This window comes from Cervus elaphus, chromosome 9 (assembly GCF_910594005.1).
Source record: "Cervus elaphus chromosome 9, mCerEla1.1, whole genome shotgun sequence".
NCBI lineage: Eukaryota > Metazoa > Chordata > Mammalia > Artiodactyla > Cervidae > Cervus > Cervus elaphus.
The window spans coordinates 99209966-99498323 of NC_057823.1; the positions used below are offsets into that span (position 1 = coordinate 99209966).

General features: G+C 37.8%; 1 protein-coding gene and 1 long non-coding RNA gene across 2 annotated transcripts; one reads left to right on the plus strand and one right to left on the minus strand.

Annotated features, from left to right (window-relative positions):
- Window positions 1–20222: 20222 nt before the first annotated feature.
- LOC122700705 lies at window positions 20223–34116 on the plus strand. The gene is made up of 4 exons (XR_006342871.1): window positions 20223–20304; window positions 28633–28724; window positions 29989–30057; window positions 33986–34116. It is a non-coding gene; the product is annotated as an uncharacterized LOC122700705 (long non-coding RNA).
- An 11160-nt stretch (window positions 34117–45276) lies between these two features.
- Window positions 45277–144251, minus strand: ST8SIA4 (ST8 alpha-N-acetyl-neuraminide alpha-2,8-sialyltransferase 4). Its single transcript, XM_043913693.1, is given in 6 exon segments — window positions 45277–49743; window positions 103234–103527; window positions 126615–126872; window positions 137192–137323; window positions 143826–144184; window positions 144186–144251. Coding segments are annotated over 6 exon segments (1377 nt in total). The 5' UTR covers window positions 144237–144251; the 3' UTR covers window positions 45277–49460.
- Window positions 144252–288358: the final 144107 nt, after the last annotated feature.

Sequence of the window (288358 nt, forward strand, 5' to 3'; positions counted from 1 at the left end):
TTATAAATTGTTGAACATTCTTTTTGAAAGAGTATTATAACTTTATTTTTGAAAGAAAGAAAACCTTCAAAAATAAGATGGTAACTGATAAAGAGAAATTTTCTGGGGAGGGTTTTTAGGGGTGTTTAGTGTGGGAATCATATAGAGAAGCAGATGAGCAAGAGGAAGAAGACTGGCCAAGATGATGGAGTAGAAGGTCCCTAGACTCAGCTCCCCTCACAAGCGCACCAAAATCACAACTAACTTCAGAAAGCCATGGAGGAAAAAGACTGGGGTCTACCAGAAAAGACATTCTACAACTAGGGATGTAAGGAACCACAGCGAGAGACATAGAAGGGGTGAACTCATGATATACCCAAATCCCATACCCTCTCAGTGGGTGACCCATAACATGGAGAATAATTATATTACAGACATTCTCCCTCAGGAGTGAAAGTACTTAGCCCCATGAAAGGCCAACCTGACTGGGTGTTAGGCATAGGAAATGAAACCCCCTAGGGCTTTTGGCTTTGAAGGTCTGCAAGACTTGATTGCAGGCCTACAGGACTTGATTGCAAGGAAAAAGATCGGGGAAAATAGAGACTTCACTTTTGAAGTACATCCACAGAATCTCATGTGCTCTGGGACCAAGGGCACAAGCAGTAATTTGATAGGAGCCTGAGACAGACCTGCCTGCTGGTCGAGGAGGGCCTCCTGGCAAGGTAGGGGTATATGGTTGTGGCTCACCCTGGAGACATAGACACTGGTGTCCAACAGATCAAAAGCATTCATCTGCATGAACTCCCCTAGGACTGACATCTTGGCATCAACACTTGACCCTACCCAACATGCTTTAAACCTCTGAGCTGGTAGGCCTCCATTCAAACAACAAACTTTTCAGGGATAAGCCCCAGACATCAGCAGGCAGTCTGCCTGAAGTTTCCTGGGTCCACAGCTGCCTCTAAACATGTGCTTAGTAATGGCCCTGCCTACCAGAGAGCCAAGATGCAGCTTCACCCATCAGTGGCCAGGCCCCTCTCCCGCCCACCTGCCCCCAACCTTGAAGACTGCACAATCCTCCAGACCAGTCTCACTACCGGGGGCAAACACCAGAGAAAGAAAACTAGAGTCCCAGAGCCTGCAGACCAAGTCTGCAACACTGGCCAGGCCCTACTCTGACCAGCTAGACCCTGGTCCTTGGGTGATGAGAGGGGAAAGTACTGCTGAGACATACAGGATGTCTCCTACAGAAGGCTATTGCTTCAAAGCTGAGAACCATAACTAACATGTCATGTACATAAAAATATAAATATCAATTTAAATTAAATGAAGTGACAGAGAAATAAAACTCTAGAAGCATTAAGTGACAAGGAGGTGGAGACTCTACAAGAAAGTGTTCAGAGTAATGACTGTAAAGATGATCAAAGAACTCAGGAGGAGAATGGATGCACAGAAAAGTAAAGTATAAAAAGTTTTGATCAACAAGTTAGAAAATAAAACAAAAAACTAAACAGAATTGAAGAATATAATAGCTGAAATGAGAAATACACAGAAGTAGTCAACTGTAGACTAAATGAAGCAGGAAAACAGATAACTGAGCTGGAAGACCAAGTAGTGGAAATCACTGCCACCAAACCAAAGAAAACAAGAATACAAAGAAATGAGGACAATTTAAGGGATATCTGGGACAACATCAAATGCACCAATGTTCACAGAGTAGGGGGTCCCAGAAGGAGAAGAGAGAGAGACCTGGGCTGAGAATACTTTTGAAGTGATAATAGCTGAAAATATCCTTAACCTTGGAAAGGAAGCAATCACCCAAGTCTAGGAGGCAGAGAGAGTTCCAAACAGGATGAACCCAGAGAGGAACACACCAAGGCACATTGTAATTGAAATGACCAAGGTTAAAGATAAAGAAAGAATATTGAAAGCAACAAGGGAAAAGCAATAAATGACATACAGATGAACTCTCATAAGGTTATCAGCTGATTTTTCAGCAGAAACTCTGCAGGCCAGAAGGGAGTGGCACAATATATCTCAAGTGATGCAAGAGAAAAAACTTCACCCAAGAATATTCTACCCAATAAGGCTCTTGTTCAGATGTGCAGAAATCGAAAATTTCACAGACAAGTGAAAGCTAAAAGAATCACCACCACAAAACCAACTTTACAACAAATGCTGAAAGAACTTCTCTAGACAGAAAAGGCCACAACTAGAAACAAGAAAATTATGAAATGGAAAACTCACTGGTAAAGGCAAATGTACAATAAAGGTAGTAAGTCATCCACACTTAAAGCTAGCAGGAAAGGTAAAAGACAAAAGTAGTAAAATCATCTGTATCCACAATAAGCGGCTAAGGGATAATACTTCAGTAAAGTTGCTGGATACAAAATTAATATTCAGAAACCTGTGGCATTTCTATACACTAACAATAAAATGTCAGAAACAGTAATTAATGAAACATTCCCATTTACCACTGCATGAAAAAGAATAAAATACCTAGAAATAAGCCTAACAAGGCAAAAGCTTATACTACAAAAACTTTAAGACCCTGACAAAAGAAATTGAAGACACCACAAACAGATGGAAAGATACACTGTTTTCGTGGTTAGGAGAATCAATATTGTTAAAATGATCATACTGCCCAAATCAACCTACAGATTCAATACAGTCCCCATCGATTTGCCAGAGGCATTTTTCCAGAACTAGAAAAGAGCTGAAGGAATCACACTCCCTGAATTTTGACTATACTACAGAGTTACAGCAACCAAAACAGGATGGTACTAACACAGAAACAGACACACAGGTCACTGAAACAGGAAAGAATGCCCAGAAATAAACTCACACACTTATAGTCAATTAATCTATGAAAAAGGGGGCAAGAATATACAACGGGAAAAAACAGTCTCTTCAATAGTGCTGCTGGAAAAAACTGGACTGCTACATATAAAAAATGAAATTAGAACATTATCTAACACCATATAAAAAATAAACTCAAAATTAGTTAAAAATCTAAATGCATGACTGGATACTATAAAACTCCTGGAGGAAAACATAGGCAGAACACTCACATAAATCACAGCAATGTGTTTCTTTTGGATCTGTCTCCTAGAGCAGTGGAAACAAAAGCAAAAATAAACTAATGGTACCTAATTAAATTTAAAAGCTTTTTCAGAGCAAAGGAAACCGTTTTTTTTAGAAAGACCATCTACAAAATGGGAGAAATATTTGTTAATAATGCAACCTATAAGAGATTATTTTCCAAAAGACTCATACAGCTTAATGGCATACAAATGAACAACCCAATCAGAAAATGGACTGAAGACATAAACAGACATTTATCCAAAGAAAACATACAGAGAGCCAAGAGGCACAAGATTAAAAAGCTCCATATCATTAACTATTAGAGAAATGCACATCAAAACTATAATGAGGTATCACTTTACACCAATTTAGAATGGCCATCGTTAAAAAGTCTGCAGATGATAAAAGCTGGAGAGGCCATGGAGAAAAAGGAACCCTCCTACACTGTTAGCAGGAATGTAAACTGGTGTAAACACTATGGAAAGCAGTACGGAGGGTCCTTAAGAAACTGAAAATAGAGTTTTCATGTTATACAGCAATCCCACTCATGGCTGTATGTCCAGAGAAAACTCTAATTTGAAACGATACGTGCATCCCAATGTTAGTAACCACATTATTTACAAACACCAACTCATGGAAGCAACGTAAGTGTCCATTGGCAGAAGGATGGATGAGGAAGATGAGGTATACACACACGCGTGAGCGCACACACAATGGAAAGCTACTGCTAAGTCACTTCAGTCGTGTCTGACTCTATGCGACCCCATCCCTGGGATTCTCCAGGCAAGAACACTGGAGTGGGTTGCCATTTCCTTCTCCAATGCATAAAAGTGAAAAGTGAAAGTGAAGTTGCTCAGCCATGTCCGACTCTTCGTGACCCCATGGACTGCAGCCTACCAGGCTCCTCCGTCCATGGGATTTTCCAGGCAAGAGTACTGGAGTGGGGTGCCATTGCCTTCTCCCAATGGAAAGCTACTCAATGATAAAAGAGAATGAAATAATTCTATTTGCACCAACATGCATGGACCTTGAGATTATCATATTAGTTGAAGTATGTCAGAGAGAGAAAGACAAATATCAAATGATATTGCTTTTATGTGGAATCTAAAACCATGATCAAATGAACTTATTTAAACAACAGAAATAGACTTACAGACATAGATAACCAAAAAACCAAAGGGGAAAACAGGGGTGAGGCAGGGGAAAGATAAATCTGAGTCAGTTATTAGCAGATGTACCCTACTACATAAAAAATAAACAACAAGGACTCACTGCATAGCAAAGAGAACTTATTCGGTATCTTGAAACAACCTATAATGGGAAAGAATCTGAAAATGAATATATATATATATATATATATATATATATATATATATATATATATATATATATGGGCTTCCCTAGTAGCTCAGCTGGTAAAGAATCTGCCTACAATGCGGGAGACCTGGGTTCAATCGCTGGGTTGGGAAGATACCTTCCAGTATTCTGGCCTATACATATACAATATTTTGCCTGAAATTAACACAACATTGCAAATTAAGTATATTTTAAAAAAATGGTTATAAATAAAATAAAAACTAAAAAATATATATAAACAACTGTGTGTATAGACCCAATGATATTGCTGGTAGTATGATGGCTTCCCCGGCAGCTCAGCAGTAAAGAATTCACCTGCCAATGCGGAAGACGTAAGTTCGATCCATGGGTTGGGAAGATTCCATGGAGAAGGAGAGGGCAATCCAGTATTCTTGCCTGGGAAATCCCATGGACAGAGGAGCCTGGTGGGCTATAGTCCATAGTGTCACAAAGAGTCAGACAAGGCTTAGTGACTAAGTACTGCCAGCACAACTTGGGAAACCTTAATCTTGGAGCAGTCCCAATTATGCATTCTTTTTCTCTATGGAGAGGCTGGGTATTTTTTGCTGTTGTCTGTTTTGCTTCTTTTTTTTTTTTTTGGGCTGTGCTGGGTGTCAGTTTTGGCACACAGGATCTTTAGTTGCAGCATGTGGATTCTAGTTCCTTGACCAAGGATCAAACCCCTGGCCCCTGCACTGAGAAAGTGGAGTTAGAGCCACTGGACCACTGGGGAAGTCTCAAAAGAGACTGTTTAAAGATGCTGGAGGAATTACACTATAAGGAAATGAGTGCCAATATAAAGGATTATTTCATCTTTACCTGGACCCCAGTGAAACTGAGAAATGCTACTCAGCCTTCTCTGACACTGGTTTTAGCAACTGTTTCACTTAGTTCAGTTCAGTTCAGTCCCTCAGTCATGTCTGACTCTTTGTGACCCCATGGACTGAAGTACTCGAGGCCTCCCTGTCCATCACCAACCCCCAGAGTTTACTCAACCTCATGTCCATTGAGTCGGTGATGCCATCCAACCATCGCATCCTCTGTCGTCCCCTTCTACTCCTGCCTTCAATCGTTCCCAGCATCAGGGTCTTTTCAAATGAGTCCGCTCTTTGCATCAGGTGGGCAAAGTGTTGGAGTTTCAGCTTTGACATCAGTCCTTGAAATTAACACCCAGGACTGATCTCCTTTAGGGTGGACTGGTTGGATCTCCTTGCAGTCCAAGGGACTTTCAAGAGTCTTCTCCAACACCACAGTTCAAAAGCATCAATTCTTCTGTGCTCAGCTTTCTTCGCAGTCCAAATCTCAGATCCATACATGACTACTGAAAAAAACCATAGCCTTGACTAGACGGACCTTTGTTGACTAGACAGAACTTTGTTGGCAATAAATAAACAAATAAATAAAGTCAGACAATGTTTCCACTGCTTCCCCATCTATTTGCCATGAAGTGATGGGACCAGATGCCGTGACCTTAGTTTTCTGAACATTGAGTTTTAAGCCAACTTTTTCACTCTCCTCTTTCATTTTCATCAAGAGGCTCTTTAGTTCCTCTTCATTTTCTGTCTTAAGGGTGGTGTCATCTGCATATCTGAGGTTATTGATATTTCTCCCGGCAATCTTGATTCCAGCTTGTGCTTCTTCCAGCCCAGCGTTTCTCATGATGTACTCTGCATATAAGTTAAATAAGCAGGGTGACAATATACTCCTTTTCCTATTTGGAACCAGTTGTTATTCCCTGTCCAGTTCTAACTGTTGCTTCCTGACCTGCATACAGGTTTCTCAAGAAGCAGGTCAGGTGGTCTGGTACACCCATCTCTTTCAGAATTTTCCACAGTTTACTGCGATCCACATAGTCAAAGGCTTTGGCATAGTCAATAAAGCAGAAACAGATGTTTGTTCTGGAACTCTCTTGCATTTTTGATGATCCAGCAGATGTCGGTAATTTGATCTCTGGTTCCTCTGCCTTTTCCAAAACCAGTTTGAACATTTGGAAGTTCAGGGTTCACATATTGCTGAAGCCTGGCTTGGAGAATTTTGAGCATTACTTTCCTAGTGTGTGAGATGTGTGCAATTGAGCAGTAGTTTGAGCATTCTTTGGCATTGCCTTTCTTTGGGATTGGAATGAAAACTGATATTTTCCAGTCCCATGGCCACAGCTGAATTTTCCAAATTTGCTGGCATATTGAGTGCAGCACTTTGACAGCATCATCTTTTAGGATTTGAAGCTCAATTGGAATTCCACCACCTCCACTAGCTTTGTTTGTAGTGATGATTCCCCCACTTGACTTCACATTCCAGGATGTCTGGCTCTAGGTGAGTGATAATACCATCATGATCATCTGGGTCATGATCTTTTTTGTACAGTTCTTCTGTGTATTCTTGCCACCTCTTCTTAATATCTTCTGCTTTTGTTAGATTCCTACCATTTCTGTCCTTTATTGAACCCATCTTTGCATGAAATGTTCCCTTGGTATCTCTAATTTTCTTGAAGGGACCTCTATTCTTTCCCATTCTATTACTTTCCTCTATTTCTTTGCACTGATCGCTGAGGAAAGCTTTCTTATCTCTCCTTGCTATTCTTTGGAACTCTGCATTCCTATGAGTATATCTTTCTATTTCCCCTTTGCTTTTTGCTTCTCTTCTTTTCACAGCTATTTGTAAGGCCTCCCCAGACAGCCATTTTGCTTTTTTGCATTTCTTTTTCTTGGGGATGGTCTTGCTCCCTGTCTCCTGTACAATGTCATGAACCTCTGTCCATAGTTCATCAGGCACTCTGTCTATCAGATTTAGTCCCTTAAATCTATTTCCCACTTCCACTGTATAATCATAATGGATTTGATTTAGTTCATACATGAATGGTCTAGTGGTTTTCCCCACTATCTTCAATTTAAGTCTGAATTTGGCAATAAGGAGTTCATGATCTGAGCCACAGTAAGCTCCAGGTCTTGTTTTTGCTGACTGTATAGAGCTTCTCCATCTTTGGCTGCAAAGAATAGCATCAATCTGATTTCGTTGTTGGACATCTGGTGATGACCATGTGTAAAGTCTTCTCTTGTGTTGTTGGAAGAGGTGTTTTCTATGACCAGTGCATTCTCTTGGCAAAACTCTATTAGGCTTTGCCCTGCTTCATTCTGTTCTGCAAGGCCAAATTTTCCTGTTACTTCAGGTGTTTCTTTTTTTTTTTTCCCCCATTTATTTTTATTCATTGGAGGCTAATTACTTTATAATACTGTAGTGGTTCTTGCCATACATTGACATGAATCAGCCATGGATTTACATGTGTTCCCCACCCCGATCCCCTCTCCCACCTCCCTCTCCATCCCATCCCTCTGGGTCTTCCCAGTGCACCAGCCCTGAGCACCCGTCTCATGCATCCAACCTGGGCTGGTGGTCTGTTTCACCCTTGATAGTATACTTGTTTCAATACTGTTCTCTCTGAACATCCCACCCTCACCTTCTCCCACAGAGTCTAAAAGTCTGTTCTGTACATCCGTATCTCTTTTTCTGTTTTGCATATAGGGTTATCATTACCATCTTTTTAAATTCCATATATATGCATTAGTATACTGTATTGGTCTTTATCTTTCTGGCTTACTTCACTCTGTATAATGGGCTCCAGTTTCATCCATCTCATTAGAACTGATTCAAATGAATCCTTTTTAATGGCTGAGTAATATTCCATAGTGTATATGTACCACAGCTTCCTTATCCATTCGTCTGTTGATGGGCATCTAGGTTGCTTCTATGTCCTGGCTATTATAAACAGTGCTGCGATGAACATTGGGGTTCACGTGTCTCTTTCCGATCTGGTTTCCTCGGTGTGTATGCCCAGGAGTGGGATTGCTGGGTCACATGGCAGTTCTATTTCCAGTTTTTTAAGGTATCACCACACTGTTTTCCATAGCGGCTGTACTAGTTTGCATTCCCACCAACAGTGTAAGAGGGTTCCCTTTTCTCCACACCCTCTCCAGCATTTATTGCTTGTAGACTTTTGGATAGCAGCCATTCTGACTGGCCTGTAATGGTACCTCATTGAGGTTTTGATTTGCATTTCTCTGATAATGAGTGATGTTGAGCATCTTTTCATGTGTTTGTTAGCCCTCTGTATGTCTTCTTTGGAGAAATGTCTGTTTAGATCTTTGGCCCATTTTTTGATCGGGCCATTTATTTTTCTGGAATTGAGCTGCAGGAGTTGCTTGTATATTTTTGAGATTAATCCTTTGTTTCTTCATTTGCTATTATTTTGTCCCATTCTGAAGGCTGTCTTTTCACCTTGTTTATAGTTTCCTTTGTTGTGCAAAAGCTTTTAAGTTTCATTAGGTCCCATTTGTTTATTTTTGCTTTTATTTCCAATATTCTGGGAGGGGGTTCATAGAGGACCCTGCTGTGATTTATGTCAGAGAGTGTTTTGCCTATGTTCTCCTCTAGGAGTTTTATAGTTTCTGGTCTTACATTTAGATCTTTAATCCATTTTGAGTTTATTTTTGTGTATGGTGTTAGAAAGTGTTCTAGTTTCATTCTTTTACAAGTGGTTGACCAGTTTTCCCAGCACCACTTGTTAAAGAGGTGGTCTTTTTTCCATTGTATATTCTTGCCTCCTTTGTTGAAGATAAGGTGTCCATAGGTACGTGGATTTATCTCTGGGCTTTCTATTTTGTTCCATTGATCTATATTTCTGTCTTTGTGCCAGTACGATACTGTCTTGATGACTGTGGCTTTGTAGTAGAGCCTGAAGTCAGGCAGGTTGATTCCTCCAGTTCCATTCTTCTTTCTCAAGATTGCTTTGGCTATTCAAGGTTTTTTTGTATTTCCATACAAATTGTGAAATTATTTGTTTTAGTTCTGTGAAGAATACCGTTGGTAGCTTGATAGGGATTGCATTGAATCTATAGATTGCTTTGGGTAGAATAGCCATTTTGACAATATTGATTCTTCCAATCCATGAGCATGGTATGTTTCTCCATCTGTTTGTGTCCTCTTTGATTTCTTTCATCAGTGTTTTATAGTTTTCTATGTATAGGTCTTTTGTTTCTTTAGGTAGATGTACTCCTAAGTATTTTATTCTTTTTGTTGCAATGGTGAATGGTATTGTTTCCTTAATTTCTCTTTCTGTTTTCTGATTGTTAGTGTATAGGAATGCAAAAGATTTCTGTGTGTTAATTTTATATCCTGCAACTTTACTATATTCATTGATTAGCTCTAGCACACAAATGGAGACCAAAAGAAAGCAGGAGTCACAATATTCATATCAGATAAAATAGACTTTCAAATAAAGGCTGTGAAAAGAGACAAAGAAGGACACTACATAATGATCAAAGGATCAATCCAAGAAGAAGATATAACAATTATAAATATATATGCACCCAACATAGGAGCACCACAATATGTAAGGCAAATGCTAATGAGTATGAAAGGGGAAATTAACAATAACACAATAATAGTGGGAGACTTTAATACCCCACTCACAACTATGGATAGATCAACTAAACAGAAAATTTTGACCATGATGGCTACTCCATTTCTTCTAAGGGATTCCTGCCCACAGTAGTAGATATAATGGTCATCTGAGTTAAACTCACCAGTCCATTTTAGTTCGCTGATTTCTAGAATGTCGACTTTCACTCTTGCCATCTCCTGTTTGACCACATCCAATTTGCCTTGATTCATGGACCTAACATTCCAGGTTCTTACGCAATATTGCTTTTTATAGCATTGGACCTTGCTTCTGTCACCAGCCACATCCACTACTGGGTGTTGTTTTTGCTTTGGCTCTGTCCCTTCATTCTTTCTAGAGTTAGTTCTCCACTGATTTCAGTAGCATATTGGGCACCTGCCGACCTGGGGAGTTCATCTTTCAGTGTCCTATCTTTTTGCCTTTTCATACTGTTCATGGGGTTCTCAAGGAAAGAATGGTAAAGTGGTTTGCCATTCCCTTCTCCAGTGGACCACGTTCTGTCAGACCTCTCCACCATGACCCGTCTGTCTCGGGTGGCCCCAAAGGGCATGGCTTAGTTTCATTGAGTTAGACAAGGCTGTGGTCCATGTGATCAGATTGGTTAATTTTCTGTGAATGTGGTTTCAACCTTTCTGCCCTCTGATGCCCTCTCTCAGTGCCTAGTGTCTTATTGGCATTTCTCTTACCTTGGACGTGGGTTATCTCTTCACCACTGCCCCAGCAAAGCGTAGCCGCTGCTCCTTACCATGGGCATGGGGTATCTCCTCTCGGCCACCGCCCCTGACCTTGGATGTGGGGTAGCTCCAGCGCCCATGCCGCTGCTCGCTGCTCATGGCTCCAGTACCTGTGCTGTTTCACAACTCTTCTCCTTTTCATAAAATACAATTCTACTATATCTGAGCTCGATGTTATCTCCACTTTTTGATTCATATATATTTGAGGGCTAGTGTTTGTGAGTTTATATACATGTTGCATATGTTTGTGTACATCTGTGTGGGTTTCCATGTGCTTAGTTCAGTTTGTACGTTTCTGAGTTTATTTCTGTGTGTGTTGCTATGATATTATCTTAAACTTTTGAGAGAAACAGTAGCTATCAATGTATCACCATCAAGTTATAATCCTAGCATATCATACTTTTTTTTTTTTTTTTTACATCTTGTCACACTAGGAGGGTTCATCCTACTCTAAGATGAATCCCTCCACTTGAGCACAGAATCTCATTACTTTCTTTCCTCTCAGGAACTCTATCTTACCACAAAGCTCTTAAGGAATTCTGTTTCTTTAGATAATTAACAGGTACTGCGTAAGAAAAAAAAAAAAGCTCTTTGATCAAATTCGTGTGGGGAAATTCTGGGATACATATAATCCAACAGGTTTACCACAAAATTCATAATGGCTTTATTAAAATACCATTACATACAATGAATGTTTCAAAGGGGAGCAGATTATGCAGCATTATCCAGACTTAGAATGTGAATCCAGGAACATTATCACAATACTATTACCACCCCACCTCTCCTCTTGAGTGTCTCATTTCTACTGACACGGGGACATGCCCTAGTCTTTTTAATCCAAAATTACACATGACGTGTTGACATTTCCTCTCGGCAACCTTCTCTTTTTCCACTTACAAATTTCACAAAGGGGCCAGGACTCTATTACATGAACCTTCCTCAGTCTGCCTTTATCTCCACTGTTCAGGTCCCCGTGGACACTGAAATTCCATGCTTACTGTCTTCTTGTTGATGAATATAAGGCACATTTTCAAAGCCATATTTACTTGACCTCCCAATAGCTTATGATGTTGTTGAACATGCCCAGTTTTTTGTTTTTTGTTTTTTTAAATTCCTTTCTCTTGAATTTCTTTAGTACTCCACTCCAAAATAGTCTAAAGCAATTCTTCTTTCTGTTTTTATACTTGTGTGGGGTGTTCTTTGGGGTTATGCTGCAGGTAAGCTCTCATCCAGTTAGATGTTTTCTATTCAGATCATTTAGTATTTCCCAAGGTTTCACATAATGTCATATTTATTTCCCAACTTGTATATTTATCACAGCTGAGTTCTAGAGTCATTTATTAGTTATTTACTAATTACTCTCATTTGAATGACTCTAAGACAACTAATGTTCGGCAACTTCAAAATTTAAATCATTGTTTCTTGCTTCAAATCAGTTTTCTCTTGGTTTTCCTCAAGTCAGCCACATGGGTATTCTTGATTTCTCTCTTTCCTGCCTCCCTTTATCCTGCTCAATCAATTTCAAATTCCTATTGAATCTACCTCATATCCATTATGCTTCTCGACTTTTTACTACCAATCTCCTAATCCAAACTTTTGTTCTTATCAGCTGGATTTCTGCACTCTAAACTTGGCTCATCCTTCCTTTATTTGGCAATGTCTGATTTAGTCTTAACCTTATTATCCTGATTAGACTTCCCTGGTGGCTCAAACGGTGAAGCGTCTGCCTGCAATGCGGGAGACCCTGGTTCGATCCCTGCATCAGGAAGATACCCTGGAGAAGGGAATGGCAAGCCACTCCAGTATTCTTGCCTGGAGAACCCCATGGACAGAGGGGCCTGGTAGGCTACAGTCCATGGGGTCTCAAAGGGTTGGACACGACTGGACGCCTTCACTTTCACTTCACTTATTATCCTGATTAAAACCCTTAATGACCTCCCATTGTTAGTACAAAATAGTGGCCATAGGATTCTGGAAATCAATCATCTATCCTCATTATTAAAACATATACTGTCTATTGGATACCCAAAATTGCCTGAATAGAGAAAATTTCAGAGAGACTAGTTATTTTCATCACAAAGAACAACAACAACAACAACAAAATTCTAATACATGCTTTCATTATTTTAAGTGTTTTAAAATTAAATAGGCATTGTTTAGCCAAGATGCAGTACTAAGGCAAAGATGGGGCCATAGTAATACACTTCTCTCATGGGAGTGGGAAGAATTTGAGTCCTGATTGTCATGCAGAATCATCTTACAGAGTAGAAGGCTGTTCTCCTCTTTCCCTTGCACAATAAATAGAATTCATGGATATTACTATTTTATCCTAGGGATTCACAGTAGATTAATGGGAAAAAAAATAGAACCTATGAACTGTCTGGCCACCTAGTTGCTTGCAGCGGCAGTCATGGCCACAGTCTGGACCAAATAGGAAAATAAATTGAACTTAATTGGTTGAAAGCATGAAGTGAAGTGAAGTCGCTCAGTCATGTCCGACTCTCTGTGACCCCATGGACTGTAGCCTACTATGCTCCTCTGTCCATGGGATTTTCCAGGCAAGATACTGGAGTGGGTTGCCATCTCCTTCTCCAGGGGATCTTTCCAACCCTGGTATCGATTCCAGGTCTCCCGCATTGCAGGCAGAAGCTTTACTGTCTAAGCCACCAGGGAAGCCCAACAGTGCCTTTAGGACATACCAAACAGTAGCCTCTCCAGAGTCCCTCAATTGCACCCACTGCTGCCCGCCGTTCACAGGGGGTTCAGGGAAACAAGAAACGAGAGATTGTAAAGGAATTAAAATTTCATTAGGCATGTCCCTCCAGCCATAGGAGCGAGGACCTCCTACCTTAACCAGAGGTCTTCTGGAATCTGAGGCTGAGCCGCATGAGCTTTCTGCTTGAATCTCCTGCGCTGGGTTTTCTTTGCGGTCTGCTTCTACCGCAGGAGATTCGCTGAGTTGGGCTCCTGCTGCGCTTGGCCTCTTCTGTGTGGAGGTTGTTTCAGCTAGGTTAAACCTGAGTCATGGCATCATAGATGTCAGGCGAGTGTATGCTCCTCTTGTCACAACAAATATTTGCAGTGACAGACATTAAAGCCATTGAAAACATAGCCAGCTATTTATTGGGCAGATGGCAACTTGAACCCTTGTTCATTCAGTTCAGTTCAGTGGCTCAGTCATGTCTGACTCTTTGCGATCCCATGGACTGCAGCACACCAGGCCTCCCTGTTCATCACCAACTCCCAGAGCTTGCTGAAACTCGTGACCATGGAGTCGGTGATGCCATCCAACCATCTCATCCTCGGTCATCCCCTTCTCCTCCCACCTCCAATCTTTCCCAGCATCAGGGTCTTCTCAGTTCTTCCCATCAGGTGGCCAGAGTATTGGAATTTCAGCTTCAGCATCAGTCCTTCCAATGAATATTCAGGGCTGATTTCCTTTAGGATAGACTGGTTGGATCTCCTTGCAGTCCAAGGGACTCTCAAGAGTCTTTTCCAGCACCATAGTTCAAATGCATCAATTCTTCAGTGCTCAACTTTCTTTATAGTCCATCTCTCACATCCATATATGGCTACTGGAAAAACCACAGCTTTGACTACAGGGACCTATGTCAGCAAAGTAATGCCTCTGTTTTTTAATATGCTATCTAGCTTGCTCAATATATATTAGCAATAACTTTATTGACTAAGATACTAAGTTTCAGCTGAGAAACTTTTAAAACTGTGAATGGTTAAATGGTGGTCATATAGAAATCTACTCTATGTTATGATATTGATCAGAATTACAATTGTTTCTCTGTGAATGGGCTCATTAATTTTAAGTGAAGGTTTTAAATACCTGGATCAACTCTCAGTGAAGATGGGAAAGATTCATTTTCAACATCAGTGGTCTCCTTCACAGTAACTTGAAAATTATCCTTTTTTCTTTTTAATTCTCTCAGAAAGAGTTTCAGAAGTAGAAGAAGAAACTACATGTTAAGCTCCAGCTTAGCCTTGCCTACTGTTATATTTCTCTGATAACTCTCCCAAAACAGGCATTCCTACCTCTGACTGCACCATCACCCAACCTTATATTTCTCTTACTTTTATTTTTTTCTTTAATCAGAGGACTGAGTTTTTTTTTTTTTACCTATCTTACTTCTTCATTTGATTATGATTTTCTTGAGGAGTTACATTCTTCACAAGAAGAAACAATGTATTTTAAACATTTTATATCTCCAGAATCTAGTGTAAAAAATGGCCATAATAGGCACCTGTATGCTTTTGAATTTAACAATCATGCAGAGGTGTTGCATAACCCTTTCTATCATCTCTAATATTAATGCTCCTAATATGTTAATAACATTTTCTTGGACTACGAGCCATCTTCTTTTTGAGAGTTGAAATCTTTTATTAGAGTTTATCAAATTGGTTGAATGTGTGACTATTTTTTTTTCAGAGTTGAAAGTAATAACTAGTGTTCATTCAATCAAAATCTCAAATATATTTTCTTTTCTAAGATTTTTTTACTTTATATTGGAGTATAGACAATTAACAACGTTGTGCTAGTTTCAAGTGGACAACAAAAGGACTCAGTCATATATACAAATGCATCCATTTCCCCCAAACTCCCTTCCCATCCAGGCTACCACATAACACTGAGCAGAGTTCCCTGTCAAATACAGTAGGTCTTTTTGCAAAACTCCATATAAATTTAAACAGCACCTGCACTGTGTCAGGTACTGTTCTAGACACAAAGGATTCAGTGATGAACATAAGTGAAAAAAAAAACAAAACACTTTATTCTTATGTAACTTGGGTGGGTGAATAACATATATAAAATTTAAAATATGTAATGTAATAGATAATGATAAATGGTAGATGAGAAATAAAAGAAGGTAATATGGTAGAGAGAAAAGGCACTGTTTTACATTAGGATAATCATGAAAATGGTTCCTTGATAGTGTAGAGAGGCTACTAATGAAGAAATAGGTGAGTATATAGGAAAGACAGATGTGTGAGCAAACTTCAAACAGACTAAGACAAGGGTCCTTGATACAACTTTCACTTTTGTAGCTACTTGAGACAGTAATGGACAAGCAAGCCACAAATAAAGAACCCCCTTCCCTCCCCTCTATGTTGTCTCAGGCAGTAAAGAATCCTCCTGCAAGGCGGGAGACCTGGGTTCGATCCTTGGGTTGAGAAGTTCCCTAGGAGAAGGGAACGGCTACCCACTCCAGTATTCTGGCCTGGAGAATCCCATGGACTATGGGGTCTCAAAGAGTCAGACACAATTGAGGGACTTTCACTTCTCTTCACTCCCCACCCAAACACAGACAAATATTACCAATGTTACATTATTTTGTTTAATATAAAACTTAAAGAGTTTATATAAGAATAGATCTATGAATAAGTGTGACTATTCATATAGTGTTTCAATTGCCTCTGGTTTGCAGCCTTTAGCTATAAAAAAATAATGCCCTTTCTGCAGACATTATTACATTTCAAGATTCCTTTCTCCTACCAACAAAAACTGTGTATGATTTGTTATGATCTGTTATAATTCATATTAAAAAATAGATTTCTATCTTCTAAAATGGCAGCATATGTTTGAATATTTGATTCACCAAATGAGGTACATATTCATTCACAGGCAGTAATGCTGTTACTTTTTAGTTATTGTATTCAAACAGCATGAGTGTCCTTGGACAAGACAATAGAGAAACTAGCAAACTGATACAGAAACTCTAATATGGAGGGAAAAATAACAGACATTGTTTGACATTTTTCTTTAACACAGATTATAATACGGCTTTAGAGAGCCTCATTAAAAGTGTTTTTGCAGGCAGGTTAGGAAGGTGATTTTCCGTAAATCATTGGCAAAATAAAAAATGAAGGCTATAACTACAGCTTCCATCCATTGTATCACCTATATGCCTGGGGAAGGAAGAATTGATTAGGGCTCCTCTAAATGGTCATTAGTTAGGCAGAAAGCATGTGACTAGGGAAGTCGTTTACTATTTTTTCTAGCAGAACATTTCCTTAATGCATGGTACAACCTAGGCAATACAATGGGAGCAATTTTGACTTTCATTTTACAAACAAAAAGGGGGAAAAAGCAAAGCTTCAAGAGCTGTCATTTTTCAAAAACTTTAACCACACAGTTATTCAGATATAACAGAATTACCATAACTATTAAATAGAAAAAGAAATCCATTAGCTAACAAAGAGATGGGCTAAATCCAAATTGATTACTTCACAAACACAGCTTACCTTAAGTCCCAAAAGAACAAAGGCAATGTCGTTAGATGAACTGTACTTTTTCTCAGATCTGTTTTGTTAATTGCTTCTGTTTTAACAGATAAACAGGATCAAAGTAAAAAAAAAAAAAAAAAAAGCTTGATGGATTTGTTTTTTCTTCTCACAACTGTAAATTAATAATAAATGTTTAAAATGGAGTTGTATCAGCTGTATTATAGCTCAGTGCATGCCTCTTATGGAAAAGTGTTTACTAGGTTACTAGGGCATTTTTTTTTTAACTTTCAGATAAAATTAGTTTTGCATAGTTCTAGTCAATTCAGTGCAAGCCAGAAAAGTAAGCCATATTAAGAACTCTTTATAATGCACAGTATTAGATGAAATGAAGGAGTAGCTACTGAGACTTGGCAGCTGGCCTCTGAGGGATCACCAGCTAGTGTGGGAGAAAGAAGTTTAAAGCAATTAACCAGAAAGTAAGACATAATGTGTTAAGTGCTGTAATACAGATGCTATGTGACAGGAGAGCAGAGCAAAGGACGAATTAGTTCTGAGTAGGCAAGGAAAAAGATTACTGAAAGTGATTTGGGGCCTAACTCTTTTATAAAAATTCAGATTTTGATAAAGGAAAGAAGCAACCTTGATGACATACAGGAGGTCATGTGTACAGAGAGACTGGAACACAGAGCATTCTGGAGTTTAGAACCCTGGGAGGGACGGAGGAGGCAGCAGAAGATGAGGCTGGAATGCGAGGCTGAAGTTAGTCCACGGAGGGCTTCGGACACAAGCTTAAGGAGTCTGGACTCTTATCCTCTAGGTAACAGGAATTCACAAAAGCCAGGCAGTGGCACCATCTGACCTGTGCTTGGGAAGGTAAGTTTGGTGGGGAAGAAAGTAATGGAATGCAGAGTCAAGAAATTCAAGTATAAGATCATGTCCCAAACTGACACTATGGCATGAGAAAGTGTAGAGGTGAACCACACTACAACAAAGAAAATTCAAACAAAACACAATGCAAGGATAAGTTGTGGGAAAGCCACAGTGGGATCTGACCTGGTGGGATGTAGGCGATGAGGGAGAAACAAGGGTCGAAATGACTCTGGATACTGCAAGGATAATGACACATTTAAAAGAAATGTGTAGACCAAGAAGATTTCGGAAAGTCGAGATTAAAAAATGTAGCTTTGCTAAAAGTTGTAATGCTCATGATTTAAGAGATCATAAAAATCATCTAATTGAGTAGTTCTCACCTCTAGTTGAAACCTAGAAACAGAGGAGGAGCAGTATTTTCAAAATCTTGATTTGTAATCCACTGCAAAGTGAAAACTGAAAGCCACTCGGTCATGTCTGACTTTTTGCAATCCCATGGACTATACAGTCCATGGAATTCTCCAGGCCAGAATACTGGAGTGGGTAGCCTTTCCTTTCTCCAGGGGAGCTTCCCAACCCAGGGATTGAAGCGGGGTCGACCTGCATTGCAGGCGGATTCTTCACCAACTGAGCTATGAGAGAAGCCTAATTGACTGCAAGGGATTTGAATTTAAGTGATCTGACCAGGCACTCTTTTATTATTTTGTAAAGTTCCCTAGGTGATAGGAATACACAGCCAGGTTGACAACCTCTGAAATAATCTGTATCCTTTCATGTAAAGATTATTTTGATGAATGAGATTTCAATCCTTTTCAAAGGCTTCAATTTCTTGGCAGATGACACACCCAATTTTTCTCCCCCTGTATCTGACTACCTTCCCTGTCTCTCTTCAACTACTCTTTTGTGCATTAATCCAATGAGTCCAATCAGCAACGTGCTAGGTATTAAGGAAGTGGGAATACAAAAATGACTGGAACATGACTGACACTTGTATTAAATGCCTGTTCAGTGATCACATTTCATGGCTTTAACCACACATCTTTATGCTTAACTCTTAAATTATATCCTTAGTATATATCTCTCCTAATTCTCAGTACTACTGTAACAGGGAAGAACAAATCTGTTTCTTTTACTTTAACCTTTGCATTCTATTGCTTTGCTAGAAGTTAATTGCTAAAAGGATGTTGCCTATAGCTGAAAGTAAACATAATGGCCCATTTTCGAGAACACTGCCCCTGCACCCCCCATGAGTGAACGGTAGAACCAAAATACATTTGGTCAGCTCACAGGAAACATCTGACCAAACCCACTTGAGAATGGCTGCAGGAAAGAAGAAATTCACACTCGCGGAGTCAAGCTGAACAATTTATGGCCTTTTTATTTTACCTCCTCACTCCCCCATCTTTGTTCTATAAAAGAAACCAACATCCAGACCCGAGGTGGTTCTCTCGGACATGAGTCCAATATCTCTCAGGCTCCTAGTTTTCTGAATAAAGTCTTTATTCCTTTACCCAACCACTCCCTCTCCTGATTCATTGGCCTGTTGTACAGTAAGCAGAATGAGCTTGGGCTTGGTAACACTACATTTCCAATTTGCTTTCTAGATGTCTCATTCTGATGCCCTGCTTGCCACCACAAACTCAGTATTTCTAAATTAAAATTCACTTTCCCACCAACCTTACCACACTAATTTTACAAACATGAAATTATAATCTAACAGACATCTTGTTCACACAAAATCATCCACTTCCTCTTTCAAATGGGGCTTTCCTGATGGCTCAGTTGTAAAGAACCCACCCGCCAATGCAGGAGGCAAGGGAGACACAGGAGAACGAAGTTCTATCCCTGGGTCGCGAAAATCCCCTGGAGAAGGAAGTGGCAACCCACTCCAGTATTCTTGCCTGGGAAATCCCATGGACAGAGGAGCCTGCTGGGCTACAGTCCATGAGGTCTCAAAAGAGTCGGACACGACTGAGCACCTAAACAACAACTCTTTCAAATATGACTTCCAGAGGCATGTGTCTGTCACCTCTGATGTGGGAATCACATTGTTGGTTTGTTACCAGTGGACCTGTGAGGCCTGGGCTTGTCCAGCTTCCAGACTGAATAAAGAGAGCCTGGAATCAGTGGTAGACATCAATAGTTTAATGTAGGGGTCCCCTACCCCTGGGCCAAGGACCAATACCAGTGTGTGGCCTGTTAGGAACCAGGCTACATGACACGAATATAGTGATGGGCGAAACTGAAACTGTCCCACGGCTCCCCTGGTCTGTGGAAGAACTGTCTTCCACAAAACTGGTCCCTGGTGCCAAAAATGGTGCAGACCGTTGGTTTAACGGGTGGGGAGCTTACATGTCTGAAGCAGGGTCCTGGAGTGACACCTCATGGTGTGCAGCCAAATGGCAGACAAAACATGGCGGCAGGCTTGCTCTGGGTGCAAGGGGCGGTTCCCAGTTGAAGGAGGAAATGACGTCACATTGACGCACCGGGTTACCAGGGAACCCAGCAGAGGTGGGGCTTGCCCCTCTTGGTCTCTTGGATCAGAAGAGGCATGAGCTGGGCGGTGGGCAAGTGTGTCGGGAGATCAGTGAGGTGAGTAGGGGGCACAAAGAGAACAAGAGGACGGCCACCTTGACTGTCCTGACCATACACTCACCTGGGCTGTTCATGGTCCTACGCACAGCCCAGGGTTACAACGAATTAAGATGTCCTTCATTTTCTACAGGAAGCAAGATCCTCAGTTCAGCACCACATCCATTTTGAAAATTTTCTTTCTTTGTTTCCCACTCCACTGCACATACACAGACAGCCAAACTGGCAGAATTTTTCTCTAGTTTGGGAGGGTAGGGGATCCTCCTAGTTCTTAATTTTGATATTCCTCCTCAAAGCCAAAATTTCTGGGCTTCCTTGGATAATTCCATGAACAGAGGAGCCTGGCGGACTACACAGTTGATGGAGTTGCTAAAACTGGGACACGACTGAGCTCGCAGACACGCAGACTGGGGGCTCCGTGGTGGTGAATCCACCAGCCGGTACAGGAGACCCCAGATAGATCCTTGGTCCGGGAGGATCCCACATGCTGCAGAGCAGCTGAGCTCGTGTGCCACAACTCTTCTTCCTGCTCCCAGAAGCCCCAGAAACCATTAACTACTGAGCCCACTTGCCACAACTACTGAAGCCCAAGCACCCTAGAGCCCATGCTTGGCAACAGGAGAAGCCACCACAATGAGAAGCCTGCATGCTGCAGCTAGAGAGTAGCCCCTGCTCCCCAAAACTAGAGAAAGCCCGCACAGCAACAAAGACCCAGTGCAGCCAAAAATAAATAAAATTATTAAAAAAGAATAAAGAAACTGCTTAACTAGTATCATTATTATCCTTTCTGATGGTCAAAAACAACCTTTGACATCTCGTTGCCCGATAGATGTTTATTACAATAAGAATCAGGCTGAGAATATGAAGATTTAATGAAAAAAAAAAAAATAGATCAGTTACAAGTAGAGTTGCCATGAGGATCATCATCAAAATACATCTCCTGCAATATTAGTGAATAGTACTTTCTCTGGGGCTGGGGCAGCTGATTCTGGGCCATAAGATGTTCTATCACAATCCAGGAGGACTGGTCAGATGTCTTGTTTAATTGCTGTTTCTGAAGCAGAAGTAAGAGCATCACAAAACTGGGAACAAACACCAGTCTCTCAAATAAGCCTGCATCCAGCACAGCTCCATGCCAACCAAGGTACTCAGCTGTAAACTGGAGGTACTTACTTGCCATCTACAGTCATCAAAGAGCTTAGCCAACCAGCAAATGATAACAATAAACAGCTAACCATGCATGAAACAAGAAATCAGAATTTTCTACTTGTATGCATGCTTAGGCTAGGGGAGATGCCAGTCAATGAGCTTTAAAAAAAAAAAAAAAGACTGAGGCAACTAACTGCAAGATGGCATTTAGAGTCTTCATCAAGATCTAGGGAAATGTGCCCAGTGCTTTAGGTATTGGAGAGAAGCTATGGTTCTTGGAGGGTCTTGGAAAGGAGCTTCCTGCAATAAGCAGGGTAATTAACTCAAAGCAGATTCAGCTGCTAAGTGGGGTGGATGTGTCTTTGGTCAGGCAAAGACTTCCCTCTTGTGCTCCTGTTGGGATTTTTCATGCAGATTTGAGTTGCTTGGCCTCAACTGCTCCCCTTGGCAAAAGGATTCTAAAAGGTCTCACTTATTTCATTTTCAGTGTCCAACTAGGATGAGAGGACCCAGAGGCTTTATAGGAGTGGCTTTAAAAGGGGGCACCTCACTTACCTGGGGAAGTTGGTGTGTGACACTTAGCTCCTTCAGATTTTGCATCTAGCTCACAGTTCACTTATTTACTGAAAGTTAGAAACAAAATCATGTGTTTTAGAACTTGATTAGAGAGAAGATAATGTTTTGTTTGAAAAGTCAGCTGCAGAGATTCAGTCTGAATGTGACTGTGGCTGCCGTTAAAAGGTTTTGATTTGGCTAATCACAGAGGTCTTCCTCGAATACTAAGGATTCCAAGCAGAACAAATTCATTCCTGATGAAGTCTTGCAGCTGACAACGTGGAATAATTTAAATCACAGACCTGTAAAATTTGATCAGGATGGAATTAAACGACTGTCCTGAAGTGATTTAGCAAGTCTATTTTCACCAGCAGTGCAGTGAAAGCGGGAAGCCAATGAAGGGCCATTTTCATCTGCCATCTTGTTTTGCGTCATGCTGCCAAGAGGGTTTCTGAGGGTCATGCTCTGGAAAGCTTGCTTGAGTGGGTCACACACGCATCCAGTGAGATGCGGTGCAACACTCACACCTTCTTTTCATTCCCAGTTATGGTTCCATAATTTATAGAGGCATCCAGACCTTTTTAGAATTAATTTATGTTTTAGGACCACCTCTTGGGGTTGATCACTGGAGAAGGAAATGGCAACCCACTCCAGTGTTCTTGCCAGTAGAACCCCAGGAATGGGGGAGCCTGGTGGGCTGCCGTCTATGGGGTTGCACAGAGTCGGACACGACTGAAGTGACTTAGCAGCAGCAGCAGCTTGGGGTTGATGATATTTTTAAATTTATTGCTTCTCTATATGAAATATAATTTCTTCTTATTTCCCATATACTTTACATCTCATGCAGTTTCAGTTCAGTTCAGTCGCTCAGTCGTGTCCGACTCTTTGTGACCCCATGGACTGCAGCACACCAGGCCTCCCTATCCATCACCAACTCCCAGAGCTTGCTCAAGTTCACATCCATGGAGTCAGTGGTGCCATCCAACCATCTCAGACTCTGTTATCCCCTTCTCTTCCTGCCTTCAATCTTTCCCATAATCAGGGTCTTTTCTAATGAGTCAGTTCTTCCCATCAGGTGGCCAGAGTATTGGAGTTTCAGCTTCAGCATCAGTCCTTTCAATGAATATTCAGGACTGATTTCCTTTAGGATGGACTGGTTGGATCTCCTTGTTGTCCAAAGGACCTTCAAGAGTCTTCTCCAACACCAAAATTGAAAAGCACCAATTCTTTGGCACTCAGCTTTCTTTATAGTCCAACTCTCACATCCATACATGACTACTGGAAAAACCATAGCGTTGACTAGATAGACCTTTGTTGGCAAAGTAACAACTGTGCTCTTTAACATGCTGTCTAAGTTGGTCATAACTTTTCATCCAAGGAGCAGGCATGCAGTTTAAAGAGTACAAAATCCATGGAGAGAAAATTGAAAAGCAGCATAAAAATATCAACCCCAACTTTGAACTATACTGATACCAACTAGAAATTTTTCTTTAAGTGGCCTTGATGAAATATATTGAATAACCCCCCTCTGTTCTCATTAGTTACTAGGAAGGCAGTATCAGCTTGGCCTTTTGAGGTCAGGGCAGGGGTGAGAGAATGAAGTCAACGTTCCAGTCTAGTGCCTGGGAATTGTACTGTGGAAAGGAAGCTGTTTGTATCATGGATATATGGAGATAAAGGAATTCCTTCTGTGTCTTCAAGAATATGTTGGAAATCAATGTTAGAACATTTAACTACAAAAAGGTGGGCCATCTGAAAGGGTTATTTATTATTTATTTTTTTTTTAGTGTTATGGCCTGCTACTTGGTCTCTTAGATGAGGCATAATGAGGGAAGTTTCTGAGAATAACATGTAAGGCACAGCTAATCAGATTTCAAGGGATGCATGTGAGGGAAAGGGAAGAGGTCAGGATGGCAGTTGTCGTAAAGGAAAAGAAGATGGAGAAAATAGGGTAGAGTACAACAAATAATCACAGAGTTCAGAGAAATGAGCTAAATAGGAGATGTGGGAAGGCTTCAAGTTGATCCAAGAAAACCCAGTATAAAAATTACTGCATTTTTGCAACAAACATACTATTACATTTTATTAATTAATGTTAAAATTTGCAAAGTCTTGGTAACAATGGAAATATTATTGCTAGAGGTGAGGTGAAGTCGCCCAGTCATGTCCGACTCTTTGCGACCCCATGGACTGTAGCCTGCGAGGCTCCTCTGTCCATGAGATTTTCCAGGCAAGAGTACTGGAGTGGGTTGCCATTTCCTTCTCCAATTGTTGCTAGAACCAGGAGTCAAACACTTGACTTCTCATAGCAAGGACAGGCCCTCACTTCCAGTAGGCTTACTTCTGCAGTGACCTTGAGGCATGCAGAGTGACATCTTGAGCTACAGTCGAAGCCACTGGATGCTAAAGCCTGAAAAATCTGATAACTACTTACAAATGAATGTGAGGATGAGTGTGGTTACTGTTTAAAACATTCTCGAAATTCAAAGAGAATTCTTTTTAACCTCAGCATTGCTCTTCTAAACTACTGCAAAAATCTCCAGGGTAGAAGGTCACACCATTTTTTCATCAGAGAACAATCCATCCACCGATAAGCATGGGGATGAGGAAATTAGGTCAACTCATGTGACATATTTTAACATTTATATTTAGGTTACTTTTTTTCTTCAGAAAGTAATGGCCTGGGTAATGAAGTACAGGTTTTTCCCTATCACAATTCTACCTATGGTTTAAATCATTTTTTAAACTGTTTGCATATATTTATATATATGTATATACACATTCGTAACACCATTTATACATGTATTCATAAAGATGTTTATATATGTTTGGGGCTTCCCTGGTGGCACAGATAGTGAAGAATCCACCTATAATGCAGGAGACCCAGGTTTGATCCCAGGGTTGGGAAGATGCCCTGGAGAAGGGAATAGCTACAACTCCAGTATTCTCCCTGGGATAATCCCATAAACAGAGGAGCCTGGCAGGCTACAGTCCAAGGGGTCGCAAAGAGTCAGACACGACTGAGTGACTAACACCTACATACATATATATATATATATGCATTTATACATCTATAAACTAAGATTCCCACAGGAATGAGTTTATTCTGAGTCACGTGGTACCAAGATATATGAAAGAACTTTTTCTCCTTTTCAGAATCTTATGTCAGCATTGATTTAAAGAAGAAAAGAGGGGAATTCCCTGGTAGTCCAGTGGTTAGGATTCTGCGCTTTCACTGCCAAGGGCACAGATTTACTCTGCGGTCCTTGTAGTAAGATCCCACAAGCTGTATAGCACAGCACTCCCCCCCCCAAAAAAAAATCATTAAAAAAAAGTAGAAAATAATGCTTTAAATAAGCTTGGAGGCAATTTTTTTTTGCATGCAATTATACTTAACATGCCACAGTTTTTCTTTGCTGTAGTTTATTTAAAAATAAATTCTGGAATAATGCAGGAACAGTGAATATCTTATTTTAGGCAAATTGGAAGGTATTTCAAATGCTATTCATATAAATGATAGAGCCATTTGGTCTCTGATTTACTGGAATAAATATGACAAGTCATTTATTATCTCCTTGGCAGCAGAATAGCTGGAAATGGAGATACTAGTTTTGATGTAATTCAGAGAATTGTTAACATTTATAACTAACCTTATATATACATATCTGTAACACATTTTCATGTGCAAACTGTAATGGCAAAATTAAAAGTAAAATACTTGGTTTTTCTGATATTCTCATGTTGAACCCAAAGGTAAAAGAATATTGATTATTAGAAAACTGTTGGATCCTTTAGAAAAAAGTCAGTAAATATTTTGAAAAGTACCTACAGACTTTATAAACTCCTGCCAAATTGTCTAGCCTCCATCACTGCCTTCAATTGTGATAAAATTGCCAATTTCATGGGCTGTGTCTTGTTAACTGTTCACAGGCTTTTCTTAAAACTCTCTTCCTTCAGTTCCTATGAAGTTAAGCTTAGTTTTCTCCGTTGACTCATGCCTTCTTTATTTCCTGTTTCAGCTTCTCTTCCCCATTCTGCTACATAATTTGGAGCTTCTGTCAAGTTTCCATTCTTTGTCTATGCTTTCTCCCGCATACTTTTTATAAACTCTGTGGCTTCAAATTTTACTACTAAGTTGAGCATATCTTCAGCAGCAGATCTCTTATGGTTCCAGTTCTAATTTCAGCTCCCCATCCATAAAATTCATATATGTATCCTATGTAATATTTATAATATGGGCATAATATTATCCTATGGAATATCCTATCCCATAATAGGACATAATTAGGACATAATCATATCCTATGTAATATCCTACCCTATCTGTAATATTTTGGGCACCCAGACCTTTCTGACCATGCAGGGCTTGGGGACTCTGTCTTCCTCAGTTGCATTTGCCTCCATGTTCTGACCCTAAATACCAATCACCTCTCTAACTAAAATCTCTAGGCTCCAGATCAATACATTCAATATCTTCAACTGACTCTTAATAGCTGCATGTTAAAGTCAAAAAATTCTAGCAATTCAGTTTACACACGGAGCCCTTCACTTACCACCTTCTCTACTTGATCCTTTCCTAATGCTCTTCGCCTCAATGAGTTGTATCCCTCCCCATTGCGTGTCACATACCATGACATGGGCATTATCCATGACTCAGCCCAATCATCACAGTCCAATCATCACTGTTGGTTTATTCAAACCTACCAGTGTCTTTCTGAATATTACCACATAGCTTCCTGACTATTTTATGCACATAAGCATTTATTTTTTCTACTCTTATTTTTAACTGCAACTATAATCAACCTTCATTTTTTTCACGTATCTAAGATTTTATCCATTTCTTAAAATCCAAGTTTACAGTTCACTCCTTCTTCATTTCTTCCCTGATTTCCACTAGCTTTCAAGTTTTATTTGCTTTTAAAATAGCAACGTGATGGCAAGCTATGGGCTTTGGTTATACCCATTTTTCAGATGTGCAATCTAAGGCTTAAAAAGAAAAATGATATGCCCAAAGTCACAGAACCTGTCAGTAATGGAGGAGGGCTTTAAAATCAGATGTATATCACATAAAATTCATCCTTGTTGAAATACCACCACCCTCAATGTTGTCTTTCTCTAATACACTTGTGTTATTAAGATGAAAGGTACCTTGAGCTTCCATTCTTTCATATTCCCACCTAGAACCTCCTAGAGAGAGGAACTTCTGCTTCATTCACTCACTTAATAAATGCTTTCATCTATGATACACCTGGTGCCACATGAGGATTTAGGAATATTGTACTGACATGTCATATTTTAAAAATATGTTTCCCACACAGCATATACTGTTTCAGTGATCTTAATAATTATTAACAAACTATGAATATGCTCTATTTTTGTTTTAACATTATTAGTAATTTTCAGCAGATACAGGACTTTGTGAGTCTAATTATTGGAATCTTGAAAAAGTAAATTATAGTTGCCTATGATGTAATTCAGATGACTTTCTTTCAAAGAAATATATCTATAAAATACCCAGAGGTTCAGCCAACTTTTATACACCATTTGAAAGATTATATAAAATTCAAAGTAGGAATTTACAGGCTGAGTTCAGAAGTGATTAAACAAATATGGATATTTGTGGCATAACAGACATAGTTTTCATATGATTAATAGTAGGTAGGCAGTGGAGTCAGTGGCTCAAATGTTCAATAAAAACCATAACTGTTAAATTTTGGGAAGATATGAGGGTATGATATGGTCTGCTGGATATGTTGAATGACCTAAATTCCACCTCCTTAACCCCTGGCCCCTAGGACAGAACAAATGGGTACTAGGCTCAAATGGGGGCGGGAATAAATTAGTTCCGAGACGTTGGTATATCTGGAGCTGTGAATCTGTCTGGGAAGTTCAGCATATGCTCGATGGCCAAACAATCCATGCTTTAAGAGTTCAGTTCAGTTCAGTCGCTCAGTCCTGTCTGACTCTTTGTGACCCCATGGACTGCAGCATGCCAGGCCTCCCTGTCCATCACCAACTTCTGGAGTTTACTCAAACTCATGTCCATTGAGTCAGTGATGCCATCTAACCATCTCATCCTCTGTCGTCCTCTTCTCCTGCCTTCAAGCTTCAAGAGTAGCTACTATGTTGAAAATAGGGGCAGTATGTCCGGAGCCATAAGAATGCCCTATTGTCAGTTTGTATTTACTGGCCAGCCTATCCAGGGTAACTTTGAGGCTATCCATACTTTAATGATATTGATATCATTATCCTAAAAACAAATATTTATTTAGTTGGAATCCAGTGTTTCGTGACAATTAATTTTAGCCATAATTCATACTGCATTTACTCTTTTAAAATGTTAGAAACACATTAATATTTAAATGCTGTCAGGCTGTTTTTTTTTTTTTTTTTAATGTCAGTCCAGGGAATGGCTGGCCTATTGTGTTGTGCTCAGTCGCGTCCGACTCTTTGCGACCCCATGAACTGTAGCCCCCAGCCTCCTCTGTCCATGGATTCTCCAGAGGCGAATACTGGAGTGGGTTGCCATGCCCTCCTCCAGGGGACCTTACCAACCCGGGGACTGAACCCAAGTCTCCGGCATTGGCAGGCAGATTCTTTACCACCGAGCTATTATTTTTTCAGACCTGACTCTACACAGCAGAAGGCCTTCTGCAAGAAGTCTGTCCCTAAAGAATCACTGAGCGTTGGGATCAGAGACACTTCACCTACTGACGGTAGGTTTCTGCACTGAATTACCTGTTTTCAGACTCTCAGGTGTCCTGAGGTATAACTTTGAAATGGTAGGTGACATTCTGCGGCTTATTGTGTTTGCTCACAATGCAGCCCTTGATCATGTTGTCACTTCCCATGAAGAGACTACGCTGGAGAGTAAGTTGACTTTTGCTGTCTCTCTCTGGGAGAGTCAGGTCTTGAATTTTCTAACTTGATTGAACAATATTTCACCTGCCTGCAAAGCGACCATATGCTCACACTTTCCAATTGCCTTTAGACTTGCTAAATGCATTTATAGACAGAGAACAATCACGAGGAAAAAGGTGGTGGATGAAATGAAGTCTTTTTCCCACTGCCCCTTTTATTATTGTGTTATAAAAACCCAGGCTCAAAACAGATTGAGGCAGATTTATCTTTTAATGAAAATCACCAGGAGGTTTGAAGTCAAATATTCTTATCTTTCTCTGCTGTCTCCAGTGTGGGACTCTGTCACAGGGCTGACCCTGCCGTATGGTCCTAGAGGGAGCCACAATGATATTGAGGACTGACTTCCTTTGGAAGGGACTTTTAAAAGAGACAAAGAAGCCAGCATGCCTCCTTTTAGGCCCCATTGTCCAAGGCGGTGCAAGTTGGCCTTTCCAGAGAGCAAAGGGCGGCAGAGTTCAAGGGCACTGTGTGTAGCAGAAAGCAGCAGGCTCTCAGGACATTGTCAGGAAGCTGGGCTCGGCCGACTCGGGAGGCCTTCTGCAGCCCTCACAGGCTTCAGAGCTCACCTGAGCTGCAGGAGGGAGGTTGGCAGGTCTCAACCTCTGGGCCCTTTCCTGGATTCCCCCTGCTGGGTCTGCACAGAATAACTCTGGAGTCACTACTTACCAGGCTCCTCCCATCGGCCATGCACAGGCCTCTTCCGCCATCACTGTGGCCTCCCCACACTGAAAATAGACGCTCAGAAAGCTGTTTGGTGAGAGTGATTTTACAATTCTTTCTTGTCTTGGCTTTTCTTCTTACATAAAAATGTTAATTGCTCCGTTGGGTCTGACCCTTGGCGACCCCATGGACTGTAGCCCACCAGGCTCCTCTGTCCATGGGATTCTCCAGGCAAGAATACTGCAGTGGGTTGCCATGCCCTTCTCCAGGGGGTCTTCCAGACCCAGGGATTGAACCCTGGTCTCCATGCATTGCAGGCAGATTCTTTACCATCTGAGCCACCAGGGGAGCTTCTATATAAACTAGAGGGGAAATAACCTGGGCTTCTTTTGCTTTCAGTTACTTCTTGAGTTTCAAACTTCATAACGGAAGAGACAGGGTGTTGGCATTGGGAAGCAGGAAGTAGAGGTAAGGAGAAAAAGTTAACAAGGAAATGGCATTGAAAAAGATTGTTATCAGTCCGCATTTCAACGGATGTATGTGAAAAGAGCACATGGGAAATACAGTAATGAGAATTTAATGTCATGATGATTGTAATTTTATGCCTAAGTACACTTAACATGACAAGGAATTCTCTTAATCTTAATTAGGAGTAGGTGGGGGCATCCTCATTTTTTTTTCCCACTAACTGCTTAGCTCTTGGAACTAATTGCCTTCCAAGAGAAAGAGATAATAGAAAAACACGATTGCATCCTACATTCTGGAGGACATAAGGAGCATGTTGGGCTGTACTCTAAAGGCCCTTAAACTCTGTGCCTGCCCAGCTTCAAGACCCAAGAAAAGGCCTTGAGTCAGTGACAGAGACATCAGTGGTTTAATGGGTGGGTCAGCTTACAAGTCTGAAGAAAGTTCCTGGAGCAGCCCTCCACCTTGCGCGGCAGACAGTGGGCAAGACAGGGAGGCAGACTTTGCTCCTGGAGGCAGGGGGAGATGGCCACTTACCTGGGCAGTTGACATCAAGTGGGCTCATCAGGTTGCCAGGGAAACCAACAGACGGGTGGACATACCCCTTACAGCCCCTTTGGTGAGAACAGTCACCAGCTGGGCCTGCGGCAAGTGTGGAGGGAGGTCAGTGAGGTGAGTAGGGGGTAGGTGAAGCGGGTGCTGGTCAAGCAGGGGACACGCAGACACAAGAGGACAGCTGTCTTGACTGTCCTGGCCAGACACAGCATCACACTGATGTCTTGACCCTCTGAACTGGAGCAGCATCTCAATCTAGCTGGTAGTAATTAAAAGGCCATCATCTAGCTATCTGACGGGCAGCTTTTACATTTGATGTACATTACTGTACAACCACTTCCTATGAATGAATTCCATGTGCAAATGGCAAAGCGAGCTTGAAGAACTGATTTGGGTAAGTCCTTTTGAATCTATTACCCCGAATGAAAGCCTCAATGACATTGTCTGCGGCTTAGTATTTTAATTATTTTTGTAAATTGGAAAGACAATCTTTCCTGAAACTAAGTATTGTCTGCTTCTCAGACTGGAGGAAAGAGTGCTGCATTTCTACATGGATGAACACCTGTGCCCGCAGTGATGGGTTTGGCTGTGTTTCTTTTCCAGTCTTAGTTTTGTTATTCTCGATTTTATTTTTCACCATGAAAAGAACTTCATATGTTTTCAACTAATAGAGATAAAAGTAAACTTTTTCAACCGGATCCAATTATGAACATAATTTTCATGGTACAACTGAATTTAACTTACAGTGTGTCTTAGAGTAGGGAAAAATAAAATACAAAGAGGAATTTTTTTTTTTTTAGAAAGCTCCTTTCTTTCTATGTTCTCTCCTTTAGTAGAAGGTCTATTTTCAAAAGTTAGAAGCCTCCTATGCCTCAGATATTCTTAAAGGAGCACATCTGACATTATGAATAAAGAAAAATAGGCAATGCTAAAGGTAAACAAATTTCATTTTGTCTTATTTGCACAGTGAATTTCTCTAAGATCAGAAAGTCTGTGTTTACTGTTTGTTGCTGTTTCGTTTTAAGAAGTCATTCACCATAGGCTAAATTGACTTCTAATACCATGAAACTGTTGTGAATACCTGCCACAGAAAAGGCATTTTATAACCCTTTATTATGAGATGGTTAGATGGCATCACTGACTCAATGGACATGGATTTGGGTAAGCTCCGGGAGTTGGTGATGGACAGGGAGGCTTGGCGTGCTGCAGTTCATGGGGTCGCAAAGAGACACGACTGAATGAACTGAATTGAACGTGCAGATGACACCACCCTCATGGCAGAAAGTGAAGAGGAACTAAAGAGCCTCTGGATGAAAGTGAAAGAGGAGAGTGAAAAAATTGGCTTAAGGCTCAACATTCAGAAAACTAAGATCATGGCATCCGGTCCCATTACTCCATGGCAAATAGATGGGGAAACAGTGACAAACTTTATTTTTTTGGGCTCCAAAATTACTGCAGATGGTGACTGCAGCCATGAAATTAAAAGATGCTTGCTCCTTGGAAGAAAAGCTATGACCAACGTAGACAGCATATTGAAAAACAGAGACGTTATTTTGCCAACAAAGGTCCATCTAGTCAAGGCTATGGTTTTTCCAGTAGTCATGTATGGATGTGAGAGTTGGACTATAAAGAAAGCTGAGTGCAGAAGAATTGATGCTTTTGAACTGTGGTGTTGGAGAAGGCTCTTGAGTGTCCCTTGGACTGCAAGGAGATCCAACCAGTCCATCCTAAAGGAGACCAGATCTGGGTGTTCATTGGAGGGACTGATGCTGAAGCTGAAACTCCAAACTCGAATACTTTTGTCAACTCATGTGAAAAGCTGACTCATTGAGAAAGACCCTGATGCTGAGAAAGATTAAAGACAGGAAGAGAAGGTGATGACAGACGATGAGATGGCTGGATGGCATCACCAACTTGATGGACATGAGTTTGGGAAGCTCCGGGAGTTGGTGATGGACAGGGAGTCCTGGCGTGCTGCAGTCCATCGGGTCACAAAGAGTTGGACACGACTGAGCTACTGAACTGTCTGAACTGAAAAGGGTGAACAAGTGAATGAAGCCTTCCTTGAGTTTACTATATAATTTTGATGTGAGAAATTATTAAAATCTGAAGGGTGAGCACCACATTATAAAATGTATAGCTTGAGGTACTTTTGAAAATCAATACTCAGTGCTACACTGACTTTCAATGGAAACAATTATAAGTTTTATTCTTAAATAACGGGTTTATGGAATTAGACCTAGGATGTTTTCCTGCTTTAATCTTTTTAGCAATCAGAATTGCCAACCTGAATATGGTAACCTTCAAGGCAACCATGAATCTTCAAATATTTTTAAAACGTTTCTTTTTCTCAAAAATTAGTTTCGATCACTTACTATGTGCCAGTGTGCTCCGTCCTAAGTCGTGTCCGACTCTTGCGACCCCATGGGCTGTAGCCCGCCAAGCCCCTCTGTCCAAGGGTTTTTCCAGGCAAGAATACTGGAGTGGGCTGCCATGTCTTCCTCCAAGGGATCTCCCTGACCCAGGGATCAAACCATGTCTCCTGTGTCTCCTGCATTGGCAGGCGGATTCTTGACCACTAGTGCCATCTGGGAATCCCTAAAGGCTCTGAATTGAGAAGGGAGTCACAGAAGCAAGATGTAAGTCTCAAAGGTAACATTCTAGTAAAGGGAAGTAGGTGATAAGTAGAAAGTAACATGTAGGTATCAGACAGCCATGAGTGGTGGGGAAAAACCCAAAGAGGAAAGGGAGATGGATATGAGTTAACATATTGTAATTAGGAAATGCCCATTGAGACTGTGGCATTTGGGAAAAGAGCCGAAGATAAAGAGGAAATGGGCCGAGGAGAAATCCAGGGGGTGCGGGAACCCGAGCGAGAAGGTACAGTAAGAAGTACAAAGGCTCTGAGGCAGAAACGTGCAGAGATGTTAGCAGGCCAGTGTGACTGCGCGGAGTGAGGGAGGGGGGCAGTAAGAGAGGTTGGGCTTCCCAGGTGGCCCGGTGGTAAAGCATCTGCCTGCCAATGCAGGAGACCCGGGTTCGATCCCTGGGTCGGGAGGATCCCCTGGAGGAGGAAATGGTGACCCAGTCCAGTATTCCAGTCTGGAGAATTCCATAGACTGTATAGTCCACGGGGTCTGACACGACTGAATGGCTCCCTTTCACTGGGACTAAAGGGTTGTATTTTAGGTCTAAACTGGACCCAGATGACCTGCGTGCATTTCTCATACTGATGATCATCCTGCAAACCCCAAGAAAGGCTCCTTGGTGCAGGAGGTGGGGTAAAGAGGCGGGCAGGAGCCTGTTTCCATGTGTCTAGGCCTTCTTGCCAGTGCCAGAATCAGAACTGACCACCACCTGCTCTCTGACTTTTCAGGAAAGTCTGGAGACCAAGGAGAAGGAGTGCATGCTGGGCAGTGGAGGCGCAGAACAGGGAGACTGGTGTCCCCTCCTACTGGGCCCTGGAGCCTGGACTTCAGAAAAAGACACTGCCGGGGCCCCTGTGTCCCCGCACAGTTACAGAGTCAATGTGGACAGGCAGTTTCTGCCTCAAAGGGGTCCACAGACCCTTCCCTTCACATGAAATGATTTGCATTCTGGGTCATCTGCAGATGGTTTCTAGTATTTTTCTTATTCAAAATGGAAAATAAAAGAGTTTAGGTTTAAACACATGGTGAAACTTTTTTGTTCCAGAGTGCTTATGGCCTGAGTATTGTGGCCAATGCTAGATTAGTCAGTGTGAAGAACTAGCCTCATAGGAACACAATTTTTTTTTAAAGCATTTGATAATGGATTGAAAAAGTATCAACTCAGCTCCGAGACTTATTTACTTTCTTACAATTGTTTTACTACATAGTAGTGTTTCTATTTTTTATTCTATATAGAAGGACACTATACATTTTTAGGGCTAAATTCTCTGATGAATGTTCTTCTTGCCTGACTAGATCTAACTTATGTTCCTCTTTAAAGCTGCAAAAATTTTGTGGATAACCTAGTGGTATTAATACATAATGCTTCACAATAAGAAATTTTGAGATCTTGAGCTGATCAAATTTCGAGTTGCAGCAGTTGGTGGAATGAGAACAAGATAATGCTGCAAGAAAGAAATAGTTAAGCAACTTCTGTTGAGAATACAAAGGTGACAGAAAGGATCTGATCAACACTAATTGATGGTTAACAGTGAATTCGTTTTCACTTATTCATTTCACTTATTAGTTTACTTAGTTTAACTTACTTAGTTTATTTATTAAATATCAAACACTACAGTGAGAAAATAATCTCAAACTTCAAGCATTTCCATCATTAATTATCATCTTTGTATAGAATCAAACACCTCCTTAATTGTAGAACTATAATTTTAGGTGAAATGAAAGCAAAACAAGAGAAATCTCGTGATTAATCTATAAACACTACCAATGCTAAAAAACACTCTGACTTTGGAGATGTTAGAGTATTAAAATATGCATGTCTTGGAATCAAGGAAACATGTAATTAAGTAATTCATCTGACTAAAAGTACCACAGTGCCAGGTACTCTGAGAGTCCTGAGAGGAGCTCCAGTCATAACACACAGAACTGATGCGAAACAATCTCTGTCCCCAAGCTGTCACTGTGTTTTGCAAATTCAGAAAGTAACAATAAAGGTTGGACAGTGCTTTTATATGGGAAATACAGTTTGATGCTTGAGCTGAGGCCCAAATAATATACAGATTCTAGTCACATAATATGTGGTGGGTGCTAGGAAGGAGGTTCTAGCTAAACAGAATAGATAGACCAGAGGATATAGGGGAAAAAAAAAAAAAAAACGATTATTCTGAAAAAAATGTAGTATTACTAGAACACACTGTTTAGCCCATGAAATTTAAGTGTCAATGCAACTAAAGAGACCAAAAGATACAATTTCTTGAAGGGTTGATAAGGAAAGAGTAATGGAAAGCCACAGTTAGACCTATAGTAGCTATTGTTTCATACAGTCAGGATCCTAGTCACCCTGAGTTCATCTTCTACTTGAGATACCCTTTCTCCTTTGGAGTGAATGGAATTAAATGTTTGTGGTAAAGGAAATGTTTACATGGAGGATCAACCTGCAATTAACAGAAACTTTTGACTTGAGGCTTACAGATGGGCATGTGGAGTACACCTTAACACATGCAGAGAAGTTTCATGCTTGCATTTGGAAACCTGGAGGCAGGATGTCAGCTAAAAATTATTCGAGTATTCCAACAGACAGGCTATTTGAAATTTATGTTCATAGAACAGCATACTAAATAGTAGTAAAAATAACTCACATAGTGCCTACATGCATCAACATAAACATAGACCATACCCATATCGTGCTTAAAGAAAAATCCATCGGTAGAATGATCAAGTATGATTCCACTTTTACTGAGATTAAAGGCGTGCATAATAAACGGTATATTATTTAATAATATAAGCATGTAGTCAAATTATCTTAAAAATCAAGGGTTCCTATATTCTATTTTGTTGTGAACATGCGTTAATATATATGTTAAGGTTTCTAGTAACAAATAAAATGATTATGAGAAACTAGTTCCTTTGCAACATTTGTAATACCCAGTGCCCTCAGGGCACAGTACATCACACGTTCTTCTCACCAGTAAAATTATTTTCTATTAACTATCACATCTTAGCATATCTAGGTGTCAGACTCTTATAAGGGTGTGATTGTTTTCTCTGGTTTATGGATAGCTTGAAAAGTAATTTCATGGCAAATAAGCACAAGAGCCGGGCCGGGCTAGGTCTTTTGTCTACAGCCCTGGAGTCCTTCCTGCATAGACACAACACAACAATTATTGACTGTGAAAGTCCCCCACAATTTATCAAAGAAGAACTGTGTGGAGCTCTGCTCTCCAAATCAATAGTCACGAGCTCTGAGTTGCTATTGAACACTGTAAAGTGGTTCAGGAAAATCTTTGAGCTCAATATCTTGGGAGGAGTCAACCTATGTGTCCCTGATATTTTTGCCACCTCAGTTCAGTTCAGTCGCTCAGTCGTGTCTGACTCTTTGCGACCCCATGAACTGCAGCACACCAGGCCTCCCTGTCCATCACCAACTCCTGGAGCTTACCCAAACCCATGTCCATTGAGTCAGTGATGCCATCCAGCCATTTCATCCTCTGTCGTCCCCTTCTCCTCCTGCCCTCAATCTTTACCAGCATCAGGGTCTTTTCAAATGAATCAGCTCTTCGCATCAGGTGGCCAAAGTATTGGAGTTTCAGCTTCAACATCAGTCCTTCCAAAGAACACCCAGGACTGATTTCCTTTAGGAGGGACTGGTTGGATCTCCTTGCAGTTCAAGGGACTCTCAAGTCTTCTCCAACACCACAGTTCAAAAGCATCAATCTCTGGTGCTCAGCTTTCTTTATAGTCCAACTCTCACATCCATATATGAGTACTGGAAAAACCATAGCCTTGACTAGATGGACCTTTGTTGGCAAAATAATGTCTCTGCTTTTTAATATGCTGTCTAGGTTGGTCATAACTTTCCTTCCAAAGAGTAAGTGTCTTTTAATTTCATGGCTGCAATCACCATCTGCAGTGATTTTGGAGCCCAGAAAAATAAAGTCAGCCACTCTTTCCACTGTTTCCCCATCTATTTGCCATGAAGTGATGGGACCGGATGCCATGATCTTAGTTTTCTGAATGTTGAGCTTTAAGCCAACTTTTCACTCTCCTCTTTCACTTTCATCAAGAGGCTCTTTAGTTCCTCTTCACTTTCTGCCATAATGGTGGTGTCATCTGCATATCTGAGGTTATTGATATTTCTCCCAGCAATCTTGATTCCAGCTTGTGCTTCATCCAGCCAGACGTTTCTCATGATGTACTCTGCATATAAGTTAAATAAGCAGTGTGACAATATACAGCCTTGACGTACTCCTTTTCCTATTTGGAAATAGTCTGTTGTTCCATGTCCAGTTCTAACCGTTGCTTCCTCACCTGCATATCGGTTTCTCAAGAGGCAGGTCAGGTGGTCTGGTATTCCGATCTCCAGAATTTTTCACAGTTTATTGTGATCCATACAGTCAAAGGCTTTGTCATAGTCAATAAAGCAGAAATGGATGTTTTGCCACCTAAGGACCTGATTTTGATAAAACAAGTCTTCTTGGTGAAGTGTTCTACCTTCTTTGACGCTGGGTTCTTCAGATGGCTAAGTTTTGGACTAGGTCTTCAACTTTCTCTGACTTCAAAAGAATGCATCTGTCTAAGCTCCCAGGGAGTCCTTTTCTTTATCATTCATAATACTTTTCAACTGCCTGTCAATTAGACATTCAATCCCACTGTCATCTAAATGACCATTTCCCCTGTATCTCTTACTGGAGTTAGTATGTTATCTGAATTCTCCAGGTGGCAGAGAGTTCCACATCAGCTACTTCATGGTCTTAAAAAATACATAGTTACTTATTTAGCTGTTCTGGGCCTTAGTGGTGGCATGTGGGACCTTTAGTTGCAGCATGTGGTATCAAGTTTTCTGACCAGGAATTGAATCCAGGCCCCCTACATTGGGGAGGAGTTGTCTTCTTCACCCCTGGACCACCAGTGAAGACCCCAAGTGCTTCTTTTTTAAAATTCTTATTTATTTTTATTTTTTGGCCATGCCATGAGACATACAGGATTTTAGTTCTCCAATCAGGGATCAAACCAACACCCCCTAAAGTGGGAGGGCAGAGTAGTAACCACTGGGCCACCAGGGAAGTTCCATATCAATGACTTCTGATGAACTGTTTTTAATCCCTTAGCTCACATCTATGACCTCCTAGGGAGTTCCCTATGACCAAGTGACAAAGGGAAAATTCTGGTCTGGTTCTCAGATGGGCCAGCCTACCAGTCTGATGTAAGCTGCAGATACCTGCTGCGCTTCCACTCAGCCTAGCTACAGTCCTACAAGTCAGGAGTGAGAAAAGACCCTCCCAGTGGGCAGAGTTGGGGGTAGTATCACTGGTCATTCATTCTGCCAAATTGGGACCTAGACAGACAAAGATTGGAAGACAGAAGGAAGGAAGACTGGAGTATTATATGCTGAAGGATTTGGGATGAGGTGCGAGGCTTGTGGATTACTGTATGTCTCATATTAATGTCTGACAGACACAAAGCCTCTTTGACAGAAGAGAATTTCAGCCGAAAGGTGGACAAGATGGCCCGCCAGTCAGCTTATTTCTCAGCCGGCACATTGTTTGTATGATGGGCTGATGGATAGATTGTCCACTAGGGCTGAGAGGGAGCTATGTGTGAACCCCACGATGTGGGCTCCCTCTCACTCTGGCTGTTAGCTATTGTGACCCCACTGAATGGATAAACTGTCAATGGCAGCAACCATAGCCCTTGGTGTGAACAATCTGGCCCTCAATTTGAACAATTTGAAATGAGACCTTTTCAACCTCGGAGGAGGCAGCGATTTAATCTTACTAGCATTGACATAATTTTGGATATGGATTTGCTTTCCCACACACAGTACTGGGCCAACCTTACCATCTAGGCTCTTACAAAATGCCGAATTCATCAGAATGAGATCATACAAACTTCCTCCTGTGCATAAGACAACTTTATGGCAAGTCTACTTGTCTCATTATACACCTTATCACCACAAAGTGTCAAACTAATAGGATGAGGGGACTACCTAGTAACTGTTAAGTGAAATGAATGCTCAGAGCCTCAATACCATGCAGGTTTTGTCTGCTGTCCTTAAGATGTGCCTTATGTGTTAAACTAATGGCCGATATTCGGTGGAGGGTCCCTCATATCTATAACATCAGTTCCATAAGCAATATAAAGGTACCATTGGCTCTCTCCCCATTACCCTTGTCAATCCACTTTGAAAACTGTGTTTCATGTACTCACAATTTAGGCTTTTTTATAAATTTTGATTTTTATTGGGGAAATGTTTCTTCCGGGGAACACAGTAAAGACCTCAATGTACCAGAAGCTAAAATTAGCACCTCATGGAATTGGGCTGCTCATGCCAATGAGCCAGAGGTGCTGATGCTGGCAGGGTATTGACGCTGATCATGACAAAGAGTTGGCGTGCATGCTGTTTGTTGGGGAAGGAGGAGGGCTTGTCTGGGACCAGGAAGATTCACTGGGCATGTCATGGTGTTTCAGGGCCCAGAAATAAGCCTGAGTGGATAATTGCAGCCATTTAGGTCCGCCACACACTGTCGGACACAACTGAAGTGACTTAGCGCAGAACACAGGTCTGCCACAGCCAAGTCAGCCAAGTGTCGGACTCCTTGAAGGTTGGGTCACCCCTTTGGGCAAGAAACCCACACGAGCTGCATGAAGAGCTCTAAGAAAGGAGATGGTGAATACCAGTTATGACTTGGAACTGTTTACACATGATAGAACTATAGCTGTAAAACATCTCCCCACATAAACTCTTCTGTAAAGCTTACAGCCAGCCAGCAGTTTGGAGACCTGCATGCCGCTTGGGTGCTTTTCTAGCATATGTTTCACCTGTGGGAGCTAGCTGAGAATTCATGTGTGCAACTCAGAATTTCAGGGAATTTACGACTCATAAAGGAACTCTCAATGGGAGACAGGATCTGATGGGTAATTGCTGCTTCTTTACATTCCTTGAATCCTGAGATCCTTACCATAAATTTCCCCCGATAGTCCAAGTGGGATTATACACTCAGTATTCACAGAAGTCAATTTGAAAACATATCTTTTATATAGACTTTTTTCCTCCTTTATTGTTATACTTTCCCCACATCTTAGCCCATTCATTATGCTATGTGAGTGTTTTTTAGTCAGTCATGTCTGACTCTTTCTGATCCCATGGACTGTAGCCCACCAGAATCCACTGTCCATGGGCTTCTCCAGGCAAGAATACTAGAGTAGGTTGTGATTCCCTTCTCCAGGGGGAATCTTCCTGACCCAGGGATCGAACCTGAGTCTCTTGCATTGTAGGCAGATTCTTTATCATCTGAGCCACTAGGAAACCAAATATAATAGACTAGGTGGCTGTAATAGAATAGAAACCAAATATAATAAACAACAGGCATTTGTTACTCACAGTTCTGGAGACTGGGAAGACCAGATTCAAACCACTAGCAGATTGGTGTGCGGTGAGGACCTGCTTCCGGTTCAAAGACAGCCATCTATCTCCTTGCTGTGTCCTCATAGGAAGCTGAGGTTAGCGAGCTCCCAGGTGTCCCCTCTATCAGGGCACTAATCTCTTTTATGAGTAACCCACCCTCATGACCTGATTACCTCCCAGAGGTCCTCCGAATACTGTGACACTGGGGATTGAGTTTCAACATAGGAATTTTGGAGGGATACAAATACTGAGTCTATGGTACCCTGGTTCCACACTTCTGCTTCTTGGGAGCATTTGTCCATTTGTCTATTAGCACTAAAATCCCTTTGAGCTATATTTTTAAAAGAACCTAGGCTGAGACGGTACAGCATCTGCCTACAATGCAGGAGACCCAGGTTCGATCCCTGGCTTGGGAAGATCCCCTGGAGGAGGAAATGGCACCCCAGTCCAGTACTATTGCCTGGAAAATCCCATGGACAGAAGGGCGTGGTAGGCTATAGTCCATGGGGTCACAAAGAGTCAGACACGACTAAGTGACTTCACTTTCTTTCTGTACTGTGAATATGACATACATATGCACATTTTTGTATGAATAGAGTCCTTAATTTTATTTCCTCCACATGTCCATACATCTTCTGTTTTACACAGCAACGGAATAGATAAGATCTCTAGGGGTGTGGAGATTAAAGAAGACAAGAAAAATCCTACTGAAACATATTTAAATAAGGAAATAAAAAAAGGAGCCCACAGAGAAAGAAGGTGTAGTCATTCCCTTAGAGGTAATACTAGAAGGCTCACATTCCACATCTTGGAAAGTCTAGGTGCATGGGATTTTGAAATTCTGGCATCATCCCAAAATCAATCTTAAAATTCACGATAATTTGGAAACATGTACTGAAGTGAGAGGAATAAATCACTTTAAAAAGTCATTACTTGGAAGTAAGCACAAGATGCTTTCTTTCATGTGCATTCCTTCAAGCTGGAAACAAAGTAAATATTGAAACAGGGACATTTGGAAGTGGAGGCTTCTGTGTGGTGGATAATTTCAAAAGGTCTGTGGTTACTTGGTCTTGGTAGTGAGTGCTTGTTTTAGGGTGAATTTCAGCTTTATTGAAACTTGTAATTCAACAAGGATTCTGGGGAAAGATGGTCAGGAGCTGGGGTAGAAACTGTGTTATTTCCATAAGCAAAGACTGTTGACTATTTTAGTTTCTTAGGGTAATCGTTTCTCAATCTGGCTAGATTACAAACACAAACAAACAAAAAACCCACAGCTAGATTCTGTTCTTTGGGTCATCTGTGTTAATGGAGTATTGCTTGTCTTGATTTGACTACCTGACTACAAATCATACTCAAAATAGCCTGTGTCCTCTGCCTGGCCCCTGCTATGTTCCCCTAACTCTCTGGGCACTCTAGGAGTAGAATCCTTGCCACTAAAGGATATGATTATTTTCAAGTTTGTTTCTTTCATCTATATTTTGATAACCATGAGGAAAGGTATTCCTCTTGTTTCATGGAATGCCTAGTAGGGAGTATTATTTTATAAATGTTGAATAAATGTAACTACTTTATAAGATATATTCTTTTTAGATAATGCTTGCATATTTTATATAATACTTGCAAAGACAGACAGACTTGCAAAAACATGTTAACAGAGTTTATAAACTCACATAAGAAAATATGCCATCAGTGTCTGTAGAATTAAATAGAATTACCCCATAAATGAATGCCTATGTATTGATAAAAAAAAGTGGGACCGAGAACCACGAATACAGATGATGATTCTGACAACTCACAAGAACACTAACAATTACAACGATGCCCATTGTCCATAGAAAAGTAGAAAATATGCCTACTTTTCTTTTGCTAAGCCCACCTTTGACCTTTGAGAGCTCAGCAAATAGGGTCTTACTAAAAGCCCTTATTTTCAAAAAGAAAAATCTTGACTTACTAGGAGAGTCTTCAAAAACATTTCTTCATATATGCACATGGTAAATATCACACATTGGAGCCTGCACCTCCCCTGTGATTGTTCTGTACCTGAGAGACAAGTGATGTATTTGGACACAAGGACCTCATGCCCGATCGCGGAGGTCAACGTGCATAGAACCCGAAGCGGAACAGCTCTGGTGGAAGTGCTCTTTCCTGGAAACATCTGCTGCCAGCGGAGCGTGTTTACATTTTGGCAGCCCTGGCAGATGGGTTTTTAGACAGCCCACCTGTGTGCGGATGGAGGCTGGAGCGACGGAAGTGGGCAGGACAGACTGCAGAGACCGCTTTCTGCGACGCACTGAGTGGTTCTAGAAAATGCAAATTAGCGCCTCAGAGCAGGCTTTTTTTTTTCCTTCCTGTGCTATTAACGTTTCAAAGCTAACTAATTTGTGTGTTGTCTGGAATGAGTCATAAAGTTTAGGTTTGAGACTGCTCTTAGGAATGTAGTAGGATTACTATTACAGAAAAGAGAATAACTGCTAGTAAAAATTAATATAAAGAGAGTAGAGAACAAATATATGCTTAAAATAGTTTCCTGTTTGAAAATATTCTTCCAAACGACTTTACCCTACAGGAAAAGAAAAACCACCGGGGAAAGGAAGCATCAGCCTTTCTAACCGAAGCTCTTAGGTTTTCTCTGTACTGTTATTTATATTCACAAGTGTTATCCAAGAAGCTGTTCTGAAGAACACAATTTCATATTTAATAGGATTTTTATACAAATTATGTATGACTTTTAAACAACAGAAATTTCTTCCTTTATTGCAAGATTTCGCCGATCTTTTCCTATGTTAATATATTTTCTGTATCTCCAGGGAAGAGACAGGCATACAGAGCTGTCATCCATCGAGCACATTTTTGTGGTGCGAGTCCTGGACCAGTGTTCGCTTGTGTTTACTTGAGAAATCCCACGTTGGGGGCTGAGTCAGAAATCAGAAATCTGGAAGCAAAAATATTTTTAACAGCGAGGTACTTATGTTAGCATTTCATAATTTGTTGATTGAGATTTCAGAAATTCAGCACCTACATGACCGAAATCTATCTTTTATGAACAGACTGAACAGTGCTAATATTCTTCTATCTGAGATCTTTTTATTTTTTGCTTTTATGGGCTTGTGCATGATGAAGCCAGTATGTGGGGGAAATCATTAAACTGCTCCTTAATTTGGAGACTAGGTTACTTCCATTTTCAGGAAAAGAAGGAAACTAATAAAAAAAAATCAATATAAAATGGATGAACCTAGTCATTCGCAGAATTTCAACCTCAAGATATTTATGTAAATATTTAGTGCTAAATTGTTAATGGAGAGGAAACACTCAGATTCAATTAAAATGTTTGTATAGAAATCTCATAATTAGACTTTAAATGCAGTGCAATAGATTTTGTGATACATAAAGTCAGATTCTAACATAAGAGTAATCCAGCTTCCCTGGAAAAACATAGGAAGCAAGAATTAACAGTATTTACGGAGAACCATACAGGAGACACTGCCCTGGAAGGTACAGCTCTGTCGCTAGAGATGATCATTCCTTTTTCACTTATTAGACTGCTCCCAAGTCTAAATTATGACGCTGCCTATATGACCCTGCTTGTAGTCCGTGAAGAGTCGGACATGACTGAGCGACTGAACTGAACTGATAGACTTACCTCAGCTTTTAATCTGTGCTTACTAAACAATGACTTACTTGCAGACTAAGTTTCCAAGGGAACTTCTTGCCAGTTAAAAGTATAGGCATCAAAACCTGATGGTTAAGAATGTGTACACTGAAGTCAGACAGACCACTTGAATTCAAATCCTTGTTTTCTCATTTCTGGGCTTTGTGACCTTTAGCAAATCACATAATCTCACATCTATAAAAATGGGATATTGCAGCTCGCATCTCACGGGCTCCTGTTGAGGTCTGATTATATTCCAAGAATAAACAGGGATTGCCCACTGTATATGGATCTTTGAAAGAAAAAAAATTACGCAAATACAAACAAGATTGATATTCACCAACCCTTGTTCATGGTTCACTGTTGGTCTCTGGCAAATATTTTAAAATTACAGAAGGTAAAAAGTGACCTCATGAAACTAAAGTTAATAATTTCTGGAGAAAATAATGCAGTCTGAAAACAGACCAGTCAGTTCTAGAAAGCCATGAAAGCTTTAAAAATGCGGTTTTTAGGATCATCCTTTGGAAGATGAACTGCAAACAAGAGCCAGTGGGTGCAATAGTATTTGCAATCCCAAGTCACAGGGCAGCCGTAAGAATGTGTAAGGACCTGCTGGCTTCTTCAGCCATGAAGCTGGAGTGACTCACTGACACCAGTCACTGGGAGTACAAATTGGATATAAATGACTGTAGCTTATGTAACACTCCATTCCCTCAACTACAAACGCAATGCACCACACACACACACACAAAACTGTTCAGGATTTCCGGATATCCATGAGGGTTTTGATATCGTCCATATTGCTCTGAATACACTTTAAAGAAATGATTGGCTAAACTGCAAATTGCTGGGGCTGACGGGGAGGGGAACCAGGAACCCTAGGTAAAGCTTGTTAAAGCTGGTATCATCTTAGGTTGACGTGCAAAGTGGAATAGACCTTGTAGATATAAGAGATAAGAGAAAGATGAAAAAAAAAGGGGGGTTTAATTTATTTTACAGTTTTACAAATGATAAAACAACAACACCCGATTGCTATACATAAACAAAAGGGAAACAGTGTCGAACAGAATGAACTTGACAGAATAAACCTCATCTTTCAATTCCACAAATGATAGAAGAAACAGTAGCAATTATTCTGTGCAGCAGTACTATCTCTGTAAACTCTTTTTTTCCCCCCTGCTATATACATTTGAAACTCTTGTGCTTTTGCCTACACAAAGAAACAGTAATCATTAAAAGGTGCTACTTAAATGCGGAGACAATGGTTCTGGAGCCACAATCTGAAAACTGCAATTCAAATACATTGCCAGCTTAAAGACTTTTTTTTTAAATTTTTTTAAAGATTTGGATATACTAGACCCTCATTATAACTCTAGGTATGAACAACATAGAATTCAGTTATAAAGTAGATCCCTTTAAAGCAGGTTAGCAACTGAAGTTTCAAAAGAACTTCTTTATTCTAAAGAGGTCTTATCTCCAGAGTGCTTCACAGTGCAAACCCTGAAGACATGAGCGTAACACAAATCCAGTGTGTGTATATTACAGACTCTGTGTATACACACAGACACACATATATAGCATTGTATATATGCATCACACGTCTATTTGTACTATGTAGATATATCTATAGCACATATGTAATAAAATATCTATTTCTAGGTGGGCTTTATTTGGATTTTCTTTCAACAAATAGGAACGATAACCCTCTCTCACTCAACTTGTCAAACATTGGTATATTGATCATGTCTGATGGGGAAACTCTCAAACTGGTAGAGGTCACAACTAACTATACATAACTCTTCCTACACCCCTTCCACAATTATAGATACTCCCAACAATAACCACATAAAACAACTCTTTTATGAACCAAATACCACACTGTGTGTATTATGACTAACTGGCTCAATCAGAAATAAATTACTTTGTTCACCCTCTTCCTGCGTAGTAGCTTAATAACTAGTTGGTATGTACACTACCTACAGCATTATTTAAATAAATTGCTTCTGTAAGTATATATGTAGAAATTCCCATTAGCAACTGATATACATTTCATTTCATATACAATACATAAACACATTTGAGTGCCCAGCACCGTCTTTCAGACAGAAAAACTTCCAGTCATTTCATCAGTCCTGTGGGCTCAATCATCAGATCTGCCCAGAAAAATCTGTTACTGATTTATTATTTTTTATTCCAGCAACTTAATATTAAGTATAGAACAGGCTGGGTAATAATGATGAAAATGTTTCCATGGCCTCTTCATGTCAACAGCACAGTACAACCATGTTCTCGAAGGGACAGGAGTGTTTCACAGTCAGCTGCCGGAGTATTGCCAGGTACAGATTTAAATCATGAAAAGGAAATAAAATATTAAAGCTGTGAACATAGTCTCAGAAGAAAAAAAAAACACTCAAATATTTCAAGTATGTACTTATAATTTGATTTCATCATGATCGCTTTTGCCCCCTGATTGGTTGGATCTGAATTCTTTTTCTTATTCTTGCCTTCAGCCTTCAGTAGTCTCCCTGCCCCACCCCTGTAAGAAGGCCACAGTGGATGGTGAAGGGGGAGGGGAGATGGAAAGCGCTACAATAGGGAATGACTGGTCTTGTACAGGCTGTCTTCTTTGAACACTAAACGCCTTTAATTGAATTCATTCTTGAGTATTGAAAGTTCCCTGAGATGAACAAAAGTAGTCTCAGTCGATACTGAAGCCCTTTTTATATGCTGAGAATTTTCAGAACTGGGCAACGTATTTAGAGAACATAAAGCATAGGGTAACAAAGCAATGTGAAGCTAAAAAGGCACTACTCAATGCATTTATGAGATAAACATCAATGCATGGAACAGTGAATGTCTGGGATGCTTTTGCTGTGGCCTTAAAATTGTCTAAACACAGTTGTTGAAAGCACAGTCAAAATGGCAAGGTACCTTGATGCCACTTTTTACCTTCAATGAGTTCTGAGATGTATCTTATCTAAAAGAATTGACTTGTGACTTCAAAATTTTTATTGAATTTAAATTCAAGACTACTCAAACAGCTTGTCTGCAAGTCCAAATTAAGTAATCACCTACTTTTGATTAGTTGGGTATATCAGACTTTTCAAGTTTACATTCAAAATATGGACTTAATCCTTTAAAAACTTCCAATAATAAGAGGTTCAGTGATAAATTACGTTATATTCTATCAATTTTTAGCTATGTATCTCCTTTGTGGATTCTGTTTTATTAGAGACACATAAATTCTCAGAAAATATAATCTTCTATATCCCAAGGTTCAATCATATTTTTAAAAAGAATATGACATATTATTAATATATTGAGAACTGTATTACTATGAATATCCTTTCTTTGATAACATATATATATATATGTATATTCTTTATGCTATTTATTCTTTTTCAGGCCTTCTTCTCCAAGAAACAAAACATATATATCCCTCATACTATTTCTTCTTTTCACAGATTGCCTTCCCTAAGAAACAAGAAGTAATCTATTTTGTTTTAGCGCAAGAGTAGAAGTGGGAACGTAGCACTTCTGCTTTCTAAAGAAACAATTTACCATCAGAATTACCTACCAGCATAGTAATTACCAGAAATTGGCCTGTTGGTCAATTCTGTTATATGTTAGAATTTTCAAAAGTCACTTTATTAATAATTTCATGTGCTTCTCTGAAAACACATTAATGTGATGATGTGAATAAATTTAACTATAGAAAAAATATTGGTCAATTTAATTAATCTGAAGTTCAAAATACTGACATACAGTCTCATTGTTAAACCTCTTAAAATTATCTCTGTGATGAAAACAGCACTCTATTAATCATTTCTGCATGAAGAAATTTTAACAATCATCTACAGAGCAAGTCAATCTTTCCATCTGAATTAACAAGTGGGATATCAAAGAACTGGAAGTCACATTTCAGACCTACCAGTCAAACATTTACTCTAATGGGCAAAATGCTTCCACAAAATCATTATGAAATGTAAAAGCCGTGGAATCTCCTTTCAAACAAAAATGAAGTTTGAGTTTGGAAAATTTAAAATACCTAGAGACAATTTTTACATTAGTAGCATCCTAATATACTAATATGTTATTTTCATGAAAGGAGACTGGTTTCTCGTGTAGACACATCAGTATAATCTTTGGTACCAAAAGTAATTTTTTTTTTTCCTGCTAATTTTACCATCTCAGATGACACAGAGTTTGTCTTTCCTTTAGAATGGCTCAAGATTGCTGAGTGATACAGTTTAGCTGGTACCTTCTACACCATTCCTGGAGAAGGAAATAGCAACCCACTCCAGTACCCTTGCCTGGAAAATCCCATGGATGAAGAAGCCTGGTAGGCTACAGTCCATGGAGTCGCAAAGAGTCGGACACGACTGAGCGACTTCACTTTCACTTTCACTTTTTCACCACCATTGGAAAAAAAACTGGGAGGTTTAAGGTTGTGCAAAACAAAACTTTTTTTACAAAGTTATTGTGTGATACCTGTTTAAAAATATAAGAACTTTAAAAACGATCACTTAAAGGTTACTTATCTCATTCATATTTATCTCAGAAAGGATTTCAAAGCACCCCGAATACCCAAACAAAAAGAGACTCCAGAAGGCAAACAAGAACAGAAACAAAACATGAAGTTCATCATGATCAGACTCAGAGTCCTGACTGAAGGCATTTCCTTGAGTTGTTTGACCTCACGGATTTCCCTGCTCAAACTGTTTCCATCGTGGTTTCTGCTGACAGGACAGTTCGGTTTCCCCAAGGGCTGAGTGGTGTTCCCGGCTTCCTCTTCTCATGCTTGGCGTTGCAGTGCCAGCCCAACAGTGATGAACGTTTTTGCTTCATTAACTCATGACAAGTGCATTGTTGGATCTTGTAAACACTACTGATTATACATTCAAACTGTGTTCTGAGTGGAAGTGGCACTTACTAAGGACCCTTGAAGTCAAAATACTTAATTTTTAGAGCACTTTGCAGGTATTTCGTCAGCTGGTAGTGGATTTCTCATGAATGTCCTTTAATCACCTTTCAGGTAAGTGGTGGATGCTGCAACCCAGCCTTGTATTGGATCCTGTTTTTCAAATCTTAGGAAGCATCTTCAGAAAAGAAGTGCATATTCAGTCTGTCTGTATGTTTCAGGTGTGCTTTATTGCTTTAAGCACTTTCCTGTTGTCAGTTTCAGAGCTCCTCTATTATGTAGCACATTTAACGTTTTGAATTCTAACGGCATTCTATGAGGACTTGCATTGGAAAAGTATCTATATTTTAAGTCATCATAGTAATGATATTTGACAGCTTTCCCATTCAAATCCTTAGGGAATGGCCAGAATCCATACAGGTGAATTTCATCACAGAATCTCGTGGCAAGTGTATACATGAGTAGACCTGTGCTGGGCCTTTTGATGGGGACTTTGTTTGTCAGCCAGTAACTGGGAAGAAAAAACATACACACAAGAGAAGAAGTTAGAGAAGCATTCAATATAACCTATAGCAAGCATACTATGTATAAAGCAAATGAAATGTGAAAAGTAACTGTATAAGTGACATTAAAAAATTGCTGAAGAAGTAATATATTTCTCATGCATTTAGAAAATTGAATGCATTTATTTTATCTTTCTTATCCTTTATTTTCTTGCTTATTTTGAGGTCACATGAATAGCCAAGGGACCTGGAATGTGAGTATATATTACTGGGGAATCTTGTATTAAAAAGAACTAGAAGAAAACATTTATAGAACCTGCAGAGTAGAATCTTCTCAGAAAGGGCTAAACATGACTGCAAAAGCCTTAGTAATTGGGCAGTGATTAAGCAATTTTTTCAGAAAAAGAGGATTTGAAACTATGCCTACAGGTTTTCAAAATCTTTCATATTTCAATTAAAAATCCAAACATAAATGCTTTGCCTGTACTATACTGACTTATTCAACTCCAATTTCTAAGTCACATTTTACTAAAGCTAATTAAGAATACTGCCTCAACCCACAGAAGAACAACAACATAGCACAAGTAACAAATATTTGTAAAGCGTTCACTGCTTATGCCGTTTAAAATATGATTAGATAGAAAAATATTTTTCAATGCTGGTAAGTATTTTATACTATTCTTTTAAAAAGGCAATAAAATACTCCATAATGTTTGATCCACTTTTGTTGCCAAGCTTTGTTCACCTGAAAAGCATGCACACTCACAAGTTAATCATCACCTCAAACAGGAAAGCCTTCTTGCCACAGTCATAATCTTATATGGGATCAGCTCAAGTTAAGTACTCTTGCCTGGAAAATCCCATGGATGGAGGAGCCTGGTAGGCTGCAGTTCATGGGGTCGCTAAGAGTCGGACACGACTGAGCGACTTCACTTTCACTTTTCACTTTCATGCATTGGAGAAGGAAATGGCAGCCCACTCCAGTGTTCTTGCCTGGAGAATCCCAGAGATGGGGGAGCCTGGTGGGCTGCCGTCTATGGGGTCGCAACAGAGTCGGACAGACTGAAGTGACTTAGCAGCAGCAGCAGCAAAGTTAAGGAAGAATGTGGATTTTCTTTGATATAAAAAGTTGTCTAGTTACACTGCCAGAGAACTCCTAATCCCAGGGACTATTAATTAGTGAGAACTTCCACAAAGGACTATACCTGCATACAAAGCTCATTAGCACCCAGCTGCCAACGGCACCCCGTGCAGGACGCCTCTCCCAAACAACAAGCAAGAAAAAAACCCAGAAGCAGTCATCAGCAGATGGGATTCCCACAGATGCCCCAAACCATACCACCTCACACAGTCCTGTCCACTGCAGGGGAAAAAGGTAAACTCACCTCCTCCACTAGAATGCAGGCACAAGTCACCCCCAGCATGAAGCCAACACAAATCACTGGGCCAACCCTACCCACCGAAGGCAGAAACCAAAAGGGAGAAGGAATGCAACCCTCGAGCCTGGGAAAAGGAGACCTCAGACGGAGCAAGTTAGGGAAGAAAAAAGACAAGACAGAAATATGGTGCAGATGAAGGAACAAGGCAGAAACTCACAAGATCAAAAGTTGTCTAGTTATGAATTAATTTAATAAATTTTGTTTTTATTTTTGTTTTTATTATTATTTTCTATTCAAGGAAATATATAACTGGATATCCAAATATGCATGTAAGATTGTTCTATTCTGGTCATTGCTGTGCTTAAATCCTTTCCTTAGATTTTACATAATGTTTTCTTTTTCTTTTCTAGAAAGTAATTTATGATGTTTTCCTGGCCGGATCAAATACATCTACACTAATGAATACAAAAACCTAAATTTTGTTTCACTTAATTTGGTTAAAGAAATATTGGACTTTCAAACCTCACTACAAACATCCAGAACAGGGAAAATATACTTAGCTGTTATTATTCCTGTTTTTCTTTTTCTTTTTTTCCTTCTTACCCGCCCCCCCCCCCCCCACTTCTTTGAAACAGCACTGACCTTTTACATTTTTTATTTTTCTTGTTGGGTAAAGGGCACGTGCTGAATGTGGTGAGCAACGTGAAATGCGTTATGAACTTTCTGTTAACGCAAGTGTTTTGAGAAAGCATATTCTCAGTAAAGAAGGTTATTAAGGAATTTTCAGAGAAGAACATCTAAGAATTTTCTCAAAACCCAAAGGCATGATCAAACCCTGTAGCACATATACTGTTAACATCATGAAGAAACCACAGAAGGATTTCGTGCAAGGAGCATAAACTACAGCCTGGAGGCTTTGAAGAAACTTTGATACAGCCTGCAGCTCTCAGCTCTGAGAAAGCAGGTGTTCCTAAGATGAAATGGTTATTACAGGAAAGTTTTGTGAGCATGACTTGTGTGTGGTTACAAATGTCAGCTGAGGCAGTTGGTTAGTTTAAAAAGTGCATTTATAAATTTTTAAAGTGAGTGAAGTAAGTTCAGTCAAAAAAAATAATAATAAGATCATTTCCATCAGGGAATGTCAATTACGAGAAATAGTTTGGCCATATATGGGTTTCCCTGGTGGCTCAGACTGTAAAGAATCTGCCTGCGATTTGGGAGACCCAGGTTCAATGCCTGGGTCAGGAAGACCCCCTTGGAGAAAGGAATGGCAACCCACTCCAGTATTCTTGCCTGGAGAATTCCAGGGACAGAGGAGGCTGGCGGGCTACCGTCCGTGGGGTCACAGAGTCAGACATGACTGAGTGACTACACTTGGCAGTATACTGGTCATGCTGAATTATCTTATTTCTAAAGTGGGAGAAAAATAGGAGAAGAAAATGTAATACTATAGCATTTGTATGGGACATCAAGGTCACATTATGTGTAATTACAAGATTATATTATAAATAACCTTTGTGATGTTTGGCTTACAACAATTTGAATAATTTTTAAAAAACTGACATTTTTTGAGAAATAATGAAAATAAATAACATCTTACTGATTTCTAGAAAGAAATCACAGGAAAAAAGGCCTTAATAAATGGCATCAATATGTAACAGATAAATTGAAACAAAATCATCTAAAGCAGGTCAAGAACTAAAGTCATAATTATTACAGTAACATTCTGTGAAATTAAAAACAAAAAAAACAAAAAACCATAAGGAGCCAATCCAAACACAATCAGTAAAAATTTGCTGAGTGTTTAATATAGCTCTAATGTTATACTTGAAATTGTTCAGGCCAACCTAAACTATCAAGATTCAGTATTTGTCCAGGAACACAGTACAATTTTAAAGAATCTGTTGAGTATATTTACTTATATACAAGCTGGCATTTAAAAACTATAAATTTCCTGTGAACAGTTCATTGAAATAGACTTAAGTTTTTAACTCTAATTAGGAAAAATGATGGAAAGCAATTAACTGATAAAATAATGAACTATTCATACTCCAATTCAGTACAAGCTGTTCTAATTTTTATTTCAAATTCATATCATAGTTTAAAATTCAGTGTTTTCAATTCACCAAATAATCTAGTTTCCATATATCTATTTCTTTGAAATGAATGCAGAAGAAAAATATTACCTACACTCCAAACACAAATTGATAATTACTGCCACAAGGTGCTGGGTCCTTTTGTTTCCCTAGCTGTTTTGAATCAATATGTATTAAAACCATTCATAGACATACACAGGATATTTTCTATCAGCTAGGCTCAGTTTTATTTCAGAGACTATTAATCCCCCTTTCCCTCCCTTCCTTTCTACTTTACTATTCTAATTCTCTGTCTTGTATGAAACAAACTCACCCTGGATTTGCCGTGTAACTTTCTATAGATGTAAAACCTTCCACAGTTTTCACTGCTTCCCAGCAAGGTATCTAATCTACTCTTCCTCCAACACATCAGTCCCAGTTCTTATTTCAAACAAACGCAACTTGAAATGCCTTTACTCACGACATTGGTGTGCTATAGAAGGCCAAATTTATTGTCAGAAGTTATGGGTGTGAATCCGTAATATAATGCTTTTGAGTCCTTGGGAAAACTACTTTACTTCTTCAGACTTTGGTTAATACTATTTAACATATAACATCGTTATAGCTCAGATGGTAATAACTGCAATGCAGCAGATCTGGGTTCGATCCTTGGGCCAGGAAGGTCCCCTGGAGAAGGGAAGGTCTACCCACTCCAGTACTCGAGCCTGGAAAATTCCACAGACAGAGGAGCCTGGTGGGCTACGGTCCAGGGGGTTGCAAAGAGTCGGACAGGACTCAGTGAGGAACACAACGTTGTTAGGATAGAGGAAAAGAGGCAGGAAGGACATAAGAACATAGCATAAAGCTTGACACACAGTTGGGGTGGTGGTTTAGTCACTAAGTCGTGTCCTACTCTTGCAACCCCGTGGACTGTAGCCCGCCAGGCTCCTCTGTCCACGGGATTCTCCAGGCCAGAATCCTGCAGTGGGTCGCCATGCCCTCCTCCAGGGGATCTTTCTGACCCAGGAATCAACCCACAGTAAGTAACAGTAGTTGAACTTCCAGGTAGCCCACAAAACCCATTCTTCAATCCCGCGCCCACAGACTACCTTCTCCCGGCAGCATCTGAAACTACAAATGGGTTGGATGTGTCATTTCATCTCAGTGGTGTGTTTCCTTAGCTGAGAAACAAAACCATCTGACCATATAGATGGCTTTAGGGTTTCCTCTGTTTATAAGATTCGATTGCTGTTTCAAATCTTCTCTCTCCGAGAAACTGCGTGCTCCCTGAAGCCGCATGAAACTCTTGTTCCAGCTCTAGCTTCCTCCTCCCCATTCTGTTCCCGTTACCTTCTTTAGTGTTTAATACACTCAAAGCAAATGCATTTGATGACCAATCGATATTATAATGGGTAATCACAAGCTTAAAGTACGGAGTTGAGAGGTCACTGCGGATCTGGTCTCAGACACATCTCGGCACCACTGAAAACGTCAACTGTCTCTGAACTGTACCAGGCCCAAGCTCACCACCAGCTGTGTTCCGAACAGCATCTGCCAGCTGCAGCCTCCAGCTCTCAAGGTCTCTCCCTGTAACTACGCAACTATTTCGGATTCCAACCAAGCTTTACTTAACAAACACCCTTACTTCTTGCCAGGTCCGATTATAATGATTGATAAACAACTCATGTAACTAGGGGCTTCCCTCGCAGCTCAGCTGGTAAAAAATCTGCCTGCAATGCAGGAGACCAGGGTTCAGTTCTTGGGTTGGGAAGATCCCCTGGGGAAGGGGATGGCGACCCACTCCAGTACTCTTACCTGGAGAATCCCATGGACAGAGGAGCCTGGTGGGCTACAGCCCATGGATGTCACAAGAATCGGACACGACTTAGTGACTAAACCACAACCACTCACGTAACTAACTGCAACCTTGAGATTTTTTCCTTCATAAGCCCCCTCCATTGTATAGTTCTGTGGTACACAATTCAAGTGTTTCTTGAATATATGTCTCCTGGGCAAATATATGTCTCCTAACAAAGTCCAAATAAACACCTTTTAATTTCAATTAGGTCTCCATTTCTAAAATTCTGCCTAACATACTTAGTAGATGCTTCTTGATTTTAAAGCCTGCAACACATTCCATTTTACCTCATAATCAATTAGATAATAATCACCTCAGGAGCCAAAATATGTGATTGTTTTCAGAAACCCATTTTTTTGAAATAAAAGCAAAAAATATTACATTCAAAGTAGTATTTAACATGCTGATGATAGCTCACACTCAACACACTGGCAAACAAGGAATATTAATTTGTATTTATATTTAAACAAAGAAGCCAAAAAGTTTAGAAGTAATATATTTTTTTCCTCTTAAAATATTATTCTTCCTGAAATCAACCAAGAAAATTTCTAGAAGAATTTGAAGATAGAGAATGAATTCCCACTGTGCCAACAGTTTTAATATTATATGCAAAATATCCATTCAAGAGTCCAGAAATTATTTTCTCTGGGATGGGAGGTGGAGTACACCGTCCAGGGTGCCCGTGCATTCTGAGTTCCAATGAATCTTCTGTATTTCTCCACTCATACTGACCTTCCCGCAACCGAACCTGGAGCTTGGCTCCAGAGGAAGATTCTGTTAAAGGTAAATAATGTGGCTTCTGGCTGTACAATGTCTGCAGAAATCTCAGACACTATAAAAGAATTCGTCTTCATCGTCTTTGCAGAAGATGTTTGCATCTTACCAATTCTACATTCCACTCCCCTAAACTAATTCTTTTATAATATCTGAATATTGTATTCAGGGATTGTGTCTTCCACGCTTGTCATTATTTAAGTTCATTGTTAGGAGGAGTATGTGTGTTCAGATTATAAAGTTTAAGACTTCAAAGCAATCATCCCTGGGCATACTGAAATGGAATATCGCTGCTGTTTTATTTTCAACTATTCAAATTGTCCTTTCATTGTATTCCCAGTCTGCAGCATACTACGTAACATGATTCGATTTTAAAAGGGCATAAAACTTATTTTTTTCATAAAACTCTTGTAACCTTTATGATACCTTTTAGGATTATTGAGACAGCTTGGCTTGTCACAAAACTAAGGTTGGTGATCATTTCTTAAAAAGAAAAGCACTTCACTGAGTTCTCACTGTACTCATTGAGAATAATTCAGTCCACCATGAATTAATTCTTCTATTATTCCAGAGAAGCAAAAAGTGATGGATCTTATACCTAATTCTTATGTGAGGAAACAAAAGGACAGAGTAGCATATTTAATGAGATTTGGCAAGATAGGAGTAAAGCCAGGAGTAAGCGATTTATTAAAAGGTAGTAACAGTAATAATAATTTGTTTTTTATAATGTGCCAGAGACAGTGTTAAGAGCTCCACATCTGTAGCCTTCTTCCTTTAATCCCCACCACAAACCTGTGCGTGTATGTCACAGATGAGGACACCAAGGCTTGGGGAGGTTCAATCACCAGATTAAGGTCATAGAATTTGAGGATGACAAGCCCACATCGATCTGGCTATGATGATTTCAATTTCAGCTAAAACAGAATAGGATTCCTTAGCTTCTACAAAGCCTTCATCTTGGAAAAGAAAGTCCTTAGGAAAATCTGCAACATAGAGTTCACATCAGGAAAATTAAACAACTGCATGGTGTTTTGGTGATTGAGAGTCTAGTATCAATAGTGATGTGCTTTATGCAAGGAACTTTCTCGGTTTTCTTTGTTTTTTTCAAAGGTAAATAAGAGCTGACCAGTATAAAGCACCCACTTTTCCACATAAGCACTCTCAAAAGTGTTTGAAGTCAGAAGGTGATTTCATAGTTTCAATATGTAACTTATTTAACCACAGTGAAAATGCCAAAGGCAGTGACACTGAATCAAAGGATAGGGATTTTCATGCAGATTTGAATAAGGCTTCTTAAAGTATTCTGAAGTGTCATTAAAATGAAAGCAGGAATTTGCAACCTCAAGAGGTCAAATTTATCAGTAATTTTTTCTGTGTGTCCTTTATATGCAGAGCTCTGTACTGAATAGGTGATAAAAAGAAGACAGAAAATTCTTTCTGCTGAGTACACAGCAGTATATAGAGTATATTCATAGTATACGTACAGAAAATATTTTATCCACCTTCATAAGTCTAATTCATCCGAGGCATAGAGAACTCAGAGTTTGTGAAAAGGAATAGGGTTACTGTCTTGGGCGAATACTCTACATTGTATTCGGTACCTATCTGTTACTTGATGTGTACTATAGGAATCAGTCTTTTGCCTGATTCTTTGACTCTGAATTCACTGTTCTTTTCATCTGGCCAGGCACACTGTCAGGTTGAGCATAGATATAGGGGTAAGAAACTCTAGATCCACTTACACTACGTTGGCTTTGCCAAGAGTCTCATGTTTTATCACTGAATGTGCAACTCTTATCATTGTGACATTACTAATTTCACTCCATACAGTTTCAAAGTACTCTCACATGTTCCACTTAAATCCTGCAACAGATGCTATAGGATATATTACTATCCCTGTTTCACACAGGTGCAGTTAATAGCTCAAGAAGTAAAAATAACCCATCCAATTCTGCTCAGTGAATGCTGGTGTTGTTCACTAGCCTGTTGGTATATGTTTTAAAGCAGACACTGGCTAGGGGAGAGAGAGAGAGTTGCATTTTTGTAGTGCCTGCCAATTTCTGTGGTGTAAATATTCCCATCAGGGCTAATTGCAACCGACTAAGCTGACATCATACTGTAGGGTCCGTCTAGTCAAAGCTATGGTTTTTCCAGTAGTCATGTATGGATGTGAGCATTGGACTATAAAGAAAGCTGAGCACCGAAGAATTGATACTTTTGAACTGTGGTGTTGGAGAAGACCCTTGAGAGTTCCGTGGACTGCAAGGAGATCCAACCAGTCCATCCTGAAGAAGATCAGTCATGAATATTCATTGGAAGGACTGGTGCTGAAGCTAAAACTCCAATACTTGGCCACCTGATGCAAAGAACTGACTCCTTGGAAAAGACCCTGATGCTGGGAAAGATTGAAGGCAGGAGGAGAAGGGGACGACAGAGGATGAGATGGTTGGATGGCATCACCGATTCCATGGACAAGAGTTTGGGTAAACTCCAGGAGTTGTGAGGGACAGGGAGGCCTGGTGTGCTGCAGTCCCTGGAGTCACAAAGAGTTGGACACGACTGAGTGACTGAACTGAACTGAACTGAAGATGACATCAGTTAGCACTGAGCTGGGGGAGGGATGGCAAAATCAGCTCTCCCAAGGCAGTACAAGCCAGCTTCACTGCACTACTGACGGTAGAAAAGAGACGGAAAATAGTCCTCTTGACCTGCAGTCTCATTCCGTTTGCACAATAAAACTCAACACTAAAGAACCTTGCCTTAGAAAGAATCCCAGGTAGTTATTTATATCCTATTTTCAAAGAGAGAAGATGGAGGTATGACGTGTATCTTTGTAAAGATAACTTCACTATATCGTAAGAGGGAAGCGTAACTTTATTATACAAAGCACAGTGCTCTCTTTCTATTTTGATCACGTTATGTTTAACTCAGTGCTGGACACACACTGAGTACTTAGTAAGTGCTCACTTAATGCATTACTTCTGGCCCCTTACAGATCTGCAGTGTTAATGAGATGGAGCACGCACGTGCTTTGGCCGTCTCCGAGTGACAACAGTCATCAGTGGGAAACTGCAGCAAAAGTTGGCGTCTTGGCTTTGTTTTGTGTTCAGCAAACTATGTGGTCTTGGGCAAACCACTTAAACTTATTCAGCTTTGGCTTACTTACCAGTAAAATGAGATTCTACATATGGCTTCTCCTACACTTAAAGCTCTCATGTGTAAAAGGTCACAAATAATACCTGAAATCTGCCTAGGAACATGAGTGTTTGTCCACTAGTAGCAGCAGCCCAACCTTTATGTCTTGCTATTAACTATTAATCATTCCGACTTTGATAATGTGTCATGTGACAGACATGCAGCCTCTTCCTTCAACAACATTACCCAGCTCTTTTATAAAAGTCATCCCTGCTGAAAAAACAACATCATTTCTAGTTTCCTGTAATAGTTGTAATGAGAGAGCAGACGGTTTTATTTGCTCTCCAAATCTCAGTAAAATGATACTTGTTATCTAAAAATGATAAAATCATTCAGCACAATTTTAAGCATTAATGCTTAAAATCTTGAACTGGCACATGGAGGCTATGGAGGTAAAAAAAAAAAAAAAATAACGTGGACATAACGCTACAGGCTTTAATGAGTTTCTGTTATAACCCAACTGAATTCTGAAAGACAACTGAGTGTATAATCTAAACTGCCAGAATGAGGAAGTGGTGAGCCCAAAAGGTGAAATATTTGCAACATAGAAGAGGGACAGTCTTTTGAAGTATGATGAAGGAATTAAATGAGGTTAATGCTAAGGCGCTTTGTGAATGGTCCTTTTCATGAGGGATCAGGTGGCTTTTTGAAAATAAAAAATTACACAAAGTTTACATTTCTCCTCCTAAAATTAAAAGGAAGCCGTGAAATCACTTCTCATAAGACAGGAGTCTTACAAGAAAAGAAAGAGGAATTAAGAGTAAGTAGAGTAGGTAATCCTAACACTTATCAAAAATGGCTTAGATACTGGCAGGTGAAAATGATAGCAGTGATTCATCCATGAGATTTTCCCCTTTACATAAACATTTACTCTAAGCAGGCACTTAGAGATTATACTTCCACATTCTCCAGCAAACCCAAGTGAGGTTTCTCAATAGAAGTCCATTTTGCTCTACTCCAGTAACAAAATGTAAACAGCTCTTCTAATGGCCTGATGATCTTATTTCAGCTTCATTTGGACTATTTACAAATGGATATGCCCAGTTTACATCAATAAGTCAGGTGACATTAACCTTCCAGATAGGTCTGGTGCTCAAATCTATTTTAAGAGGAGTAAGGAGCAGCAAATGCTGGCTATCATCCATTCAATAATAATGTGATCTATAATCCACTAAATAATGTAAAATGCTTACTACCAAAGTGTACAAACTGAACATCAGCCAAAGATCAGAGTTCTTCTCCAAACCCAGTAAGAATCAGAATCAAGATAGTCATAAGCAAGTTCAAAGAACTTCTTTTAAGCTTTCTCAGCAAGTATAAAAACAACAACATTTGGGGAAGGTAGTCAAATATAGATCACTATTCTCTATTTTTACTCCTGTCATAAAGTGTCTGGCGCTGAAGAGACAGACCATTTAGAAAGCAACCTTGTCCTTGGCATGGCGCTATCACTCAATAAAGAACTTTCCATGAGCATGTAAGTTGAGAAAGGGGTTTCCGGCTGAGAGAGGAGTCCCATGAAGGAATATTGCTGAGACAATGCCAGCAAAGCAGGATTTATGGCCTGTGGTGGTGGTAATGGTTTAGGTGGTAAGTCACGTCGATGTCCGACTCTTGCGACCCCCATGGACTGTAGCCTGCAAGGCTCCTCTCTCTATGGGGTTTTTCAGGCAGGAATACTGGAGTGGATAGCCATTCCCTTCTCCAGGGGATCTTTCCAACCCAGGGATCAAGCTCAAGTTTGATTCTTTGCTTGGAAGATTCTTTACTACTGAGGCAGATTTTTTTTTACTACTGAACCACCAGGGAAGCCCAATATGCTAAAGCTACCTGTCCCTAGAAATACTATTGCTGCAATTCTGTTCCACAAGTTTAATTAGGAGATAATTTAAAATTTTTATTTTTAAAACTTTGAAGGCAATAGGGTGATAAATAATATTTTTCATTATGTCAAATATTAATAAATATTTGGGGATTTTATTCCCTCCAGACGTCAATGTGCAGTTGATGAAAAGTCCAATCTAATGGAATCAATGCTGTTTCCTATCTTTTCTTTCTTAGTCTTACTTAATGCTGACTCCTTCAACATATTTATAGGCAGAATCACTAAACTTATAAATCACATTTATTAAATAGTTGCTCAATAGAAGACCATTAGTAGATATCAAAAAAGATAATGTTCTTCTGAGGAAATAAAATAATCAGAAACTCAGCTGTAAACACAATTACATTATGCAAAAAATATTCTTAGAAATGGAAAAGTAAAAAAAGTGAAAACAGCATTATAAAATCAGGCTATTGTGCAACAAATTATACCTTGCCCCAGACGTCCCCCTATTATAATGCTTGTCATAATATTCAGTGAAAGCGCAAGGCTGAAAAAATGAAGCTGGACCCCTCCATCATAGTACATGGAGGAAATAACTCAAAATGGATCATAGACCTAAATTTCTAAAACTCTTGGAAGAAATATGGAATTAAAATGCCATGACCTTAGGAAAAGCCTTCTTAGTTATCATACAAATGCTCAAGCTGCAAAAGACAAAACAGATTAGATTTCATCAAAATTAAAAATTTTTATGCCTCAAATGAGGCCATGAAAGTTAGGAAAAACCCCACAGAATGGAAGAAAATATTTGCAAATCATATATGTGCTGAGAGGCTTGTATCTAAAACATAAATAACTTCTACAGCTCAATCATAAAAAGACAAAAAACTCAGTTTTAAAAGTACGTAAAAGGATAGCTGTTTTCCAAAGAAGACATACAAATAGTCAACACTCACACGAAAAGGCAATTTACATCATTACCCATTAGGGAAATGTGAAAGAATCTTGCAGCAACTAGATGCTTACAATAAAAAAGACAAATGATGATATTGTTGGTGAAGATGTGAATAACTGGAACCATCACAAATTGCTAGTGACTATATCTGAGAGGACAATGAGATAGCATCTTTGGAAACTGTCTCCAAGTTCCTCATAATGTTAACATGGAATTATCTTATCATGCAGCAATTGCCCTTCTCTCAACTAGGCCTCTACTTTTTGGCTTTCTGTACCCATCTTTGCTGAGGCCAGTTTTAGCAAAAATCTTGCCAAGTTAGTTTAGTGAGAATCCCTCTACCACTGCTATTTGACCACCACTCATATCCCAACTTTGATGTCCAAGTTCTTGGCCTAGCTTTAGAAGAATCTCATTAAGCCTATTAAGTAAGAATTACCTCCCTGAACCCCCTGTCTTCTTTTAGAATTTTCCAACCCTTACTCTACTCAATGGCTGTAAATTTCTACCTTTTTCTTTTTTTTGGCTGTATTCAGAAGTAAGCTCAGTTTGATTCTGAAGTCTCTTTTCCCATATGGCAATAGTTTCTGAATAAAATCTGTTATCATTTTGGCCAGTGTCTGTCTGGCTCAGTTTCTCTTTCATAATTATCAAGAGAACAGAAAATATTTGATCATATAAAAACTTTCACACAGATATTTAGAGTAGTAGTATTCATTATAGACAAAAAATGAAAACAACCCATATTTTCATCAACTGATTAACAGATAAGCAAAATGTGGATCAATCTATACAACGGAACATTACATGACAAATAAAATGAAATACTAAAATATGCTACAAGGATGTGGATGAGTGGTTGCCAAGACATGTAGTTGGGGGTTTAGGGGGGAATAAGTATTGACTGATTTGGAGTGAAGAAAATGTCCCCAAATTGATTGTGGTAGCAGTTGACCAAATCTGTCATTATAGTGATTTAATTGTATAATTTAAAGACTGAATTATCTGGTATGTGAATTATGTAGCAATAAAGCTGTTATATTAAAAAAAATATAATAATGAACATCTATACCTCATATTGGGAAGGAGATAAAGTCCTAAGTCAAAAATTATTTTCCTTTAATGTTATTTATATAAATTATTCACAACTCAAAAAATTAAAGGGTAGAGAACTATAAGCCTACAGGACCTAAATAACAAATAATTTAAAATTACAATATCTATCCTCTATTTGGGCTTCCCAGGTGGCATTAGTGGTAAAAACAAACAAACAAAAAACCTTCCTGTCAATGCAGGAGACACAGGAGATGTTGGTTTGATCCCTGGTTCTGGAAGGTCCCTTGCAAGAGGAAATGACAACCCATTCAAGTATTTTTGCCTGGAGAATCCCATGGACAGAGGAGCCTGGTGGACTATAATCCATGGTGTTGCAAAGAGCCATACATGACTGAGCACATAAGCACATCATCTATCTCAAAACAAGAAATGGAAAAAAAAAGTTCAGAAGCAACTATGAAACTGATCTTACTGTGTTGTACAACTATGCTGCTTTGGTACTACGGAAACTCCGAGGACTTGAAATAGAGTCAGCTATCAGAGTGTGCTCTGCTCAAATTGGAATCTGCTTTGCGAGGTTCAGCTGCTGTTTGTCATGTCTGTTTCTGTTTCCTGTTCTATAAATTTGAGCTAGAACATCTTACCTTCTGGGAATATCGGAGAAATTGAATATGATACTAATAAGTGTTCACCATGAACTCATATGCAAATAAATTTTAGGACATTGCATGTGTGCTCAGGTGTGTCCAACTCTTTTGCAACCCTATGGACTGTAGCCCACCAGGCTCCTCTCTGCATGGGATTTTTCAGGCAAGTGTATTGGAGTGGGTTGCCATTTCCTCATCCAGGGGATCTTCCCCACCCAGGGATTGAACCTACATCTCCCGCATTGACAGGCAGATTCTTTTCCATGGATCTACCCAGGAAGTCTTATTATATTGATGTGATTGTATTAGGTAAGATCCGTGACATTACCTGTGCACACACCTAAGTAACACTCAATTTGAGTTCAGTTTAGTTTGCTTTGTTTAAAGAACTTGTTGAATCATTGCCTGCATTGTACAACTAGGGCTCTAAAAGCATCTAGCAAAACAAAATAAAACAAACAAAAAACCCAATAGTTACTTCCTTTAAACTTGATAAATTTTAAGAGGCAGGAAGAAGTAATCATTAGGTTTCCATCCAGAATATGAGCTATACAACTCAACTGAATATAGCAATCATGAAATTCACATAAATTTAGAGGCACTGCCTAAGACAAACATTTATTTCCCAAGATTTGTTTTCTTTTAGACATACTGATATAATAGAAATTCAGGAATGAGAGTCACAAAACTTTCTTTTCACTCTTTAAACAAGAATATAAGTTGATGGAGATAATTACCTCAGACTTCATAACAATAAACTTATCAAGAGGGTGAAACATAACTCTCTTTAAAGTGAAAATGTAATTGAAATGCCTTTTTGTTGTTGTTGTTGTTCAAGAGGAATATTTCCATAATAAAGAATCTCAAATCACTTTTCTGATGACTGATTCTACTTGGGGGGAGAAAAAGTCTCAAGATAAGCAATCTGTGGGGGTTGGCTTACAAAGCATGTATACAGTATTCCCGACCATCTGCTTCTCTTTGTGTTAATACATTCACGTAATATTGTTTTGTAGGCTGACCTAAGTTGCATTTATAAACTTCATTAATACATGAAACACACATAGAGTGCAGAAAGCAAGAGATGAATCTGGGGAATATACAGTTTGAGAAAGGGAGTAGGCACTTCTGGAGAATAAATTACATTTACATTCTGGAATAAGAGTGATCAGGCTGAAAATATTGAGAAATCTCACACTGAATCTCTAATGGTTTTGCTTAACAAATAAAACATCCTTGAAATGTCTCAGTTGCTATCTTACTATTCATCCTTTCAAATATGGAAGATAAATGAAGCGCAATCCCAGAAAGGCTGCAAATCATTAAAATTCACAGAGACTCTGTTGTAAGAGCTGTCCAGAGGGTCCTTCATTTTGTACAGGCATGAACACAAGCCTTTTCATCTTTGGTCTAACAACGGTATATGAAAGCAAACTCAGGAACTCAGGGACTGAGCAATGTATCTGAGGAACACTAAATTATAGGCTCCAAGAGAACAAATGGAGCCAACATAGGGCATTCTGGAGAGTCCCTCAATTAAGTAAGAAAATATACCTAATGAGTTCTCAAAAATGTCAGCTTACATGAGAGACTCGGTAAATAAGATCTTTAACCAGCTTCATTAGAACCAGTGATTATTCACGTAAGAAGGGGAAACAGGTAGATTTTTGGAGTGAAGTGAAAATAGGAGATTAATAAACATTATAGTTGTTTTGACTTACGGTTTAAGTCATACCATTTATTTTGAAATTGCAAATATAATTACAGGGCATGAAATTTTGTGGGTCTTAAAAGGGGGCAGAGTTTAAAAATGCTTTGAGGGTTGTCTACACATTCTACCTAAAATATTTTACTATATTAACATTAAGCTTCCTAAATGATTTTGAAATGTAGTAATAAGCACAGACACAAAATGTGTATGGATAACTGTCTTTGATAACTGGGGCTCCCAAATTCTTAAACATTTAAGTATTCTTAATCCTCTAATCTAGACTGATTTCTAATTAATTTAGTCTCAAAGACCTTAAAGAAATTTAAAAACATTCATTATAATTTTTCTTCTTATGGCAAGAACTATCAGGTAAGAGACAGGCTCTGGAAGTACAGGAAAGTGACTGAATTCTAGACATTACAAGGGCTTTTTAGGCCCGGCAACTAACTATGGTGAGAAAAAGAAACTATATTGTTTGCAAATGCATGATCAATGTATAGATACACATGCATTTTACAGCTATAGAATTAAGACCTGTCTTAATAGGTAGATTTTTAAAATTATTTTTTACAAAAGTATATTTGATTTATAGTTTGTGAATAGCTTTTCCTGAAACTGGATTGCCAGTAAGGCTCAATTTAAGTTGACTACATTAAGGTCAAAATATAATTTTAATTTGTATAGTTTACTTAAAATATAATTTGGCAAAATAAATCAAATCCTTGCCAGAAGGATAGTTCATTTCCTTTTCTCTTAACATTTCATCAGCACTTTCTGCATTTCCAGAACTCTAGTTCTTTCAACAGTATTTTAACCAAAGAGAAAAACAGGCAATTTTTACACTAGCTAAAAACCATCTTTTCAAGATGTAATAGAAGTGTGGTTAGTCTGGAATGACCTGAAACTATTTTTTACATGTGGTTCTATAGACGAAAGAAACTGGAACTGCGACGCAATGCTAAGTGATGATCTTCCAGATTTTAGTCACATACTCTGACCAGTTTTCCTGTTGACTGTCTCTTGTCCATATTTAGGAGCTGACTACATATTCCAATGTGGGAAAACACTGTTCTTTTTCAAAAATGAAGTTCTACTCTAAATTTTAATTTCCAGTTGACTTATCAAAACAAAGCTGGTTCAGAAAGGGGAAAAATTATAAATTTCTTACATCTGTTCAACCTAAAACATTATTCATAATTTGCCAGTGATGATGGCTAAACCATCTGGGGAATATGATGGGTACTTGGGGGAAAAAATCTGTCACAGTGCAATGAAGAAATGACATGTGTGAAGGTCTTAAGGTTACCTCATAGTTCAGTGATGGAGTTCAGGTATTTTGGAATAGACAAGTTCTGAATTTATATACACACAAACCACAAAACATTTATCTATTCAACAATTTTATACAGTAAGCAGGGACATATTTGTTAATAAAATGAGCTATTGGAAGCAAGAAATAAATGAGTGAAACAAATTAATATAGGTTATGATTGGGAAATAGGACATTTTACTATAATTAACATGTGAATCTCCCTACAAGTATACTATTAAGTATGGCCATATTATTTATATTTATATATATATATATATAGTTATATGGTGCATATTACACTTACAATACAATTATACATTAATATGTAGGAACACACATGTAAATAAACATATATACATGAATATGTGTAATATGTATCATTAGTTTGCTATGCAAAGATATATACATACAAATATCTCACATGTGTGCATGCTAAGTCACTTCAGTCGTGTCTGATTCTTTGTTACCCTACGGACCACAGCCCGCCAGGCTCCTCTGTCCATGGGATTTTCCAGGCAAGAATACTGGAGTGGGTTGCCGTGCCCTCCTCCAGGGGATCTTCCTGACCCAGGGATCAAACTCGCATCTCTCATGTCTCCTGAACTGCCAGACGGTGCCACCCAGGAAGCCCACAGACATCTCACAGGTACATTAAATATCAGAATATGCAGATGACAATATAGCCTTAAAATAAAAAATAGTTCGAGACAGCAAGACTTTTGAACTCTAGTATTAGTTGCATCAAGTGCTTCTCATTTCCTCTTTGCTGTTAGAATGAAGCTTGTTAGCTGACAATGCAGATCTGCATAATTCCTGATAAAACCCTGGCACTTTTGTTATGAGACTCACTTCAGCCAGTTTTATCAAGAAAATGACCCTATTTCCTACTTTTTAGAAGCTTTAAAAATGAAATTAAAAGAAAAGAAATTTGCTCTAAAATTGATTTACTGTCATCTATTTAGACACACTTGAGGGACCATGCATGTTAATTCCCTATTAATAAAATGCTTATATATAATCACTCATCTTACTCACTGAACTTCTCTTGACATTAATGGTACAAGTGAGAAGTTTGCAAACCCTATTTTAAGTTTTGGTTTTAGTACTATAAGTTGATAAAAACGTTGACTAGAATAAGTTCCATATCAAGAAATAAATATGAAATAATTCTTTAAAATCTGGGTTATGGAATCATCTGTTCGGCAAACATTTCTTTAAAACACCTTGGGGGAATCTAGCAATTTTGTCTTCATTGAAGAAAGAAGGACACCAATGCGTATTTTAAATCTGTCTGGCTTCCAAACACTGCCTAACCCTCTCAAATACAGATGGAGCGAAATACTGAACAAGTCTGCCTCCAGAAAACGCTCAACAATCAGAGATGATAAGAGGCACTGGGGTCACTTCTAGCCATCTGCATATTTAGTGCAGACCATCCTGTTGGGGAAAAAAAAAAAAAATCACATTCAAAAGTGACGGAGCCCCGCATTTGTATTCATTCCACCATGGAAACGGTTCGAATGCTTTTCTCTGGAGACTTCTGTGTCTCCGTGACAGCTGCAACGCCACAATATGCTGAAGTGGCTCATCTTGACAGGTCGTATCCTGGATTTCACATTCTGAATGGCAGCTGGGATACCAGAGTTTTCTCGCAGTGGCTCGGCCCTGGCTTTAATCAGACCCTCCCGAGCTTCTGTGACAAAGCTGCACGTGTGGCTACAGGCCACTCTGAGAAGTTCAAGATGTCCCTTTTTCATTCCCTAAATAGCAGGGACATTCACGGCAGCAATTCCCGCGCCTCTGTGAGAGCCTGCTAAGCGTCTTCTATCATCACGGATTTCCTGTATCCCACTGGAGCGCTTTCTCCTGATACCACACGCACACTGTTGGGAGAGACTGGTTAAGCGATTCAAGTTTCAAACTGAAGTCTGTGCCCTACATCCATTTATTTCTGTCTATACAGAGGTATAAGGTGAAATTAAAAAAAAAACAAAAAAGAAAGCATCTTAATTTAGTTCTGAGACACCTTGCCAACCACAGCAAATCGGTGATTGTAATAACAAAACATGAGTCTCCCCCCCATTCACGGGAAAGAACTACATGAGTCATTGCTTCCTTCGCTCCTAGAGTTCCTTACCAACTGGGGACTGCATAAACTAACCACGATGCAAGACCCTAATGCGCCGATATATTTAAAACACACTGAAGAAGTATTAACCTCAGCTTCTCTGTCCCCACTTTGTGCCTGAAAGGCAGCAACCTCTTTGAAAACCTTTTTGAAAGAGGCTTGTAAGGGGAAAAAAAAAATTTTCTATGTTAGAGGGGAATGTAGGATGAATTTCTGATTTTGAAGCACATCTTTGCAACAAAACTCCTTTTGGGTCAAAAGTCTAGCCTGAGTCCTAGTTTTTCTCACTTGAGGGACTCCAGAGACATCTAAGGCTGTATTTCATGATTAAACGTGTAGTTTGCCTGTGGCAGCTCTAGGTAGATGGCTCCAACACCCGAATAGAAAGGATGAGCAATTTGCACAGGGTGTGAAAGATGTTTAGTCCACAGGTGTCAATTCAAGTCAGCAGAGGCAAGGGGCTTCAGTTCACGTGAAAAAGTGAAAGTCGCAGATTCGTGTTCAGTTCTTTGCGATCCCATGGACTGCAGCCCACCAGACTCCTCTGTCCATGGAATTCTCCAGGCAAGAATACTGGAGTGGGTTGCCATTTCCTTCTCCAAGAGATCTTCCAGACCCAGGGAATGAACCTAGGTCTCCTGCATTGCAGGCAAATTCTTTACCCTTTGAGCCCCCAGAGAAGCCCCTTTCGGTTCACACCTCTCCCTAACTGAGCAAAATATGAGAGCTGGTGAACCGAGAGTTCTCGCCCGGCACTGTCTCTTTTCCCCTCCAAAGCCATTATCTTTAGGCTTGATGCTCTCTCCTGTCTTTTTTTTTCCCCTCTCCTGGATTAGAAATTAAACCTTAGTCTTTTCTCAAAGAAGCACATATATCCTGTTTTATCCATTTTTCTTAACTCCTCCCAGCTACTGCCTAAATGCTTTGATAAATCTTTTCATTTACTTGAAGCTTTTCTTTGCCTTAATTCTATTTTAGAGTAATAAAGAAAAGGTTGAAAAGCAAAAGCTATGGACAGTGATAGATCTATAATAGGGAAAGGAAAGTCATAAGTAAAACAGAAAATGGACATAATAAATCACTTATGCGCTTGACCTCTAAAATGCTTGAGCATACCTTTCAGAATTACCACAATGTTTCTATCTAGCAATATATTCTCTGTTAGGCAAAACTAATCTTTCTAAAGTGCAATTAGAAAAGAACGATTTATAAGGTAGTATCTATCTATTATTTATGCTGTATGTACTATTGAGCACAAAAATATAGACACAAATGTAAATTAAAATTAATTTTTAAAAGAGATACAGACAAATGATTTCTACCTAGGATAAGGTACACAGTCATATGTATTTATATAACCATACCTGCATATGACTTCAAATCTAAGTATTATATTCTATTACATTTGCTTAGGTTGTAACTATATAAGTAGTGTTTCAAGAACAAAATGCTAATATAGTAAGGCCATTAAGAACATTGGTTCTTAAAATTTAGACCCACTGTTTCTCAAAATAAATCTTACTGTAAATACAGATAGGAGTGACTTTGAGTGTACACTGACAACTCTCCTTAATAATATAAACTGAAATTGAAGTTGCTGATTTTACTAGTGGATCATTAGTAACATTACATAATTATATTTTAAATTTAATGTTATAAATTACTTTTGGAAATATTTCTCTTTTTTTGCATTTATGCTCCAGTCCTTAAGTAACCACTTAGCTCTGATGGTCTACTATCTTCCAGGTACTCTGCTGGGGAGCAAGTATAGAACAAGGTGTGCTCTTATCTTAAAAGGAGACCTATAAATGCAGGTATTATCCTCTTATGAGGATTAAATGAGAAAATAAATGTTCAATAAACAGTTATTCTTATGACTGTTGTCCTTCTTCCCAGGCAGAGACACACAACTCTCCTCCAGCATATTTTCCCATCTCTCGACCTGGTTCATCGTATCCATTTTTCCTTCCTTCTCTGCTCCTCTGCTACCTAACCTTCCATTGGAGGTGGAGTCCAGTTATTAGCTAGGTAGACTATAAGGAGATCCAACCAGTCCGTCCTAAAGGAGAGCAGTCCTGGGTGTTCATTGGAAGGACTGATGTTGAAGCTGAGACTCCAATACTTTGGCCACCCGATGCGAAGAGCTGACTCATTTGAAAAGACCCTGATGCTGGGAAAGATTGAAGGCAGGAGGAGAAGGAGATGACAGAGGATGAGATGGCTGGATGGCATCACTGACTCAATGGACATGAGTTTGGGTAGACTCCAGGAGTTGGTGATGGACAGGGAAGCCTGGCGTGCTGCAGTCCATGGGGTCACAAAGAATCGGACACGACTGAGCGCCTGAACTGAACTGAACTGAGAGTGCTCCGAGATGGGTCAGATGTGACCATTTTTGAGGCGATTACCCAAAAAAATCATTTTACTTAAAAAATACTCATCTGACTCAATGTAAATTTTCTACATTTTTTGGAGGGGGGGTAGCTGGGTGACATAGAAGTTGAGACATAGTAGGAAACTATATATGCAAGCGAAAAATATTTGAGTACGCTCTCAGGATCTAGAACCAAAATTCTGTTTAAAATGTTGATTCCTCAAAACACTCAGAATTTATCTTTGAGCTCTAAACAGCAACTAGTTTTGCTTAAAAACAACACTTCATAATGGTCTACACAGATACCAGTTATCAACGGTGGAGACTTCCTATCTAGATAAGTTACATGTGCTGTGTTCATTCACACTTAAAACAAGAGCTTGGATACAAATCAGTCACACTTTGGGTTTTAGCTTTCTTTTTTTTTTTTTTTTTTAAAGTTAATTCCACATGGACTAGTTTATCCTTTCGAGGCTCTGTGGGCGCACCACAGTTTTTACAATTAGACCTCAAATGTGCTACTGTATATCTGGGACATATGCCTGAGGGAAGCCTTCCCAATTCTTAAAAAAATATTGAAGATATTTCCGTATCACAGATGTTTCATAATTGAAGATATTTCCGTATCACAGATGTTTCATTTTCAAACATGCTTTGGACCACAGTAACTATAATAATAAGAGGAAAGATTTGCTCTTCTCATCAATGAAGTGAAAGAAATTGTTCTTATTTTCAGTGTGACTCACTCTCTTTCAGATAATATAGGTTAATGTACTGAAACGTATCACAGTGTTCTAAAAATTCAATACATCCTTAGCTAAGTTTCACATCTGTTTCCTTCTCGTATTTATTGGCCTTCTTCAGACTATCGGAAATTTGCACACAGTTTAACAAATTAGCCTTGAAAATATTCCTATAGGCTCTGGTTACCCAAAACAAGACTAATTTTATGAAAATACTGCTTTGATCTGATCAGTTCTTGCTCACAAACCTGGGCTGATTCTCTGCTTTCAAAAGAATAAATTTCTTTATTACAGGATTCGAAGCTTTCTAGAAACTTACTTTAGTCAAACTCTCTTGTACACTGTCTCACTCTCTTAATTGTTCTCCCACTGTTCTTAGTTATTTCTACTCTAATGATTTTGTTCATCTCCTGTGTCAAGCAAGTTGGGTTTTTTTGTTTTTTCTTTTTTACATTTTTTAGAGATTGATCTAACCGTCTTAGATTAGGGAAATCTAATTCATACTTCAGAGCTCAAATGCTCCCTTTTAATTAAACAGTTCATGATTTACACCAATGAAAGTAATTCTTCCCTTTATAACATATGGTTATAATCAGTCATTCTGTGTTTAATCAGATGTTAGACATTGTATGGTGAATTCAAAGGTGAATAAGGCAAATTCTCCGCCCTCATATCACACAGGCGTCTATTTGATTGCATTTGTTGTAAGTCTGATATACTGTTTTTAGTTAACATCTCGCTTCCCTGGGCAGAACTGAGAAGCCCTGGAGAGCAGAGAGTAAACGAACTGTGTCCCTCGGTCCTAGCAGAGAACATTGCATGTGGAGGAAGACAGCAGATCGTTGTGGAAGTGAAGTGGATTCTTGTTCTGTTATGGATTTCTGATTCATGATAAGTGACACACAGACTTTTTGTTGATTCATATTATTTTAGCTACGGTGAATTGGTGTCTAAAATAATTGTACTGGTTTCATTAGACTCCAACATGAATACCTAGCATACTAAATTAAAACTGAATTTTAATGCCTTTCCAGTGTAAAAGACACTGAAGAGTACAGATTATGAAAACAGGCTGCATGACTTGCATTCTGGCTCTGCCTTTGAGTAGTTGTGTAAACTTGAGCAAACTTCTTACTTTCTCTGTTTCCTTATTTGGAAAATGAAAGAAACGGTAGAATTAGCTTAGTGGATTGTTTACATAGTGTAAAAATCACTCGTAATAGTGACTGGTACATAGTGTTACAAGAGTGTTGTAATATTATACAATGAAATAATTGCAACAAGGCATCTGTCTTCACACATGTCATTTTCTCTGCCTGAAACACACCCCACCCCCATTCCTTGCATTAACCCACCAATTTCAGGGCTTCCCTGGAGGCTCAGTGGTCAATAATCAGCCTGCAAATGCAGGAGACACAAGCTGGATCCCTGATCTGGGAAGATCCCACATGCTGAGGAGCAATTAAGATCTCTTGTGCCACAACTATTGAGCCTGTATTCTAGAGTCTGGAAGCGGCAACTACTGAGCCCATGAGCCGCAACTGCTGAAGCCCCTGTACCCTAGGGCCCTTGCAACGCAACAAGAGAAGCCACTGCAATGAGAACCTGTGCACCGCAACTAGAGAGAAGTCTCTGCTTCTCGCAGCTAGAAAAACCCGGCACGGCAAAAAGAAATAAATCATTAATTCACTAATAAATAAATGAAGCACCAAATTCTTCAGCAGGTCTTTCGCTTGTCATCAAGCTCCCGTTCTCATTTCTTTTAGAAGTGATCCTCCCACAGCGTCCTTACCTCCCCTTGTCATAGCTCTTGTTACACTGCAATATCATTACCTGGTACTAATATAATCATGAAGACGAGAAACTGTATTTCTTTAGTCCAAGTTGGAAGCCTAGACTGAGCAAAGTACCTAGCATATAGCATATGTTCAATAAAAAAATGAACAAATAGGTGAAATTAGAAAAGAAAGTTAAAGTTTAGGAAATCATCTTAGTGAGTACTAATATAGCAAAAAGGGATATTAGTATAAGATGCAAACATATAGACGTGTACAAAATGTGCAGGTGACTATAATATTGATGTCTACTTTTAACAGAATTACAAGAGTCAAAAAAGGAAATCATAATAAATAGACATGAAACATGAAATCCTACAGTGACAAAAGCAGCAATTGTTAATCTGTGGGGCACAGAAAGAATAGAGGGACTTCTCTGATGATTCAGTTTGTAAAGTGGCCTCTGATGACTCAGTTCGCATTTGCCTGCAATGCAGCAGCCGCAGGAGACATGGGTTCGATCCCTGGGTAAGAAAGATTCCCTGGAGGAGGGCATGGCGACCTACTCCAGTATTCTTGCCTGAAGAACCCAATGGATAGAGGAGCCTGCTGGGCTACAGTCCAAGGGTTGCAAATAGTTGGACACAGCTGAAGGAAGCTAGCAACACATGCAGAGAGAACAGAATAGCTTAGGATTCAGCATTTCTTAAAACTTTACTTGGATATTTAACAAAGCGACCTCATGGTTATCTATCTCACATAAAAGAGAAATGTGCTTAAACTTGACAATGCCTGTAATTGGGTATCTAATGGGGACATTTCACAACAAACTGTAGAAAATTCTTAAAGTGGAGGAAATACCAGATCACCTTACCTGCCTCCTGAGAAATCTGGATGCAGGTCAAGAAGCAACAGTTAGAACTGGACATGGATCCTGGTTCAAAATTGGGAAAGGAGTACATCAAGGCTGTGTACTGTCACCCTGCTTATTTAACTTAAATGCAGAGTACATCATGAGAAATGCTGGGCTGGATGAAGCACAAGCTGGAATCAAGATTTCCAGGAGAAATATCAGTAACTTCAGATATGCAGATGACACCACCCTTATGGCAGAAAGCAAAGAGGAACTAAAGAGCCTCTTGATGAAAGTGAAAGAGGAGAGTGAAAAAGCAGGCTTAAAACTCAACATTCAAAAAACTAGATCATAACACCCAGCCCCATCACTTCATGACAAATAGATAGAGAAACAATGGAAACAGTGACAGACTTTATTTTCTTGGGCTCCAAAATCACTGCAGATGGTAACCGCAGTGTGAAATTAAAAGACACTTGCTCCTTGGAAGAAAAGTTATGAACAACCTCAACAGCATATTAAAAAGCAGAGATGTTACTTTACCAACAAAGGTCTGTCTAGTTAAAGCTATGGTTTTTCTGGTAGTTATGTAAGGATGTGAGGGTTGGACCATAAAGAAAGGTGAGCACCGAAGAATTGATGCTTTTGGATTGTGGTGTTGGAGGACTCTTGGGAGTCCCTTGGACTGCAAGGAGATCCAATCAGTCCATCCTAAAGGAAATCAATCCTGAATATGCATTGGAAGGACTGAGGTTGAAGCTGAAGCTCCAATACTTTGGCCACCTGATGCGAACAACTGACTCATTGGAAAAGACCCTGATGCTGGGAAAAGTTGAAGGTGGAAGGAGAAAGGGACAACACAGGATGAGATGGTTGGATGGCATCACTGACTCAATGGACATGAGTTTGAGCAAGCTCCGGTAGTTGGTGATGGACAGGGAGGCCTGGCATGCTGCAGTCCATGGGGTTGCAAAGAATTGTACACGACTCAGTAACTGAACAGGGACATAAAAACATATTTTCTGGAGGAATTATTGTGACTTACTTAATTTGACGGCTTTGAATTTTCTGAATGCTTAAATTTTTTTTTCTCATTCTCAAGTGATGATTCTTGATGGAATTGACCTATCCTTCTTAAATTAATTTTTTAAAGGCATAAAACAAATAAAAATGGGAAGTCTTTCAATTCATATTCTTTCATGTATAGCTATAGCAATTTTGCATCTTATGCTAACTCTGCATAGATGTTATCAAAAGTGAATTCAATTGTTGGACATATCCTTGGTGTCCAAGGAATTAGAGAACTGGTCATTGGTATCAGAAAACACTCCAGGGCATACTGTGCGGGGAGTTAATCAATTGTTTATGGAAATGTTAGATATTCTGACAACCAAGCCTGATTCTCTATTTATTTTGAATGATGTTGCCATATTCCCCAAACATAATCCAATTATGTAGGTGAAGAAATAGAAAAATACATGGGAAAACCATTAACTTTGGGAAAAAAAAATGTTTTTCAGTCACAACCTATGTGGCCAGTTGAAATTGGAACACGTATGATGTTATGGAAGGTAAACTCTGGACAATGTGCGTCCTGCAGAATCGAAATTACTAGTAGTTGAAGTAGGCTTCACATTTATTCTTACTAAATGTTGCATCAGAAGTTGTATTTGTCACTCGTGTGAAAGGTCTAAGATGAAGTTTAAAATGGAAAAAGACATTATGGATGCGGTGGTTGCCAAATAGTATTTCAGAAATAACATAGGAAAGATGAGAGAGGTTTCCCAACAATAAATGCAGATCTGTTTCACCTGCCAAGTTTAGAAGAGATGTATTTCTCCACTTAGTATGCAGTAGACATATTCATCCATTATTAATATTCACCAGAATGGAAAGATAAACATCAGTTAACTTCAAACCAAATTGAGGGAGTTATAGAAGTGAAGAGGAATATAAACACAGACATCTGGAGTACAGTACGTTCTGATATCAGGGTAAGGCATAAGATGTATTAATAATTACAGGATCTCCTATTATTTTAGCTAAAGATTTTCATTTATTTCAATATATTTTATTAGAAGTACCTGCTATTAATTTAAATAAATCAGCAGAAAGAAGAGGTTGGAAGCAAAGAGAGGGATATTTGAAGAGAGAAATAAGCTTTTCTTTACAGCAAAGGAAACCATAAACAAAATGAAATGACAACTCACAGAATTGGAGAAAACATTCTCAAAAGATGCAACCAACAAGGGTTTACTTTCCAAAATCTGTATACAAACAGCTCATGCAACTCAAGAACAAAAAACAATCCAGTTGAAACGTAGGTAGAAAGATCTAAATAGACATTTGTGCAAAGAAGAAACAGACACAGACAACAGACACATAAAAGATGCTCAACGTCACTAATTATTAGAGAAACGCAAATCAAAAGTACAATGAAGTAGCAGCTCATGACAGTCGGATGACTATGATTAAAAACTTTACAAATAAGAAATGCTGGAGAGGATGTAGAGAAAAAGGTACCCTCCTACACTGTTGCTGGGAATGCAAATCGGCACAGCCATTATGGAGAACAGTACAGACTTTCCTCAAAAACTAACAGAATTACAATATGATCCAGCAATCCCTTTCTTGGGCATGTATCTGGACAAAACTAATCCAAAAAGATGCATGCACCCCTATGTTCAAAGCAGCACTATCTATAGTAGCTCAGACATGGAAACAATCTAAATGTCCATTGGCAGATGGATGAAAAAAGAAAATGCGGTGTGCATGTACAATGGAATACTACTCAGCCATAAAAAGTACAAAATAATGCCATTTGTAGCAACATGGGTGCAACTAGACATTATCACAGTAAGTGAAGTGAGTCAGAATGAGAAAGGCAAATACCATTTGCTATTGCTTATATCTGGAATCTAAAATATGAAACAAATGAAACCACTTACAAAACAGAAATAGACTCATGGAAATAGATAACAGACTTGTGGTTGCCAACGGGAAGACGGTAGGGGGAGGACTGGAGAGGGAGACTGGGGTTAGCAGATATAAAATATTATTTATAGAATGAATAAACAACAAGGTTTACTGTATGGCACAGAGGATACATCCAGCATCTTCTGATAAACCACAATGGAAAAGAATATAAAAAAAACAATATGTGTGTGTACACACACACACACACACACACATATATAACATATATTTATATATAAAAATTTAAATAATTGAATTTATATAAAGATTTATATATAAAAACAGATAAATATTTATACATATATATAAAATTGAATCACTTTCCTGTATAGCAGAAATTAACAGTACATTGTAAATCAACTATACTTTATTTTTTTTTCAACTATACTTTAATAAAAAACAAATAAATGTTTCTTAATTACCCAAAGGGTAATTTATTGAACCTGTTTTTCAGGGATCTTTTAGTTAGAGCCAAGCCTTGTTTAGTATTTACAATGTGTCAGGCACAAATCTCTATGCTTTACATATAACTCAAATGATTCTCAGCAATGTTATGAAGTAGATATTCTTAATAGCTCCATTTTACAGATCTGAAGCCTGAAGCATAGATGAGCATGAAAAATCGGCCCAAAGAGTGAGCTGGTACTGGGAACTAGGAAATAACAATCTCCCTTCAGAGTTTGTGCCCTAGAAACTAGGTTGAGCTGAATCTTAGTAAAGCTATTAATCTGGCCAAGCCATTTTTAATTGGCATTACATCAATTCAACTGGAAATTAAAAAATTAAATTACTATAAAGTAAAATGTGTCTGAGAGTCCTATACTCATTCCATGTTAGAAGTGTTGTGGGTATTATTCTGAGATTAGTTAGTAAGTATGTTACATTAACTTATAAAATGCAGAGAAGTAGGAATACTTCTAAAATCTAACACGGAAAAATAGGTCAATGTGCTTTTCTTGGTTAAATATATGGCACTCTTATTAACTATAACCTAGAATTTAAAAACTTTCACTTTTCTATGGCAAATGTTAAATTCTAAGTTTACTTTATACTTGTCAAAGTTATCATTCTATATCTCTGAAGGGGACAAATAATTTTAGGAATAAAATAAACAATATACTTGAATTATGCATAATTAGAAAAACATTTTCTAGGAAGTTATTTTATCATCTCTGGATTTTATTTTTACTTGAATTCGGCAGCAGTATCATTGATACTTGAAAAAGAATAAAATCCATCAGAGAAAACTGCCACTGTTCTGCTCTGACGTTAAAATGGAGTACTTTGGAGACCGACTCTCCAATTTCCAGGCAGAAACACTCCCATGTCAGTTATTATCACTATTGACTTTACTCACAGGAGCTCTAATGGAAGTTCAGGGAATTTTGTCATTAGTGCTAAAACAAACACACACACACAAACACACCCATTATACCTGAGGGAAATAAGAGGTCATTCTGACTATTAGCTCTCCTTTCACTTGGAAAATCCAAGTCATCATGTTAGAGGTACTTAGGGAGTCAAGGCTGAATTGGTTTACAAAGGAAAAAAAAAAGAGATAGGGCAGGTATAAGATAGATAGACAGTTTAATAGATAGATGATAAATAGGTAGGTAGAGTCCTGCAGCATTATTTTCAATATTTTCTTCAAATTTGGGGAGAACACATAAAACACAGTCATAAGCCAATCTGTTTCTTAGTCTTATGTATCCAAGTTCTGTCTCAAAGATAATTCTAAAATATTAAAGCACAGGCAATTTTACTTTTCTTTTATGTATTTTTCCTTCATATATTGTTCACCCCAAACTCAAAATCCTAACCCTCTCCAATATGTGTGTGTACATGTGTGTTGAAGAAAATAAATTATTTACTTTACGTGATAAGTGAAGAACTATAAATAACAGGAGGTGGTAGAGGTCACCAACTGGGCCAAGTGATTCTTCCAGCACAGTACAACATACACCTCAATGCGTGCACACACACACAGATACACGCACACACGTTCTTCCATTTGCCAGTGTTCTCCACAGAAAAAAGTAAAATAAATGGCGTCCATAGGTCCTGTAAGCATCAGGAACCTTTCACTAGGGTTTACTTGTTCGTCTCCAAATCCTCTGTTTCTTGCTTTCCCTAAATCAAATACTATGTCTGTTGCTCCTTATTGCTTCTTCATCAGGGTAGAAACAATTAATGGAAAAAATGGCACATATCTGTTGTCTATAACATTTACTGGTTCTATGGCATTGAGCAAGCCCTCTCCAGGAAGTAGGAGCAAAATGTTGGAGATGCAATGGTTACAATGGAACGACATTCGAAGGAATTTAAGAGGTTTTTAGATAAAACACCCACTATATTATTTTCCCCGTGCATGCTTGCTTGCATGCTAAAGTTGCTTCAGTCACGTCCTACTCTATGTGACCCTGTGGACTGTAGCCCGCCAGGCTCCTCTGTCCATGGGATTCTCCAGGCCAGGATACCGGAGTGGGCTGCCATGCCCTCCTCCAGGGGACCTGCCCAGCTCAGGGATGGAACCTGCGTCTCTTGCCTCCCTTGCGTTGGCAGGCGGGTTTCTTTAACACTAGAGCCTCCTGGAAAGCCACTATTTTGCCTGTACAGCTCTATACAGTCAGTTTTTTGAGAAAAAATCATCCTCCTCAATTAAAACATTAAAACTTCTAAAAAGAGAGTAATGGTGAACTGATGATTTCAAGTATTGGAAAAGGTTTGGTTATAATTCTCTTTGCTGAGAAGCTTTTATTATGAAATAAGAAGAAAACAATATTTCAGTTTCTTAACATAAAAATCTCTGAAATAAATAACTAGTTATAGTAAATCATAGATTAAACGAAATATTTTTCCTATAAATCTGAACCGCTACTTCACACATAAACTTTTTTTCTATTTTCAAATGAGTCTTAATCTGTATTAACAATTATTTCCATAGAAGACTGCATTAGACTCCTGGAATATCTAATATAGAATTGGAAGCACAGTTACATGCACATATATATTTTAATCGTGTATTATTATATCAAGTATTAAAACTTACTTCTGCTTTCTTTATAATATTTTTACCCAAAACTATCTTCCTATATTTTTCAGTTATAACTAAAGGAAATGGCAATAAAATTTTACTTACTCAGGTTGTTATCATTTTTACATATTATCTTTGTTTTCACGTTATGTTATTAAGAAATCAGAAATTTCAAATTATGTAAGTAAGCAAATCTCTTACTTGTGAGAATCAATGTCAAAAAGTAGTATAAAATGGAAAATTTTGATTCTTGTCAAAATACTTTAAAGTATTTACAGGAGAGAAACTAGAACATAAGAATCTTGCCATATTGTAGCTGTCATTAATAAGATTAGGAGTTCTTACATTAAAAAATATTCAGATAAATAATAAAAAGTTTAAAGTTCATATTCATTTCTGACAAACAAAATAAAATTGAACACCATTCAAAGTGTTTAGCCAGGCCAAACTCAATAGCAGATAAAGAACTCGAGAAGTTTTTCCTTAGTCAATAACATTCAAAGACTCCACTTTAGAAATTATCATATAAATGATCCATTATGCATGCTTACATTTGCTCAGAATAATAAACCAAAGAGATGAATTATATAAGAGTGATTGATTTTGCTTTTATATGTATCAGTATTGTCAGCGAATTTCCATTAGCTGATCTAAGCCATGATAACAGGTAAAATAGAAACAGGTAAAATAGATAACAGGTAAAATAAAAAAGAATATATTCTCATAAGTGAGACAGAATTTTTGATAAGGGTTGCCAGTGTAATAGAAAGGACTTTGTTTAATAAGCATGTATGTTAGCCACCTGAATTTCTCTAATATACACAAGATCCTTGAATCATACACGTATTCTGGAGGGCTGGATGTGGCTCAATGATTGACAACAGCTATTGCTAAATTTTCTCGAATTTTATAAGCTGGTTGATGCCTCATCAGTAGCTTGAAATTGAACATGGTGGGATTATTTACATTATCAGCAAATGCTATAATCCAGGTTTGTTTTCCCAGAGAGTTGATATTAAACATTTATTCGCACACACTGCCTGAAAAGAAATTCTACTGGTGAAATGCTGAGTAATTTTCTGCAACTATTTCACAACCAGTTTCTCAAGATGGTGAAAAGAGCATGATATTTAGTATCAATAGATGGATAGTTGAGACTAAATTACTATCTATATACAAATCTTAGCAAGCCATCTAACCTGTCCATATATGCATCCATGTCATTACTTTTAATGAGAGTTTTGGTTAGATGACGTGAAGTTTTCTCCATTTCTAAGATTGTCTGAATCATGGCCATATATGTTTATATCTCATTCTCCTCCCCAAAAGTAGCACAGTGAAACTAATGGTTAAGAGCTGGATAAAGCTGAAAACTGTGATAAGTGATTCAGGCTGACTGTCAGGTTGGAAGGGACAAAGGCCTGTGTGAATGGTGAAGAACAGGACAACCACCTCTAGACTCAGAAGACAACAGTTCAGTTATGGCTCACAGTCTTTCTGAAGAAATGAAGGACCAAGTATTGCCAGATTTTCTAAAGAATCAACAGAAATTAAAATTTGTATAGGATAGTTCAAGGATCTTAAATATTGGCAACAAATTTCATTTTAAAATATCTGTATTGTTCAACAGATCAGTAGACTGGAATCAAATTGTTAGTCATCAGTTTGATATCCCTATTCCATAATCCAAGAAGAGGAACAGAAAGAGTGATACGGTGTTTCTACAAGAGAAATGAAAGAAAGCAGGTGTTTTAGTGAAGTATGAAGTATGAAAGTCGCTCAGCCGTGTCCATCTCTTTGCGACCCCATGGACTGTAGCCTACCAGGCTCTTCTGTCCATGGAATTCTCCAGGTCGGAATACTGGAGTTAGCTGTTCCCTTCTCCAGGGGATCTTCCCAACCCAGGTGTCGAACCCAGGTCTCCCACATTGCAACCGGACTCTTTACCATCTGCACCACCAGGGAAGCCCAACATTATATTACTGATACTACTAGCAAAGAGATGAGTGCCAAATAGATCCCATAACAATATGTTAGAAAAATCTGCTTTGACCAGAAATAATACATAAACTATATTTTTCTTATTCCAGTCCAAACATTAATAACAAATTATGTTGGGCACACTAGAGAAAAAACCTGCCAAATTATACACTAAAAGAGAAGTCCCAGCGTAACTTGCCATTTGCTTATTTATCTATAAGAATTCAGTTAGTTTAATCTGAATTTCAAATAAATACAGACTTGAGTCCAGAGACTTAGGTCTAAGTCATCAACATTGCAGCTACTTAGAATACAATCTCTGACAATTGTCTCAGGTGTATCTCCATGAATGATTGCTTTGTATGGAATGATAAACGTATATAATAGAAAACACAGGCGTCACTGGGTATTTTCAGTCAGTTGTGAAACAATGTCATCCACAATAAGCTTCCCAGCAAAACTGTTTAAACCATGTGAACAAAGCTAGTTTAAAAAAAAAAAAAACAGATTATTTTTTGTTCCTATAGCCTTTCACCAATTTAGAATATGTAAGATTTGTTATTTAGTTACGATACAAATTTCACTGATTCTCTAGGCAAATAATTTTAAAACTCCTTAACGGGCTTCAAATTTTGCTTAAAATATTTCAAATATAGATGGTTTGAGGTTTACAAGTAATATGGCACAAAATCATTCAGTTTTATAGAAGAGATCTTGATTTTGCTCTGCAGAAGTCAGCTGAAAGCCTGGGTAGATAAATGAGGTTCAATTTAATGAAATGCTTCAGAACCCAGCTATAGGATTTGTGTTATTTCCTTAAGAGTTGGAAAAAAAAATGGTATTCAATTTTAGTATTACTTAAGAACTTGTGTCTGAACTTTGGCGTGTAAATCCTCAGCAAAACAAAGTTTACTCAGTTGTTTCCTCTTTTTGTCTATGAAAGATAACATTCTTTTATCTCTGGCCAGGAAACACAAGTCAGAAACAGTTCAAGATATGTGATAAGATATAAATAGGAATGCATTCACTTTTTGAATATCATTCTGGCAAAGAGTATAAAGCTAAATAAATTAACAGTTTTATTATAGTCAAAAATCATACATTCAAAAGGAATGATAAAATGGTGTAATATTGCCAATAAAATATTGTCATGCTAATATAAAGCTACTTTCTTCTATAGAGACATTGCTGGAAAGTGAGCTGCTGAAATCAGCAATACAGGTTCTGCCACTAATTGAATATCTACAAGTAGTCTTGGATCAGACTGGGTTTCAATAGTCTGCTCTGTAAAATGAGGGGTTTATAGCTCAATTATGTCTAAGGATCAGCCTCTTTGATATATACTAATTATCTATGTATAAGGTATCTCTATATTTAAAATTATATTCTGCCTAATTTTTGATAGGGTTGTTTGATTTTTTTTTGTTATTGAGCTGTATGAGCTCTTTATATATTTTCCATATCAAGCCCTTGTTGGTTACATCATTTACAAATATTTTCTCTTGTTCTGTAGATTGTCTTTTCAAATATTTTTACCACACCTCAAATCTTTTTAAACTATTCCTGATCCTGAACTTTTAAAGTGTGGTTTTATCAATGAGACACAACAAAATTTTTCTGATGCGTGAAATGACAGTCTGAAATGCTTTTCAAATGAGTTAAAGTTTTCTCAGCGATTATGCATTTCCTCACACCTTCTTTAACATTTTAAAATATTTTCTACTTATTTTAAGGAAGACTATAGTGATATTTTTAAAGAAATCCAAATCAGAGGATACAGTTGCTTTAAGGTATGTATATAAATGCATGGCAATTTTAGAGGTTCCTTTAGACTCTTGAGAGTCCCTTGGACTGCAAGGAGATCTAACTAGTCCATCCTAAAGGAGATTAGTCCTGAATATTCATTGGAAGGACTGATGTTGAAGCTGAAACTCTGATACTTCGGCCACCTGATGCAAAGAGCTGACTCATTTGAAAAGTCCATGATGCTGGGAAAGATTGAAGGTGGGAGGAGAAGGGGACGACAGAGGATGAGATGGCTGGATGGCATCATGGACTCAATGGACATAAGTTTGAATAAACTCCGGGAATTGCTGATGGACAGGGAGGCCTGGCGTGCTGCAGTCCATCGGGTCACAAATAGTCGGACATGACTGAGCGACTGAACTGAACTTAGGGTAAAATATGGGGGATTTTCAAAGAAACTACAAAATTAGTTTTCAATATATTACTCTAACGAAATGAAGAACAAGTTATGAAATTGTTCCCTAAAATCATCAACCATCAGCTTGTTGAGAAAGTCCCCAATCAAACCTAAGTGTTAAAAGGTCCAGAAGATTGAGCGAGGATGCCAAATTCCCCAAACAGTTCACTTCATCGTGAGTCACGGGCTTGGGCAATGCAGAGTCATTTCCTAGCACGCTAACTGCTGGGGAGGAAACCGCATGGCTCCATCATCTCCTGGCCAGCTGGGACAGCATCACATCTGAATAGTTCAGTCTGCTTTCAGTCTCCTTCCCAGACAGGCTATGTTTGTGTTTGTGATTTCCCTGTCCCCAAGAGTCTTCACAGTACAAGAAAACCAGTCTACAAAGATTCCCTATTATTTAGATCCAAAAGAATAAAGTGAATGAAAATAGCGGTGTGTCACTTTTTTTTTTTTTTGGTAATTGTTTCTTCCTCTTCTGTTTTCCAGTAAATCTCTGCCCTCCATGTAATCTGTTTGCAGGCCAAGTATGCCTCCTCATCATATTTAGTGCCTGGCATGCTGTGAAATGGGCTTCCCTGGTGGCTCAGAGGGTAATGTGTCTGCCTGCAATGCAGGAGACCTGGGTTCGATCCCTGGGTCGGGAAGATCCCCTGGAGAAGGAAATGGCAACCCACTCCAGTACTCTTGCCTGGAAAATTCCACAGACAGAGGAGCCCGGTGGGCTACAGTCCGTGGGGTCGCAAAGAGTCGGACACGACTGAGCGACTTCACTCACTTCACTGCTGTGAAATATCAATAACCTCAGATACGCAGACGACACCACCCTTACGGCGAAAGTGAAGAGGAACTAAAAAGCCTCTTGATGAAAGTTAAAAAGGAGAGTGAAAAAGTTGGCTTAAAGGCTTTGGAAAACTAAGATCATGGCATCTGGTCCCATCACTTCATGGGAAATAGAAGGGGAAAAAGTGGAAACAGTGTCAGACTTTATTTTTTTGGGCTCCAAAACCACTGCAGATGGTGATTGCAGCCATGAAATTAAAAGACGCTTACTCCTTGGAAGGAAAGTTATGACCAACTTGGATAGCATATTAAAAAGCAGAAACGTTACTTTGTCAACAAACGTCTGTCTAGTCAAGGCTATGGTTTTTCCAGTGGTCATGTATGGATGTGAGACTTGGACTGTGAAGAAAGCTGAGCGCTGAAGAATTGGTGCTTTTGAACTGTTGTGTTGGAGAAGACTCTTGAGGGTCCCTTGGACTGCAAGGAGATCCAACCAGTCCATCCTAAAGGAGATCAGTCCTGGGTAATCATTGGAATGACTGATGCTGAAGCTGAAACTGCAATACCTTGGCCACCTCATGCGAAGAGTTGACTCATTGGAAAAGACCCTGATGCTGGGAGGGATTGGGGGCAGGAGGAGAAGGGGACGACAGAGGATGAGATGGCTGGATGGCATCACTGACTCGATGGACATGAGTTTGAGTAAACTCTGGGAGTTGGTGATGGACAGGGAGGCCCAGCGTGCTGCGGTTCATGGGGTTGCAAAGAGTTGGACACGACTGAGCGACTGAACTGAACTGATGCTGTGAAAAGTCCATGGACTTAGATCCTGTGTACACCAAGTGAAATGAGAAAACCAGAGCAAGGGAAATGTCAAGCCCACCATATATCATGGTGGAGAAAGAAGAGAGACACATAAATCTGTTTGAATATAATTTTGTCCTGTCACCTTGAATTATTTCTAAGCAGGTTACTCTCTTTAGTAGTTGTATGCATGCTTAGTTGCTTAGTGGTGCCCGAATCTTTGCAACCCCAAGGACTGTAGCCCGCCAGGCTCCTCTCTCCATGGGATTCTCCAGGCAAGAATACTGGTGTGGGTAGCCGTTCACTTCTCCAGTGGACCTTCCTGACCCAAGGATTGAACCGGAGACTCCTGCATTACAGGCGGGTTCTTTCCCGTCTGAGCACCAGGTTCTATACCTGTTTCCTTTGACACCTTCCATCCTTTTCTAGAAAAATATTTAGCATGTGGAATCACTGTTTGGATCTTGCAACTTTTTGTAAACTGGGATTCTAATTAATAGTCTTTCATTAAAAATCAAGCCATAACGTATTGAAGTCTTTCTATTTATTGCTGTCAAACAAGGACTATGATGCAGTCTTTAGCTATCAGACATTTAGAGAACAGGCCCTCCTGTGAATTCCTGGTCTCTTCTTTCCCAGTTAACCTCTGACCTTGCTTGGAAACTGTTTTGTGCATCCCTGCTCCGTGAGTCCATTCAGCCCATGTATCCCACTGGATGTTCCAGGCATTTGCCAAATTCGCGAACTACCATGTGTCTTCCTTATATGAATCTCTGGATAATGCAGGAGGGGAATCCATCACTAGAGGAAACGCACACTTCTGTTACTTTCTTTGCAGCTTCAGACCCCACCCAGCTCCTGGAATAGGTTGCATCTATAATCGTTGAGTGGGTAAATATGCAGAAACACATCTGTTCACATCTTCCAAATGTGGAATTATGTGATATAAAGTACTTTGCTACTTTACTGTAAACATTTTAATGACAAGTTTTGTATTTCATTTTTTGTCCAGTCTGATAGGAATGCCATGTTTTTTGCATTACTAAAATATTTGTCTGAAATATATTTGGTGTTAATTATTTTCCATAAAATAATCAGCTTACTAATTTTGAAACTGATAGTTAATACTGTTGTAGGCATCTGTTCTAGGGTAAAAAGAAAGAAAATATTTTCCAGCTGAATAAACTACAGAATGTGCTAAACAGCACTGATTTTGCCTATTAGTGACGTTTATTAATGGAGACTTGTTGATAGGTTACATGACTACAACTCCGTGAATTCTACAAAGTGTCAATTTCTTTTGTGGTTGTTGTTTTTTTTTATGGTGACTACCATAAAGCAAAAAGAAAGATGAGAGTTTTGGGAAACTGCCAATTTTCCACTCCAACTGTTTCTTTAATTTTTTATTATTTTAAAATAGATACTGCCAAGTATTTATAATGACTGTACAATTTTCCCAAACTCTACTGAAAAATAGATACTTTAATATAAGATCAGGTTGTCATATTGTGAAAATTTTATATATAGCTATAAAGTAATTTCTGTACAAAGTTTACAAAATTCTGTTGAGATAAAATGATTTAATGAAATAAAATGCAAAATCATGACTTTAGCTGTAATAATTTTGCTTTAAGCAAGATTCAATGAAGCAAAGGAGAAAATGAAGTTAGATTCTATTAGACTAAATCATCAAAAAGTATTAACATAGAATCCCTCGCATTCTAAATCATGGAAGAATATCCAGATGTCAAATGATTGTTTTAGCTATTTAATTTCACCCAAGTGTGAACTGAAAAGACATCATATGGGGTACCTGAAACAAGGAAGCTCTAAATCTGAACTCAGTTGCTTGGAGCTACAGCTTCATTAGTTTTGGCCAATTTCTCTGATTTTCTGACAAAGGCCAAGGAAAATCAGTACATATAATTCATTCAATGGAATCTATGCAAGCTAAGTATCCAAGAATTCCAAGTTACTTTATTGCACTATTCCCTTATTACATTTTATTTATCTTTTAAAGAAGGAGAACTGGATTCTCCCACTGATTTTACTATCTCTAGAATGACATCAAAGGGTGATATTTTCTTCAAAAAGCCTGCTTTAAATGAGTTATTGGAGAACAGGACAAGCAATATGACCCATACTTTAATTATGGTGAAATAATTTGGTGTTGAAAATGGAAATGTATACTGCCTGAAATAAAACCTGTTACATGTTTAGTAAGGAATTAATGATAAGATAGCAACTGCCAGCCTAATCTCTGTAACGCATTTCATTTGACCACCAACATGGTCGTTGGATGATGGTTTGGAGGATAAAAGTTAAAGCACGGTGAAACTGAATGATTGTGAGTCCTTAATACACTAGTATTTGACTGATACTCTCTCCAGGAACATTTATTCAGGGAATACAGCTAAATAATACCATTGCTGTGGTAACAAGGTCCTGAGCTGAAAACTCACACAAAAGCAAGAACGCAGCAGGTATTTATCCAATACAAAGCAGTGACTTGTCACCGATAAGTTTTTTGTACTAACCTTAACTGAGAGATCTACCTTCATGATCCAGTTGGATAAAGACACACAGACAGGCTAGGAGCAACAGAAGCACAGAAATCTCAGCGCTGCTGCCCCCACTGTATACTCACTGGGCCTTTATCATTACTTTCCTTTAATCCTGGGGCTTCCCCGTGGCTCAGACGGTAAAGCGTCTACTTGCTATGCGGGAGACCTGGGTCTGCCTCTGGGGCGGGAAGATCCCCTGGAGAAGGAAATGGCAACCCACTCTAGTACTCTTGCCTGGAAAATTCCACGGACGGAGGAGCCTAGTAGGCATGGGATCACAAAGTCGGACATGACTGAGCAACTTCACTGGTTCCTTTAATCCTAACAATTTATTTAAGTAAAAATTACTTATCAGTTATGTATATCTTACTGTTTATCTAAGCTGCTCTCTCCTGAATATCTTAAATTTAGGTAGCTATTTTTCTTTGAGACAAAAATCTGTTCAAATTGAACAGAAGTAAAATCCTTTGAGGGATGAGGAATCCTTATGGCATATACAAAAATTATACCAAACAGACAGAATTTTACTTTATGGACGAGTCATAATAATAGTGTATTAGGCTAAAATTCTTAGGAGATGATAAAAACTGTTTGTAAGAATGGAGAAAATACCTTAGGATTTTATCTTCACTTAGGCCCACAAAGTGAGAGTCCCGTACAATATCAGATGGTAAAGAATCTGCCTGCAATGCAGGAGACCCAGTTTGATCCCTGGTTTGGGAAGATCCCCTGGAGAAGAGAATGGTGACCCCCTCCAGTACTCTTGCCTGGAGAATTCCATGGACAGAGGAGCCTGGTAGACTACAGTCCATGGGGTCACAAAGAGTCAGACACAGCTGAGCAGCTAAAACTTTACCACTTTCAAGAAACTGTATATTTTAAAAGATTTATGGGACACTTGATTCAGTTACATTCCTCAGCAAACTTAGACAATATATAGTCATACTGCTTAAAAATTTATTATATATTTGCCTTTTATTTAAAATTCACAACTAATTTTTTCATGTATATAAGAAGTCTCTGAATGTAGTCACTGCTAGATCACTTGAACTTAAATTAGAATAGCTTTATGCAGATTAATTCAAGACGAATTTTGCATAGTGATCAGTGTTCTTCTTTTTTCTTTAAAGGTCAGAGAAACAAGGGGATTTCTAATATTATTTATGTGTTTTCTACCACTCATTACAAGCCTGGGTTTTCAGAGTAGAAAGGAATAAAAGAACTAAAAGCAAGTAATGAATACAACCTACGAAATAAATTCATGAATTTTCTGTGTAGCTCTTAAAATAGCAGAGAAAACCTTTGTTCTGAATACTGTGTCAGTATAGGAATTTTTAAAAATGATGAAAATAAATTTCTTACCTTCACTACAGTGTGTAAAATAAACATTTTCTTCTAGAAAGCATCATAAACAAACAATAATAGATATTAATATAAATATACATACTATATATATATATATATATACAGAGAGAGAAATATTGCAAAACAATAATCAAGAGATAACATTAAGTTACTAAATTATGGAACAAAGACAATATTCCTCAAGTGATCAGGATGAATTTGTAGATGTGCCGTCTGAATGTTCCCGTGTTACACTTCATTATTATGATCCATTTACTTTTTAGTTAGAACTTATTCTTATATTTTCATTCTAACAACAACTTAGGCAGGTAAAATTTAGTAAGCATTGCTTTCAGAATTGTGTGAATACTGAGCACAAGATGGTCCTTGATGTGTACCAGTTGATTAATTAATATATTGTAGGAAAGAGTTATTCTAGTTTTAACCTCATTATTTGAGTTGCAAGCCTTCCTTATTTCCAAGATTTCCTTCTATTTTAAAATAAGCTGAATGGTTAATGTGATTCCCAGTGGTATTCAGATTCATATTTAAAAAAGTCATTTCCTCCTTCTGCTTGCCGCTTTACTTCTTTGCTCTAAATAATGAACCTTAAACAAAACTTCAAAGTCTTTTTTCAGCACAACTTGGCCCTTTTTCGTGGGTCCATTCTCCATCCCCTTGCACCCAGGCCCCAGGCCCCAACATAATGAACACAGGGCTTTCATACTTTTTCCTAGGTATACAACGGGATGAATAAATCAACCTTTTCTCTCATGAAATATGCAATATAAAGACACAAAATAATATAAAAAATAATCATACATTCTGAGGATTGTTCTATTTGAAATATACATCCCTTCTGAAGAGAATACAGAGAAAAGACATCCAGGTTAATTTCAGAGAAAGGGACAAGAGTGAGGAATTGTGTCCAACTGGCTCTTACCTTTAAACTGAAGAAGCAGAATGTTCTAGGTGGAGAAAAGAAAAAAAAAAATGCCTATCAAGGAGAAACTCCAGGATATGTCAATATCAGTGAGTGCCATGAAGGATTCTCGACTCCCCCAAAAGCACCCTAGATACTCTGCAAAAGCTTTTAGTCTCAATGAGAAGAATCAAGAACTGGAAAACAGGCTGGCTGAGGGCAACCTGGCAACTGTCTCCCACAGGGTCCCGTTGAGCCATACACCTATGAATGACTTCTCAGATATAAACTATTTATACTGTCACATTCCACAGTAAAATATGAATGATGGAAGCTGCCAGAAAACAATACCATGGCTCAAGGCCAACTAGATTAAGATATCAAGAAATCCCGCAATGCGGAAGCGTGGATATCAGAGTTGCCAGTAAGGGAAGAAATATTCCATCATGGAAATATCATCGTGTTTAAAATACCCATTAGGCAGTTTCTAGCTGCTCAAAGCATTAAAGAAGGATACATATTTTACAAAGAAGTATTACAGCTGTGTTGCTCATTAGTCAAAATGGAAACCATATGGAAGTGTTTTTGGCATAAAACTAAATTTAAAACAAGTAAGCCATTTTCAGAAAGCATTTGGAGTGAATATCTCCATTTTCAAAGTTGTCTTTTAAAACTGCTTTTCCTTATACAATTTTGAGTTGATTCAATACTCTAAAATAATCCACTTGTATAACAGTGGTAAACTCAAGTTTCCTGAAGTCTATCTAGTATTGGTCTATGTCAGTGTATTTTGTTACCGACAATTCTACTGGAAGCCTGGTCTGATTCAACTTCTTCTGCAAGTACATGTCATTCCCATGAATTTAGCCTGCAGAGGATCAACCTAATTTTATATAGCTTTTTATCTTCGTACTTATTTAAAAATGACAGATTTTAACATCCAAAAGATAAGTTCGGGAAATAAAGTCATTGATATGGTATTTTTGTGTGAGTCTTACTGGAATAGACATTGATGCTGAAACATGTATGAAAATACAATGTGTTTATTTTTAAGAACCATATTGAAAATCATACATTGTAACAAAGGAACTAATATGTGCTTCTTTTCATAGAAAAGTATACTTGAGCAATGAAATAGTGTATAACAGAGAGATAGCTACACAGATAAGGGGTGAGCTAGACATGTCACTTGATATCGTTTCTGTAAGGTGTGTTGTTCCTTCCTACATTGAAATCCACAAACTAGGAATTACGACTTCACTCATAGCATTGGGAATTAAATACTCAGCTATAATAGCTTACAGGCTGCATGCTAATAGAAAACATTAATGATTCAGCAAAACTCTGAGAAACTTGGGAGGTTATATTAAGTGATATCCCATTGTTCAACATAATATTATTTAATAAAATATGAAGAAATAAGTTTACTGATCATGAAATATACAGATAAACTAGAATACATCTTATATTCTGAATAAGAAGAAAAATTCAAGTTATTTATACACCTACAGTAATAATGTAATAGAAATAATGCAAAGAAATAGAGGAAAACAATAGAATGGGAAAGACTAGAGATATCTTCAAGAAAATTAGAAATACCAAGAGAACATTTCATGCAAAGATGGGCACAATAAAGGACAGAAATGGTATGGACCTAACCGAAGCAGAAAATATTAAGTTGAAGTGGCAAGAAAACAAAGAACTATACAAAAAAGATCTTCACAACCCAGATAATCATCATGGTAAGATTACTCACCTAGAACCAGACATCCTGGAATGCGAAGTCAAGTGGGCCTTAGGAAGCACCACTACGAACAAAGCTAGTGGAGGTGATGGAATTCCAATTGAGCTATTTCAAATCCTGAAAGATGATGCTGTGAAAGTGCTGCACTTAATATGCCAATGAATTTGGAAAACACAGCAGTGGCCATAGGACTGGACAAGGTCAGTTTTCACTCCAATCCCAAAGAAAGGTAATGCTGAAGAATGCTCAAACTACTGCAGAATTGCACTCATCTCACATACTAGCAAATTAATGCTCAAAAATCTCCAAGCCAGGCTTCAACAGTACAAGAACTGTGAACTTCCAGATGTTCAAGCTGGATTTAGAAAAGGCAGAGGACCAAATTGCCAACATTTGTTGGGTTATCAAAAAAGTAAGAGAGTTGCAGAAAAACATCTATTTTTGCTTTATTGACTATGCCAAAACCTTTGTGTGGATCACAGCAAACTGTGGAAAATTCTGAAAGAGAGGGGAATGCCAGACCACCTGACCTGCCTCTTAAGAAATCTCTGTGCAGGTCAGGAAGCAATAGTTAGAACTGGACACGGAATGAAAGACTGGTTCCAAATAGGAAAAGGAGTATGTCAAGGCTATATATTGTCACCCTACTTATTTAACTTATATGCAGAGTACATCATGAGAAATGCTGGGCTGGAGGAAGCACAAGCTGGAATCAAGATTGCTGGGAGAAATATCAATAACCTCAGATATGCAGATGACACCACCCTTATGGCAGAAAGGGAAGAACTGAAGAGCCTCTTGATGAAAGTGAAAGAGGAGAGTGAAAAAGTTGGCTTAAAGCTCAACATTCAGAAAACTAAGATCATGGCATCTGGTCTCATCACTTCATGGCAAATAGACGGGAAACAGTGGAAAGAGTGACAGATTATTTTTTGGGCTCCAAAATCACTGAAGATTGTGACTGCAGCCACGAAATTAAAAGATGCTTGCTCCTTGGAAGAAAAGTTATGACCAACCTAGACAACATATTAAAAAGCAGAGACATTAACTTGCCAACAAAGGTCCATCTAGTCAAGGCTATGGTTTTTCTAGTAGTCATGTATGGATGTGAAAGTTGAACTATAAAGAAAGCTGAGTGCCGAAAAATTGATGCTTTTGAACTGTGGTGTTGGAGAACACTCTTGAGGGTCCCTTGGACTGCAAGGAGATCCAACCAGTCCATCCTGAAGGAGATCAGTCCTGAATATTCATTGGAAGGACTGATGTTGAAGCTGAAACTCCAATACTTGGCCACCTGATGCGAAGAACTGACTCATTGGAAAAGACTCTGATGCTGGGAAAGGTTGAAGGCAGGAGGGAAGGGGATGACAGAGGATGAGATAGTTGGATGCAATCACCAACTCAGTGGACATGAGTTTGGGTAAACTCCAGGAGTCGGTGATGGACAGGGAGGCCTGGCGTGCTACCGTCCATGGGGTTGCAAAGAGTCAGACACAACTGAGCAACTGAACTGAGTAACAATATAGAAGGAAACTTAGTCCTCCAACACAAGATGAAATTACTAGAAATAATAAATTCAAGATGGCACAATAAATGCCAAAAATATAAATACAGAATGGGAGACTGCTGTTTATTAAGCAATGTAAGACAATGTATTATTGAATATTGTTTGACACACACAAGGTCTAGCAAAGCAACCTGCATGGAATAAGTTGTTATATATGTATTATTAGTATACTGTACTTTATATCTGTATATATAAAACAGTGTATTACACACTAGTCAGTAAATATATGTAAGGTATTAATAACATATTAATATATTTTAATGTATTATATAAGAAAGTACTTTGTGAAAATGTATATGTAGCATATATGAACATTACTTTGATTTTTCATGTATGTAAGAAATAAACACTTCTCCAGAAATAATTTTCCATAATTTGCATTTATAGAAAGATCTATGCTTTTTAACAATAACTGCAGAAATCAAAGAAAGAATAATTCAATAGATAAATGGCCCCAGAAGAAACATATATAATTATCTCTTCTATATCTTCATATATGCACATACATATTTATGTGTGTATATTAATGTGTTTGCGTGTGTGTAACATTCTGATGAGGATCTTAATTAATTTTGGTCTTGAAAAATATGAAGAGGATTTAAATTCCTAGACAAATGACTTTAAAACAGGAATATTTTAGAAAGCTACCTCAGTTACTGTGAAAATCAAAAGTTAAATGATGCCTCCCTTAAGGTTATAGAGAGGATATTCCTGAGGATATTCATGAAAATTCAGTACAAATGTTTGTGGCATTTTGAATATTCATGTGAGTAAGAAAACTAAAGAACAGAACCAGTGAAACTCAAAGCCCATAGGATCTCAATGATTATTTATGTCAACATCCACATTTTATAGAAAATAAACCTGAAGCTCAAGATTGTAAACAGTCTTGTCTATGGTCAGAATAAGAAAGGTTTGCTTTGACTGTCTTTGGAAGTCAAGCTCCTAAATGATTTTTAAAAATTCTGTAAGCCAGTGTTCTCAGTTTGGATCAATATAAAAACATGTTTTAAAGAGAATAAGTATTTTTTTCTCAGAACCTGAGAAATACATCTATGAACTCCAATTTGTGTGATATTGCTGTAGGTCATGAGGGTTATCCCAAGCATTTCAAATGGAAATTCTTAATTCCAAGCAAATTTAAAGCAGCCATATAGTCAACTTATCTCATACTTGCACATTTCTTTTGTAGTTGCAAAATTATCCTTCAAAGAAAAAAATCATTTGGAATATTTCTCAAATACAAGGGTAGATACATATTCTAAGCTAAAAGTTAAGGAAGAAAGTCATAAAGAGAATTCACATAAAATTTTAAAGAATAGGTATGAATTGAATTTATCATTTCCTTAAAAATTGTTTTGGTGAAGATATTTGTTTACAAAATTGTTGGATAACTTTAGAATTATTAACTATGAAGGTTATATCACTGAACACTATGCATGTTTATCAATCTCAATGATCACCAACAAATCATCAATCCTAGTATTTATCCTGATTAATACAAAGTATTAGCTTGTCAACATAATGAGTATAGTCCTTATTATTATATTTATATTAAAACAAATTATTAATTAGAATGTGGTGACAAAATATGGTAATTGACTTATTTTTGTTTTGGTAGAATTCAAATAACAAAACTGGATCATAAAAATTTATAAAATAATTAAAGGGGATGTTTTATTTTTGCTTTAAGTACTTCCATAACAGTTCATAATATTTGCCAGGAAGCAAAGCATTCAAATAGAAATGTTTGAATACTTTTTCCAAAACTATTTATAAACAAATCTAAAATTTAAATCAATTAATCTCTTTAAGGGGCTTCCCAGGTGGTGCTAGTGGTAAAGAACCTACTTGTCAATGCAGGAGACATAAGAGATGTGGGTTCGATCCCTAGGTCAGGAAGATCCCCTGGAGGAGGACACAGCAACCCACTCCAGTATTTTTGCCTGGAGAATCCCATGGACAGAGACGCTTGCAGGGCTATAGTCCATAGGGTCGCAAAGAGTCAGACACAAATGACGTGATTTAGCACACACAAGCTCTTTAAGATAGATATCTGAACAAAGTTAAGCACATTCTAAGGGAATACAGTTGAGAACTACAAAGTAAACTCTTCAAAGTACAAACTCAAAAGAAACTGAAGAAAATACACATGATTCTAATCTAGAACACTTTACATATAACATATTTATGCATACAAAATATAATTTCAAAATATGTTCATTTATTTATTGCCTGGAATTCTTAAGAAGTTATCCATTGTAGTCGGTAGTGGAACTGAGAAGCTACTTTATGTACTGTTTAATTTTCTTTGACATAATGATAAAAACAATGAGAAAATAAAAGTATAATCATCCCATTATTAAAAACAGCACTTGACTATCATGAATCAAACTATAGTAATTATAAAAATAGAAATTTTTGTCTAACATTATATATTTTGCAAAAATATATTTAATATATCTTACAGAATAATTCAATTGCATATTAAATCACATTATTAGGTTAAATTCTTTTCAGATTTCAGGTTATACATTGATAATTTTGTTATCAATATATAAAGAAGAAACCTTGATTTTTATATTTTGTAATCACATTTTTAAAGTTTCAACAAGTCATTTTAAAGTTTCAAAATTTCCTCTTCACTCTTGAAGTCTTAGGAAAATTGTTCCATTCTTCACAAGGGAAATTACAAAATAGTAATAAGAATATTAGACATGAGAAGCTTCAGAATAAATACAAATGAACAGCTTGGAATCCCAAACCAGTGTAACACTGATGTATGCACTTTAATTTGTAATTATAGTTATTTTTTTAATTTTCCCCATTAGACTACTCTCATTATTTTGTAAGACTGTTTCAAAATTAGAAAATAGAGATCGTTTCCCCTCCTGTTTCACTTAACATGACTTAGGAAGAATGACAACACATTAAAAACCATCATCAAGTTTTATGATTGATGGTTGTATTTTCAGAGCTTTAAAACACGTACAACTAATTTGATGCTTAAAGTTGGTAAGCCATCATAATTTTCAGAGAAGAAAAGTTTAAATCATGAAGCTTGACAATATAATTTCTACTTGTAACTGCAGTACTTGGAAGAGGCTTCCCATTTTAGCACTGTGATGGCATGCACCATAAAATGGATGGACTGCACGAAAGCCCTCTCTTGAGACAAACAAACTCTAATAATCCATAGACGATACAAAACTCTCTATTTTCCTGAATTGTATTAACCACAGGGTTTCAGAGACATGTGAAAAAATACGTAGAGAACACGTCTTCAGGGCGTTTGCTCATGGTTTCATATCATGTGAATCTTTTCTGTTTCATCAGTATTCCCACTTCCTTATTTTCTTTCTGAGTCTCGGTAAACTTATAGAGTACAAATATTATGTTGAAATGCCACATCTGCCTGAATCAGTGTGTTAATTTCATTAGTTCCATAAATGAAACAACCTTTCACAAACATCATGTGTACAAATTTCCAAGGTACTTGAAAGGTGAAAGGTAAATTTAGGGCTACTTTTTATACCCCAGGCCACAGTTGAGAACTTGACCTTGAGGGGAAATATGCTGATGTGTAAGCATGAAAGTAGCAAGTTAAGTTCTTTCTGGAGAATACAAAACAAGTCTTGTCAAAAATACCTAAAGTACAGTAGTCAAAAGAAAGCATATCACTGACTTCACTAGTAGTCAGAAGCTTGACTTTGTTGTTCTTTGGAGTAAAATGTTTAGAAAATGGTGATATATTTTATATGTATAATGTTTATGGAAGAAAAGTGAATAAGACGAACATAAAAGGAGGGGACTGATGAACTAACTAGTAAAAAGTCTTGTATTTTCTATGTTTAAAATAAATGCAAAAAGGCTATATGAATTTACTGTTGTTAACCATATGTAATTCTATCTAGATTCTAACTTATTGAAAATGCCCTATTTCAACCATTCCTCTGATTAAGTGTTTTGCTGTTGTCAGTAAATGGAGAAAGAAAAACCAGGACCTAGGGAATAAAGTAATAAATCCAAAGTTTATGCAGAGATGCAAAAACCCAGAGTAGTCAACACAATATTGATGGAGGAATAAAGTCAGAGGACTGACACTACCTGACTTCAAGACTTACCATAAAGCTTCGGTATTCAGGACAATATGATGTCAGCAAAGAACAGACAAACTAGATCAAATGGAACAGTTAAAGAGCTCAGAAATAGACCCCCCCCCCCCAAATTTAGTCAACTAATGTTTGAAAAAGAAGCAAAAGTAATACAAAGAAGCTAAGGCAGTCTTTTTAAGAAATGGTGTTGGAACTATTGGCCATCCTCATTAAAAAATGAATCCTGATAAAGAACTTGACACCTCTCACAAAAATTAACTAAAAGTGGATGATAGATCTAAATATAGAATGCAAAAACTATAAAGCTCTTAGATGATGACTCTTAAGACAATCTAGATAACTTTGGGTTGGTGATGACTTTTTAGATACAACACAAAAAGCACAATGAAAAAAATAATTGATAAACTAGACTTCATTAAGACAATGGGAACAGAATGAAAAGACAAGTCACTGTCTGGGAGAAAATATTTTCAAAAGACATATCTGATAAAGGATAGTTATCCAAAATACACAAAGAAACTCTCTAATAAGAAAACCAACTTGACTGAAAAAAATGGGCCAAAGACTTCAACAGACATCTCACTAAAGAAGAGATGCAGGTGGGAAATAAGCATATTCTAAGATGCTTCACATCATATGTTGTAAAAGAAATGTAAATTAAAACAACAATTGAAAATGAAAGTCACTCAGTCGAGTCTGACTCTTTGCGACCCCATGTACAGTCCATGGAATTCTCCAGGCCAGATACTGGAGTGGGTAGCCTTTCCCTTCTCCAGGGAATCTTCCCAACCCAGGGATTGAACCCAGGTCTCCGGCATTGCAGGTGGATTCTCTACCAGCTGAACCACAAGGGAAGCCCAAGAATACTGGAGTGGGTAGCTTATCCCTTCTCCAGTGGATCTTCCCGACCCAGGAATTGAACCGGGGTCTCCTGCATAACAGGCGGATTCTTTACCAACTGAGCTACCAGGGAAGGTACCACTATATATCTATTAGGATGACCAAAATCACCTAAATATATACTGAAAACACCAAATGCAGAGAAGGATGTGGAACAACAGCAATTCTCAGTCATTATTAGTTTGAGTGTAAAATGATAGTCACTTTGGAAGACAGTTTATCAGTCTCTTGCAACACCAAACATACTCTTATCATAAGATCCAGTAATCAAACAAGCTGAAAACGATGTCCACTCAAAAACCTGCACACATATGTTTTTAGTAGCTTTGTTCATAATTGCTAAAACTTAGAAGAAATAGATGAATGAATAGACTAGTACGTCAAAACAACGAAGCATTATTTAGCCCTAAAAAAGGAATGAGGTATCAAGCAGTAAAAAGATATGAAAGAAACCTAAATACATACTATTAAGTGAAAGAAACCAATATGAAAAGGCTACATACTGTATGGTTCTAACAATATGACATTTGGGAAGAGGCAAAAAACTATGGAGAAAGTGAAAACATCAATGCTTGCTATGGCTTAATGGGAGAAAGAGATGAACAGTCTGAACACAGATGATTTTTAGGACAAGGAAACTTTATATGATATTATAATGGTGGATACATGTCATATCACATCTGTTAAAAGTCATGGAATGTACAATTAAGGGTAAACTCTGGTATAAAGTATGGACTTTGGGTGATGATGATCTATAAATTCAGGTCCACTAATTATAACAAATGTAGGGCTCTGGTGGAAGATTTTGACCATGGAGACTATGCATGTGTAGGGGCAGGGAGTATACGGAACATCTCTGCACCATCTTCTCAATTTTTCTGTGAACATAAAACCACTAAAAATAGTCTATTGGAAAAGTACTCATTCACAGTAACCTTGAATTTTATTAGTTTCCTACAATCGAGTACTTTAAAAACATTTGTATTTAATCTTAATAAGATATCACTGGTGTGTGTGTACGCGTGCATGCTAAATCACTTCAGTCGTGGGCAATTCTTTGAGACCCTTTGGACTGTAGCCCACCAAGCTCCTCTGTCCATGGGATTCTCCAGGCAAGGATACTGGAATGGGTGGCCATGCCCTCCTCCAGGGGATCTTCCTGACCTGACCCAGGGATCGAATCCACATCTGTAATGCCGCCTGGCAGGCAGCCAGGTTCTTTACCACCTGGGAAGCCCGTGTGTATATGTATGGGTGTGCATATACGTACGTGTATATGTATGCACATATGTATATGTATGTGCTACACTGTGTGTGTGTGTGTAAGACAGGACAGAGTGAGTTCTTTATTTTCCTATGAATCAGTGATACTCAACTTCAACACATTAATATGGATAAAAATATAATTTTGTGACACCAACAGTGGAAAGTTAGTGTGGACAGAACTTTTTGTATGTTACTGAAGCTCAGCTGGTATAAATTCAAATAAAAGTGTTATAACTTTAAGATTTCAAATGAAATCCCCATGGTAACCACAAAGAAAATAGCTCTAGAATACACACAGAGGAAATGAGAAAGAAATTCATATGTTTCACTGCACGCATAGACATACAAAATACTGAAAAACAAAAGACAGTAATAGAAGAACAGGAGTGACTATACCAATGTCAGACAAAACAAATTCTAACTTAAAAAAAAATTATAAGAAACAATGAAGGACATTACACTAAGTGAAATAAGCCAGTCATAAATAGACAAATACTGTATTATTCCACTTATATAAGGTAGTTAGAGTTGTCCAAATCATAAAAACAGATAGTAGCATGGTGACTGCCAGTGAGTGGGGGGAGAAGGGAATGGGGAGCAATTGTTTAATAGATGAAGAGTTTCAGTTTGCAAGAGGAAGAGAGTTCTGCATGTGAATGGTAGTGATGGTTGTTCAACAAAATGAATGCCCTTAATACTACTACATTGTTCGCTAAAAATGGTTGAGGTGGTAGATTTTGTTATGTGTGCTCTATCACAATTTTTAAATGAAGGAAATAATATAGACCAAACTAGATTTTGTTAAAATTAAATTCCCGTACATCAAAGGGCACCATTTAGAGAGTGAACCGCAAACCACAAGCTGGAAAAAATATTTGCAATACATGTGATTAATAGAGAAATTTAAAAATTAAAAAGATATGCTCCTAGCACAATACATTAGGAAGTTGCTCTCTATTAAGAACACATCTCTTTTTTCAGACTCAAACTGTAATTATAGGAATCAGTAACTTAAAAAAATTACTTATCTTCTAAATGCATGTATTTTATCTTTGTTGAAACTTCATGCCAGATGTCAAGAGAATGAATGCTGAATAACCAGGATCTTATTGCAAGAATGCAATTTAATTGTGTGCAGAATAACAATTAAAAAAAAAAAAAAAAAAACCTGTCTCAAGGTTTAAACAAAGAAATGGCAAATTCCTGAAGGCAATTATCTCAATAACAAAACAAACAAAACAGAAAATACCTTAGCCCAGTTCAAATGACAGTGTATAAAGTAAGCTATTTTTAACTCTTGAGTTTGGAAAGATTTTTCTTTTGGGACTTCTGTCCATTGTGTTTAATTGGTACCCTGAACTTGCCCATCGTTTTCATGTCCACTGACTTTGCTCTACATTTTTATCATTTTATGAGTAAATTAACCAAAAGCCTGTATGGTCTTCGTATCTCTAGCACTTCTCCTTGCCAATACTAGTCTGCAGTTACAAGATTTAATCTCCTAAATTCACATATCTAATTGTGCTTCATGAAGGATAAAACTGATTATCTTCCGAACCAGATCACAAAAGTTATTTTGTATCCTATTGCACCACAATGGACTCCATTATCACACAAATTTACAACACAATTATTTTCCGGCCTCAATTTGCTCTAAAGATGCAATAAGATTTCCTTCTGGTTTCTTCTTTTTTCCCCTGACAATCACTTTAAAGTTCCTAAAATCACTTCTTGCATTAAAAGTTTAGTTTCGTTGTTAGATTTTTAGGACTTCTTTGTTAACATGAGGAACAATTTCCACACTTCAGCCAATATTCCCCCTTATCATTTGTTTATGCCTTAGCTCACTGTACAGGCCTCTATTTCTACCATAAAGCCTATGCATTCCTCTAAAGCAGTGATCAGCTCTTCAATTTTAAATCTACAGTATCTGACATTCAGTAGATATCTAATAAATATACAGTATTGCTTATATTTGTGTTATGCATGTTATATACATATATATACGCGACTGAATTTAGCCTTTTGGTTATTTGCCACTTTGAAACAAGAGTCTACTTCTGAGGTCTTTCTGTTGAGCTTGTATTAATAAAAGGAAAATATTGACATAATCCATAAAAATGGCATCTGTGACTTTAGTGGGGAAGCATTAAGGCATATTATCTCAGTCAGCTTTATCACTCGTTGGCCTCTTAACTACAGATGGGATTTAATTACTTCTTACAGACATTTAACATTTAAGCTTCCACAACATTGCCCACTAGCTATTTAGCACTTCTGTTCACAGTTTTTACTCCAAATTCATCAATTATACTATGAATTCTTATTATTCTTTAACACAGCAAAATATAAAAATCAGTAATTTGTTCATAAGCAGATAGAAATAAGTGCCAAGATCATATGTTTGCCTTTTCAAAGAAGAGAAGCACTAAAATAAAATAGTAGGTAAATAAAATTCAAGTTGGTAAACAGAGCAGCCATTATAAAACAATGGAAACATATGTATGTATATATATATATATATATATATATATATATATAAATTACTGAAGTTCCTTGTGGTCTAGGGAAACTGTGTAGGTATATGCACCATTGTGCCAAGGACAGACTGGTCCTTTGCAGACACTTACCCTCTGACAGCATGAATAAGTCTCAGTGATGGATAGGCAGTCCGCACTTTCAGTTTATTCTTAAGGATTAACGCATTAACCCACTCCACGTGCTTCTCTCCTCCTTTGACCATGAAAGCAGGGATCCAAAGGACACTGTCATTCAGCATGGAAAGTCTATGCACAAATTTTTCTCTGTCACTCTCATTCCGAAAGCCTCCAAATGCTCTTTGTACAACTGATGGATTCATGGTAATAAAATCTGATTTAGTTCCCACATCTGCAGCAAACTCCACCACAGGGGCTAGATTACACCTAAAGAGGGAAAACATTAATGGACAAATGAAAAGTAAGTATGAAGCATTCACTTATAAAATGGCATTCAAGAAAAGAAAAAAACAGAATGAGCATGTTTTTTGTTTTTTAGTTTTTTTAACCAGGTAGGGAAAAAAAGATAACCTGCCTGGTAAAATTACATTTTCAGCAAGTCATCACACTTTCAGGAATACAGTATTGTCTTCAATAAGGATTATAGTGGGGCTCAAATTGTCATTTATACTAACACAACCTGTTGTTGAAGAATATTCATTGCTATTATCTTCATAAAATCACATGATATGAATTCCTAATAGGGGAATTTATGATGGTAAATTCATAAGAGCTCTGCCATGCAACAGGCAGTCTAAACCACATGCTGTTCTAGAAGGAAGTAAAACACACTTGACCTGATAGTCTAACCTGCACCATTTGTCAAGCTTAAGTCATTTCAACAAGTTTCTAAACATACGTAAGTGGAGATGGCTTTTCTGTACCCTGAGGTTAAGGGGAAAATACAACTCCTTCCAACATTTTCCACAAACCTATTTGTAATTGCTTTCCCTAGGCCTAAATGGGGAGGAAAAGTAAGAAAATGGAGTTACTGCATTTAATATGCCTCTTTGAGATGTTACCAGAGAAAAATCCTCTACCAAGGGATCAGATATCTTTCTGTCCCTTTTGAGGACATCCTCAAAATGCCTGCCTTCCTTTCTAATCAGACATGAGCCCTTTGTGGAGGAGGACTCCTGTTCTCAACACCTGAGCTCCTGGGCCTCACGAAGTACCTGGTTCTGATTCTATTCTTGTAACCTGATTTCTGCATTTTAAGAAAGCTTTGGAAAGCACCTGGAATTTGTTTTCCATTTGTGATACTTCGATTCTGTCACAAAGAGTTCTGGATTTGATGAAACGTAAAAAACAGGTTTTAAATTTTACAATAGTTTAACTTGCTAAAAAAAAAAAAAAGGACACATTTTAACTAGTTGATCAGTGAAAAATTAGATTTTCAACAAATAAGAGTTTGTTAATTTGGAAAAAAATAATTTGAATCTATACATTCATGAAAACACACTCTCACATGCACAGATTTTTTTGTTTTTCTTTTCTTTTTGGTTGTTTACTTCAGCCTTTCAAGTGAAGGGAAGATAAACTAATTTCCTTTTGCTGCATTTTTGCAGGTTTGACTGCATTATGAAAGTTTCTCACATTTCTCTACCTGGTGCATTTCTCCACATTAATTAAATTCTCAAACCAGTTAAATTTAATTAGAAAGTAAAGTGTGTGTTCTACTAAAATTATTGGCTTATACATCATTCCTTATCTCTCTTAATGAATATATCTGATTACTTCCTAGATCTCTGACAACACTTATCTAACACAACAGATATCTTTTATCTCACACAATGAAGCAGTCTCTGTTATCTAGGCTGAGCTACTGAGAGAAAACAAAGTTAACACATCATATTATTTAGAAATAATCTCAAGTCATGTAACTTTAATTATACCCACTAGATTATGTGATAGAGTGTTTATCTGTCTCCATCCATGATCCATGCACTGTTGGAGACTAGTTATTACTCATTCCTCTCACAGTAAGAATACGAGTGATGGGACTGCCCTGGGAAAGAACAGCTACATGTGAACGTAAGCAAACTGAACATCTTACAGTGTAACTCACGGAAGACTAAGGATATGATTATTTTTAAAGTCTTAAAATGCGCTCCACATCAGCTTCAAAAACAGTCTAAAATTCTAACCAAGCTGATTATAAGATGGATTTGGAAACTGTGGAAACACATTCTGAACAACACGGGTACAGACACTTCCCCTTCCTTAGGGAAAAAATAGATAGCACTTGCTAACATGACAGTTAGCTTCAGACAGATCTTTCTGCTGTAACGCTACCTCAGCCATCCTTTTCAGAGGATTCTATCAGAGGGAAAACAATATCTATAAATGTCACTTTCTCTATAACTGTACAAGTAATCAGAGCCAACCCTGTTAAAGAGAGCCAAGATAACTTCCCAATGAATTATCTTTTCAGGAAAAAAAAAATGACTTTAGTTTAGTTTATGCTTTTCATTGCTTTTTCTTATCACATGTTTAAAAGCCCCTCCACATCTCTTGTTTGCAAACACCCACTCTTTTAAGAACAGCCTCAGCTCAGTTTCTGAAACAGGACTGTCTGGCCAGGTGTTATTGAAGAGTTAATAAGGTAGTCATCAATAAAGCTGGGTGCTGAAAGACAGGGACTTTCCACCTTGGAAATAAATGGAAACTAAGAGAATAACAAGATTTCTGGAGAACAGGGGTGATCAAGAGGGAACTAATGTATCTGAGGTCAAAAGCGCTAAGTGGCTGTGATGCAAACCGAAAGGGCACCGGGCGATCAAAGAATCATCAGTCTACCTGAGCTTTACTGGAAAGTTTCTATGACCCAAGCACAGCCCAATCAGGCTTTGCGAAGGATGGAAGTAGAAGTATTGAAAATAGCATGGCAGAAGGACACACCATAACATCTAGACTATGCTGGTTCCACAAGCCCACTTGTTCTTTTTGTTTGGAGTGCCTATGCCTAAGTTTTTACTGGAAGGAAAGATTGGCATCATGTCCACATGTGGCCAGCATATTAGCTTCTCTGCGGTTGGATTAGATATTTAGTCATATAATTAACTGAATGTCACATAATCAGGGCAAGTGTTAAGGAAGCCAAAATAACCAACCAGCTGTGTTGTACCCCAGCAATTCAGCCGACTTGTTGTGAACTTCACAGCCTTACCAGTAGCAATGGTGCTGATTGAGCAAGATTATAAATAGGTATGCAATCACACATTCTTCATCTTCTTTTTTAATAAATCTTCTCAGGGATCACAATAATCAAAAGTAGCCAGAATGGGTAAGCAAGCATTTATGAAGCATTATTTCCCGCTATTCTTAATCTTATAAAATTGAAGAGCGCTTGATTTTTAAATGATGGATTTCTGTGAGTCAAAACTACTGAGTATGCAAGAATATTTAATGCACTCAAGTTCTGCCTCTTTAGCCTCATTAAATTTGTGTGTGTGTGTTAGTTGCTCAGTCATGTCCGACGCTTTTCGACCCCATAGACTGTAGCCCACCAGGCTCCTCTGTCCATGGGATTTCCCAGGCAAGAGTACTAGAGTGGGCTGCCATTCCCTTTTTCAGGGGATCTTCCCGACCCAGGGATGGAACCCTGATCTCATGCATTGCAGGCAGATTCTCTATCATCTGAGCTACCAGGGAAGCCCCAAATTTTTATACTGACCCACTATTTTGACATATCAAAAACATGAAACCATATCTAAGAATTAGGTATGGTGGCCAAACTCACTGCTTACTCAAAGCTGCCCAATTTTCAATTTGTTTGTCTTTCATTTTCAAGACTGATTGAAAACCTTTGGGAATGCAGCTGGCTCCATTTCCACCCTAGACCTCTGAAATTTCTTCTGTGATCTCAAGCTAGATGTGATGCCCTCTCAACAGTCCTTCTATGTAGAATTGAAGGCACTTTCACTTATCTCACAGCCATATACAATATTCTTTAATGCATTTTAATTTTAAGTCATTTAATTTTTAAGGAAAGCTGTGTTTATTTCATGATAATCGCTCAAGACCACCTAATTCTCCAGTAAGACATATCTTTCAGACTTGTCAATATTCTCTGCATTTCCCTTAAGTTATAGTTGAACAGTCTAAGCAACTAGGAGGTCCCTCTTTCAAAAGTTCAACAGATATGCCTTAAGAGTTCATGGTGCTAATACAACACATTGCTCAAATTATTTTCTGGCTATTTTACTATTTGTGCTAGTTGGCAATGATGTAGTCTGGCCAAAATATGATCCTGACATTTATTATTAGTAATAGGAATAAGAAAATGCCCAATTAGCCACATGTTTACATATCCCACAGTGTGTGTTATATACCTTTGTGTGACCTACTGAACTAGTCATTTGAGATATTGAGGTGAAACAGCATGCACTGTGATAGAGGAGGATGTTAACAACAACTAAGTGGATTACAGCCTTATCTTTATTTATTCTTTCTCACATTAAAGTCCAGACAAGTTCCAATCACATAATTTTACAAACACATCCTTTTTTTCTGTTAGCCAATTTCACTGTGTATTTTGTTGTACTAATACTGAAATCCCTTAACTCAAACCATTATTACCTTGGAACCACAGTTGTCAACTAACCACGAAATGGGCGATGACCTCTTTTCTGCCCTTGGAGGAAGCATATGGTTCCTACCTGCTCCCAGCCTGTTTTTGACCTTGAAGAGTCAAGAGAACACTGAATCTTTAATACCTGGTTTTGTTCTAGGCTTTGTGGTTACCTTCTCAAAATTGCTAGGAGAAGCCAAAACATGCAACCCCTAGCCTCTCTGACTTTCCCTGAGGTGAATGTGGTAGAACTGAAGCCAATACTTTTGCAATACTTTGAGGTCAGGAGTGGTATTATCTCCACCGAGGGGTGAGGGAGGCCTGGCATGCTGCAATTCACGGGGTCACAAAGAGTCAGACATGACTGAGCAACTGAACTGAACTGAACTGAGGGGTGAGGAACTAGGTCAAAGTGATGAAGAAACAAGTCTAAGGACACAGTGTATAGAATATAAAAGCATAACTATTTAAAAATTATTCCAGGACAGGGGTTTTCATTGACACTATTTCCACACTGATTTCTTTTAGAATCAATGAAAATCTCTACAGGTTCATCTTTCACCCAACCTTCGTGTAAGGAAAAGAATGCCTTACCATTTGGTCTTAAGCATATTCTACAAGGCCACTCAGTCACGACATTCCCCAAACATTGAGCAGTGATTGAACAAAGGGGTTTTAAAAATCTAACACAGGAAAACAATACTTACACCTCAGTTCTCATGAGAGAAAAGATATTAAAAAATGCTAGTCAAAGGATTAAATAGCTAACTGATGTCACTTTTTGAAATATGAAGCCTAGGGTTAACCGATGACTTATACGTGGTATATTATTATGTAGAAGGCAAAGTATAAGAAATGGAGATGAAGCATCATGTTGAATATTTGAATTTTCAGTATAGTAGATGAACACAAAAACCCAGAAACACACATCGTACGTTATGCTTGCTGATAACAATGAACAAAGTCCTCACGTTGACAGAAATAAATGCAAATGACACATATCATGAAAATGACTAAGTGACTAAGTAGAAAAGAGGCTTCTTTTCACAAACGCAGATTTGTTTATATTACTGGCAAGGGTGGGAAGAACAGTGTCATATTATTTCTACGGAAATCACAGAATGAAAAAAAGTCAAACTCATTCTAGAAGACAACAATCCATGTAACAGGGAAATATCTTAGATTATGTCGTTCCCACACTTCAGTCAAAATCAAAATAGCATTACTCATTTGGCAAATTTGCTATAACTGCACAGATATTATTCAATAAAACTTAGATTTTTTCTGGGGTGGGGGTAAAGGGAAATGGATGCCAAAGAATGAACATATTGTGCTTAAATCAAATGAATTTCCATGCATGTGACTGTTTTCTTTTTCACAAAAGTGAATATATATAGTTGCAAGACTAATATTTATTTGAATTATAAATGTAAGTTTCTTGAAAATGCATATGAAATGAATATTAAGCATACACTCTAAATCATTCCTTTGTAATTAAAAGTGAAGGATCATTTTAACTTTTCTGAAAGGGGTATAAAGAAAAAATTCTGGCAACAAATTCCTGTTGAGGAATTCCTTTTTTTCTGGTAAAAATTCATTACTGGAAATATTTAAGACAAGGAAAACCAAGCAAGATACTTAGGATGTATTTCTCAGCCCTCTTGTCCTAGTCAGGGAACTGAACCACTCCATTTATCAGGGGTTGTTGAGCAGTTGCTATTTTTTTTTTTTTACAGAGGGAAGAACTGATTCAGCATGGAATTTATGTTCTTAAAAATTATGCTGTACATTAAAAGGAAAGAAACAGCATTCATGAAATATTACGGCTGATACTTTAATCACCCACGCCAGAAAACCAAGGCAGAAAAACCATAACATTTTCTCTTTGCAATTCATAGTGTTAATAAACTAACTGCCCCGTGACCGTTCAGTGGTGGTGGGAAACACGCTTAATTTTCTAACATGTAGTGATGATACCAGCAAACTTGTCATAGTAACATCACACTGACACAACTTCCTTGTTTAAGAAGACAAAAACATTTTGATTTGTCATTCTAAACTACACATGTACTTTTTCTTTTCATTTCTTTTGATCCAAGATTAAACGATGATTTCTTACTTAGTATATATAATCTATTTGACACATGGTCCTGGAGAGACAGTGGATATAATGTTCAGAAGAGTCAGGTATTCTGATGCTCACCAAGCATTCAGAAAAATATCATACCACGCGTGGATAAAAATGAATGTTTCATTTGCTAATATCACAAGGCAGGCCAAGGCAATCTCACATTAATTACATCATATTTATTCTAAGTGGGTCTTTCTCTATCTCCATTTAGCAGAAAGTCACATTTTGACGGACTGAAAGGACTTGATCTCCACAATTCTTTTATCTTCCATATCTGATTCATCATAAGGCCCTAAAAATTCATCTCAGAAAATTTCTCCTGAGTATATTCTCTCCTCTTTATTCTTATTGGTATTTTCAAAGCTTAGGCACCACCATATGCTTTTGAACTGTCACTGGAATAATTTCCGAATTAATTATTACTTAGCTATAACAATTGATGAATCATGAATTGATCTGCAATTTTTAAAGAATGAAGAATAAGATGGATTATAACAGAACATGGCAGTGTTCCATGCACATCATCTTATGGAAATTTATTTCAGATTCACATGTGTGTAGCATTAATGACAGCAGCTGGGGAAGCAACAGGAGGAGGGTATCATGATGTAAGTTGTATTTCTTGCTGTAATATTTATTAAGCATTACTGAAAAACACTGCTCTAACCAGTTCTATAAAACCCAGACTCCAACTTGATCCATCTGTTTCAAGGATGGTATCATCTTATTAATAAGCATATTTGATCACAATACTATCCTAACCAAAAATCTTCAGTGATATTCAGTGATATCCCAGGGTTTTCATAACTTGCCCCTACCCTTACTTTCCAGAATTTTCTCTCTACATTTGCCTGTCTTGTATCCCAATGGCATCAGGCTACTCCATGTAGTTTTCTATCAGTGTCTTTGTTTTAGATGAATATCTCTGACTGAAATTACTCCCTCCCTAAGACACTCTAGCCTCCAACCTCAACGTCCTATCTCTTCCTAAAACTCAAAGGTTAACATCTGTTGCAATGCTTTACATATTCTTTGGCAGAACCGACTGCTTCTGTAGCACTGTTCTAAAATATTTACCTTATCTTTATTCTATCACATATGGAACTCCATTACATTTAGTTGCTTGTATAGGGTTGCTATCTCTTTAATGCAATTAGTTAAGCTAACTATAATAATAATGTCGGTTACTCTGTGTATGTGAATTGAGAACCTGTTTAATCTACAATGGTTATTTGATCTCTCGATCTTCTAGGAGTGCTGCGGAGGCTCTCAACCAAGTCCTGAAAATCCATAGGCCTCTGGGTCACAGGTTAACATAACTCTGAAAAATGGGCAATTTTGCTGGGCTGTTTCCCCATTTAAGGGGACAGGCTCTTGTGGGCTTGCGATGATAAATGCCAAACAGAACAAAACTACCACTCAGTTTGTGCCCCAAGGGGCTCAGTTCGTGAGCTCTGCACTAAATCTTCTGATTCTCTGTACAATCACTTCAATTTTCACTTTTAACATGTTTGTTCCGTTAAATAAGTTACAGACGTTTCATCAGAAAGTTGATATAGCATGTGTTTTGGGAAGTGAATTAAGAAACACCAAACATACTAATAAACATACGTTAAGCTGAAAACTCTGAAACTGATAAAATGTTTAACTCTCAGAAGGTGTGTTAACCAAAATACACAAAAATGGAAAAACAATCATCCTCTTAAGTTGGAATTATTTAAATTACAATAAGAAATGCAATCTGTTTCATTGGTGCTCCTATTCTAGGTGATTGCCATTTTCTGTGTGCAGAGCCATCATCATTCAGAACAAGAAACGAAAGGCTAGAGGAGTTCTAAAGCCTGATAATAATTTTTCATTCTGATTTTTAAAAACACTCACAAGTCAAAATGTACCTATAAGAGAATACACAGGGATGATACGTAGAAAAAAGAAACTGCTGCTTAGCATTCAATAATGGGTAGGATCACCTCTCCCTTTATTACATTAAAGTCTCACAATTTCAGTCCGTGGTTAGTATAAATGGTATTTTGAGTTCTCCTTTAACCAAAACAGTGTTCTGTTTTTTTGTTAAACATCACATAAAATGTGGAGGTATGCTTAAAAGTCTATTATACATTAAAATTACCCAAGACTCTGAAATCTCAGCAGATAATTAAAGAATGGATCAGAAACATCTTTGTATTAAAGGAATCAAACAATACATTCCAAATGTTAATAGCTTTCTTAAGTTACGTACAGAATATCATGCCTAGGAAAGTTGAAAACATAAACTGAAGGACAAGGCATGTGCATGTATATGTTTGAAAGGTAAGTAGGATTATTATTAACAATCTCAATCACTGAAGTTATAAAGCATGAAAAGCATACCCATGCAATCCTTCGATAAGATAGTGTATGCCAAGAGTAGAGGCAAGAATATCCATACAAACACAACATTCCCGGATCGGGGGCTATTTTCCCGTCCCAAGTTGAACAGGCTTAAAACTCAGTTTCACTCATTTTTATAATTAATTTCTTTTGTCTATCTGGCAGCAATGCTATGTACTTAGTTTCATTTTTACTGTTATTATTACTGCTACTGTCCTATTTTGTTATTCCTCTCTCCATCAGACTGTCTCCTCCATCAGACTGTGAACTTCAAACAGAATAGACCATGTAATTTATCCCTATATCCCGAATACAGACTGAAATCCCTCAGATCTTGTCATCTAGTGGCTGCTTGATAATTATTAGTTGAATGAAGAAATACTTGCTGATATGACTACAAATTAATGGAGTCACTGCTTCCATTTGAAACTTCAAGTAGATGCTTTTTATTTGATATTTAGGAGACATGTATTTGTGTCAGACATGATTTGCGTACTTACAAAACAGTTGTGGACCCTAACTCTGGACTTCTTTTCTAAAAAATTATTAATCACAATAGAAAAGTCCCTCTCAATTCTTTATAGGATCACCATGCTGTTGACGTTGTCCAGTCTGATCATTTATATAATTCACTAAACATAATAAGAGCTATCATGTACTACCTTATGACAGATACTATATTATCTGTTATTCAAACTTACAGAACATCCAAATAATGAAGTATAAGTAAGTAATCATATTCTACAAATGAAGAAAAAAGTTTCAGTTTACGAACCTTCAGAGCTGGGATTGAAATCCAACTTTGTATCGAAAACACTATGAATCCAAAATTTACTGCACAATACCACATCCAAATGATTTTCATTGTCTAAAATACATATTCATTTTCTCCCCGCCCCCACACACTACACTTGGCACTAAAGACAGAATACTAAAAACGACAGACTACAAAATCTATAAGTTGCAGTTTTATGTGTTTGTTTAAAAAAATATTTCCAGATCACTCAGATAGTGATAGAGCTGTAACATGACCCCACATCTCCTAAGTCCCTGTTTATCACTCGTCTTCTCTATACCTCAGGTTTTTAAGATAATTTTCAAAGTTAAAATTGTTTTCATCTCCAATTTAAAAATAGTATTGGTATTCACTACATGGAAAAACATGCACACACACAAACACTAACAAGAACAGAAGCCAAATCACTTTTCAAACATAGGACACTTGCAAGTCTTTCCCAAAAGACAATCACTATAAACGTTTGGTACCAAATTGAATTCTAATATTCTAATAATAGTTTCCATTAATGGCATAGATCAAGCTGTAGTTCCAAGAATTTTGATGGATGCCAATGAAATAGATGGGAAATTCTGAAAGAGATGGGAATACCACACCACCTGACCTGCCTCCTGAGAAATCTGTATGCAGGTCAAGAGACAACACTTATAACTGGACATGGAACAACGACTGGTTCCAATAGGAAAAGGAGTAAGTCAAGGCTGTATATTGTCACCCTGCTTATTTATCTTATATGCAGAGTACATCATGAGAAACACTGGGCTGGAGGAAGCACAAGCTGGAAACAAAATTGCTGGGAGAAATATCAATAACCTCAGATATGCAGATGACACCACCCTTATGGCAGAAAGTGAAGAGGAACTAAAGAGCCTCTTGATGAAAGTGAAAGAGGAGAGTGAAAAAAAAAATGGCTTAAAGCTCAACATTCAGAAAACTAAGATGACAGCATCTGACTCCATCACTTCATGGCAAATAGATGGGGAAATAATGGAAACAGTGAGAGACTTTATTTTTTGGGCTTCAAAATCACTGCAGATGGTGATTGCAGCCATAAAATTAAAAGACACTCGCTCCTTGGAAGAAAAGTTGTGACCAACCTGGACAGCATGTTAACATGCAGAGACATTACTTTGTCAACAAAGGTCTGTCTAGTCAAAGCTATGGTTTTTCCAATAGTCATGTATGGATGTAAGAGGTGGACTATAAAGAAAGCTGAGCACCAAAGGATTGATGCTTTTGAACTGTGGTGTTGGAGAAGACTCTTGAGAGTCATGAGGATGTCACAGTCACAGAGGATGAGATGATTGGATGGCATCAGTGACTCAATGGACATGAGTTTGAGCAAGCTCTGGGAGTTGGTGATGGACAGGGAAGCCTCGTGTGCTGCAGTCCATGGGGTCGCAAAGAGTCAGACACGACTGAGCAACAGAACTGAACTGGACTGAGTACAGCATATAATGAGAAGTGGGAGGTCTTATCTCCCAGAAAATGTCAGGGTCCTTTCCCCAAAACTGTACAACATGATACTGCTGTGAAACAATTCCTCTCTCTTTTGATAGTACTTTTATTCACCAGTTCTTTATGTATTTTGTACATATGGGGACTTCCCAAGGCCCTGATCTCATCTCACTTAGAATAATCTGTATAAATCATTAAAACTTAGTCTTGATCCATAAATAACAAGCTTATGGAGGGCTACAGTCCATGGGATAGCAAAGAGTCAGACACGACTGAGCGGCTAAGCACAGCACGTAGTTATCAAAGGCGGATGGTTTATGTATGGAAAGTTGGATCATTTTGCTATACACCGGAATCTAACACAGCATTGTAAATCAACTATATTTCCATCAAAATTAAAAAGAAATGAACAAAAACTTAGTCTTGTTTTTCTTTGGCTGAGAAGTAAAACCCTTCCCCTGATTTCAGGTCTGAACATTGGCTCACATACATCAAGAGAAAAGGCAATACTCCTGGACCAGAGGAAACAGAAAACCAGATTAGAGGATATACAGTATTAAGCAGAGAATGCTATTTATACAAGCTGATTGATGAGAAGGAAATTTATTCATAGAACATGACAACCAGAAGGAAAAGAATTCAAACCACAATGCAAGTTGACAGGCTCTATTCCAAAGTCGTCTATTGAATCATAAGAAGAGAGCCATAGAGTTTTAGAGCCAGAAGGGAATTTATGAGTCCATCTAGTTCAACGGCTAGATTTGGCATATTAGGAAACTGAAGCCCAAAATGGTTTACAGGATTTGTTCAAAGTCACACAGCTATATTTAGAGGCAAAGCCAGCCAGGGGATCCAAGTTTCTGAACTCTCTGATGGGTATTATTTTAACTGCACTTCATGAGAGAATATGTACTGCTGAGCAACAACGACCATTTAAGCCCAAATATTTACATCTTCTGTGTACCTGGGTCACAGATATAATTTTACCACCAGGAGTATACCACCAATATGTTAATCGTAATACCATCAAAAAGGAAGGAAGATCTATCTACATTTATGAAATAGCTGATGTGTATTTGGATTTATTCTAGGCAATTTCACACATATTATCTATACCCACAGAAAAAGGGAAGAAAGAGATTATTTTCATCATATTACATATAAAGAAACTGGGGTTTAGAGAAGTAAATAAATCACTTAAGACTGAAAATAAATTGGATGGAAAAGATGGAACTTGAAACCAAATTTATCTTATTTAAGGGTTTATCACATTTGATTATCTGAGAGACAAGGTCATGAGTCTCCAGCTCTATTATCTGTCTCTAGAATATTTTGACATATTTTTGGCACACAGCAAGTGCTTAGTAAAAGAAAAGAATTCTTATTGGATGATCCACAGACCACAACTGGAGAAAATGCTAAATATTATAAGGTTGGTTTAGTGTTTATTTAAGTTTTTGTTGCTTTTTTTTTGTAGCATTAGTGAGACATAATTGACATATAACATTGTATATGTTTAAGGTACACATGGTTATTTTATACTTGTACATATTGTGAAATGATCGCCATTTATAGTTACCATTCACACAGCTTTCATGTGATTTTATTTGTTGTTCAATTTGCTTTGTTAACCCAGTCTTTGAAGGATTGCTGGTACCTCGTGGAAATGTCAGACATTAAAAATGGCCTTCCCTCTTCCGTTTTGCGTGTTAAGTCATCAAAATTTGAAATATATCCTAATTAAGATAATTTCTCACTGGTCTCCACATTTCAGAATAAACATGCAATCAAAAAACTTCACACTCTAGTGCAACACTATTATTTCTAATTTAAGAAAATAAGTGTTTTCAGGGACTTATTGGTGGTCCAGTGGCTAAGACTGTGCTCCCAGTGCAGGGGGTCTGGGGTCAATCCTTGGTCGGCACACTAAATCCCACATGCCACAACTAAGAGTCTGCAAGCTGTAATTTAAAGACTTGCATGCTGCAGTGAAGACTGAAGACCCCACATGCCACAATTAAGGCTTGACCAGCCAGCAAATAAACAAATATTTAAAGAGACAAGTGTTTCCAGTCTTCATTTAAAAATAAAGTATTAGACTCTGAGTATGAGAGAAAAAAGTTCTGCTGTTTCCTTCTTCAACTTGCTGTGTACACTTAGGAAAGTCATTTAGACTCTCTGATCTATGAGAAAATGTGGTGTGTTAGCCTAAGCCTCATTAGAAAAGACCCCGATGCTGGGGAAGATCGAGGGCAGGAGGAGAAGGGGACGACAGAGGATGAGATGGTTGGATGGCATCACCGACTCAATGGACATGAATTTGAGTAAACTCCAGGAGTTGGTGATGGACAGGGAGGCCTGGCGTGCTGCGGTCCATGGGGCCATAAAAAGTCGGACACGACTGAACGACAGCACTGAACTGAACCTAAGCCTAACCTTCTCAGAGGAACCAATGGAAACCAATTTGGATTATTCAAGATCCATTTTCTGCCATCCAAAAGTATGTTGTGTTTTAAAACATGGCTTATTCATGCTCACAGTTACTTGCCCTTTCCATGAATTATTTGTTGTTGTTCAGTCTCTAGGAAATACAGGACTCTTTGTGACCCAATGGACTGCAACAGGCCAGGCTCCCCTGTCCTTCACTGTCTCCTGGAGTTTGCTCAAATTCACGTCCATTAAGTCATAAATTATACAATTCACATATTCTTTGATTTTCTTAAACTCCCTTCCACCATGTACCCCCACTGTCACTCTCTCACTTTGCCCCTCATTATCTCCATATTTAGACTATTTTCAGTATTTTCTCATCCTCTGTCATACCCTTCTCCTCCTGCCTTCAATCTTTCCCAGCATCAGGGTCTTTTCCAATGAGTTGATTCTTCACATCAGGTGGCCAAAGTATCAGAGCTTCAGCTCAACATCAGTCCTTTGAATGAGTAATCAGGGTCGATTTCCTTCAGGACTGACTGGTTGGATCTCCTTGCAGTCCAAGGGACTCTCAAGAGTCTTCTCCAACAGCACAATTCAAAGCATCAGTTCTTTGGCGCTCAGCCCTTCTTTATGGTTCAACTCTCACGGCTGTACATACTAGTGGAAAACTACAGCTTGGACTATGTGGACCTTTGTTGGCAAAGTGATGTCTTTGCGTTTTAATATGCTGTCAGGTTGGTCACAGATTTTCTTCCAAGGGGCAAACATCTTTTAATTTCATGGCTGCAGTCACCATCTGCAGTGATTTTGGAGTCCAAGAAATAAAATCTGTCAGGGCTTCTACTTTTTCCTCCATCTATTTGCCATGAAGTAACAGGACCGGATGCCATGATCTTAGTTTTTGGGACGTTAGTAGGCAGGTAACAAATGCTTTAACCCCAAAACTGAAGCTATATTTTGAAAATCCATGAAATGGTCAACTCCTCATTTGCTAATGCTTCTCTGGTGTCAGGGAAGCATGATCTCCACCATATTTTACATTAGTGTGACTCTTACCATCGAAGTCTATCATCTTATTCTGTCCTGTGATTTGTAATTCATCACATTTGCCTCCTCTAGTATCTTAGTGAGTGCTCTTTCTCTTTCTTATCTTTGATTTATTCATTATCATGGTCTTTTCATTTGCAAATATGCTATACTTCTTCACCTCTATATTCCTCTCCTGCTTAATAGGAAGAACAAAACCCCAACAAGAACAAACAAATAAACCAACAAACTGCAAGGCCATCTTTTGGACTATAGGATATCATGTGAAACCTTCATGTGAAACAATCCTTCACGATTTAAGGCCAGCATACCTTGCCATTTCCCCTTCCACAGCATCCCTCGTTAAGAAGCTAACAGCAGAGGAGTCCCAAACACTGCCTTCTCCTAAGACCATTGAAAGCAATTGTCTCTGTGCTTACTCATCTCTGCCTGAGATTCCTCTTTTCCATGTGCTGAATGACGTATCATCCACATGTACAGTGTGTGCTCATCCTTTAAGTTATTCTTACTTAAATAGGAGTTCACATTTGGGTAGATTCCTAGAATTGGAAATGGTAAATAAAGCAATCTACTATTTTTAAGGCTTGCAGGACATTGTCAACCTGAGTTTTGGAAAAGTTGTATCAGTTTTCATTTTTAAAAGCATTTCATACGAGTGCCAATATCAATATAACTTTACGCTGAATATTAAGAATTTTAAATATCCTTGTTGGATTGATAGACAAGAAACTGTATTTAATACTGCATTTTTAGAAAATGAGATAAGCATTTTAAAATAATGTTTTAAAACTTAAAGTAGCTTGTCAATTCATTGTTACTTCCATTAAAAAAAAATTTCTTCTGGATTAAATCTTTTCATCCAAGGAGTCACATGATTATAAGGAAAAAAGTTAGAGTCTTATCTCACATCAGGTGTGCTTATTAATCACTTAGTCATGTCGGACTCTTTGCGATCCCATGGACTATAGCCCACCAGGCTCCTCTGTCCATGGGGACTCTCCAGGCAAGAATACTGGAGTGGGGTGCAATGCCCTCCTCCAAAGGATCTTCCCAACTCAGGGATCGAACCCAGGTCTCCTGCATTGCAGATAGATTCTTTAGCGACTGAGCCACCAGTGAAGCCCAACTCACATCACAATCCACAAAAATTCCATATTTAGTTTTAAGTTAATTTTAAAAACCATAACTAATTAGAATTAAATAGAAATTCTGATTTCTACCTAGAATATGAATTTTATGGTTAAATCAATAGAAATAACAATGGTAGTTTCTTGAAAACTACAAAAATTTCATAGATCAAAAATATGAATAACATATTGAATAATCAATGTTGCTATTTCTAAAATATAATGTGGTTATTAGTCAATAAGAATTTAAAAAAAAATCTTTCTAATGCCTGTACCAGATTCACTACCAGAAATTAGTTGTTTGCAGTTAAAACACTTGAGTTAATGACAAACATTCTCAGTGAGAGTGGAAAGAAGAACAAATAAGGCCATTTTTGTGAGCACACGGAAGAGCAAGCATAATTTTTTCTCCCAGAAAAGATTCCATTTTGCTATAAAAGAGTTCGCATTTATAGAAGGTCAAAGAGAATGATTTAAAGTTTCCCATAAATTACCTACCAGTGGAGAATGAAGCACTGATTGAGTTATAAAAATGCACTGGAATCAGTCAAAGTAAGTCAGTTCTTCCATCTTTTCATTTTGTGAAACATCTCATCCCTTCTCTTAGGAAGCTAGATCATCATAAAGTAAAACATTTTTGTCTTCTACTTTGGTTTCCTGAAGAAATATATCTCTTCACTACAATTATTTCTAATTGTATACACTCAGATTTTATAGACACTCTTGAGTAGTGTTCTTGTGTCTTCATGTTATCTAATATGTTATTCAGGGTCGACTATAGACACATTTGATAAAGTTGACAAATTTGGGGAAGGTCTGACTTCTTGTTTATGTAAGACAAAGAGAATTTGCATTTCCAGCCAATGGTCATGGCTACTAGAAAATGCAGTAACAAATTTAAGTTTCAACTATGACATTTAACTCAAGCAAGATGTGCTTTAATATCATTCATCATTAGTTTAGATTTACAGTTTATACATTTCTTTATTGTATTTCCCATCTGATACTTAGAAAATCACTTCGAAATTATAGGTCTATTATTATCATCATCACTGGACACTGGAAATAATAATGTTTAGAAATTAAGATATTTGTGCAATATTACATTTTCTGGTTTTATTTCTTGCATTTTATTTTTTATTAAATTATAGTTGATATACAATATTATATTAGCTTCAGGTGTACAACATAATGAATCTAGTAGTTGTCAGAAGCCCAGCTTTCCTGATTCTCAACATCTAGTACATTTCATTATACTACTCATATTTCTATATTTTCTTCTTAATTGTAAAGGTTTAAATGACCATAAATAACCTTATACATGACTGCTCTTACATATTAATTTTGAAATTCAGTATTGTATAAATTTAATACAATAAAACATGAATACAAAACAAAAATTTCTCAAATCCTACATTAATTCTTTCATTCAACAAACAGCACATACCTCAATGTACCCAATTTGGTGCTAGATTCTTGAAAATACAGGCTACATAAACCAGAAATACTGGGTATTCCCAGCTTCTCTAGAGCATGCTGTTTAGCCATATTGGGAATTCTAGTACATGGCAAACCTTAATGCATAAAAGCAACCCCTAGGTACTGTGATCAAATGCACATTCTGACTCAGCAGGTCTTTTGCAAGTTTTGACATTCTGTATTTCCAACAAGCTTCCAAGTGATGTCAAAGCTGGTAGTTCAGAATCTCAATCTGAATGGCAAAGATTTATTTGTATAAATATGTATATATTTAAAGGGATATTTTAAGTGATCTTTCCTTGCTGTTCCTGTGTTTTTAGGAAAAAAAACATTAATGAAAAGGAAATTAGAAAGGAACTGGTCAAACAAGGCAGGAGTTGAGAATAATGATTAACAGGAAAAATGAGCAAAGTTGTCTATTCGAGAGGAAGACAGGGACAAGACAGAATGGAGAAATGAAAGGTGGAAAGAGAGAAATCAATAAACAAAATTAACTGCAATCCCAAGCAATCAGAACAACACAAAGTGTTTTGCAGCTCTTAGTTAACCATGTCCAAATCACTTAAGTCTTACTCATTGCTTCTAGTAGCTGTTTAAGCACAGTGGGGAGAGAGAGGGGTGGCAGCTGATGGTGAAAAAATATCAGCTGTGAACTCTAACTGTTATTAACTCCTCCCTCACCTCCTCCAGGCTTCCCTGGTGGCTCAGCCGGTAAAGAATCCGCCTGCAATGCGGGAGACCTGGCTTCGATCCCTGGGTTGGGAAGATCCCCTGGAAGGCTACCCACTCCAGTATCCTGGACTGGAGAACTCCATGGACTATATAGTCCGTGGGGTCGCAAAGGGTCACACAACTGAGCGACTTTCACTTGACTTCACTTCAGTGTCCCCCATGTGACATCAAACACAGCATACTGTGGGGCTCAGTTCACTTTAGATGAGGCTGGACACTGTTCTGTGAAAAACCAGCACTGGTAGATGCCAGACATTTCCTACCATCCGCACCCACCCAGAAAATGGAAAAATGCACGATCGCTTCCACACCACGATGAGGGGAAGAGAAGAACCAGGGAAGATGGTCTTTCAGCACCTTTCAGCATCAGTATTAGGAAATACCTTACTTTTCTGGTTCTCATTAGGAAAAACCACTCTTGGTGGTGGGATGGGGAGAGAGGCGGAAGGGAGGTTCAGGAGGGAGGGGATGTGGGTCTACCTGTGGCTGATTCTTGCTGATGTATGACAGAAAACCACAAAATTCTGTAAAGCAATTTTCCTGCAGTTAAAAGAATAAAGTGGCAGAAAAAAAAGAAAGCCACTCTTGTTAAGTCTATGAAATTATTGAGTATATACAATACAAATATTATAATGTACTTTTTTTGTAAATACACATGGGACTAAAGCATCCAAAAACTGCAGGACAATTGAAAAGCACTTTAAATATCATTTTGCAAAATCCAACTTTGACCACTAAAGAGATATATTTTTTAGTCTAAGATGTGAACTGTTGAAATAACTTTATACCTAACACAAAGCAAAGGAAAAAAAAAAAAAAAAAAGACCCAAGAAAGGATTTAAAGATACTTTTAAATAGATTGCAGGAAGGGACCTTTCTAACCCTGTTTTCTTTTACTTATACTTATACATAAACAATGCATGATGTCTTCCAAACTCTAAATTCTTGAAATTTTACAGCATACCATTAGATGAGTATATAGGGTAAATTTAGCACCAAGATTGTGCAGAGACAATACTACCACTCTAGGTTCTATGAGTAGGTAAACTGTAACACTTCAGGAATAGAGAAATAGTTCACACAATAATATCAGTTTCTAAACTATAAAACTAAAGTATAGAGAGGTATACAACTTCATCCAATATCACAGACAATGAATTCTGCCTGAACTCTTGGACTCTATATTGGGCAATAGGATTCCTCTGAAGCATTGAGTCTCTCTCTCTCTTTCCAATATTTAGCATGTCAGGCCATCCAGATATAAAATACAGAATTTAATATCAATAGGACAATGTTTCTAATGCTTACGAGGTGAGAGAAGTTTTATATCTGACACACTGGTGCCAGATTAAATTGAATTTTTGCTTATCTGGAGCTATATGACAAGATCTTTAGCATCACAAGAACTTCATCCTTAATGAACTTTCCCTATCAGACAGGATTTCAAGTCCAGAAAAGCAAGATATTTTCAATTTGAGTGAGTGACTGGCCACCTGTATTCTGTCCTGGCCTCTTCCTTGCAACATGATACTCACCGATTGAGGAATTACAGATTAGGGGTCTTAAGGGTAGCACATGTGGACAAAATGCTAATATTTGAATTATGATTTTAGGCATTTTTATTGAGAACTAAAAATATTTCTCTTATGCACATTTTTATGTTTTTTAGGTACATGTGAAACCTAGATTTTACAAATCAGTTCAATATTTAGTCAGTAATTAGAGAATCAGAGTAAGGTTTTGATTTTTCTGACCTTCATTTTTTTCCCCTTTAAGCATCCTGATATTGATCGAACTCCCATTTTGTGTAATATCCCTGCAAACCCAGCATTTAATTTAATTGATTAACTTCTAATACAAATAGCCCCTGAGGGAGTATCTCTTCTAAGAGAAGAAATGCATGACAACGTGTGTGTGCGTCAATTCTTATGTACAGATATCACTACATGTGCAGACGCAGAACATGAGCAGTTTCCAGCAGCTTATTAAAAAATATTGTGGGGCATTAAAAATAACATTCTCCCAAAACACCAATACACCACACAGGCCAATGATGCCATGTATCTGCACCTTGCTCTCCTTCTCAATAGGACAACTGTTTGTAGCAAGAGATTCCTGCTTGCATGTGATAATGCGTTCTGTACATCATTAAACAAAGAAGACAGCATCCATTTCTCTAAAGCACTTTCAGAAAAAATGCAGATAAAGTTTGAAATCTAATGTTGAATGAATGTTTTATCTAAAAAGAATGCTTTGCTTCATGTCAGAGGTCAAATTGAACATAATACCGGGGTAAATCAGATCCTTGAGGGGTCACTGAACTAACAGTGTCCTCGGCAAGAGATCAGACATAAGTCATCTCTCCCATAACAAACTACTATCTAACAAGAAAAGAAGAAAAACAAACAAACTGGGAGCAATAGGTGATGCATGCAAACAACCAATTAAAACTATATACCTATGCAAATGCACGTACATACAATATAGCTCTGAGAAGATAAGAAATTTGAAAGGTTTTTAAAAATCATTACTAAAATCTGTGACTTTAACCAGTTTGACCTGGATGGGAAATTACTAATGTTTCAAGGAATGGAGTTTTGATTGAGTTTTAAAGCAAAAATCCTTTCTGCTGTTCTAGAGTAGAACAGACTCTTGTACACTAACAAAAGGCCACATACACCTGGGGAGGGAAAAGATGCACGCAGATGATGAGCCATGTGCCAGGGGGAAGATTAGAGTTTTAGGAAGGGTGGAGGTCTGGTATAACGATGTGTCACTGAAGTCTCTTGTGTCCAAGAGACTCAAAGGAATGGATTTCCAAACTAGATATTATGACCAAAAAAATAGGTTTCGCTGCACGGATTATCTGTTTCTAATGTTAAATGTATTCTTGCCAAATTTTTTCTTGGAAAATCAGAAACCTATTTGTAGGCTACACTTTCCTAGTACATATTTTAAGGTAGAACATTCCAGTTTCTAGTTTCAGAAACTAGTAAAAATAGAAGCAAAAGAAAAAAAAAGGAATTCTGGCAATAATCTTATGCCTTCATTGAAATGCTTATCCTCAGTGTTTTCTACTTCTTGGTAAGACCATAACACACTTCTAGATGCTAAGGATTGACCACTATGGTGTTCTTGTTAATAAGCTTTTAACATAGTCACAGCTTAGAAAAGTATAAAGAACTTCTGAAGTTCAGTTCCTAAAAACACTCTACATTTGCAAATGCTCAAACATCAGCATGTGTTAAGTCGCTTAGTCATGTCCAACCCTGTGCGACCCTGTGGACTGTAGCACACCAGGCTTCTCTGTCCATGGGGCTCTCCAGGCAAGAATACTGGAGTGGGTTGCCATTTTTCCCCTAGGGGAACTTTCCGACCCAGGGATTGAACCCACGTCTCTCATGCCTGCTGTACTGGCAGGAGGGTTCTTTACCATCAGCGCCACCCGGGGAGCCCGCAAACATTAGTGAGTGACTTGCAACAAACACATAAGTTCAAGAGATCTAATTCAACCTAGTGACTATAGTCACAATACTGTATTACCCACTTCAAAGTTGCTAAAATACAAGATCTTAATTATTCTCACCACAAAAAAGAAGAGATAATCATGTGCTCTGGTTGAGGTGTTAGCTGACATTACAATCTTAATTTCAGAGTTAGAGGTGGGGCTGAACCCAGTGCGTCATGTAGATCTCAACGCTGACGTTGAAAGAGATGTAGGGATGAGGAGTCAGTCCTTATTAATAAGGATACAGGATACATTCGAATCCTGTATCCCTCCAGTATTAATCATCTTTACAAATTACCTACTTTCTGAAATTTCTACTATACTCTAAAATCTTTTCTTCCTCATCTTATCTGAGCTCTGATTTTAATCTCTCCAGAAATTCTAGAAGCCTTACTTTTTCTTCCCAACCATACTTCATGCAGACGTCAATGTCTGAAGCTCATTGCTTCCATTTCCATCAGCATTCCCTCATCAAACATTCTTGTTTCCTCTTTGGACACTATACCTGCATGTTCACAGGGTTTTTCTCTCAGTTCAGTCGATTTAAAAGCTCATGGATTTAAAGGGTCAACTGATGTCAAATCAATCACTAACCCCGCATGTGACTGAGAAAAGTAAGATACTTATACAAAATGTTCATAGTAATATTCATTGTTATGAACTGTATTCCCTGAGTGTTCTCTTATGATTTTTCATGGCTATTATTGTTTTATATAAAAAAAACTGTGGCCTATTTATGATTAATACTTATTAAATTTATTTTTAATACCATAGTCCAAAAAAAATTTTTTTTTCAAGATCTATACTGCCACAAGCAGGATTCCCACATAGCTTCAAGACTTCAAGCTATTTGTCAACATGGCAAATCAGCATACTTTCCTATCTATCTTTATATTGCAGTATTTCATATTTCAATATACATGTTTCATTTATTTAGCAAGTATTTCTGAAGAAATAAAATAAGCCAACAAATCTATTTAAAAATAATAACTGAGAATTAAAAAGTGCTAATTAATATCTATGTCATCATTACAATCCTGTCTACTGTTGTCTTTCAGTCAATCAAAAGCCAACCAAACACATGATTCATCAAATATCTGTTGAACATCAATGAAAAACAAATAGCTATGTTTAATTCCATGAGAAAACTAAAATAACAAAATATACTAACATTCACAAATACCACATATCAAGAGTGATGAAATCAATTTGGCCCAAGGTATCAAATATAAATTTGCTACAGTATATTCCTAGAATATGCTAAATAATCATTACTAAAACAGTAAAATTAAGTTACATCTGTTATATCATTGCAGAGTAATGTTCATAATTTTGTGAATAAGTAAAATAATTTATTGAATATAAATGGTTATAAATACAATTAAGTGAATTAATTCATTCACGAATAGAAATAATTACAAATATATTAAAAATTATTCACAAAAAACTATTCAGTAACAGAAATAAACAATTATACAAATTAAATTATAATAAGAAATTACTTCTATTAGCAAATAGTTTTTCTGTGTATTATATGTAATAAAATGATCATTTGGCCAAAAAAATAAAAAAAACAAGCTGGTGTGAATCTTATTGCTACAGATCACCTTTTCTTTCAATGATATAATAATTTTAATTTGACATTTCAGGGTAAGTAAATTTGGATACTACACAGATAAAGATATTGTAGATGACTGTTAGGTTTAGTTTTCAGTAATTCTTAGTATTAATATTAGATTTAACTATTTCTGCCAGTGGTCTAGTCCTAAGTAAAAGGTCTTTGAAGAAATGACACATTTTAGGAACAGAAGAAAACTCACCTTATTACAAAATTGTGACTGTCGATCTCTTTTCCACACTCACTATCTAGCAGAATGCCAGAGTTTCCAACAACCGCGCAGGTCTTAAATCTGCGGTTTTTCATCGGTGAGACTTCAGGGAGGAGGCTGTGCAGGTCCTGGGAAATATTTAGTGTCCGACGTCTGTCCAGCACATAGTGTATGACGTCACCAGGCTTAAAGCTGCTCTTGACGACGGAGACATCTCGTTCGGCATCTAGGAAACGAAGAATGTTCTTCCTGTATTTGAGATACAAGCAAAGTTTCCCGTTAACAACAACGGATCCAAGGACTGGGGACACGTTATTGACAGGGGGATTTTTGTAGAAATTAATGCCTGTGGCAAGCAATTTGCTATGTAAGTGAAACTGAAACATCTCTGGTCAATAATGTTTAGGTAACAAAACGCGTCTCTGGTCAATAATGAGGTAATATCATTTATAAAGGAACGTATTTGGTAATTAAACCCACCAATGAAGTTGATACTACAAGAAATAAAGTGCATTTTTAAAAAGTCATTTGCACATAGTTCCTCGATGATTCTTTAAGCAGATATACACTATATACACCTACATGTGAAGTGAAAAAGGCCCCCTATCTAACAAACAGAAAATTAGTTTATTAAATGAAATACTATTGCCATGACTTGACTTTCCTGAGCCTGATAGTATCCTGCCAACCTTTATTAATTATCCATAAACATCTATTTTTTTCAATATAGTTAAGGTGCATAGAAGAAACTTGAAATTGTTCGGGATTATACTTTAGTTAACTCTATTAAAGGACTGAATGTTCCAATAAGATTATAGACATTTACCAAATCATGTATATATCATTATTATTTGAAGTAATGTTAAAAATACTGCAATATGTACTTATGAAAGTTTTCCTCCAATGTCAAGAATCCTGGAAACAGGATGGCTATATTAGAGGAAAACATGGACAGATAGAATACTGGACCTTGCAGGCAGAGACAACTCACTGTTCCTCCTATATTCTTTCCTCCCTTCTCTCCTCTCCTAATCAAACCTTCTAAGTTTTACTTGGGGACACGGACGCTCAGCTAGAACATGTCTGAGTTTCCAAACCCAAGTATAGCTGGATTTGGTCATCTGAGTTACTTTTCTTAAACAGGATATGAGTGGATCAAGTATATTCCTATAGGAGAAAGAAAGAAACTTCCAACTTGTTTGACTGGCCCACTGTATTTTTTAAAAGTTTTAATCGGGGGATGCTTGCTTTACAATGCTGCGGTAGTTTCTGCCATACAACAACGTGAACCAGCTGTAAGGACACACATTATCTCCTCCCTCTTGAACCTCCCCTGCACCCACCCACCCATTCCACACCTCTACGTCATCACAGCACCCAGCTGAGCTCCCTGCGACCCACTGTATCTTAAAGTCTCCTTTCCGTGGAAGCTTAGCCTGTCCCCTAGCTACTAAAGAAATTGGTTAACAGATGTGAGAAGCTACATAAAAATACATGCATTTATGCTAAGTTAGATGATGGAAAATGAGAAAATAGATACAGCTGCCTGGAGAGCTGGTGACTCCTGGCATGATACAGGATAGCACCTGCTAAAACTGTGGTCTGTAATAACCTGAGAGTCATATTCTACATATAATAGCTTGTTGCTCTTGGATAACTATGTTGGTTACCCCTTTCAGCAAGGCACTAAAAGAGGTTAAGTCAGACACGAAACAGCCAAGTTGCAAGCTGAGATAGAAGGAAGTAACTCTGGCAGTGGCTGACAATTTAAACTGTGTGAAAGTTCAGTAGTAGGGACCTTCCAAATGTCTCCAGTAACACATGGACAGAGGAGCCTGGCAGGCCCCAGTTCATGAGGTCACAAACAGTCAGACATGACCGAGTGACTTTCACTATATGTTAACAAAGAAATATTTACGAATCTGGCTTAACAAAAGTCTAAGATTGTTTGATCCTCAAGTTACCAAACAGAGACCCACGAGAAGCAATCTGAGAAAGCAGTCTTCTGAGTTGGAAGTTGGATATTATTTACTGAAGTGCTCTTAACTGCAAGCTTGAATTTTCAGAAAGCACAAAACAATGTCCTTATTATGACATTCATGATAATGACAGATACATTTTCCTCTAATGATATTACTGTTTAAGCTTCATCACTATTTGTAAGTTTTATTATTGAGCAAAAAATATGATCTCTTCCTAACACTTCACCAAAAGGGAAATTCCCCGAATCCTACTTATGAGCCAGAAGCATGACTAGCAAAGAGGGATGTAAAACAACTCATATCTTTGCTTATCACCACTCTAATGACAGAAAGTAAAGAGGAACTAAAGAGCCTCTTGATGAAGGTGAAAGAGGAGAGTGAAAAGGCTGGCTTAAAAGTGAACATTCCAAAAACTAAGATCATAGCATCTAGTCTCTTCACTTCATGGCAAATAGAAAGGGGAAAAGTGGAAGCAGTGACAGATTTTATTTTCCTGGGCTCCAAAATGACTGAGGATGGTGACTGCAGCCATGAAATTAAAAGACACTTGCTCCTTGGAAGGAAAGCTATGACAAATCTAGCCAGCGGAAACTATGCCTTTTCCAGTAATCATGTACAGATGTTAGAGTTGGACCAAAAAGAAGGCCAAGTGCTGAAGAATTGACACTTTCGAACTATGGTGCTGGAGGAGGACTCCCGAGAGTCCCAAGTCAGCAAGGAGAGCAAAGCAGTCAATCCTAAAGGAAATCAACCCTGAATATTCACTGGAAGGACTGTTGGTGAAGCTGAAGCTCCAACACTTTGACCACCTGATGTGAAGAGCTAGCTCATTTGAAAAGACCTTCATGCTCAGAAAGATTGAAGGCAGAAGGAGAAGAGGGCAGTAGAGGATGAGATGGTTAGATAGCATCACCGACTCGATGGTTATGAATTTGAGCAAACTCTGAGAGTTAGTGGAGGACAGAAGGGCCTAGTATGCTACAGTTGCAATGGGGTCACAAAGAATGGGACATAACAGCTACTGAACAACAACAATCTTTCCTTTTCATTTCTTAATTGGAATATAACTGCTTTGCAGTGTCTGTTCTACAACACGAATCAGTTATATGTATACATGTATTCCTTCCCTCTTGAGCCTTCCTCCAACCTCCCCCATCCCACCTGCCTAGATCATCACAGAGCAACAAGCTGGGCTCCTTGTACAATAGAGCAGTTTCCTACCAGCTGTCTCTCTTACACGTGGTAGTCAAGGTGTAATTGACATTACAGATGTCAGTGCTCCCCTCTCAATCCATCCCACTCTCTCCTTCCCCCATCACCTCCACAAGCGCGTTCTCCACGTCTGCGTCTCTATCCCGGCCCTGCAAATAGGTCCGTCAGTACCGTTTTTCTAGATTCCATATGCATGTGTTAACATGTGGTACTTGTGTTTCTCTTTCTGACTTACTTCAATCTGTATGACAGACTCTAGGATCATCCATATCACTACAAATGGCCCTCACACTGGTCACTATGGCCATCATCAAAAACCATCAAAAACAATAAATGCCGGAGAGGGTGTGGAGAAAAGGAAACCCTCTTGTACTATTGGTGAGAGTGTAAATTAATACAACCACTATGGAGGTTCCTTAAAAAAACTAAAACTATAATATGACTCAGCAGTCCCACTACTGGGCATATACCCTGAAAAAACCTTCATCCTTTGGTTTTATTTTGGTTTGCTTTAAATACATCCCACTTTAATGTGTGATCTAATTAGGAAACCAGATGGCTGAATATTTTATTTGTCCAGATTTGATGCACAAGGAATATGCCCATCCACTCCAACAAAAAAGAACATTTTTTTGAATTTTTATCAAATATTTGGATTATCAGGTTCATAAGGAGTAAAATTTTATACAGGAAAATGTATATAAATGCCCTACAAATGAAAATTTAAAATTAACAAACATTATAAGGCATCATAATAGTCATCTTAACAAAGTACAGACTACATCAGAAGAGAATCGCTGGTGAAATCAGCAACCATGGAGCATACGAATTGCAAAAAATTGAGAAGCCTTTCATTATGTTAAGCACGTGTGATTCTTCATAAAAGTTAACTAGCGCTAAGAGCAGCAATCAACTTTTGTACATATTAACTCCCACTTACTTCTCTGGTGAAAAAATTAAGTAATGCCTGATACCTGTATTTTAACAAATTTTTTTTTTCATTTCCTGTGAAAATGACAAGCTTGACTTTAAAGACTTCGCGGATGTGGTCGAATTGACAAACTAGATGATGTTTATCATTTTCCTTTGAACATAATTTAAAGGAGTTGCTGTAGGTATTTGAAGATGTAACTCAGGAGTTGTGGTACGTTTGCAAGCCTAAGGTGAATAGATTTCAGGTCCAGCTTTGAAAGAGGACTCTTCAGCTTGGAAATCCAAAACGGGAAAATCCCCTTACTCATAACTTAATGAGTTATGAGTAAATGCTTTTAAATTAAGTAAAAACTTAAATGCTTGTCAACTGATGGCAAGAGGGACTTTCCAATCGCAGTATCTTTGCTGTGCTATAAAAAGTTAGCAGTAAAAATATTTTCCAACACAGGTCCCTAAATCTCTGAGTTTATATAAGAAAACACTTCAATTCATTCATTCTTAGGGAAAATCGATATTTAAAAAGTAGACTCTATGAGTTCAGGAAGAAATAATGCTTAATGTGATAAATGAGTATTAAGTACAGATGATATTATTGTATGTATTATTCCAATGCTGTCTTACAGGCTCAACAGTGTTTGTTTTTTTTTTTAAATGGAAGCAGTAAAAATAGTAAAAGTACTTTACAAAACAGAATACAAAACACCAATTCACACAGACTAATTGAAACATGAAAATGTAAGCTTCTTAGATAAAACTCAGAACAATTGTTGCCATAGAATTTGCTTTTTTAAACTGAAAGGGGAGGTGGACCTTGAATGTCTCCAGCTTATTCTTTTTCCTACACTGAACCAAACTTTTCATTTCTGTGGGCTTAAACCTATGCTTTGAAAATTATCTGAGCTAAAATTCTTGGTGTAGGGTGCAATAAAGACTGAAAATAATTACAATGAGTGAAAATATTGATGAAAATGCTTGATATTTGTTTGGAAACAGAAAGAAATTTAGTTGTATTTTTTTTCCCTCCCCAGTAGGCTGTAAGTATTTTTTAGATTATAGATTTAATGTACTATAAAAATTCTATGGATTTCACTAGGTCTAATTATTGTTGAGACTATAAGTCTATTGAAGAAAAAAACAGAAAAAAGAAAGTGAGTGGGTGCTTAGTCGTGTCCAACTCTTTGCGACCCCAAGGACTGTAGCCCATGAACCTCCTCTGTCCATTGGATTTTCCAGGCAAGAATACTGGAGCTGGTTGCCATTTCCTCTTCCAAGGGATCTTCCCAACCCAGGGATCGCACCCATGTCTCCTGCATTTCGGGGAGATTGTCTACTGCTGAGCCACTGGGGAAGCCCCAGAAAGAAGGAAACTAGGGCTTGCATATAATTAACTGAACGTCATTGGAAGCCTGAAAAACTCGTGTACGTGTTTCGTGTTGAACTGAAACAACATGTTAAGTGTTACCAGGGGGAACATACATGCTTTACTCAAAAGATAAAGCTGACATGAATGAAAACAGCTTGTTTAAAATAAAATAAAAAAAAAAAAAAAAAAAAACTTCAGAAAGAGATAGAAAACTCCAATTTCTGGACTTGGAAGCATGAATCAACAAAAGCTCATGTTGAATATGCAGGCTGTGCCAGTGTAAGCGTTCCTAACATGTGGTCAACGTATCCCCAGCTTTTTAAAGCAGAGAATTGTGTTGTCTGTGTGTGACTTCAAAGAACAACACAACAGAAGGATTTCATCTGAGCCACCAGGGAAGCCAGAAGGATTCCTTACAGGTCTTTAACTGTTATTTGTAAGCATAATGTAACTTCTGAAACCCTATTCGAAAAGCAAACACCTAAAGTCAGCAACTGTCTTAACGACAAACTGACAGAATCAGAAAATATGTCTCACTTTTGGTAAGACTAAAAAGTTAGTCATAAAGATAATATTTTGTTAGGCAATGTTGGCTTAAGCCGAAAGACTGGTTTAGCCTGTGAAACTGACAGGAATAGATTCTATACAGAAACTTTTCAACTGAATTTTCAACTACAACTTCCCTTTCAACGTCACCCACCACTTGAAATAGCAGCCGCAGAGTCCTGGGGAATTAATTTACCAAACATTGTTTTCACTTGTGAAATGTTAAATTTAGCTAACCTATCACCAGGTGCCACTCTTTCTTCTCTGTAGGTTTCCTGTCCGCAGCGAGCACACGTGCTGTGGCAGCTAAAATTTAATTTAAAGACATTGTTGACTTCATCAGTAAGTATTGTGAGGCAAATCTTACAGCTGGAATGCATCACACGTTGAGAAACGAATTAGGCGCTGATACACATATATTAGGAATCAGTTTTTGCAAACTTTTGACTCTAGACAAAAGTCACTGAATCAATTCAATTGTTTTCACTGAAAAAAAAAACAAAAAGTTTAAGGAATGCCCAGTGTTTCATTATACCTACGAAAAGCAGAGAAAACACAATTTTTTGTCTCAAAAGATTAATTCTGCAAGGCAACATGCCTTAAAGCTCTGAAAAAAAAAAAACCATAACCTTGTAGCTTGTTAGGGCTTTTGAGCTTAGGGTTCTAGCTGTTATAGGAAAGATATTATAGTGTTAAAAAAAAAAAAAATTCTGAACACAACCAAATGAAAAGGCAAAACTGTCTCAAAAAACCTTGAAGAAAAGCCTGTTTTAGTTTAATTTACACCTCAGGTAGCCATTTGATATTTGGTTCAGCGTTCGGTAATACTGGATGAATAGTTACATTTTATTATTTTAGAGCAAAAAACTCCACCTTGTCTACTTTACATAAAGATGCATTTTAATAGTATGCACTCTAATTATTAAACTTGAGCCTTCCAAAAAATTTGTCTCATAATAAGAGGCTCTGGTTCCACAGTCAGAGAGGCCTGGCTTTGAAGAGTGACCAGGGGACTAATACGCTATGTGACCCAACATGGTCACTTACTGAACAAATAGAACCGTGTGTGGACCTTCTTCTAAAGTAAATCAATGCATGCAACAGCAAATTATTGTTGACAGCTGAAGCACATACAAATCTGCTGTTATGGTTAGTCAACCTACAAACTTTATCCATTGAAGAACTTTGATATGTAATGACACTAAGAGTTGAAGATACATTTGCTGACTAATCATGATGTGCTTATTCTGGTCCTGAGGAGCAGTAGCTGAGCTCATACATTTCCGTACATTTATATCTGGTATTGTAATTCTTTAGATTCCTATTCAATATATGAAAAATGAGGGAACAAAAAGAAACAATACAAAGAGGAAAAAAAAAAGTCAAGTCACAAATGTTGGACATGACTAGGTAATTTCTCAGTACAATGTTCACAGACTCACAACATCTGATGCATCTTAAACATGTCATTTCTTAGCTTACAATACAAAGAACAAGCTACTAACAATAAAATCAAGTCTTTAACCAAGTTAATTAGTTTAATTGTGAAGTTAGCTGTGGGATGCATAAACTTCCCTAAATCTCAGTGAGTTTTCAAAGTACAATGAACTAATATAGGAAACCGTCTCTCTCAGATGACTCCCCAGAGGTACAGTTGTTTGATGAATATGAATCCTTTCTTGATGTGCATATGCAGGCAGCAGAGTGTATATAAGGCTGGAAGAATTAGTAATAAGAAAGAAAATCATGTCTACAAAAGTAGGGGAAAACAATTTATCTTCAGTGACTGTTTCACATTTTAATGCAAATAGATAAATAATTTATTAGGAATGTCACAAGTGCATTATAAGTGTAATGAGATTTCAAAAATGAGAAAGATTTGTAAGCACTGTTCAATCCTGTAAGATCAAAATTGATTAGTTGTAATGTCTTAATCAAAAACTTCAAAGTAGAATTTTGAAAACACTTGTAAAATATGCCCACACCCACTCGCAGACACAAATTTAATGTGGTTCTTCATAAATGCTATAGATGTGGGGGAAAATAACCAAAATAAGATTAGTTTTAGGTTGGACTTAAAAAGAAAGTTAAGCCACTAACTAGCTATTTTATACTCTACATTTTTTATATTAGGTGTCAAACTGATACTAGTCACTACTGTGGTAGGCAATTGTACAATTTTTATAAACTGTATATTGAGCAGTAATGGTTTTATAAATTATTATTTCCTTGAAAGGAAGTGACACCTTTGTATGTCTTATTCAATATTTGCTCACTGTTTAATTGTTTACTTCTTTACCTGTTAAGGAGAACCAAATGAAAAGAGTATTAACATTTCATTTCCACTATGAGCTATTATAATTGAAAATAAATCACCCTCAAAGATATGAATGCAACTCTCATTAATTTGTAAAGCTGTAATAATAAATTGCTTGGGTCAACTTATGTTAAATACTTTTAGCTTGAATATCTTAAAAACAGCAATAGATGGAGCCTCATGCCCCTATGTAGTATTCATTTTTTCACAGATACTAAGAAGGCATGGCCAGATTTATTGATTAAACTATTGTTAATTATGTATTTACTTATTAGACTTTACCTGATTTATTATTCAGCATGGCTAGATATATTCATTACATTAATTATTAGATATAACAATTATATTAATTATTTCAATATCTGATTTTACTTTATTTTCTCCCATTACTTTCCTTTTCCTGATCTACAGAACCTTACGTAATTGACACCTTTCTCGCCAAATCATTCAAACTTAAAAGTTTTCTTTCCAGGCATTCTTGTAGACATATATTTTCTTTTTAATCACCCATATATCTCTCTCTCTGATCTACTTCTAAGAAATATAAATCCTTACTCCATTCCTAACTCAAAGACACTGTATTCATGGCCCCTATGAGTTCCACATCCCGTAGCTTTTCCTGCATAATTATCTCATCTCTCACAGAGTTTCTAAATTTAAATGTGGGCAGAGGAGTATGAGATAGTAAGGATGACACTAGGTAGGTACCATGAGAAAACGGAGCCAAGGTATAGAACTGTCCAACTGGAGAGACCATGATTAGTGTTGGTTTCAGCCAAGGAACTCTCAGGAGGAATACAGGTCCAGAGTGATCACATTTTTCAGTCTCTCAAGAGAGTATGAAAATCTGTACTTTTATAAGGAATCTGCTAATGTATTAGAATTGTTTGAAGTTTCCTTTTACCCACTGGAAATAAATATTGATTGCTGCACATACTCTACCCAGAAGACGTTGATTTATAAACTGTCAGAGTTGTCCTGCATCAGTCAGATGCTACCCATCTCCTTGTTCTTGGACTCTGCCTTCAAATATACAAAGTTCACCCTCAACTGAAAACAACCAGACAGACACACTTGGCACTGCCAAGGTTTGATTCCTGTTTCCATTCCAGTCACACTGAAAGGTTTAAAACAAAGAGGCCTACCAATTCTTGCATTTCCATGGCACCCATCCCTTTAATTTCCAGCCACTCTTTCAATTCTATTTCAGCATGTAGTGAGTGCCTTTGATGCGATGCATTCTATGAATTGCTATGCATACAGTGAAGATGAGGGTAGTAGACTCTTACTTCAAGTGGCTTATTCTACATCATATATAGATGTGAGGCAAGGAGTGAGGAGGTAGAAACCAAAGAGATCAGCCAGCTTACCCTCTTAACCACTAAACCGCTCTTACAAAATCTATCTGTTAACTCCAGTCATTGAGTAATTAGCATTTTACCAATGCTAGAAAAATGCAATGTTTTATTATGTAAAGGATGGTTGTTCTCTTGAACGTTTTAAAGAGTCCTGATTTACTGAAATGCTCTGATTTAAACATGCCAACCAACACAGCAATGAAACTATAGTGAAAATGATCTTGTTTCCTCCATAATTAGGAAGGCCCTAACTTTCTTGTTAGTTATAGAATTATAACAGAAGAAAACAAGATATAATGAATATAGATAGGTGCTGTATTTGATTTCAATTTGATTTCAAATACAAGAATCTTACAAAGAATAAACCTCTACTCTAGAAACCTTATTTGCTAATTTTCACCTGTTTAGGATATAATTATTGAATAAGTACTCATAGAATAAGTAAAATTTATTTATAACTGTTGGCAAAAATAGCAGTTGAATAGGCTCTACTTGTATCCAGTATGAGAAAACACAAGATTTTATTAAAGACTTTAGAAAAGTTAAAGATAATTCTAAAAATATATGTCGATCAAGATAAAGGTATGTTAAATATTAGGGTTCTGCTGAATGTTTTATTTCATTAGTATAAAGATGGTATGTTAAAAACTCACATATTCATCCTTATATTTCTGACTGTATAGTAATTTCAGTTTTATGACTTCACATCTTTCAGCGAGCAACATTAAGCACTGGTTCACTCTTACTGAAGTATTCATACTTAAACTATAAATCAAGCATTCAATGTTAAGTTTGCCAAGTCCAATATATTCTCAAACATGATGTGAAATTTATTATGCCTTATTAAAGAAACTCACCTTATTTCTAGGACCAAAGAGGAATTGATTTTCCAACCTTCTACTGAATGCTGGAAGATTGAAGAACCACCCTTTCGAATGATTTTATCCGAACTATTGACAAGGGATCGACTCAAACACAGCTCACCATCTCTGGAACAGAGCACAACAAAAGCTTTGTAAAAATAAGAAACACTTTGCATAACATCATAATACCTGATTTAGATTACTGGTGACAATTTACAGATACAACACTTTCTGTATGTTAGAAGAAGTATAAGCATGATGAAAGGTATTATCAAAATTAGGTGAGTACGACTTTATTGGGCAATCATTTACACTGATTATTTCACTTACTATTTTTAAATAAAACTGATTTCATGTAAAGAAAAGACCTTTGCAGTACTTAAAGAAAAAAATTCTCATCAAGGTTCTGCTCCCCTTTAATCCCTCCCTCCCTGCCGTGTGGAACAATAGAGACAGGATGTTTGGCCAGTTCTCCTGCATCTGTGTAACTGTGACTCCTAAGATAGCAATTTTATTTTCACAGAAGACGTGAGACACAGTGGAAACAGCTTTTGTTTTGGAGTAAGACGACGCTGGCTATCAAGGGATCTAGGCATGTTTGTGATTCTGTTGCTCGCTAGCCCCCAAGTCCTTTGACCATATTCTCTTTCCAGGCCACCATGGCTTTCAGTTCAGTTCAGTTGTTCAGTCGTGTCTGACTCTCTGCGACCCCATGGACGGCAGCACGCCAGGCCTCCCTGTCCATCACCAACTCCCGGAGCTTACTCAAACTCATGTCCATCCAGTCAGTGATGGATGGACCATCTCATCCTCTGTGATGAGGTGGCTTTAACCTTACCTTGAAAATTGCAAAAATATTACCTAATATGCTTTGACTTTGTGAGGATTAAATGGGACTCTGCATGTGAAAGTAATTTATAAAACAACTGAAGTGCTAATTCTGAAATTACATTGGTCTCAAAAAATCTCAACAATGTGGTGCTTTCCTGATAGTTGTTTGGGGTGGGGAGATAAGAGATTGCAATTGGGGAAATACTCATTCAGTAGCCATTATTATTGGTATTTTCAGTTATATCAAGAAATCAACTGTGCTGCCCCCACCAGTCAACAGCTTGGGGTAAGTATATCATGAGGCATGCTAACAGCAGGGGTCCTGACTGGAAGTGACAGATACCTATGATGGCATTTAGGCCCTTAGGGCCTTTATAGTTGAAACTGTTCATTGTTCAGTAGACTATTTCTTGGCATTGTATTGATGTAAACCCAGACTCAGAGAATAAAAAAAGCCACCTGTCTATGGCCTAGCCCTTTCAAATCTGTATTTCTTTACATGTCACCTCTTAATTTTTCTTTTTTTTTTTTAGAATCTAAAGAACATAGTTAAAAAGCAACATGGCTATTTGCTCAGTCACAAAGTCTAAATCTGTGTTTATTATGTAGGCAATCCCCCCCTACTATCAACGGAAACACTGCCTTTGCAACAGCTGCTAGATGAATTCTGTAATTGGAGGCTTACAGTTTGGTATTTTGGTTTGCATTCTTTTTGAAACATGTAGTTCCAATTTGAAGCAACTCAAAGCATCAAATGCAACTACTCCCTGTAAAATTTAGAACTCTATAAAAATTAATATTTTAAACAGTTTTACCAATGAAAACAATACACTCGCATGCCTAGGCATGGCTAATAATAGTCATTTTATAGAGGTCATTTAGGAGGTAAGGAAATAGGGTGCAATTACTATTCAGTGGCCCAGAGTCAAATTTTATATTACATGTCTAATCATGATAACTACATTATGAATGAAAACATGGATGTACAGAGTTAACCTTCATACTTTTGGAGATGTGCTTCCAAGGGAATGGACACAAACATTTCTAGGGGTCAGTATCTTTCCAACCTTCATCTTGCTAATAATTGGCCTGTCAATTCATCTTTTTCTAAACACAGATTGCTACAATTAAAGTAACTATTTTTGCCACCAATAAACTTTTATAGAAGAAGTAAGCTGGCATTTTAAATACCTGTGGAAGATTGCTTTACTGACAGGTAGATAGTAGATAAAGATACATTTTTATAAAGCAGAATGATTGCTATGATATCGTATGGAGCCTTTTCAGAACTGCAAAGATTTAAAGAAGTGCTTTAAAAGTTTAAATCAGGTTTATTAATATATTAACGAAATGCCGCCCCATTACTCTGCTCTTTGCATTGTTTTGTTTTCACTAAACTGGTGATAAGCCAAACTTCAGACTTTTATTACTGCAAAGTATTTTGAATGATACAGCTAGTCACACTTTTCCTTGAAGTCAGTGGAACTCGTGTGAGAAGGCCAGGCTTCCAGCAATCTGAGGCTCTGAAGCAAACTTCTTTATATGAAGTTAAACAAGTCCCAGGGAGTTTTTCACGTGTGACCTTGATAGTACTTGGTCTTGGACAAGCCTTTTCCTTCCTGTGAATGCAAGGCATGAAGGATGTTACCACCCCCTCCTAGCTTCTCATCCCAGATCCGAACAGCTGCACTGAAAACATGCCTTGCACGGGGCTATATACAGAAAGATTCAATATGTACTTCTAAAGGGATAATTACACACCATATAAAAGAAATAAAGCCACATATAAAGTATTCCTGTGTATACGCAGCTAAAAATCCCACTTAGATGGCTATCTATGTAATACCAGGGATAGAAGCTAGTCAGTAGTTATGTTGATAAGACTTTACAAATATTTTTCTCTTTGAAATATGAGTTGCCAGGCATCACTATAATTTATTCTATTAATTCTGCAGTACCTAACACGTATGATTAATTCAGTTTCATGAAATTAGGTACAAAAAAAAAGAAGAAGAAGAGAAATTAGGTACCCAAAAGCCCTGTATTCCACCTCACTGTAAACTCTTCTTGACTTGGATTTGGAATGTGTTCTCTTAGGTTAAACTTCCTATTTAAAATGAAAATGTAAGTTATTTACGCAAAAAGAACTTGCATCAAACTAAGCCTCAACAGAAATAGCAGGCAATTTTGTGTTTTCATTACCTAAAACTAGAAAACAATGAGATATGCTACCTTAACTTACAGCATATGGCTTTTAGTAGAATTCCAACTATAACATATGAAGTAACATGCAGATTCTGGTTTCCTGAGTTACCAGAGTGTGTTCTGCCCTAGATCAAACTGGAATGAACACTGCTAACAATGATAAAATACTCTTAAGTATGAATACTTATCTCCACTGTCAATCCTATCATAAGTTTCAGAACTAATACTGGAGATAATCTAGTGAGACAACCTAAAGTGCACAGTCAAGTGAAAAAGGAGATCTCTAGATAATAAGAAAAGTAAGTTAAAGTGCCATTTAAAATCCACCATTAAAAAAGTATGTGGCAAGTTTTAAGGAGTAACAGAGCAAATGTCTATTTGGTATTCAAGTTTGTTACTTTCCCAAATGCATTATTTCATTGAATGAGTATGCCCACATAATTTTATCTGTAGGACCTTTAAGTTAGCATGTTTCTAATTATATCCAAAGAACACAGAGTCAGTAAAAGAATATGCCAACTGAAAGGCAAATGCCATTTTCCCATTTCCCATTTGGTGGGAAGTAAGTATTCTCCCATTAAGTAAAAATATCAGTTAAGAACAGACGCCTTTATACCCCTAAATGCCCTTTCAGTTTAACTTTATTAACTAGCCAACAGATCAGAAAATTAATAGGCTAGCTTTGAAAGAAACAATTCTGAACATCCAATAATTAGTCGACCTATTCTTCAATCATTACTTATGACAAACATGCTACTGGAATTCCTCTGGGGATTTGTGAATGTGGACGCTTGGTGTGGGAAGCTGAGCGGCTGTTTCTTCTTTTCCTTCTGTGTGGAATGACTGCTCGACCCTGTATATAAGAAGAACCAGGTCACATCGACTCTAGGTGGGACCTCCGGTGTTAAAAGGCAGGCAGGTGGAATAAAGAAAGAAACTACCTGTCTGCTGCCAAATGGAAGCAGGGACGCTAAATCCGAATCCAGAAGGATGTTCTAAGATCCAAGGACTATGGAATTGCCCTTCACCGAATCTACGGCCCACTCAGAAGGTACGCAGCGGCGCCCCCAAAGGTCAGAGACTCCTGTTTACCTCTGGCGATGAACCGGCTTGGGTTCCGGCGGCCAAACCGCCACGCTGGGTTACTCATCTCCAAAGAGACCAGCCCCTCCACGTGGCTTGGGCAGAAAGAGAGTCAATAAGAAGAACCGTTGTTTGGGATGAGTCAACCCCGCCACCAGAAGCACTACTCAGGGGACTTGAAATCATCAACTGCTACCCCCAGCTTTTCAGGGGCACGTTTCAGCCGAGGGGAAAGCGCTGGGGCGAGGGTGGGCTGGGGGGGGGGGGGGGGACCAGCTGTCCTCCCGGTGCGCCCCCCACCCCCGAACACCGGGCAGCGCCAACTCCCAGGTTTCAGCGACCGGCGCGCGCCACCCCGCGTGGCCGTGATTGCGGGTTTTAATTAGGGAGGAGGCGCGCGGGGGCCGACTGGAGCAGTAAAAGTTATTTTTTTATTTGTAAAGGGGACCTGATTCTTGCAATAGAAGCTGCTTCCTCCACCCGGGCGGGCAGCTCTCTCGGGGGTGGGGGGGAGGGGGGAGGGAGGGGGAACCAGGAGAACCCCCGTTCCGCGCACCCCTCTTCCTGTTGGATGCGCCCGCCCCGCGCATCCTCGGAGGGGCGGGCTCGGCCCGGAGAAGGTGCGAGAGGAGCCCCGCGGGGCTGGCCCGACCCTCTGGAGCCTGCTCGCCCCCCGCCTTCACCCTCCTCCCCTCCCTCCTCCTACCGAGCACCCTGGCCTGCGCCCACCGGCCGGCAGAGGCCACAGGAGGCATGTCGCCCAGGAAGGGGGGAGCATCCCAGGACTCGGGGTGCGCCCCGCCTTCCCACCGGCGGGTTACGGAGGCCTGGGGAGAGGGCTTCCCGGGGGACTCCCCCCCACCAGTCTCTCCGGCTCACCACCCCCAGGGTGGCCCGCCGCCGAGGCCCCGACCCTCGGAGTCCTGGCCGAGGACGCGGCCGCTTTGTCTGGGCTCAAGGCGCGTCTGCGGAGCCCACCGAGCCCGGAAGATCACCGAGAGCCTCGACCCCCCCCCACCCCCAAGCCCAGCCTCAGCCTCTCCCCCTCGGGCGCCGGTTCACCACCTCCCGAAAGACCCCTTTGTCAGTCTGCAAAGCCCCAGGTCTACCTGGGGATGCCCACCCGTCCACCCCCGCCCCCGCGCCCCCCGCAGTCCTTCTTCTCTGACAATCGAGCCAGGCTGAAGGTTCAAGCCACTCCCTTCCCGTGTGAAGGACCTCACCCAGTTCGGGGACCCTCCTTCCCGAATAGCCCATTTGGAGATTTATTGAGGCATAACAACCATCCCGCACATGCCTCTTTGGCTTTTTCATTCTTTTCCAGTCCCCTTCGACTGTACTTCTGTGTTAATTTTCTATCAAAGAACAATGTACAGATAAGCCGGCGTTTTGCTCACTTAAATTTCCATTACTTAGGGAGGAGCAGGAATATTGAGAAATGGAGTGCGTTAAGTTTAGTGTGTGTGTGTGCGCGCGCACACACACATTTTAGCCGCCCTGTGCCCCCGCCTCCCCGCCCCAACATGCAAGGGTTCTATCTTCGTCCTCATCTTTAGGGAAAAGAAAAACCAGGCTGGCATCTCTGCCAGTGTGGAGTTTCAGATAGCGACAGCAGACACCTCCGGATGAGGCAGGATTTCCGAAACAGGACTTTGAGCAGAGTTGACAACCAGGGGTCACATCCTCAGAAAAAAAAAAAGAGAGAGAGAGAGATAACGCTTCCAAGCTGTGTAAGTAACACAAAGTTGCAACCACCTCCTGGGTAAACTTCAAAGTCACAGAGGCTGGGGGGAGGGAGGAAGGAAGTGTGATATTTAGAGAACTGCCTAGGGTGGAGGAAGATTCTGAACTCCTCTAGACAAACTAAAGAAAAAAGCAGAAATCTAGTCTGTGTGAAGTAGGACCCAGTTTCCAAAACTGTAACCATGACGCCCGTGCGTTTGACCCACGGACAGCAAAGAAGGAAGTATCATTGGTTGACCTGGAGCTTCTAATTAAAATGATGATACACAGATCTACTGGACGCCAAAAAAAAAAAAAAAAAGCAAACAAACCAATTGTAAAGAAGAGGAGACGCATTTCCTACTTTCTGGGCTTTAACTTCAGCCTTTCAGGAAGCCAGCTTCTGCTGGTACCTCCCTTTAGAGCTAGCAGAGAGAAAGAAAGAAGGGCAATAAAGACATCTGGACCGAGTTCTGCCCTGGGAGTAAAAAGGGCAAGAGTGCCCGTTCTTTGTTGACACTCTGCGGGGACTTCTTTGGCTTGCGAGCCCCGGCACCAAGGCAGCTGTCACTATCATCTCGCTGGGCAAGCTGAACTCCTACTGAGAACCCGCCGTGGAGAAATCACACACCTCCACAACATCCTTTGTTATTTACTTCACCAGACTAAGCGCTCGCAGGCGGACCCCACCGTCAACACGACCCCAACCCTCACGCGATCGCTTCTATTCACATCTCATTCACGGCTGGACTTTTGGTCAGATCCTAGAATGAAGCTTTGCATTTACCCGATGAGTTGCGTCTCCTGGTGCTCCTCGGTCCGTGCCATCTCTTTTGTCTTATAAAAGATCAGGAGCAGACTGATCGTGCAGATCGTCCACCTCTTCCTGATGGAGCGCATCTTGGGTGCCTGGGAAACTCCTGGTGGCCCCAGCTCCCTCACCTCCTCTTCATAGAAGGATTCCGTTCCGGGGAGAGGTAGTCGCGGGGCGCGGGGAGTGGATCTGTAAAAGCCGAGGAGAGCGTGGAGCCGGGATCTCCCCAGCAGGTCTAGAGGGTCCTCTGCGGCCGAGCTCCGGCTGGTCCCCGAGGGCTGCGCGGGGCGCTCTCTCTCGCGGTTCCCTCCAGCTCTGCCCGGGTCGGTCCAGCGCCTCCTCCCTGGGGCTTCGGTTCCTTTGCAGGAGAGACACCTTGTGCATCGGAGGTGGCGGCCGCTTCTGCAGCGGGGTTCGGGGGCGTCACTGGCCCTTCCCTTTTTGCTAGCATGGAAATGATGAGCAAAGCCAGCCAATCACGGCGACGAGGGGGCGGAGGCTGCTGTTGCCTTCGGTCGCCGGCTGCTGCTTGCAGAGTAACGTCGCCGGCATTGCCTGCGCGGTGCGTAGAGAGGAAGCTCGCGAGCTCAGTCGTGTACATACACAATCACACACACACACAGACACACACACACACACAGACACACACACACACCAGTGCTCGCACACCGTGGGAAGAGAGCAGCGCCTGAGGAAGTCTGCTCGTCCTCTCGGGACAGCAAAGCTTGAGCTCGATCTGGGGACCAGGGTGCACCTAGATAGTCTTGCCCGCTTCCGCGTGGAGAGGACCCCGCGACTGGGGACACAGATCGGAGACGCGATCTGAGAGCTGGGGGTGGCTAGCAAGAGGGGTAGCCGCTTCCAGTCGTCTTTGCTAAATATACACCCTCGCGCGCGCACACACGCCAAACGCACGCCCTCCAGAGGGGAGTGAATTGGGGGCGGGAGGAAGAGGGGGTTGGAGGACGTTTGATATGCTGGGCGCCGCTCCATCCCGAAAGGGCAAACACACGCGCGCTCGAGCCGATTTCCCACTCCAACGGGGGGGGTGGTGGATGACCAGCCCAGCTCAGAATCTGGCAAGAAACCAGTGATGGCAGAGGTGTCATCGGGGACTTGATGGATATTTAGGAGGGACGATCGCTGCCATTTGAAAACTCCTCACGCAGAAGTCAAGGAAACTCCAATTCCACTTTAACTTTCCTGCGAAGAGATCAGAGTCTGAGAAAAGCAGAATCTCCTTTTTAAAACGCAAGTAGACTTACACACACACACACACACACCCATACGCGCATACACACATGCACACACCCAGGAGAAAAAAAGGAGAGAAGAAATGAAGGGAGGGAGGAAGAAGGGGGGAAAGGAAGAACAGCAAGCTTTTCTCTCAAAGTCTTAGTAATTTGTATTTAGCCCGATTTGCACCCTCTCTTTCCCACTACTGTTTTTTTTTGTTTGATTGTTTGACTTCTACTGTATTGTGTGGTGTGGCGGGAGCACTTTTTCCTTCCTAGCTTCTAGTCTTCAATTAGAGTCCCTCTCCAAGTCTTGGGTCCCCTGGCCTCAGCCAGAGAGAAGCTTGCAACTTAGTTTGCCTTGGTTTGGTTTTTGTGTGGTGTGGGTATGGTGGAGGTGCGTGGGGGAGCCAGTTCCAAAGTGAGACAGTGCCTGGAAGCCAGAATTTCCCCCATCTATCTGAGCAGGACCCAGACTCTCTGCTTCCAGCCCTGCCCCCAGAGCCTCTCTCAATTCAGTTTCTTGCTCCTTCAGGCTGAGCAGTGGCTTCTGCTGTCATCCACTCTTGGCCCCTAGGGCTTCCACCTCCCTGAGCCTAGAAATGGTGAGGTTCACTGCCAACCCTCTGCTGGAGAGGAGCAATAGAGGCAAAGCAAAGTTTCTAGTCCCTTGACAGCGTAAAATAACAAGGATAACAGCCAACACCTTTGCTTTAAAACTCGGGATCCCTGGTGATGTTTGCCATTCTTTGCCTAAGATGTAGAAAGTTAAGAACCACTCAGGTCGCCAGCCTCCTATTCACAGCAGAGTGAAAGGAAGTTGGGTCTAAAAAGCTCAAAGGAGCAAGTAATTATGAACCTTTATTGACACTACAAGTGGCCCACCGGGAGCCTTTCGAGTTTATTGATGTCTCGGGAAATCCCGCTTGCATTAATGCAGCTTGATCACAGTGCCTTGTCAACTAGCAGAAACTGCAAGAATAAAACAGCTTCTTCGTTAAGTGAGAAGGGTACTGGGATGCAGAGGAAGTGGGCAATGCATGGTTAGGATGTTAGCTAAGTTAACTTCTGATGTTTAAGCAGTAAACATATTCTGAATTTCAAATAAAACACTACTTGCTGCTGCTGATGGAGTAATATGTATAATTTAATTAAATTCATCCAACATTTCTTAAGCAATTACTATAGACCAGAAAATACATAGGTGCCTGGGAATACAGAAGTGAATAGAATAGAGCATCTGAGCAAGACAGGAAGAGCACTCCCTCAGAGGGGGACAGATTGAGAAAAAGAAATCAAAGTAAGTTGCAATGTGAAAGTGAAAGTTGCCTCCGACTCTTTTGGACCCCATGGACTATACAGTCCCTGGAATTCTCCAGGCCAGAATACTGGAGTGGATAGCCTTTCCCTTCTCCAGGGGATCTTCCCAACCAGTGCAGGTCTCCTGCACTGCAGGCGGATTCTTCGCCAGCTGAGCTACCAGGGAAGCCCAAGTTGCACTGTGTCACCATGAATTAACAGTAGGGTTTGGAGTACGTATCTTGGATGTAGGTAAGCTCCTGGATGGAAGCACATAGAGTGCTTAAGTTTTTGGAAGCAAGGAAGGTAAGCTTCCCAGGAAAGGGCACACATAAATGGAGTTTACAAAGCTAAGAGGTAATCCAGGCAGAGGGCTGAACATTGCAAGCACAGGAAAGATATGTGTACACAGAGAGGAATACAATGCCGGAGCTTTGGAATAGATCAGTACTGTTGGAACAAGAAATGGGAAAGGAAAACAGTGGGACATAGTCCTCAGTGTGATCATAATAATCTCAACCTCCACAAACTGTTTTATAATAGGAAAGTTACAACATGAAAATCTTCAAGAGGACAGTAGGTTTAATTCACAAATTAAGCTGCAGGTTTGGTGAAAATGTTCACATGGCCCAAACAAAACAAAACAAATCCATCAACAGCAAAACTAAAGCAAACCAAGAAGTAGTTATGGGAACACATATGCCAAAAAAGAAAAAAAAAAAAAAAGAACTCTCCAATTGTATACTGCTGCTGTTTCTGAATCTGTTAAGCAGAGCACCTTTTACACAGAGGTGAGCACTTCTGAATGGTTGACAATGGTTCAGTGGAATTCAAGAGATTCCTTCTTTCCATATTTGAACAATTAAGCGTTGAGAGTATAATTTAACGTCATTTATTTCATTTTATTAGATTTATGAAGTATGCATCCACAATAATTTGCCAAGTTTAGAAATGCATAGAGACCAACACTTCGGCCAAGTTGAGAACAGCCTGATTCTTCTCAATGTGCTATTAGGGACAAGAGCCATAAATATGTATGTTGGGTAAAAACCCATCCACACAAGTGTCTTTTGAACTTACCGCCCTCCATTAGAATGCTGGTTTTGATGATCCTGAAAAATTGAAGTTGCTCCTAAATTTCCACTCTATCTTTGGACTGTAAGTTCTTCAATAAAGAGAACACACTTGTCTTTATTCAGCACAAATCTGCAATTACACAGTACCCTATGAATAAATAATACAAGTAATGGCAGCTGGCTTCAAAATGCAACTTTATCCTTTAACTTAATGTAAATCATGTTTTAATTACTGGCTGTGCCCTCAACTTCAGCTGGAAAGAAATGAATAGACACATGCAATCTCACAGTGGGGTTTTTTAATAGCCCATGACATTTTTAATAGGCTATTTTTTACAGCAGTTTTAGGTTTACAGAGATATTGAGTAGCAAGTTAGAGACTGCCCATATATGCAGTTGAGAGGTGGAGATACTGAACATCCTCCAAACTGAGAAGGAACTTTGGAGACCAAAAACCAAAGCAGGCAACTTCAGAAAGTGCAACCTATGAAGTATATTGTGGGTAATTTACAGACAGAGGATCCTGAGACATTTGAAACTGCATTCCATACAACAAAAGGGGTACTGGGGGATTCAAAGGGACCAACCCTAAAAAACAGAACCTGACCACCCAGTGAGACACACATAAACAGGGACTGGGACCAGGGATCTTCCCTCCCCCTGGAGGTCTCATGACTGTTAGCCATCTGCATTAGCAAAAGGCATTCTTCCAGTTTTCGTATCTGGTAAAGGCAAGGATAAAGGTTGATAGGGAACTTGTTTGACTTAGGTGCATTCCTTATGAGTAGACAAACATTCAGTCATAAGGAAACGGGGCTGGCTAGGACTGTGGGTCAGTCCTCCAAACATGCACAGCCTCACTGACTATCAACATCCCACAGCACAGTGGTACATTTGTTAAAGTCAATGAAAGTACACTGACCCATCATTGGCACCCACAGTCTGTAATTGACATTAGGGTTCACTCTTGGAAATGTACACTGTATGGTTTATATGTCTAATTGCTTTGACAATTGTACAATGATATCCACCAATATAATGATAAGATAATATCTAGGATTATAATATACAAGCAGATTCACTGCTCTAAAAATCTTCTGTGTTCTGGCTGTTCACGGCCCCCTCCCCAGGCAACCACTGTTCTTTTTATTGTATCTACAGGTTTGCCTTTCCCAGAAGTCATAGAGTTAGAATGATGAAGTATGCAGCCCTTCTTTCACTTAATAATATGCTTTAAAGATTCTGCCATATTTTTTCATGGCTTGAAAGCTCATATTTTTGACACCAAATATTTCATTATCTGGGCTTCCCCAGTGGCGCTAGTGGTAAAGAACCCACTTGCTGATGCAGGAGACATAAGAGATGAGGGTTCAATCCCTGGGTTGGGAAAGATCCCCTGGAGGAGGGCATGGCAATCCACTGCAGTAGTCTTGCCTGGAGAATCCCATGGACAGAGGACCCTGGCGGGCTACAGTCCATAGGTTGCAAAGAGTCAGACACAACTGAAGCGGCTTAGCAGACACACACATTCCATTATCTGCATGTACCACAGTTTATTTACCCAAATGCCTCCTGAAGAACGTCTGGTTGCTTCCAAGTTTTGGCAATCATAAAGCTACTACAAACATGTATAGGCTTTTATGTTTGTGTGTGGGCATGTTTTAAACATTTGGGTAAATACCGAGGAGTGCTGTTGCAGGTAAGACTGACGGTGCTCAGGGGTAGAGAGTCTGCCTGCCAAGCAGGAGATGCAGATCCAGTCCCTGGGTCGGGAAGATCCCCTGGAGAGGGAAATGGCAACCCACTCCAGGATTCTTGCCTGGGAAATTCTATGGACAGAGGAGCCTGGTGGGCTACAGTCCATGGGGTTGCAAAAGAGTTGGACATGACCTCGTGACTAAAGAATGACAACAACAAGACCATGATTAGCTTTGTAAGGAACCTGAAGTGAAAGACTTCCAAGTGGCTGTGTTACTCTGCATTTCATCAGCAAAGAATGTGTTTGTGTTGCCCACATCCTTACCAGCATTTGGCATTTGGGTTTTGGCCATCTATTAGGTATGTAGTGGTATCTCACTGTTGTTTTAAATTTCATTTATCCAGTAACATACAGTATGTTTATTTGCCAGCTGTTTATCTCCTGTGATGAGATGTCTGTTCAGATCGTTGGTCCATTTTAAAGTTAGGTTATTCATTTTCTAATTGCTGGGTTGAAGAGTTCCTGTTTATTTTAGATAACAGTCCTTTATCACATGTCTCTTGCAATATTTTCTTCCAGTTCATTCTCTTGACTTTCACAGAGTAGAAATTTTTAGTTTTGATAAGTCCAGCTTATCGACTATTTCTTATACTGATCGTGTCGTTGACGCTTTATCTAAAAAGTCATCATCAAATCCAAGATCATCTAGATTTTCTCATGTGTCACTTTCTAGAAGTTTTATAGTTTCCCAAATTACACATAGGTCTATTGTCTATTTTAAGTTAATATTTGTGACAAACATACAGAAGGTATACTTGCATATTGATGTCTAGTGTTTCAGCATTATTTGTTTTGAAATGACTATCTTTTCTGAATGTTGCTGCTTTACTCCTTTATCAAAGATCAGTTGAATACACTTGTGTGGGTACTTTATTTGTTCCATTGATCTGTTTGTCTGTTCTTTTACCAGTATCACACTGTCTTGATTACTAAAGCTTCATAGTGAGCCTTGAAGTCTTGTAGTTTCACTTATCCAACTTTGTTCTTCTTCAATATTGTGTTGGCTATTTTGGTTTTTTTATCTTTCCATATAAACTTTGTAACTGGTTTGTCAATATCCTCAAAATACCTTGCTGGGATTTTGATTGAAATTGTGTTGATTCTGTTGAAAGCTGAGAAGAACTGACATCTTGGCAATACTGAGTCTTCCTATCCATAAATATGGATCGTTTCTTCCTTTACTTAGTTCTTTTGTGATTCCTTTCATCAGAATTTAGTAGTTTTCCTCATGTAGATTTTGTACATATTTAAATTTATACTTAAGTATTTCACTTTTTGAGTGCTAGTATAGATACATATATTTTTTTACATTTCAAATTCCAAGTGTTCCTTGCTAGTACCCATGACATTTTAATAGCAAGAATGCTGGTGTAGTAGTCAGGAATAGAAACAATAGAAAGTGTGTATGTACAGAAATAAAGAGATTTATTTTAAGGAATAGGTCGCATGATTGTGGAGGCTGGCAGTTTCTAACTCCGAAGGACCAGCTGCCAGGCTAGAGACTTGGGAAGAGGAAAGAACTGATATTGCAGCCCCACTCTCAGGCCATCTGGGGGCAGGCATCCCTCTGGGGGAACCTTGGTCTGCTTTTCCTTAAAGTCTTCAGTTTACTGGCTAAGGCCCACATTATGGAGGGTTATTTGCTTTACTCATAGTTTATTGATTTAAACGTTTAGTGGCTCAGTCATGTCTGACTCTTTGCGGCCCCATGGCCTGCAGCGCCAGTGGTGGACTGTAACCACCGGGCTCCTCTGTCCATGATACTTCTCAGGCAAGAATACTGGAGTGGGTTACCATTTCTTTCTCAAGGGGATCTTCCCGACTCCTGCATCTTCTTGCATTGGCAGGCAGATTCTTTACCACTTAACCACCTGGGATGGCCCATTTAAATGTTACTCTCATCTAAAAGATGGGCTGCCTAGGTGGCTCAGGGGTAAAGAATCTGTCTGCCAAGCAGGACACACAAGAGACAAAGGTTCGATACCTGGGTCGGGAAGATCCCCTGGAGAAGGAGAGGGTAACCCACTGTATTCTTGCCTGGAGAATCCATGGACAGAGGAGCCTGGCGGGCTACAGCCCATGTGGTTGCAAAGAGTCAGACACAACTGAGCAACTAAACAACCACCACCACCGCCTCATCTAAAGGACACATCACAGCAACATCTAGACTGGTGCTGGGATCAAATATCTGGGTGTTGTGGCCTAATCAACTATAAAATTAACCATCACAGATGAGCTAATTGAAGGTCTTATTTGTGACCTAGCAATATAGTAAGAATTATTCAAACAAATCCTTTTACCCATGAATCAATGATCAATAAGAACAAGAAGTATATTAATGAGAAAATTCAGCTGTTCACCAATAGGCAACTCAACCTCTTTGTTTCTGGACAAAACACCTAATCTTTAAATTTCATTCTAAATTAATTCATTTTTCCCATGTAAAAATTCATAAAATCTTCACTTTTTTATATGTATATTCACTGTCTGTTACTATTTTCATTCATAGTAACCAAATTTACTAGGCTTACAGCACAAGAGTGGTTTTGGCTTGAGGTACCAGATACAATCATGAATCTAGTATAACTGGAACAACAGGAAAAATTCCACCATTGCCATTCTCAATTCTTCCCCATTATTTAACACATTATTTAAGTGATGCATGTCACTGACATCATCCTTTGCTTTTAATACTTAATCGCAAAACATGAAGTCCTTAGAAGAGACAATTCTTATGTACAATTCTTATTTATGTCAAATATTCTTTAAGTTGTAATATCCATTTGAAATATTCTATGACATCTTTTAACTTCTGCTTGTCAAACATATCTCCATTGGAAATAAGCACTTCTCTGGCTCACAGTTCACATTTTAATTGTTTATAAACTGTTATTTCTTTTAGTTCTATAGACGTAGTTCCTGGTGTTTTATTTCCCACTGCACTCACCTCTGGAATGTTAAAATAAACAGACACACATCCCACGCATGTTTTGGCAAGTTCCAGATGCCCTGCCTTGTTACTTAGTAATACATTTTGTGTTCTCAATTTGCTGTTTTTCTGTTCTTAATGGTGATGGGAGAAGCTATATACTAGGACAAGAATAACCATAAGGCTCAATATTACCTCAAACTGCTCAGCTATTGAATAGTGGTCGCTTCAAAGGCAATTTTCTGTGTCACCACTTAGGGAATTTACTGTTTGGGATTGCAATTTCTTTAATCTTTCTGTACCTTCTAAAAGTCTCTCTTGTATCTGATTCACCCAATTTATCTTTTCTTCTCTTATTATCTATATTTCCTAAAAATTGCCCAATCTAATCACCCACTTAATATCTTCTTTAATGGAACCCACCTTCTTTTTATATTACTTTCCATTCATCACAATAAAAGCAAAAGAGAAATAGTAATAAAAATTGTTCAAGGCTAAAAAAATAATTTGTGTGAATCTATCTCTTTCCAGATATCTATATTCATGTAATTGCTTTTATAGTTAAAATAGTATTCAGTGAGTATCTCTGGAAAATATTGCTTTGATGTACATATTATAGAACAGTTCTATGTAAATCGAATTTTGTAAAGCAGACATTTCAAATTATTTTTAATTTGTCATTTGAAGATTTTAAAGAAAAATAATATTGAGGTAATTATTAACTGGCAAACTAGTGATCAACATAGCCTGTAAAAGGCATTTTGTTTTCCCACAAAATGGGGAAATGACTGAAATAAGATACACAGACACAAACACACACATACACACACAAAATAGTTGTCAGTACTTCAAATTTCTTTTTAAAAATATCATAAGATTTGTTAATATCAGATTCACCTATTCTGATGGCAATAATTAGGTGAAGTTAAGCAGCAACTGTTTCATCTCTCTCTAGTTTGTGTTTATTCCAGAATTTTAAAATTCATGTACACTTTAACTTCTTGGCCCCTTCAGGTATTTGATCTGCAGTCCTTCAAGTAAACGATTCTTTTAAAAGATGTGTACTTCATGATTAACCTGTCTAATGTATTTAACTTTAGACAAGATCAGCTTTTTTGTAAAGTAACCAAATAAAGCTCTTATTAACCAAATTTCAAATGCCAAGTCTACAAATGCCTGTCAGAAGAGAAAGTTGCTCTGGGAGAATGAATCAATAGATATTCCCTAGAGGGCACCTGTGGGAATAAAAGAAAAATAATGAGTCTAATTAACATATGACCTGTGCCTCATAATATAAATAATTGATCTGTCTTCTACATTACCACTAGGGGCTTCCCAGGTGTCTCATTGGTAAAGAATCTGCCTGCCAATGCAGGAGACACAGGAGACACAGCTTCGATCCCTGGGTCGGAAAGATTCCGTGGAGGAGGAAATGGCAACCCACTCCAAGTATTCTTGCCTTAAAAATCCCATGGACACAGGAGCCTGGTGCGCTACCACAGTCCATGGGTCACAAAGAGTCAGACACGGCTGAGCACACACATGCACTGCATTACCACTATCGTATATCTCTACATCACACCAGAAAATTTTGTGTAAATAGCTATGGATAATGGAGGCATTGTGGCTAACCACATGCTCACAAATACACACCTTATCAAATTGTGATAGCTTGTTAGTTACAATTGTGATCCTATCCTTAGAGAAATAAATAATTGTGTTTTAGAATTCTACTGGGAAGATCAAAAATATCTGGGGATTTTATCCCTCCTGTGTGACCTAAATGTGAAACTCTTCACCTTTTTGACTACACGTCTTAGAAAGAGATAGGAAGAAGAACACTGGTTGGATTTATCCACCCACAATCTTTTTGACAGAGTAGTTTGTTTACAGGGAATTCTCTGATGTGAGTGGACTATGACCATAACATTTATGATGTATAGAATTCCTGGGGAGATTAACCTAGAACCTACGAAGATTTTGAACATGTGTCCTTGGTATTAGAGATATCTGTCATAGGTCTGTTAAGGTGAGCAGAGATATTTGGGCAGTTGATTCTTGTCCATGGATGTTGTGATCCCTTTGAAGATGAAGTCACCTACAGGAAGCATTAAACCTACTCTTATATAGCTCTCTGACAACAACTGGTAGAACAAGCATAAAAAGACATGTCAAACTGCCAGCACAACTAGTGTTCAACTGTCCACTTAATCCTGTGATAGTTATTCACAACTTACAGTTGAGGTATTTTAAAAAAATGACTAGAATCCTACATGAGACCTTGGAAACCATACACTATTATATGTACTAACACACCCTCACTTTACAAATTTAAAAAATGATTATTACAGGTACTATTACATCTTCATTTTACATATTTTAAAATGAATTAAACTATTATCAAGTGATTTGCAGATCATATTCATTCATTTATTCATTAGTCAAAGTATTTATTGGATAATTTCATATTGTGATTAGTGTGTGAAGACGTCAACAGGGCAATGGAATGGAGGGTAATAAAGGAGTTTTTCTTTGAATAAGATGGTCAGGCAAGGGATCCCTGAGGACATAACATTTGAAATGAACTTGCCAAATGAGAAGGATATAGGAATCCACAGAACTCAGTAAGAGAAATATAGGCTAAGAGAATAGCAAATACATTGGCCAGGAAGTAGAAAACGGCTAGACAGAAATGTCAGAAATAATAAATACAATGGCAGTCATTATGAAAAAGAAGTGAAAGTGTTAGTTGCTCAATCATGTCTTTGCGACCCCATGGGCCATGGCCCGCCTCTGTCCATGGAATTCTCCAGGCAAGAATACTGGAGTGGATAGCCATTCCCTTCTCCAGGGGATCGTCCCAACCCAGGGATCAAACCTGGGTCTCCTGCATTGCTGGCAGATTCTTTATAGTCTGAGCCACTAGGGAAGCCCCTAAAGGCAAGGGAAATTGGGCCAGCCAGAAGTCATTATACAGTGCACAATAAATTAAGTAAGAAGAAGACATCATATAAGAAGGTATTTGAGGAAAACAAATTTCTGAGATATATATATCTCAAAGCCTGTGAAAGCCAACTTATTTAGGACATGTAGTATTATTTTTAGGCAATCCTACTTGTCTATTTGAGGCTTTACCTCATGAATTTAAGGACAGACATATCTGTATGGTTATATGACTACTTCCTACTTCCAGTTGAGCTGAGTTATACAGGTTTCAAACACAGAATTGATATACTTGTGTTCAACCAGGATTGAGGTTTTGCCAGACAAGAATGGCAAAGGGAGAGAGTTGACAGTGATTAACAAGGGTTGAAAGGGCCACCAAACCCAATATGGGATAAAGGGGAATCAAAACAGAATGGTACCACACAATACTGTCAATCAACTATACTTCCAAAAATTTAAAATAAAGGGGTACAGATGTGTAAAGTCTATAACTCAAGGGGATGAAATTTCAAGACAATGAAATAATTTTAAAGGGCTACAGGAGAAAGATCAAAAGGTGAGAGTCAGTGTTCAAAGAGTGAGATGCTAACAATGTGGATTTCAGGGGAAAATAAGTTAATGGCAGGGTAAGATACAGAATCTGTCTGGGAATGGGAGACTAAATTGAGGTGAAACCAGATTTTGCTAGAGATGAAAACAAAACGCAGAGAAAGACTAGGGCTATGGATGGATCATTTAGATGATTATTTGACGTCACCGAGGAGGACAAGAGGAATAGGTATGGACTGTGTGAGTTGAGCAGGCCTTTAATTACCGGGAGTGATTAGGTGTTGTGCTCAGTTCAGTTCAGTCGCTCAGGCATGTCCAGCTCTGCGACCCCATGAACTGCAGCACACCAGGCCTTCCTGCCCGTCACCAACTCCCGGAGTCTACTCAAACTCATGTCCATTGAGTCAGTGTTCTGTAGATGACAGCATCAGAGTTGGTAGAGGATGATGGCATAAGCATCAAAGGATATGAAGAGATGTTTTGTGTATGTAATGGGGAACCAAAAAGGATATTTCTCCCATTACTGCCCATGATTTATACGACATGTCAAAGAAGAACAACTTCCACTTGTGAGGACTTGGAGAAAGAGAGACCTCTCTTCAAATGCTTGGAAGTGGTCATCAAGAGATGAGAACACAAGTTACTTAATCTTAAATAATTATAGCCAAAAGACAAAGAAATCATTTTTTAGCAATTCTGGATTGTAATTGCTACCATATTTAAGATTTTTCTTATTTGTATTAATGTGAATTTTAAATTGCTTTATTATTTTTGCGTGTGTGTGTGTTAATCGCTCTGTCCTGTCTGACTCTGTGACCCATGGAGTGTAGCCTGCCAGGCCCCAGGCTCCTCTGTCCATGGAATTTTCCAGGCAAGAATACTGGAATGGGTTGCCATTACCTTCTCCAGGGGATCTTCCCAACACAGGGATTGAACCCAGTTTCCCCACATTGCAGGTAGATTCTTTACCAACTGAGGCACCTGGGAAGTCCTATTCTTCACTCTTAGGTGATATATCAGCTAAAATGGGTTCAAATTTGCTGTCACAAGAGTTCATTTTGATTATTTCCTAATTCAACATGTGAATTTTTTTAGTGAGCTTTGTTAATAAAAAGTGACCCCACCCAAATCACAGTGGCTCACGACAGTATATTTAGGTCTTGCTCATGGTAGGTGTCATTGGCCTGGGTCAAGTTCTGTGGTTCTGATCCACAAGTCTTCTCATTCTAGATTCAAGCCTCAGGGAACTGGCCTTATTTGGGACATTCAGAAAGGCAGCTGGCAGGAACTCTTGATGTCTCCTAAGGTTCGCTTCAGATATTTCTGTATGCTATGTTTTTTCACATTCCTTTAGCTATAGCTTATACTGTAGCCAAGACCCAAATCAATGAATTAGTGCTTTAGGGGCCTACCTGCATGCTCTGTGTCCATAATGAGGACGGGTAAATCCCTTACTAGGAAGAAAGTGAAAATTTAGCAAAAAAATAAGATCTACCACCAGTAGATCTAATACATGACTCAAAATATAAGATTTAATAATAAATCATTAAAAGACAAATACTCTGCAGATAAATCCATACTGGGCAGGTAGAGTTGCATGTATCATGGATAGAGATCCAAGCTGACAAAGTCTGTAGAGTCTGAAGGGATATGAGATTTAAAGACAGAATAAATGTTAGCACTATTTTTTTCTATAAAAATCACAGAAAATAAAAACAGGTGAAGCAACAGGAATAATGCTGTTAGAAAAGAATGGTTTGTCAGTCCATACCTTAAATCCTTCACAAAATGGCAACTCTTTCACAGTAAATTATTCATGATCCACATCTAGCCACCAAATTTAGTGACTCTGACATATTAATTTTGTCATCCCTACACAAAAGCTCTATGTGTCAAAGAGCAAAGGTTTTTTTTTTTGTTTTTTGTCTCAGCATAGGGATGTGGGCTAATGTATTTGAAGGCTGATGGCCAAAGTTCTCTTTCCTTAAGTCTATTCCTTGGCTGACAAAACTTTTATCTTCAAGTTTCTTCTATGTAGTATTTCTGGTTTAATCTTGACCTTTTCTGATTGGCACACTTCTTATTTAGTAGGCTTATCCCATTTAAGTTACATTTATAAATTCACAGCTAGGTAGCTATCCTATAATTCTAGAGAATTCACATAATATACATGTCTTCCTGAATCTTAAACTTGGAGAGTTTTCCCTTAACTATATTGCCTCATGAAATTAATAACATTTATATATAGTAATGGGCTTCCCTTGTGACCCAGCTGGTAAAGAATCTGCCCAGCTGGCTTCGATACCTGGGTTGGGAAGATCCCCTGGAGGGAACAGCTACCCACTCCAGTATTCTGGCCTGGAGAATTCCATGGAGAATTCCATGGAGAATTCCAGCAGGTCCTAAACAGTCAGACACGACTGAGCAACTTTCACTTCACTTCAAATATAATAAGTTAATATGTTTATATCTTTTGAAGATAGACTTCAAAACTTTCGAACATCAAACCAACAACACTAAATAATTATCTGATCAAGGCAGAAAGACTTACTTAAAGGAGCAATTAGACTTGAGAATTGATGTACTCATAAAAGCGTAACAATGAGTTAGCTATTCACTCTCATGGTCCATTGTGGACTTTGGCAAGAGTCATTTTTATTTCATTATCAATAAATCAATACATATATCAAAATACTTGACAGTTGGTGAAATGTACTGTTATGAAGGGTACAATTTGATGAAATTAGTAAAGTCTACAAGCAATAACCGTCACTCTGATCAGAGCATAGAACATTTCCATCATCCTGGAAATGCCCTTTGTTCCCCTTTCCAGTCAATCTCCATCTACCATACGCAGTGAATCTTTGTTATTTATCTCACTATACATTTGTTTATCTTGTTCTTGAGCTCCCTAGAGATGGACTTACGCAGTAATATTCTTTCCTAGCTTGGTCTTGAGAGTTTTCAACTTTGTGTTACAGTAAACCGTATTCTGTTTAGCTCCTAATTCCTTACACTTTAATTCAGAAAGTGGCATGCCCTCAGCAACTAGTGAGGACATGAGGCTCACCTCAAGCATTTCCCTTCTCTTAGGGATCACAGATGTGTTAGCTCATTTCCTCTGAGAAACAGAAGCCAAGGCAGGATTAGACATGCAGAAGATGTACTGGAGGACAGGACCGTGAGGAATACCAGGAGGCAGGGGGCTGCATCACTGTTATGCAAGGCTTAGCCCTTGAAGAAAGAGGGGAGGAAGGAGGGCTGGGGAGGAACATAAGTGTCAGCCTCCAGTACAGATCTATGAGAGTTTCAGGCATGCTTTTGGAGAATCCTGAAGACAGAGTCGCCCACTGGAAGGCATTCGTGTTTCTCCCATAATCATTCGTTGGCTGGGATCAGCTCATGGGAAGTGGGGTCCTGGCAGGACTGTGGTGGGGAACTGTGGCAGTGGTTGGTTGAACAAATAGCGTCTGTTATTGCTGCTGGTCACAGGGCCATAGCCTGTACTCATTGTCGCCTCTCCATTTCAGCCTCAGCAGGCACTTTTGAGAGTCTGGTGGCTTACCTAGGGGTTTCATTCAGACCTCCATTCATGATGGTTCTAACCTCTTGGTGACCATCATCTTCCCAGGACAGGTTTCCTGCCTGTATCTCTTCACAATCACTTCAGAGGAACGTTGCGACAGGAGCGTCCAGATGGGTCCCTCGATTCCATATCGACGCCTCTCTGCCCCCATCACACCTGCAAAGGCGTTCTCTTCTGCAAGGCCATTTTCACAGATCACCACCTGTGTGAATATGAGGACTTGGGCCACATCTCACGTCAACATCCCACCTCCTGGTCAGGATTGCATTTCCTCTGCTTGCTGGGTAGTGACGGAGCCAGTCCCAAGTCTCGGTCTTAGCATGTGTTTGGGGGAGGCTCTACCAGTAGTATCTACATTATCTCACGCTGTCGGAAAGGTAACTTTCCGAGAGGCAACACCTGTGGCAGCCATACCAGTTTCCTGTTCATCATGGCAGCTGCACCCACGCTGCTTCTGACGGGTAGATGCTACCTTTAACCTCTGTATTTTCAAGATTCCATCATCCTTCTTGTCTGCAGAGGACACAGTTCTGACAGTATTTATTGCCCTGAGACCTACCAACAGACAATAGCTGTCCTGGAGTTTCTCAAGGATGATGGTGTTCTGACACCAGGGTCTCACTGTTGCTTTTGTAACCGAGGGGTATCCCAGGCTCTTCCTCAGGACATGATTAACTGGTGGGTTTTCAGGCCATATATAATCCAGTAGCTTGGCCATTTTTATTAATTTTTAAAATTCCCTTTTGCCCACATCTTCCATGGCTGTTTTGACTTTTCTACTCTACTTATTATGGGCTTTCACTGTCTCCAAGCTTCCAAGAACTATCTTCACATTGATTCAACACTATTCTTTGAGATCTTGTTAAGCTGCCAAAGCCTTTATAGCAAGACAGTTCTCCCCTTCTTAATAAATTAAGGAACCGTTATCCAGTCTCATGTTCTACTGTTTTTGATACAGGACCATCAGGATGCAGTCTCAATAAGGTTCTCCCAGCTCCTTTCAGTGTATACTGACTAAGTCCTGCAGAACCACTAGGAGTCTGCTGGGAGGTGCCCTGCAGGTCATAATTCCTTGTCTTCCTTCGCCTGCCCAGCACTCCCCCAGCTTGGAAGCTAAAACGGGAGCCAACAGCCAGGTGCTGAGGTATGTTCATGTTTCCTTGTGAGGCAGTGATCACTCAGTAATTTCCAAGTAGTGGAGGCATGCAGGCCCTTATTAGGAAGGAGCAGGCCTCTTCTTCAAGTCAAGATGATTTAAGGGGTCTGGAGTTTATATAAAGAGTTCATCAACCCGAATGTCCCCAACTCGAGCCTCAGGATCTCAGTCTTTCCAGCCAGGGATCTATCACTGGCACAACCTTTGCAGGAAAGACTGACAAGTCAACCTTCTCTGGAAGGCTCTCTGCTATTATTGTAATTAATTCCTGGGCAGAATACTTGGGTTTTTTCCCCTGTCTCTAGCTGCAGGAGATAAGAATCCCTTTATAAGCTGCCAAGGAGGCCCTCTGAATTTATACTTCACCTTCAATTGGTGATTAATCCCTCACGGCATTTTATTGGTTTTCTCGGATGCATCAAAGTCATGCAATAAGAGACACCTGGGGTGATTTCCTTCTAACGAATACTTTCCTCAGCCACACAAAAGCCTGAGATACTGTACCTGTGAGTGTATACCAAACCAATTCACCACAGGTGAGAGTTTTAACAAGTGCACTGCTATAACTGTAAGACTGCACCTACCACCAGTGATGGAGTCTTCCTTACCAGCTTGCTGCCAAAGCATCCAGCTTCAACAACTCATGTTAAGAACTATTAACCTGGACCACCGCTGACACATTGCTTTAAGTCAGAACTCTGGAAAGCAGACCATGAGTGGAGATTTTCAAGTGGAAAGTGTTTGGGGAAAAAAAAAACAAACACAAGGTTTCTTGGGCAATGCTCTCAATACCAATATTTAGATACAAACACTCTAGAACTGGACAAAGAGAGAACCTGAACTTCAGTGAGTAACAAAGATAAACTCACAGTTTCATAGGAAGCACTGGAACCGGGGTGGTCCTTTAGAGTGGCCTTGCCTTGAGACCATTTGTGGATGGGAGCTGACCTGAGTTTAGATGCTTACTTGAGCTGAAGGAAATTTCTGGAGAGGGACTCAGCTGTTGGCATTCCCCAGAGGTGAGAGAATGAGGGTCTCACGTCTGGCAGGGGCAGTCTGGGTGCACACTGTATTATCTACTATAGAAGGTGATTGAAAATGGCATTGCACTGTTTGGTCTTTCCTTGATTTTGCATTCATAGGAATTTTAGGACCTTTATTTTTCCCTGTTTTTAACTGTAGTTTCTGAGGGTATGAAGTTGATTCAAGTTTTACTAGGTTTATTCTGTACTGTCATTAATGTTGACACACATGACAGCTATTTTAACTTACGAATGTTGGAGTTTTGCTACTTAACATTTTTCCGAGGAAGACAATATATTCCTTTCAAGAAACCCAGGTTTTTACAGTAAAAAGGCAGATTATGTCTGACACTTCTTACAATGGCTAACTTCAGCAAGCCCAGTATCTCTGGTAGGCTTTAGAAAAATGGGCTGTTTAATTAATTCTTGGAGATTTAAAGGAAAATAAAAAGAAGTGAAGGAAAAAAAAAATACCACCTGTAGTTTGAAGTGGGTGTTCTTCATCTTGCTGTGTGAAGCAACCCATTGTTAATTTTGGAACTGCTTTGCAATGTTTAATTTTCAGATCACCCTTAATGGCACTGAGATTTACTAACTGAAAGAATGAAAGTAAGAGACACTGATGTAAGTGACAAGCACCTCTGTTCTTCCTTCTCTTTGCTGTGGGATAACAGAACACAGGTCGACTGATCCAGACAGTAGTGTTCAGGAGCATCCCATGGCTCGCTCATAGCACAGAATCCCAAAGATGATATGTGCAGAATCGCACTCTAATACTGATATTAAAAGCCCAAAGGTAAGGCAATATGTAGCATTATGGTTTGAAGAAAGAGGATACTTTTTGTGCGAGATTGCACATTCAAACATATTGAATGCTCAATGTGGCATTTATTTGGATGGGCAATGAAAGATTCATATAAATGTTCACGAGTTATCACACGGCTGCACATAACGTTCACCAACACTTACCTAAATGTTTTCATATTGTGGGAGATAGCTTCATCGAGAAAGCCTGAAAGTGCGCATTTGAATGGATGATTAATGAAAATAGATCTCGTTGATATTTATTGCAGCATCATCTACTCACTCTAATGTTTACGTCTGTCTTTGTATTGTTTCCAAACATCGACATAAAACTGTGGTAGGAGAGCTATAAGAATAGTCTGCATGCTATTCTGAAAAATGAAGGAATAAAACGACAGATGAATTAGGAGCCATTTTATGATATGTTCAGAGATTAAAGAGAATGTTTGAGTGAGTGTTTAGAACCCTGTGATTACGGAGGTGGCGCACTGACCCCTGGCTACCTGGGCGAGTACTGTGTATGACAGATCCAAAAAGCACAGGGTCCTGTCTCTACCCCTCATTTCACACAGTGTGACTGCACAGTTGGACCAAAATGTTCCTAATCACTGGATAGGAACAGTGGACGGGTGTTGAGGGTGGATGACAAGAATCAAGGGAGCACAGGAATTTTACATATTCTAAGTATCCTGGGAGAAAAAAGAAAATAAGGTAGCCAGGGAAAATTCCTCACAAATCAGTCAAGAACACATTCATTTTTTTGGCTCCTGCCTTAGGACTGATAAGGGAGATTAAAAAAACAAAAGCCAAAAAAAAAAAAAAAAATCAACCTGATTGCTATGGATTGGGAGGCAGAATTGTCACTGTTGTTTAGTGTGCTATGTCCAAGTCTTTTGCGACTCCATGGACTGTGGCCCACCAGGTTCCTCTGTCCATAGGATTTCCCGGGCAAGAACACTGGAGTGGGCTGCCATTTCCTTCTCCAGGGGATCTTCCCAACCCAGGGACTGAACCCAGGTCTCCTGCATGGGCAGGGGGGATTCTTTATCATCTGAGCCAGCAGGGAATCAGTAGGCAGAATAGGAACTCCTTTAACAAAGTTTAATTATTTAATCATCACTGTATATAATATGGCTGTCTCTTTAGTAGTGTTTACACCAAAAGCTAAGGCTAAAAAAGTCTCTTAGCCCTTGTGTGACTTAAACTGCTAATTAATTATCACACACAGTGACTGTAGGGCTTTCACATGTGACTCAGTCTCTGCAGCCGTGAGTGCTCACAAGGCTTCACCGTTCTCCTTCTGTGCCACTAGCAAGTAAGGCTTTGAGACAGTAGGTACTTCATGGAGATTCAACCACAGAATATGACAAATACGCCATTTTCCCTTTATCTCAACCTCTTGATTATTTCCCATTCTAATGCATTTTCTTTAACCCACACCTTCTCCTCCTCACAATACCTCTTGTCATTTCATCCTATAAAATGAGCATGTCTTTGTTAACTTATCAAACGTTTTTTACGGCAAGTTGTCTATTTCTCAGTATTTTAATAAGCCTAAGGGATTAACATTAAATGTTCTTGTGATGGCTGCTTTTATGTGTCAACTTGGAGGGTTTTGGATGAAATTAGAATTTAAATTAGTACACTTTGGGTGAATCAGATAGCCCTTGATAACCTGAGTGGGCCTCTCCAAATTAGTTGAAGACCTGAATGAAGCTTTAGCAGCCTTTGGACTTCATCTGTACCACTGGCTTAACTGTGTCTTCAGCCTGTTGGTCCACATGGCAGAGTTTTGACTCACCAGCCTCTGTAATCGTGTGAGCCAATTCCTTATAGCTAACTAACTTCTCTCTCTCTCTAAACATATCTTATTGGTTTTGTTTTTCTGGAAAACCCTGGACTAACACAGGTATCATATGAAACTTGGACGTTCAAAGTTAGGTAAAAGTATACTTCAGAAATTTTACTGTGATTACAATGTTACCTTCTCTCTCTGAGTATAACTAGAGTCTTAAATACTGTCTGCTTGGATAGCAGAGCCTGCTTAATGGAGAGATTACATCACTAATTGCATGGCCAGGGCAGGTTCTTTACTGTACACTAGTGATCTCTCTCAAGAAACTGACAATAAAAGCAGTTTATTGAATATCTGAAGTCCTCAAAACCAGCAACAGCAAATGGAAAAGGAAGAAAGAGGGAATGACATACAGAAAGAGCTCTGGAAATTGACAGAAGTGTCTCTTGGGGTCTTAGGCTGAACATCAATCTGCAAGTCTACAGTGAAACTCCAGGGCAGCAAAGTAGAAAATTCGGAGGAAAGAATAGTTGCCAGGTACTCCTAAGAAAAACAGATACTCTTGCCATAAACGCCACCCCTAGCACAGCCTCATACAACTGAGCAGGAACTCCCAACTCCCACCTCTCACCTTCACTGAAGTTTGTGTCCATGAAACCTACAAGATCACAGCAAACAAGGAAACAGTTATTAATGAAGGCAAAGGCAGTCCCATTCCTACGCCTTTCCTACTCTACCCAGGTCTCAACGTAGAGGGAACAGTTAAAATCGCCTATCTCCCAGTCTTTTCCTGAAAGGGGTCCATTTGCACACCTTGAAAGCACTACCCAAGAGCTGGGCTTCTCTAATTCACCACACATCTCTGTTTCTCTCTCTATTTATCTATATATCTTGAGTTTCCTATTTCTATCTTTAGATGTCAGAGCTTTTGTGATTTTTAATTCTCACTTACATATATGTTCCCCAGTGATTTTTAAATGGAATTTGGAAGATAGAGAATGAAATACTGTTAATAACCTTCCTCAAAATTGAGAGACATAATTTACTATGTTTTTGATAGTTGTTTTATTGGCCTCATCATTGTCTTAAATTTAATGGTTATGGTGCAATATTCAACTTACTAAACTGTTCTGAGTATAATTAATAAAATCAGGTCTATTCAATAGACCATTTCTTTTAGGTTTCTTCCCATTTTCCCATAGAATGTTGGGAAGGTGATTTGTATGCTTTGGCTGAATATTATTATTGTTACAACTTTACCTTTATATAGTTTAACACACTTACTTAATAAGTTGTATTACATTTATATTTTAATATGAGGTTCTAATTTTCACTGGGCTTCCCTGGTGGCTCACTGGCTAAGAATCTGCCTTTCAATGCATGAGATGTGGGTTCGATTCCTGGGCCAAGAAGATCCTCTGGAAAAGGAAATGGCAATCCACTCCAGTATTCTTGCCTGGGAAATCCCATGGACAGAGGAGCCTGGTGGGCTACAGTCCATGGGGTCACAAAAGAGTTGGAGAAGACTTAGCGACTAAACAACAACAGTTTTCACTAGATTACATGAGTCAAGTACTCTTTCCTGAAAGGTTTAGCTACTTATATATTAATTTTGCCCCAATTTTACCAACCCTGTGCTTTCTTTAAAAATTTCATGGTACCTAACTGGTAACTGGTAATATATTAAATGACCTCAGACCCTGGTATGGAAGACATATTCTGAATCAAGTTCTAGCATTTTGTCTGAGCTGTACCAATGCAAATTATAACACTGTACTAGAACTCTGAGGTGTACTAAAAAAATGAGGCATAACACTAATTGTGGCAGGTGGTGCATTTCATCTGCAATGACAAAGCTTATTACTATACAAAATGAGTTTACTGTAAAAGAATGTTAAAAATTTCTATCTAGTGCATTACCAAGTCTTTAATTTCCCCTGTTAATGCACCTTCAATAGCAATACACAGTTCAGAGAAGCTACTAGAATTAAATATTTAAATGATATTGTGCATTTTTTATTAAAGGGAGTATTTAAATAAAGCAAAAGTAACTTTATATCTAAGAAGCCTCACTTATGTGATTAAAGATTAAAGCAGCGTATATTCTCTCTTAGGAACTTGATAGCAACTGCTGAATTACTTTAATAATGAAAAATTGGATTCAACAAAATTTAAACAATGCAAATAATCATGTATTTTAGTGGTTCAACAGTTTAGTGTTAATTACCTTCAAAGATATATTCTGCCTCAAAGCCTCCTTGCATGCCGAGGAACATCTTGAAGAATTATAAATGTGTCGTGTAAAATATGTTGTCACATATTCTTCAGTAACTGGATTTTAGAAAAACCTGCCCAAGGCTTAAGGAAAAATGAAAGAGTTTAAAGTGTTATTTGTCTGCATCAAAAGCAGTAGTTCATCAGTGAAATGAATTATGGTAACTTTGTGAAATGTAGAAATTAAGATGCATCTGTGTAAAAGAGTAATGGGCAATCAGTAGAACAGTATAAGAAAATCTGAAGTTATTAAAATGTTCATGATATATTAAATAAAATACAGTTGATATAAAACAACATGTACCTTATGTTAAAAATAGCATGGGTAAATGTGGTATGCATGCATATATGTATATACACAGTGTGTGTAGAAATTGAGAAAAGATTGCTAGCTTACATCTTGAAAGAATTGTAAATGAATGGCAACAGGCATCATCTGGGTAGTGGGGTTTTATGTTCTTATTTTCCTTTGTGAGCTTTTAAAATATTTTTAAAGCTTTCATTATGAATGTGTATGATCAGTACAGTAAGACAGTAATAACTGCAAGAGAAGTAGTGCCATTAATGGTTGTAAAAATAGTTATTAATTATTTAATACATACTATCCTAATAACTGCCTATTTCAGCAGAAAAAAAACTTTCTTTTTGCTAAGAGACACAAGTATTAACCAATTATTATTATCTCCTATCTAGGAGTAAGATACTATTATATATTATGATTATGATAGCACTTAGAACCATCTTCTTCATTGTATACTCATTCTTTTATTTATCTTCAAGGAAAGAATCCTGTTCATTGCTGCACCTCTAATTTCTTTTAATTTATCTTTTCCAGTTACTCCCATAAATGCACCTGAAGTTTGTGGGGGATGTTGGGTGTGTCTCAGGAGACTCATTCCATTAGAATCCAGGAGTGTTGCATGATGGTGACCGGCAACAGAGTACTTCCCTTTGAAATGCCTTTGTTTGAAGGGAGGTGAGGCATTGAGATTTGACAATTCCTCTCCTGGAGTGGCAGAAAGTGAAGAAGAACTAAACAGCCTCTTGATGAAAGTGAAAGAGAAGAGTGAAAAAGTTGGCTTAAAGCTCAACATTCAGAAAACAAAGATCATGGCATCCAGTCCCATCACTCCATGGCAAATAGATGGGGAAACAGTGGACACAGTGGCTGAATTTATTTTTTGTGGCTCCAAAATCACTGTACATGATGACTGCAGCCATGAAATTAAAAGACGCTTACTCCTTGGAAGGATAGTTATGACCAACCTAGACAGCATAGTAAAAAGCAGAGACATTACTTTGCCAACAAATGTCCATCTAGTCAAAGCTATGGCTTTTCCAGTGGTCATGTATAGATGTAAGAGTTGGCCTATAAAGAAAGCTGAGTGCTGAAGAATTGATGCTTTTGAACTGTGGTGTTGGAGACGACTCTTGAGAGTCCCTTGGACAGCAAGGAGATCCAACCAGTCCATCCTAAAGGAGATCAGTCCTGAGTGTTCATTGGAAGGACTGATGCCTAACCTGAAACTCCAATACTTTGGCCACCTGATGCGAAGAACTGATTCATTTGAAAAGACCCTGATGCTGGGAAAGATTGAGAGCAGGAGGAGAAGGGGGCGACAGAGGATGAGATGGTTGGATGGCATCACCAACTCAATGGACATGAGTTTGGGTGGACTCCAGGAGTTGGTGATGGACAGGGAGGCCTGGCGTGCTGCAGTCCATGGGGTCACAAAAGTTGGACACAACTGAGCAACTGAACTGAACTGGACTCCTGGAGTGGCCAGAGTCCAGCGATGGCTACTGCGGGGCTGGAGATGACTAGCCCCTGTGCCTTGATGCCTGGCTTCTCTCAAGGGCCATGCTCATCTCAGGTCTCCTCTGGGGTCATCTGAACCTTCTGTTCTAAGTGCATCCAATTCCTCCCTTCTCTCCTCCAACCCTGCCTCGTGCCTTCCCTCACAAATTCTGTCCTTCAGAACATGGCTCAATACAATGTCTGCGTACACAGCTCTGTTTCTGGGTCTGTTCCGCAGAGAATATATCAAACTGATGTTACAAAATTGCTTCCAGGGAATATTTATCGGAAAATGTAAGGCCCTATATAAGAAGGGCAACCCACTTTCAGTTCAAATCCCTCATGAGAGAAGTGTCTTTCTTTTGCCCTCACACTTAACATAGCAAATAACCCTGAGGTAGGCAGAGAATTTCAGAACAGACAGAACTGCAGCCAAAGCTGCCAGACAGACATTGCTCCTGTGGAAAGCAAGTCAGACTGTCAGTCAGCATATTGCAGAACACCTCAGAGGGAAGCAAAGTCTCTGTAGAAATCAATCGATGCAGATTCTACTTAAAGTGAACTCTGGTCTTTTATTGTTTCAAAGGCTAAATATTTAGTGATAATGGCTCATAAAATCATTGTCAAAAGGAAAAGGATCAGCAGAGTTGAGAAAATTTAATTGGATTCAATTAAAGAAGTGCTTATCATATTCTTATTCCTACATGTTTTTGGCACTGTTCTGATGCTGGGAACAGAGAAGCAAGGCACATAGAGTAAAATAAAAATCTGCTTCATTACTAATGCTAAACATGAAGGGGGAAAACAAAACCAGGAAAAGAAATAGGTAGTTCTAGGTGGAGTTGGGGATTTAAATAGGATAAAGAAAGAAGGAGTAGGTGATATTTGAGTTCACACCTGAATGAGTTGACAGAGTGAAGCATCTGGTTATCTGGGAAAAGAAAATGAAAAAATGAATTTTAGAAAAGAATGTAACAGAGATTTTATGGGAAGAAGTTGGGAAGATCCTCTGGAGTAGGAAATGGAAACTCGCTCTAGTATTCCTGCCTGGAAAATGCCATGGACAGAGGAGCCTGGCGGGTCACAAAGAGTCAGACACGACTGAGCACCACCACCACCAATGTGGGTTAACATCTCTTTACTTCCACAGTGAGATGAAATGCAGTGCTCCCTATCCATCCATTCCTCACCCACTTCTCATCGTTCAAACCCTTCACTTGCTTAACCTGCATAGTAGCAAGCACTCATCCAGTTCTGTCTTACATGCCCACAATTCTTGAAGCCTGAGAGCTAAATTTAAATATTGGTGGTGGTGGTTTAGTCACTCAGTCATGTCTGACTCTTTTGTGAGCCCATGCACTATAGCCTGTCAGGCTCCTCTGTCCATGGGATTTTCCAGGCAAGAATCCTGGAGTGGGTTGCCATTTCCTTTTTCAGGGAATCTTCTGGACCAAGGGATTGAACCCAAGTCTTCTGCATTGCAGGCAAATTCTTTACCGCTTTGCCACCAGGGGAGTCCATATTTAAGTATTATTCACCCTTAAAAAAGAAGAAAATCCTGCCAGTTCTGACAACGTGGATAAACTTGGGGGACACGATGCTAAGTAAAATAAACCAAACTCACAAATATTACATGATGTTACTTACATGCGGAATCTGAGAAAGCTGAACTTAGAGAAACAGAGAGAAGAATGTTGGCTTTCAAGGGCTGGGGGGTGGGTGGAAATAAGGAGATGCTGGTCATAACAAACAAATTTTTACTTTTAAGAGGAGTAAGTTCTAGAAATCTAATGTGCAGTGTGGTAACTACAGCTAGTAATCTACCATATATCTGAAATATGCAGAGAGTAGATCTTAGTGTTCTCACCACATACACACACTCACAAATGGTAATCCTGAGGGTGCTATTATTGCCAGGTCTGAAATCTGCCTTTCCTTTTAATGGCATGAAGTCCACTGATCTTAAGGTCCCAGCATTCATGTCAGTTGCCTTGAGAGACATTTCCTCGACCTAAGACTATGGTAGTCCCCATGGATAAATGTGTCCTTAGCAGCCTAGGTCTTCGGTAATCTTATTTAATCATTCTATTAGGCAATGGATCAGTTGGGGTTAAGTCAGGAAAACAGTCTGCATGGCATAACTTATAGAGATCTGGGGAGAGCTAAGAAGACAAATAGAGCTAACCAAGATACTAGCGGTGACTGGAATGTTGATGATCAAAAGGAAAACGTGGTGCTGTGAGATCCCAGCATCCAGGATGACCAGATGAGACCTGAAAACATGCAAAGGAAGCGGTCATGAGACCATGGTCTCCTATGGGACCCTGTTGAGAGTGGCCACTTGGAAGAAGTGGGAACTGCTGAAGGGAGGTAACAGAAAGAGCACAAAGATGATCCTCGCTTCTCTGTCCCTCCGACCTCCCACCAGTACTGCTCTGAGGTGGGACCGGGACCGGAGTCAGGCGATGTGAGAGCCAGGGAGATGCTGTCTGTGAGCGTCAGCCCCACTGAGGCATGCGGAGCACGGGGAAGGAGGGGGATCCATAAGACCAGCAGTAACTGTGTGTCTCGAGAGGAGAAAGACGGTGTTTTCCTTGTTTACTAATTTATTTTCAGAATACGGCCTTGTGCCTAGTTCACAGCAGGTGTTCATAAATATTTATCTGAAAGATTAATGATACCAGTGTCCCCAGATATGTGTGTGTATTTTATCATACACATAATTTATTTCTAGGATTTCAGATATTCTCAATAAACCTTCTTTCTTCGTAGTACTCTGGTAAGGGGTTCCTCTAGAGACCAGTTTGATAGTTTCCTGTTCTATATCTGAAACCTACTTGTCAATGAACATTCAAATTCAGGTATGTAAAACAGAGAAAACCAGATAAACCCTACTCCTTTACATATACCATCTTAATTCAGGTTGTTTCTGCCTGAGCGTCTTATGTCTCCACCGTTTGCTTCCCTTCCTAATGCACCCTTCACTATCTTATTCCCTCTTTCATCTGTTTCTTTGGGTGATTTTTGCCTTCTTAGCGAATGCCATCCTTGATACTTTCTTTCATAAGACTCGTGTCGACTTGTGGCCCAGGAGACAGCAAGTTATACTGGGTTTTCTAAAGTGTTTCAAAAGCTCCAAATTGCATTCTGACATCAAAGAACCATAGAATGATAGAATGACAGTCCTAGATTGTGCTTTGAAAAATCACCTGGTTTAATCCCTCTCCCTCTAAAAGGTTAATAACTGCAGTCTACGTAGGTCCATCCTATATATATATTTTTTTTCTTTTCCTTTTACTCAAACTGACATGGATGCCATTTCCACCATCTCTTAAGTTACCCTATCCCAATATTTAAATACTGACAAAGAACTACTTCCAATTTTGTCTCCTCCTTCTTTCAGGCATAATTGCTCAGTAGTTTACCTTGTCCAAACATTAAAACATGAGAAACAACTTGTTAGTCCTGCTGTCATATAATGCTACTAACTTTATATTATATAAGATGTTTCATTATATTATATAAGATGTACAATAATGTACCATTATCAGATTGAGGTATTTTCACTGGCAAACAGGTACAAGGTTTATACTCTGCAAACACAAACTGCCAAAGACGTTTTGCAATGCAATGCCCTGAGCTATTGCATCCTCATTTCTACTTTTATTGAAAAACACTGGTGTCCACTTAAGGTAAAAGCAGGTCCTCTCTGTCTCTCCCTGTCTCTGACTCTGCCTTCCTCTCCCTACCCCTCCCTCTAGTCTAGTGGTTAGACAGTCAGTCCAGTCTTTCCCACTCTCCTTCATTACTTTTTCTCCTCTCTTCCTAGCTTGGAAGGTGATGAGGTGGGCAGGGACGTACATACGAGCAGTTAAACTGTCCTCACCTTTGTTCTCCCGTCACCTTGGCAGTGTGACTGTGGCTACCTTTACCCAATAGACAGGCATCTTCATGCCTACTTTTCTGCTCCCACCCCGATCCAGGGGATGCAGACTACTTGGAGACGGGAAAAGGTGGTGGTGATGCGTAGAGAGTGAATTTTCTAAAATGTCTTTGTTTTGCTTTATTTGCTTTTTATAGTTTTATCTCCTCGAGTTGTACATGGTATACAGATAGCCCTTTTCTTTATCCCAGAATCCTTAAAAATTACATGGATGGATTTATCTCCTGACATCGACTTTCCTAAAAACCCCAAAGGCCAGGGGGAGATGCAAGTTTGCTTTCTGTATGAACATCCACTTTGAGTCTCAATCTTCTGCCTCACCTCAGCGTATCAAGCTCTTTTCTCTTTTGGGCTTGGGAAAATGACCTCACATTACCATAAATTCACCTTCAGCCTCTGGTCTCTAGCAGAAAATAATTTGGGGGCTGAGTCATCCAGGTCTGAGAGTGCTGTGAGTATCGGCTCAGGTTCTGCTCCCGTGGACTCCATGTGGGTCCTGGGTCCTGGGTCCTGGTTCCTGGCTCTGAAGCTCCAAGTCTGCCTAATTGTCAGTGTATGGCCATGGGGTTTTCTCCCTCAGTCTTGCTGTTTCCTCAAAGTACTGTCTCTTCAAATTTGCCCAAAGTCACCAAATTTACAACCTGAATTTTTTTTTATTAGAATTAGTATTTCTTCTTTACTAAAACATTGTTTTATTGTTTATTGATACTTTCAGATAGGGACTACACATCACCAAGACTCATCTCTATGTGTACATATATTTTTGTTTGTTTTGTTTCACTTTGTTGTGTTCTGTGAAGTTACACTTTGCATAATAATTCATTTGAAACCTACTGAGTTCCCTTTAAATGCCACAGTCTATATCTATAATGAATTACAGAGGTACTAACACAGGGGGGACAAAAAATGCTATCGTCTTCAATTCTATGCAATGGAAATAATGGCTGTATAACTATTAAGGCTTTATTTTCCCCACAAAGAAGGAACTTAATCTATTAATTTTCAAACAAGCACTGGGTATATTGAAAGAGACAGTAGTTGGAGGAAATGAGAAGAGATGTGAAAACCTATTGCTGTTGTTTTTTAACTTTTTCTCTATTATAAAAAATGTTTTTTGTTAGGCTCCTTTATTTTCTAGCTTTGAATACATTTAATAGGAATGAAATGGACTCAGTATATATTGTATTACATATATGCTCTGTAATGTACACTACATTTATTTTATCTCTGTCTCCCTCGGTATCTATGACCTGAGTGTGTCAGGGCATAGATGGAAAGCTGCAATTACCTTGGTTCAGTTCCAAGAGTCGTGTTGGTGTCAATAGAATGCAGCTTTTAGTCCAAAGTCATCTTAAAAAAAAAAAAAGCAAACTTACATTCTTAATTTAAAAAAATTTTTTCAAACATGCTAGGGGAAAAACACTGTTCATATTATTTATCTTCCTTGGTTCTTAGTACAAAGTTGCTTTCCTTTAACTCTTTTTTTTTTTTTTTCTTTTACTTTATCCCCCTCCACCAAAGAAAGAAACTCTTACACCCATAACCCCAGCCTTCAGGGCTCAACCTGAGGCAGTTGGGTTCTGTAGTCTGTGCTCTTAATATTACATTATTCTATTTTTATAAGCACTTCAACTTATATTTTGGGGTTTCCCTGGTGGCTCCTGCCAATGCAGGATATATGTCATAGATCCTAGGATTGGGAAGATCCTCTGGAGAAGGAAATGGCAAGGCATGCCAGTAATTTTGCCTGGAAAATTCCACCCACAGAGGAGCCTGGCAGGCTGCAGTCCATGGGGTCACAAGAGTCAGACACGACCTAGCGACTAAACAACTTACATTTATAATTTTATGAAGAAAGTCTAATCAATGACATGCATTATCTCTTCTGACAAAGTGAGAATAGAACTGCAGGATCAATTTTCAAAGTAAAACTTTAAATTTGATATAAAATAGCATGTTTTTTGTAAATAGATCACTGAATAATGACCATGGCTGATCATCTGACTCAGATTTTTTAAAATTCCAAAATAATCCTTAATTTTAAAAAATTATTTTCCTATATGTGAGTTGCAAACATAATTTACAGTGACAAATTATTTCACCAATACTTCTACAAAAAGCTTCAAAAAAGTTTTGAATTTTAGTATGGAAAGCTTGCATACTACTTTTCCTCCCACTGATAAATAACTGAAAAAGAAACATGTTATAAAAATGTTGGCCAAGAAAATGAAAGATAATTTATCCTAGCTTGTTTTAATCATTCTGTTTAGTTAGACTGATGCCAGTAAATTGTCTGTGATGCAGAAAAACACTATAAAATTTTTCTCTGATTGTTACCAATGGATTTTCCTGTGAACATTGCCAAAAAAAAGCTTTTGTGTGTAGGTGTGTTTTGCCCTCCATTGGTAATGGTGTTTTCCTTATTCACTAGCATATCATTTATAGAACTATTCTTAATCCCTCAGTGTTGCTTCAAATATATTTGCTAGACTGGGCAATTTGCCTGTTTATTTTCATTTTTATTACCTGTATGGCATCCCAGGATGTACTGAGAAAGTATCTGGATATTATTAATTATCTATATAATTTAGTTTAATATTCATTTTTATTCAAAAATATTACAGGCTACATCTTGAGGCTCTGGTTCTTCCCTGAAAATAGTTTTAGTTATCTTTTAAGGTTTTTCTTTTTTTAAAAAAGAGTCCCTATTTAAGAACTTTTGCTGCATCCTACACAATTTGACTCCTCTCGTTCTCCTCTAGCAACTCAGCTAGATCTGCCTGATTAGACACTTAGCCCTCACGTGCCTGAGGCAATGACATTCTCCTACTAAACCTGCTGTATTAGCCATTTACAGTCAAAGCTGGGCACGGAGGCAGAAGAAGGTTCTGCGAAAGCAGTCGCGGTGAGACAGCAGCCAAGCTCCTCTCAGGGAGCCAACATGGCGGCTCCCTGTCCGCCCGCGGGCTTCTTCCCACAGGATCCTGAAGGGGCCAAACAGTGACCAGGCTCAAATCTTTACGAGGGTCTTGGAAACTGTCGAAAACATCCTCCCTCTGGAAAACAACATCTCCAATCTATAAAGGCCAGAGGTTCCGGGACAGGAAGCACAACACCACTGGGAACGGTGGCAAGCAGGGTGTGGAAAAAAGAAGTAGTTCACAGGATCTCCACCCCCTAGCGTGATACCAGTGACGGCTTACAAAGCAAAGTCAGATGGAGTTAAGATTGCTAATCTGTTGTCTTTGAAACAGATTTATCCTGTACAATCGTGGTTCTTAAAAGCAAAAAAGGTGAACCTGGGGAGAGGTGAGCAGAGGGTGAGATGTATGGAAAGAGTAACCTGGAAATTTACATTTAGTTCAGTGGCTCAGTCGTGTCCGACTCTTTGCAACCTCATGAACCGCAGCACGCCAGGCCTCCCTGTCCATCACCAACTCCTGGAGTTTACTCAGACTCATGCCCATCGACTTGGTGATGCCATCCAGCCATCCCATCCTCTGTCCTCCCCTTCTCCTCCTGCCCCCAATCCCTCCCAGCATCAGAATCTTTTCCAATGAGTCAACTCTTCGCATGAGGTGGCCAAAGTATTGGAGTTTCAGCTTCAGCATCAGTCCTTCCAATGAACACCCAGGACTGATCTCCTTTAGGATGGACTGGTTGAATCTCCTTGCAGTCCAAGGGACTCTCAAGAGTCTTCTCCAATGCCACAGTTCAAAAGCATCAATTCTTCGGTGCTCAGCTTTCTTCACAGTCCAACTCTCACATCCATACATGACCACTGGAAAAACCATAGCCTTCACTAGACAGACCTTTGTTGGCAAAGTAATATCTCTGCTTTTTAATATGGTACCTAGGTTGGTCATAAATTTCCTTCCAAGGAGTAAGCATCTTTTAATTTCATGGCTGCAATCACCATCTGCAGTGATTTTGGAGCCCCAAAAAATAAAGTCTGCCACTATTTCCACTGTTTCCCCATCATTTGCCATGAAGTAAGGGGACCAGATGCCATGATCTTAGTTTTCTGAATGTTGAGCTTCAAGCCAACTTATTCACAATCCTCTTTCACTTTCATCAAGAGGCTTTTAAGTTCCTCTTCACTTTCTGCCATAAGGGTGGTGTCTCAGCTATGCAGAGGTTATTGATATTTCTCCCGGCAATTTTGATTCCAACTTGTGCTTCCTCCAGGCCAGCATTTCTCATGATATACTCTGCATATAAGTTAAATAAGCAGGGTGACATTATACAGCCTTGACATACTCCATTTTCTATTTGGAACCAGTCTGTTGTTTCATGTCCATTTCTAACTGTTGCTTCCTGACCTACATATAGGTTTCTTAAGAGGCAGGTCAGGTGGTCTGGTATGCCCATCTCTTTCAGAATTTTCCACAGTTTATTGTGATCCATACAGTCAAAGGCTTTGGCATAGTCAATAAAGCAGAAGTAGATGTTTTTCTGGAACTCTCTTGCTTTTTCAATGATCCAGCGGATGTTGGAAACTTACATTACCAAATGTAAAATTGATAGCTAATGGGATTTTGCTGTGTGGCTCGGGAAACTCACACAGGGGCTCTGTATCAACCTGGAGGGGTGGGGTGGGGAGGGAGAGGGGTGGGAGGTTCAAAAGGGAGGGGATATATGTATCCCTATGGCTGATTCATGTGAGATTTGACAGAAAACAGGAAAATTCTGTAAAGCAACTATCCTTCAATAAAAAAAAAAAAAAAAAAAAAAAAAAGAGAGCAAAAGAGGAAACTAGAATAGTCGTGCAAAGAAATGTGATGGTATTAATAGAAGAAGAGGCAAGAGAGATCTGAAGCATAAAAGAGACTCAACCCACTGTGACTTGTCTTGAAGATGGAGGAACAGAACCATGAGCTGAAGAATACTGGTGGCATCTAAAACTTGGGAATGACTCTCACAGTCTACAAGGAAACAAGAACTTCAGTCCTACAGTAGCACTGAACTGAATTCAGCAAACGACCTAAATGAATAATGAAATATATTATCCCATGCAGCTTCTTTGCTATTAGCTTGGTGAGAATTTTACCAGACTTCTCACCTACAAAACTCTAAAATGAAAAACTTGCATGTGTGTTTTGTGTATTTGTTTATTTCCCTTGACATATTTAAAAAATATTATCACTATTTCATTTTTCTTTTTTCAAACAAGGTATAGAAACAATCTCTATAAAGACATAAGCTAAGTACAAAGCATGGAGTTTTCCTTCAATGAGCATGTAAACATAATTGCAAGCTAAATACAAAGTTTTTTATAATTATAATCCTGACATAATCCACAAAGAAAAACTTCCCAAGAGGGGGAAAAAAAAAACCCAAACTAAAAATCTCAAAGTCATTTATGATTTTTATGTCATTCCTTTTTTATACAAGGAAATGTTATGCAGCTGTTAAAAATGCCATGCACATTTATATCTATGTTGCTTTAGAAGGAACAGATGGCTAATAGGTATGACAAATACTTAGAGTATACACATTTTTTAGTATGAGTTCATATGCATGTGAAGGTTTATGTAGTTAGAAATTAATTGGTACTACGTTTTGATGGTACTTAGTTTTTTATTTATTTCTGTATTATTTGAACATTTTGCAATTAGTATGACAATAGAACAAAAAGTCAGGGTTCTGTATATTTATACACAAAAAGTGAGAGTGTTATGCAAACTACTTAGAATGTGCTGTATATTACCCAGTTGGGTCTCTTTAGTGAATCTTGATATGATAGATGAGTATCTATCATCTATATCTGATGAGTTTTAGAAGCACAGAATGAGTATCTATCATTTATATCTTATGTGTTTTAGAGGCACAAACTCCTAACTCAACTCATAAGAGACAGATAACATAAAGAGCTAGTTGGTAAAGCTACATGGGACATTTTATTACAGGGTGAGTGTGGAAATAGAGCAAGTAAATGTGATAGTATGATAGTGATGATCTGATGGTCCCATTGTCACTGAAGGGACAGACCTACTTCTGACAGGGATTGCTCAAAGTATCAATTCTACCAGATGACCATAGAGACAGACTGTCACATGCTGCTCTTAGATTCCAAAACCACATTCCTCTTTTTTCATACAGACTATCATATGGAATCATTAAATTTTGGTAATTGTTTTATTTAATCCAAGTGTTACACTATAGCCAATTATTACCAAAAACTTTTTACTTTCAGTTTACAAATTGTTTCTTAGAGTGGGTGAGATCTATGAATAGATATTTTTTTTTAAGTAGGTTTAATTCTATTAGTTTATCTTAATATATACCCTATGTTGGAACATCAGGCAAGGCCACTTGTCATTTGATCATGTCTTTATATAATTTTTATTGGGTTGGCCAAAAAGGTTGTTTGAGTTTACTTTTTGGCCAACTCAATAACTTGACTTATGCTGCCCTAGCTGATGAGAAACACTTAATTTTTTATATAAATAATTCTCTTTACTATTAAACTTAGTGCTTTTGGGGAGTTTGTAGGAAATGATAAACATGAAGAAAAGTCATATGTTTTGAGCAACAGTGTAGTATATATTTAGTCCATCATTTGACTTGAATCCTACTATCAACACACTCCTACAATATGATAATTTTGAGCAGTCACCTACTTGGTTGTATAGTATCTGTTTGGTTTGTTTAAATATAGGTCTATATGATTTCTCTACAAACATTTCAGAAAATATCAATATATTCAAAGGAAATAAAATTATTTGCAAATGCTGTCTTGTCTTTTGAGTAGGTGTCTAAATCACAGCACATTTGTCTAGGACAAAAGTTGGTGAACAAGATGGGATTCTGGAATAACAGGTGAATACTAGTAAACCAGAACATATGGTCATGTCGCCTTGAGTAACATTAAAATGATTTCCGATTGCATATTTGATTGCTTTTCTGTGCTATGTGTCTGTTTTCAGCTCGCTCTATGAAATGTGGAAAATCAGGGGAAGAAATTAGCTAAAGGCGCTCCAATTAGATCCTGTCTGTCTGAGAGCTGGTATACACTAGGCTCAACAATGACTGTGGCAGTATTGCTTGATAAGCATTCCATGATTCAGAAGGATGTGAACTTATAGATTATTCATTACTGAGAGGAGATATCCGCCTTCTCTTACTTATCGAAGCTTTTTGTCGTGTAATTTCTCAGTTTATTATGAGTACAGATGATATAAATCAGTAGATAATTCTCCTTGGCCTTTCCTAACCAACACAGCAGTATTTGAATTCAGTGACAGAGATAAATAGGGAGGTGGAGTGGTAGTCTTCAGAGCTGTTGTGAACTGTGACTGCAGCTCCTTTGCCCTGCCCTGTCTGGATTTGCTATTTTGTACAATTTAGTGCAAAATTCTTGCTGTGAGCATCAAAGAGACTGAGAAATTCATTACAGAAAGTTAGTTCAGAGATTCTCAGTGTATAGAGGCAACTGGCTGAGCAGAAAGAGTAACTCTCCTTGAGAAAACACTCACAAACAAATCCTAATTAACTGTTCAAGAACAGTGTTTTTCAGTTTCTGTTGTTTGGTGATTAGATATAACTTGTAAAACATCTAAATATACCAACTGTAGGCAACCATTTTTGGTTTTATAACTTTTTGTTTTTGCCTAAAAAGTACATACACAAATATGTGTATATTTACTTGCAGAGTTATTGACTTAAAATTCAGCAGGCTCTTTTAAGTCACTGAATTACCTTGAGTAAATAGCACCATTATGTGACTAAATGGTCACCAGGGATCTGCAAGACTCAATATAAATTCTCTAAAGGATAGTTCACATTAATTTCACTGTTAAATCAATTTTTTCTTTTTTCTGGCTGAGTAGAGGGACAAATCACATAAAAGAACAACCATCACAGAAATTTTATGTTAGAAGAATCAACATTACTTCAAAATCACTGTTAAAGTTTCAATAAAAGTATCCTCAAAGGAACACATGTAAATCCATGGCTGATTCATGTCAATGTATGGCAAAAACCACTATAATATTGTAAAGTAATTAGCCTCCAACTAATAAAAATAAATGGAAAAAAAATATGGTTTAAGACTCTGTTAATAGTTTAGTAGAGCTGAACTTTGAAGAAGAAATTCTACAAATTCACAGTGAGGTCAGAAGTGATAAAGATAAGATTAAATGATAAACATAAGATTAAAATGGATTTAAATGTTTTCTGCTCAATTTTTAGTTCTTCAGCTTTATATATAATTAATAAGTCATTTACAAACTTTTTAATATAAAGGCAGTATAGATAAATGCATAAGTAGAAAGACACTTAAATATTTTTTACAAAATTGCAGTGAATTTTATCATTCTGTTTATACTTAAAAGGTCTTTAATTCTCCAAGTTTCTAAATAATGTGACCTAACTTGACAATTAAGTTTGGTTAGTCTAAACTGTCAATCAACTAAAACTTTAAAATGCTATTTTAGATCTAGTTTCCTCGGTGTGTATGCCCAGGAGTGGGATTGCTGGGTCATATGGCAGTTCTATTTCCAGTTTTTTAAGGAATCTCCACACTGTTCTCCATAGTGGCTGTACTAGTTTGCATTCCCACCAACAGTGTAAGAGGGTTCCCTTTTCTCCACACCCTCTCCAGCATTTATTGCTTGTGGACTTTTGGATAGCATCCATCCTGACTGGCATGTAATGGTACCTTGTTGTGGTTTTGATTTGCATTTATCTGATAATGAGTGATGTTGAGCATCTTTTCATGTGTTTGTTAGCCCTCTGTATGTCTTCTTTGGAGAAATGTCTGTTTAGTTCTTTGGCCCATTTTTTTATTGGGTCATTTGTTTTTCTGGAATTGAGCTGCAGGAGTTGCTTGTATATTTTTAAGATTAATCCTTTCTCTGTTTCTTCATTTGCTATTATTTTCTCCCATTCTGAAGGCTGTCTTTTCACCTTGTTTATAGTTTCCTTTGTAGTGCAAAAGCTTTTAAGTTTCATTATGTCCCATTTGTTTATTTTTGCTTTTATTTCCAATATTCTGGGAGGTGGGTCATAGAGGATCCTGCTGTGATTTATGTCAGAGAGTGTTTTGCCTATGTTCTCCTCTAGGAGTTTTATAGTTTCTGGTCTTACATTTAGATCTTCAATCCATTTTGAGTTTATTTTTGTGTATGGTGTTAGAAAGTGTTCTAGTTTCATTCTTTTACAAGTGGTTGGCCAGTTTTCCCAGCACCACTTGTTAAACAGGTTGTCTTTTTTCCATTGTATATCCTTGCCTCCTTTGTCGAAGATAAGGTGTCCATAGGTCCGTGGATTTATCTCTGGGCTTTCTATTTTGTTCCATTGATCTATATTTCTGTCTTTGTGCCAGTACCATACTGTCTTGATGACTGTGGCTTTGTAGTAGAGCCTGACGTCAGGCAGGTTGATTCCTCCAGTTCCATTCTTTCTCAAGATTGCTTTGGCTATTCGAGGTTTTTTGTATTTCCATACAAATTGTGAAATTATTTGTTCTAATTCTGTGAAAAATACCGTTGGTAGCTTGATAGGGATTGTATTGAATCTATAGATTACTTTGAGTAGTATAGCCATTTTCACAACATTGATTCTTCCAATCCATGAACATGGTATATTTCTCCATCTATTTGTGTCCTCTTTGATTTCTTTCATCAGTGTTTTATAGTTTTCTATGTATAGGTCTTTCATTTCTTTAGGTAGATATATGAAACAGACACGTGCACCCCAATGTTCATCGTTATAATTGCCAGAACATGGAAGCAACCTAGATGCTCATCAGCAGACGAATGGATAAGGAAGCTATGGTACATATACACAATGGAATATTACTCAGCCATTAAAAAGAATTCATTTGAATCAGTTCTAATGAGATGGATGAAACTGGAGCCCGTTATACAGAGTGAAGTAAGCCAGAAAGATAAAGACCAATACAGTATACTAATGCATATATATGGAATTTAAAAAGATGGTAATGATAACCCTATATGCAAACCAGAAAAAGAGACACAGATGTACAGAACAGACTTTTAGACTCTGTGGGAGAAGGTGAGGGTGCACTGTTCTATGAGAATAGCATTGAAACAAGTATACTATCAAGGGTGAAACAGATCACCAGCCCAGGTTGGATGCATGAGACGGGTGCTCAGGGCTGGTGCACTGGGAAGACCCAGAGGATGGGATGGGGAGGGAGGCGGGAGAGGGGATCGGGATGGGGAACACACGTAAATCCATGGTTGATTCATGTCAATGTATGGCAAAAACCACTACAATATTGTAAAGTAATTAGCCTCCAACTAATAAAAATAAATGAAAAAAAAAATGCTATTTTAAATCATCAGGATAATTAATCAAGTTAATTCCATAACTCTGTAAATCTTCAATTCTTACCATACTATACAAAAATTACTTTAATGATACATACATGGTGTATACTAGTACAACATGTTAAATGGAACTAATATTCAAAGTTCTATTCTCCCTGAGCTAGTATTTAATATAATTTCAAATTTAGACACAATTATTATAAAGCAAATTTTAATGATGGTTGTATAATTTAATATAACTTTTGTTATTATGCTAATTCAAAATTTATTATGAACATTAATATATTTCCTTTTATTATTCAAATTTATTATTAAAGTCCATATACAATTATATTTCTACTCAAAATTTTATTTCATAAGATTAATTTCTCTTTAAATTTTCATCTTATACTTTATTAAGAGAAAAACATTTTGCATTGCTTTACTTTTCCATAATACCCTTTTCAAAGAAAACAGATTAGTATTATTTTTCTTAATTAACAAGCTTCGTGCACTCCACTCCCAAATACCACCACCAAGAGCATTCTGCCAAGAAACTACAGTAAGATAGAGATTTTAAATTATTCTTCTGAGATCTGCAGTTGACCTGTCTGAGATATAAAAGCGAAAAAGAACTGTACTAATTCCCTGCATGTGGTGTGTACCATTCAGTGTAGTCCTTTAATAGATCAAGGCGGACATTGAAGAATATGAAGCAGTTGTATAATGAACCCCCAAATAATTAGTATTCAAAACAACAAATGCTTCAACAAACTAAGTGTCTAAGTATAGTTGTTAATGTTTTTCACATGGGTATGTTTTTGGTAAATGGGGAGATAATATTTTAAAGGATACTATGGGCTTACCAGAAATGATTTTTAAATCAAGCATCACATTCAAATATATTGATTTATTCAGTATGGGATTTGCTCCAGAGACTTTTGGGCCCAGAGTTGGCTGTGATTCCTCTTGTTCTTTTGTGATTATTATCTGTTTTGTTGAGCTTGTTCCTTACCTGTCTACAGTGAAAAAATAAATATTAGACTGTAGAAAATTAAAATTTGAAAAACTTAGCATGCGTGTTCTATCACTGGTTGATCTAGAACTGAAAGTAAACACTAAATTGCTAAAATACACATGCCAAAGATAAAAATCTTTGAAATGAAAATAACCACTGTTGGATCTTACAGGCTTTAAGCCATTGAAACTGCTCACCTTGGCTCACATATAGGACGACATAGCACATATTCATTGTTGCTCATTGCATATCATGTCAAAGTATTTTTTTGTTTAGGTAGGAACTCACTCCACTAAATTTGCACAGAAAATATTGGTCTTTTGAATATAAAAATTTTTCCAAGGGATTTAAAAAATTTTTAAATGCATACAGTAGCTAGTATAGTTATAGAAGGCAAATATGTAAGACTATCCATTTTATGTCTAAGGAGACAGAATTTTCATTGAATAAAATGTAAAATTTTGAATTTATAATAAAAATATTAGTCTATCCCACATCTGAACATAGAATTATTTGAGTTGAACAGATACAAACTAAAAGAGGCCATTTAATGACTGAGCATAAATATAAATGTGATTCACAATAGCAAGGGCTGGCTGACCTTTGTGGACACATTAAAAATCATAAGTTCCAAAGACACAGGTCAGATTCTGGAAGAGTCAAGTCATTGTCATTCCCTTAACCCTCCAAAGTTTAGTGTTCAGCAAAAGAAGGAAGTGTAAAAATATACAATCAAACTTGAGTTTTTTCTAGGAAATCTACTTCAATATATATTTTAAATGCTATACAAATGCATTGCTTTTCAGATGTCATTTCTTATTTTTGAGAGATAGGGATAGATGTACTCCTTTATAATTAAAGGGTTTTATTGCAAATGTAACCCAGCTTTTTAAAGTGAGCTCTGAGTTTTAAGTAAAAATAATTGATATTAAAGTAAACCATTCATATTTTAAGTAATTCTATTTTATTCCATACTTAAAATGATTATCTATAAAAATTATGCTATTAGTTAAAGAAAAAGTGACTGAAGAAAAATATTTTGGTGTTTGATAGTATCTTTACTCTCTAGATAGTTCTCTGAATGCATTCTCCTTTTCTCTAGAGGTATTTCACACAATGTTTAAATATTACAAACTTATGATGTGAAAGTGAAAGTTGTTTAGTCATGTCAACTCTTTGTAACTCCATGGACTATATAGTCCATGGAATTCTCCAGGCCACAATACTGGAGTGGGTAGCTGTTCCCTTCTCCAGGGGCTCTTCCCAACCCAGGGATCGAACACAGGTCTCCCACATTGCAGGGATTCTTTACCAGCTGAGCCACCAGGGAAACCCGCAAACTTAAAATGAACAATACTAACAGGAACTGCTGCAAACCCTGCCTGCTTTAAACTCAAGTCCACAATTTGATGTGGACAGTGCAACCTCCAGAGCAGACAGATTACCCAGTGTTTTATAAAGGACCAAAGGGGAGGAATGGACAGGTACGATGACAAGATGCTCTCATTTTAACTTCTTACTTTGAAACAACTACAGTCACACAAGAAGTTGCAACCATATCACAGAGAAGTTTCACACACTCTCCACCCAGCTTTCCCCAATGTAGCTTCTATTAAGTATGTCAAACTGAAGTACATTAAAATTTTCAAGAATTTACTTGAACACACATTTATTTTGAATTGGGCAGTGCCAAACTGAAAGGGGTTTAGGTTGAAAGGAGCTGGAGAAAGGTTTTTATACAGCAGACAAGGAAGCAAAGTAAGGAAATAATTTGGTTGGCTTTAGTTTTTTAAAATTACCTTATTTGGGAAAGGCTAGTTGTCTGTATGTGATTGGTTGTTCTTAAATTTGGTTTTCTTGGGAATGAGTGCAGTGACTCTGGCTTCCATGTTCTTACATAGACAATGAAGGTATCAGAACTATTTCAGTCTAATGGCCTCTTTCCTTAATGACTTTAATGCAGTCTGCATAATAATAGAACACTATCAACAATAGGAAGTTAACACTGTTGTACTGTTAATAACTAGACAGCAAATCTTACTAAAATACCAATTTCTACGACAACACCACCATTTCTACCACAAATGGTATTTGCAATCTTTTGTGTGTGTGTCTATGAAATATTTCTACTTTAGATTTACATACTTTATTCACTACAAACTTACTCTTTTAAGAACTGAGGTTTAAATTCCCTTTCCCTGATCTTGAAAGGTATTCACTGCTTTAGCACTAGATATGAAAGTGAAAGAGGAGAGTCAAAAAGCTGTCTTAAAACTCAACATTCAAAAAACAAAGATCGTGGCATCCGGACCTGTCACCTCATGGAAAATAGATGGGGAAACAATGAAACAGTGACTGACTTTACTTTCTTGGGCTCCAAAATTGCTGCAGATGGTGACTGCAGCCATGAAATTAAAAGATGCTTTCTTCTTGGAAGAAAAGCTATGGCAAACCGAGGCAGCATGTTAAAAAGCAGACACATTGCTGACAAAGGTCCGTCTAGTCAAAGCTATGGCTTTTCCAGTAGTCATATATGGATGTGAGAGTTGAACTATAAAGAAAGCTGAGCACTGAAGAATTGATGCTCTTGAACTGTGGTGTTGGACAAGACTCTTGAGAATCTCTGAAACTGTGAGGAGATCCAACCAGTCCATCCTAAAGAAAATCAGTCCCGAATATTCACTGGAAGGACTGATGCTGAAGCTCCAGTACTATGGCCACCTGATAAGAACTGACTCACTGGAACATACCCTGATGCTGGGAAAGTTTGAAGGCAGTAGGAGAAGGAGATGACAGAGGATGCGATGATTGGATGGCATCACTGACTCGATGGACATGAGTTTGAGCAAGGTCTGGGAGTTGGTGATGGAGAGGCAAGCCTGGCGTGCTGCAGTCAATGGGGTTGCAGAGAGTCGGACACGACCGACTGAACTGAACTGATGATACTCTATGTAGATTTCTCTTTGATGTCCTTAATCTGAATGAAGAAATCCACCCCCATTTCTAATTTGCTGAGATTTTATTTTTATGATTTAGTGTTTACTTTTTTCAAATTATTTCTATGCATGTTTAAGACATGTAAATCTTTATAGATTATTTCTCTGCATCTGTTAAGTTGTAGTCTTGATCAAAATTTGAAATTATTCCTTTATTATTTATGCCATTTATATAGTGATTGCATTAATTTATTTTCAAATGTCATATCAGCCTTGAATTTCTAGGATGTCACTTGGTTCTAATTTGCAATATTGATTATACTTTGCTAGATTCAACTGGAAATTTTGTTAATGATTTCTGCATCTGTGTTCATGAAGCATAATGGCTTGTAAAAGTCTTTCCTTGTAATATATTTATCTAGGTATGATATTAGGGTGATGCTGGCTGCATCACATGAGCTAGCAAGTTGTATGCTGACAAAGTTGATCTCAGTTTGCCTGCTGCAAACTTGTGTTTATCTCCTGGGCAACCTGAAGTCATAATGCTAACTCTTGATTAAACTTGAAATAAATGTACTATTAAGTGATTAATATAATGCTGTGTTAGGGTATGAAGTAGATCAGGGACAATTTATGCCTTTTGAACAGCATTTAACTGATTGCTATTTTGTACTGTTTGTTCCATGTATTCTTGTTTCCTGATATTGAGCCTTATGATGAAGCATGGTTTCAGTTACGTGATCAGAAGAGTATAAAAACATTTTCTTTGCTTGAGATTGTGCATCCCCTTAAGCTAAGTTGTTTCACATATACTGGATGGTTCAAAATAGGAAGATGAAGTTGTCTTGTGTAACTGAGAAGAACCAAGGTTAGCTGTGCCAGATGTGATGTTTACCTGTTATCCATTTCATCTGATCACCAAGTCTATTACCTTTATTAAAACATTACGTGAGTGTACCCTGACAAGTCTCAGTCATCTTTTCTCTTATCCAAAGCTGTATAATTACCGAGGAAGTGTTCCTTCCTGTTCTAGCATCTGAAATCATTTGTGTAGGATTAATAATATCTCCTATAATTTACTAGTGAAGTCATCTGTGTCTGAAGATTTTTTTTTTTTGTAGGAAGGGGTTTATACTATAAGAATTCATCTTTTTAAAGAGATATAGCACTATTCATGTTTTCTATTTCTTCTTGAGTCTGTTTTGGTAATTGTGTTTTTCACAATTTCAATTTCAAAATATTCTTAAATTTTGTCAGATTTGTTGGAGCAAAATTGTTTATAATATGTCCTTAAAATTTTAATGTTGTGAAATCTGTAGTGCTGTCTACTCAGTCCCTCATTATATTGCTGATTTATAATCTTTTTTCCTTGATCAATTTAGTGATACATTTATCAACATTATTGATACTGTAAAAAAATCAACAGTGTTCTCTTTGAATTTTCCCTTCTTTCTTCCATATACCCTTTCATTTTTTTCTGCTCAATTCTTTGTTATATCCTCTTTGCTCTTCTTTCCTTGACTTCCTGAGGTGAATAACTAGATTTCTTACTTATGTCCATAAGGGACTTTCCTGGTGGCACAGATAGGAATGAACCTGCCTGCAATGTAGGAGACCTAGGTTCAATCCCTGGGTTGGGAAGATCTCCTGGAGAAGGGAATGGCTACCCACTCCAGTATTCTGGCCTAGAGAATTTTATGGACAGAGGAGCCTGGCAGGCTACAGTCCATGGGTTTGCAAAGAGAAGGCTACAATCCCTGGGGTTGCAAAGAGTCGGACATCACTGAGGACTTTCACTACTTATATCCATATACAGATTCCTGGAGTTTTTCATATGCATAGCTGCACCATCTCTTGTTTTCTGCCCTGCAATTTCTGTTTCAGGCTCTCAAACCTGATTATCTTTCTCAAATCTGATTATGTTTTTTTTTTTTTTTTCCTTCAATTCAGCAATACTCACATGCTGTTTGTGGAGGCATCGCCCTAGTACCATGACCTAGAACTACCTCTAAGCAGAAAGTTAGGTTGATAAAAGAGCTTCATTCTATGATTTCCTCTATCTGAGGTACAATGTCTAAAAACATGTCATCTTTTTGTTGTTGTTCATTTTGTTGTTACTTACACTGGGAGGGGAAATTAGCTACAGTGAATCTGTCATGGCCAGAGGTCACTCTAAACAATATTTGAGAAATTATGGAGATTGAGAGTTGCCAAAATGAAAAATGGTGAAAATGTCTATACTTTATATCTGGGGTTTATTGATGTCCTGGAAATGACACTCTTCTCAACTTTAATTTGCATGCAAACATTTTTGCATAGCACATTAAACTGATAGTTAATATAGAAAAAGAAGATGACCACTATGATTATTTCACTAAGAATAAACCAGGCAAAGTAACTCTTTTAAGTTTGCACTAGGGTTACTGGATTTGTGGTATATGTATTCTGTACTTGTATCCAAGTTTGATAAATTATATGATGCTTTGTTTCAGGGCATGTTGGAAAAGTACAGGAAAAATGGTGGATTTCTACTAGGTTTACATCTTAAGAGTTGACAATCACCTGAGGGAAATGCGAATGGTTATTAAACATTTGGTTTTAAAAATCAGAACTCTGCGATGTTGTGTAGGCAAGCTAAGTGGCCATGGTAGATCTAAGGTAATTCTGAGAGCTTAGATTTTCTCTTTTATGTTAGGGACAATTTACTTTCTCATATACAATTTTCCTTCCATTGAAATCTTCCTTCTTTGGGGCAGGTTAGAAATGCCATCAGAAACTTAACTGCATCATTTTGTACATAAAAAATCACTCCTTGCATATAAAATATTCATAACCTTAAGTGCTTCAATGGTAATAGGATACAAGAAAGAGTATTTTAAGTTGAAGAATTATTCATACTGGCCATTTTCCAAACAGGTTATGAGTTATGAGTTAACTCTTGAACGCTTTAGAGTTATTCATATCATCAAAATTCTTTGAGTCCTCTGAAAACATGTTGGTGAAAAAGTGATACTTAGAAGCATCTATTTTGCCCATGTATCATTTTTTCTGGTTGGAAGTGTAAATGTCAAAAAGGCAGAGAATAAAGGACCATAAATGAAGAATAGTGAGATATATTCTAATTATTTATGAATGTGCTCAATCTTATGACAATGTGAATGAACATGTTTCCTAGCATAGTTTTATGTGTATATTTTAAATTTATGCAATATTTATAATTTACATATAGCTCAGGCTACCCTGATGGCTCAGTGGTAAAGAATCTGCCTGCAAAGCAGAAGCAACAGGAGAGGTGGGTTTGATCCCTTAGGTTGGGAAGATCCCCTGGAGGAGGGCATGGCAACCCACTCTAGTATTCTTGCCTGGAGCATCTCATGGCAGAGGAGGCTGGCAGGCTGCAGTCCATGGGGTAGAAAAGAGCCTCACATGACTGAAGTGACTTAGCACGCACACATGTATATATAGACACGCAGCATGTACAGCCTTAAAAAAAGTAAGCAGTAAACTTTTATGCACTGAGTCAGGACTTCAAAAATGAGTACTTTACCAGGCTTAAGCACAGGTTTAGTAACAAAAGTTACTATTTTTTACAGATTGTGTCACAAAACCCTTCAAACAAGATGATAACAACCACTTTTTTCTCAAGTGGAGAATCAGTTCATTTAGACATCTTGGCCATAATAAAGCTAAGATAAAGTTACAGGTCTTCCGGGTCTCTGGTTTGAACATTTAGAACCATTTCACATCCAAATATCACAGATGTGACATAGGTTTGCTTAAGAGTTTTTTTTTGTTTTTTTTTTTTTTTTAAGGTTGATTTGTTTTTTTGACTCTCCATACATTTTCACAGTATGCTTCACAGAGGCCTGATAGCTATCATTGAGGTCAGGGCATTTTCAACCCATATTTCTTTTGACCAAAGGAAGCGGTAACATAAATAACTGTTTCTCACAGAAGTTTTACGCCACTTTTAAACTCTACCATGGTTACTTTCCTTAGATTTTTATCAGAACCCTTGGTCTACTTTAAACCCACGTTCTTAAATGTGACCAACCCAGTCATATAGCACTCATTTTATGCTCAGTCTACTCTATTGCATCAATTTCTATTTCCTTTTATTAAAATAATTTCTTCTTTTATCTGCTAAAGAAGTCGTATAGCAATATTTTGAAAGTTAATGAACTCCAAAAGCTATCATTATGTCCCTATTTTTTTCTCCTTTATCATCTTAAAATTACCATAGTATTCTTGAATCTAAAAACTACAAGTTAGGATCCTGAGGAATTTTACTGCTTTGGATCATTATTTCAAATTTTAGCAACATTTTTTTTCTGTCTTGAAATCACTGAATTCATTTCAAAAATAAAATATTTTACAAAAGTATTGACTGTTGGGCTCTGATCTCTAGCTATTCTCTTTGGGTTTTCTAGATTTAGGTCAAACCTCTTTAGTTATCGTTATCAACCAGATATCCAAAGATTCAGAGAAGGCAGTGGCACCCCACTCCAGTACTCTTGCCTGGAAAATCCCATGGATGGAGGAGCCTGGTAGGCTGCAGTCCATGGGGTCGCAAAGAGTCAGACACAGCTGAGCGACCTCACTTTCATTTTTCACTTTCATGCATTGGAGAAGGAAATGGCAGCCCACTCCAGTGTTCTTGCCTGGAGAATCCCAGGGATGGGGGAGCCTGGTGGGCTGCCATCTAAGGGGTCGCACAGAGTCGGACACAACTGAAGTGACTTAGCAGCAGCAGCATCTAAAGATTGACACTAATAAACTTCATGGTGAAGAAAACACTACCTTTATACCATCTGGAAGATGGTGTCTATACTTCAAGATGGTGTCTATACTTCACACATTAAAGTAATTCAGTGGTAAGTGATTCTTGTGGTTCTGTATAGGAATATTTTTTCTGGAACTTCACTAGAAGTTCCTGTGGTTACTTACATGACCATTGTTGGATTAAAAAAGATAATTTTTCTTCTCTTGCAGTGATGAGCCACGGTTGTAATGTTATTAGCCTTATGCCACATTATTCCAACTGATCATAACAGTTAAAAATTTATAGGTTTGGACTGGATATGGTGATATTTATATGCCATTCTAAATTATTTTTTATCACGTCATGATTTGAAAAATAGGTGTTTTTATGACCAATAAGATATATTCTGCACATAATATGAGAGAGAGGTCTTTATAAACCCATCTCTGATTCTTTACGGAAAGCAATTTTGATTTGTTGACACAGCTTCAAACTGCTTTATCGGAGTAAAGAGGGTCATTTTTTATATCTTAGTATTTATGCTTTCCCCTGGCTTAAGATTTCACAAATAAGTTCTTATTTAGATATACATCTGTGTATTTAGATACACAAATGTTCTTTTAAAAGAATATTTTAAAAATCTGCACACAAATTAGGAAATTTAGATTAAAACCTACAGTTGTATGATGTAAAAAATCTATATTCACTTTGTAGATCTTTAAATTCCGGTACAATCCACAAAGAAAGATCAAATTGGATGCCTATAATTTCTCTAAGAAATAGCAGCAACAATAATCTCAGTAAAAATAACACTTAATGCCAGGGACAGTACAAAGCCCTCTATATACATATAAGTCACTTGTCAATTCTTATGTCTATTCCTATTTCTATTATTATTTTGTATTCAGAGGAGAAAATTGGAGACAATAAACGTTTTGTTATTTGCCAAAGTTCTCAAAGGTGAAAGAACTAGCTAAGAATCTATCTTGGATACATGTAACCCCAAAGTCCATGGTCTTGACTTCTGGGTCAAAATACAATGATCCCAGCTAAGTATCAGCAAATGTCTGGTGACTATTTTCATAGTTTTCTTAAATGCTGTGATTGAAATAAAATAAATTAACTAAACATTTAAGAATATTTCCTTACTACACATCAATGTTACATTTATATATGTATGCAATATGATTACCACAGTAGTGTTAACTAACACCTCCATCACGTCATATAATAATTACAATTAATCCATTCTTTTAACTATAAATAATCCCATTTTTGCATAGCTTGCAATTGTTTTTCATTGATTGTCTCATTTATGCAACTGATTTGAAAAATGATTACACTTATATTTTTTTAATACCCAGAATTTGAAACAAACATTATTTACTTTTAAAAACTTTCAATGATAAGGATTGATAATTCATTTGTTAGAATTAAGAATAATCAAGAAAATATTCTGTGAATTCATAACTATCTTTTTGAAACCTTCCAGACATAAATCAAGGTATGGTTAACATTGCTTTTAAAAATTGCTACGTGCTAATTATATGCATGATTGTTTACCAAGCTTTCTGACTTTTTTCTAAGATAAGTTAATCAATACAGTTCAGTTCAGTTCAGTCGCTCAGTCGTGTCCCTCTCTTTGCGACCCCATGAACCGCAGCATGCCAGGTCTCCCTGTTCATCACCAACTCCCGAAGTTTACTCAAACTCATGCCCATTGAATTGGTGATGCCATCCAACCATCTCATCCTCTGTCGTCCTCTTCTCCTGCCTTCAATCTTTCCCAGAATCAGGGTCTTTTCCAATGAGTCAGTTCTTCGCATCAGGTGGCCAAAATATTGGAGTTTCAGCTTCAACATCAGTCCTTCCAATGAACACCCAGGACTGATCTCCTTTAGGATGGACTGGTTGGATCTCCTTGCAGTCCAAGGGACTCTCAAGAGTCTTCTCCAACATCACAGTTCAAAAGCATCAATTCTTTGGTGCTCAGCTTTCTTTATAGTCCAACTCTCACATACATGCATGACCACTGGAAAAACCATAGCCTTGACTAGATGGACCTTTGTTGACAAATATTGTTTCTAATGCAACAACTGCAACCACTTCTGGCTAATTTAAACAGAAAAATAAATTCACTGGATAAATATAGGATGGTCCAGAGTCGAAGTAAGAAAAGCTAAGTGACTAGGTATTAGAAACAATGGCTCCAGGAATTCAGAAGTTGACACAGTTGGGTAATATTTGTATGGTAATATAATAGGATTTAATTATTTTTTTTTAATATTTATTTACTTTTGCCTCCGCTGGGTCTCCATTGCTGGGCTGGCTATTCTCCACTTGTGGTGTGCAGGCTTCTCATTGCAGTCGCTTCTCTTGCTGCAGAGCACAAGCTTCAGGGCATGTGGGCTTCACTAGTTGTGGCACACAGGCTCAGGAGTTGTGGTTCTCAGGCTCCAGAGCACAGGTTCAATAGCTGTGCTATTGAACACAGGCCTAGTGTTCCATGGCATGTGCGATCCGTCTGGGTCAGGAATTGAACCTGTGTCCCTTGCACTGGCAGGCAGATTCTTTACCACTGAGCCACAAGGGAAAGCCAAGGCTTTACCTATTGTTGAACATTTTGAAGACCTTTAAATACATATATTTTTTGAAAACATAATTTCCAAGAAGAGCGGTCAGGTGCATTTGGAGTTAAGTGCCCATTCATTGACCATGAAAATATATGTTGTATGTTGGTTGTTACTCCCAACAAAACTGTATTCGTAGGGTCATAATAGTTCCCTAAAGGAAATCCAAGTTGTTGTTATCATGGATACTGGGTAGAGAAATCAACACTGTTGTTGTTGTTCCGCCACTAAATCATGTCTGAATCTTTGCAACCTCGTGGTCTCCAGGAGCACACATGGCTTCATGGATTTCTCCAGGCAAGAACACTGGAGTGGGTTGCCATTTCCTTCTCCAGGGGATCTTCCCGGACCAGGGATCAAACCCATGTCCCATGTACTGGCAGGCAAATTCTTTACCACTCAGACAGCAGTGAAGACCAGAGAAATGAATAGATACCCATTAAACTAGTTCAGTTCAGTTCAGTTGCTCAGTCGTGTCCGACCTTTTGCGAACCCATGAATGGCAGCACTCCAGGCCTCCCTGTCCATCACCAATTCCCGGAGTTTACCCAAACTCATGTCCATTGACTCGATGATGCCATCAAGCCATCTCATCCTCTGTCATCCCCTTCTCCTCCTGCTCCCAATCCCTCTCAGCATCAGGGTCTTTTCCAGTGAGTCAGCTCTTCTCATGAAGTGGCCAAAGTATTGGAGTTTCAACTTCAGCATCAGTCCTTCCAATGAACACCCAGGACTGACCTCCTTTAGGATGGACTTGTTGGATCTCCTTGCAGTCCAAGGGACCCTCAAGAGTCTTCTCCAACACCACAGTTCAAAAGCATCAATTTTTATGCACTCAGCTTTCTTCACAGTCCAACTCTCACATCCGTATATGACCACTGGTAAAACCATAGCCTTGAATAGATGGACCTTTGTTGGCAAAGTAATGGCTCTGCTTTTTAATATGCTGTCTAGGTTGGTCATAACTTTCCTACAAAGGAGAAAGCATCTATTAATTTCATGGCTGCAATCACCATCTGCAGTGATTCTGAAGCCCCCCAAATTAAAGTCTGACACTGTTTCCACTGTTTCCCCATCTATTTCCCATGAAGTGATGGGACCAGATGCTATGATCTTAGTTTTCTGACTTTCTTCTTCTTCTTTTTTTTTTTTTTCATTTATTTTTATTAGTTGGAGGCTAATTACTTTACAATATTGTAGTGGTTTTTGCCATACATTGACATGAATCAGCCATAGATTTACATGTGTTCCCCATCCCAATCCCCGCTCCCGCCTCCCTCCCCATCCCATCCCTCTGGGTCTTCCCAGTGCACCAGCCCTGAGCGCTTGTCTCATGCATCCATCTTGGGCTGGGGATGTGTTAAACCCTTGGTAATATACATGTTTCAATGCTATTCTCTTGGATCATCCCACCCTCGCCTTCTCCCACAGAGTACCAAAGTCTGTTCTGTACATCTGTGTCTCTTTTTCTGTTTTGCATGTAGGGTTATCGTTACCATCTTTTAAAATTCCATATATATGTGTTAGTATACTGTATTGGTCTTTATCTTTCTGGCTTACTTCACTCTGTATAATGGGCTCCAGTTTCATCCATCTCATTAGAACTGATTCAAATGAATCCTTTTTAATGGCTGAGTAATATTCCATTGTGTATATGTACCATAGCTTCCTTATCCATTCGTCTGCTGATGGGCATCTAGGTTGCTTCCATGTCCTGGCTATTATAAACAGTGCTGTGATGAACATTGGGGTGCACGTGTCCCTTTCAGGTCTGGTTTCCCAGGTGTGTATGCCCAGGAGTGGGATTGCTGGGTCATATGGTAATTCTATTTCCAGTTTTTTAAGGAATCTCCACACTGTTCTCCATAGCGGCTGTACTAGTTTGTATTCCCACCAACAGTGTAAGAGGGTTCCCTTTTCTCCACACCCTCTCCAGCATTTATTGCTTGTAGACTTCTGGATAGCAGCCATCCTGACTGGCGTGTAGTGGTACCTCATTGTGGTTTTGATTGCATTTCTCTGATAATGAGTGATGTTGAGCATCTTTTCATGTGTTTGTTAGCCCTCTGTATGTCTTCTTTGGAGAAATGTCTGTTTAGATCTTTGGCCCATTTTTTGATTGTGTTGTTTATTTTTCTGGAATTGAGCTTCAGGAGTTTCTTGTATATTTTTGAGATTAATCCTTTGTCTGTTTCTTCATTTGCTATTATTTTCTCCCACTCTGAGGGCTGTCTTTTCACCTTGCTTATAGTTTCCTTTGTTGTGCAAAAGCTTTTAAGTGTCATTAGGTCCCATTTGTTTAGTTTTGCTTTTATTTCCTATATTCTGGGAGGTGGGTCATAGAGAATCCTGCTGTGATTTATGTCGGAGAGTGTTTTGCCTATGTTCTCCTCTAGGAGTTTTATAGTTTCTGGTCTTACATTTAGATCTTCAATCCATTTTGAGTTTATTTTTGTGTATGGTGTTAGAAAGTGTTCTAGTTTCATTCTTTTACAAGTGGTTGACCAATTTCCCCAGCACCACTTGTTAAAGAGGTTGTCTTTTCTCCATTGTATATTCTTGCCTCCTTTGTCTAAGACAAGGTGTCCATAGGTATGTGGATTTATCTCTGGGCTTTCTATTTCATTCCATTGATCTATATTTCTGTCTTTGTGCCAGTACCATACTGTCTTGATGACTGTGGCTTTGTAGTAGAGCCTGAAGTCAGGCAGGTTGATTCCTCCAGCTCCATTCTTCTTACTCAAGATTGCTTTGGCTATTCAAGGTTTTTTGTATTTCCATACAAATTGTGAAATTATTTGTTCTAGTTCTGTGAAAAATGTCACCACTACTATTCAACATAGTTTTGGAAGTGTTGGCCACAGCAATCAGAGCAGAAAAAGAAATAAAAGGAATCCAGATAGGAAAAGAAGAAGTAAAATTCTCACTGTTTGCAGACGACATGATCCTCTACATAGAAAACCCGAAAGACTCTACCGGAAAATTACTAGAGCTAATCAATGAATACAGTAATGTTGCAGGATATAAAATTAACACAAAGAAATCCCTTGCATTCCTGTACACTAACAATGAGAAAACAGAAAGAGAAATTAAGGAAACAATACCATTCACCATTGCAACAAAAAGAATAAAATACTTATGAGTATATCTACCTAAAGAAATGAAAGACCTATATATAGAAAACTATAAAACACTGATGAAAGAAATCAAAGAGGACATAAATAGATGGAGACATATACTGTCTTCATGGATTGGAAGAATCATATTGTGAAAATGACTATACTACCCAAAGCAATCTATAGATTCAATGCAATCCATATCAAACTACCAATGATCTTAGTTTTCTGAATGTTGAGCTTTAAGACAATTTTTTCACTCTCCTCTTTCACTTTCATCAAAAGGCTTTTTAGTTCCTCTTCACTTTCTGCCATAAGGTGTCATCTGCATAGCTGAGGTTATTGATATTTCTACCGGCAATCTTGATTCCAGCTTATGCATCTTCCAGCCCAACATTTCTCATGATGTACTCTGCATATAAGTTAAATCAGCAGGGTGACAATCAGCAGGAACCTTGACATACTCCTTTTCCTATTTGGAACCAGTCTGTTGGTCCATGTCCAGTTCTAACTGTTGCTTCCTGACGTACACAGAGGTTTCTCAAGAGGCAGGTCAGGTGGTATGGTATTCCCATCTCTTTCAGAATTTTCCACAGTTTATTGTGATCCACACAGTCAAAGACTTTGGCATAGTCAATAAAGCAGAAGTAGATGTTTTTCTGGAACTCTCTTGCTTTTTCCATGATCCAGTGGATGTTGGCAATTTGATCTCTGGTTCCTCTGCCAGAGATCAAGCTAAAACCAGCTTGTACATCTGGAAGTTCACAGTTCTTGTATTGCTGAAGCCTGGCTTGGAGGATTTTGAGCATTACTTTACTAGCGTGTGAGTTGAGTGCAATTGTGTGGTAGTTTGAGCATTCTTTGGTGTTGCCTTTCTTTGGGATTGGAATGAAAACTGACCTTTTCCAGTCCTGTGGCCACTGCTTAGTTTTCCAAATTTGCTGGCATATTGAATGTAGCACTTTCACAGCATCATCTTTCAGGATTTGAAATAGCTCAACTGGAATTCCATCACCTCCACTAGCTTTGTTCATAGTGATGCTTCCTAAGGCCCGCTTGACTTCACATTCCAGGATATCTGGCTCTAGGTGAGTGATCACACCATCGTGATTATCTGGGTCATGAAGATCCTTTTTGTACAGTTCTTCTGTATATTCTTGCCACCTCTTCTTAATATCTTCTGCTTCTGTTAGGTCCATACCATTTCTGTTCTTTATTGAGGCCATTTTTGCATAAAATGTTTCCTTGGTATCTCTAATTTTCTTGAAGAGATCTCTAGTCTTTCCCATTCTGTTGTTTTCCTCTATTTCTTTGCATTGATCACCGAGGAAGGCTTTCTTCTTCTCCTTGCTATTCTTTGGAACTCTGTATTCAAATGGGAGTATCATTCCTTTTCTCCTTTGCTTTTCACTTCTCTTCTTTTCACAGCTATTTGTAAGGCCTCCTCAGACGACCATTTTGCCTTTTTGCATTTCTTTTCCGTGGGAATGGCCTTGATCCCTGTCTCCTGTACAATGTCATGAACCTCCGTCCATTGTTCATCAGGCACTCTGTCTATCAGATCTAGTCCCTTAAATCTATTTCTCACTTCCACTGTATAGTCATAAGGGATTTGATTTAGGCCATACCTGAATGGTCTAGTGGTTTTCCCTACTTTCTTCAGTTTAAGTCTGAATTTGGCAATAAGGAGTTCATCATCTGAGCCACAGTCAGCTCCTAGTCTTGTTTTTGCTGACTGTATACAGCTTCTCCATCTTTGGCTGCAAAGAATATAATAAATCTGATTTCAATTAGTAAAAGCTAATTGTTTTTATTACTAAAAATAAAATCTCTGGGTAAATAACTTTCAAATTTAAAAGAATATGACTTCATCTAGCTTTAAAACACATCTTTCTTTTCTATATGAATGTATTTTTGGTCCTAAATTTCCAGTGGTTAATCATTATCAGCCATTTAGATTTAAACTACACATAATTCAAGATTCATTAGTCATCTTTTTTCTTTTTACTTGCTTCATTTCCTCTGTAATGAGGTCTTCTCTCTGAATTATTTAAATTTTTCCTACAGTACTTTTTCAAGTACTTTCCTAAGACTAAATATGCAGGTAACACAGTTCTAAATCTTTTAACTTGAATAGCTGAGCAATAGTTTGGCTGGATATAGGATAGGTTACAATATTACTTTCTTGGTAGCTTGTACTTAGGGTTGCTTTTTCTTATATTTTCCACTGTTAACAGAAGAGAAATCTAATTTCAAGGTATTCTTCCTATGTAAATTACTTTTTCTTTTACTGAACAGCTTGTGAAAATTTCTCCATACAATTTGACTTTTCTGCATGTTTTGTATCAATCATTTAAATGAACTCCAAAGTTATACATGATCAAGCAGCCAAAAACACAAAACACTTTCTTGAACAATAAAGACATCATTGCTTCATCCCCATGACAACTCTAGCAGTGCTCCATAATGAAGTAGGTATTAAAACTGCCAAATCTTAGCAGATTTAGGTAAAAGTTATTACATCTACCATTTCCGATAGATTATTCCAAACCCTCTTCAGCTAATTGAATCACAGACTTACCTCAAAAATAAATAAGTTCTGGTATTTACATATCTGAGATGTACTAAGAAATTGGATGTCTTCCTGCTTCTTCATTGGCATATGCTAAGACCGTTTTCCTTCATATTTCAGCATGAAATTCAAAATACCTGAATTAAATACATGGTAGGTACGTCAGCCTCAAATTCTCTCCTTGTCATATAGTCTCAATGTTTATTTATACACAGTTATTTCAACAAAATAAATGGCACATATAATCAGGTACCAGCATTTATGTTACACTTGTCTTCCCTGTCCTCTAGGAGTAGAAATGTCACCTAAGAAAATGCATAACATATTTTGCCCCACAAGGACCATTATAATTCAGCATTTCCATCCACTTCTATGTTCTCCCAGTTATTGTTGTTGTTTAGTGGCTAAGTTATGTCCTACTCTTTTGCAATTCCATGGACTGTAGCCCACCAGGATCTTGTGTCCATGAGATTTCCCAGCCAATAACACTGGAGTGGGTTTCCATTTCCTTCTCAGGGGATCTTCCTGACCCAGGGATTGAACCTGTGTCTCCTGTGTCTCCTGCATTGGCAGGGGGCTCCTTTATAACTGGGTCCCCAAAGCAGCACTCTCCTGATTATTACTGAGTATACAAAGCTAAAAATGGTATCTCCCAGTTCTTCTGTGTCTAGAATTACGGTTGTTTATATAGTTTCTGCCAGTGAGATTTATTCTTTTAGAGCTGGGTTGGAAGAACTCGGAGACCGAAACCCTTCGTGCGTCAGCTGGTGAGCAAGGCTGGATGCGAGAGCAGGCCGCGGGGAGCTGATGTGCCGCAGGTCCCATCACCAGCCCAGTGAGCCTGTGCTAGTTCTGGTGGCTGCCGAAGTAACAGCAGTTGCAGTTTCCTCTTGCTGCTTTACTACTGCATTGCCATTTAAAGCAAACGCCACTTACTTCTCAAGCAAGTCCAGAGACAGTGTAAGGCTTAATTATTGTTTCTAAATTACTTTTATTGAAACACCTGGAGTAGTTTTTATTTCCTGAAAGATCCATAATGTATATGTAGTGGAAATGACATGCGTGCAGGTGTGTGTGTGTGTGGTGTTTGGACTCTGCCAACACTGGGATTATATCCACTATTCCCTACATACTTCCCATTTGAACTGGCAGAGCTTCAGTTTAACTAAAGCTACAATGTTTTAAACAGGTTTATTATGCTGTATCATTATAAGGATTAAACAGAGCAATAGATGTAAAATACCTGCACCAAATAACAACAGTAAATAAACTGTGGCAGGCAGCAGGGGAACAGTTATTGATATGAGAGTTGTAATTATGGAATTCGTTGATGAGTTTCTTCTTTTTCCATAAAAATATTTTTTTGTTGTTTATATATTTTATTCACTCAACCGGCACTCAGTGAATGGACTCATTGAAAAACAATATAAAAGAAAAACAGATGTGTGATTTTCATAAGTTCCAGAATATCATTATGTCAGGTAATAAATAAACTAAGCACATTAAGCAGGAAAATGTACTTAGTAACTAAACAGAATTTTATTTATATGTGAACAAATGGCTGTGTTGCCAAAGAATAAACCGCATTCAACTTAGATGTAATAATTGAAATGAATATGCATTGAATGCATGGAAATCAGCCTACTTTTAGGAAAAGATGCTTTCATTTTAGCAAGACAGAAGCTAATCAAGGCATAGGTACTATTCTGGGTAAATTAAAACAAATTAGTTTAAATATTCATTTTTTGTAAATATGCTGTTAGTTTCAAAAGTTTCCAGATTTTGTCTCAATTTTAACAAATTTATCAATTAGAAAAATATTTCCCTCTATCTGTGTAATTTACATTTTCTTAACATACTCTGAAGAGTTTGAAAGAAAATCTGCATGAATTAAATTTCTTTGAATTGAGCTTACTACAAGTATATTATACTTTAAAAAAGCTTTACCTGTTCTTTTAAACATTTTTCTTTAGATGAAAGACAAAATAAATGAAAACAAGATGATAACTTAAAAATTCATACCACTGAGAAAATATATGGATATATGTTCCTATGAATATTAAAGGATTATTTAATAGTGATTTGAACAATGAAAATTTTAAAATATTAGGTTCTTTGCTGACCCACTACATCCATAAGTACAAACAGAAAATAACAATAAAGGGGAATATATGGTTCCAATTCACAGTTAATTTTAAATGATCTTAATTCTCCCAATACATATTTTCAAATATTGGGATTTTTCCAGTTTACTAAAGTGGTAGATATGCAATCTTTGACTCACATATTTATTCACAGACTAAAATTTATAAAGTTTGAAAATTTTAGTTTTAACGATTTTGTTAATTCTCTTAAAATGCTCTGTTTTCAATGTTAATTCCTCATTGATAACATCACTATAAATAACTTTCAAAACCTTTGATGCTAGTCTCAACTTTCTACACATTTTACACATTTCAACAAAGTTCAATGCTTAAAACTCTAGATTTTATGTACTAATGGGTGTTTAAAATATAATTTCACATTATTATGCTGTGAAAGATGAAAGAAGAATCAGAGTTAATAAAAAAACTAATATTTCAACTAAATATTGTCCTATGGAAATTCAGATAGTAGAGAATGTGGCATTACTTTTACTGAAAAAAAGAAGATAATGGTACTTGGAACTCAGTTGGTGGGTATGTATAACACAGCCTCTGCCTGTGTGGGGTGTATGAACAAAATGTCTAGTTTGTGAGATCAGTTTAAATGTAGTAACTTGTTCTCTGTGAATCTAGCAACAGATTGAATTTTCAATTAGCTTGGTAATCTAACAGAAAGAAGCTTTGTGTCATGAGGGCGATAGGGTAATGTTTACTCATGAAAGTTTGGCATATTAACTTAGGGTTATAAACAATAGATCAGTTCAGTTCAGTCGCTCAGTCGAGTCCAACTCTTTGTGACCCCATGGACTGCAGCATGCCAAGCTTCCCTGTCCATCACCAACTCTCAGAGCTTACTTAAACTCATGTACATAGAGTTGGTGATACCATCCAACCATCTCACCCTCTGCTGTCCCCTTCTCCTCCTGCCTTCAAACTTTCCCAGCATCAGGGTCTTTTCAAATGAGTCAGTTCTTTGCATCAGGGGGCCAAAGTATTGGAGTTTCAGCTTTAGCATCAGTCCTTACAAAGAAAATTCAGGACTAATTTTCCTTAGGATGGACTGGTTGGATCTCCTTGCAGTCCAAGGGACTCTCAAGAGTCTTCTCCAACACCACAGTTCAAAGGCATCAATTCTTCTGTGCTCAGCTTTCTTTACAGTCCAACTCTCACGTCCATAAATGACCACTGGAAAAACCATAGCTGTGACTAGATAGAACTTTGTTTCCAAAGTAATGTCTCTGCTTATAGACTGTCTAGGTTGATCATAACCTTTCTTCCAAGGAGCAAGTATCTTTTAATTTCATGGCTGCAGTCACCATCTGCAGTGATTAGAGCCCCCCAAAAATGTCTGCCACTGTTTCCATGGTTTACCCAACTATTTGCCATGAAGTGATGGGACCGGATGCCATGATCTTAGTTTTCTGAATGTTGAGTTTTAAGCCAACTTTTCACTCTCCTTTCACTTTCATCAAGAGACTCTTTAGTTCTTCTTCACTTCCTGCCATAAGGGTGGTATCATCTGCATGTCTAAGGTTACTGATGTTTCTCCCAGCAATATTGATTCCAGCTTGTGCTTCTTCCAGCCCAGCATTCCTCATGATGTACTCTGCATATAAGTTAAATAAGCAGGGTGACAACATACAGCCTTAACATACTCCTTTCCCAATTTGGAACCAGTTTGCTGTTCCATGTCCAGTTTTAACTGTTGCTTCCTGACCTGCATACAAATTTCTCAGGAGGCAGGTCAGGTGGTCTGGTATTCCTATCTCTTGAAGAATTTTCCATGGTTTGTTGTGATTCACACAGTCAAAATCTTTGGCATAGTCAGTAAAGCAAAAGTAGATGTTTTTCTGGAACTCTCTTGCTTTTTCGATGGTCCAACATATGCTGACAATTTGATCTCTGGTTTCTCTGCCTTTTCTAAATCATCAGTAGACACTCCATCACTATATCATCACATCATTGAGTCACTAACAACTATTCACCTTCTATTTTATGCAGATCTTCAGTTCAAACTGTTCTTGAAAAAAATCATTAAGAAATTGGTAGAAACTGCCATTTTGAAAAGGGGATTATGGACAATTCACAACATTTCTTAACATAGCAGAAGTTAGTGAACGTAGGCTCTCAAATCAGACAGTGAATATGGATATTTGTTTTTTCAGATCCCAGTTTCTTAGAGAGATTTTATCATTCACCTTCTGTGGTTACATTTATACTGCTTTTATTCATCTCTTTCATCTCATTTCCCTGAGAGAGAGAGGGGAAATGACACATTTATCCAAGATGTTTGTATAGAGTTAAATAGAAATTGCTTTGGAGTAAGAAGAAAGATTTCTCAAAATTTATTTTATAAGGCAGCTAAGGAAGCTTTTCCAAGCTACTGGCCCCAGAATAGGAGCCCACATACACTTTAGACTGGTCTGCACTTCGTGGATTTTGATGACCAGCTTTTTGTTTTGAGGTTCCTGGGAAGATGAGAATTAAGTCAAGAATAGTAAAGAGAAACAGGTGCTTACAGAGGCTACTAATTATCAAAAAGAACAAGTTTCTCTAAGTTCATCAAATTTTATTAACAGATAGGGGTTAATAAAAGTTATAAAAAAGTTAGTACCTCTTTTAACTCACTTTTTCCAGAATTTTTTTTTTCCAAAGCAAAAAAGCAGAGTGAAAGTTTATGTTGCACATTTTTTTCCTGTACCTGGTCAAGAAATAAACCAAGTATCTTACATATTTTATTTCTCTGCTTGGGGAGGGGAGGGAAGAAGAGAAAGAGAAGAGGGAGGGAAGAAAAAATAAACAGAGGAATAATTAAGAAAATATTTGAAAAAATGCAAGAGAAAAATGTATAGATAGCATAAGTTTTTGATACATGACAAGACTAGTTTCTTTTTTCCTAGCACATTCTTCTTAAAGGAGAAACTTGTGTGAAAATAAGGAATATATTTCAAGATATTTACAGCTAGCTTTGTTATATTTGGTAGTATATATAAATTTTCATTTATTATTGTTATGGAAAATCCCTTTCTACAAAATGTTAACAAGAGTAATATGGAACTCAGGAATTACGGAGTCTTCTAATTTTCTTAGTATTATTCTATTCATTGAACGTCTATTCGAACATTTTAAAGTACTTGTTGCATTGCTAGTGCCAGTGAAATGTCAGCTCAGCTGTGTCTGAATCTTTGTGAATTTATGGACCATTGCCCGCCAGGGTCCTCTGTCCGTGGGATTCTCCAGGCAAGAATACTGGAGTGGGTTGCCAGTCCCTTCCCCAGGGGGTCTTCCCGATCTAGGAGTTGAACCCGAGTCTCCTACCTCTCCTGCTCCTGCAGGTGGCTTCTTTCCCACCAGCGCCATCTGAGTCAGTCACGTCTGACTCTTTATTACCCACTAGGCTGCAGCTTGCCAGGCTCCTTTGACATGTTGCATTGCATTATTGGGAAAAGTTCATACTAATTTGAGCTAATATCTGATTTTGTTCACTATGGTTTCTTTTTCTGCTTAGAATCACAATTTCAGGATAGCTTAAGTTTGAGCTTCTCTCTGGAAGTTTAATATGTGAACTCATACTATATATGCATAGCCACAACTGGGCGTGGAAAGATGGTTTCACATTACTATCAATGACATTAGAGACATCAACGGTAGGTACAGATAGTTTGGTTTCTATAATTATAGATGGATATGTATGTCTAAGAAATAATTTATCTATAGTTTTATTGCCCTTTTACTTCAATTGTGATTTTTTTTTTTTTACTTAGTGAAAATAATTTTAGCTCACTAAAAACAACAATGGAGAAAAACATAAGAATAAACAAATAATTCAAAAGCCTGAAGGTAAGTATCAACTTTAAGCAAATATTTGCTCAAGACAAGAGGGATTGTTATTTGGCTATCCTTTTGATGGGCTTACAATATTCATGAGCTAGCAAGGTGGAAATGTGTTCTTCTTGTCCAAATGTCCCAAATAGGAACAAGTGTATAGAATGTCAGAAGAAAGCAGATACAAAAACAACTTCATTGCACTAACTGACTCAGTGTTATCACATTGCTTGGTTGTTGTTTAGGTGCTAAGCCGTTTACCGCTGAGCCACCAGTGAAGCCCATGATATTGCTTTGCTGTTGCTTAGTTGATTAGTCGTGTCCAACACTTCTGTGACCCCAGGTTCTTCCGTCTGTGGGGTTTCTCATGTAAGAATACTGGGGTGGATTGCCATTGCCTCCTCCAGGGAACCTTCCCGACCCAGGGATTGAACCCGTGTGTCCTGCACTGGGAGATGGATTCTTTATCACTGAGCCACCTGGGGACCCTTTCACATTGCTTTAGGAAGAAAAACGACAACAAAAATAAGGCAGTAAATCAAAAAGAACTCTTAATCATTATTTGTCCTAAAGAAGGAAATTGATTCTTTTGAACTGTGGTGTTGGAGAAGACTCTTGAGAGTCCCTTGGACTGCAAGGAGATCCAACCAGTCCATCCTAAAGGAGATCAGTCCTGGGTGTTCATTGGAAGGACTGATGTTGAAGCTGAAACTCCAATACCTTGGCCACCTGATGCAAAGAGCTGACTCATTGGAAAAGACCCCGATAATGGGAGGGATTGGGGGCAGGAGGAGAAGGGGACGACAGAGGATGAGATGGTTGGATGGCATCACCGACTCGATGGACATGGGTTTGGGTGGACTCCGGAAGTTGGTGTTGGGAGGCCTGGCGTGCTGCGGTTCATGGGGTCGCAAAGAGTCGGACATGACTGAGCAACTGAACTGAACTCACCTGAATAGGGTATGGAAAAATCCTAAAGGAACAGACAGTTTCTAATTGAGAAAACACAAACCATCCTAAGAATTTTGATCAGAGGATACTTAATACAGAAAATTGATTACATGGGTGATGGAGAAAACAAGAAGTCACACAGAGGATGTTGAAAGAAGCTGAAGATGAGTGATAGCAAGATATCAATACCACTCTGAAGCTGGAGAACTTATTAAGGAGACTATGTGGTCACAAGTACCCAGTATGTGAACTGTATCGATGTCAACATTCTGATTGTGATATTTTACAACAGTTTCTAGAAGCATTTTGGAGAAACTGGGTCAAGTGTGCATAGGATCTGTCAGTATTGCTTACAAATGCGTGTGACTTCACAATTATTTTTAAACAATAAACTTAATCTTTAACTATGTTAAATAATAAAAGGTAAGAAACGATTTCTGAATCATGAGTTGTACATAGGTAATTAACTTAGTCATACATATTTTAATAAACTAATTTGGCCACTGAGACCAGGAATTCATTCCAAATTTCATTTTCAGAAAAATAATTGCTATGAGACAGAAACATAATTCTATTTCCTTCCACCTGACCCCCCCCCACTCCCACCTATGTAAAGAATACAGAAATCAGTGATGAGGGTATTAACAGAATCATAACTCAGTTCAGTTCAGTTCAGTCACTCAGTTGTGTCTGACTCTTTGCGACCCCATGAATTGCAGCACACCAGGCCTCCCTGTCCATCACAAACTCTCGGAGATTACTCAAACTCATGTCTATTGAGTCAGTGATGCCATCCAACCATCTCATCCTCTGTTGTCCCCTTCTCCTCCTGCCCCCAATCCCTCCAAGCATCAGGGTCTTTTCCAATAAGTCAACTCTTCGCATGAGGTGGCCAAAGTATTGGAGTTTCAGCTTCAACATCAGTCCTTCCAATGAATACCCAGGACTTATCTTCTTCAGGATGGACTGGTTGGATCTCCTTGCAGTCCAAGGGACTCTCAAGAGTCTTCTCCCACACCACAGTTCAAAAGCATCAATTTTTCAGTGCTTAGCTTTCTTCACAGTCCAAGTCTCACACCCATACATGACCACTGGAAAAACCATAGCCTTGACCAGACGGACCTTTGTTGGCAAAATAATATCTCTGCTTTTTAATATGGTACCTAGGTTGGTCATAAATTTCCTCCCAAGGAGTAAGAGTCTTTTAATTTCATGGATGCAGTCACCATCTGTAGTGATTTTGGAGCCCAAAAACATAAAGTCTGACACTGTTTCCACTCTCTCCCCATTTATTTCCCATGAGGTAATGGGACCTCATGATGCCATGATCTTAGTTTTCTGAATGTTGAGCTTTAAGCCAACTTTTTCACTCTCCTCTTTCACTTTCATCAAGAGGCTTTTTAGTTCCTCTTCACTTTCTGCCATAAGGGTGGTGTCATCTGCATATCTGAGGTTATTGATATTTCTCCCAGCAGTCTTAATTCCAGCTTGTGCTTCTTCCAGCCCAGCGTTTCTCATGATGTACTCTGCATATAAGTTAAATAAGCAGGGTCTTGGCTAAACTACATGAAGCATGGGTAAACGTTAATCATTAGAAGAGATCTCTGTTCAAAAAAAAAGTGGCTTTGCAATAGGTTATATATTTTTATAAAATTTTTGGATGTCAGCGTCACTGTGATGGCTTTGGAATGGGTCAGCTTGGCTAGGCTGAACCCCATTTCACAGAACCCAGTTCCTGTATGTTTCCATTTGGGTGGGCGGTGAACAAAAGAGACATCCTTGCTAGACGCACAGAACAGAGGCAGCAGTGACCATGGCCGGCCCGTCCCACGTGTGCACACATATGTGGGTACACATGCTGTGTATCTGCTGATCCACTTTGTTGGTATGGAGCAGCAGTGGGTTCACAATTGCTCCATGCTACCTAGATTCTTCTTTCAGTTTAACTTCTGGACCAGGTGTGGATTTAGTTTTGCAATGAAGGGCCTTGGAGTAGGACCCTGATTTCTTCCGGATAACCTTGCCACCAAGGTCAAAGGCAATCATAATGGGTATAGATTTTAGTCCATCTTTTCGTAATTAACCCACTCCAGTATTCTTACCTGGAGAATCCTAAGGACAGAGGAGAGCCTGGTGGGCTACTGTCCATGGGGTCGCAAAGAGTTGGACACGACTGAGCGACTTTCACTCACTTGGAATTCCAGCTACTACTGCCTATGGCAGGGATCCCCGGGATCTGGGATCTAATGCCCAATGATCTGAGGTGGAGCTGGTGTAATATTGAGTGGAAATAAAAACCAATCCTGGAACCACCCTCCCTCCCCTGGTCTATGAAAAAACTGTCTTCCATGAAACCAGTCCTTGTACCAAGAAGATTGGGGACCGTCAGTCAGCCTATGGTTATCAGCCTGGTGATCTTCCTTTCCTTATGTCTGTCTTGTGTATTTCAAGCTTCAGTATATAATACTGCAACAACCCCACAGTTATGGAAAGCAAATCTCTGTAAAAATCCCCACTATATCCCCTACTGATTTCTGACTTCTGCCATCATGACCACACTAATATTTTTAAATAATTATTTCTTTTCTATAAATTCACTTTAGAGGGATGTCAGTATACATTTGACATGTCATCACTGGCTGAGACATACAGCACTCCTTTACTAATAATGGTTTATCCTGAAATAATTGAAATCTATACAGAGGCTATGAAATAAGCACTTAAGGCACTGGAAATATCAGTAGTATGAATTTAAGTTGGAAATCATCCTGTAATTTTATTATTCATTTATTCAATGACTTCATTTTAGGATATGAGCTAAATTTAATGAAAAGAATAATTGAGTACTTGCAGAGTATAACAAGATGTTGATTGTGTTTTAAATATACAAGCCATTACAATATTAAAAAGATGCCAACTCTGTATTTATGAAACTCATTGACAGTCAAACTCAAAAATATTAATTTGGAAAAGCTCACAGGCAGAACTTCAAAGGAAGACTTACTTGTTTCATAGGATTGTTAAAATTTCAAAATTGACATTTACTATCCCTTGCTTCCTTTTATGTTGCTCTGAGCCACAATCTAAATGTGTGAATCAAAAATTGAGCATCATAAACAAAGCATAGTTTGAACCTGGAAAAAATTAAACTGGAATTCTGCCAGAGTTCTGCATATTTGGTGTATCAATAATTCTGTCTTCTCTCTGAAACCAAAATTCTAACGCTTTCACCTTCAGACAGTGGGGGAGGCTTTGACGTTATTTAGTATCCACGCATGAAGTTTGGAACTGAATTTCAAATGACTGGTGACAAATCATACATAGTCAAATATTAACTTCACTGCAGTTGCATACCTGGAAGCAAATGGGCTTTTACTATGGGCTTTGCTTCATTATGTGATCAGAAGGGCCACACTTTGATTGTTTTTTCAGTAATAGTTGATTGAACAAAGGAATAGCCAATGTTTGTTTCAAGCTTTCTGGAAAGACTGACACATGATTTATCCATACTTAACCGAACTATTCAGAACAGAGCCCACGGTACATGGGACCATCTAAACTGCTCTTGTATAACTCATTTGCTTCTTTGTCTTTCCCTCTAAAATGTCATAACCACTCGTTTCTCAAAAATATGATTTCGTCATTTTAATATCATGTCTGTCTTAAGAAGCTGTAGCATACTGCAAGACAATAACACCTTTAATGGCAGGGCCCCTCATTTGTCATCTGTGTATCTTCAGAAGGTAGTACATAGTATGGGTTTTAAAGTAGTTGTGCAATAAAAGAACAAATAAGCAAGATGAGTTGTTTCTCTGATCACCCGGAAATTAACCCCACGTTCTCTGAAATGTCTGCTGACTCCTTTATGGTATTTTTGTGTGTATGAACAAACTTACCTCTTACAGGAGCTCCCATTCATCTACTGTTGAGGGTGTGAAAAGTGAAAGTGAAAGTCCCTCAGACTTTTTGTGTCAGACTCTTAGAAGAGTAATCTGCCAGGCTCCTCTGTCCATGGGATTCTCCAGGCCTGAATACTGGAGTGGGAAGCCATTCCATTTTCCAGAGGATCTTCCCAACCCAAGGATTGAACCCAATCATTCCCACTGCAGGTGAATTCTTTACTGGCTGAGCCACCAGGAAAGCCTAAGAATACTGGAGTGGATAGTCTATCCCTTCTCCAGCGGATCTTCCAGACCCAGCAATCAAACCAGGGTCTCCTGCACTGCAGGCAGATTCTTTACCAGCTGAGCAACCAGAGAAGCCCATATAAAATGCATATGCATTTATGTTTAGCAGTTTAAAGATACTCTCAAAGATGAATCTTAGTCCCTTTTTGCACCCTTTTCTCGAGATATGTTACTTCATTTTTCTCTTCTGTTATCCTTGGATTCTGCCACTCCCCAGCCAGTTTTTTATTTGCTTGTTTGTTTTCCCTTGTTATTACACTGGGAATACTCAGTAAACAAGTATGACTAAGTTTGTTCACAAGAAGTTTGTATGCTAGTCAAATATATTGGAAAATAAGGCCAAATTACACACAATTAGTAGTAAATTTGTCTGTATTGATACAAAATGACTAAAAATACTATAACTTGATATCACACAGAATTTTTTAAACAGACAAGTAGTTATTACATTGGACAAAAAGTCACAAACACAGGTAAAAAAATCTGATAGCCTAGATTTTGGCAAATTTTGTTGGTAAATAATACTTTAAAAAAGCTGAGAGAACTTTTAATTTTCATAGATCACATGGGAAATTGTTCAGTTGTAGATTCTGATTCAGTAGATCTGAGGTTAGTAGATCACAGTATCAAAATCCTAAAATATGTTTCATTCCAATGCAGTCAAATGTGTTTCAGTTTGTGTTTCAAAAACACAAGTAAAGAAATCTATCTTTAATGTATTTTTGTATTTTATACAAATACAAATATAAAAAAGTATATCTATATATCCAATATATCTATCACATACATCTAATAGATGTTACTATAACAAATATTTAATTATCTAATATAATATTACAGAGATACATATATGTCCAACAAAACAATTATAGTTTTAATGTTAATAGAAATAGTATGCGGAACCCAACATTCAATATTAAAATCAACTGTAGAGTCACACTTCTTTACTCAGTTTTCACCTATGTCATATTCAGTTTTTTTATACCATTGTTTTTCTATGTTTTGGGTTAGGTTTTTCAGTAAGATACCTGAAGTAAAAACGTAGATAAAAGGTAGTCTTATATTAGTCCCTCTGTTAAAGGCCTTCTAGAAATATACTAAAAATATATTTATAATATTCAGCTGAGTGTTGCCGTGATGTAATAAGATGCTAACAGCTTAGAGTTCCTTTAGAATTCCTTAGACTACTTTTTCTTCAGTTATTAATTCATTCTAGTGATTATTCTTTCCTTTATTGTGTTCCCTGCAAATCAAATAGTAATAGTAATTCCTGGCTCAGTAAGAAACCAGAGCTCCACCTAGGGGTAGAGTCCCAGGCTGAGATCTAGAAAATGAGTACTGCAGCCTGTACTATGCATTCCATGTAATCTACAGATAGAAATTGCTTAGGGAAAATACAATTGCATATGAAAAATCACTTTTCACCATTTAACTTTTTTTGTCTCTACAAAACAATCACTTAGGTGATACACTGCTTAAAAAAATTTGTGAGTAAAATTTTCAAGAGAAGTACTATTCAAAATAATTAACACACCAGAAATGGATAGTTAGTTTGTGATTTCTCGTTATCGACAATGACAAACTTATAAAATTCTAGCATCATGGAACTTACTAACATGTTATAAATCCTACTGAAAGTTACGCTACTATCATGAAATTAAAATTTTGGAACTAGGTGTTATCTATACTACCTAAAGTGTGATTTACAGTTTATGTCTTTACTGGACTGCCTTTGAGAAAACAAACTGCATAAGCCCTCTTTGTATTTGTAGAATTGATCTAAAATGCTGCACATTTTGAGTCAAACAGGATCTGGTATTTGTGTATACTGCAAAATGATCACCACAATAAGTATAGTTAACATCCATCGCCATACATATTTACACTATTTTTCTTGTAATGAGAACTTTTAAACTCTCAGCAACTACATCCTTAGAACCTACTTTGTTTTACAGATACATTGTATCTGAACAAAATATATTCAGGGAACAAATTGTCTTTGTTTCTGTTCAGTTCAGTTCAGTTCAGTTGCTCAGTCCTGTCTGACTCTTTGTGACCCCATGGACTGCAGCATGCCAGGTCTCCCTGTCCATCACCAACTCCCGGAGTCCACCCAAACCCATGTCCATAGAGTCGGTGATGCCATCCAGCCATATCATCCTCTGTCGTCCCCTTCTCTTCCTGCCCCCAATCCCTCCCAGCATCAGGGTCTTTTCCAATGAGTCAACTCTTCTCATCAGGTGGTCAAAGTATTGGAGTTTCAGCTTCAGTATCAGTCCTTCCAATGAACACCCAGGACTGATTTCCTTTAGGATGGACTGGTTGGATCTCCTTGCAGTCCAGGGGACTCTCAAGAGTCTTCTCCAACACCACAGTTCAAAAGCATCAATTTTTCGGCGCTCAGCGTTCTTCACAGTCCAGGTCTCACATCCATACATGACCACTGGAAAAACCATAGCCTTGACTAGATGGACTTTTGTTGACAAAGTAATGTCTCTGCTTTTTAATATGCTGTCTAGGTTGGTCATAACTTTCCTTCCAAGGAGTAAGTGTCTTTTAATTTCATGGCTGCAGTCATCATCTGCAGTGATTTTGGAGCCCAGAAAAATAAAGTCAGCCACTGTTTCCACTGTTTCCCCATCTATTTGCCATGATCTTAGTTTTCTGAATGTTGAGCTTTAAGCCAACTTTTTCACTCTCCTCTTTCACTTTCATCAAGAGGCTCTTTAGTTCTTTACTTTCTGCCGTAAGTGTATACCAAACACCAAAAACACCAAAAACTAAATAACTGATGTGTTAACCTCAGGACCAGGCTTCTCATTTCCTACTTTTAACTACACAAAAAATTCCAATGAACGATTCACACACTGGCATGCTACGTCTTTCTCTTGGAGATCAAATCGCTCACTTGTATGTTACAGACTCTGAGATATCTGGAGTCAGGAAACCTGTTCAACCTTTTCTAGCCCGTATTTTATAGACTCACTTCACAAAGGAATCCATACTTTGTCACACCTACTAATGTTCTTTAAAAAGAGTGTATGGTATATGTATATCATTTTAAAACTGGAGCAGAACAGAAACACATAAAAACTATTACATAACGAAGAGATGAATCACTGGAAAGGAGCAGGAAATAAAGTAGGCTCGAGAGTGCTGCTTTAAGCAATGACACGTTGCTTTATACCCTAAGGGAAAAAGAGCTAAGTACAGAACAGATTATTAAAGAATTATCAAAAATACAGGAAGGAGGGCTTTATCATTAAATTCATTTATTTCATCACTAATTCTAAAGTCAGAAATGCAAACATGTCTAGATTCATTTTTAAGGGCTGAAACTACAAAGTTAATTATAAGCTATTGTGTCTTTGACACAGAGAAGAGAAGCAAAGAAAAAAATTCAAAGCCCTTCAATTTTTTTTAGGCAGATTCAGAATTGTGTGACTTATTGCTTAATATTATTGACTTTAGGTATGTGGTGAGAATGGGAACGCCATTCAGATATATATTCATAATGCTCTATTTATATGATGTGACTATAATTTGTAGCTTTCAATACTTCTCAAAAATCAACATTTGCCTGTATGTTACCACTGAGAAATAATGTCTTCAAGCCACAATTCATTGTGGATACTTGATGCTGTATTCCCAAGAAAGGTAGACATTTAGAATAGTATGAAGCCACTTAAAGTTCTCAATTTTCACAGGTGCAATTTTCAACACATTTCCCTTAATGTACAACTGTGTTTATTTTAAAATATAGACTCATACTTGACTTAGCTCAAATAGAATCATTTCTTTTTATATTTTTATAAAATTCTTTTATAGCACAGGATTCTTTTCAAGTCAATAATATCTATCATCTTATGCTAGTCAAGCATATTCTTTTAGAAGACTGTGGAACAGCTGGAAAAATCTGTGAAAAATCAAACCATTTGAAAATATTTTAATGAGAATGATTATTTGTGTGGTCCTCGAAGAATGCTGAAAAGAAAATTTCTTCTTTGTCCCTCCTGATTCTCTGCCAAGTAACTAACCAGACCTTCCCCTGCCCACTCCACCCTGTGTTTTCCTGGTTGACCTTGTTTTAGACTTTGATCTGATCAAGGGAGTTGCCAAGAGACAAATCACCTTCAGCAACCGCCTTCATGCTATTTAAAAGTATTAGTAGAAATCTCCAAAACGTGTGTAAAAAAATATTCAAAAGCCTAGGGGACTCTACGGGCATGTGTGTGCAGGTTGCTTTGTTGAATTGCTAATTTCATTTGGAATTGTGTAGGCCCCGAGGAAAGAAGATATGGGGGAAGGGAGCATGTAAGAATAGGAACACTAAGATGGCTCAGCTTCAGTCCTCACCTTCTCTCAGTACTTTGTTTATATTCTGAACAGTGAACAGACTGAATGCCCCAAACAGCTGTTTTCCTGAGACAAATACCAAGGGGGCTCTACACGCCACAATAGTTAACAACAAAACATCATGCAGCCCACCTGCTAATTTGTCCCGTTTTAGTTCATCTTTCCCTCCAGCTTCAACTGCCAATTTCATTTTCAGCTATCTTGTCCTTCAGGTCCTTGTTTCTTGCTTTTCCAGTGTATACATAATCTGAAGACTTTAATGGTGTTTCTCTTGAGTCATATTATTTTCCCCAAATACTCACTTTTAATTTACTTACTTAAAAATGGCAAAGGGATACCATGATTTAAATATATTAATAAAATGAATACTTCTAAAAGACCATAACCCCAAAAGTCAATCGCAGGTTCTAAGCTGAGCTGTGCTTGGCAAGAGCAGTTAGATATCTGTGTTAACAGCAATAAATTATGTTACATATATGAATTTTTGGTCCCTACATTTGCTAAAAATTGGTGTTAACTCATAGAAAGCAGAACATTCTCTGGTTAATCAAAACATTCTTATTTTAGATTTTGAGAAATATAATTCTTTATATATGGTCAAGTACAAGAGAGCCACACTGTTTTTCTAGGAAAACTAACAGTACAATGAAAAGATAATGACAATTGGACTCAGTAGCCATAGATTTGTGTTTTTAGTTCTATCACTTATGTGGTTTCACTGTAGATTTCTACTCTTCATGAACATGGGTTCTGTTCAACTATAAAAGGAACCAATAACAGTATTTTCCCTATCCGCATTCACAAAGTCCATGCAAGTTAATGGATGTATATACATGAAGCAAACTTTGAAATGGCATACCACTGTTATTTATCAAAATACAAAACTGATGGGAATGTAGTTAGGATCTAGAAAGAAGTTGATAGATGGAAGGAGATAATTTTGAAATCACAGGGCAGAAAAAGAATGGGGTAGAACTGCAACTTATCTCTCATGTAGGAAAGTTTGTTTTGGCGGCTGGTTAACTGACTTAACTCTGGGTCTTTAATCATGGCTGAGTTGCTGTCAGACTTAGCACTAGGTTTTCAATCATGGCCAAGCTGTTAGTCAGGCCTAGATAACAACGTCCTATGTGGTAGAATAATAAGGAATTTATGTATCCATCTTTCTGATGGTCTGGGTTTGTAGTGGCCATTGATTATTTGACAATATTTTTCAGCCTTATAAAACTTGCTTCAAGAAGTTTCCATGCTTGTTTCATAAACTTCTTTGAAGTAATCAACAATGTTGACCAATTAGTCAAGTATGATACAGTAAGAACATATCCAATCTGTCTAACTTTTATATTTTTGCTCTGCACATGAGCTAGCTAGAACTAGTTTGCTTTGATCACAGGATTACTGTCTAAAATTTAGGAGAGATAGTAAAACATCATCAGGATCATTGTTCATAAAAGGTAAATCATAAATCAATGTACTGGTGCATTTTTTTGTTTGCCTATGATTTTTCAAGGTCTCTTTGACCTAGAAGAAGAATATGTCTGAGGTTTCCATGCCTACTCACCTCTCATGGTCAGTTAGCACACAATACTGATAATCAAGAACTATAATATTGCTGATCAAATTGGTACACACGTTTGCCTCATTTTTCTAGTTACTGATTGGTTATAACAAACACTGTTAAAATCCTTCCTCTATATTATGCACTTCTCATACTTTTTAAAAATATGACTACTTCATGAGCTCAAGGTGATCTCTTTTGGTCTATATATATTGAATGGGGGAGATTTAAATTTATTATACACTTAGAACCCCAATCATCTTCTTGTTAGAAAAATCTACAGACAAAACTTATAAATATGGCTCAATAAGTAAGATCTATGTAGAATTTCATTAACATAAAAGATTCCAAGTTGTTGCAAACCTGATTCTCATTCTCAAATTTTAGAAAGTCAGTGTAGATATTTCTTGAACATCATCAAACAGTAATTGTGGTACTGAAATGTATTTTTCAGTAGAACTGGCAGAGGGCAAAAGGCATTTGAACTCGCTTTGTTGGAAATGACTGAAATCATATTGGGAACAAAATACTTTAGTTTAAAATAGTTTGACCTATGCTATTTAATTTACAATAGCTCTAAACTTTTTGTCAGTTTTGCCATCTGTTTCTTTCTATTTATCATCACTCAAAAATTCATTGGCTTATTCATCCACACTTGTTCATGTGAACGAAACAAAAGCAGGGCAATATACTAATTAAAAATTACAGAAAGAAAAACCATCTGTAAGTTCATGTATGTCAGCATAGTGATGTATTTGTAGAGATCATCAAAAATATATTACCTATTATTAATATTTTGGGAATAACTGAGTCTAAAAACCAGGTAAACTGAATTTTGTTCATACCACTTGAAAGACTTTTAATATTAGGATCTTTCTCTCATATGTTCAAAAGAGCAGAGCTCCACATACTCTATTATACCAACTTTAAGTTGCTATATCCTAACAGAAAATGGCAAGCATAGCCTAAGGTCTAAAATTCAAGTAGAGCAGAGAAACCATGCACCGGAATCCAGCGTAGTGTGTGCATGCATGCTAAGTCGCCTCAGTTGTGTCTGACTCTTTGCATCTCCATGCACTGTAGCCCACCAGGCTCCTCTCTCCATGGGATTCTCCAGGCAAGAGTACTGGAGCAGGTTACCATTTCCTTCTCCACCAGCCCAGTACACCCTATTACAATTATTGTGGGACAGCAGACAGATTCCCACAAACTTTCCCATCAGTCTACCAAAAACATCATGGCTGTCATTTAAAACTGGGCCCTGAGGGGTGGAAGAAGGTATAGAAGTATGGCAGTCTGCAGAGTGTGATCATGCCGAGTGTGACCTCCTGATGGCCCCAGTTTTCTCCCCTGGTTCTTGGCTGAGAAAGAAGAAAAAAAGATGAACAGAGGAGGAAAAAGGAAAGACAAGGGGGGGAAGAAAGAACACGTTTTAACGATAATAATTTCTGATATATTTTCCTCATTTTCTCTAGATGCAATAATACATATGCAATCTTATGGCTTGAAACAAGCTTGACATGCATCTGGTCCAAATACATCAAAGCCTTTGCATATTATATATATATATTTTTAAATGTTGTCAGATTTGGTCAAAAGCAAAGCCCACTAGCAACCCGCTCCAGTGTTCTTGCCCAGAGAATCCCATGGACAGAGGAGCCTGATGGACTAAAGTCCACGGGCTCTCAAAGAGTCAGACATGACTTAGCGACTACACAACAAACAACTAAGGCACACTAGAGGTGGACTAACAGCACCTCATTCAAACTATATGAAGCCATGGATACGTCACCTAATCCTTCCAGGCCTTGCTTACAGCACAACACTGGTAAAGCCATAAGGGAAACGGTATAAATTATATACATTTCTATCCAGATTTGTTTTGAAGGTGTCAGGAAAAATATTTTGAAATCCCACAGTACTATCCAAATGTGACATGCAATTATTATTTTCCTTCACTTGTAGCAGAACTCAGAATGAAAACATCTGGATGTCAACTATAAATATAGTTAGCTAAAGCAAAAAAGCTTTCTTGCTTTTTTAGATTCAGAAAAGACCTAGAGAAAGAAAGGACACTATCAAAAAGAAATAATGAAAGCAACATTGCTTAAGCAGACACAAAGAGAAAATAGCTTAAATAATAAGATATTCTGCCCAATTATAGAACCTTTGTGGGGGCTGAAAAATAAATCATTCAGGATGAAATAAAAACAAGAATGTTTTTAAAACACAATGAAAATGGAGGTGAAGTTTAAAAAACATTCTAACTGATGGAAATAAAGAATCAATGCTATACTCAACACTGAGTACTAAAATGAGGACACCTAGAATTTTTTAGAAACATAAATAATGTCCTTCGAAAGAATAATGTCATGATGCATCAGTAAACATTTATATAAGAATGTTTTCTTTCTTTGTGGAAAATTAGTAAAAAATCAGACATTTTTAAGACTAACGAGGAGTTTCACTGCAGACCTGAGCAAATATTTTGAGAATATAACTGGAGCAAATATGAGAGAATACAGCCTTGGCATGGTTAAGCATGGCTGAATGAAGACAGCTGATGAAAAAAGAGTAGGTAAAATTAAGACTGACATTTATTGGAATAAAAAATATTACTATGGTAAAGGCAGTGCAAAGACAAGTTGGGATTTCATTTGAAAAATATTTTATAAAAAAGCCTTATTTATAAGTGTAAATCTATGGCTGATTCATATCAATGTATGACAAAACCCACTGAAATGTTGTGAAGTAATTAGCCTCCAACTAATAAAAAAATTTAAAAAAAAAAAAAAGCCTTATTTATACTGGGCAATAAGGTATGATACAAGCAACTTATGCTATTTTATTTTTCTTAATTGAGATGCAAATACGTGAGTTGCAACACTGTGAACATTTAAGATGTAAAACATGCCTTATCTGATACATTTATATATTGCAATCCCATTACCACTGTAGCCTTAGAGAACGCCTCTATAAAGTCACAATATTACTTCTTTTTCACAGTGAAAACAAATTTCTCTGCAGCACCTAAACACTTAAATTTCCATAAGTATTCCACTGTTTTCCAAGCTTCCAAGTTTTACCATTCTTTCAAGAATTTCCATTTTATTATGTTTTCTGACAATTAAACCTGACCAGCAACAGGGTACCTCTGAAAGTTATTTCTGTTGCTTTGTTGGCTTACTGTGACTCAGTTCAGGTCTTCAGACTATTCTAAACGAAAAGGACTTTCCTTTTGCTTCAAAGCCTCCTTCAACTTCTTACTAACTCTGTAACCTTGGTTGTACAACTTAATCTCTCTTTACGCCAGTTTTTTGTCTACACAATAGGGGAAATCATCATATAAATTATGTAAATTTGTTTAAATAATTTTATGGATATATGTAATAACAATATCATATGGCATTTGCAATTCATTTTTTAAAAATTTCTTTACTTATTAGATTTTAAAGACTTCCCCCAAATCATTAAATTTTTATTAAAATTAGAGATTAGTAGAAATTTTGATAAAATGAAAGAAAGAAAATGATATTATATTATTAAAAGTTGGTATTGTTCTGGCAAGATAGCAATTAATTCTTGTTACTTTTTAACACTGATATTAATTTTCTACATTTCCTATATAGACATTTTACTTTTTTGATCAAATAAAAAGCAAATAATTGCTATTATGTAAGTTCCCTATATATGAATGAGTTCCATTTCAAGAGTGTGTTCGTAAGCCTAATTTATTCAACAGTCTGACAAAGTTAGCTGAGGTACCCATCTAACACAATTGGCTATATAGCATTGTACTGTAATAGGTTTATACTACTTTCACATAACTAATACATGAAAGACAAACATAAAAAAATAAAGGAAACTTTTTGATCCCACAGTACAGTCTCTTGGAAAGTACAGTATACCGTACAACAGTTGGCATACAGATCAGGCATTGAGTGAACAGGAAAGAAGACTTACTGATGGAGTGGGGGGAAGGGGTGGGAGAAGGCAGAGCCAAAAGATCCGGAGAAATAGGAGATGAACAGCAAGCTGAAACTCTATTCATGCCTAACGCTGATGGTACAGATTCTGGTTCCATGCTGGCTTCAATTCTGTCTACCCTCTTGAAAAACTATCCAGTGATGTCTGGGTCAGTTCAGTTTAGTTCAGTTGCTCAGTCGTGTCCGACTCTTTGTGACCCCATGGACTACAGCACGCCAGGCCTCCCTGTCCATCACCAACACCTGGAGTTTACTCAAACTCATGTCCATTGAGTCAGTGATGTTATCCAACCATCTCATCCTCTGTCATCCTCTTCTTCCCCCACCTTCAATCTTTCCCAGCATCAGGGTTTTTTCAAATAAGTCAGTTCTATGCATCAGGTGGCCAAAGTATTGGAGTTTCAGCTTCAGCATCAGTCCTTCCAATGAATATTCAGGACTGATTTCCTTTAAGATGGACTGATTGGAACTCCTAGCAGTCCAAGGGACTCTCAAGAGTTTCCTCCAACACCACAGTTCAAAAGCATCAAGTCTTCAGTGCTCAGATTTCTTTATAGTCCAACTCTCACATCCATATATGACCACTGGAAAAACCATAGCCTTGACTAGATGGACCTTTGTTGGCAATGTAATCTGTATCTGCTTTTTAATATGATGTCTACATTGGCCATAAGTTTTCTTCCAAGGAGCAAGCGTCTTTTAATTTCATGGCTGCAGTCACCATCTGCAGTGATTTTGGAGCCCAAGAAAATAAAGTCTCTCACTGTTCCCATTGCTTCCCCATCTATTTGCCATGAAGTGATGGCACCAGATGCCATGATATTAGTTTTCTAAATGTTGAGTTTTCTTTTTTAATTAATTTATTTAATTGAAGGCTAATTACAAAGCCAACTTTTCCACTCTCCTCTTTCACTTTCATCAAGAGGCTTTTTAGTTCCTCTTCACTTTCTGCCATAAGGGTGGTGTCAGCTGCATATCTGAGGTTATTGATATTTCTCCGGCAATCTTGATTCCAGCTTGTGCTTCCTCCAGCCCAGGGTTTCTCATGATGTACTCTGCATATAAGTTAAATAAGCAGGGTGACAATATGCAGCCTTGACGTACTCCATTTTCTATTTGGAACCAGTCTGTTGTTTCATGTCCAGTTCTAACTGTTGCTTCTTGACCTGCATATAGGTTTCTTAAGAGGCAGGTCAGGTGGTCTGTTATCATGTATGATGTCCGGGTAGTAGCTCTTTTTTCTCACCATAAATAACAAGGGAGCACTGGAATGCATTCTGAAAGGTTGCCGTAACCTTCATGTACTGTTCTAGGTTACGGTCCTGTGTCTCAAAAACTAAGTGCCTCCTCAAATCAAGGGCCTGCTCAAAATTAGTCAAAAAATCAGACATTTTTAGACTAATGAAGAGTTTCATGCAGACCTGAGCAGACATTTTGAGAATGTAACTGGAGCAAGTAAAAGGGAATGCAGCCTTGGCATGGTTAAGCATGGCTGAATAAAGACATCTGATGAAACGGGTAGGTAAATTTAAATATGATATTTATTGGAATAAAAAATATTACTACAGTAAAGGCAGTGCAAAGACAGGTTGGGATTTTGTCTTGAATCTCTTCAGTTTTTCAGTTGCTTCTTCCTCTTATCTCTCTTCATTCTTATCTGGGCTTCTTTCTTCCTCCTTTCTCCTTCACGTCTTCATTAGTAAGCTCCTAGTGGCTGGCTGGCATCACCGACTCAATAGACATGAGTTTGAGTGGACTCCGGGGAGTTGGTGATGGACAGGGAGGTCTGGCGTGCTGCGGTTCAAGGGGTTGCAAAGAGTCGGACACGACTGAGCGACTGAACTGAACTGAGCTGAGTGTTACACAGCAAGGAGTTCAGTGAGGTCGTCCTTTTGCAGATCTAGTTTGAAATAAAGATAGTGTATTATAGTACTCTATACACTGCGGTACACAAAAGCGCAACCTCTTGCGGCGGATCCATGCATGCGACGGTGTGAAAAGTGAAAGTGAAGTCGCTCAGTCGTGTCCGACTCTGCGACTCCATGGACTGTGTAGCCCACCAGCCTCCTCCGTCCATGTGATTTTCCAGGCTAGAGTACTGGAGTGGATCGCCATTCCCTTCTCCAGGGGATCTTCCTGACCCAGGGATCGAACCTAGGTGTCCTGCATTACGGGCAGACACTTTACTCTCTGAGCCACTAGGGAATCCTGACAGTGTACACCAGACATTCTAACTAACTTACATGATTAGACATGTGAACACAGCCTCCCATCTTTGAAAGTTTGAAACTTGAAGGTTGGCATGTAGGGGACTTACTGTATATTCAGTTACAACTGTTGTATGAATAGCCTTTTGCTGCAAGAACTTCAATACAGCAGTATGAGAATATTTCCTTATAAATTAACCTTGTCTGTATGTTTCTTTCCCCCTCAAGCTTTCAGACATTTTTAAGGCATTAATAATCATCTTATTATTTATATATTCAGAACATTCTTGAATATCCTCTTCAGTAAGAGAAATGAACAGTTTCTGTGAGGTGATAGATTCAGCAGTTATGTTGCCCTTTTTGATTTCAAAAATTCGTGCAATAAATTCAATGTAAATCTCATTCTTAGGCAATGCTTTAGACTGGTTTAAACCTTGGTTGTAAAGAGAAGAATTATGACTGAATATTCATAAAATGAGTGCATAAAATTAGAGAATGAAGAAATCATACATAGAGCCAAATATTAGGCTACCTTTTCTCTGAGATTTATGAAGTACTCATCACTTCAGATATTTAGAGCTATAGTATGTGAAAACCAGAACTATTTTTTTTTTCAGAGTTAAACATAATGCTATCAAAGAAGTAATCAGAAATTTATAGAAAGTATGCCTATTTTGAGTAAAGTAAAAATATTTTGCTTTTAAGCAAACATCAAGGGAAAGTGAGGTGCATAATTTTCAAAGCAATGGCTAATTATTTGCTTAATGCAAAGTGCATTATAGTTTTTGTCATTTTTTTCCTCCCTCTTATCCCATTTAGAATGAATAGAAGGACTATTCAGATTGCCATCCCTGTCTTTATTTTAGCTTTAATAACCCATTTAGAGGACATATCTGTTCCAAATAGCCCTCACTAAAATCATAGCATTTCACCCATTTAGCTATTATAAAACTAGAAAACTTTCTTTGATTATATTAAAATATAAGCTAAGTTATAGTGATAGGAATATTTTCACAGTTAAGCCAGTTTTATACCTGTTACATTAGAAAGAAATCCATCTTTCTATTCAGAATAAATATAGTCATTAATTAAAAGATTGTCATTTTGTCAAAGTTATTAATAAATATTAAGATTTTAAGGGGAAAATCTGCAGATGGCATGCCATCTAACACTGATATGAAGCCACCCCTGGCAAATATTTTTAATACTTAAAATAGTAGGATTTTTTTTGTCTGTTTCTTGTAGTTTAAAATTGGGGAAATATATATCCAAGAATTATAAAACAAGTCATGGTTACAAGGGCATGATTAATCTAGTGTGATTAAAGTGTCACTTTAATATCTGCAGCACTGAACATGAAAATCTGATCCTTTTTGTATATATTATGCAGAAATAAATTCTAAGGATGATCCAAACAATTATTAACAGGAACGCATTTCAAAGACAGCCCTGCCACCTTCTGTTCTTAATGTTTCTTATCTGGTTTTAAAGTCAAATCAGTAGAATTAAATCACTAACTTAAGCACATTATAGGATTAATAGCTTAACCAATGGCTTTACTTCTAGAAGAACATTAACCCTAATTTCCCTATATTCATTAATTCTGCCATGCAGAACCATTTATTTCATTAGTTAATTCTAATATTTTTCAAAAAGTGCACTTATGGATTATACAGCATACTTCTTAGAGTTTGCATGAGTGTGTTTATTATGTTATTGAGTCATTTAAATATTTGATTTTTTTAAGCTTTGCTTTTTACAGTATATGTAAGGTATGACTGGAAATGGAATTCTTATCAGATGAAATAAAATTGCAGGAAATTGAATTAGCAGAGGGTACTGTGAGTCTGGATGCAATAGAGAATGAAAGTTGAAAATTTTAGACCTCGGCAAATTCTCTTCCATTTTTTAAAAACTATTTCTTCTGCTGTATTCTCTGCTCTTCATCTGGGATTCTGATTTCACAGAAGTCAGATCATGTAATATTGTCACATAGATCTCAGGTGTTCTGCACATGTATACCTCACTGCTTTTCCCTTTATTGTGCTTACAGATACTGTGCTTCTGCAAATCGAAGTTTTATGGAGGCCCTTGCATTGAGGACGTCTATTTCGCTAATAGCTTTTTTCTCACTTTGCATTCTCTGTGTCACACTTTAGTGATACACTCTTTCAAGCTTTTCATGGTTATTATCTTTCTTAACAGTGATCTGTGATCTCGAATTTTTGATGTTACTGTTGCAACAAGATTACATCTTACTGAAAGCTCAGATTTTGATCAGCATTTTTGACCAATAAAGTATGTTTTTAATTAAGGAATGTACCTTATTTTTTTAGACATAAGCCATTGCACACTTAATAGGCTCAGTTCAGTTCAGTCGCTCAGTCATGTCCGACTCTTTGTGACCCCGTGGACTGCAGCCTGCCAGGCCTCCCTGTCCATCACCAACTCCCGGAGTCCACCCAAACCCATGTCCATCGAGCTGGTGATGCCATACAACCATCTCATCCTCTGTCGTCCCCTTCTCCTCCTGCCCCCAATCCCTCCCAGCATCAGGGTCTTTTCCAATGAGTCAGTTCTTCACATCAGGTGGACAAAGTATTGGAGTTTCAGCTTCAGCATCAATCCTTCCAATGAACACCCAAGACTGACTTCCTTTAGGATGGACTGGTTGCAGTCCAAGGGACTCTCAAGAGTCTTCTCCAACACCACAGTTCAAAAGCATCAATTTTTCGGTGCTCAGCTTTCTTCACAGTCCAACTCTCCCATCCATACATGACCACTGGAAAAACCATAGCCTTGACTAGACGGACCTTTGTCGGCAAAGTAATGTCTCTGCTTTTTAATAAGCTGTCTAGGTTGGTCATAACTTTCCTTCCAAGGAGTAAGCATCTTTTGATTTCAAGCTGCAATCACCATCTGCAGTGATTTTGGAGCCCAAAAAATAAAGTCAGCCACTGTTTCCACTGTTTCCCCATCTATTTGCCATGAAGTGATGGAGCCGGATGCCGTGATCTTCGTTTTCTGAATGTTGAGCTTTAAGCCAACATTTTCACTCTCCTCTTTCACTTTCATTAGGAGGCTCTTTAGTTCTTCACTTTCTGCCATAAGGTTGGTGTCATCTGCATATCTGAGGTTATTGATATTTCTCCTGGCAATCTTGATTCCAGCTTGTGCTTCCTCCAGCCCAGCGTTTCTCATGATGTACTCTGTATATAAGTTAAATAAGCAGGATGACAATATATAGCCTTGACGTACTCCTTTTCCTATTTGGAACCAGTCTAGTAAATATGAAGAAGTAGGAAATCAAGAGATACCCAGAATAAGAGGCAAGTTTGGCCTTGGAGTACAAAATGAAGCAAGGCAAAGCCAAAAAGAGTTTTGCCAAGAGAATGCACTGGTTACAGCAAACAGCCTTTTCCACCAACCCAAGGGGTACTATACACATGGACATCACCAGATGGGCAATGCTGAAATCAGATTGGTTATATGCTCTATAGCCAAAATGGAGATGCTCTATGTGTTGTGCTATGTTAAGTCACTTTAGTTGTGTATGACACTTTACAACCCCACAGACTGTAGCCTGCCAGGCTCCTTTGTCAATGGAGAGCTCCAGGTCAGAATACTGGATTGGGTAGCCATTACTTTCTCCAGAAGAAGTTCTATACAGTCAGCAAGAACAAGACCTGGAGCTAACTGTGACTTATATCATGAGCACCTTATTGCAGAGTTTGGACTTAAGTTGAAGAAAATAGGTAAAACCACTAGGCCATTTAGGTATGACCCAAATCAAATCCCTTATGAGTATACAATGGAGGTGATGAATAGATTCAGGGGATCAGATCTAGTAAACAGAATGCCTGAAGAATTAGGGATGGAGGTCCCTAACACTGTACAGGAGGTGGTGACCAAAACCATCCCAAAGAAAAAGAAATGGAAGAAGGCAAAATGGTTGTCTGAGGAGGCCTTACAACTAGCTATGAAGAGAAACAAAAGGCAAGGGAGAAAGGAAAAGATATATCCAATGCTAAGCAGAGTTTCAGGGAAGAGCAAGGAGATACAGAAGGCCTTCTTAAATAAATCAATGCAAAGAAATAGAAGAAAACAATAGCATGGTAGAACTAGAGATCTATTCACAAGAATTGGAGATATCAAGGAAGCATTTCATATAAGGATGGGCACAATAAAGGACAGAAATGATAAGGACCTAACAGAAACTGAAGAGAATAAGAAGTGGAAAGAATACACAGAAGAACTATACAAAAAAGGTTTTATGACACAAACAACCACGATGATGTGGTCACTTATCTGGAGCCAACATCCTCGAGTCCAAATTCAAATGGGCCTTAGGAAGCAGTACTTCCAAAAAAGCTAGTGGACATGATTAAATTACAGCTGAGCTACTTAAAATCCTAAAAAAAATGATGGTGTTAAAGTGCTGTACTTGATATGCCAGCAAATTTGGAAAACTCAGCAGTGGCCACAGGATGGGAAAACATCATTTTTTATTCCAATACCAAAGAAAGGCAATGTCCATAAGAACAAGACCCAGTTTCACCCTCAGTCAGTCTCTCCCATCAGGAAGCTTGCATAAGCCTCCTACCTTATTAATCAGAGGGTACACAGAACAAAAACCACAGTCAGAGAAAATTAACTAAACTGATCACATGGACTACAGTCTTGTCTAACTCAATGAAACTATGAGCCATGCTGTGTAGAGCCACCCAAGATGAGCCAGTCATGGTGGAGATTTCTGAAAAAAGTGGTCCATTGGAGAAGGGAATGGCAAACCACTTTGGTATTCTTGTTTCGAGAACCCCTTGAGCAGTATGAAAAGGTGAAAAGATATGACACTGAAAGAACTCCCCAGGTCAGTAGGTGCCCAATATGTTACTGGAGAAGAGTGGAGAAATAACTCCAGAAAGAATGAAGAGGTGGAGGCAAAGCAAAAACAACACCCAGTTGTGGATGTAACTGGTGATGGAAAAAGTTCGATGCTGTAAAGAACAATATTGCATAGGAACCTGGAATGTTAGGTCCATGAATCAAGGCAAATTGGAGGTTGTCAAACAGGAGGTGGCAAGAGTGAACACTGAAATTTTAGGAACCAGTAAACTAAAATGGACTGACATAGGCAAATTGAATTCAGATGATGATTATATCTATGACTGCAGGGAAGAATCCCTTAGAAGAAATGTATTCTTTTTAATGGCTGAGTGGAATAACCTTCATAGTCAACAAAAGAGTCCAAAATGCAGTGCTTGGGTGCAATCTCAAAAATGACAGAATGATCTCTCTTCATTTCCAAGGCAAACCACTCAATATCATAGTAATCCAAGTCTATGCCCCGACCAGTATTGCCAAAGAAACTGAAGCTGAATGGTTCTATAATGACCTACAAGACCTTCTAGAACTAGCAACAAAAAAGATGTACTTTTCATCATAGAGGACTCAAATGCAAAAGTAGAAAATCAAGAGAAACCAAGAGTAACAAGCAAGGTTGTCCTTGGAGTACAAAATGAAACAGGGAGCACCTTTTCATGTGTTTGTTAGCCATCTGTATGTCTTCTTTGGAGAAATGTCTGTTTAGTTCTCTGGCCCATTTTTTGATTGGGTCATTTATTTTTCTGGAATTGAGCTGCAGGAGTTGCTTGTATATTTTTGAGATTAATCCTTTGTCTGTTTCTTCATTTGCTATTATTTTCTCCCAATCTGACGGCTGTCTTTTCACCTTACTTATAGTTTCTTTTGTAGTGCAAAAGCTTTTAAGTTTCATTAGATCCCATTTGTTTAGTTTTGCTTTTATTTCCAATATTCTGGGAGGTGGGTCATAGAGGATCTTGCTGTGATTTATGTCGGAGAGTGTTTTGCCTATGTTCTCCTCTAGGAGTTTTATAGTTTCTGGTCTTACATTTAGATCTTTAATCCATTTTAAGAATTCATTTGAACTAGTCCTAATGAGATGGATGAAACTGGAGCCCATTATACAGAGTGAAGTAAGCCAGAAAGATAAAGAACATTACAGCATACTAACACATATATATGGAATTTAGAAAGATGGTAACGATAACCCTATATGCAAAACAGAAAAAGAGACACAGAAATACAGAACAGACTTTTGAACTCTGTGGGAGAAGGTGAGGGTGGGATGTTTCAAAAGAACAGCATGTATACTATCTATGGTGAAACAGATCACCAGCCCAGGTGGGATGCATGAGACAAGTGCTCCGGCCTGGTGCACTGGGAAGACCCAGAGGAATCGGGTGGAGAGGGAGATGGGAGGGGGGATTGGGATGGGGAATAAGTGTAAATCTATGGCTGATTCATATCAATGTATGACAAAACCCACTGAAATGTTGTGAAGTAATTACCCTCCAACTAATAAAAAAATTAAAAAAAAAAAAATGAAACAGGGAAACAGCTAACAGAGTTTTGCCAAGAGAATGCACTGGTCATAGTGAACACCCTCTTCCAACAACACAATAGATGACTCTGCACATGGCCATACCAGATGGTCACTATCAAAATCATATTGATTATATTGTTTGCAGCAGAAGATGGAGAAATTCTATACGGTCATCAAAAATGAGACAGGGGGCTGACTGTGGCTCAGATCATGAACTCCTTATTGCCAAATTCTGACTTAACTGAAGAAAGTAGGAAAACCACTAGGCCATTCAGGTGTGACCTAAATCAAATCCCTTACAATTATACAGTAGAAGTGACAAATAGATTCAAGGGGTTAGATCTGATAGAAAGAGTGCCTGAAGAACTATGGATGGAGCTTCATGATATTGTACAGGAGGCAGTGATTGAGACCATCCCCAAGAAAAAGAAATGCAAAAAGGCAAAATGGTTGTCTGAGGAGGCCTTACAAATAGCTAAGAAAAGAAGAGAAGCTAATGGCAAAGGAGAAAAGGAAAAATATACTCATCTGAATGCAGAGTTCCAAAGAATAGCAAGGAGAAATAAGAAAGCTTTCCTCAGTGATCAATGCACAGAAATAGAGGAAAACAATAGAATAGGGAAGATTAGAGATCTCATCGTGATGGTGCAGGAGAGGCCAAGAGGAGCTACCCCAGGTCAGAGGTCAGGGGCGGTGGCCGAGAGGAGCAACCTCTCATCCAAGGAGTGGCGGCTGCGTGGGTGCAGGAGGGCTGAGAGGAGCTACTCCACGTTCAAGGTCAGGAGGGGTGACCTCGTCCAAGGTAAGGAGCAGCGGCTGCACTTTGCTGGAGCAGCCATGAAGAGATAACCCACATCCAAGGTAGGAGAAACCCAACTAAGATGGTAGGTGTTGCGAGAGGGCATCAGAGGGCAAGCACACTGAAACCATAATCACAGAAAACTAGCCAATCTGATCACACGGACCACAGCCTTGTCTAACTCAACGAAACTAAGCCATGCTGTGTGGGGCCACCTAAGATGCCTGGGTCATGGTAGAGAGGTCTGACAGAATGTGATCCACTGGAGAAGGGAATGGCAAACCACTTCAGTATTCTTGCCTTGAGAACCCCATGAACAGTATGACAAGGCACAATGATAGGCAAACCATTCAATATCACAGTAATCCAAGCCTATGCCCCAACCAGGAATGCTGAAGAAGCTGAAGTTGAACGTTTCTATGAAGACCTACAAGACCTTTTAGAACTAACACCCCAAAAAGATGTCCTTTTCATTATAGGGGATTGGAATGCAAAAGTAGGAAGTCAAGAAACACCTGAAGTAACAGGCAAATTTGGCCTTGGAGTACGGAATGAAGCAGGCAAAGGCTAATAGAGTTTTGCCAAGAGAATGCACTGGTCATAGCAAACACCCTCTTCCAACAACACAAGAGAAGACTCTACACATGGACATGACTAGATGGTCAACACCGAAATCAGACTGATTATATTCTTTGCAACTGAAGATGGAGAAGCTCTATACAGTCAGCAAAAACAAGACTGGGATCTGACTGTGGCTCAGATCATGAACTCCTTATTGCCAAATTCAGACTTAAATTGAAGAAAGTAGGGAAAACCACTAGACCATTCATGTATGACCTAATTCAAATCCCTTATGATTATACAGTGGAAATGAGAAATAGATTTAAGGGACTAGATCTTATAGAGTGCCTGATAAACTATGGATGGAGGTTTGTGACATTGTATGCGAGACAGGGATCAAGACCATCCCCATGGAAAAGAAATGCAAAAAAGCAAAATGGCTGTCTGAGGAGGCCTTACAAATAGCTGTGAAAAGAAGAGAAGCAAAAAGCAAAGAGGAAAGGAAAGATATTTCCATTTGAATACAGAGTTCCAAAGAATAGCCAGGAGAGACTAGAAAGCCTTCCTCAGCGATCAATGCAAAGAAATAGAGGAAAACAACAGAATGGGAAAGACTGGATATCTCTTCAAAAATATGAGAGATACCAAGGGAAAATTTCATGCAAAGAGAGACTCGATAAAGGACAGAAATGGCATGGACCTAACAGAAGCAGAAGATATTAAGAAGAGGTGGCAAGAATACACAGAAGAACTGTACAAAAAGGGTCTTCATGACCCAGATAATCACGATGGTGTGATCACTGACCTAGAGCCGTATATCCTGGAATGTGAAGTCAAGTGGGCCTTAGAAATCATCACTACGAACAAAGCTAGTGGAGGTGATGGAATTCCAGTTGAGCTATTTCAAATCCTGAAAGATGATGCTGTGAAAGTGCTGCACTCAATTTGCCAGCAAATTTAGAAAACTCATCAGTTGCCACAGGACTGGGAAAGGTCAGTTTTCATTCCAATCCCAAAGAAAGGCATTGCCAAAGAATGCTCAAACTACTGCAAAATTGCACTCATCTCACACGCTAGTAAAGTAATGCTCAAAATTCTGCAAGCCAGGCTTCAGCAATATATGAATCCTGAACTTCCAGATGTTCAAGCTGGTTTTAGAAAAGGCAGAGGAACAAGATATCAAATTGCCAACATCTCCTGGATCATGGAAAAAGCAAGAGAGTTCCAGAAAATCATCTATTTCTACTTTATTGACTACGCCAAAGCCTTTGACTGTGTGGATCACAATAAACTGTGGAAAATTCTGAAAGAGATGGGAATATTGGACCACCTGACCTGCCTCTTGAGAAATCTATATGCAGGTCAAGAAGGAACAGTTAGAACTGGACATGGACCAACAGACTGGTTCCAAATAGGAAAAGGAGTACGTCAGGTTGTATACTGTCACCCTGCTTATTTAACTTATATGCAGAGTACATCATGAGAAATGCTGGGCTGGAAAAAGCACAAGCTGGAATCAAGATTGCTGAGAGAAATATCAATAACCTCAGATATGCAGATGACACCACCCTTATGGCAGAAAGTGAAGAGGAACTTAAAAGCCTCTTGATGAAAGTGAAGGAGGAGAGTGAAAAAGTTGGCCTAAAGCTCAACATTCAGAAAACTAAGATTGGCATCTGGTCCCATCACTTCATGGCAAATAGATGGGGCAACAGTGGAAAGAGTGTCAGACTTTATTTTTGGGGGGCTCAAAAATCACTGCAGATGGTGACTGCAGCTTGAAATTAAAAGATGCTTACTCCTTGGAAGGAAAGTTATGACCAAACTAGACAGCACATTAAAAAGCAGAGACATTACTTTGCAGACAAAGGTCCGTCTAGTCAAGGCTATGGTTTTTCCAGTGGTCATGTATGGATGTGAGAGTTGGACTGTGAAGAAAGCTGAGCAATGAAAAATTGATGCTTTTGAACTGTGGTTCAAGGGACTCTTGAGAGTCCCTTGGACTGCAAGGAGATCCAACCAGTCCATCCTAAAGGAGATCAGTCCTGGGTGTTCTTTGGAAGGACTGATGTTGAAGCTGAAACCAATACTTTGGCCACCTGATGCGAAGAGCTGACTCATTCAAAAAGACCCTGATGCTGGGGAAGATTGAAGGCAGGAGAAGAAGGGGACGATAGAGGATGAGATGGTTGGATATCATCACCGACTCAATGGACATGAGTTTGGGCAAACTCCAGGAGTTGATGATGGACAGGGAGGCCTGGCCTGCTGCAGTTCATGGGGTCACAAAGAGTCAGACACAACTGAGTGACTGAACTCAACTGAACTGAACAGTTATTCATCTAAGTAGAGGGCTTCCCTGGTGGCTCAGAGGGTGAAGCGTCTTCCTGCAATGCAGGAGACAAGAGTTCGATCCCTGGGTCGGAAGGACACCCTGGAGAAGGAAATGGCAATCCACTCCAGTAGTCTTGCCTGGAAAATACCATGGATGGAGAAACCTGTAGCCTATAGTCTATGGGATTGCAAAGAGTTGGACAGGACTGAGCAACTTCACTTTCTTTCACTTTCATAAAAACACTGATTGGCTATTTCTAAAATTACATCGAATTTAATTTTAAAAATGTTTTTGGTAAAAACTAGGCAAATTATTATTATTTTTGTTTTGCTTTGTTTTGCTCTGGATAAGGAAGGGGACGGCAGAGTCCTGAAAACACAACTGAGGCCATTTTGAAGCACTTAAACTGAAAAATCAATGTAAACCAAGCTGTGACAATTCTCTGGATATTTTAGCACCATCAGTAGAGATCTCCTCTGATCCCTTGCTGAATTACATACATTTAAAGAGACCTTATAAATTATTTCCCAAACCATAAGAATAAAATTGAGAACTGTAAATAATTATGCTGGAATGAAATGCACAAAGTAGAACTCCCCTGAGCAAGCTAGGATTTAGGAACAACTAAATTATCATTTTAGCTCTCATGATATGAATCAGTCTCTCTATTCCTACGTGACTTTATGATGATAATTAACACTATTGTGCTTCATTTTATATATTTACTGTTGTAAATAAAGAGGATATGCTTAAAGGTGACTACCAGCCAACAGAAAAGCATTCTTAATTCTGCTTTCATAAAGATAAGGCAGGAAAGGTAGGAGCCGCCGCCAGCGGAGGGCCGGGCGCAGCGGCTGCGGCCGGGGCGGGCGCAGGGCCGAGCGGACTGGGGGGGGGGGGGGGGCGCAGGCCCCCGGGCGGCCTTAGAAAATTAAAAAAAAAAAAAAAAAAGATAAGGCAGGAAAAGGAAAAGCAGAACTGACAGGAAAAAGGAAAAATCTTAAAGTGAGAAGTTTGGTTCAGAAAAGGACAAACTTCCAGCCTGGTCAATCTATCTCATATTAAAAATAGATCTTGATATCAGCTTAAGTGTCAGTTAAGTTTAAATTAAGTAAGTAAGTAAATTAAGTACGTTAAGTGTAAGTTAAGTAAGCTTAAGTGTAAAGTTCAACTTGTCTGCCAACCGTATCAACTGTGAGTCTGAAAGAATTAAGATAAGGACAATGACCAATATATTTAAAATAAAGACAAACATACACATCGCATATATATGCTCAATATTTTGCCACATTGTTGAATTGTATATTGATAAGCACTATTACCAAAGTAACCGTAAGTTTTAATGACCCACAGGGTTTCAACTACAAGATAAAGTATAGAAACACAGACTACAATTCTTGTACATCCATTTTTCTGGCAAATAAGGAATGAACAACTCTTTAGAGTCTTATTTCCATAGGTGACCCAGGAGGTAAGTGGTGAAACCTATGCTAAAAATCCACTTTACCTCAGTCACTGTTCCTTCATGATCTTCTGAGTTATAGCAAGAAATTCCTACAGCTGCTGCTTTTGGATTTACATCAAATGCCCAAATAACCACTGCTCAGCTTTAAGGTGTTAATTATAAGGGCATCAGAGTCCTACACAATCAGAGTGCTGAATCAATCCTACATGTTAAATAGTCCAGATGGAAAAATAAGACAGTCTGAACCTTGAAGCAACTTTGTAAGACCGAGTACTGTTGACCAAATCTCAAAGGCAGCACAATATGTAATGAAGAAGAGACCTTATTCCAAGCCTTGAGTCTTTCATCAATTAAAGACAAGGTCACCCCTGTGAACTTGGACAAAGGTATGTCATATCTGTGCTTTGGTTTCCTTAAATAAGCAAAGATGAGAATGATATCTAAGTTCCTTTCAACTTTAAAAAATTCATCCAAGTGCCTTAGATTAGCTCTTTTACTTATTTTTCAGGATATGTTTGCACCAGTTGGAAAAGTGTGCTCATCCTTGCCAAAAGCAGTGTCCATACTACCTTCTTTCCAACTGGTTCCTAACAAAGAACATAGGCTTCTCTTTGCAGTCTAAAACCCCAAACCTCTAGAAAACAACTTGTGTATTTATTTTTGAATACTTCTCTCATAGTTGTGAGCAGCCACATTTGCAGTCATTTCAAATGAGTGGTTTTCTAAATCCTAGGTGCCATGAAAGTATCTAAGACCACTGTGAAGGGTCATGGACCCCACCTCCTATATTCACACAACATATAATAAAAACTCTTTTTCCAAGTTTTTTATTGTTTTTTGTCATTTTGTCTTTCCATTTGTCTCCCCAAGGATGACTTAATTCAAGGTCTCAGTTTTGTCACTGAGGCTGTTGAAATAGCTCTCTATCTCAATTTCTAACTTAATGACTTGAAACCTGTTTGATCATGGGTGTGATACTGAATCTTTTAAATCTTACTTTCCTCCTCATAGAGCTTTTTGTCAGGAGTAAATGTATAATGTATACATACGTGGTTTATTTGCTGATCTAATTTGATAAGGTATAAGAAAGTAATTTCATTTTTTGTCATCACTGTACTTCGAAACCCTTCTATATTATGGGTAAATTCTCGGTTGGAATCCAAACTTTTCTTGCAATATTCAGAGATATTGACAAATTTTTATTTTGTAGCTATTAATAGTCAAACCCATTCTCATATTTCATTCTGTTTCCACTGTATTCTGTTTATCATCTGTCTTGCCACTAGATTTTAACATTTTTTAAAACAGGGATTATAATGACAACTTCTAGTATTTTCACAGATTTTGTTGCTTCTAGTTAGCAATAGAGAAAATAAAAACAGCTTAGGAGCAGGCACAAGAGTGGAGAGGCATGTAATATAATAGTGAAGAGTCAAAGCTCTATAAACTGGTTAAAATTCTATAGAAAGAGTTGCAATTCCAGTTCTAATGTATATTAGCTATGAGGCCTTCAACAGTGACCTAATGAACCTGTTCTTTAGATTTTAATCTGCACTTTGGAGATGATAATAGCACCAGTCTCATAAAGTCATAGAATATAATAGTCAGTATAAACAAAGTGTAAAGAATAACAAATGGAACTTAGCAAACCCTTTAAAGGTTTTTTTAGAGTATTTTTTAAAGTGTTTATTACTATTAGCATTACAATTTTTGGTTGAGTTGTGAGTGTGCTGTGCAGAGGATTTTACTGTTTTTTTAAATTTGAGTTTCTTTAAATATGTAAGCTAGAATTATTGTTATACTCATTTTTATAAGGAAACCAAGTGGTAAGTACTTCACAAACAACCCTCAGCTTCAGAACCCGAGTCTGAATTTGAACATAAACCTGCCTCACACCAAGTTCATATTTTTAACTTACTGCTATAGTAGGCGTTTTACTTTATGAGACTTCTATAGCTTTAAAGGAACTAGGTTAAAAATGAAAGAATACCAAATTGAAAATAGCTTATTTTAAAGGATTTATTAGAGGTGAAGACAAAAAGTTGTGAGGGCTGAATTCAGGCGTTTGCCTACCAGTTAGTGATATCTGATCAGTAAGTGCTATAGAGAGACCAATAATAACATTTAGAAAGAAAATAGAACCATAAATCTCAAGACACCTAGTTTAATTTGTTCTTTTATAATCTTCAAATGGTTAAAGGGGATAATCTGTTGTTAGAGAATCAATTCCAAAATTTCAAAAAAATGATCATTGTTCTAGACACATTCTGGTTTCAGACTGCAAAGGTAGTAAGGTTGCCTTCTCCTAGATATTCTCAAACTGTAAAAACGGAAACAGTGACTTAAGAGGGTTGTTGTAATAATGGTGTTATTATGACTCATTGACATAAATGCTTTAGTATGTGAGTACCACTCCTCTTTCTCTTTCATCAATCAGATTAACTCTCTGTAGTTAAAAAGAAAAGAAAAGAAAAGAAAAAAACCAAAACTCTTCATGTTACTGTTACTATGAAGTCACAGCAGATAAACTTTTCAGGATTTGCTTAGAAAGTTCTATGATTGAATTTTAAGACACGTTGATAGACTGCCTAAGTTAACCTTACCAGGACAAGCAGAAAAACAAGTTCTCATAGAAGCACCCATGCCTGTGTACTGGGGTGATTACCAATGCGTTTGTGCCTGAACATTTGTGCCCTCTGAAGGAACTGATTTCTTTACCAAAGACAAATTTAATTTGCGTGCATGTCAAGTTGCTTCCATTGTGTCTGACTCTATGCGACCCTGGTCTAGCCTGCCAGGCTCCTCTGTCCATGGGATTCTCCAGGCAAGAATACTGGCCTGGTTTGCCATGACCTCCTCCAGGGGATCTTTCCAACCTAGAATTGAACCTAAATCTCTTATGTCTCCTGCACTGGCAAGCAGGTTCTTTACCATTAGTGCCACCTGGGAAGCCCCATTAAATCTTGTGCAAATCACCATAGAGGATATCTCATTTCTCAGCACAGTATCTCAGATTGGTTACTGATACTTAATAGCTGATGACAATGTCATATAGGCTTTGACATCTGAAGTAACATATTCTTTGATGTGAATAAGATTTCTCTCACCCTGGAACTGTCATTTCCCTCGAAACATCTCAGAGATGTGCTGCCTTGATATATAAATATCAACACCATGAGTCTGATGTTTCAATAGAGTCTTTTAAAATCAGGTTTCTATGTTCTTTATCTGTGTCCTACTCTACAGGATGAAATGTTTTTAGTTTTGGTCAATTTATAAATGTCTAAAATCTGACACTTGAAATACTGAAAGCAAGTATACTAATGGAGATTTCTGTACAAAGGCAAACACATTAGAACTGCAAGAAAGCACAGTTTGAGTCAGTCTGCTGCACAGAAGACATCATTTTCCTGAAAACAAATGGTGTGTTAAGTTCAGCTGCTATCACAGTGACAGTAGAGACAGCTAAAAGACAGAATTATTGCTAAGAGTTCCACTTTACGTGTTAATGACTGAAAGGAAATTTATCGTGATACTACTGAGAAACATACTGCTGATGGAAGTAATGTTTGACATTGTAAAGAACAATATGGCATAGGAACCTGGAATGTTAGGTCCATGAATCAAGGTAAATTGGAAGTGGTCAAACAGGAGATGGCAAGAGTGAACATCGACATTCTAGGAATCAGTGAACTAAAATGGACTGGAATAGGCATTTTGAATTCAGATGACCATTATATCTATGACTGTGGGCAAGAATCCCTTAGAAGAAGTGGAATAGCCCTCATTAGTCAACAAAAGAGTCTGAAATGCAGTATTTGGATGCAATCTCAAAAACGACAGAATGATCTCTGCTCGTTTCCAAGGCAAACCATTCAATATCAAAGTAATCCAAGTCTATGCCCCAACCACTAAGGCAGAAGAAGCTGAAGTCAAGTGGTTCTATGATGACCTTCTAGAACTAACACTAAAAAAAAAAAAAAAAACAAACCCCTTTTCACCATAGAGGATTTGAAGGCAAAAGTAGGAAGTCAAAGGATACCTGGAGTAACAGGCAAGTTTTGCCTTGGAGTACAAAATGAAATAGGGCAAAGGTTAACGGACTTTTGCCAAGAGAATGCTCTGGTCATAGTGAACACCCTCTTCCAACAACACAAGAGATGACTCTGCTCATGGACATCACCAGATGGTCAATACCGAAATCAGATTGATTATATTCTTTGCAGCTGAAGATGGAGAAGCTCTATACATTCAGCAAAAACAAGACCAGGAGCTGACTGTGGCTCAGATCATGAACTCCATATTGCCAAATTCATACTTACATTGAAGAAAGTGGGGAAAACTACTAGGCTGTTCAGGTAAGACCTAAATCAAATCCCTTATGATTATACAGTGCAAGTGACAAATAGATTCAAGGGATTAGATCTGATAGACAGAGTGCCTGAAGAACTATGGACAGAGGTTCATAACATTGTACAGGAAATGGTGATCAAAACCATCCCCAAGAAAAATAAAGGCAAAAAGGCAAAATAGTTGTCTGAGTAGGCCTTACAAATAGGTGAGTAAAAAAGAGAAGCTAAAGGCAAGGAAAAAAGGAAAAATATATCCCCATGTGAATGCAGAGTTCTGAAGAATAGCAAGGAGAAATAAGAAAGACTTCCTAATTGATCAATGCAAAGAAATAGAGGAAAATAATAGTGTGGAAAAGACCAGAGATCTCTTCAAGAAAATTTGACATACCACAGGGTCATGGTATGGACCTAACAGAAGGAGAAGATATCAAGAAGAGGTGACAAGAATATACAGAAGAACTATACAAGAAAGATCTTAAAGACCCAGATAGCTCAATGGTGGGATCACTCACCTGGAGCCAGACACCCTGCAGTACAAAGTCAGGTGGGCCTTGGGAAGCATCATTATGAACAAATTGAGTGGAGGTGATGGAATTCCAGCTGAGTTATTTCAAATCCTAAAAGATGATGCTGTGAAAGTGCTGCACTCAATATGCCAGCAAATCTGGAAAACTCAACAGTGGCCACAGGACCAGAAATGGTCAGTTTTCATTCCAATCCCAAAGAAAGGCAATGCCAAAGAATGTTCAAACTACCGCACAATTGTACTCATCTCACATGCTAGGAAAGTAGTGCTCAAAATTCTCCAAGCTAGGCTTCAACAGAACATGAACCATGAACTTCCAAATGTTCAAGTTGGACTTAGAAAAGTCAGAGGAACCAGAGGTCAAATTGGCAACATCCTTTGGGTCATAGGAAAAGCAAGAGTTCCAGAAAAACATCTACTTTTGCTTTATTGACTACACCAAAGCCTTTGACTGTGTGGATCACCACAAACTGTGGAAAATTCTATAAGAGATGGGAATGCCAGACCACTTTACCTGCCTCCTGAAAAATCTATTTCCAGGTCAAGAAGCAACAGTTAGAACTGGACATGGAGCAACAAACTGGTTCCAAAATGGGAAAGGAGGATGTCAAGGCTGTATATATCACCCTTCTTGTTTAACTTATATGCAGAATACACCATAAGAAATGCTGGACTAGATATGAAGCACATGCTGGAATCAAAATTTCCGGGAGAAAAATCAATAACCTCAGCAATGCAGATGACACCACCCATATGGCAGAAAGCAAAGAGACACTAAAGAACATCTAGATGAAAGTGAAAGAGGAGAGTGAAAAAGTTGACTTAAAACTCAACATCCAGAGAACTAAAATCATCACCTCCATTCCCATCACTTCATGGCAAATAGATGGAGAAATAATGGAATCAATGAGAGACTTTATTTTCTTGGGCTCCAAAGATCACTCCAGTGAATGACTGCAGCCACAAAATCAAAAGACACTTGTTCTTTGCACAAAAAGTTTTGATCAACCTAGACAGCATATTGAAAAGCAGAGACGTTACTTTGCCTATAAAGGTCAGTATAGTGAAAGCTATGGTGTTTCCAGTAGTCATGTATGGATGTGAGAGTTGGACCATAAAGAAGGCTGAGCACTGAAGAATTGATGCTTTTGAACTGTGTTGCTGAAGACTCTTGAGAGTCCCTGGGACTGCAAGGAGAACAAACCAGTCCATACCAAAGGAGATCAGCCCTGGGTGTTCATTGGAAGGACTGATACTGAAGCTAAAGCTCCAATACTTTAGCCACCAGAAGTGAAGAACTGACTCATTTGAAAAGACCCTGATGCTGGTAAAGATTGAGGGCGGGAGGAGAAGGGGACGACAGAGGATGAGATGGTTGGATGGCATCACCGACTCCATGGACATGAGTTTGAATACTCTCTGGTAGTTGGTGATGGACAGGGAATCCTGGCATGCTGCAGTCCATGGGGTTGCAAAGAGTCAGACATGATTGAGTGACTGAACTGAACTGAATTGATTGAAAATGTAGGTTTCTAGAGTTTTTATTTTCTTAAAAGAAACAACCACATAAAACAGTAATGTGCATTTATGCTCTCAGTAGTAGTCTTTTTATTAGGTTAGAAAAATAAATTACAAAACCAACAATAATTTGTATTTCATTTTATTCATGAATCTTTCAACTTGGGGAAAAAGATCTTTTCCTAGATACATGAAAGTCAAATATGTGAACTTTTTCTTCTCAGCCACATAACTTAAGAAAGACTAAAAAAATAATTTTCCTGGTCATCTGCTGTTTTATTCCTGATCCACCCTGAAGTAAAATATCTTGGGAGGAGTTGAGATGTCAAAAAATGTGCCATGGTTGAGGAAAATGCATAGAGTAGTCGTTTTCCCTGGCTCTTTTTGAGCATGCGGTTCAATGTATAAAAGTAGCAGATTTATTTATTATCATTCCTTATTTTTAGCACATAAGGTTTGGAATAATTTTTCAAGTTTATTTCTTGCCACTCCTCTTTTTTTTTTTTTTTTATTTGCAAAGCCTAAAGTATTTGTTATCTGATCTTTTTTTTTTTTTCTTTTTTGATCAGAACACATTTTAAAACAATGAATCAGCCATAGATTTACACGCATTCCCCATCCCGATCCCCCCTCCCACCTCCCTCTCCACCCGATTCCTCTGGGTCTTCCCAGTGCACCAGGCCCGAGCACCCGTCTCATGCATCCCACCTGGGCTGGTGATCTGCCCCACCATAGATAGTATACATGCTGTTCTTTTGAAATATCCCACCCTCACATTCTCCCACAGAGTTCAAAAGTCTGTTCTGTATTTCTGTGTCTCTTTTTCTGTTTTGCATATAGGGTTATCGTTACCATCTTTCTATATTCCATATATATGTGTTAGTATGCTGTAATATTCTTTATCTTTCTGGCTTACTTCACTCTGTATAAGGGGCTCCAGTTTCATCCATCTCATTAGGACTGATTCAAATGAATTCTTTTTAATGGCTGAGTAATATTCCATGGTGTATATGTACCACAGCTTCCTTATCCATTCATCTGCTGATGGGCATCTAGGTTGCTTCCATGTCCTGGCTATTATAAACAGTGCTGCGATGAACATTGGGGTGCACGTGTCTCTTTCAGATCTGGTTTCCTCAGTGTGTATGCCCAGAAGTGGGATTTCTGGGTCATATGGCAGTTCTATTTCCAGTTTTTTAAGAAATCTCCACACTGTTTTCCATAGCGGCTGTACTAGTTTGCATTCCCACCAACAGTGTAAGAGGGTTCCCTTTTCTCCACACCCTCTCCAGCATTTATTGCTTGTGGACTTTTGGATAGCAGCCATCCTGACTGGCGTGTAATGGTACCTCATTGTGGTTTTGATTTGCATTTCTCTAATAATGAATGATGTTGAGCATCTTTTCATGTGTTTGTTAGCCATCTGTATGTCTTCTTTGGAGAAATGTCTGTTTAGTTCTCTGGCCCATTTTTTGATTGGGTCATTTATTTTTCTGGAATTGAGCTGCAGGAGTTGCTTGTATATTTTTGAGATTAATCCTTTGTCTGTTTCTTCATTTGCTATTATTTTCTCCTAATCTGATGGCTGCCTTTTCACCTTACTTATAGTTTCCTTTGTTGTGCAAAAGCTTTTAAGTTTCATTAGGTCCCATTTGTTTAGTTTTACTTTTATTTCCAGTATTCTGGGAGGTGGGTCATAGAGGATCTTGCTGTGGTTTATGTCGGAGAGTGTTTTGCCTATGTTCTCCTCTAGGAGTTTTATAGTTTCTGGTCTTACATTTAGATCTTTAATCCATTTTGAGTTTATTTTTGTGTATGGTGTTAGAAAGTGTTCTAGTTTCATTCTTTTACAAGTGGTTGACCAGTTATCCCAGCACCACTTGTTAAAGAGGTTGTCTTTTTTCCATTGTATATCCTTGCCTCCTTTGTCAAAGATAAGGTGTCCATAGGTTCGTGGATTTATCTCTGGGCTTTCTATTCTGTTCCATTGATCTATATTTCTGTCTTTGTGCCAGTACCATACTGTCTTGATGACTGTGGCTTTGTAGTAGAGTCTGAAGTCAGGCAGGTTGATTCCTCCAGTTCCATTCTTCTTTCTCAAGATTACTTTGGCTATTCGAGGTTTTTTATATTTCCATACAAATTGTGAAATTCTTTGGTCTAGTTCTGTGAAAAATACCGTTGGTAACTTGATAGGGATTGCATTGAATCTATAGATTGCTTTAGGTAGAATAGCCATTTTGACAATATTGATTCTTCCAACCCATGAACACGGTATGTTTCTCATACCTTTATCATTCCTTATTTTTAGCACATAAGGTTTGGAATAATTTTTCAAGTTTATTTCTTGCCACTCCTCTTTTAAAATGAAATATTTCTAAATTTTCTTAGTATATTTTCTCTCACCTTTTTGTTCTACTTAATAAAAGTTCTTGAATCTGAATATATTTAGAAAAATATTAGTATGTACCTGCTCATAATAACACATGTATATGTACACACAATACAGGAAGCTGAGTGAAGAAAGAGTGTTGTTCAACCCGTCTTGGTCCATGGTTTGGCGGTTATTGTACCACAACTTTGCAAAGGTTAAGCTATACTTCAGATAATACAGCTTAACTTCATGTAAAATCAGGAGATGAAGCTGGAACAGATGAGCTTTGCCTCCTCCAAAGTATAACAACAACAGCAAAACACATACACATATATAGTTATATGGTTACACATAACATTTTTCCATGTATTTTTTTTGTTGAGTACAGAGTTGCTTTCTCATATTATTAAGGCCACTAGTCTTTTCAGAGAGACATTCTAAGGTGTAATATTCATTAGTCAGTCTCTTTCTAAGGGATTTAAAGATTAATTGGAGCTAGCTCTCCAACTAAGGAAATAAATCTCAAGTTTCAGGCAACAATGACAGATGCTCAGTATAATCTATTTTGACAGAGAGTTCTCCTGAGAATCTTTTAAATTCAAATTCTTTTATGTGGAGGGTTAGTTATCTTTCTGTGTACAATGCCAACTAAGAAGTCATTATCCAATATACTTTTCTTCCATAGTTTCTGCTTCTCCTCTCTCAGTTTCATTATCTGTGTAGAAGCTTTTCAAGTGCAAGGGCAAAGCAGACATTTAAAATTTGAGGAATGAGACATAAATGACAAAATCAACTCCATAGGAGTCAATTGCTTAGGACAGCTATTCAGGAAACAGAGAAAAACTGAATCCTGAGATAAAGTAACAATACATGTGGTAAAAGTTGGGGGTGGGGGTGGGGCTTAAAGAGTTCTTTTTATTTCCTATAGGAATACTTGTCATTTCTGTGATGAAGAGTCTCTTGAGGGACTTTCCTAGAGGTTCAGTGGCTAAGACTGCATTCTTCCAGTACAGGGGGCCTGGGTTCAATTGCTGGTCAAAGCCTGGACTGGATTCCACATGCCCCAACTAAGAATGCACGTGCTGCAACTAAGAGCTGGCACAGTCAAATTTTTTTAAAAAAATGTCTTTTGAATTTGTAATACTTCTAATACAGTACCCTTTTCTTCCCCCACATAATGCCAGTCAACATGTTGAAAGTATTTATCAGGGTGCTCCTTCAGTTCCATGGCTGTTGGTAATGGGAGTCTTCCCTGTTGCTTTCTATCGAGGAAAAATTTTCCTAATCACAGAACCAATTGTTTTCACCAGCCACAACCTTTAAGTGCTTAGATAAAGTCCCATTATATTCCTCTATTATCTTCCAGGTTATTATGCTAAATGTTCTGAGAGAGATAATAAAATTCATTTAATCCATCCATGACTCAAGAACATTTCTAAGTCTGTGGTTGTTTTTTTTTTTTTTTTTTTTGTTAGCTGCAGTGTTGTTAATAGGCAAGTACAAGTATTAAGGCAATTTCAGTAAATATAAATTTTCAACATATATAGCATCTGGTATTTAGGCATGAACAGATGGCTCAAGTGCAGATGTTTTTAGATACTGGCTACTGTTCCATTGTAGATCATAAATCATGGTTATATCCAAAAGTTCTAAGCTAAAGAAGATGGATGTAAAGCGCTTCAATGGTAAGACAAAAAAACAAAGCAAAGAAACTCATCAACTAAATTTCCATTTATTTAACTAGCTAGTTCCCTCATACCATTTGATTACACATAAAAGGGTATTAAGGGACAAATTAGCTTAAAAAATGTTTTTTAAAAAGATGAATATACTCATAATGAATGTAACTAATGTCTATTATGTGTGCAAGTCACATCTTTAATATATATAACATATATACACAAATATACATACATAAGTCACTTCTTTTATATATGTGTGTATATATATATGCATACATATATATATGTATATATTCCAGAGCTCACTTCACCATGTTATAAAGATACTGTGTAATGTGGTTTCCAAAAAAAAAAAAAAGGTTTACAAGTTATAATCTGCATGTTTCATTACATGACAGCCACTGCAGAGACAAGAACAAAAGATAGATAGATAGCAGAGATGTTCTGATGGTAGACAGCAGCTTGAGAATGACTTGAAGTTTTATTAAGACCTTCAGGTTGCAAATAATTCATACATGATTTATATAATGTGACATTATTATTCAATTTTCATAGTATTCTGATGATCTCAGTGCTGCTCCCCCTCTCACATTTCCAACCATTATAACCTGAAATATCCTAATGACGGTTTAAGGATCTGGTAACATCAAATCTTTGGTATTCAAAAGGCAAATTTCCAGAAACATTTTATGAATCAGAAGTCAATGAGAACAGCATAGAAATCATGTTCGATGGTTAAGAGCCACTACCTCCTTATCCCTTCCTTCACTTTCATTACAAGCTTGGGTGTTTATATGAACTTACTATTACCTGCTACGCCAAGTTCAAGAAGGTTTCACTGATTTAAGGACCAGCTGACAAAACTCTCAGGAAGCTGATGTGTGTGTTACTAAATCCACAAACTTTAGAAGTACATGAGAGGTGAAATCATGAATTTGAGGGGTGTTGGGAAGGAGGGTCTCAAGCATGGGTAGCATAAAGTGGCAAACTGGAAGCCACTAGTCCAAAACAACATCACAGCAAGTTTTCTTCAGATTCCATAACTTAAAAAGCATTACTTGGAAGGTTTTGAATTAAAAAAAAATCTAGATTTCTGATTTCTCAGGAAAAATCAAAAGATCTAGACACATAGCTATGCTTTTCCATAGTTCATTGGAAGTACTCAACCTCTGCCCTCTTTAGAATGGTTTCCATGCTGGTAAACACAGGAAGATTTTGAGAGAGTGCTGTCCTCGGGAGAGAACATGGAAACTCCTCAACCCTTTCCCCATACCTGGCCCTCTTCCATCTGGCTGTTTCTGAGTTATTATCCTTTCTACTAAACCTGTGATCTAGGAAATAAAATGCTTCTTCAAGTTCTGTGAACTGTTCTAGCAAATTAATCTAACCCAAGGAAGGAGGGAATTGTGGAAACCTCTGATTTACAGGCAGCTGCTCAAAAGTACAGGTAACAACCTGAATTTGGGCATAGCATCTGCAATCTCAAGAGGGGCTTGTGGGCGCTCCCATGTATAGCTAGTGAGTCAGAAGCATAGTCACAAGCTAGACTTGTGACTGACTTCAGATGTAGGGGGAGAGGGGACAGGTCTGTAGGGCTGAACCCTTAACCTGTGGGATCGGACCATATCTCCAGTAGATAGGGTCAGAATTGAGTTGAATTGTAGGACATCCTGCTGGTGCCCTAAGAGTTGGTTGTAGGTTGAAGGTACTCCTCCTCCCCAGGGTTGGAATTGGGTCCAGGGCCCCAAAAGAGGCCCATTCTAATGACCCCTGTTAAGATCTTATCTCCAGATAAGGTCACACTTTGAGGTGCTGAAGGTTAAGATCTCAACAAATGAATTTTGGGGGAAACACAGTTCAACTCAAGATACCTACCCGTGTGCATTACACGATCAAAGATTCCCTCCCTTCCCTAGTTTATTTGCAGGTGTGTGAGTACACTATTCAAGCTATTTCAGGAGAGGATAAGTGAACACAAAGCCAAACCAGGCAGACAATATGGTCCTAACATATTCTCTCCTTTAACAGTTACTTTTAAGAAGTCAATAGCCTGAAATTTGGCTAAAACAAATCTCTGAAATCTTATAAAATGCATTAGACTGGAAGGCAACTGAAATCTCTCTTTATGAGAGCATAATTCTGTTTGACTATGTCATTAGATTTTACCAAAAATACACTTAGGCACAAATATCTCCCACTTTCTATTCTGGCAGTGACTCAGCATACTATCATTTATAATAAAGGCAAACTCCTTAATAATTCCATATATTATACATAGTCATACAAGACTGAAAGTGAAGTTTGTCTTCCTGTTCCCTTATAATAAAAATTCATTTCCATCTGTGTCCCAGCAAGGCAGAGATTTCCCTGTTTTCTGCTAAGTTTTGACAGCACTTATACTAGGGATCAATGGATAAAATAACACAGTACCATATGATTATCATATATTTCACAGATAGAAATATCAATTTCAATGCATTGGAAAGGAAGAACACTTGAAAACAAGTGCAGGAAAGGAAATACATATATGCAAAAACATACTGGATACTACTGCATTTAAAATATTCAGGACATCAGTTATTAATCTTCCTCTGCTATGCAAAAAAATATATTAGCTACTGAAGAATCAGAAAAAAATAGAATCAGGAATATTCCATAAATATTCAGACCAGCTAAGCCAATTTCACAGGCTTTGGGAAAAGCAAAGTTTTATGTCAAATGTGAGTTTGGTGCTATTCTCCTGATAAGTGACCAATTAATGGGTGAGTTAAGTAAAAGTTAAGTAAAAAAACAGAACATATAATCCACTTTTAATCTGGAGGCCAGGACTTCTATATGCTAATACTTCCAGGAAACTTGGCAAAGAATCAGTAATATAATGGCTCCCTGCTCCCAAATTGTCTGAGCTATTATAAAAGACAGACCCAGGATCATGGAAATGTAGTTCTTACTAGAGATAAATGTTTTATTCTTGTATATACATATATTAAGAAAAATAAGCTATATTCTAGGGGTAAACAAGTCTCCAATAAGAAACTCTAATTAATGATTTTTTTTTCAATTTTGGAAAGCAAGAGTGTTGACAGAAATAATTAGAAGTCTTTAATAATAAATAAATAAATAAAACAAAATGCAAATAAAACAAAAGCAACATGCATACTTTTCCAGCTTCCAGAATTTCAAGTCAAATTTTTATGCCTTTCAGACACTTATAATAATAATAAATTAATTATAATATCTTTAACCTTCAAAATTACTTAAATATGTCTCCTGATCTTTTGTGTACATAGAATGACATGCTGAATGTGCTTTGCAGTATGCAATTTGCAGGTGCAAGTTCATTGAGAATTTCTGCTAGCAAAACAAAAATCACAAGATCATGGTGCTACAAACACTCTCAAATTTAAAATTGCTTAATTTGGACTGTTTTTTTTTTTTTTTCCTTTTCCAGAATCATCTGGAAAGATTATACACCTCATGGATGCCATTTGTAAAGAAGCTTCATAATTACATCTGTATTCCTTCCTTTTTTCATGCGATAAAGATTCTCTGCTTGATCAAATCCTAATCAGCCTCTTCTGAGCTTTTTGGCAATGAGGTCATGACTTTTAGACTTCTGTGTTCATCTCTCTATTGTCCAATTTTAACAGAAATTTTGTGATGTCAGTTTAGCCAGAATGCCCTACCCTGGATATCTTCTCACCCTTGATATCTGGGCAGATTTCTCATCCTCCACCATCCCCTAGATGATAGTTGATCACCATAGCCTGCCTTCAGCAAGTATCCTTTAAAATCTCTTTTGCTAGAATCCTCCCCTTGCCCTCAGTGTTTCATCTTAATTAATTTTCTGTCCACTGAACATCCCAACCGCACTCCCAGCTCCTTGGCTATGAATTCCCATTTTTCCCTTGTTGTATTCAGAGTTGAACCCAATCTTTCTCCCTGACTGCAAAACCCCATTAAAACCATTTCTACAACTATCCTGGTAGTTTCCCGCATAAAGTCTGCCTCAAACAAGTGTCATAGATAAAATATTTAACAACTCTTCTTGCCTTTCCTCTTTCAATTTAGTCTTCACTCAATCTCTCCTTTCTTCTTATCTTCTTCTCTTCCTTACCATTAAAAAGAATGTTTATTAAAGGTTAATTTTCCACATGGCAACTGTGGGTTATTATGATAGACAAGTTTTCTGTTTTTTTTTTTTTTTTTTGGGAGGGTGTGTGGTGTGGGGGCTAAGTATTTCAAAATTGATGTAGTAGATTCACCAGATCATGGGAGTACTGGTAGAGGAAGTCATATTAGGGAGAAGGATTGTACTAATATTAAGGGGCCGGGTGGTGCTAGTGTTAAAGAAGCCAGCCTGCCAATGCAAGAGACATGAGACGTGGTGGTTTCAGTCCCTGAGTCAAGCAGATCCTCTGGTAGAGGGCACGGCAACCCACTCCAGTGTTCTTACCTGGAGAATCCCATGGACAGAGAAGTCTGGCAGGCTACAATCCTTAGGGTCGCAAAGAGTCAGACAGGACTGAAGCGACTTGGCAATCATATACAGAATCTGATTACTGTGATCTAAAAATACCTTATTCCAGAGAAGGAGTATCTGTAAATTCAAAAGTTGACTCCTATCCAATATAACAAGACAATAAATGTAAAATTTGTCATTTATCTGTATGTCATGTATTGTGTTTATTTAATCTAAGTTCAAGGTTAAATGCTTTTCTAGAAAATTAGAATAAATAACATATCAAAACCTACAAATGCTCTTCTGTGATACTTTAGTATCTTGGAAACTTATAGAGGAAAAGGATTTCAAGTGTCATCAATCCTGTCAGAACTTCACAAGAAGTAAGAAGAAAAGCATTTTATGTATTCATAAACCAATTACTATTTGAGGTACAAGATATAAGGTACAAACTGTGATAAAAATGTGAAACCATGCAATTACATGGAAGTCCTCTATCATACTGTATAAGTGGGGACAATAAAAGAAAAGCACAGTGAAGGTCAGTTCCAGCATAAGGTAATTTGTGACAATTACCAAATAATGATAGGGACAGAAAATGCTAAAGGATTTAAAGAAAGACGAGGGCTCTATGGTCAAACTCTCTGGGAAGCATAGGTAGGTCTTGAGTTAGAATTTAAGAATTGCTAATATTTTTTTCATAATTTAAGTCAGAATATATTTTAGGCAAAGTAAGATTATGCTTACATTCTATCCTAAGCTGAAAAGTAGCAAACTACCTGCTCCCTCCCTCCCTCCCCACCATGTGCATAATGGTATATGCAAAATAGTAAGAAATATATATTGACCTCAACTGCCAGTTCCTGACATAGAGTTCTTAAAGCCTTTGTAAATTACTAAGTGATAAAAGCACCAGGAGCACCTTTCGTTCTAAGAGGTGACTGGATGGGCTCCTGGAGGGCAACTAGTCACCAGAAAGACAAAAGCCACAATTAGAAGCTTGGGATTTTCTCTAAATTGAGGACAGGGCTAGAAATAGGCTTAATGACCGATCATGTCTGTGTAATAAATTCTCCACAAAAATCCCCAAAGCATAAGATTCAAAGAGCTACCAGGTTGTGGAATACACCCACATTCAAGGAGGATGTTTTATTCCAAAATTCATGGAGACTGAAGCTTCTAGGTTCAGGAACTCCCTACCCCAGACCTCGCCCTGTGTATCTTCATATCACTGGTCACTTGTATCTTTTATAACACCCTTTGATAAACTGCTAAGTATGAGTTAGTCTTTCCCTGAGTTCTGTGATAACTGAATAGAAGGGATAGGAGGTCATGGGAACCTCTGATTGAAGCAAAGGTAGACAGAAGTTGTGGGCAGTCTCTGGACCTACAGCTTGTAGCTGATATCTGAAGTGGGCAGCAGTCTCCTGAGAATATGTCCTTCACCTGTGGAGTCCGGCGCTCTAAGTAGACAGTGTCAGAAGTGGGGCAAATTGTAAGATAGCCAGCTAATGTCTCAGAATTGCTTGGTGTGGGGAAAACATCCCCACATCACAAGTCAGAAGTGTTGTGAGTGTGGTAGTAGTGAGGCAGTAAAAGAGAAACGTGAAAAGGGGACGGGGTTGTCCGGCTCAGTATACAAATTAGGGGTGCTGGGTCTTAGTCCCTCCCTCAAAGTCAAACAAACTAAAACAAAAATATTTCGCTCTTGTATGTCCATCATTTCTATCATCTTCATCTCAACAAACAGTTTTCTCAAAGCAACCTAGAGTGTTTCAGCTTGGTCAAATTTTTTCTGGGACAAATGTGTATTATATGCATATAGGGTTTATTTATTATTATTATGCTTTAGCTTGGTTCAAGGTAGATTACATGACAAGGAAATAAAGCCTAGTGGCATTAAAATATGCTGAATTACTTTTATTTTATTAATTTCAGAGAACTCCTCTAATCTCTGATGCTTTTATTTCTTGAAACATCCTTTTAAATATCGAGCATGATTTTTCTTTCTTTTATGATGCCTTTATAAGAATAGAGTATATTACTAAACAAAACGTACATGTAGAAAACAAGTATTTTATCATATGGATTGGCACAACTTCCTGTCACCAACAAAAGTCTGTATTGGACAGGTATTAAATAAGTAGCTGATGGAGAAAAGAGAATATCCCTCTTTTAAACAAAAACTCATTAAAGAAGTGAAAAAAAGTTGTTCTTCTCCAATGACTGCTTATTTATCTGTTAGATATTCCACATATATCCCCCCAAATCACGCCATTAGGCATGCCAAATCATATGTGCTAAATTTGATACTATCATACTGCTTTGGCTCCACATGTTGATCTCTCTCAGTTCTGTAACCAGAGATCCAAACTTTCATCTCCAATCTCTCAATCCCTCCCATTTACTTCAGCACGTTTCACTTTGAAGCCAAATTTAATAACTGAGCTTTGAAACTGAAAGCTGGGACAGGCCTTATCTTTAACAACATGAATAACGTCATAATTCTCAAAAAAAAAAAAAAAAAGAAAATGCCTTTAACCCAGACAGCAAGATTAAATTATATATTTACTCGAGGTTCTGGGCATAGAAAAAGTCAATGGGCTATTTCAAATCATCTTTATTAGCCATGCTATAAAGATGTCATCCAGTACCATGTATTGTTGATGTCTTTATTGCTTTATTTTCATACTGTGATCAATAACAGTAGTGTGAAATTCCCTGCTAGTTACTTGGTCACCTTGTAGCCCTATGGGATGACATAGAAAACTCAAGAAGATATGTAATTGAAATACTATATACAAGAGTGTATCTTTTAGATGCTGAGTGAACACAGCACTCTTCTTGATTTACTAATGAGATAAAAGTCAGTGAAGGAAGAACAGCAAATACACACTTAGAGTGTATTTCCATAGCTTTTCTTTTCCCTTGGTTCATCATTTTATTACTGAACTGGACAGCAAAGACTAAACAGCCTTTGAGTCTGCATCAGCAGTTCTATAGCTACTCAAAATACATGCTGTCCTGCTGTTATTTTATTTTTGATCATAACGCTTTTTTAGGTTCTGAAACAAATCTGACATTTTCTGACTGTTGATCATTCAAAGGAGCTGAATCTTCCTGGAAGAAGAGAGTGCCCCAGAAACAGGAGGGTCAACCCACAGAGTCCACAGATAAGCAAGACTTTCTTGAGACAGTCATACTTTATTATTTGAAAAGTACAGTATATTATTAAGACACTCTTGGTTATAAATTAAAGGAACATATTGAACTGATTTAAATTAAAACTATGAGAATTACTACATGAGCAGAGAAGTATCTTCTGGAATACAAGGAAAGAGATGAATCATTCCTAAGATATTTTGAATCTAGATGGAAAGTAATCACGAACATTAGGTGTACTTTCTGCCTTTTGGCTTTTTTCTTGCTTTCTGCACATTGACTTCTGCTTCTTGGTGATCTCAGCCAAAGTTTGCTACTACACCACTCCTGAATTTACATACTTCAATTCCAAAGATGCATAGAAACCAACTGGCTTGCTCTCAAACCTGTTCTTAAATATCACAATGTAAATGCTCTCTCCTATGAATATAGTGAATTCATCCAGTTTAACTTATTTGAAGGCACCTTATTTAACTTTTTTGCTTTTATGATTACTGTATTATTTTATTTCATCATATAATTTTTAAATTAGTAAAACAAGTGCAAAGAAAATGTGATTGAGGTATTGGTTTTAGTTTGAAAGTGACTGCTAAGTTACTTCACTCACGTGCGACTCTTTGTGAACCTTAGACTGTAGTCCACCAGGCTCCTCTGTCCATGGGATTCTACAGGCAAGAATACTGAAGCGGGTTGCCATGCCCTTCTCTAGGGGATCTTTCCAACCCAGAGATTGAACTCGTGTCTCTTACGTCTCCTGGACTGACAAGAGGGTCCTTTACCACTTTGTGTGGACAGTATGTATATTTAATATAGCTACATTTATTTGTATATTCATTATTATCTTACATATATATGCAAACATATATGTAATTTTACATTTTTATTTATATATGTTAGATATTCAGAAAAATAGTTTAAAAAAAGTATGTTATATGCATGATATTGGCCATGTAAATGAACTTGAATCTATGAACAGGTGGATTAAAACAAGATAAGATACACTGAATCTGTTTATATGAGAAAGTGAGTTCATTAATCTCTTCAGAAATGTGGTATTAAACTATGCTTTGTCAGCATGACATTTATTACACTGTCTACTATATAATGAAATAAAAAGACATTTATCCTTAAATACAATTCTATCTATTTGAATAAAGATATAGTCATTTCCCCAACACTAGCATAATTCATATAATTTAAGTGTTGTATAATTAATACTTTTGGGGTCCCAACTCTTTTAAAAAAAGAGTTTTAGGAATTCTTCTATTAATCCAGAAATTCTTCTGAATTAATATATTTGTTTAATAATCAATACAAGAGAAGTCATGAATTACAGCTGTAAAATTATAAAAGGGAGATAAATAATATTGATGGTATTTCAGCATTGACTATTTAAAAATATATTTAGGTTGTTCAATATAAATCTTAATGTAGAGAAAAATCTACATTCAAAATCACTCACAATCAAAATGTTCATGTTACTACCTTCAAGAACCAGAATTCATGTGTAGAAAAGTCCAGAGAAGACCCTAAGCTTTCACTTCTGGCTGATATATCAGATCAATGATATCACCGATCATTGTGAAAACACTAGCTGAACACAGCTAAAGGCACAGATAACTCAGAGATCACACATGACAAAAAAACATAGACTTAAAAAAAATGCCTCATAAAAGTTACACAACGAAGAAACAGCAACAGCCTACAGCAACCAACAAAGACAACAGTGAAAGAGGAAATCTCTACAGTCACCGTTTTATAACATACAAATGTCAAATTCAAAAACACAGGAATTGACAAAAAATGAAAAGTATACAACCCATTCACAGAATAAAGTAATGAAAACTACCCAAAGAAGAATAGGTTGAAATTGCTAGGCAGAGACTTAAAATCAACTATCTTAAATATGCTCAAAGAGTTAAGACCATAAACAAGGGCATACAGACAACCAGGAGAAAAGCGTATAAACAAATAGGGAATATCAACAAAGAGAAAGAAATTATATGAGACCTAAACAGAAATTTTATGGCTGAAAAATCTTGATAATTCAAATGAAAAAGTCATTAGTCACTAGAGGATTTCAACTGTAGATCTGAACATACGATAAAAGCAATCAGTGACTTGAAGATGGTCCATTTGAAATTATCCAGTCTTGGAAATAGAATAAATGAAAAGAATAAGGAGAATCTAAAACGTGTGAAATACCATCAGTGAATCAACAGAAACAGTCAGAATCTTGAAAGAAGAGGAGAGAAACAGTGGCCAGAAAGAATACTTGAAGAAACAAGAACTGAAAATATTCCAAATTTGTCCAAAGATATGTATCTATTCTCTAAGGACAGACTCTGGAAAAGATAAACACACAAAAAAATCTCTATACTAGTGAGGCACAGTATAATTAAACTGTTGAATGTCAAGAACAAAAGGAGGATCTTGAAAGAAGGATGAGAACAATGACTCATCGGTACAAGAAGTCTTCAGTAAGATAAACAGCAGATTTCTCAAGCCATGGAGTCTAAAAAGAGGTGAGATGGCATTTTTAAAGCATTGAAAGCAAAGAGGGAAACACCTGTCAAAGAGGAGTTTGTATGTAGCCAAACCATCTTTCAAAAATGAAGGACAAATTAAGACATCTTGAGATTAAAAAAAAAAAAAATAAGAAAGAAAGCTAAAGGAGTTCTTGACAAGTAGGCCTGCTCTGGAAGAAATGCTAAATGGAGTCCTTCAGGCTAAAATAAAAGGATACTAGTCTGTAACTTGAAATTAGATGAAGAAGTAAAGAACTCTGTAAAGGTAACTATTTAGTAAATATAAAGTCTGGTATGATTTTACTTTTGGTTTGTAACTTTTTATTTTTTGCATGATTTAAAAGATAAATACATAAACCAACAGTTATATATCTATGACAACATGAAAGTAATGCAAATAGATGCAATTTGTGACAGTAACTACATAGTGAGGTATAACTGGAAAGACAGGGATAAAACTTAAATGCATATTTCTAAGTGAAAGAAGATAATCTGAAAAGGCTTTTGATTGACTCCAATAATATGGAAAAGGCAAAACTATTGAGAAAATAAAAACATTAATGTTTGCCAGGTGTTAGGGAGGATGAAGAGGAAATAGGTGGAGCATAAAGCATTTTTATGCAGGGGCACTATCCTGGATGATATCATCCCGTGTGTGTGCTGTGTGCTAAGTTGCCTCTTTCAGGTCCGACTCCACAATCCCATGGACTGCAGTCCTCCAGGCTTCTCTGTCCATGGGATTCTCCAGGCACGAATACTGGAGTGGGTTGCTATGCCCTCCTCCAGGGGATCTTCCCAACTCAGGGATTGAAACTTCATCTCCTGACATCTCCTGCATTGGCAGGCAGGTTCTTTACCACTAATGCTACCTGGGAAGCTCTTTTATGATACTGTGGACATACACCATTATACATTTCTCAAAAGCCATAGAATCTACACCACCAAGAGAAAACACTAATGTAAAATAAGGGTTTGGGATTATAGCATTTTGTCAAGGTAGGTTGATCAACTGTAATACATGTATGACTCTGGTTAGAGATTTTGATAGTGGGAGAGTCTATGCTTTTGTGGGGGCAGAGGAAAATTATCTCTTCTGCTCAAATTTTGCTGTAAACTTAATACTGCTCTAAAATAGAAAATCTATTTAAAAATATGCCACATAAACACAAAACATTTTTTTTATGAAGTTGAAGTAAAACTGCAGAGACCAATAACTGTTACAGTTTATTTAGTATTTTGTGACTTCTTTTTTGGTAGCAAGAAGAGAGGAATTTCATATAGGCAAAAAGTAGAAGAGGTAGAAAAATGATTCAAAACAAATGAAGCCCTCTCATGGAAGAAGATGATGGATTATACTCAACTCAGGGCAACAATGGGAGAGGGTTAAACTGTAGGTTCCCTAGTTTCAACTCTGAAAACCAAACACAGATACCCTATCGTGAGAGAAAGGAAACAATCTTGTCTCTCACTGCTCTCAGCTTTCTTTTATAAAACCAACATCAAGTTGAAATTAGAAGTGTGCTAGGTTGGAAGATTGTAGGAACAGATTCCCACTTCCCCAGCAAGGCAAAAGGGATTGTTTCTACTGTGTTTACCTTGGGAATCGCATATTCTCAGTAAGCATCACAGTACGTGCACCTTGTTCTTCCTTATGCCCAAGAAATTCAATAATTTCTCAGAGGCCACCAAGCCAGTGATGAATTTTTCGGTCAAACATCAGGGCAGAGTGGTGGGATTTGAAGATACAGTCTTTGTTCTTTACGCAGTGAAACCTTTTCTAGATACAAGTGCCTATTGGGTCATTATAACAGCAGTATGCTTAAGGAAATGTAGAAATGCGTCATTAAGGGAAAAGCTGAGAGTCGTCTTTCTCTTAGATTCACACAGCTGCCTTTTGGAGCAGCAGTGGACCTCTTGCATCAATTTGCTGTTGATTTCAATCAACACTGATTGGCCGGTCTGGACCATTAAGTGCATAAGCTGATTTCAGAGAAATGAAATATGATGGGTGTAGAAATCAGTGCAGGAAAGCTAAAGAACGACAGGATGAAATCAAGGGCTCCTGAAGTAAATAAACCAATTTACAACTGTTTGCTAATTAGCTTTTTTTTTCTTCAAGTTCAGCGGTTTTGTTGAATGTTCTTTTCTTTACAGAGACTGATTCTAGTGAATCTGAAATGCTTTTCATCCTAAGAAGTATATAATGGTAAATAAATTCATCCTAGTAGGATTCCCCAACTTAATGACAGTTCTACATACACAGGGACATGGAAGAGTGGATACTTCTGAAATTCCTCAAACACATAAACTAGGATATGAGGAAAGGGGGCACCTAGAGATTTTGGGGCTACTGAGATTTTTTTTTTTTACTTTAGAATAATCGTTCCATTTTCCTCATAGCTTGAAATCTGAATGTCTTCTTTAAAGCCAGTCAAGCTTCCTTCCTACTTGTATACTTACGGCTTTCTTCAAAAAGTACGGTGCGACTGAAACCCATCATCCTTTTATTAATAATCAATAACAGCAAAAATAGAAAATGAAAAGCTTAGGAGTTTGGAGCTTCTTAAGTAACTGTCCTCCGAAATTATAGGCACACAAATCATTTTGGTTACCTTACAAATATATTTTCCCTATTTTGAAACAAGCTTAAAGCAACAATGAAATAAAAAAGAGAGTTCACAATTAGGTAAAAGACAGGAAAGAAAGGGAGAAACACTGATATTAAGAATGGGAGACTGTTTAAATGGCAAGCTTCAAACTGCCAACTGAACAATAAACTATCTAGCATTTTAACATATACAAGAAGTTGGAGGTTCATTTTTTTTTTCTTCTTTTTCTCTTCCATCAAAGAGCTTACGAACTCTTCAGTGGTTTACAGGAAGCCATTTCATTAATAAATAATATTTCCTTTTATTTCTAGGCTCTTATATCCTCCACTTCATTAGAAAAGATAGTGATTCTTCATTTGCATGCTAATATTGTGTTCTTAATACCTCATTTATATTCCTCAGATCAATAAATGTTCTTAGCCTTTGATTCCTTATTTATGCAATATAGAGCATATATATTTAACTAAAGCCACAATCTTACTATTTCTGTTGCATAATTATAACACAATTTTGGTTTAATGAACCATAAAATCTCGAATAGCAAAAGGTATAGGTACATTTTTGAAAAATATATTTGTGACTCTTCAATGAATATTCAAAATATGGATTTGAAAACTGCAGTGGGATTGCAGCTCTATTGAAATAATCTCAGATATATGCAGAAAAAGATTATTTTCTTTTCTCCAGAAATGAGCTGATCATTTTTATAAGCCATCACCATGCTCTGGAAGAGGAGATATATGCCCTTGACATTTAAAATAATTTTTTGTCTGAAATAGTCTTCTTTCACTACAAATAATTCTTTTGGATAACTGGTTATGTAGTCAGTTTCTCAAGTTCCATCCTTTCCATTTCTCCAAAACGGCAGACAGTATATGATGTGATTCACGTGACTGCTGATTGGCACTGACTGTTTTCGGGGAACTTGAGTGGAGGGCGTGCCAGTCAAAACACCTACATCTGGCCTCACCACATTGCCTTGACTTCCTTAAAACTTCACGGGTGGGTCCAAAGTTCAAATATTCCACGAGGGAGGGGGAAGGTAGAAATGATGTTGTACTTGAAGACAGATGTGAAATTCACAAATCATTTCCATGACATTGATTAACTAGAAGCACGTCATTAAGACCAGGTCATATTCAAAAGGAGGGAAGTTAGAATCCGCCTTTTGATGGGAAGAAGGGGCAATGCGTTTGCAGACGTATTTTTTTAATTACCACAGTCTGCAAACTACTTATATATTCCTCTCACGTGTAAAATACACTTCCCTCCCCCATGACTCTAAGAATGTTTCATATATTATGGAATCATGTTCAGCTTAAAGTTCACCATTTCGTTATCTAATTTAGGTCCAGATGTGGAGGAGTCTTTTCAGGTGGAGTTGCCATGCCCAGACAATCCCTTGAATCTGAAGACTTGTGAGCTATAGAAACAAATTATCCATTCATCCCCTGCTCAAAACACAAATAACACATTATGGTGAGAATGGCCTAGGATAACTGCTATAGACCATCTTATTCCAAAAGAAAGAGAAGAGAGGAACATAGGCAACACATGTATTAGCAAACTGATATCCAGCCAAGACCACGCTGCCAACTTCTTGATTAGTTGATTAATCCTATGACCTGGGCACGATCCTGGATGGCTCTGGGATCCACCTTTAAGGCTGTTGATTCTACTATTTGAATTCTCATTGCTTTTCCATTAAAGAGTATTTGAAGCTGGACCATTTTCTCAGCATGCACCTTGCCCATTTTGTTTTGCCTCTGTCCCTCTTAGTTCAAGCTGGCAATGTTTCTGCCAATATACTCTTAAAATTTTTGCAGATTTTCCACAAGTATGAATAGTGTTTATTCCGCTAGACAGAAGCCTTACTCACAAATCTCAAGATAAGTCTATTGTTAAAATGTAAACTGAGACACATTATAATGTTTATTTGAATCAGAATGAATTTGAATCGGTAAGCAACAGAGGGAAAGTGGTTAGGAGCACTCCACCTACAGGGATAAGGGGAAAATTTTAATAGAGAAGATGCAGAAGCAAAGTCAAGCAGTTATTTGATTGACTACAACTTAAGTAGTTGCCTTAAAATCTAGTTGGTTGTGATCGGTTGTTCTCAATTTTCACTTTTCTGGGTTTGAGCAGATTGTCTATAACTTTTAGGTTTTGCTTTGCTTACCAGGGCTCCCAGGGCATTAGAGTTGGTTTCCTGTAAGGTTATGAGGAGAAAGTCCTTGGGATTTTTACAGGCTCTATCATTTAATAAAGAGGATCAGCGGGGCATGACATTATGATGTTTAGAGGAACTGCTGTCTGTTTGAAGTACCAATACATATTTCTGTGGGTGTAACAGACAGTTTTATAGTCACAGCTTTAGTCTTCTTGAGACTGTATTTTCCTGACAATGCCGTGAATTTGATCCCAACTCAAAAAATATTTTTAATTTTTCATAATCATTTGCTAATAGCAGATTGTGTGGGTGACGAATGGCGTTATTGTCAAGCCCTGAAAGTTCTGGTTCATTTATGCCAAAATAAAACCTGTGCCTTTCAAAAATACTGTCTCACTTCTTTCATGTTTTAAAATGAGCAACCAGGAGAAGCCAGATGGCAACTTTAACACTCTGTCTGGAGCATTCATAACTAGATCATCAAGTTCATTTTCCCTGTTTTTCACATTAACAAAGGTAAGAATATCATTAATAGTATTCCACCTTCCGAAAACATTTTTCTCATGTTCTTTTCATCTGTACATCACAATAGGCAAAGCCTGTGTTTATAAAAGTTAAAAATTAACAATTACACATCACCACAAATAATGAACTGTTTAATCCTAACACTGGATGGAAAAACCTGAATGAATTTTTTGGCCAACTCAATATTAATAGAAATCTCAGTTTGTATTCTGGCAGATGGTAATATACTAGTTGGCTATAAATTCATGCAACTTCATGCAAAAAAAAAAAAAAAGAAAAAAAAAGATGGAAACAAAAAAAAAAAAAGGAAAAAAAAATCCCACTGCTATTCTCCCTTCAAATAATCACCTTGGACAGTTCCCCACAGTCAGGAAAGAATCAGTCAGGATGCCCTGTGTCATCCTAACCCTGTGCAACTGCCTGGTTGGCCCTAAATGCCCTTGTTCCTCAGTAGTATCTTCCGCTTCTTAATCACTCAGTCCTGTCCAAATCTATGCAGCCCCACTGACTGTAGTCCGCCAGGCTCCTCCGTCCATGGCAAGAATACTGGATTCTCCGGGCAAGAATACTGGATTCTCCGGGCAAGAATACTGGAGTGGGTTGCGATGACCTCCTCCAGAGGATCTCTCCAACCCAGGGATTGAATCCAGGTCTCCTGCACTGCAGGGAGATTCTTTACCGCTGAGCAACCAGGGAAGAGGCTGGGTTTTTTCTCTCCTCAGCAGCCATTCTGACTCTTCTCACTGAGGCTATCCCTGGGCCAGACTCTGGCAAAATTTTACTACCTTCAAGTAAGTTATAGCCTGCTCATCATTCAAAACATTTTTCCAAGAAGGTATATTGGATCAATCGAAATATATATATTCCCTTTGTGCCAATATACCCATGCATTCCTACATTTTTATACAGTTACAATCAACTACCAAATATTAAAATGCCTCATTTGTCTAGGATTACAGGTTCAAATGCATTTTCTCATGTATATCTCACAATACATCTAAAGTTTGTTTTGGAATTTCCACTTCAGTAGACAAAGAAATTGAGGATCTGAAAAGGAAGTAACCTACTTTAGGTCAGAAAGCTTCTAAAATTTATTTTACCTCAAAATTCTGATGCTTTGACTTCTGCAGATCCTTCTTTCCTGTGACATCTTTACATTACATAATTACATTAGGACTTATTTTCTGTTCAGTTAGATAAAAGGATATTTCCATGGAATGTAAGAGGTAATCCATGAAAAGACTCAGGCACTTTACATATTTTGTACCACCTGTTACTGGAGATCATTACAATATTGGCAACTACATACCTGAATAAATTGTTTACTCCAGAAATTCCTTGTTAAATCACTATGCAGACAACCTTCAGCAATATAATTGCTATATTTAGTTGGTGTGAATTAGTTATTAATATAGTAATGATCTGGACATGTATGTCAAGGTAGAGGGGAATAATGTTAGGTCAGGATTTGGGGAAAGTAGTATCAATGGCACGTCAAACCGAAGTATTTTGAAAGTAGCACCCGGAAAATATCAAGTTCTGGCTGATAGGAGAAAAATGAAAGGCATGGAAAGAAAGAAGGTTGATGATAATATACACAGAACTTAAAACTCTGCCTAGGAGTTTCATGCAGACACAAACAATATGTTTACTTATACATTTAATATATATGACTAGTATATTTATATAATTAATAGTACCTTTATATAAATTAATATTTAATTATATGCCATGCATTATATATTTTTATAAGAAATAAAGGGATAGTATTTATTCTGTGGTAGAACTTTTAGTCAACACTTTAAAATTAATAAGAGCATGAAGAATTACAACTGGAAGAAACTCTAATGGGTTTATTTCTCCTTATCATTTTCCAGAGAAGGACATGAGTTTGCCGAGTAAACTAAGTAAATTTTTTAAGGTCAAATGCAGGATAAGAACGAAAGAGTATTCTACTGCCATTTGCCCTCCATTTGCTAGTCATGTTGAATTATTTTTGAACTTGCCTTGCCCTCAAATGGATGGCTCTCATGGGGTATTTACATGTCCTTCAATATTTAGCTCAAATATCACCTGCAAAAGCTTTTCTGAGCTCTGTTCCTTCTGTTCGAATTTGAATCCCTTCAATGTCTAGTTTTGACAATATATTATTGATTTATCTACCTCTGTCATCCACCTATATTTATTTGATATCTATATCAATATTTGACTCTTTACTTTTCTGTTCTTCCTAACCTAGTAGAATTCCTCAAGAAATGGAACCGTATCCCAGTTACTTTTGATTCCTTGCTACCTCCTTCAGCGGCTACCTCATCTGCTGTGCTGCCTTAGTCACTCATTCGTGTCCGATGCTTTACGACCTCCCTAGACTGTAGCCCACCAGGCTTCTCTGTTCTTGGAGATTCTCCGGGCAAGAATATGTAGTGGGTTGCTATGCTCTCCTCCAGGGTATCTTCCCAACCCAGGGGTCGAACCCAGGTCTCCCGCATTGCAGGCGGATATTTACCATCTTAGCCACTAGGGAAGCCAGGCTAACTCTAGTGGGTGCTTAGTAAATATTTGTTGAAGAAGCAATTGAATGAATATCTGCTAGAACTATCACTTAATAAACTAAAGTTTTTGCTCCTTATTATCTCTTTCAAATGACAAAGAAAATTTTTTCTTCTATACATTATGGAATTTAAAATGAACTACAGCATTTCTCACTACCTGCTATATTTTAAGTATCATAATAGATACCACAATTTCTCATATGGTATTCAATAGTTTTTCTCTTGAGCATCTGTTATTGAATCAGTTTTATAGCTACATCTCACTGTTTACTTTTCACAGTTATTGGAGTGCTTCCATTTTCACGCCCAGTAAGAAAGCCAAAAGGAGGCATATTTATTTAGAAGGATGCTTTATACTTTTCAACTGTCATACTCCATTCCTTTATTCCAACAGCCAAATAGCCTCCAACTCTGTATTTTGGCAGCTTCAATTACACAGAAAATACTTGGCTTCATCCATCGTTTTTTAGACATTTCTGTAAATTCAGAGCATAAAAGGAGCATTAGGCCTTTTAGGTTTCTTCAGCTATTTTGCATTGAGCAAAAAACACATTTATCAAATTAAATGGACACTGTCAGAGACAATAGGAGGCTACACCAAAAAAAATAAGACTAACTAAAATCTCATATGAAAATATTTTATGAAAATTTGTCTTGCTCATTTACCAGGTAGGACAGTAGATATAGAGAGTTTATCCCAGTGAATGACAGCTGTTGTAAGTTCCTAATATCTCAACTACATTACATAACCATTTGCATTTGGCTACTCTACATTTATTTTTTGGTATCTGAATAATCAACAGTTTTGATTGTTGTAATATGCTATAAATCCACCTGAATATTGAGAAAAAACTGCAGTATAAAAATGGCATTCTCCCATTTTCATTACACATATTCTTATCTTTTGAGACCATTATCTACTTCAGATTAGATTTATGTGTTCCATCCACTCAGAGTCATGATTTTGGTTTCTATTCATTTATCTCTTTATCCATTATTTATCAAGAAAATATGCTCAGAAGTGTCTAAAATTGTATTCACATGTTGTTCAATTGCTAAGTCATGTCCCCATGAACTGCAGCACCCCAGGCTTCCCTGTCCTTCACCATCTCCCAGAGTGTGCCCAAACTTAAGTATAATGAGTCAGTGGGATGGTACTCCCATCTCTAACATTTTCCAGTTTGTTGTGATCTACATAGTCGAAGGCTTTAGGGTGGTCAATGAAGCAGAAGTAGATGTTTTTCTGGGACTCCCTTGCTTTCTCCATGATCCAACAAATGTTGGCAACTTGATTTATATATGCATATGTTTATATATATATATATATATACACACTTAATGATATAAACTATATAGTGTATGTGAATGCCTCTTTTTTTTTTCTTTGACATAAGCACATCTTTCCCTGGGACTAGATGATGTTATGAAGACCTCTCTTCATTCCTAATTCAAAGGACCAAGTTGAACTAACTCAAATAAAAGTTTTAAAGCATTACTCGTAATAGACTGAGATATAGTCATCTTGCACATGCACGTGTGCTAAGTCACCTCAGTCATGTGTGACTCTTTGTGACTCTGGATGGTAGCCCACAAAGCTTCTCTGTCCATGGGATTCTCCAGGCAAGAATACTGGAGTGGGTTGCCATGACCTCCTCCAGGGAATCTTCCCGACCCAGGGATTGAATCCATGTCTCTTATGTATCTTGCATTGGCAGATGGATTCTCTACCACTGGAATGATCAGAATTGCTAGGAATGTATCCCGAATTAGAATTTTAACAGGTACCACAGGAAAAATTTATGTATACTAATTTGAATTTATGAGGGTCACTGGTGTAAAGGGTGGGTCAAATATACAAGTAGGCAGCCTGATGACAGTAAAGGTAAAAGCAAGTACTAGATGAGGATTCCTAAAGTAAAGAGAAGAGACAATATGGATATTTAACTGAATCAATAAAATATAAAAGGAACTTAGTATAAATGCAAAATTCTGATTTATCCAGTGGTTTTAAAATATCTTCTTCCTATCGTGTAAGTCAACTTTATGAGTCTGTTAAGGACCTTGGCCAGAGGACACAAGAAAGAAGGGACATAGGAAGGAAATCTGGAAAAAAAAAAAGTAAAGGTAATCTGTAGTGTTTAAAGGGACGCTGAGAGCAGGGAAGAGGAGAAATCTGAGCATTACAGATGAAAAGATGCATGTCTATTTCTGTCTCTGTTTATTCATATCATCTGAATGAAGGGGTAGAAAGCAAAGGAATGAGAGAGGGTGTGAGAGAGGGTGGGTGAGAGAAGTGATTTAAATGCTCTATATGGAGTGGATAACATGATTATTTGATCAGTGAGGCATTACAGTTGGGAATAATAATTAAGTTGTGGAAATTGCTTCTAGGATCATGTCGCTTTTTTAGAAAGAGTTTTCTACTGTATTAAACTCTAATGCAAAGTCTGTTCACATTCATGCTGTGTTTATTGGACCTTCATAGTTCTGAATTTTCTAATCAATTGGGCAACTAGCAAAAGTAGATGTAACAGCAGTGAGAAGATTCCTTAGCAGCAGATGGCTGGCTGTAACCCTACTTCATACAGTAAAAGAGCATTAAACACTGCCAACTCTTAACATTCTGTCAGAGTGCATTTTGTTTTTCCTTTTCCTTTCTTTTCAGCTAGCACGTGCTCTTCTTACATCATTGAGCTCTCACCTGCGTTTTGGTTAAAATAATGTATTAGGGCAACCATGTTAGTATGACAAAACAATGTCTCTGTAACATGCCCTCCCACGAAAAAAAAAAAACAAAAACAAAAACAAAAAATCTCTTTTATAGGTCAGTTAAATTCTCAATGAGGTCAACAATTGATTAAAGGTAGGGGTCTCAAAACAAATCAGGTATTACCATGCAATATAGGACTCTTAACCTTGTCTTGGTGTAATGGGCCAACAACATCATTTTCGGAAATGCAGTATTAATAAATTACTTGATAGGAGCTAAAATCATCCAATGTGCTTAAAGATGAACATATAACCTTAAGAAATGACCTGTACACATACAATGTAACACATTCCTGCCTTTTCAAACTTTCATTATAGATGTGCCTCTTAAGAAGCAAAAAATTGAAAGTGTTTAATTTTTATTAGTTGTGTGTTCCTATGTTTTTATGTATATCATTGCCTATAATTTATTTTCATCACTGAGTAAGATTAGGGAAGTGAGGAATAATGCAAATTAACAACAGATATCAGACTGCCTGAATTTGTTAGAAATTAAATAGTGAACATGTTGATTCACTTTAAGTTTGGAAAATTATTCAAAAATAAAATCCTGTATCAAGTATCATTTATACTTAGGTTATCTTCCTTGAAAGTACAAGATATTATGTCTGATACTTCTATGCTGACTATATTTTTAAAATTAATAATATCAGATAGCTTACAAATACAAGTTTTAAGATTCAATATTATTCTATATCTAAAATGAAAAAACATACATAACAATTTTACTTTTAATCTTGGGAAGGAGTAACTAAGTGGTTATGAGATAACATCTCCCTTTAAATTAATGGCTTTACCTAATTTTTCTGTCTGCTGAATGCAGTTCATTAAACTTTATGTTCTTCTATATTCATCACAATAACACTTTGTGAAATTTGTGATATTTTTTCATGATCCTCCTGTAAATCATTTGATGGGTGAGGAGGCTTAACCTAGTTTCCCAATGATAAAAATCTCTTCAAATCACTGGTCCAACATAATCTTGAAATCACTGTCCACTAGAGCCTAGAGGATTTGCATGGACATAAGGTAATATTTTAGTCAGCTTGGGCTTCCATAACAAAATGCTACAGACTGAGCAGGTTAAACAACAGAACTTTATTTTCGCACAGTTCTGAAAGCTAGAAATCTGAGATCAGAGTGCCAGCACGGCTGGGTTCTGGCGAGCGCTCTCTTCCTGATTTGCAGATAACCACCATCTAGACGTGGTCTTTCCTTGATGTATGTATGAAGAGGTGGAGAGAGAAAAGCCTCTGGTGTCACTTCTTACAGAGATACAAACTGTATCAGATAAGAGCTCCATCCTTATGACCTCACTTAACCAAAATCACCTCTTTAAAGCCCCAAATCTAATACAGTCACATGGAGGAGGATGGAGCTACAACATATGAATTGGCGGGGGGAGGAGATATAATTCAGTCCATCCTAGTATGCAACATAGAGTGGCTAATATCACTGAGAATCATCCTGAAGTGAAAAGTGAAGTCGCTCAGTCGTGTCCCACTCTTTGCGACCCCATGGATTGTAGCCTGCCAGGCTCCTCTGTCCATGGGGTTTTCCAGATAAGAATACTGAAGTGGGTTGCCATTTCCTTCTCCAAGGAATCTTCCCCATCCAAGGATCAAACCGGATCTCCCGCATTACAGGCAGACTCTTTACCATCTGAGTCACTAGGGAATCCCTTATATCATGGATAAACCATCCTGGGTGTCTCCCTAAAGTTGTTGGATAATTAGTGACCACAGCATGGCTCAGACGGTAAAGCGTCTGTCTACAATGCAGGAGACCCGGGTTTGATCCCTGGGTCCAGAAGATCCCCTGGAGAAGGAAATGGCAACCCACTCCAGTCCTCTTGCCTGGCAAATCCCATGGATGGAGGAGCCTGGTGGGCTACAGTCCATGGAGTCGCAAACAGTCAGACATGACTGAGTGACTTCACTTTCATATTCCATTAACTCAACAAATAGTAACTGTTGCAGGTACTGTTTGGGAGCCAGATATAAAGTGACAGCAAAGGGTGATTCTGCTCACCTATGTTTGTATGATACATGCTTATAAAGGAAAAGTTCCTGATATGAAAAGATTGTGGGATGAGGGAAGGCTTCTCTGAGAACACTGAAGGTAGGACTTAAGATGAATTGGAAGGTGGTCACCGTGCCCTGCTGGGCATGGGGCTGGACCGAGGAGATTCTGAGCCAGGTCTTGCTGCGGCAGTCTGCAGGAGCACCACCCGCAGGGGCCTTTCTACCTGCATATCGCCCCGCAGCTGGTGAAGTGCGGTTACTTACCTGGGGTCTGCAGTGCCTCTGGAGAACCCCTACATAGCTGTCGTGGATTTGGGGGACACATAAACATTCCTTCTACAACAGCTATCTATTTGAAACTCCATGTAACTTATATAAGAAAAAAAATACTGGATTTGACACAGTTTAAATTTCCTTTTGGGGAACTGAATTCATAATCTTTGAGTGATAAACACACATTTCCAGCTGTTAAGCTTGATAACTGCATGGGGAAAAATGTAAAAATGCAGTCTTTATGGTGTTTGCCCATTATCCTCAAATAAAGCAATTATTAAAAAACATATATACTATGTATATACACACACACACACCCACACAAACAAAAGATTATTGGTGCTTAATGTCTCATTTGTTTTTCTTTAACCAGATATCAGAACAAACTATATACAATAAAGGATATTGATGAGATATATTCATAATGCATCTTTAATTTCTGGAAAGAACTGACAATTGTGAATACAAGGAATGGAGTTCCGTAAAAATCTATATTGTGTTTAACACTGTTAATTTGTTAACATGAATTGATGAAAGTAACTGGATTGCTATTCACCTTTTAAAGAACAGTGGAGAATTAAAATGGATGCAGTAAATGGTCAAGATCTCTTTTAATCACTTCTCTCCACTCATCTAATAGTGAAGAATTGAAATCTGCCCATTATTAGCCTGGGTTCCTTTATTTTAAAAGCTAAGTTTGAAATATCACAAATCTGTCATTCAGAGAATAAGTTTGGGACACTGACAAAAGTTAATATTTGGAAGTAAAGTATGTTAGCAAAGGATCCTTTTAGCATCTTGTGGTTCTTATTTCCACAAGAAGTGAGAGGGCCCTAGGTGATTAGTTCCAACAAAAACTTCCAAGTAAATAAAACTTTGTTTTGTTCATTTCCAAGTTTGCTCCCTGGAGAATAAATTAAAAGTATGTGATCTGAAGTAGTCTGAAAGAGCAGGGTAGTTCTCTTAGAAACTTTCCATTAATTTGAAGGATTCACATTAGTTTTATAAATCTACTCTAAAGTGTGGCTTCTGAAGCTCAACGTTGAAAATAATCAGTCAGAGAAACAAGAAAGGAAGTTTTTGTCTAAACTCAGTAAATGAATTAAGAGAATGGGTTTCAAGAGATGAGTAATTTAAGGCACACTCAGTTCTGCTATAATGCTTGTTTTAAAAATGGAATTTGTTTCATTGCAATTGATATAATGGGAACAATTTAAGCATAGAATGAATTTTATGTTTGCTTATAATTTCCTTCATGAGAAACATGAGGTGAACACAGAAAACTGCAAAAAGCTCAACCCCACATCACAGAAATACATAAAAATACATACATCTACTAACTACTTCGTTTCACCTTATGGTTATGAACTTCACCCATCCATATCTGGTGTTACAACTTTTGCCCTGATTTCGGATAACTCTACTTTCTCCACTTCCTAATAGCTCAGGACTTTTACCTCTTCTGATGCCCATTTCCCAACTACATTTCAGTTCTTTTTCAAGGGAAAGCAACATACTTATTACAGTGTCTATGCAATTCTTAAAGAATTTAACAAGGGCTTCCCAGGTGACGGAGTGGTAAAGAATCTGCCTGCAATGCAGTGGGTGCAGGTTTGATCCCTGGGTTGGGAAGATCCCTTAGAGAAGGAAATGGCAACGCACTCCAGTATTCTTGCCTGGGAAATCCCATGGACAGAGGAGTCTGGTGGGCTATAGTCCGTGGGGTTACAAACAGTGGATACTACTGAGCACACACACATACACACATACAAGGATTTAACATCTATAAAACCATGCTACCATTTTTATTGTTTCTATTTTCTTATCTGTAAATCCAGAGTATTTTATTTCTCAACTTTTGATAGCTAGTAATTTTTAGGAATACATATTTAGGATTATACAAAAACTGATTGCATTATATTTAGTTATTTAAAACAACACCAACTACATTGGATAGGAAAAGAATAAATGAAGGTAGATAGAGTTTATGCTTATCTTAGGGTCTCTTAAGAACAAAAAATGATTAGCACTGTTAAAAATAGCTGCAATATATATTAAATTCTTACACTGTACTCCTTTGGAAGTAAGAATATGCTTTAGTAAAAAGGTTGATTTATAAATTTTATTTTAAAAAAGTATATTTTAGACTCAGTTATCTGGTATTTATCATTCTTTTTGTTTTTACTTGTTTTTTGAGTTAAATTTAAAATAAATTAAATGGATACATATTAAAAAATGGATACATATTAATAAAAATAGAGTTTTAAAATATGTTATTTATGTAAAATTCTTCATGCATTAACACCTAACTAAATTGTTCATATGCAGATGTATATGTGAGTCCATTAAGTTCACAAATGTCTTATCTTCTTTTGAGTTGGTGTGATACTGTGTTTAATATTTCTGTTTCAGGTATTAGCAGTTGTATAGCCGATCATTAAAATGGCTGGTTTAAGATAAAATTAATTTGCTATGTCTCATGATTCTAAGGGTTACTTCAATGATTTCTCTTCTGTTTTACCTGCATTTATCAGGGGGTCGGCTGGGCTGGACAAGGTGTCTGACCGTCTTACTCACTTGCCTGGTAACTGTTTCTGGTTATCAGATGGTGAGGGTTGGTTCTGCTCCATGTGGCCTGTTATTTCAATTTTACCTCTTTTATATATTGATTTTATAATGGTACTGATTTCTCTTATGGTCACAAAGGAATGCTCATAACAATCAGAATTGTAGAGTCCTTGTGTCCATTTGGTGAGTATCTTAATCAACTTGGCTGCTATAATAAGATACCATAAGCTGGGTAACTTAAACAGCATTTATTTATCACAGTTCTTGAGTCTGGGAAGTTCTAGACCAAGGGGCTTGCAGAAAGAGGGCTTGTGGGAGCCCTTTTTCTGGACTGCAGGTAGCAGCCACCTCACTGCGGGTTCACATAACCTTTGTGTGTGCATCTAGAAAAAGAGAGCTCTATATCTTATTCTTCTAAGAATACCAGAATCTCATCATACTGGCTCTAGCTCATGATGTCATCTAAACCTAATTACCTCCCAAAGGCACAACCTCCAAATCTCAGCATATTGGGGGTTAGACTGACAACAGGATTAACTTTGCAAACATCATGAAGTTCAGATGTAGATTTTTAAAATATCCATAACTTTTCTATTCCACAATTATATTTACTGTGATATTTATATAAATACACATGTTTTCTTAAATAATTGTGATAAAATCAGGTTTCTTATCTTTCCTTTCTTGAGTCAGTCTACTTAAGCTTAAAACAAAGGGAGAAGCTGGTCACAAAGATAGTTTTATCTTTACAGTTAATAAATAAAACACTTTAAAATTTTACTGCAATTCTTGGTAACTCATATTGAGCTTAACTTTCTCAAATTATCCCCTTTTTTCTGATTTACATTAAACTATAATGCATTTAGTGAATTTAGCCTTTACATACTCATTATTGCAGGTTCATTGTCAGTGTCTCAACTGTGATAGAAGAGATATACATGTATGCCAGATATTTGAAATTAATCTATTCACAAGTGATCCCATTATTGAGAAACTGATTCACAATGAACCAATGTCAAAAAACAATAATATAAAAGAAAAAAATGAAATGCCTAATTTGGCATTTTAATGAAAGACTTTTAAAAAATATAATCAATGGACATGTTCTCTTTTCAATGATCTGTTCATTCTCTGCATCAGACAATCTCTAAGGGATTTTCTTCTTTTAGTGGACATTTGTTACATCATTTCTGTGAAACCTGGAATAATTCCGCTATCCACAACAATTTTTTTGAATCCTTGAAAACACCCTACCATTTCTTATTTCACTATAAGAATAACCAATCTTATTCTGCAGATCCAGGATTGAGTCCCTGACCTAGGCTTGAACAATAATTTTTAACCTTTTTTTATCCTTTATGATAACATTTATGGAGTACCTATGCTATGACAAGCAGTGTTTTATGATGCTGGGAATACAATGATGTACTAAGACTGATAAGGTCATTCATCTCATGTAGAATACACTGTACTAGAATAAATGCACATTTTCCCCCATCTACCCCCAGCTCTAGCCATGGTGTTCAAGGATAGGCAGGTGACACAAGTTAGCCAAATGAGGATAAGCCCTGGGATCGCTGATAAAAACATGGGAAAGCAAAATGACCTCAGCCATTCCGTTCAGTATTTAAGTGACTGAATGCACGTTTGTGGTCTTGCTGCCAAATAGTGTGAGACTGCCCGCATGGAGCCAATTGAAAGTACAGTCAACTGGATCTGGATGTTCCTGAAGCCTATTACTCAGATTTTCTGTTATGTGAAACAGTTTCCCTCCTTTTTCTCTTTATAAGGCTGAAAACTATTTTGATTTTAATTTCTTTCCCCTGCAGCTGATGATACAGTGAGCAAAGAATCAGCATAAAAAGATTTAGTGGGGTAATCTCAATGAAGACGAAGATGTGTGTGTGTGTTTAATAACTCAGCCATGTCTGACTCTTGTGATCCCATGCAAGGTAGCCCACCAGGCTCCTCTGTTCATGGAATTTTCCAGACAAGAATACTAGAATGGGTTGCAATTTCCTTCTCCAGTAAGTCTTTTTGACCCAGGGATCGAACCCATAACTCATGCAAATCTGCACTGGCAGGTGGATTCTTTTCCACTAGCAACACCTGGGATACAACCACCAAATACCCTCAGTTAAAGTCATATTAGCTGCAAAGACCCATACACTTCTATTCCTCTGCACAGCGCGGGGAGCAGTAACACAGACTCTTTTATGCTTCATTCACTGACCAAGCCCTTTGAATCTCTCAATAACTTAATTTTCATTCAGATATGTGAATCATATTACATTAAAGCTATTTAAAGTTACTTCTAATGTGACCCTGTAATTTATGCTCTAGTCCACACTACTTACTTCTTAATTTAACTCTCATAAAATCAGTCTTGTACATTTATTTCCAGAGATTTTAGGCCCTCCCAAGGGGCAACATTTCCGATAGCCACACAGACTTAGCCCCTTTTTTTGGACTTGACTCAGAGATTCCTGGATAAGAGAATATTAATAGAAATAAGCAGCAATTCATATGTGGAAATATCAAGAATTAAGAGACCAATTCCTAGTGAAGAGTATCTAGGGGATATCTGAAAAGCTGGAATAAATAGTAAGAGAGAAAGAAATGTTAAGAGATATTTGGGGGTTGTGTCCAACTCTTTGCGACCCCCTACCCTATGAATTGTAGCCTGCCAGGCTCCCCCGTCTATGGGGATTCTCTAGACAAGAATACTGGAGATCTTCTCAACCCTCCTCAGGGGATCTTCTCAACCCAGGGATCAAACCCAGATCTCCTGCACTGCAGGCGGATTCTTTACCATCTGAGCCACAAAGGAAGACCATTTGTGGGTATCTGGCATAAAGTGCATGTATATATACACACACATACAGATATATATATATATGTGTATATATATATACACACACACACACATTGGCTGTGTTAGGGGAAAAAAAAGGAAACTTTTCCATTTTAACATACTAGTTTAAGAACAGTATTATACCAACAATTATTTTCTTTTTTTATTAGGTCATGAAAATACATTCATCTAAGTAGAAATGGTAAGGTAGATGCTTCTGAATTCAATTACTAGTTTAGGTGGGTTATGCTTGTTTATATATACACACACACATATGTGTATATACACACACATATATATATATAATTGCGAATTTTAAATATGTAAGATAATTTCCCTTTACTCTTCATACAGTGACTATACTCACTTGTCTGAGGGGGAAAAAGTATATTATGGAGTGAAGAATGAAAACAGTTTTACTACACAGAGTTAGAATTTAATTGTATTAGAAATAGGGATAATTTAATTAAGAATCAGTTTCTCATTATTGACTTTAATTAAAATGTGAAAATTAAAATATATATCATATTAGAGAAAAATGAACTAAACTTGTTAAAAATTAACTTTCCTGAATTAATATATAGCCTTCCAAAAAAGTGAACTCTGGTTGTTTACTTATTCTATAGTAATATACTAATATGGGCTTCCTCAATGGCTCAGTGGACAAAGAATTCACCCACAATGCAGGAAATACAGGAGACATGGGTTCAATCCCTGGGTCAGGAAGATCCCCTGAAGGAAGAAATGGCAATCCACCCAAGTATTTTGGCCTAAAAAATCCCATGGACAGAGGAGCCTGACGGGCTACAGTCCAAGGGGTCACAAAGCGTTGGATATGACTGAGTACGCATGCATACACAAAGTAATACAGCTTGTGAAGAGTGACATGCAGAGTGATCTTTCTCTTAAATGTACAAAATTGAGTATTGTAAGGTCCATATCTTGCTGATATATTATTTACATATTAGTTATTGAAAATATGGATATGAATAAATATTTGTAGAAAATCCCAAATTGAGCTATTTTAATGGTCTAGTGGCCTTTTAAAAAAACACATTTGTATGGGCAGATTTTCATTTTCATTTGCTTTAGACACACTCAAAGTCAAGCATGTTATCACTTTTGCAAATCCTTCTAGTATCTAGAGAATATTTCAGCATTTCTTTTTGGTAATCATTTGAGAAACAGATCCACATCAAAAAAATTCTCATGACACTTATAAATAGTGAATATGATTTTTGTCTTTTGTTAGAATTTATCTTACCCTAATTTCCTCTTTACTTGTCCATCTCAAATCACTGGAACATCCTAAGTTCTTGATGGAGTGTAGGAATAAGTGTCTCTTCTTAGAGCTAAGTTAGTTTATAATTTAATTTCAAAATAAGCTTAGTTTTGCTAAACTTAATATTTATATCCTTTTCCATTCCTCCACCTTGTTTTTCATATTTAATTTTTTCTGCTATTTTTATTTTTCTTCATAATATTTTGTTTGAAAATTCAAGACCCTACTTGAAATTGATTGAATGAATACACATATTTACACTTATTTTCTCCCAATGTCAACACAAATAAAAATCCAGAAGGGAAAAAAGCATTAGAGGAGTTGATAACGTTAAATAGTGGAAGACAGATTGCAGAAAAATTACTGTAAATTAACTAGGGAGGGTAAAACAAAGGATTAATTTCCTAGAAGACAACATAAAACTTTGAGGGCAGTCTTGTTATCAAAAGAATGAAATGAAAGGAACGTGTGTGTTAAATGCTCAACCCCCCTTATACCACAGCTAACAAAATCCTTGCTGTCTGACATATAATTTAGGCAGGTAATAAGTGGATTCTTTCATGTGGGCGCTAACCACTAAAGAAAAGCTCCTCTGATATTAAATCGGTCTTTTCAATTTGTGCACCCCTCTATTGTGCAGAGAAATTAAGACAACATGTACCATGGTCATAAATATGAGCACAAATGCAAGATCACCAAGTAATTTGAGAGAAATCTCTAACATTGACAGAGACCAAAGCAAACAGTAAGAAAGTAAAATTGGAAGGCATCATAGACTACACAGGGAACAACCTCCCGCCAAAATACTATTAAACGTTTGTCCAGGAATATTTTTAAAAGATACTGCATCCATTAAACAGAAACTAGAAATTACAGAAAAAAGGATAATTTGAGAACATGAAAAATATTTTGTAAATTATATAAAAAATAATTCAAAGAACTGTTGAGGAAGCTCTCTGGGGGGGGAGGGGAAGAGAGAGAATGGGGAAAAGGAAAACAATAGAGAAAACAGTAGTAGAAGACAATTATTCAATAAATCATATATCGGATTAATGGGAACTTGAGAAAGAACAGATTAAATCGAAAGGAAGAATTAATCGAACACATATTCAAAAATGTTTTCCAAATGTGAAGGACATGCATTTCTAGACACAAAGGGTCAATTTAATCCATCACAATGTATGAAAATACACCCACATCAATTCATGACAATAACGTTCCTGAACACAAACGAATACCCTAACAATTTCCGGCAAATGTGTCGTGTGTGTGTACGGGGGGAATCACATACAGTAGTCCTCTCATCGCGGTTTTGTTTTCTGCAATTTCAGCTACTCAGGGTCAACTAAGGTGTGAAAATATTAGGTGTGAAATTTCGGAAATGAACGATTTCTACGTTTTAAAACGCACAGCTGTTCTGAGCAGCGTGATGAAATCTCGCGTTGTCTCGCTTGCTATCGCTCTCTGGTCAGTTGCTCAGCTGCCATCTTAGTTACCAGATCGGCTGCTGAGGTATTGCTCTGACAGCCCTATGTTCAGGTAACTCTTATTTGACTTAAAAATGGCCCCAAAGTGCAAGAATAGTGATGCCGACAACTCGGATATGCCAAAGAGAAGCTGTAAAGCGCGTTCTTTAAGCGAAAAGTGAAAGCTGTTGGCTTAATAAGAAGGAAAAAGAACCATATGCTGAGTTACTAAGATCTATGGTAAGAATGACTCTTCTATGCCTGCAATTGTGAGGAAGGAAAAAGAAAGTCGTGCTAGTTATGTTATGGCACCTTAAGCTGCAAGTCAAGGCCACGGTGTGTGTTAAAGGCTTAAGTAAGATGGGAAAGGCATTACATTTGTTATTTTGAGAGAGACTATATTTGCATAACTGTTATTGCCATATGTTGTTATAATTATTTCATTTTATTATTATTGTTGTTAATTTTGTGTGTGTGTGTGTGAGAGAGAGAGTCACTCAGTCGTTCCCGACTCTTTGCGGGTCGACCCCGTGGACTACAGCCCGCCAGACTCCTCTGTCCATAGAATTCTCCAGGCAAGAATACTGGAGTGGGGTGGCATTCCCGTCTCCAGGGGTTCTTCCCAACTCAGAGATGGAACCCAGGTCTCCCGCGTTGTAGGCAGATCCTTTACCATCTGAGCCACCAGGGAAGCCCTGATCTCATACTGTGCCTAATCTATACGTTAAACTTTACTGTGTGTACAGGAAATGTATAGGTATATGTATATAGGAAAAACAGTATGTATAGGGTTTGGTACAATGTGGTTTCAGGCATCCAGTGGGGGTCTTAGAAAGGGGTGCTACTGCAGTTTGAACTTTTCAACCATATATCTGGAACACAGAGGACTTGTGTTCTGTGTTTATCACTTTCTGTTAACAAATTTTTGCCTTTCTCAGGGTTAGACATCTTTTTCCTATGTTTCATTCTAGAAGTTTTATTATTTTAGATTGTACATTTAAACTAATGATCATTTTCAAGTTGATATTTGCATACATATGAGGAAAATTCTTAAAAGGTTTTCTTTCTGATGCTGTGTTTCATCTTCTGTGAGATTATTCATTCATTTTCTTTAAGGAATTGATCCATTTTATGTTTTTTTTTGATTTGCATAAAATTGTTCATAATATTCCTTTATTATTCTGACCAGGTTGTTCTATATCCTCACCTGAAATTAGTATCATCAGTTTTTTTTCTCACTTTTAACCATTTTCTTAGGGGTATAGTGGTATCTCTCTATTGTTCTAATTTGCAATTTCCTAATAGTGACATATTTAAGCATTTTTTCATATGATTATTTATTGTCTATACATCTTGTTTGGTGAAACAGTCCATTAAAAACTTTCATCCATTTTCTTTTTTTCTAGTTCTGGAAATTCGCCCATTTTCTAAGTTGGTTGTTTTCTTATTTGTGAGCTTTCCACTTAAAAGAAAATATTTATATTGCTTATAAGTTCTTTAACATGTTTTCCAAATATTTTCTCTCATTCTGTGACTTGACTTTCATTTTATTAACACTGTCTGTCACAGTGCAGAAATTTTAATTTTAATGAAGTCCAACTCATTTTTTCTCCACATGGATCATACTTTTGATATTGTATTTATAAATGTATTGGCATACCTCAGATCACTTAGAGTTTTTCCAGCATTTCTATAGGCAAAAACAAAACAAAAGCAGGTTAAGAAAGCTATTCATCTGGAAACATGGGTCATTTCTTTCAGAAAATGAAGGATCATTCCGAGGTTAGACCTGGGAACCTTGAAGAACAAGTCTCTGGCAACAGAATTGGTTCCGAATTAAAAAAATATGGTTGACTGGCTGCTTTTCAGAATCTTAGTGGAGCAATAACTGCTATATACCTCGTATTACCTGCCATTTTGTGTGAAAATAGCTATTTTGTTGTCTTTGTCATTGTCTTATCACTATGTTTTGGGCTTCTTGAAAGCGTTTATTTGCCTGTTAAATTTACTGGTCATTAGAACAAGAGAGTTTGTACCTGAGGAGCTTCATTTGTATACCTAGACCTGATCTAGATGCAAAGTCATAGGCTTCATGTCTGAGCTGATGCCATAATAGGTTGGTGCTTTGATGATACTGGAAAGAAGGTAAATGAAACATGAAGCATTAAGGGCTGTATCTCAGCCTACAGCAAAATGCTGGTTTGTTGACCTCCAGAAGACATACTTCTGGGTCTACACACAGTGGTGTAAACTATCCCCTTGATTACCACTTGGCACTATGATTTGTTTAACTAATAGGAAGTAGTACCAGAAATACTGGTGCTACTAAATTAAGTCTTAAGAAAGAAGGTCTGTGAGCTTCTGTTTTTGCTTGCTGGGGGAAAGCAGCTGACATATATTAATAATAAATATATTACCTAGGAACACTGTGCTATGAAAACTTATTTACCCAAATTGATAGTCCTTTTACAAAAAGATTGAAACCCAGATCCAAATCCCAGGTGAGGTGTCACCCATCTGTCAGAACCAATTTGCCAACTATATGAGTGAATTCATTTTGTGGGTGGATTTTCCAGTTCTACCTGAGGCATCCCTATTACTGCCAAATAGATGAAAGACAGGATATCTCCATGTAACCCTGAAAAATTTGCATAATCATGAGCAAACAACTAAAATGTTTGTGTTAAGCAACTGAGCTTTGGGATAGTGTATAACACAGCAAGAGATAATCAAAACATTATTTTTAATTCTTTTTCTGTTCTATGTCTGTTTATCCATTTGGTGCTTGTAGAAAAGATTTCAGACTAGATAATTTCTCATGAAAACTGTCATGTTACAAACAATTGAACATCTTATCCCTATCACTATTTATGATTAACAGGTTATCTTACTCTCACACATATACATACACCAAAAGTAGATAAAGATATGTGTAGATATATTTTGACAATTAAGTATCTAATATTTAAAAAATTACTTGTTGATTCAGTAGCAAATATGTAAGATAAAGTTAGGATGCTACAGTATGACTTTGTTAGAAAATAACAAATGACATTCAGAAGAATATAGAAGTGACAAAACAATCAGTTTTGCTGTTTAAGAGTCAACATTTATATTTATGCATAGTGGTTGTAATATTTGCATATTTGCATAGTGCTGGAAATAATTTGTCACCAGTATTTTTCAAAACAAAGCATCACATTACAGATTCATAGAGCTGACAGAGGTCTTTGAGAGTCCTTTTACATATCTATGCCTTTCTGAAGAACTATATATAACATTCTCACCTTCTGCCAGCCCAAGCAATTAAAATCCTTTAATAATCTCATTATATAGAAGCTTACTGCCATAATTTAAAATGATCTTATAGATTACTAACAGGTATTTTGAACATATTTATCATATATAATAAAAATTTTTTTGTGATTTTGGCAATATGCTTTTTCATGGCAAGACACTGAAATGAAGAATTTGATTTTTATCTTTTCTATTTGTTCAATTTCTATATTATTAATTATTGGATCCATTAGGTTTATTAGGTTATGAAATAATAGAATCATTTACCTAAATTCAATACATATGGTGAACATTAGTTGAAGATATCTTTTTAGAATACAATGGGTAAAACATTCTCCTAGGTAAATAATGAATCCATGAGTGATGTCCCATTTAAAGTGCAGTTCTAGATGTCTCAGGCTTCCCTGGTGGCTTAGATGGATAAAAATCTACCTGTAATGCAAAGACCCAGGTTGGACCCCTGGGTTCCCTAGAGAAGGGAATGGCAACCCACTCCAGTATTCTTGCCTGGAGAATCCCATGGACAGAGAAGATGGCTGGTGGGCTTCAGTTCATGGGATCTCAGAGTCAGACACAACTGAGCAACTAACACTCCTCCGCTTCCTCCTCTAGATATCTCATAAGCACTATTTTTGGACTTTTTCTATGGGAATATAAACACTTCTATTAACTTTACTCAACAAATCTCTGCCTAAATCTATTCCCAAATGTGATATTTTGTAATTTCTTTATAGACCAGAAAGTGCACATCTCATAAATACACAAGTTAGCAAATTTTTAAAAAGAGAAAAGAACTGTGTAGCCACCAATGAGATTAAGAACAGGAATGTGGGCTACTCCATTCACCTGTTCTGCCTTCTTCTTAACATGACCATCAACCCCATCTCCAAAAAGAAATCACTAGTCTAGTTTCTAACACTGTTATGGGCTATAAAATGTACTAAAGTAGAATCAACAATAAAGTATTCCTTTCTGTCGTGTTTCTTTTACTCAACATTATGTTTGTGAGATTCATCCATATTGTTTTATATAGTTATAATGTATTCTTTTCTGTTGCTGCATAGCATTCTATTTTGTGAATACAGCCTTTCCTTTCTATTTCTATTCTGTTTTCCTTTCTATTGTTAATAGTGTATATTTTATAGTTTAGTGCTTTTAATAGTGCTACTATTAGTTTTGATATATGATATTTTGTGATAGAAAGTGTGCTTTTTCCTGGCATACACCAAGGAATGAAATTGCCGGTTCTACAGCTTGTTATCTCTTCAGTGTGGTTTTGTTTATGGTAGGTTTGATATTTGGCAGTATGAGTTCTTCAACTTTGTTGTCCTTCCTAAAGATTACCTTAACAATTTTTTGCCTTTAATATTTCCATATACATTGTAAATTAGTTTGTTAATGTCAATGAAGAAAATATGCTGAGATCTAGATTAGAATGACTTTGTATCTGAAGATCAATTTTGAGAGTGTTGATATCATATTACCAAATCTTCCAATTTATAGATTGGTATGTTCTTTCATTTATTTAATTGTCCTCTAATTTTTCTCAGTATTTTGCAGTTCTTAAGTATAACATCTCATGCTTGCTTGCCATACATATTCAGAAGAATACTATGTTTTTGATATTATTATACATAGTATTTTATATAAATTGTATATTTCTTATACATATATAGAAATAAGTTAATAATTAATTATCCAGCTTTGCTAAATTAATCCCGAACTTCATTACTGTATAGATACTTTTGTGTTTACTATGTTCAAAACCTCAAATAACAAGAGCTTTTCCTCTTACAAAATGCCTTTTTGTTTCTCTTGTTTTGTTTTTTACATCTGAAATAATTATAGTCTCTTTTAGTCTAAACTGCAACAGTTCTGCAGTTCAGCTCTCTCATTATTATGTGGTATTTCAATAAGTTTGATTTCTGTTTACTCTGTGTCAAAAACCACAAGTGCAATTTTCTTCTATAATCTCTCTCTTCACTCTCCTCCAACCTTCTGTATATAATTACAGGTACATTGGGCATCTAGGCTCTCAGTTCTTCTAGAATCTCTTTGAAGAGCTTAAAGAATTGACAAGTTAGCGAAATAATTCTTTGAGAGGTTTCAACAATAAAGTTAAAGCATTACTTTGTTTTTGCTCTGAGGCTTTCTTTTAATAGCAGTACACTGGATTTCATCTTTGTCCCAAAGCTGTGTTGATGACAAGTTTAATTTGATGAGAAGCATTTCAATATTTTTAATGCTAAAATTTCAGAAACTAATAAACTTTCTATTTTACACTGATTAAGTTGCAGATAGAACTCATTTTTTTTCTTTACACATCAGATAATAAAAGTCAAGCCCCATCCAGTATTTGGCCTCAAAACTTACTTGTCCATTGGCACACGTTTATTAAATACATTTTTTCCTTCCAATTTGTCACAGGAAATATTTTAACTAAAAGTTTCACTACTATCATATGTATGCACCAAAAAATAGCCACCCAATACAAGTAACCATTTGGCAGTTTCTCATAACAGTTTCCTTATACTTCCTACCCAGTTGCAAAGCTAATATTTGTTTATTGAAGTATCTCATTTCTTGGTGCCAGATCTTCTTTATAAATTTGTTGCTGCACAACTAGCCTATAAAATAAACAACTTCATATATCACAGTTAAAAAACAAGTATATTTCATTAACAGGTCTGCCGAAGGCTAGGGGATCAGTCAATCAAGATAGATCAGCTGGGATTCTATGCTTAGGCTATGTATTGATTAGACTTAGGTTAGTGCTGAAGTTTAGGGTTTAGAACTGCTCCATTAGAATTCTTGTAACTCATAATAAATGCAAACTATTTTAATTAAAATAAGCAAAATTATGAAAGTACAGTTACCCAAAATGATATGCAAATGGTTAATAGGCATATGAAAAGATGCTTAGCATTGTTAGTCATCAAGAAAAGAGAAACTACTAACATATGTAAAATAAAACAGAATCCAACAACATATTAAAAAGATCATACATTATGACCAAGTGGACTTTAGCCCAGGGATGCAAGGATTCTTCAATATTTGCAAATCAATCAATGTGATACACCATGTTAACAAATTGAGAGATAAAAACCATATGCTTATCTCAATAGTTGCAGAGAAAGCCTTTGACAAAATTAAACAGCGATTTATGATAAAAACTCTTCCAAAAGCAGGCATAGAAGGAACATACTTAAACATAATAAGCCATTTATGATAAACCCACAGCAAACATTGTCCTCAGTGGTGAAAAATTGAAAGCATTTCCTCTAAAGTCAGGAACAAGACAAGGGTGCCCACCCTCACCACTACTATTCAACATAGTTTTGGAAGTTTTAGCCACAGCAATCAGAGAAGAAAAAGAAATAAAAGGAATCCAGATTGGAAAAAAAAGAAGTAAAACACTCACTGTTTGCAGATGACATGATCATCTAAATAGAAAACCCTAAAGACACCACCAGAAAATTATTAGAGCTAATCAATGAATATAGTAAAGTTTCAGAATATAAAATTAATACACAAAAATTCCTTGCATTCCTATACACTAAAAATGAGAAAAAAGAGAAATTAAGGAAACAATCCCATTCACCATTGCAACGAAAAGAATAAAATACTTAGGAATAAATTTAACTAAAGAAACAAAAGACCTATATATAGAAAACTATGAAACACTGATGAAAGAAATTGAAGATGACACAAATAGATGGAGAAATATACTATGTTCATGGATTGGAAGAGTCAATATAGTGTAAATGAGTATACCACCCAAAGCAATCTCTAGATTCAATACAATCCCTATCAAGCTACCAACGGTATTTTTCACAGAACTAGAACAAATAATTTCACAATTTGTATGGAAACACAAAACAACCTATAATAAGCAAAGCACTCTTGAGGAAGAAGAATGGAACTGAAGGAATCAACCTGCCTTACGTCGGACTATACTGCAAAGCTATAGTCATCAAGACAGTATGGTACTGGCACAAAAGCAGAAATATAGATCAATGGAACAAAATAGAAAGCTCAGAGATGAATCCACACACCTATGGACACCTTATATTTGATAAAGGAGCAAAAATACACAATGGATAAAAGACAAATCTCTTTAACAAGTGGTGCTGGGAAAACTGGTCAACCACCTGTAAAAGAATGAAACTAGAACACTTTCTAACACCATACACAAAAATAAAATGGATTACAGATCTAAGTGTAAGACCAGAAACTATAAAACTTCTAGAGGAGAATATAGTTAGAACTTTCTCTGACATAAATCACAGCAAGATCCTCTATGACCCACATCCCAGAGTAATGGAAATAAAAACAAAAATAAACAAATGGAACCTAATTAAACTTAAAAGCTTTTGCACAACAAAGGAAACTATAAGCAAGGTGAAAAAACAGCCTTCAGAATGGGAGAAAATAATAGCAAACAAAACAACTGACAAATAATAAACTTCCAAAATATACAAACAATTCATGCAGCTCAATATCAGAAAAATAAATGATCCAATCAAAAAATGAGCCAAAGAACTAAACAGACATTTCTCCAAAGAAGACATACAGATGGCTAACAAACATGAAAAGACGCTTAGCATCATGCATTATCAGAGACATGCAAATCAAAACCACAATGAGGTACCATCTTACACCAGTCTGAATGGCTGCCATATAAAAGTCTACAAACAATAAATGCTGGAGAAGGTGTGGAGAAAAGGGAATTCTCCTACACTTTTGGTAGGAATGCAAACTAGTAGATCCACTATAGCAAACAGGGTGGAGATTCCTTTAAAAACTAGAAATAGAACTGCCGTATGACTCAGCAATCCCTTTGCTGCACATACACACCAAGGAAACCAGAATTGAAAGAGACACGTGTACCCCAATGTTCATCACAGCACTGTTTACAATATCTAGGACATGGAAGCAACCTAGATGTCCATCAGCAGATTAATTGATAAGAAAGTTGTGGTACATATACACAATGGAATATTACTCAGCTATTAAAAATAACACATTTGAGTCCATTCTAATGAGGTGGATGAAACTGGAGCCTATTATACAGAGTGAAGTAAGTCAGAAAGAAAAACATCAATACAGTATATTAATGTATATATATGGAATTTGGAAAGATGGTAACAATGACCCTACATGCAAGACAGCAAAAGAAACACAGATGTAAAGAACATACTTTTGGACTCTGTGGGAGAAGGTGAGTGTGGGATGAATCGAGAGAATGCATTGAAACCTATTTATTACCATATGTGAAATAGATCAGCCCAAGTGCCATGCATGAAACAGGACTCTCAAAGCTGGTGCACCGGGACAACCCAGAGGGGTGGGATGGGGAGGGAGGTGGGAGGGGGTTTTGGGGTGTGGGGACACATGTATGCCTGTGGCTGTTTCATGTCGATGTATGGCAGAAACCACCACATTATTGTAAAGTAATTAGCCTTCAATTAAATGAATTAATTAAAAAATAGCCAGTGGGAATTTTCTGTATTACTCAGGGAACTCAAGCTGGGGCTCTGTGACAGCCTAAACATGTGGGGTGGGGTGGGAGGTGGGAAGGAGACTCGAGAGAGGGGACATATGTATACCTATGACTGATCCATGTTGGTATATGGCAGAAACTACACAATATTGCAATTATCTTTCAATTTAAAATAAGAAAAAAAAAAAGACAAACTGAAATCACAATATGATACCACTATACTCTACAATGGGTAAAATTAAATAACAATATTATTGAGTGTTAGTGGAGTTCGCCAGTATTGCTGGTGAAAATATTTATAAAAACAGAGAAGTACTTTAGTAAAGAGTTCAGCAGTTTCTTATAGCTTAATATGCAGTTTCTCTTTAAACTAGTAGTTCTGTGATGCACGTTCTAGGGCTTGCTCACATTGGCCTCACAAGAGCTTTCTGTGCATATCCATTCTTGACTCTGCCTTCAGGGTGTAATATTTGTAGTGTGAAATCATTTGTGATAAAAATCTTCACACTGTGGCAATCAGCAAACACTACAAATCCAAGTTTTCTCCTTGGTCTTTCAGAAAGCTAGCTGTTAAACATTTACATCATGCAATTCTGCTCTAAGAAATTAAAACATATCCACAAAGTTTGTGCACAAATATTTACAGTAGCATTATTAATAAAATATTAAACATATAGAGAAGCTAAATATCCTTAAAAAGGTAAATGGATAAACAAAATGTGGCAAAGTATTCTGCAATAACAAGTGTCATAGGATACTGATGTAGAATTTAGCAGTAATAATCAGTGGCTGAAGGCACATGGAACAACATGGATCAACCTAAAACCATTATTCAAATTAGAAAATCCAGACACTAAGACTATATACTCTATTTGTCCACTTATATGGCATTCTAAAAAAGATAAAATTATAAGAATATAAATAAGAATAGTAGTTGCTAAGGGCCAGGGCTTTGGGGAATTGACTCTAAAGACTCCCCCAAACTTTTTGAGGCAAGTGAAATTTTACAGATTTTAATGTAGTTTACACGCCTATGTACACTTTGTTAAAACTTATAAAACTCTACTCTTAAATGCTGTATTTTGTTATGAGTAGATAATATTTAGATTAAGAAAATATTTTAAAAATTTAGCACAGTCTAATTTTGGGAATTTAAACAATGAATTTGCCTTGCATACCTGAAACAATTCCAGTTTATACACAGGTGGAAAAAATGGTAGGTAATTATTTAGGCAATTTACAATAAGGAATTACAGAAATAAAATAAAAAATATAATTAAATTTTAAACAGGCCCTGAAAATATAATTATTTCTGCATATGCTTATTTATATGTAGAAAAGATTTCATTCTATCTATAAATATACACAAATGACCAAATGATCTTTTAATTTTGTTTACACCAAAGCATGATTCTGTAATTTAAGAAAAAGCTTTTACTATTAATTTATTTTAAAGCCATATTAAAAGGGAATTACTTTGAGAAATAACACTTTCTTCTTTACATGAAAATAGTTCCAATGTCACAAAATTATGGAAAGTTCAGTCAATATTTGTATAATAAATCACATACGTAAATGAACTCTTAAAATGTATTCCTAGATTCCTATTCTCCTTGTTAAAGATATGGAAGATCATGTAAAAAATCAATATTGAGCATAAATATTTCCATGAGTATATTTTTGAAAGCAGCTCCTATATTGCAACAGATGCAATAAGGCATAAAGAAATTTCTCAAATCATTATGGAATTGTCTTTTGGTCAATTTTCAAATTATCAACTATACAATCATTATTACATAATCTGCATAATGATATTTACTTACTTTACCAACAATGACTATTGAGAATCTAAGTATTCTGTATATTATTTTTTTTCCTTTAGAAAGATATAAATACTATTTTTGAAGCTATCTTTTTAGTTACACTATTGGAATTGTTATCATAATCTGAGGTTAGTGATTCAACTGTTGTACAGAGTTTGATATCATCTGAAATAAAAATGAAATAAAAATATAATAATAGTCCCAGGAAAATCTAATCAATCCTTAGTTTAAAACCTTCCATAACTCCTAAGCTTTGTAATAAAGTTTTCCATTTGTGACACCCCATTAGCATAACTTAAAATATCATCTTCTCAGTGAGATTTTTAAAAACGACTCATTTATTTTCCATTACTGCTATTGTTGGCATATTAATACCCCTTACCCTTTTTGGCTTTTTCCACAGCACTTATTCCATTTCAATACAATAAAAACATTTATGTGTGGATATTTTTTGTATTTATGTAACTATGTGAAAAGAAGTGAAGCGAAAAGCAAAGGGGGAAAGGAAAGACATACCCATTTGAATGCAGAGTTCCAAAGAATAGCAAGGAGAGATAAGAAAGCCTTCCTCAGTGATCAATGCAAAGAAATAGAGGAAAACAATAGAATGGGAAAGACTAGAGATCTCTTCAAGAAAATTAGAGATACCAAGGGAACATTTTATGCAAAGATGGGCTCAATAAAGAACAGAAATGGTAGGGACCTAACCGAAACAGAAGATATATGAAGAGTTGGCAAGAATACACAGAAGAACTGTACAAAAAGGATCTTCACAACCCAGATAATCACAATGGTGTGATCACTCACCTAGAGCCAGACATCCTGGAATGTGAAGTCAAGTGGACCTTAGAAAGCATCACTATGTACAAAGCTAGTGGAGGTGATGGAATTCCAGTTGAGCTATTTCAAATCCTGAAAGATGATGTGATGCTGTGAAAGTGCTGCACTCAACATGCCAGCAAATTTGGAAAACTCAGCAGTGGCCACAGGACTGGAAAAGGTCAGTTTTCATTCCAATCCCAAAGAAAGGCAATGCCAAAGAATGCTCAAACTACCACACAATTGCACTCATCTCACACGCTAGTAAAGTAATGCTCAAAATTCTCCAAGCCAGGCCTCAGCAATACGTGAACCGTGAACTTCCAGATGTTCAATCTGGTTTTAGACAAGGCAGAGGAACCAGAGATCAAATTGCCAACATCCGCTGGATCATGGAAAAAGCAAGAGAGTTCCAGAAAAACATCTATCTCTGCTTTATTGACTATGCCAAAGTCTTTGAGTCTGTGGATCACAATAAACTGTGGAAAATTCTGAAAGAGATGGGAATACCATACCACCTGACCTGCCTCTTGAGAAACCTATATTCATGTCAGGAAGCAACAGTTAGAACGGGACATGGACCAACAGACTGGTTCCAAATAGGAAAAGGAGTACGTCAAGGCTGTATATTGTCACCCTGCTTATTTAACATATGCAGAGTACATCATGAGAAACTCTGGGCTGGAAGAAGTACAAGCTGTAATCAAGATTGCTGGGAGAAGTATCAATAATCTCAGCTACGCAGATGACACCACCCTTATGGCAGAAAGTGAAAGAGAATTAAAAAGCCTCTTGATGAAAGAGAAAGAGGAGAGTGAAAAAGTTGGCTTAAAGCTCAACATTCAGGAAACTAAGATCATGGTATCCAGTCCCATCACTTCATGGCAAATAGATGGGGAAACAGTGGAGACAGTGGCTGACTTTATTTTGGGGGTGCTCCAAAATCACTGCAGATGGTGGTTGCAGCCATGAAATTAAAAGATGCTTGCCGTTTGGAAGCAAAGTTATGACCAACCTAGGTAGCATATTAAAAAGCAGAGACATTACTTTCTCATCAAAGTTCCGTCTAGTTTTTCCAGTGGTCATATACGTGAGAGTTGGACTAT